We start from the raw sequence: 281084 nt of genomic DNA on the forward strand, positions 1-281084 counted from the left end.
AAGAGATATTAGACTGATTACCAAACTGAAGGTCTACAGAGCCATTGTGCTGAACTCATTGTTAAGTGCCTATGAAACCTGGAAAGTCTACCAGCACTATGCCAGAAAACTGAATCACTTCCATTGGAATTGTCTTAGGAAGATTCTGAAGATCACCTAGCAGGATAAGGTACCAGACACTGAGGTCCTTTTTTGAACTAAACTGTCAAGCATTCAAACAGAGATCACAAGTTCAATGGGCTGGCCACACTGTTTAAATGTCAAATGTATGTTTACCAAAAAGACTATTTTATGTAGAATACACATTGCATTGACATCGTGGTCAGAAAAAGTGATACAAGTACACTTTCAAGGTCTCTCTTAAGAACTCTGAAATTGATTGTGTGACACGGGAGACACTAGCAAAAGACTACCCAGCATGGTGTGCCCTCATCAGAAAAGGTTCTGTGCTCTATGAGCAGAACAGAATTCAAGTAGTTCAAAAGAAATGTGAAATGTGCAAGTTTAGAGAATCGACCCCAAATGTTCACATGGACTATTTCTGCCCAAACTGCGGTAGAGCATTCTGATCTCATATTGGTCTGATCAGCCACAGTCAGACATACTGTAACTTGACTCTAGTGATGTCATTTTGGTACTCTTTGATAATGAAGGACAACCCACCAATCCTTCCATGAACCCTATGATCCATCACCACTGGCCTTCTTGCTGTTTCTCCCACAGGACACTGCATCTCCTAATTCTGTGACTTTTCACTGGTTGGCCCTAGTACCTGAAATGTTCTTCCTCATGTCCACCTCCTGACTTCTCAGGCTTCCTTCAAGTCTCAGCTCAAATTCTACCTTCTGCAGGAGGCCCTTCCAGATCTTTACTTCACTTAGCCCCACCCCATTAGTGCCTTCCTTCTGAAATAATTTCCATTTACATCATATATATTGTATGTACAATTGTTTTAATGTTGTTTTCCCCATTAATTCTAATGAATTAAGTGAACTCCTTGAGGGCAGCCATGTTTTTTCCTTTGTCCCCCGGTGCTTGGCACAGCACCTGACATATTAGTAAGTCCTTAATACTTGTTGACTGATAGAATGAATACTTTAATTCAGTAGACTGTGAAAAAGGCCCCATTGCAATACAACAAAGGGCTGATGCTCATGAAATTGACATGAATGTTCTTGAGGTAATCAACTAGCATTTAAACACCTGCTACGCGTCAATTACCAGGCTAACGATACAAAGAAAGGGGAGACAGTTCCTGGTCTCAAGAATCTTCTAGTCTGACCGGGAAACAACTTGCAGAAACAGGATGTGCAAACAAGCCACAGACCCAAGAGATGGCAGAGGGGCAGCTAAGTGTCCAAGTGGACGGAGGGACAGCCCTGGAGTCCGAAGACCCGAGCTCAAATCCAGACGCAGCCACTTACTTAGCTATGTGACCCTGGACAAGTCACTAACCTGCAGCTGCCAATTTCCCCCTCTACAACGGGGATGGTAGCAGAACCTACCTCCCATGGTGGTTGTATCAAATAAGATACTTCTAAAGCGCTTCCCGCAGCCTGAAGCGCTACACAGATGCGTTACTGTGGTCAGTGTTAAAAGTGCCTTTCACATGCATGATCTCATGCGGGCCTCACAATAATAAGCCGGGGAGGGGCGCACTCCCGATTGCCCGTCCCACGCTGCCTCGGGCCGTGGGTGCCCCGGCAGGGCCTGGGGTTTCCCTGCCCTTTTGTGTGTCTGACTGCAAGCGATCCTCGTCCAGCTGCCTCGTGGGTCGCCCGGCCACACCGGACCCCCGGGAGGAGAGATGCGGCTGGACTGCTAATGTTCGAGGTTCGATGACGCCATGAGGCGCCCTGACGTACGTCCGCCAGTCCGTCCGTCCGTCCGTCCATTCGGAGCTGCAGGGCGGGCCGCCTGTCAGGTGCCGGGGGAGCTGGCGCACTTAATTGGGGGAGTAGTAGGAGGGGAGGAGGGGAGGGCGGTATAAAACAACCAAACAAGCCATCCCAACTGGCTCCGGGTCACGTGACGCGCCAGGCTGGGCTCCCCGATCACGTGCCACTCGGTAGGTGCTGCTCCGCGCGCCTACGAGAGCCCCCTTGCGAAGGTGTGTGAGTGTGTGCCGTGTGCGTGTGTCTGCCCGCCCGCGCGGCTCTGTATGTGTGGAGCGGGGCCCGAGGCGGGGGGGCGGGGGTAGTTGTTGCGGGGGGCAGGGGGGTTGGGCGCGGAGCGTTCCCTCGTCACGTGGCGCAAGGCGGGCAGCCATCTTGCTACAAACACAAACACTGAGGAGCGGCTGCAGCGGGAGCGCCAGCGCGCGCCGCCCCCCCTTCGCCTCCCTCCCCTCCCCCCTCGCCGGCCAGTCTGCCGCGCGCCCTAGCCTCGCGCCACCAACGCCCCGGAACTGGAGCCCGAGCCTGGCGCAGCCTGCCCGGGATCGCCCGCCCGCCCACCAGCGGTAAGGAGCGCGTCCGCCCCATCCAGCCCGGCCCGGCTCGGCCGGGGGGCGCCTGGGGCCTACGGGCCGGCGTCCCCACCCCCGGCCCTCCCCCGACCCCGGCAGCCTCTCTCGGGACCCCGGAGGCCGGAGGGGCGGCAGGCCAGAGCGAGGCTCGCTCCCCCTCCCCGCTAGGGCCAACCCCTCTTCCCCTGAGGGCGGGACTGGGCGGGCCAGGCCCCTCCTGCATCTCCGGCTGAACGCCCAACCGCGCGGGGCACCCGCAGCATCCCGGCCTCCCCTGGAGACCCTGCCCCATCGGGGCTGCCCTCCGCTCACCCCACCCCAGCCCCGGCTTTGCGTGGCCACTGGAGCGGGGAGCCCCCGCACCACAGTCTGGGCCCATTGGGGAAGGGTCCCCGAATCTCCTGGGAGGGCGTGCAGTGCGCTACACCGATCTCTCCCCCTCTCCCCACCGCTCTTGTTTAAGAATAACCCCCCCTTTCCATTGTACCCCTGTTTCTTCTCCAGTCAAATAAGGGGGTTGGACTGTAGTCATCCCAATCCCAGCTTTGACATTGTGAGACTTCCCCATGATTGAAGCTCTTCTGAACTCCCCACCACAATATCCTGATATTTCCACAGTGGTTCTGTTTTGGCAATGAAATACATCTCCACACACAGTCAAGATCCCTCACTTTTCTCCTCCTGGGTCATAAGATCCTAGATTTAGAGCTGGAGGGACCTTAATGTTCGTGGGGTCTGACCTGCGTGGCACTGATTCCAAGCCCCCTGCTCGGTCCACTAGACCATGCTGCTGCCTTTATAGTGTCTGGTTTTTCCTCTAAATTTTCTTGTCTGGCAGTGACAAACAGAACAGACACCCTTATGAACTCCATTCTTTCCAGAACTTCAACCTTTCTGCAGAGCTCTCAAAAATCCCAGGATTCTGCTTTCATAGGACACATTTAGATAGCACATAAAGATTTACCGAGCAAGACCATCTTTATAGAGACTATCTCAGTAAATTGTTTGAATTTCTGTCAAAAGAATCCCCTCCTAAATCGCTTTTAATTTACCCCTCATAAAGAGAGCCTAACTTAAAGATCATCTCAACCTCATCATCCCTTGCAACTTTATGTCTATACTCCTGTGCATTCATCTGCTAGAGGCATTAGATCTTTTTAGATAAACAGTAAAAACTTGGTATAGTATAAGTGAATCTTAGCTGTGCTACTTTCTATTTGTGTTACCTTAGGTAAGTCACTTACTATCTCTGGACCTCTGTTTTGTCATCTGTATCATGAAAGTACAAAAAGATTATTTCTAAGGTTCATATGATTTTGTGAACATAGTTACTCTCCCAGTGTTACCCTTTAACTGATTTACCACTAGATGTAATACCCCAGCTCTTGTTTCTCTTTCAGAATAAGCCACCTGTCTTGATTTATGCAAGTATGAATAGGTTGAGGAATGTTTGAAGGGTTTGCTCTGGTAGTGTTTGATTAGGTTTAATCATGTCACACAGGAGCCTTGTTTAGCTGAGAAATCAAGGTCTTCAGGGTACTTGGTGATGATTGGAGACTCTAGAGAATCAAGAGTTTGGGCTACCTGAGACATATCTGAGAGTGTGTGGGAATTGATGGACTTGAAATCCTTAGGGAAACTGAATTCTTGGATTATATCCCTGTGACTGTTCCTCAGACTGTATACTAGAATTTTTTGTACCAATGAGTTCCTAGAAATAATAATATAAAAATGTAAGTAACTGAGAAGGAAGGGATTGGGGAGGGCTTCTAAGTGGTGCATTGAACCTTTGCCTGACTTTGGAAGTAAAGTGAGGAAAAACAATCCAACAGTTAAAATTTTGGAAACTAAAGTATTCCTAGGAATTAGGGATGATGAGAAGAGTTGCAGTTGATATAAAGTCTTCCTCAGCCTCTATCTAGGGACAGGAATCCTTGTTTTATGGAGCAACAACTGTCCCTTAGCACAGTGTTTTGTGTGTGGTGAGCAACTAATAAATACTTTTAATTCATTCAGATCCCATCAACTTGGAGGAATCAGTAAAAGAGCTCAAATAAAATGAAAGGATGTGAAAGCGCTTCAGCATTGGCAAATGTGAATGACATATTAGTGGTTTTAGGAAGTAGAAATAGGGACCAGAGATGCTTACTCTCTAAATAGACTGCCTCCTTTTCTAAACGAGAAACTTTTCAGCCAGATAGGAGAAAGGTCTTTTTGAAATAGGGGGAATTTTGAAGACCCAAGCAGAGATAGCTACTTTGGATATTGGAGATCTGAGTGAGATTTTTCTGTCCATCACTTATGACTGGAGCTAAATTTGGAGTATTGGGAAGAAAGTACTTCAAGGATCTAGAATCTTATTAGTTTGCAGTCCTTCCTCCACCAATGCAGATTTTAACCTACTTTGTGACTTAATTATTTGCAAAAGAAGATATTACCTTGTGGGTGACTTGGTGATGAACCTCTGCCACTGGGCCAGGCTTGCCCTCACACAATACATACAGTCTGACAGAGCTTGTGCTTTGCTAGTATTGCTTTCAAGAACCTGGGAACACCAAGGTGTTCATACTATGTATGATGAGGCACTGACACAGAACTTTGCTAGACACCTAATTCCCACCTCCATCTTTCTTTTCAGTCCTGTTTCTTGGTGAGAGCAGTCCTGACAGATCTGACACTAGCTAAGACTGAAAAACTGATTGGTTCTTTTGCCATTGTCCTGTTTTCTTGGTCGTGTTCCTCTGGTGTTCACAGGGAAGAAAGTTCAAAGTGAGATGCACGTGTGTGTGTGTGTGTGTGTGTGTGTGTGTGTGTGTGTGTGTGTGTAGAGACAGAAGAAGGAGGCTCAAAAACAGACAGAAATTGGGAGAAATGAAGAATATGGTCATTAAGTTGTAGGACAAGAAAAGAAAACTAGACTATGTGTGATTTTCTTCCTTTTACCTTGAATCTGATAGAATTTTAGGACATTCAATCCTTAGTTCCCTAACATTCTCCCTTTTTTCCTCCCCCCTTGCTCTGCTTCATTCAATTCATCTGAACACACATTTTAAACAACAACTATGTGCTGTGACAGGACATCTAAATTTAAAAAAACTATTCCTTTTCCAAGGACCCTCCTATCACAATATCTTCATCCAGAGTACAATGCTTCACCAATAGCGCAAATGGGAAAACTGAACCATTGTGAATTTAGTATGGTGAAGTAACCCTTACCTTTCTCCATGACTCTGTCTTTCTCTATACAGCCTCTTCCTTTGTGATTTCATCAGCTTCCATGGGTTTGATTTTGCTTCAGTTAAACAAACAGATCCTAGATTTCATATCAAGTCATAATCTTGCTCTTAAACTCCTGTCATATATTACCAGCTGCTTGCTGAACATCTCTACTTGGTTGTCTTGAAGGCACCCCAAATTCTACATGTTCAAAAAAGAACTTATATTTCCCATCTGAAAATCCATACCTCCTCTAAATTTACACATTCTTGTTAGGGGTACCACCTTCCTTTTAGTCACCCAGATTCACAGCCTTGGAGTTCCTCTTCTCTTTCTCAGTCTTCATATCCAATCATTTGCCCCATCTTATTTATTCCACATCACTTCTCTCATCTATTATTCCCTTGTCTCTACTCATACAACTTTAACCCTAGCTTATACTTTCATCAGCTTTCTCCTGAACTATTGCAAGGGTTCCCAATCTCTCCTTTTTCTAGGCCAGCTTCCAACTTGACATTCCTAAAACACAGATCTAAATATGTGATACTGCCCCCAGCATATACACAAATCTTCAGGAGCTCCCTATCATAGAATAAAATAGAAAATTTTCATCCTGCCATGTAAAACACTTTATGATCTTGGCTACCACTGACTTTTCCAGTCTTTAGTTCCATGTTATTCATCTTTGCATGCTTTCCATTCTAGCAAAATTGATTGCTAACTGTTCCTCAAATGCAACATTCTGCCTACATCAATGTCTTTTTAGAAATGGTGCCCCATGTGTGGAATTAAGCTCCTTTTAGGGATTCCACTTTACCTTATAGAATCCTTGGCCTCCTTCAAAGCACAGCTTATATTCATCTTTTGCCTGATATTCTTCCCCTCCTTTTCAAGTTTCCTTCACCTTCTTGAAATTACTTTTTATCTTTGTATTGGTGTACATGTTATCTCTACTACAATATGTAATCTTCTTTAGGGCAAGGAATGTTTTATTTTTTTTCTTTGTATCCATAGCTCCTAGCACAACCTCAGGTGTATCTATATTATGTGCATGTGTATGTGTGTATATATGTAATATGTATGTTTGCCGAATTAAAAGAACTCAGTGAATTCAGAGTTGGCTACGTATATAAAAGAGACACATAATAACAATGTGGTTTTTAAGTAGGACGGGGAATGTTGGAGCAAGTCTAACGCCTCACAGTGAAATTAAGATGGGCTGCAGTGGAACTAGAAAAAAGCAAAAATGGGATTAGATAACTCCTTAGCTTCTGGGGCCCAGACAGAGACCATCTCCTGTGTTCTCTTTCCAAATGGGGGAGCAGTGTACATGTCTAACAAAGTACATAACTTCAATTTCAGGTATAGCTTCCAGTGCAGTTTCCTTTTTGCCCAGGTCATCTACACTTTCTTGTTTCTAACAACCTGGGCAGAGCAATTAAGAAAGCAAGCAGAGGGCTTCAGCTTTCTTACCACTAACCTCTGACCCCAGAGGTAGTCTTTTTTTAAGTTTATTTTAAATGTAAATGCACAATAAGAAAAGAAGCAGAAACAGCATAAACTTAAATACTGAAATTTAAATACAAAATAAGAAAAGGGAGAAAAAAGCATTGCCATGTGCACAGCAGAGAATATGTGCACATAAGAGAAGATTCAAAATATGTAGCAATGAATTTTCATTTCAGGAAAGCCTATATAATAAATACTACACATTGTTTTCAAAACTACTATTCATCTTTTCTCTGCTTCCTTGTAAGTTTTCTTCTGTTCTCCGTTGTGCACTTTTTACTTTGTTCTTCCGCCCCCCAGGCTATGATTAAGTGTGGATATCTCTAGATAAGCACGTACGTGTGCACACATGAATATACATGTATACGTACATATATACATGTACTTGCATAGACATATACGTTCATATGAATGTATGTAAGAGCACACTATGCTAGTTTGTCTTCAGTTTCTCTTTGGGTGGATAATGTCTTCCTTTATAGGTCCAAGTCTAAGTCCACCAACTTGTTGTCTCCTGTACTATAGCAATATTACAGCCTTAAATACTGTCTAGTTATTTTAAATAGTCTAAAACAATATTGATTAATATGACTATCATATAGTGTAGTTTCCCTCTTTCTCTCTTTTGAGTAAATCTATTTTAGCTTTAAATTTGTCTGAGATCGTTACAACTCCTGCTTTTTCTTTCCCCTGATAAATTCTGCTCCTGATCTTTGTTTTATGTGTGTGTGCATCTCATATTTCATATCCCTCCTGACTCCTCTGCTTCCACCTGCTTTCTTGCCCCCTCCTGTTATTTAACCTACCTCCCCACCAAAGATCCCTCCTTCATCCTCTTCCCACCAAAATCCCTCCCTTCATATTCTCTTAGCCTTTTATTTCTTTCTCAGAAGACTTTTATAGCCTTCTAAATATATACATACACATATGTGTGTTTGTGAATGTATGTGTATGTGTAGTTCGCTCTTTTAGCCCTTTGTCAGTGAGAGTCTAGCCCCCTTTCCCCATCTGATTCCTCTGTGTCGGTTCTTCTTTCCGCATCTCATAAGTATAAGATAATTACCCTTTTTACCTTTTCTTAGGTGGTTTGCTTTTTAGTATCTCATCATATTCAGCTCCAATCTTAGACATATGATTTACATTTCCTCTTAGAAAAAGAAGTCTGTCCTTATTCTTTTGTAATTAGTCTTTGATGTTTACCTTATATTTCTCTTAGATCTTGTATGTCAAATTTTCTAAAATATTGATTTCAGGTCTTTTTTGCAACAAAATCCTGAAAGTCTGGCAGTTCATTGAGTTCCTGTTTTTTTCATCTAAGATTATGCTTAACTTTGCTGGGTATGATACTTTCAGCTGCAACCCCAGTTCTTTTGCTCTTTGATGTGTAGTCTTCCAAGACCACAGTCTTTTAGTGTAGCCACCACTAGGTCTTGTGTGATTCCAGTTGTGGCTCTGTCAATTTGAATTTTTTTTCTTGTTACTTGAAATATTTTCTCCTTGAGCTGGGAGTTTCATAATCTAGCTATGATATTTCTGTAGGTTTTCCTTGTGGGATCTCTTTCAGGTGCTGATTGGTGGGGTTTTTTTTAGTCTTTATTTCTTAAAAAGGCAATAGTACATTTGCATTGGAATAGTCCAATAACAGAGGAAATGAAGAAAGTTTTACCTCTTTTCTCTGATTCCCTGTTAGAGTTGAAAGAACTTTTTCATATATTCTCTTCTTCCTCCTTCTACCATCTTCTCATTTTTATATCTTTTACTTTTTAGATGCGCAGATCTTATACCTTATGTTTTCTCTTCAGTGGCATAAAAGCCTTCAGTTTCTCTCCTTTAATTCCTATTTCTACAAGCAAAAGAAGTGTCTACCCAGTAACTACTTTTTAACTTTTTCTTCCTCTCCTTGGGGGAGGAAGGAAAGTCTTGGAGAGTGGCTTAGTGGTCCATTCCTGTCACATAACTACATCTTACCTTTGAGTACAGTTCTGAACTTTTCCATCCCAGTTAACTCAGAACTTGATTCTTTCCAGAACTTGCAACAAGCATTTATTAAGCGCTATGGTACCAGACACTGCACTAATTGCTCAGGATTCAAATAAAAACAAAACAAAAAAAGACACTTGTCCTGTGCTTAGCAGGATTCCCGTCAGTATTGTTTAAGGAGCCTCCCTTCCCTATCCCTCTAACATTCTTCATAGTCTTGGTCCCTTTCTTTCAAGCATCCTATTTATCATGAAAACAGGTTTCTCTTACTTTCTACCATACTCTATATGCAGCCAACTCTTCTCTGATTATTTCTGCATTTAGTTTATCCAGAATGGGGATCCTTAACCATGGACCCTTTTGGCTGGTGAAGCCTATGGACGGACCCCTTTTCAGAGTAATGTTTGTAAATGTATATGATAAATGCATAGAGTTACAAAAGAAACTCATTGTATTGAAAAAAGTTCCAAGTTTGCAGGCTCCCTGAAATCTATTCATGTACTCCAAGTTAAGAATTCCTTCTCTGGACTCTCCCCTTTCCCCAACTGAGTCTTTTCACAGAGTGGCTTATGAAGTAATTTTTCATCCTGTCCTTACCCTACCTTTCTCTGGTAAGGATGCTGATCATTTGGCAATATGTAATGGGGGCTGGAAGGAGGGAAAACCAGGAGCTTGAGTAATTCAGATGGATAAACAACTCCTAAGTTTTTAATGTCGGCAATAATCTGTACTCTGTACAAAAGTAGGTTTTGAAATGGTCTGTGAAATCTGTGGTGACTGAAAAGTCAAGGGCAGGGACAAGCAAATTTATCTTTTCTTCTTCACCCCTCTTAAGGAACTTTCCCAGATGTGAAGGACCCCTGGTCACCATTATACTAAGGACCATATCTGATAACTGGTGACCCCTGGCTCAACCCCTTACACCAGCCTCTGCCTGAAGAGAGCCATCTCCTCTATTCCCTGTCCCCAGCTACCTGGGGGACAGATTGCCAGGTAAGCTCTGGGATGGAGTGAAGGACCAGAGACCTAGCCTAGCATCATCTGAGAGGTCCACTTCAGGGACCAGAGAGAAAAAGTAATGAGATTTAACGTTCATTTTTTTCCACCTCCAGGTCATCCTCCTAGATTGGTTTATCTCTTGCCATTTTATGTTGTGAATGGCCCTGCACAACTGTCTATAATCCAGGTATTCTAAAGCAGCCTCTAATTTTATTCCCAAACCCTGGTGCCCTTGCTTGATCTTTTTCTCTGATTTCTCATTCCCCAGAGCACCTTCTTCCTTCCTTGTTTCCATTTAAGTGTTTGGATATCAAGTATCTGGTCTCTATCTTCCTGTCACACTCTCCCCATCTCCTCCCAACTTCCAGCCTTCAGGAAACTCAGAACAGCTTCACAATGGCGGCAGAAACTCTCAACTTTGGGCCAGAGTGGTAAGTTGGGGCCTGTTCTATGAGGGTAGAAGAACTATGGGCAGAAGGGAGGGATTTCCCTGACCTTATGTTTGCTTCCCTAACTTACCCTAGGCTTCGGGCACTATCAAGTGGGAGTAGTGTGATCTCCCCACCTCCTTCCCCTGCCATGCCTAAATATAAGCTGGCTGAGTATCGTTATGGGCGTGAGGAGATGCTGGCACTCTATGTCAAGGAGAATAAGGTGGGTAGTCATCCCCAAAAGAGAGTCTACCCAGAGAAACTATTTTGTTCTTTTAGTGTGTATACCTCATTAAGGAAGTATGTGTGGATATATAGTCTCAACTTTTCTACTTCTGGGACTAACAGATCCCAGATGAATTGCAGGACAAAGAATTTGCTGCGGTGTTACAGGAGGAACCACTACAGCCATTGGCATTGGAGCCTCTGACAGAAGAGGAGCAGGTGGGGCTTAAGAACTAGATAACTATGTTTTAGAAAGTAAATGGACAGGAAAGTCAGATACCTGGTTTTGGGGATGGGGAATGACTTCTGAGGGTAGGGTATTAGAGTGGACTTGTAGAGAGAGCCAGGTGCTGGGGAAGCAAATTACCCTGGGTTCTCATTCCCAACTCTGGCTCCTTCCTCAGAGAAACTTCTCCCTGTCAGTGAACAGTGTGGCTGTGCTGAGGCTGATGGGGAAGGGGGCTGGCCCCCCCCCAGGTGGTATCTCTCGTGGCAGAGGCAGCACGAGGAGCCGAGGTAGTAGGGGATTACTGGGATTTCTGGTAGGGTGAGGGAAGTGGGTCAATTGCTTCTAAGGATTCCTAATAATGGGGTCTAGTAGGTTCCTCGGCCAGCCAGTTTATGGTATCTAGCCCCTCTTTTTCCAGGCCGGGGTAGAGGTGATAGTGGCTTTTACCAAAGAAGCATTGAAGAAGGAGATGGAGCTTTTGGACGAAGTCCTCGGGAGATCCAGCGCAGCCAGAGCTGGGACGATAGGTATGGGCTGAGAGGAAAGAGTAAATAGACAGTCAATAAGTTGAACAGAGAGGTGAGGTCACTGGAAGGCCCGTTATTTTCTCATATATCTTTTTAGACTCTTTATTAAATTGATTCCTGGCCCTGTGGAGGGCAGTGGTCTTCTCTACTGCCCCCTACCCCCATCCCCCTCCTGCCCAATTCAGATTCTGTTTAAGTTTCAAATATTCCTTTCACCCAGGCCTCTTTCTCTAGCTTCCCTTTGTCCTTTCCGTCTGCTTTCTTAGTACAAAGTGACTAAGGGTTTGTAGAACTTTCTACAGTTCAGGATAATGAGGATTTTTTCTTATTTGATCTAACATCTTCTCTACCACTTTACCTGTTACAGAGGCGAGAGGCGGTTTGAGAAGTCAACACGGAGAGATGGAGGTACAGAAGATATGGAAGGAACACAGTTGGGTTAAGCCTGGGAGGGAAAGGGATTGGGGACCCCCTTGAAAGAAGCTTTGGGAATCATCATGCAAGGGATGAATGCCTCATTTTGTACTAAGGTTCATATGAATGGTTCTTCCATATACCCCTGCCCCCCTAGGCTAATCTTATTCTTTCCCCTACTCCCAGTACGTTCTGGGTTTGAGGAGGGAGGATCAGGACCCCGGAAGGAACATGCCCGCTCAGACAGTGAGAATTGGCGTTCTCTACGGGAGGACCAAGAAGAGGAAGATGAGGGCAGTTGGCGACTTGGGGCAGGTCCCCGTCGAGATGGAGATCGATGGCGTTCCACCAGTCCTGGTGAGGGGTTGCGGGGAAAGGCATGGAGCTTAAGTGGAAATCCCTTCTCCTTTAGAATTCCAAGTCAAGGAAAGGGGAGTAGAAAATCCTGAGAAGATAAAGAAGTAGCTTCTTGGACTTAGCACTTTTTCCAAGATTATTAACGTCATTCGGAACTGTGGAGTTCAGATACTGATCCTTTCTCTACCTCCCTTTGTTCTTCAGATGGTGGACCCCGATCTGCTGGCTGGCGGGAGCATGGGGAGAGGAGAAGAAAATTTGAGTTTGAGCTGCGAGGGGAGCGGGGTGGGGGTGTCGAGGAAGAGGGACGGGGTGGGGGAGGCTCCCATCCCCGGAGGTCTCGGGGTCCTGATGGCTTTGATGATGACAAGGATGGACTCCCTGAGTGGTGTCTGGAGGATGAAGATGAGGAAATGGGCACCTTTGACTCATCTGGGGCCTTCTTGCCCCTTAAGGTATCTTAAGAGAAAGATTGGGAAGTATTGGGCCGGGAGAACTGGTAGTAACTTCCACCATGACTAGATCTTCTCATTCTTCACTCTTTCTACCCCAAAATAAATAAATGGTATGGCACAGAAGGGTCCCAAGGAGCCAATCCCTGAGGAACAAGAGCTAGACTTCCAAGGTCTGGAAGAAGAGGAGGAGGAGAAGCTGGATGGGCAGAATGGAGAGGGAGCTGAGTCAGGTGAGACTGAAGAACGGAAGGGCCAAGGGGGAAACCTGAAAGGCCGAGGAAAGAGATGAAGTCCTGTGATAAGTTTATTGGAAGGGATAGGATCAGACTTTCATCACTAGCAGGGTGGACCCACGCTTCCAACGAAGGAAATAACACTGGATGCCAATCTAAAGTCCATGTTCTTCCACTGAATAATTGTGTAGCCTCAGGCAAAAGATGATGACTTCCTAGGCTTCATTTTCATCACCTTTAAGCTATTTTGTATCTTAGCAAGTTCTGTGATTTTTATGTTCCTTTCCTCTTAGGCATGGAACCAGGCCCACTACCCATCCAAGAGGAAAAAATGCATCCTCCATCCCCCCTGCCTACTCTGGATCCTCTCTGGAGACCTGATGGAGAAGGGGATGAGGCTGCTGAGAAAGATCTTCCAGTGTTTGAAGGTAGTAGGAGGGAGTGAATTCAGGGATTGGTGGGAACACCCTTGGGAGGGAGTAATGGGTGGAGCAGGCTTTTTGTTTCAGTTGCTCTAGAGCTGGAGGTAAGTTGTGTGGGCATATGCTGCTCCTTCTTTATTTTTCCCATCTTTCTTCCTTAGGAGATGAAACAAGGGTGAACCCTGAGGCTGGCTCACCACCTGGTTCTCCTGGAGACACAGAAGATGATGAGGGCATGAAACATCTGCAGCAGGTGACAAAGGGGCTACTTGAGCACTCCCTAGCCCATGGGTCTTACCTTTGCCCAGTTTCAATCTGCCATGTCCCTAACCCCAACTGACCTTTTCTACCTTTTTACCGCTCATCCTGCTTTGGCCTCAGCTATTAACCCCATGTTTTTTCCTCCTTGGTATGCTAGGAGGCAGAAAAGCTGGTAGCATCACTACAGGATAGCTCCCTAGAGGAGGAGCAGTTCACAGCTGCCATGCAGGGCCAAGGACTTCGACACTCAGTGGCGGCTGCTGCTCTGCCACTCAGCCATGGGGCTGCCCGGAAGTGGTTCTACAAAGACCCACAAGGGGAGATTCAAGGTATTTCAGAGGGTGAGGGAGTTGATAACTTGGTCTAAGAAAGGAATGAATCAGAGGTTGGAAAAAGGACATCCATGTGCTTAGTTCCTCTTGACCTCAACATATTCTCTCTTAACTAGGTCCCTTCACAACACAGGAGATGGCAGAATGGTTCCAAGCTGGCTATTTCTCCATGGCATTGCTGGTGAAACGGGGCTGTGATGAAGGTTTCCAACCACTGGGTGAGGTTATCAAGATGTGGGGGCGTGTGCCCTTTGCCCCAGGACCCTCACCTCCCCCACTGCTGGTGAGCACATTTAATATACTGCTCCGGGCACTAGGGTTTGTATGAGAAAGATACCTCAAGAGTGATGACGGAAGACCCAGGAAAAAGGGGAAGTGCTGAAGAAGTGAAGAAGGTTAGGGGTTCCTTGGAAAGAGAGGAAGAATGTTTCCTTCTGGGGTGCTTTTCCATGGTCTCTAGTGCTCTCCTTTTGCTCCCACGTTGAACTTTGTTGCCTCTGTGTTTCTGTCTCTGTCCATCTCTCAGGGAAACATGGATCAGGAGCGGCTGAAGAAGCAACAGGAGTTAGCAACAGCTGCGCTGTACCAGCAACTGCAGCACCAGCAGTTCCTTCAGCTCATCAACAGGTAGTCCTGAGGTGGGTGGGCAGAGGTAGGGAGTCCCTTCCCTCAGCTCTTTGGCACATAGGTTTGAAGTCCTGCCGCAGGGAGTAGAAATTGACTGTTGTGCATACTACCCAGCCGCCAGTTCCCACAGTGTGCACTCCAGCAAAAGGCAGCTATGGGAGACCTGACGCCTCAGCAGCAGCAACAGCTCACTGTGTTTCTGCAGCAGCTACAGGCTCTCAAACCCAGGTATAACCAGCACATGAGATCTTTCTCCCCTCTCCTCTGTCCCCAGAATGTGAAAGGAAGGCTCATATTTAGGAATAAGATTAGAGTCCTAAGTCAGATTTCTTCCTTCTCAGAGGCGGGGACCAGAACCTCCTTCCAACCATAAACCGTTCCTTGTCGGTGCCAGACTCAGGCACCCTCTGGGATTTGCATACCTCAGCTTCATCACAGTCAGGTATGTATATGACCAGGCAAGGTCATCTGAGTCCTTTCCCACCTCTCCTCTGCCATTCTGCAATTCTACCTCCATCTAAAAAGACAAAAGTATCCACTTTCCTATCACTCAGAATTTACCTTCTGTCTCATTCCTTGCTGGTAACCTGGAAAGCAGTTGATTCCCCTTCATTTAAAGTAACATCCAACAGAGCCCCAGCAACTGCAGAGACCTGACCTATTCCCTTTATCTGATTCCTCTGATGCCATCCCTTTTCTGAACAGGCTCCTGCAGGATAAAAAGTTCTCTCTTTGAAAATCACTCTTTTCCTCTCCCTTGCCTTTTTTCAGGTGGTGAGGCCAGTTTGTGGGACATACCAATTAACTCTTCGACTCAGGGTCCAATTCTAGAACAACTCCAGCTGCAACATAAAGTAAGTGAGTCACTTTAAGGCTGAACATAAGGGTGGGATTGACTGAAGGGACAAAGGGCAGGGCTCTGTATGCTGTTTTCCTTCTCAGCTCCAGGAGCGGAGAGATGTGGAACTCAGGGCAAAACGAGAGGAGGAGGAACGGAAACGCCGGGAAGAAAAGCGGAGGCAGCAGCAGGAGGAACAGAAACGGAGGCAGGAGGAGGAGGAGCTGTATCGGCGCAAGCAGGTAGGGAATGTAAGGGGACAGCTTCTTCCAAAGACCAAAGAATTATCAGTCAAGAACCTTAGCTTTATGCATTCCTTTTTTTTTCTCCCCAAAATTTATTAATTTATTTGTTTTCCGTTTTCAGCAAGCTTCATCCTTTTTTCAGAGTTAGAAAGGACCTTAGATACTGTCCAGTCAAATCCCCCACTTTTGACTTGGTGAAACCTTAACTCCAACATGTGTTTCTTCCCAGGTTCGGCAGCAGGAGCTGCTCCTAAAGCTGTTGCAGCAGCAACAGGCAGTGCCTCCATCACCAGGCTCCCCTCCTCCACTCTGGGCTGGCCTGGCAAAGCAAGGCCTCTCAATGAAAACCCTGGTGGAGCTGCAGCTGGAGAGTGATCGGCAGTTGCACAAGCAACAGCATCGGGAGCCTCCTCGAGCCCAAGCCCCAGCCCAGCGGACAGTAAGCCAAAGCCACATCTGACCAGTGCTTCCATAAGCCCTCCTTTGAGGTCCCCTTATTTTCTTACCCTGTCTTTTCCACCCCATTTCATATACCATATATGAGAGTGATACCGTAGAACCTGAAGGGGACCATCCTGCCTATTGCCTTCAGCTTCCTCAGGTGACCTAGAGCTTGATGGGAAGCAGAGCACATCTGGAAGTAGAGGGACACCCAATTGTTCATTCTCCCTGCCCTCCTTTCTTACTCTGTTTTGTTTTGGAGGCAGTGGGGGTTAAGTGACTTGACTGGGGTCATACAGCTAGTAAGTTTCTGAGACTTTATTTGAATTCAGATCCTCCTGACTCCAGGGTCAGTGTCCTATGCACTGTGCCACCTATCTGCCCTCTTCCTTTTATTCTAAAGCCCAATTTAATTTTGAGGATCTTCCTTTTTTTTGTAAATGTGTGCCCTGCACCCCTCCTGTCTGACCCCCTTCCCCATCCTCATACAAATACCAAGAATAGGTTTCTCTCACTCAACTCTCTTGGCAGTTGTTGTAGAAAGCCCTTCTATTTTATTGTCTCCACTAATCTGACTCCCCCTACTCTCTGTGTCTCTGCAGCATGGGGGCCTGGGCAGCGCCCCTCTATCCCAGTGGGTGGCAGAGGCAGGACCCCTATGGGGTGGGCTAGAGAAGAGTGGGGGCAGTGGAAGTCTGGGGCTCTGGGAGGAAACACTCAAGGGCAGCAGCAACCTGGCCAGAAGCCTGGGCCTCAAGAACAGCCGAAGCAGTCCTTTGCTCAGGTGGGTGTGGTTCCTGATCTAGTCTGGGTGGATGGGTAGGGCAGGGACACAGCAGGGTGAAGGATGGGGCAGGGTCAGCTCTGAGCCCTGACTTCACTCCATTCTTCTGACACAGTGATTCCTATGGCCACCCTTCTGGCCGACCTGGGAGAAAGAAGACGGATGAGGAGGAGAAGTTGCTGAAGCTGTTGCAGGGCATTCCTAAGCCCCAGGACGGCTTCACCCAGTGGTGTGAACAGATGCTTCACACGCTGAGCACCACCGGGAGCCTAGATGGTATGGACAGGGCACAGTGGGGGAGCCAGGGGCCTGTGTAACCATACTCAGGTGGTCCCTGATATTTCCCACAAACCCCTACAGTGCCCATGGCTGTGGCGATCCTGAAAGAGGTGGAATCCCCCTATGATGTTCACGATTACATCCGGTCCTGTCTAGGGGACACGTTGGAAGCCAAAGAGTTTGCCAAACAATTCTTAGAGCGGAGGGCCAAGAACAAGGCTAGTCAGCAACGGCAGCAGCAGCAGCAGGTAGGGACCCAGAGGGACTAATCCATGGTCAGTGGGAGACCAAAGCTCTTTGCTCTTTCATAAGACAATGAAAGTGATGTCTCTCAGCTTTTCTTCTGATCTTCCCCTGTCCTTACAAAGGAGGCATGGCTCAATACAAGCTCTCTACAAGCTGCTTTCCAAACCAATCACAACACAAAGCTGGGCCCTGGGGAGGGCAGCAAGGCTAAGCGGAGAGCACTGATGCTGCATGCAGACCCCAGCATCCTGGGTAGGTATGAAGGTTGGGGATTCCCTCCTGTGGAGCCAGAACTGGGTGGGGAGGGGATTCGGGGAGCAGTGGAACTAGTTGGCGACAGTCTGACAGAATATTGAGTTTATTTTCAAATCCCTTACTCCCTGATCCCAGGCTACTCCCTGCATGGATCCCCAAGTGAGATCGAGAGTGTGGAGGACTACTGAACAGCCAGCCCCCCAGCCCCACCCGAGGTGGGGGAAGGAGGTGGCTTGGATACCTGGGACCCTGAGCCTGGCCAGGTTCCCCCTGGACAGGGGGAAGGCAGAAGCTGGAGGAAAAAGAGGCAGAGTCCTCAGCACTTGTTACAAACCACATGATGCACCTTAACTCACCCACCACGAGGCACTTTACAGATTGGGGGGGAGGGGCAGGGGGGTTAGGGGAGGGGGACTTTTTTTTTATTAAAACATGAAGAAAATGTTAAAAAAAAAAAAACAAAACTAGACTTCCCCCTCCCCTCCCAGTACCCTTTCTCCCCTTTGGGGGTTGATGGGTTTGGGATCTTATTGGGGTGGCAATGGAGTCCCAAGGGTCCTTTTTTTTTAAAAAATGATGAGAGGGGAGGGTGGGTTCTGATTTAAAAAAAAAAAAACAACAAAACACTGTTATTTGGGGGTGATAAGGGAACTAAGGCCCAGGGACCTGCCTAGTCCATGTTCCTCTTCCCCTAGGCTGCACTTAGCCTTTGCCACCCCATACACCAGCCCTCTGTGTAACTGGAAGCTTGGGCAAGAACAGTTTGCACAGTAGGGTCTCGTTTGACTCTATTGGACCCACTGCGAACTGCTTGGGGTGGTTCCTGTGATTGTTGCTGATGTTTCTGGGGGGCAGGGGCTGAGGAAGCCATCCCTGCTCTGCTGCTTTAGGGGTAAGTTGCACAAATCTGATGGGCCCACCAGCCTGTTCCCCTTGGCTGGGTAAGTAGGAATGGGGCCTTGTGTCAGTGTTAGCCCTGTTAAGGGAGCAAGAAGCAGTGGCCCAAGTTGAGGGGCTTTCTTCCATCTCTGCCATTTAGGGGGTGGGGGGAGGGACTAGTGCTGGGTAACCCAGTTCCCCAGTCCCCCATATGAATGTATTTTTTTGGGACATGGCACCTATGCCCTATGCCCTACTCCTCAGTTTTTGGCAGAAGGAATAGGAAATGGACTACCCTCTCCAGCATCTGCCCTCCCTTTGAGGTCTTAGAAGAATAGGAAACCAGGGAAAGGCAGCTTGGAGATGGGGTTTGAGGGGGCAGGAGGGTTAGAGGTGTGCTTCACACAACTTAAATTTGACCAAATTGGAGAGCAACAAATGGTCTCTCTCTACTCCCCTCTCCTTTTTACAAATACTGTGATGGGGGAGGGGGAGAGGATATCAAGAAGACATGTGTCTGTCTTGTGTAAGGGTAGGTTGGGATTTCTGTTTATCATCTAATTGATATCCATTTGGGTTTCTTACATTGTCTCCCCAACGTTATCCACACTGCTCTCAACCCCCCAGAGTGCACAGTATTAGGCTAGGGTTCTGCCTCTACCTCCCCCTCATGAATGTACTTGTTCCCCTACCCTGGGGGAGGAGGGGAGGGGGAAGAGCAACATTACCCCCTTGGATCCCATATTTTTTTATTTTTGCACCAAAGTGGCAACTGGTTCAGAGTTGGTCATGGCCTTGGGTGGGGGAGGCTCCCCTACTTGCTTCCCCTTGGCTTCTTCAACAGTGTTAGTGTCTGTGTAATACTCTCTAAAGCAATAATGGGGATGGGGGGGGGAAATGTTTGTTTTGTTTTGTTTTTGTTGCTGCTGGCCTCCCTGACTCCCCCTTCCCTTCACTCTCTGCCCCCCTTCTGCCAGTATTCAGTGGCATTAGAGGTGGGGGAGGGCTACTATCGTGACTGAATGTAACCACCCCCCTGCCACAGCCAGTGTGTGTAGGGAGGCTGATTATCCCCCTTCCTTGTGTCTTCCCCTCCCCTCCCCCAGCTGAAGAGACTTTGAACTTAGGGGACCCTTGAGCCTGGAGTGGCCTTAACCCTGTGAGGAAGCTGGAGGGAGGGAACCCCCACCCCCATCCCCTTTCTGAGAGTGGTCAATGTTTACAAATCTCTGAGCCCCTCAGCCCAGGGACTCTGTACCCTGTTTCCATTCTATTTCCCCCACCACCTCCCACAAATGGGTCTTCCTGGGCCCTGGCTGCTCCCTCTTTCCTGGGGCGGGGCAAGGGAGGGGCCAGTCTGTTCGGTCTGCCTTTTTGCCCATAGCCCAAATTCTATGTGACAATACCCCTCACCTTCCCCATGTAAATACCCATCCCACCCCTAAATAAAACTTAGTGTGTGTTCTCCCCTTATGCCTCAGCTGTCTCTTTATTGGGGGTGGAGGGAAGACAGAAGAGGGTCATGTCAACTCCAGAGAATGGAGCCAGTTTGCCCCTGGGATACCCCAACAATTTACCAAGAAAAGGATTGAAACCCCTTTGGGAGATAAAGCTAGTCTACCCTCCAAGGATACTTTCTTTATACTTCACTTAGGTAAGGAAATTCCACATCCTCATCTTTTGCAATCAGCTGGGCCAACTCTTGGTCAGATGGAACTCTGGGGACTGTGAGAAGGGAGCAAAAATTGCAGCCTCTAACCTTCCCTCAGACCTCAAGATTCTCAGCTGCTTCTCTCATCAGTTTTCTCTAGATAGCATGATATATACTTGTGGCTCAGCTGCTTATACCACCTATTCTTTTGTCTTCTCCACACCCCACATTCTGGAATGTGGGTGCATCTTATTTTCCAATAGTGCTGAGTTTCTCTGGGCAGTCAAATGCCCAGAAAGGGACTTCTGGGAGGTGGAGAGGCAAAGCAGGGGCAGAGGCTAGGTACAGAGTTGGAATTGGTTCCTTTATGGAAAAACAGAAAATATAATAAAAATTAAAATAAAACCAGTTTTAAAAAGCCACTTCCTGGAGCTTTCCCACTCTTGGCCCTGACCCTGGCCCTCCAGCAGGGAGAGGCTCCTGACCAGGGAAGGCAAAGAAGAGGGTAGGGAGATTCCTCCCAATCCCATCCCCTTCTCTAGGGGAGGAAATGAGCCCCAGGGAGGAGAGAGCCCAGGCCCAGGTGTGGTTCCACCAGTCCCCTCCCTCCCCTCCCCAACTCCTGGCCTGTAGTGTGGGGCATGGCCCTCCCTCCCCCTTCTTGGCCTGATACATTGGGGGTATGGCAGCTAGTTCCAGATCTTGAGGAAGGAGTCCCAGGAACCCGTGGCCACAGCCATGCCATCATCAGTCACCCCAAGACAGCTAACACGGTTGTCATGGCCAGCAAGAACACCTGGGAAGAGAAGTTGATTGGAATCAGCCCTGTACTTGTCTCAGCTCCCCACACACTTGGTCATGCTCCTAGATTCCTCCCCAAAGTTACTCTCACCTGCCCGATCTCCTTTCATGGCATCCCAGATGTTGCAGTTAAAGTCATCATAGCCAGCCAGTAGCAGCCGGCCACTGCGGGAGAAGGCAACGGAGGTGATGCCACAAATGATGTTGTCATGTGAGTACATGAGTAGTTCCTGGTCTGCCCGAAGGTCAAAGAGGCGGCATGTGGCATCATCGGAGCCCGTGGTGAAGGCATAGCCATTTGGAAAGAACTGGCAGGGTAAGAACAGGAAGAGAAGCAGTCAGGAGAAAGGTGAAAGAAGAAAAAAGACTACCAAAACCATCTTCTCATGCCCCACCCAGTCCCCTCACTCACGGCCACAGCATTGATGTCGGACTCATGGCCTGTAAAAGTTTGCCGGCACATGGAGTCCCGAACATCCCACAGCTTGATGGAAGCATCACAGGCACCAGAGACGAAACTTCGGCCATCCGGAGCCAGAGACAGGGACATTACATCCCCACTGTGTCCTGCAAAGCCCACTGTCTGCTGTCCTGTTTCTATATCCCACAGGGCACTGATGGGAGATCACATGACATCAGAGGTAAGCAGGCAGAACACGTGATGTGCTTCCTCTTCATTACCCATCCCTCCCCCAACATCCAGCTCAAAAATACTCAATGAAGGGGATGCCACAACTTCTTTGGCAGAAGTTGGGGGAAAGGCTTCCAACCATAGAGAGGTTAACAGAAGCTTAACAGGGAAGGGATAGTACAGGGATCTCAGGTGCTCCACTAAACAGTCCTAGTACTATACGCAATGTACAAAAGAGCTACAGTCAAACAGAAGGTACAGAGTGAGTAATCTAGGGAGGGCCTAAGAGTGATCTTCCCCAGGGACTCACCAGGTGGTATCTCCAGAGCTAGTGATGATCTGGTTGTCATCTAAGAAGCGGCAGCAGGACAGGTATCCTGGGTGGAAGAAGAGGAGGAGGATGTAGGGGGATCAGGATGGCTGCCATGGAAAGGAAGAAAATGCATCCCAACTGACTTCCCCAAGCCAGTATCCTCTTACCAGTGTGGCCTGGCAGCTCTCTGCTGACCCTGACATTGCCCTCTCGGGTTTTGAGACTGTAGATGGAGCAGATGTTGTCTAGCCCCCCACAAGCCACAAAATTCCCTGAGGGCGCATAGGCACAGGTCATGACCCAAGAGGATCGAAGAGGGATAGCATGGACCTGAAGGGGAAAAGGGGGAAGGTACATAGGACATGGGGTCACAACTCAGCCTTCAACCCAGGCTTCTTACCTCCCACACACATATGCTGATCCTCCTTACCTTATTGGTGGTATAACTGTCCCAGATGATGAGTTTTCCATCTTGTGAAGCACTGACCAGCAGCCTAAGGGGGAGAAAGCCAGGGCAGAGGAAAGGTTTGGAAGTCTGGATGGAAGGGATGAGGGCAGTCATAGTCTAGTTTGCCATCCAGAACAATTTCCCTCCATTCCTCCTTCCTGAATTCTCCTAGCTTTGAACTTGAAAAATTCATTCCCTACTCTAAGCTTACTTTTTAGACTAACATGAGGGTAATTCTAGATGTTCTCCAGTTTAGTATATTCTCTGGTTCTAGGGCAGTGGCTTCTAGATGGTAATACTTATTTTCTCCTTGGTACTAAGGTTATGGTGAATGTGGAAATGGAAAGTAGAAAGGCAGGAATGAGGAGACAACCACAGTTTGTTCAAGATAGCACCATGAACCCTAATGGAAATGCCCTTCCCCAAAACTTCTCAAATCATTCCTAACAGGTCTAGCTCTCTTGACTAAGGCTTTCATGGTCCCCTGAAGGAAAGACTTCCCTATCATTAAAGCCCAGCCACCCTAGGTATGATGGGGAAACATGATGCAAAAGTTCTTGGACACTATCCACCCTTCTTGAGTGGTGTACCTTGAGTCTGTCCCCCAGTGCATGGCATAGATTTTTGCCAAGTGACCACGGAGGGTCCGTCGTGTTCTCATCTGGATTCTTCCAACAGGGTCCAGCCCAGCTGTTATCTGGGCAGAGGAGTTGGAGGTACAATGTAACATGAAGGCCAGAAGAACCCAAAACATTCTATCTTGTTGCCCACCCCCCCCCCCAAACCTCCCAAACCCTTCTCACCTGGGTCAATGTTGAATCCCCACATGCCTTTCGAGCATCCTGTGATGGAGACAGAAAGGATTTAAGGGGAGGGAGGAGAGACCAAACAAAGCCATAGTGTGAAATTGAGGTGGGGGAGGGGTAAAGGAACAAAAAGAGAGGACAGGAAGTAGAGAGGAGAAAACAAGAAAGATGAGACAGATGAAAGTAAATACCAAGAGACAGGTTGGGGGGGGAATGAAGACAGGAAGGAAAATTAGAAGAAAAAAGTCACAGGAAAATAGAGGAAGATAGGAGTAAAAGGAGAAAAATAAATCAAGAAATGAGAGAGGGAAGCCCCCTCCCTCATCCTAACCACTTTATGGCAACAACTGTGAACCCCCACATCAGCCCCTACGACCTGTCCCCTCCCTCTCCAGCCTGCCCCTTACCCGTATCTGGTTCCGGAGCTGCTCCGCCTCCTGTCTCAGCTGCTCCAATTCACTCATGGTGGCAGCAGGGCAGCAGGGCCCCGGGGGCTACACGGCTAGCTCTTCAGTGTCCAACAAGATCTGGGAGGGGGGGCTGAGTCAGAGGTGGGTACCCCCAAAACATTCAGGGGGTGTAAGGAACTGTGTCCAAAGGGCAAGGAGAACAATAGGCCCGTTCCTCCCACCCGATTCCCACTCCAATCAGAGAAAATAAACTGCACCCTCAGAGCCCTCCTCCTGCCCAGGGAAATCAAATTGAAATCTAAGGATCAAATATATAGAAGTAGCAGTAAACTCTCACTCTGCACCTTCACCAACTCAGATAAGGTAAGACTGCCAGTCTTTCCCTTCCTGAGCCAGAGGTGGGAGCCAGGACTGAGCTTGAAACAGCCAGAGACATCCCACTTCCTTTCACTTGTGCCCCCTCCTACTCCCCATGCCCCACTGTTACCCAGGAAATAGTAAAAGAAAAATGCAAGGAGGATCCCCTTTCCTCTTCCCACCCCCCCCTCAAAAACATTCTAATGAAGAAAAGGGCCAATTTTAATCCAACCCCACCCCCACTCCACATATATACACACCACTTGGAAAGGGAAGGCTGGGTTGGTTCGTGGGGTTGCCTAGGCAACTGTCATCCAAAGAACACCTCATTGGCGTTCTTCATTGGCCGAATGCCCCACCACTGGCTGTAGCCCCGGCAACGACATCCCCAGCTAAGTCCCAAGGGGAACAGTGACCCATCCCCTTCCAGCTTCCACCTAAGGGTTCTGGGCCTAGAAGTCCTTTCTTCAGGTTCTGGGGTGGTTGTTTACATGCACTGTGGAAAGCCCACAGAAGGATAGTGGGCTTGAGAGCATCTCATCAGGAATCATCCCCCAAACTAGTTACACCCTACTAGCCTCCTGTATGTGATCCTGCTACCCAACTGGGGCTTGGGAACCCCCAGGCTGCTTCTTGCAGTCTCCTGGCCTTGAATCCTTCCTTCTTTTCCTCTCCAGGGCACTCAGTGATAGCAAGCAGAAGCCCCAGGGAGCCACTCAGGAGTAATTAGATTCCTCCAAAGGAGACAGACAGACACTCCTGGCAGAGAAGCAGCACTGCTCTCTCCCAGTCACGCCTGCCCTCGTCCTAGCACACTGCTAAGGAGCCAAGTGTTCTGGCCCTAAGATGTTCTGGGGACCCAGGCATCCTGATCCATTCTACTCAGAATCCAGTATTCTCTTCCCTACTCCAGGGAGCAGGCATCCTGATACCATTTACCTTGAGATTCAAGCATTCTGGCCCCAATTTTCTAAGCACACCCAGGTCATAGAATCATAAATTTATTGAAATGCCATCCATCTAGTCCAAAGGTTCTTTATTTTTTGGATCACAGATCTCTCTGGCAATCTGGTGAAGCTCCTGGACCCCTTCTCAGAATATTATTAAATGCATAAAATACATAGGAAGACAAGGAAAATAAATTATATTGAAAGTTACTAAAAAAAAAAACTTTTTAAAAAAAGCAAGTTTATGAACCTTAGGTTAAGAACCCCCTGACTACTCTGAGACCCAGAGAAGTGACCTGCCCAAGACACAGACCAGAGGTGAACCCCGACAATCACTCTTTCCACTGTACCACAAGTTCTGCTCTATTCTGCTCTTGGGACCCAGATCACCTAGTGTCCCTCACCTTTTGGGAACCAGAGCTCTCATGGAGCTTGGTAGACCCTCCTCTTTAAGGGAACCAGTCATGTTTTCCTACAGCTTCCACTTTCCTGCTAGGATTCCTTCTCCCCACCAGTCTTTTCCCTTGTTCCTCCAATACCTGGGCCATTAGGGATGCCCTCCACATTGGATATCCTGGGACAGGTAGGTGGGTGTGGGGAGGGAAGGAGACAGAAAGGCAGGCAAAACACCTCATTTGAGCTCTTCAGAAGACCCCTTCCACTATTAAGGGCTCAGCCCTGGCCTCCCCCAAAAACGAGGGAAAGGAGAAGGGTGAATGCTCCCCATTACCCTTCCAAGCCTCTTTTACATCCTGAAAGAATGCTGGGGTGCAGGAAATCCCAAGGGAGTTTGAAAAGGGGGAGGCAAATGTGGGACAGAAAGACTCGGGTTTTAGGGGTACCAAAGGCTGACCCCTTAGCCTCAAAAGCTACAGTTTGGCAACTGAGGAAAAGACCCAGTTCCCAAGAACTGAAAGGAGGAAAGTATCCTGCGACCCCCCCCCCCCACTCCCACCTCCACCCCACGACCCCTTAAAGCGTTTCGGGAGATCCAAGAAAGTAGCTGGACTGGGGGTCGGGGACTAGCCGGGCTCGCTCGGGAGCTGGAATCTCCAGGTACCAAGAGAGGGAACTGAAACCACGGGATGGAGGGTAGAGGGGGTGGGGGGGGCAGAGGGAAGAGGAGTGGCTCCCCCCAGCCCCCAGCCCTCCCCCAAATATAACCAGGGTCACCGACAGAAGCCGAGGACAGAGGGGTGGGAGGACCGAGGGAACCCACCCCAAATCAACGACCCCACCCCCAACGCGGGAGGCGGCCGGGGGCGTGGCCCACGGGGTCCCGGGCAGGGGTGAGGGGGCGCGTGGTGCGTTCTTGGGGGGCGAGGGTCCCCCACTTCCACTTCCGGGTTTGGGAGCGGACTAGGCACCACGGGGGGAAGAGGGTAGGAGGGAGGGCCGGAGAGTTACGTCCGCTCCCAGGAGGCCAGGCCCCGGAGGCGGAAGGAAGATAAGCTTCCCCCAGCGCAGGGGGTGGGGGTGGGAGGGATTGGGGTCTCCGAGGGGAACGGGGGACTCCTTTTGCCCGCGGAGGTACCTGTGGTGGTGGATCTCTGCGATGGGGAGGGGGGGTCGCAGGGACGCGCTCAAGGTCCCCGTCTCCCTCCGCGGCGGAGGCGGCGGCGGCGGCGGATGGATCTGCCAAAGTCTCCCTCAAGTGAGTGCAGCCTACACTGCTCTCCCCGCAGCGGAGGGATCCCGCCCGCTCGTGACGTGATCGCTGTGGCCCGCCGCGCCCTGGGTCCGGCCGAGGATGAGACCAACTGACGTGGGAGGGTACGGCGTGGAAAAACCCGCTGCACGACGCGGGGTTAGCTCCGTGCCCGGCGAGGAGAGACCAGCGCCCCCTCCCCTGTCGGAAAGAAGGCCTCAGCAGGGCTCGTGCCCTCGGAGCGGAGCCGTTGCTCCCTCCAGGGACGGGTCCCGTTGGTACCAGCCCAGGAGGGGTGGGGGCGTGAAGCCGCTCGGCAGTCACATGACCGCCCCCTCCTCCCCTCCCGGAATAGGTGGTTCCGGAATGGGAGGAGGGAGCGCGGTGCCCTTATTACCGATCCTGACCGCGCCCCCGCCCGTCCAGGGGACCGCCGGTCCGGCCCCCGACCCGACCCGACCCGGTGCGGTGAGGCCCAGGAACAAAGGAGCCTCCTAGCAGGGCGGCTCCGAGCCCTTAGGGTGGGCCCGGAGGAGTGGGTAGAGGAAGACTTGGAGGCGGGCAGATCCTGCCAAGGGCCGTTAAAAGCTGGGCGATTCCCTTACAGGTCCGTGTGCCTCAGTTTCCTCAGCTGTAAAACAAGGCGATTGGACTTCATCCGAAAGGTCCCTCCCAATTCTCAATCCACGATCTTACAAAGATGCTGAGTTTTTGAGAGGTGGTAGTGAATGGTGGAGCGCTGGACTTGAAGTTAGGAACCCGTGTTTGCGTAGCTGTGCCACCCTGGTGAACTCACTGCATCAGATTCCTGACCTGTGCCATGAGGGAGTTAGAATGGGTGCCCTCCGAGGGCCCCTCCAGCGCCAAGCCTGGCCCTTGCCTTGTTCTATCCAGCTCCAGAAGGGGTAGTCTGTCGGAATGGAAACCGGGGTTCTAGATCTAGGTTCTAGCCTCTAAGTCCTTTGTGGTATCCTTTCCTCTTTCTGGCATGTCTCTTCACCCCCAGTGCTTGTTTCTGTCTCAAAATGAAGATAATTAGTAACCCTTCCTCGTCTACCGAATCGATAGAGATCATGAATATGAAAGGACTTTGGAAGGGCGATGATAATGATCTCATATTAAGGTAGCCAGTTCCTTAAGGGCTCTAGACCCTTTTCTTCACCATCACCGTTTGTGGCAGGTTGTAAATGGATTGGTGACACAGCTAGTGTAAGAGCTGGGAGTCCAGTTCGACTGGTTAACAAATACCATCCATAAAGTCTGTGTCTCTCACTTTAGTAACGCAGGTTGTGGGCGCCTGAGAAACAATAGAATTTTAAAAAGTAAGTTTATTAAACTACAGGTGTGATCTTGGCCAAGTCACTGCTCGGGACCCCCAGTTTAATAAGCCTATTGGATATCAGGAGAGGGTACAAATCAACGATCCGTTTGACACCTTTCCCTCAGGATCCTCTAAGCTTCAATGTCTTTTGTAAAATGAGGATATAATAGTACTGAAGAGGGATGCCCTGTGAATTCTGTGGTTGAGCTTGTCATTGTGTTAATTTGCATCAAGCTCCAGAACATTTCATAGCTCCCTGGAAGAGTTCCATGACTACTCAAAACTGCTTACCATAGAGAAAAATAAAGTGGATGAAGGTCTGTTGTCCAGAACAGAACATGCATTTCGATGGACGACCAGCTAACTCATCTAAGAGCCAGGTGGCAAGGGGGAATAGAGTGCTGGACAATCAGAAAGGAATGAGTTTGAATCCTGCCTCAGATACTACGTAAAACTTCTCTGTACCTCTTTCATTATTTGTATAATAGGAATGTGTATATCTTAAAGTTTTAAGCTTTCAAGCTTAAAAGTGCATTAAGACGTAGGACACTATATATGATGTTAGTTGAACAAAATCATATTGTACTTATTCCTCACAGTGTGTGTGTGTGTGTGTGTGTGTGTATCTTAGACAAACAATACAAATGGATAATAATTGGAGTCCATAGTTAGCAGGAAGAGAGCAAATTAGATTGCGTTTGGGGAATTGCCCATTTTTTAAAATTACTCCAAATTTCTCCAATAAACAAAGGTCCATCTTTTTAATACCAATATTTTACTAATGTTATACAGCTGCAAGCTATGGAACTCCACAGTCTCCTAAGAACTAAAAATGAACATCCCCCAAAACGGTGCACAGCAAGCTGATGCAACGTAAAATAAACCAGAAATTTCAAAGAAAAATCAGAGTAAAGGCTTTCGGGGCAATAAATGATGGAAAAAGAAGATGTGTTGGTCATGTTGGGAGAGGAATAACTGTGGGACAGCCCATGAGCTCCATTCATGTGCTCCACTTGTATCTTCACAACATCCTAAGCAAATAAAGCTCTCAGCAATGGATGGGTCTCTGTGACAAACTTAAGGTCATGCGTGGGTGGGCTCCCATCTGCATAACTGGAAGGAATGTCTATATAGAGGAAGAGTATTTGAGTAATACTAGTACTTTTTGCCTCCAAGTCGTTATGAGGAAAGTGCTTGGTAAACTTTTAAGTGTGCTGTGCATGAAGAGTTTTGTTACTTTATCTCTACAGATTTAAACTCTTAATGATTTATATATGCAGCTTCCTAAAAGGATATTGTTTGTTTAGCATCTTAAAGCTTACAAAAGACTGTTGTCTTATTTGAACTTCATAACTCTTCAAACTAGATTGTGAAAGTATGAACCTTTGTGAAAGGACCCAGGAGTTGTGAGTTACCTTGCCCACACATGTGCCTCACTACTATTATTACTTTTTCCATGGATGCTGTGTATATTTGTAGGGCAGTGCACTCAAGCCTTATGGAAAAAAATGTTCTATAATTACTGTTCTTACAATATCATATATTTGGTTCAGATTTATTACATTTAGAGAATTTTGGAAATGGAAGCTTCTGCCACCATTACAGATTAACATCTTTCCTGTAACTTGTAGTCCTAAACATCTATCTGCATCACTGGAAAGGTTAAGCAATTTGTGTAGTCTAGCTGAGTAGCTAGTATATGCTAGACTCAGGACTTGAACTTGGGTCTTTCAGGACTTTTAACCTTTGCACTGGTCATTGTGGAAACCACATATGACTGAAGAAAACAGGTATTGGCACCAAGAATAGGTGGGAATTGTGGGTAAAGGTCTACTAACCACTTATCCACCTCTTGTCTTCTGGCTCCTTCCTTTCTTCTTTTCTCATTGAAGAGTCTATCCCTTTCTGTCCACTTTCCCCAATCCTCTACCAGGAGAAGGTAGCTCTATCTTTGATGGAGAGTAGAGTCCTCCAAATCAGGACATGTCCCCAGTAATCAAGATGTCTGAAATTAAGGGGAGGAGTACTTTTTATGAATGTGAGTTTGGTGACATTTTGTTGTGAGGGAAAAGTCTCTCCTCTCTCCAATACATCTTCCACACAGCTGTCACGTTCACATTGCTAAAGCACAAATCTGACTATGGAACTCCCCTGTCCAAGAAACTCCAATGATTCCCTCTTACCTATAGAGTCAAATACACACTCTGATTTTTGAAGCCTTTCACAATCTGGTTCCAGCCTACATTTCCAGGCTAGTTGAATATCACTCGCTTTCATGCACTCTACATTCCAGGCAAACTGCTTGTCTGCTTTTCCCAGTATGTGATGTTCTTTCTCCCCATCTCCTATATGCCTATAATCCCCCTTACCTGGAATGTTCTCCCTCTGCACCTCTGTCTTTGAGAATTCTAGCTTCCTTTAAAGCTCACCTCAAGGACTTTTCCTTATAGTCTTCCTGATCCCCTACCATACTCCCTTACCCCTTTACTAGCACTACTAGGAAAGAACTTGGTATATGTAACCTCCCCTCCCCCAAAAAAGGTGCCCAGTGCCTTCTTGTCCTAACTAGCCAGGTCCTCAGCAAATGGTTCCTAAATCCTTACCTGGTTCTAGAGGTACCACTGAGGGGTTGGAGAACACCTTTCCTTAATGCTGTTGGTACCAAGCCTCATTCTGGTGTGTTCTTATCATGATTATGTGGTAGTTTTCAGAGAGGGTATTCAGTAAGGTAGTACCATAAGGAGAGTTGGTACAAAGCATCCTCTTCCCCCACCCCCACCTCAGTCTGACAAACTGGTGGGAGACACCAGGGGTGAATTGGCCCAAGTTTAGCACATGTGGCAAAGTGGTAAGTTATGGCTCTTGATTGTTGGAAGATCTTTTTCCCTTTCATGTGGTGCTCAACAAGTTCTTCCATAGCAAAGTGAATATTTGTCCAGTTTTTGCTTGACTTGAATGATGACAGGGAGATGGGAAGGTCCAAATCCTCTTGATTCTCCATATTTTTTAAGGAGGAAGGAGAGACTTAGGCCAAAGTAAGATTGGAAACCTTTTGTAACTTTCCCCGCCCCAAGCAGTTTCTTCTTAGGAAGTGTTACTGAAAGTCACACTTGCTCCAATCTCTGGAATAGTGCCAGTTCTCAACGCAATTGATAATTTGTCTGAGGATAGTGTAAGGACTATCTGAACACTTAGTATTCAAGGACAGATGGGTTCCTCCTTTGAAACTTATTCTTACCTCATTAAGGCATCAGGGCATACCTTATTATAAGGTGAGGAGGCTTGATTGAGTAAATCCATGAACCTCAAATTTACATATATTTTTTGTATTTTTTTTTTTTTTTGGTACATGCTATTTTCTCCCAATAGAATGTAAACTCCTTGAGGTCCAGGAGATAGTTTCATTCTTTTGTTTTGGTATCACCAGCAATTCGTGGCACAAAATAGGCTAGGTATTTGAGAAATATTTATGTAATGAATATTGAATGAACAAATTCTGCCTAATTCCTCCTCATGGACAAGTCCTGCCAGTTTAAGTGAATACACAGCTACACATATAAAAATGCATGTACCAGGGCCTAGGAAACAAACTCAGGAAGCATTTATTAAGTGCCTTTTATGAGCAGTGTGGCATAGTGGAGAAAGAGCCAGCCTCAAAATCAGGAAGACCTGGGTTCAGTCCTGACTTCTCTTAACTGACTCTGGACCAGAAATATCAAACTTGGAGTTTGCCAGTCACATATGACCCTGCAATGCAGGACTGACCCCATGCCAAATTAAACTGTACTTGGGAAATATCAAAATAAATAAAAATACAATAGAACATAAATTATATTAATATGTAGTTTTCTAAGTCAGTATGCACCCTGCAAAGATCCTTATATATGATTTCTATTTTGAGTTTCACACCACTCTAGGCAACTCTCCAAGACTATAAATTGCAAAGAAGGTACCAACCTGCATTGACTGAAGAATCCCCTCACCCTGGAACTCTCTACAAATAAAATCATTGGTCCAGGCTCTATCCTTAGAATGTACCAGGCTCTGAGCTAGACACTATAAATAAATTTTAAAAAATTATTTAACATAAATTTGGCTAGCTAAAGAAATGTATACTAATAAAAAGAACAAAATAATCTCACTTCACACACAGCGTATATTTTAAAAGAGAAAACTGCCTAAAGTCAATAAGACATCACCTGGAAGGGACCTTAGAACATCCAATCTAATCCCATTCTCTCTTTCCTCCTTTTACCTTCTATCTCTTTAAAAAAAAATCCCCAAGAACCTATAATAAATTCGATATACCCATATAATTCTTTGCTGACAGCAGACTCATTCTAGAATCCCAGTCTCTTAGACGTAAATTAGTCAACCCTTATCCTGAACAGAAATTCCCTCTACAGTGTATTCAACAAATGGTCATTCAGTCTTTGTCTGATGAACTCTAGTGATTAGTAGCTCTAATTGTTAAAAAAAATTATTTTTTTCCTTTTTGAATAAACTTAAGAAACCCATTTTCCATGATTGTTGCTTATTTTTTATTTATTTTATCTCTCCTCCCTACCTAGGCTTAACATTGAGGTTGCTGGTTATTTTAACAGGGTACAAAACAGTAAAACAAAGATACAAATATTTAAACTGTCAGCTGTCAAAAAGTTCATATTCCAATTCGTCTTTGAGGATCTCTACAGCTGCATACTTCTCAGTTTTAGGATGATAATCCCAATTTGCAACTATCTCTAGATCCAGATTAGTTAGAAAGGTAGAAAACAAATACTAAATGCCAAGTATGTGCCAGGCGACTAGCACTAAGCTCTTTATAAATAGTATCTCATTTGATCCTCATGACAACCTTTCAAAAAAGAGTTATTTTCATTTGATAGGTGTGGAAACTGAGGCCAATAGAGGTTAAGTGATTTGCCCAGGGTCAGACAGCTAATAAATGCCTGAGGTTGCATTTGAACTCAGGTCTTGACTCCAAGCCCAGCGCCACTGCGCTACCTAGTGGCCAATTAAAATATTTTTTATTTTTTAGAAGGATTAAATTTAGCTCTCTCAAGAAATGTTTTCTTTTGTCATTTCTTCATTCAACACAGTTAACAGCTTCTCCAGAACAGTTAAACTCTTAAGTCTCCTACAGAACAGTTAAACTCTAAATCTCCTAAGACACTGCTTATTCAACTGTCACTCACAAGATTCCATTGCCTTTTAATCCAGTAACATTATTGGGGTTTCTACTGAAGGAGTTATTGAAGCTAGTGTCTCATTTATACTTAGATAAAATATACCTGTGCTTCTCTCTCTGTATTTCTGTGTCTGTCTTTTTCTTTTCTCCCTGCCTCCCCCTTCCTATTGCTCCCATAGAGTAGAAAAGAGAGGAGTGGACTTGCAGTTAGGAAAACCCAGGATGGAACTGCACACCTCACTCACCAACTTTATCACACTGTGCAAGTCACTGAACTTTCAGCATCTTCAAAATGAGATGGTTGGACTCAATGACTTTTAAGGTCACTTTTAGCTCTAGATCTTTAAAGTCCTTTGAGTCCAAGAATATGTCTAATCCCTATTCTACATGACAAATCTTCAAATATTTAAAGACATATTTCCCCTAAATCCCCTAAAATTTTCTTTCTATAGGTTTCTTATTGAAACACCACCTCCAGTGCTCCAGCATCCGCACCAAATTCAGTGTGCTTTGAGGAGTGGAGAGTGAGGAGCCAAATCAAGATTCTAAGATGAATCACTTGAGCTATCCACTTGATTTTCACTTTATAAATCATCTCCTGAGCCAAACAAGGAGAGATCTTCATAGTTTCGAAAAGGCTCAAAAAAGCCCAAACCAAAAAGAGGAACAGACCTGAATTCAGTTGCAGGAATTCTTGGCCTTGGAGTCTCTGAATTTTGTATGTATGCTCACACACATATACATATACATATAATACACACACACACATATATAGTATGTGTTTATGCTCACATCCATATACATATATATACACACACATATATATGCACACTATTTTAATAAAACTGGTTTCCTTTGTAATTCTATGTGTTTTATGCATTTAAAAACATCATTCTGAGACACACACAAAAGGTTGAGTCACCAAGTTAAAGGTTAAATACAGAGAAAGAGAAGATTCTTCCATCCTTCCACGCTGATTCCTCCCTTCTCTCCCTCTCTCTTTTCCTTCTCAGTTTCCGGGCGTTCTCTCTCACCCTGTGGCCTTCGTTTTCTCCTGAGCCTGTCTTAGGACCACGTTGGCTCGTTAGACTCCAGGCTCAGTCCTCCAGGAGACCTAGCCTAGGACAAAGACCACACACGCCACTCTCACCTCGGGGCCTAGATCTCAGGATAGAGGGGCTTTCCCACCTTCCTCTCCCTTTTTCATAGCCCACCCCCGCCTCGACCCTCTTATCCCCTCCCCCTCCCCTTCAGAAATTCCTGGAGGCACTTGGCCCTTTAAGACCGAGGCGCCGGCCTAGGTTATTGTCTGCGCTCCCCACCAATTGAAAGCGTGAGTGGGGGTGGGGGATCCGGTATTCTGATTGGCCGGTCCTTAAGCACCCTCTCCCCACCTCCTGGGTCCCTGGAGCTGTCCGGCTATCTCGGTGCTGATCCCGCTGCTGCAGCTTTGGGTCCTCGGCCTGGAACCACCGCAGGAACTGGAGCCGGAGTGGAAGCAGCCACCATGAGCGGAGGTGTCTACGGAGGAGGTGAGATAGCCCCGAGACCCCGGCCTTCAAGCCAGGTCATTTCACACCGCACCCCTAGCCTGGGGGGTCCAGTTCCTGCAGCCCCAGTCCTCCATTCCTGGTAGCTCCTAGCTGGTTTATACCTGCAGGGCAAATGTCCCATGGCCAGCATTCGTCAAGCGTTCCTCACCTTCCTTAAGGCCCTCAGCGCTCCTGCTGCTCCCTTATTAGCAGCTCACTGACAGGCTGTTATACTCTTCTCTCAGGCAGTCCCTCACCCCAACCCAGAACCTCAGATCTTGTGGATGCTAGGAGCTCCCACCTCCCCACCTCTGCATATATAATTGCCCCCTCCATGTCCAGCATTCCACAAATCTCCCTAACGTGTCTATGTTCCTACTGTTCCCTCAGATCCCATAAATGATCCCATGGCCAAAATGCCCATCTGAGTTTTGGCTTGTGGAGAAGACTCCTCCCTCCCCTCTGACCTCATGTCCACCTGGTCTCCCTTAGGTGGAGTTTATGGGAGGGGGGAGAGTCTCCACACCCCGACTTCATCTCTCTCTGGGTCTTCTGAGGTGGGGTTTGAGGGAGGGAAAGCCCCTCTGCTCTGACTTGCAATCTCCTCCCCCTCCTCCTCTCTCCCCTTGGACACACACACAGATGAAGTTGGAGCCCTGGTTTTTGACATAGGTTCCTTCTCAGTTCGAGCAGGGTATGCTGGGGAGGACTGCCCCAAGGTGAGCCTTCCAGCTCCCCTTCCCAACTTTCCTAAAGTCTACATCGGTCCTACTTCTCTCCCTCTTGGTTCCCAGAACCCACCCCCTTCCTTCATACATAAACACCCTGAAGGAGTTAAAAGAAGGCTCCTGATAGTTTGGGAAAGTGTTAATATGGGTTCAGTAGAATAGTGATGTGAGCCCTGGGAAGGGGATGGGTTTGGCAAGAACAAAGGCATGTGGTAATTGGGATGGGGTTGTTTGGGGATATAAAGTAATGTGGAGAAAAGAAAAGGTGACTGTAATCTGCTCTCCCTTCCTCCCCCTAGGCTGACTTCCCCACTACTGTAGGGTTGCTGACGCTGGAGGAGGGGGGTGGGCTAGAGCTGGATGGAGAGAAGGAGAAGAAGGGGAAAACATTCCACATCGACACCAATGCCCTGCATGTGCCACGGGATGGGGCTGAGGTCATGTCACCCCTCAAGAATGGCATGAGTAAGGGAAACCCCAATATCCATTCCTGGGAACACTACTGCTGCAGCCCTTGCCCCTGTCCCATTCATTATGACCACAGTATGCCCCTCACCAACCCCCACCCCAGACACAGCCAGTTGTTCCAAAACTGATCAGGACCTCCCCTCACCAGGTCCCAGGGCTACCCAGTTTCTCTTATGTCCTCTCTGCCTCCCCTCCCTCAGCTTCAACCATACTCACTTCCTAGGTCCCTAGAGTAGGGAAAGGGGTCTGACTTTTCTACTCAGGTCTACCCCCACCCCATTTTTCTCTTCCCTCCTGTCCTCACCTCTCCTGCCTACACGTGTTTGTCTCTTTCTTTTTCTCACACACCCTGACATATACTCCTGTCTTTATTTCTTTCTTCATTTCATTTACTGTCTTCCCCTGAAACATCTGTCTGCCTGTCTCTCACTCTTTCTCTCTGTATTTCTTTCTATATCTTTCTTTTTCTCTATCCTTTTCTCCCTTCTCTCTGAAACTTCTTCTGTGTTCCTCTTCCTGATTTTCCTCTCTTCACTATCATCCTGTCTCCCTCTTCTCTCTGTTTCCCTTCCCCACATATCTGTCTCTTCCTCTCTCACCACCCTTCCTCTCCCATCCCTCTGTCTCCTCCTCCCCTCCTGGTGCCCAGTTGAGGACTGGGAGTGTTTCCGGGCCATTCTGGATCACACTTACAGCAAACATGTCAAATCGGAGCCAAATCTGCACCCTGTACTCATGTCTGAGGCCCCGGTACGTACTCCCAGCTCTGGGTCCCCTTGCCTCTGGAGTTTGTCCTCTATCTTAACCAGCCTACCCTAGAATCCTTCATCAATCACCTTATTTCTACATTTGACCCCAGCCTTGGGATCTCAATTAGCCACCCCATCTCTCTCCCCCTCAAAATCTTCATCAAAACTGAACCCTATCTCCCCTTTCCTCCAATTATCATTTCTCTCCCTACCCTCTCCACAAGTGTTCCTCATTTTCACATTTATACACCCCTCTCCCATATCTCTCTGAATGGGGATAGTATTCATTCACTGGGGGTAGGGAGGAGGTTTGATAGTAAAGATCATTTTGCATTGTGTTAGTTGGCCTGGTCCCTAGCCTCTCTGCACTCTAAGTGTGAGTGTTTATGAACATGTTCATTTGGGTACATGCGTATGTGTGCATATTAGTACATAAGCCTGTGTGTGTGTGCTTGTTAGCTTATTTATATCCAACCTAAACCCCTCCTTATCCTCTCTCCCCTCCCTCCCATAGTGGAACACTCGAGCCAAAAGAGAAAAACTCACAGAGCTAATGTTCGAACAATACAACATACCTGCCTTCTTCCTGTGCAAGACAGCAGTGCTCACCGCGTATCCCCTGGGCTGGCCACAAAAAGGGGAGTCATGGGGGCACACTGGGAGCACCAAGTGAGGAAGGTAGTTGGTTGCTGAAGCAAGCTGAGTCTGGGCCTGATTCGGTAGAGTGAGTGCCCTCCAAGATTAGGGAACTAAACCCCTTCCCACAATAGAGGACTAAGTATTGGCATTTTCTCCTAACCCCTCCTGACTCCACTTGGAGGAACAGCTAGCTGAAAGGGCCTGAACAGCTAAGATGCCCAAGAACAGCAGACTAGCAGGACTAAGAGAAGTAGAAGTTCCCTTCTCACACTAATTCATCCCTACCCCCACCCCCAACCCAAAATAGGATGAGGCAGGAAGGCAGGAAAAAACAATACTCAAAGAAAGGGGGTGGGGAGAGGTGGAAATGGAAGGGGATAGCAAGGCAAAGAAGTGACCTGACCAAAGGAATGGTAGACAAATGTGGGAAGAGGAATGTGTCTTTTTAAAAATTTGTGAATGTATTAGCAAATAATACCCAGAGAAGTCCGTGACTGGACCCTGACTCACTTAGCAATTAACTGCATGTAGGCTAGGGATTTACAGGAAGGTAGGTGGATCAGTAGATAGTGCTTAGACCTAGAGTCAGGAAGACCTAAGTTCAAATCCAGCCTTAGATGCTTACTAACTCTGTGACCCTAAGCAAGTCACTAACCTCTGGAGAAGGAAATGATAAACCACTCCAGTATCCTTGCCAAGAAAACTCCCATGAACAGTATTGGCAAACTACAATTCACCGGATCGTGAAGAGTTAGATACGAGTCAACAACAACAAAAACAAATCTAGAAAGCAGTCTAAGTCCTCAGAGACCATCATCCAGTTGATCGTAGAATAATGAATAATTTGGCCACAACATCTCTCAAAAGTCACCTACCAAGGAAGAAAGCAGTTGTTACCTGTAGGGATGAAAATTACAGACCTTAAAAATACTGAAATAAGTATACAAAAAGTAGAAGACAGCATCCCTACCTTCAGGAAGCTTAAAATCTAGTTGAGGAGACAATACGCATGAAAAGCAAATTAGTGATGTCATGTGTGCGTATGTGTGGGTTATGATCAGAATTCAATGTGTGGCACTGACAACAAATAGTCTAAGGCCCTAGTGGAGGGAGACTGGGGGGATTCATGGAAGACTTTCTGGAGGAGGTGAAATTTGAACCTGAAAGGAAAGTCTGGGACCTGGAAAGGAGGGGTCAGGGGAGAGGCCTAGGGCTGATGAGTGTTGTAAATTGACCAGTGGTGGGGGTCAGAGGGACGCTTCTTCCAGCACCATCTTCACTTTGTTATTGTCTCTTTGACTTATTCCAACTGGGCCAGCTTTGCAAATGGGCGCTCAACAGGCCTGGTGTTGGACAGTGGGGCCACCCACACCACAGCCATCCCTGTGCATGATGGCTATGTCCTGCAGCAAGGTAGGACCCTGGTGGGAAGGGATCAGGGGCTGAGTTGTTTGATGATGGGGTTGTAGGGAATCCCTTGGCCAGATCCCTGAAGTTTGATATCCCAATCCCCACCTTGCTTATTAGGCATCGTGAAGTCACCCCTGGCCGGGGACTTCATCTCTATGCAGTGCCGAGAGCTGTTTCAGGAAATGGCCATCGACATCATTCCACCTTATATGATTGCAGCAAAGGTAAGAACTCATGCAGGAGCAAAGGAATCAAACCCTCAGAGAATCAGAGAACCATCATGTCATCAAAGTCATGGAATGGTAGAATCTATCCTTTAATCAAAACACATTTGTTAAGTTCCTACTACTTGACTACTGACAAATGTAGGGCAATACAAAGACAGAAAACAGCTCATGACCTTAAGGAATTTATACTCTATAGAGGAAATTATAAAATAATGGATCATCAGGACCATAGAGACTGTCTTAGTCCAACCCTTTCATTTTAAAGATGGAGGAAACTGAGGACCTGAGAGAAGTACCTTTGCCCATCTTCCCCTCAGCAATGGCATATATAAGACTAGAATTTAGTTCTACTGACTTTCAAGATTCTGCCTCCCTGACTCTTCAGTTCCTTTCCTGTGCCCCATTCCTTTCCTTCAGAGACTTGGTTTCCAGCTGACTTTCAATTGACTAATCCCTATTAAAGAGTCAGGTGCAGCTAGGTGGTGAAGTAGATAGAGTGCCAGGACTGGAGTCAGGAAAATTCATCTTCCAGAGTTCAAATCTGTTTCAGACACTAGCTGTAGGACTCTGGGCAAGTCACTTAACCCTGTTTGCCTCAATTGCCTCATCTGTAAAATGAACTAGAGAAGGAAATGACAAAACACCCCAGTATCTTTGCCAAGAACACCCCAAAAGGGGGCATGAAGAGTCAGACAAAACTGAGCAACAACATTAAGGAGTTAGCAGCTAATCCCAAAGATATCTTTATTCTGCTAGGAGACTCAAAGACTTTATTCTAGTAGGAGATTCAAAGACCCAAAAGACTGAAGCTCTGATGATGGAATTTTAGACACAAGGACAGAATCAAACTTTAGAAATCACATAATCCAATTGCTTCCCCCTTTACATATGAGGAAATGAGACCCAGAAAAAGGAAGTGACTTTTACAAAACCATTCAGAGAGTTGTTGACAAGCTGAGACCTAGCTCTGATTTCTAGTTCATTGTTAAGGACACTCAGTCCCATTCTTTTTTCCTCCCAGTAAATTTCTCCAGTTTTTGTTTCCTGTTTGGGAATATCAGGTTGCATGCTACCCCCTTGCATAATGGACAAAAATAGGGGTGTTCTCACATCTTTCTTGACTCTATACTGAGGCAGGATGGGATGAACTACATCTTTTTGTTCACTCACAGAAAAGTTAGAGTTGGGTTTTTTTAAGGTTTTCATGGAGGAATAGTAGTGACAAGTGGGAGGCAGGGGCTGACTTTTGGAGTTCTTTTCAGTATTTCTCCCTTAGAGCTCCCAAGGCAGTTGTGGACTCTTCAGTTTGACGTTGGCAGTGGAAAGAGTACAAGACTTGGGTCCAGACAACCCTCCCCCCCCACTACCTACTGGTTATTTGACGATGGGTACTTACTCTGAGCTCCAGTTTCCTCTTCTGTAGAATGGTGATAATAAAACCTCCAGTGCCCACCTCACTGCACTTGGCATAATTTATAGACTGGATGATGACGTAGATCCAGAACCAGCTCATCCTAGTGCGGGGGAGGTAAAAAAAGCCAAGATGCAGAAAAAGTAGGGCCTACAGAGAGTAGAGTGAAGTGAGATGATTAGTCTGTACCTTTCCACCCCACCCCAGGAGCCAGTTCGGGAAGGAGCTCCCCCAAACTGGAAGAAGAAGGAGAAGCTACCCCAGGTGTCCAAGTCCTGGCACAATTACATGTGCAATGTGAGGCACCTGAGACTCTTGATTTCCCTGCCCCACCCCCCACAACTCCCAAAGTCATCTCACTCCTGCTAACTTGGCAGTTTCTTCTTCTCTGCCCTGGCCCACCTTGGCCCAGACTTCTACTTGTAGCCCTGTCACCTCTATTGCCACCAGAACTCCCTTCCACACTCTCTTCCAGGTTTCCCTTTCCTCCCTGGTTCCTCCTTTCCCTGCTCCCCAGACCCCTATAGTACTTCCTAGTCCTGGGGAAGGGAAAGGGAAAGTTAGGGGTGAGGCCTCAGGGATTCCTATCTTCCTCAACCCCTCCCTGGAGGATAGGAGGTGATCCAGGATTTCCAAGCTTCTGTGCTGCAGGTTTCTGATTCTCCCTACGATGAACAGTAAGTGAGATTCTCTAAGGGCAAGGGCTGGGACTGTTGGCTGGATTTCATGGCTGGGGTCCCTAGAGGGTAATTGGTGGGGGAGAACACCTATTTCTCAGGAGGAAAACAACAGGGTCTGGTATGGGAAAGCCAGCGGTGTGTACATTTACATGTGCTCTTCAGGCTCTGTGCACCCCTACCTCCCCCCTCACTCACATCCAAGATTGAGACAAGGCCAGAACTAGGGCTAAAGGGAGGATGGTGAAGAAAGGGTTGAAGCTAGGATCAAGAGGAAGGCAGGAACTCAGTTTTAGGGCCACCCCCATATAACTATCTTTCACTAACAGCCCAAGATTGTCTTTCACCTCCACCAGTTTTCCCCCAAAACCTCTTTCTGGCCAGCTACTGTACTAACCTTACTTTTCCCTATGCCCCGGGCAGGGTGGCTGCACAGATGCCCACAGTGCACTATGAGATGCCTAATGGGTACAACACAGATTATGGGGCTGAGAGGCTCCGCATCCCTGAGGGGCTGTTTGATCCTTCCAATGTCAAGGTGGGGCCAGAGTCCTGGGGTGGCTATGGGGGGGCACTGGGAGACTACTTGTCTGGATCCCTGAGATGAACAGGTCCTGGGATGTCCTGAGGGGAGTGGGCCTTGGACCATACACTGGGACCAGAGGGGAGCTTTACTTGGCGGGACTGAACCCTTGGATCTTGAAGGGAATAGGAGCTGGGCAATGTGACAGGAATGCTTCCTGAGGTAGACAAAGAGCATTAGCTCTAGTTGTCTTATCTTCCTCCAGGGTCTGTCAGGTAATACCATGCTGGGAGTTGGCCATGTTGTAACTACCAGCATTGGGATGTGTGACATAGACATTCGACCGGTGAGTAAAGCTGCCCCGGGCCTCTGTAAGTGGGACTGGGAGATGGGAGGAAGAGAAAGAGAGGGGAGAGTTGGACTGAGGCAGTAGTCACCTGTTCAACACCAGCTCATCCTCATCTCATACCCCACAGGGTCTCTATGGCAGTGTCATTGTCACTGGAGGGAACACACTGTTGCAAGGTTTTACTGACCGACTCAACCGAGAACTCTCCCAGAAAACACCCCCGGTAGGAACCCCTTTAGGTCCCAGGGATCCTGGTTGTACACCTTCAGGACCCAAGCCTCCTTACATGCATCCCATTTCTCTCCCTCTAGGCCAGACTTCCTTCTTAGGTCTGAGGCATTCACCTTCCTTGGAGGGGGGATGATCCATCTGGAGATCCCTACTTTCTCCTTTCTTCCCATGTAGCTGCTCCAGGCTCACCCCTACACCAAGCCTTCCCAAGACCTGCATGTCCTAACTTCCCCAACCCAGACCTCTCTCCTTACAGAGCATGCGGCTGAAACTCATTGCCAGCAACAGCACCATGGAAAGGAAGTTCAGCCCCTGGATTGGGGGTTCCATTTTGGCCTCCCTGGTAAGGGGAGAATAGAAGATGGATGAGATAGAGTGGAGGAGTGGAATGGGGTAGGGTTCAAAATGGAGAAAATGGTTAGGAGAATAGGGTCACAAGGAAGGATCTTGGGAAAGGGACAAGGTATGGGGGCACACACAACACTATAGTACTTCAAACATTGCCTTGCACAGAATGCACATCTGAATCCAATCCAACAAACACAAATGTCTATTTTGTGAAGACTACTGTAAGGTGGAGTTTAGATAGAAACAAAAATGTTCTCAGATTTGGCCTTTTGGAAATTATCAGTAACCCTAGAAAAGGCTGTTGCAGCAGAAGGGTGGGGCTAGAAGCTGTCATGCCAAGGGCGGAGAAGATCAGGGAGGTGGTGCTATGAAGCTGGTCATGAAGACAGCTATTTCCTAGAAGTTTGAAAGTGAAGGGAGAATTGAGGTGAGATGGTAGTCATAGAGACTAATATAATTAAGGAAAGATAGATAGATAGATGATAGATAGATGTTGGATAGATGGATGGATGGATGGATAGATGATGGATGAACGGATGGATAGATAGACAGATAGATGATGGATACATGAACAAATAGGTAGACAGATAAATAGATAGATTTGGGCTTTTTGTGTTTGTTTGTTTTTTAAGATGGAGAGACCTAAACATTTTTGAGGGCCAAGAAGAAAGAGGCAGCGAAGACGGATAGACTAAAGATTCAGAAAAAGGAAAGGGGCATTAAGGGAGCAAGGATTGAGTGAGAATCCAGAGCACAGATGAATAAATTAGACTGGGGAAGGAGGAGGCATAGTTCTTTCCTTGAATATGGTGGGGGAAGGAGGACAGGGGCCATATCTTGGAGTGAGGGAAAAGACCAAGATAAGAGAAGGGAAAAATTGGACTAACGGGAATGGAGCAGGAGGTGTCCTGGAATGGCTTTCTAAGCCAGCATAAGAGAAAATAGGATTTGAAGTGGGAAAAAAATCTCCCTTTCCCTCCAAGTTCTGAGACATTCCCCTTTCCCAGGGCACCTTCCAGCAGATGTGGATCTCCAAACAGGAGTATGAGGAGGGAGGGAAGCAGTGTGTGGAGCGCAAGTGTCCCTGAGATGCAGAGCCCAGAGCAGAGAGAGGGAAAAGGGTGTCTGAGGAGAAAGAACCCCAGCCTGCTTTTCCCAACTCCCCTTCCCCCAAATACTGCCGGGAGAGGACACCCCCCCACTCTCACTCTCTTTTTCTCTTTCTTTCTCACACACACCTACCACCCCCACCCCCACCTCCTACACACAGAGAATCCCCACTAGACTGACTCTACTGTTTCTGTTGTGATGTCTCAGTTTGGCAAATAATAAAAAAAAAAAAAGTTTTTAAAAAAATAAAAAAGAAAGAAAAGTAATCTAGCTCCAGAGTAGGGGACTCCTGGGGAGGGAAGGGAGGGAGAGCCAGAGAGTGGAACTGCTGGGGAGGACAGGGCTGGAGGGATTGGTGTGGGGAGGTGCAGGGTCACAGGGTCCTTTCCATCGCTAGCTAAAATCTCATGATCCCGGCGTTACATCAAATCTCACACAGGAGACAATGGATTTCATGGAGGTGGCTGGCAAGAGGAAGGCAAGGGCTACCTAAACCAGGGCTTAAAAAAAGAAAAAAAGACTTCTCCATGATGAGCTCCTGCCCTCCACATAAAAGCTTAGAAAATAGCCTCCCTCATACACTCCTCAAGCTGCCCTGGTGAGACTTCGAATCTATCCCTCAGTCTACCCTACCTACTCCTTTTAACTTGATTTCTGGGCAGTTAAGTGGTACAATAGAAGAAGCGCTGGGCCAGGGGTCAAAAAGATCTAAGTTCATATCTAGTCTCAGATACTTAGCAGCTGTTTGACTCTGTCTCAGTTTCCTCATCTATAAAATGGGGATAATAGTACTTACCTCCCAGGGAAAGTACTTGGCACACAACAGGCATTATATAAATGTGTTGTCAATGGTTGTTGTTCAGTCATGTCTGATTCTTTGACCCCATCTGGGGTTTTCTTGACAAAGATACCCGGAGTGGTTTGTCATTTCCTTCTCTAGCTCATTTTTACAGAGGAAAAAACTGAGGCAAATGGGTCTTGCCCAGGATCCTACAACTAGTGAGTGTCTGAGGCCAGATTTTACTTAGGAAGATGAGTCTTCCATACTTCCATACCTCATAGACGCAGAATTCTGTCCACTTCCTATTATTTTACATTTTGCTTTATTTTTGCCTTGATTTCCTTATGCCAGTGTAGATGAGCAACTTGCTCTACACTTGCAGGAGGCACAGAAAAGGGTAGATGATTTCTCCAGGCTCACATAACCAGTATGTCAGTCATTTTTTTTTAAAGGGTAGGGCAAGGGCTACTGGCTTCTTCCAAAAGACATAGAACCTGGATGTTTGGACTCAGGCTTGTGGTAAGGGAAAAACCATCAAACGGAAATGGGAGATGGATGGGGGGAGATGATACTAAAGATAGGATGGAGAAGAGAAAGGAGAGCTTGAACAGAACAAGTGGGTAGAAATAAGAAGGAGCAGCCCTGGATGGCAGCAGAAACAATAATAGCTCTGGCCCAGGTACACACTATCACAGAGGTGAGTGAATAATTTGGGTAAATGAGTTTCCATTTCCACCCCCAAGAGAAGTGGAAGTGAGTAAAATATGTTCCAGGGGCCTATCTTAAAAGGGGCGAAAAGGGGGCAAGATGAAACAATCAGAACATTCTCCCCAAACATGCCACCCTTATCTCCCCATCCAAGAATCTGGATGTCAGGGCACACTCCTCCATCTATCCATCATGTCACTGTGATATGAAACACAGACACTTATATACCACATAGCTTGGCATGAGATAGACCCATAGTCACTCACCAGACAACCCTTCTGAGAAGAGAGAGAGCTGGGACCAGAATGGGGGACAGGAATGGGACAAGTTAATGTATAACAGGATATGGAGTCTCACCCAGGAGAAACTGGAGGCCAGAGTACAGACATCGCTTGGACTTGGGTTTCTGGGAGGGGAGGGGGTGCTTCCTGTGTGGGCCCCAGGGCAGATTCTCTTGGATTCTAAAAAAGGTATCAAGGACTTTGAGAAAGGAGCAGGTAGGGAAATGAGAGCATGAGTGTGCCAGGGGTACAAGAAAAGGTGTTGGGATTATCTGACTGGATAGGAGGAGAAAGGCCAATATGGTCAAAGGGAAAATACTGGGGCAATCTCCTTCCTAAATTCACCTCCTCCCCACCCCCCTCACTCCTACCTACACCTTCAGCCACATTCCCAGCAGGGACCCAGAGGCCAAAGTCTGTTCAATCTCAGAAAATTGATTTTACTGAAGAGAAGGGGTGGAGTGGGGGTGGGAGGAGAGAAGGGTGGAGTTCCCTGATATTTAGGACTTATTCCACCCCACACCCCCAACTCAGTTCCCCAGGGACCCAGGGGAAGGTGGGTCCTAAAGAGTCTAGGCATTTTGAAAACAACCAGAAAGCTGGGGAGGAAGCCCAACAAACTGTTTTCCTGCAGAGACAACCTAGCTGCTAGGGCTAAGAGGACCTGAGGGCCAGTCCTCAGGCACAGCACAGAGAAGACACCAGACGAATGGAAAGGGTTCGAGGGTTCTTCCTGAAAGCGGTAAGACTTTTAGAAGCTGGAGGGAAACACTATTCCCCAACCCAAACCTGAAACAATCTGAATTCTCATGCCAAGTTGCAGAACACCTCACCCCTAAGTGTCCTCTTCTGGTGCTTCCTGTCCTCTTCCTGATATCTATCTTCTAGTTCCAAAGAACTCCTGACAGGTGTGAATTAGACTATCTTAAGAAAGCTAGATTTCAGTGAGCTCCAGAAAATGCGAGGAATAGAAGAGGGGAAGATGTAGAGCGGAATGTGTTCATAATAAGAGAATTCTAGAGGCCAGATTGTGAAATATAAGGACTAGGAAGGACTAGGGCTAGGCTAGTAAGGAGACAGTGGGGAGCTGGGGAGAGGGAAGAAGGAGTTTTGAAGGTGGCAAGGCAGGTGTCTCTAGGAGAGACAGATCTTAAGCTCAGGTCTAATGGTGGAGAAAGAGGAGGAATCTGTTTCCTCCTCTATCCTCAAACCTCCACAGGGATGCAAGCTAGTACAATGGCACCAAGAGAGGAGATAGTCCACCCTTTGCACCTCTGTCCTGATTTTTACCGCCAGTGATCATATCCCTTGCCCCAACCCAGGACTCTCTTCCCCACAATCAATATCAGGGCATGAGTCAGTCCATGAAAAGACAGCATTCCAATTACAGCAAGGAGTAAATCGTATCCCCAGATGCCAGTGACTGAGATAGCCTGAACTTCCTTACCCTAAGTATGGCTCTGTGCCTTCCTCCAATCTTTTTTGCTCCCTCATTTCTCTGTCCCATCCTTTTTTCCTATCCTCCCTATCCCTTTGTCCTTCCTCAATTCCCTGTCTTACCCCAATCCCACCATCACACTTCTCCTTGCCATCCACTGGGCTGTCTGCATTTGTCTTGATCTATACCTGGCCACTGGACCCAGATGACTCTGGAAGAGAGAGTGAGGCTGGTGACTTTGCACAGCCCTCCCTCACTCAAATGCAATTCAATTGCAAGTCATAGCATCATCTTCCTGATGTCACGGTACTCTTCAAGAATGAAGGACAAACCACAGAAACCACACACAACCCTGTCTTTCCCTATCCCTCTCCTTCCCCAGCCTATTCTCCACATTTCTTCTCCATTGTCTTCCCCCATTTCCCTCTTCTATACCATCCACCTGTCTTTCAATTTTCTATTCTCTCCCATTCTCTCCCATCTCTCTCCCCTCTACCATCTACTTGTCTCTCCCTCCTCTATTCTCTCCCATTCCAGTGTCCTGCCCCCCATCTCCCTCTCTTCTTATCAACTATCCTCCCCTGCCTCAATTCCCCAAGGGCTCTTCCATGGGTTTTGTCCATCTAGTCCTCTACTGACTTCAGAGTCCCTCTGCTCCCAGAATCAAGAGCTGTCCTCCCACCATTCCTATACCATCTACAAACAAGTAGAAGACCAGAGAAAACAGTTGGAGGAAGATGAGAAGCAAGAGGAAGAAGAAGAAAGTCCAGCTGCTCTCATCATGGACATGGAACTACGGACCACCAACCAGGGGCAAAAGCAGGGGGAATCTGGGAGGCAGAATCTAACCCCTAAGATAATCACTCACCTTATACTCATCAATCTCTTGGTCTTTACTGTGGGTAAGAACAAATTCCTTGCCTCCCAGTCATGGGACTGGGATGACCTTGGGAGGTAAGGGAAGGGCCTGGAGATTAATTGGAGGACCCAGTGAGGAAGATGCTAAGTCTGGGATTTGGGAAAGGTTGGTGGTCTGTATTCGTAGGTTCTAAAATGGAAGAGGCAGAATGATGGACAGGTAAACAAAGAAAGGGTGAGTGGTCTTGGGGAAGAGCTAGTTTCTTGAATGCCTCAGTGTCAGAGGGAGTAGAATGAATGAGGGAAGAACACAGTCCTAGAGGGAGCCCAGGTGGATGGGAGGAAGAGGAAGCCTTGGAGGGAAATCAGTGCCTTGGCTTTCCTTATCCTAGCTTTCCTCCTGGGCTACATTGCTTTTCGGGGTTCATGCCAGTCTTGTAAGGACTCGGTGTCAGAAGTGAGTGATGAAGAGCTGAATCCAGACACTAGTGGCTCTACCCTGTACTGGGCTGACCTTCGGGATATGTTCCACAAATACTTGGCTGAGGAGCAACTGAGAAGTTCTATCAGGTAAGACCCAAGATTGGATCTTCAAGACTTAAAATAGAATCCTGCACTCCTCCTCCTAACTGGACACTCAGATATCTTTTTCTCCAATCTCATGGTTCCTGACTCTTTCAAACTTCAGTTCTTGGTATCTGGGTAGCCCATTTTCCCTCCCCTCAGTTAATGTTCCCGGAGAAACATTTCTGTACAATGCATTGTGCTATTGCTACAAAAATGCAAACAGTATATAATTTGCCTCAGGGCTCTAATAGTCACAAAATACATTGCTTCTTCCCCTAGATAAATGCTATCTCCATGAAATAAAATGGCTCCCCATTGCCCACTGGCAACGCCCTTGGCAACGAAGGCTGGACTGCTCCCCTTCCTTCTTGACTACATCTGTCTTCAAAGTCCCTTTCCTTTTTCCTCTCCCACCCTGGGTAATGTACACACATTCATTTTGGCCCCAAATGAAGAAAATCCAAATTGCAGCTCTGGTGTGGATGATGACAGTGATACTAATAATTAGTATTTATACAGCACTTTAAGGTTTGGGAAGCACTTTACAAATATTTCATTTTAATTTCACAACAACCCTGGGAGGCTCTTCACCTGCCTTCCTAAAACTTAGTCAGATAATGAAAGATAAGGCACATACAAATAGGAAATGGGTAATGAAAATAGAAGACAGTGAATGATAGGAGCGAAAGGAAGTATTCTAGGGGATGAGAGGCAGGAATGGTCTGAGAGGGGAGTAGTTGATGAGGGCTTCATGATGTCTGGACTCAGGGCAGAGATTTGGATAGAGAGAGAGGAGGCTGCATAACAGAAGTGCTAAGAGAATGATCATAAGAACATAACAAGACTCAGTAAGATGTGTTCAAACAACTGTGTGGGCCAGTTTTGGTTGGAGTATAAGATTTACATAGGTAGACAGTTGAAGACAAGACTGGAAAGGAAGGTTAGGGCCCTGTCACAGAAGGCCTTGAATACAGGTGTGGGCTGAACCCCACTCAGATGACAGGTAGGTAGGTAGGTAGATACATAGGTAGTTTAGGTCAGATGAAATGAAATGAAACATTCACAGATCATTCAACAATTACAGAAGTAGGTTGACTTATCCATAGCATAGAAAAGCTGTTTAACATGAACAGAGCAGTAAGCTTGGGTAGATGTGGCCCTCTTGCCTTCATAGTGAAATGGACCTGATCAGTAGAGGAGGATGTGGTGATTTACAAGGCTTTAGGAAACTTCCAAAAGGATCAGCCCTTTTTATATCCTTAGGTTTCTAGGAAACCATGTCAATACAGCCTGGGGAGATCAGTAAGCTGTGTCAACATCAAGGGCTTGGGCTTTAGTCCCCAAGTCACTCTAGTCTTGGGAACAGCTTCCTTGACTTTTAAGAAAATAAATGGCAGGAATAGGGGAATTCTGGTAGATATTGATCCTTTCACTCAAAGTTAAGGAGTTTGAACATTAGATCTTAGGCAAGAAAATATAAGATTCTTCAGCTACCATCTGGCCTCTGATTGAAGACGTTAATGACTGGAAGTTCAACACTTCCTGAGGCAGCCTATTCCACATTTGCACAGTTTTAATCATAAGAAAGATTTTCCTGATAGGAAGCCTTAATTAACTTATTTGCAACTGACACTCGTACATTCCTGGTCTGGCGTCGTGGGGTCATACAGAACACGTCTCATCTCTTATCTGCATGGCAACCTTTCCAATACCTGAAGCTAGCTACCTTGTCTGCCCAAAATCTTCAGTTTAAATATTCCCAGTTCCTTCAGATGACGCCAGACAATATGGACTCATTAATCTATCTGCCAATTTCTGAATTCTCTCCATCTAATGAGTGTCCTCCTCCAACAGTGAGAGCTCTTTTTGTATAGTGGATAGGGTCTTGGTTCTGGGGTCAGGTTTTCATTCGAAAATCTTCCCTCTGGCATCTATTAGTTTTGAGGGAGTACAGATGGCCTCTGAGGGCTTCTCCAGCCAATGATCCAAGATCACACTAGCATTTTGATTTCCATATCACACTACTGACTCCATATAATGTTGGTAGGCAGGAAATGCTGGTAGATGCTTAACATCTAGCTTTCCGGGGGGCAAGATTTGTGTGTGTGTGTGTGTGTGTGTGTGTGTGTGTGTGTGCATGCGTGTGTGAGTGAATGAGTGTGAAATGTATTTTTTAGGACATACTTTTAAGTTTGAATTGCATCATTAACATTTTCTCCATCATTTTCTTAAGTCTAAACAATCAACAAAACAATACATCAAACTGATTTGTAGTGTGTGCTGATTTCTGAAGTGCAAATGCTCACACTGAAAATTTAACAATCTAGCAAGCAAATAAGCTCCAACACACCACTGTTTGTAGACTACTAAAACCCCACAGATCTCTCTTTTTTGTTTTTCAAACAACTTACTGTCTAACTATGCCTCTTCCATCTTGTTCTTGCAAAGCTGATATCTGAACTGAAGAGTAAGGCTTTATACTGATCCCATTTGAATTTCATCTTCTTAGATTCAGCCTAGTGCTCTAATCTGTAGATCTTTGTGATTCTTGTTTTTAAACAACCAGCACATCAGCTATCCCTCCCAATTTGGTGTCATCTACAGATGGAACAAGTGTGCCATCTGTGACTTTGTCCAAGTCACAGCAAAATTGTTCAACAGCATAGGGCCAAGAACATGGCAGGGAAGGAAGAGAAGGAAGGGCATGGGGACAGAACTACAACTTCATTAGTATAAGGAACTCCTAGTGGGGAAAATCCCTCTACTAATGTAGATCTGTACCTGCTCTTCAACTTACAGAATCATTTAAGACACTAAGTGGTTAAGTGACTTATCCAGGATTTCACTACCATTATGTGCCCAAAGTAGGCCTTGAATGCATGTCTTCCTGACTCCAAAGTCAGCTGTCTTCCCATAGTGCTATACTGCCTCACCTGTGATATCTGTCATCAAATATTTGAAACTTCTCTTAACAGAAGGCTTGGGTTTGTCTTGCTTGACGCCAGTAGGAAGAATTAGAAGCTGTGGGGTAGCAGATTTTGGTCCAATGTAAGGAAATCCTAACAATTAGAGCAGTTCGAAAGTAGGATGGATTACTCTGGGAAGTAGTGAGTTCCTCATCCCTAAAAGTAATTAAACAGATACTGAATGACTACTTGTTGGGAAAGCTGTAGGTTTATACATCAGATGGAGATGATACTTTATGACTTTTAAGGTCTCTTTCAATTCTAATCATAGAATAATCTAATCACATAAGTAACGTGATATAGTACGATAGGATATATGATGAAGGCTCCTCTTACTAGGTTGCCAATCTGAGTCTTATAACATAACTGCTTTGGGATGTGACAAGTGGCATGCTCTCAGCCTGCAGTTACCTAGAGATGTCCTTCCTGTTTATCTATTTTCTTTTTTTTAATAGTATTTTATTTTTCCCCACAATTCTAGATTAAGGAAATTGATTCAATCTGCTATCTGCTTCTGTTTTATATGAGTTCATTCCATTCACATTCACCATTATGATGACTACCTGTGTATTTCCCTGTCTTACTCTTCCTCCAGTTTGTCCTCTCTCTTCTTTCACCCTTTCCCACATCACCAATGTTTTGTCTCTGTCTACCACCTCCCCTGATCTGCCCTCCCTTCTGTCAGGTCCCACCTCCCCTTCCCCTTTATTTAATTTATTTATTTAATCTTCTGCCCTCCTATTTCCCTGTCGGGTAAGATAGATTTCTATATTCATCTGATTGTATATATTATTACTTCTTTGAGCCAATATTGATGAGAGTAAGTTTCAAGCAATGCCCATCACCCACCCTCCCATCTTCCCCTCCATTGTTATAGGTCTTTCTTACTTCTTCATGTGAGATCATTTACCCCATTCTACCTCTTCCTTCCTTCTGCACCCATTTTACTCCTTCTCATTCCTTATTTTTTTTAATGTCATTCCCTCAAATACACCTTATACCCATACACTCTATGTTTATTCCTTCTATCTGCACTGTTAGTGATACAATTTTGAAGAGTTACAAGTATCATCTTCCATTGTAGGGATGTAAGCAGTTTAACTCTATTGAATCCCTTCTGGGTCCTCCGCCACTTTGTACCTGTTTATGCTTCTCTTGAGTCTTGGTATTGGACGTCAAATTTTGCAGCTGTGAAGTCCTGTGTGATTCTGATTATGACTCCCCCATATTTGAACTGCTTCTTTATAAGCACTTGTGGTATTTTTTCCTTGACCTGATAGTTCTGAAATTTGACTATAATGTTCTTTTGGATTCTTATTTTGGGATCTCTTTCTTTAGGTGATCAGTGGATTCTTTCAATGCCTCTGGTTCTAGGACATCAAGGCAGTTTTCCTTGAAATTTTCTTGAAAGATACTGTCCAGGTCCTCTTTTTGATTATAGCTTTCAGGCAGTCCAATGATTCTGATACTATCTTTCTTGGATCTATTTTCCAGGTCAGTTGATTTTCCCATGAGATATTTTACATTTTCTTAGATTTTTTTTTCATCCTTTTGAATATATTTGATTGATTCTTGATGTCTCATAGAGTCATTAGCTTCCACTTGCCCAATTTTAATTTTTAAGGTGTTGTTTTCCTCAATTAGCTTATGTACTTTCTTTTCCATTTGGCCTCTTTAAGGAGGCGTTTTCTTCAATGGATTTTTGTATCTCCTTTTCCATTTGGCCAATTCTAAAGTTTAAGAAGTTTTCCAAGCCGTTGAGTCTTTTTTCATAATTCTCTTGCATCACTCTCATTTCTTTTCCCCATTTTTCTTCTATATTTCTTATATGATTTTTAAGCTCCTCTTTGAGCTCTTCCATGAGTTCTTTCTGGGCTTGAGAGGAGTTCCTGTTTTCTTTGGGGTTTTGCCCATAGGTATTTTGATATTGTTGTCCTCTTCTAAGTTTGTGTCTTGGTCTTCCCTGTCATCATCATAATTTTCTATGGTCAGATTATTTTTTTTGTGGTTGTTTTCTGTTCATGCCACTCCCCTCTCTCCTTTTTGGAATTTTCCCTTTCTTTTGCATTTGAGCTCTGCTCCCAGTGTAGAAGGGTCACTGTTTCAGGTTTCTAATGCTAGTGTTGCATGCCTTGGATGTTTACCTGGTACTGTACTGATGTTGCGCTGAGGCCCATGGAGGACCCTGATCTCTGGTGCTGTGCTGGGTAGGATGGGGATTGGGGTTGGTTGGTGTTGTTAGAGGCTGTAAGAATCTGGCATCTTGCCTGGTACTGAGTTGGGTTCTGTAGTGTGCTGAAGCCAGGTGGGGTTTTTCTGCATTTCCTCGGGGCTACACTGTGGAGATCTAGTAGGACACCCACCAGGGGCAATGCTGAAACACTTGGAAGTCTGGCAGCTGCAGAACCACCTGCCTGTGGAGGGCTGCACTGAAGCATGGTGGTTCTCAGAACTTGAGTCTGCTGGTTCCCTTGGCTATATGAAGGCATTTGGGGGTCCTGGTGTTGGCAGTATTTGACTACTCCACCACACAGGGGCTCAGGATCTCCCACTGCTTTGCTGAGGTGGAGCTTGCTGCTAACTCATTGAGACTCTTCCTCTCCTAGAATGGGCTCCCCTTTTATCTGAGTGAAATGGACCTTTCTTGCAGATCCTCCAAGTCTCCCAGGCTAAAAGACAGAGCCTTGGCTAAAGTATCTAAAATGTCATATTTCTATACGGATTTTTAAGATTTACAAGGTATTTTCCTACTAACAACCCTATGAAAGAGATTGGATAAGCCATTCTCATTTTTAAGTGAGAAAACTGAGAAACCAGGTTAAATGACATACCTAACAAAGGTCACACTCATTGTTAGTAAGTGGTAGAGCCAGACTTGAATTCAGTTCTATGCTCTTCCAACTACATCTCAATGCCCAGGAACATTGGGCAGTGCCAGGAAATGAAGGAATCGTTCAGAAAATCATGGGAATCCAAAAGCAGATTCCTATAACTTAATACAATAATTATATTGATATGTAATTGATATTATATTGTTCAGTTGTTTCATACTGTTCATGACCCCATTTGGGGTTTTCTTGATAAAGATACTGGAATGGTTTACCATTTCCTTCTCCAGCTCATTTTACAGATGAGAAAACTGAGGCAAACAGGGTTAAGTGACTTGCCTAGGCTTATACAGTTAGTAAGTGTCTGAGGCCTCAGGAAGATGAGTCTTACCAACTCCAGTCTATCCACTGTGCCACCTAGCTGCCTGTATATAGTGCTTCATGGCTTTCTAATCCCTTTTGAAATAACTTTTTTGAGTCTCACAACAACCCTGTGTACTAATGGATTATCCCCATTTTAGAGATGAGGAAACTGAGGCAGACAGGGTTAAGTGGCCTACCCAAGGTATCTGTGTGTGTGACTGAATTTGAACTTAGGTCTTCCTGACTCCAGATCTGCCTAGCCTGCCTATCATATTGGTTGGGGGGGAGTGCCAGGAGATCCAAGAGAAGGAAGGCAAAGCAACAGGAAGTCTCCCTCATGAAAGCAGAAATCTGGCCCTCAAGGTTCACATTAGGATGTGCTGAATAAATTCAAGCAACAGAAAGACAGAAAAAAGCTAGAATTTGGTTCCTTTAAGGAAAGCTTGTCTGCCAGTCATCACACTGACCAGCACTGCACGTACACAATCTGGATTCATTCTCTGGGTCGGGGATAAGATGAATATATGAATTTGATTGCATTTTAAATACCATCATAGTTCTTATGTAGGATTATAGGGTTTGGAAACAAACAGAACCTGTCATCTACTACAACTCCCTCTATCTTATTTGTTTTTTATGCTTATGTTTATTTATTATATATTACTATGTTTTATGTTTATTCTGAACCAAAAACAAATAAATAAAAGACAAAGAAAAAAGAGCATTTCCATATACACAGGGTACAAAAAGTATGTGAAACTATGAATCTCCATTTCATACTGCTTGTTTTTTTTTTCAAATAAAGCAAATAATGCATCTAATCTAATACCTATCTTGCTTGTCTGTGTTACCTTCTGAATCTCCTTCTGTTCTTTCTGGACATTTAAAAAAAGTTGTCCCTCCCATCACTGTTTCTGACCCCACTGCCCACCCAATTGAAAGTACAGAAATTTTGCAAAACAACCCAAACCTTGTAACAAATATGAATAGTTAAGCAAAATGAATTAACACAAAAACCATGTCCAAAGAGACTGTGTCTCTTTCACCACCTCTGGTCCTTTACCAGGAAGACTAGATCTTGCTTCATCACAGGTCCTCTGGAGACTATATTTCTTACAATATAATAATATTCCATTAAACCATATATTATAATTTGTTCTGAAACTCCTCATTGATGCAAGAAGTTTGTATGGCTTGAAATTATTCCCTCTTAACTTCCCCCTCCCAGTACCCACCTGTTTCTAAAGAGTTTGATGTAGTTTATGCTAACTTCTTTGTGTATGATGTGTTCAACCCTCCTTTGTCAGGTTCAGATAAGAGTGAGGTTGATCTGCTGCCCAATCCTCCCCCAATCCTTCTTCCATGTTCATACATTCTTCTTCTCATATATCTCAGTTATGAGAAAATTCAGGTTCTATCCGCTTCTTCCTCCTTTCTATATGAACATATTTCTTTTTACTCTCCTCTTTCTTCTGATCTTAAGGGAGATCAGGAAAAGCTTCCTGTTCAACATGAAATTTTTGCTAGGCTTGAAAGAGACCAAGAGGTAGAGATCAGGTGGGAGTGCATTCCAAGCATAGGAGATGTCTAATGAAAATGCTAGAGTTAGGAGATAGAATTTCTTGCTTAATGAACAGTTAGAAGACCAGCATCACTGGTGGTGCAGTGGATAGAGTGCCAGGCCTGGAGTCAGGAAGACTCGTCTTCCTGCGTTCAAATCTGGCCCCAGATACTTACTAGCTGGGTGACCCTAGGCAAGTCACTTAATCCTGTTTGCCTCAGTTTCCTCATCTGTAAAATGGAATAGAGAAGGAAAAGGCAAACTACTCCAGTATCTTTGCCAAGGTAACTCCAAATGGGGTCATGAAGAGCTGAACTGAAATGACTGAACAACAAATCCCCGGGAAGGGGAGAAGGTGGAGGAGCACAAAGGGGATTTTATATTTCTCTATCCTAAGTTTATTGAGTAGGGGGAAGTGCCATGGTCAGATTTGTGATTTAAGATCACTTTGACAGCTGAGGGGAAGATGAGCTAGAGTGGAGTAAGATGTTTGACTGGCAGGCAGATCAACCAGCTGGCTATTGCTGTGGTTCAGATGGGAGGTGATAAAGACTTCTATTAGGGCATCTCAGGAGAAGAGAAAAAGGCATATGTGAGAAATGTTACAGAGGTAAAATCAACAGATTGGATATGGGGATGATAAAGAGTGATGAGCTGAGGATGAACCCTATCCTTGGTTCCATTTTCATCCCAAGCTGACATCCCTTCTGGCTTTTCCCCATGAGCAAGGCTGGGCCAGCATGACAGCAGGAGCACTGCCTCAGCTGCTCAGGGGTGCAGAACTGGGAGATACATCAGTCCAGGTCTGTGCCCCATGAGGGGAGAAGAGTTCAGTCAAGTTAGTGGCACACCCAGGGCTGGAACTCTTGACTCATAATCCCATTTTATTAGGAGAGGCAGCTATGTGGTACAATGGAGAGAGTACTAGGCCTGCAGTCAGGAAGTCTTAAATTCAAATCCACCTTACTAGCTGTGTGACTTTAGGCAAGGCACTCTGTTTGCCTCAGCTCCTTTTGTGTAAAATAGGTATAATACCAGCACTTACCAAATAAGATAATATTTGTATTGTGCCTGACCCACAGTAAATAGTTAATAATGTTTATTTCCTTTCTTCAAGGGGCTGAAACAGTGGAAGTTATAGTAAGGCAGCTTTTGGCCCAATAGAATAGAATTCTTAAGAATTAGAGCTGTTTAGGGCAGGTAGGTGGTGCAGTGAGTAGACTTGAGTTCAAATCCAGCCTCAGACACTTGACACACTAGCTGCATTACCTTGGGCAAGTCACTTAAGCCCTATTGCCTTGCCTTCTCCCCTTTAAAAAAAAGAATTAGAGCTGTGCAACCCCAAGATAGGGTGACTTCACTGTGGAATAGTGATGTTTCTATTACAGAAAATATTCAAGCAAAGATGGGTCAACCATTCACCAGGGAAGTTGTAGAATGATTCTCTGCAGTGGGTTGCAAGTTGATCTGGGTGAGCTCTGAGACCCTTCTGTTATCCTCACCCATCTATGAAGTGAAAATAGTACTTGCAATATATCTCATGGTTTGCTATGGGAAAGGTGCTTTATGGGCCTTAAAGCAATATACAAATGTGAATGACTCTTATGATGACATGTCTAAAACTGAGGGTTTAAGCATGAGTAACAGAAATTGGTGACAACTCTCTGAGACTATAAATTACATAGAAGTCGCTGATCTGTATCAGTGGATGAATTTCCCCACACCAAAGAAATCCAAGATCTGGAACCCTCCCCCCTACTCCACCCATAAAAAAAACCAAGACTTGGGGTTTCACACACAAGAAAGAATGGTGACTATTAACAACAGGGAAGTGAAGAGTAGGTTGGTTTCAAGGCGTGTTCAATTTGAGGAACTTGTGGTATATCCAGCAACTAGTTGGAGATATAGGACTGGAAGAACTCAGGAAATGTAGATTTGGGAGACATGAGCATTGGAGGAGCAGTTTTTGTTGTGTGATGGAGAGAGAATTAAATGGCTTGCTGGTATTATGGGAGAGCCGATGGATGAAGTGAAATTTTATTTTGAGGAGTGAGGACACCTGAGAATGTTTGATGGTGAAAGAAAAAGGAGTCAGTAGAAATTGTCAATCATTTAGAAAGGAGGTGATTTAGAACAAAAGCACCAACATTTCTTTGTAAGGGGCAGATATCTAACCCCTCATGATCAGTCCTCTCCCAGAATCCAAGTGTCCTGCCCTGTAGCTCCCTGTTCTTCCCAAACAGGACCATCAGCCTTCTGGAGCGATCCTCAGGTTCCCCTGGAATGACTACTCTGTCTCACCAGATCCGAGACATGTTCTCTCAGCAGAAGCTAGACCATGTGTGGATGGATACCCATTATGTGGGGCTGCAGTTTCCTGACCCGTGAGTTGGGGTGGTAGAAGGCCTGCTCTGAGAGTATAGTCTGGTGGGACAACGGTAACTAGACTGAGGGTGAAGGGTGGGAAGATTCCTGACTTTTCTCCTACCACAGGATCTGGCCAAATACACTGCATTGGGTCGATGAGTCTGGCAATGCTTTGAGAGAGTTACAGTTGGAGGATCCTGATGTGTATTGCCCCTACAGTGCCAACGGCAGTGCTGTTGTAAGGGTATTTCCTGGGACCCAGATGTGCCTTCCCAGCCCCACCTATATCACATTCCTTTAGTTCTCAGAGATCCAGACAACCTTGTTCCCCAGACTCCCTAGCCCTCTCCTGGTTCCCTTTGGCTCCTTTTGGCCTCAGAGGTACTGCCCTCTAGTTCTACACCCTTACATTCCTTACATGGGGCCAGGCTCAGAAGTGGTGGGAAGGCAGTCCATTGACTTGCTCACTGTCTGCCTTGCTGGACTTCGCAGGGAGGACTCATCTATGCTAACTATGGGCGCTTGGAGGATATGGAAGCTCTCCAAGAGAAGAATTTGGACATTAAGGGGCACCTATTATTGGTGCGAATAGGACAAGTGAGCTTTGCTGAGAAGGTGAGAGACCTCTCTAGGAGAACAGAGACTGAAGAGGGAGGACAGACCCTGGTAGCAGAAACTGAGAAAAGTAACCCTATACTACCAGCAACCCAATCCAACAAGTCTGCTAGAATGAGCGCTGTTATGATAGAAAGCCAATGGAAAGAAATAGGAAAGAGCCTTGGACTTGGAGTCAGCAGACCTGGGTTCAAGTTTTGACTGTCACTCAGCAGCTGTGTGAACTTAGAGAAATCTAAGTTCTAACCTCTCCAAGCTTCAATGTCCTCCTCTGTTCATGAGGAATAACGGTCCCTCCCCTGCTTCCTTTAGAGAGTTCTTGTGAAGATCCAATCAGAGAATAGATGGGAAAGCACTCTAGCCCTGAAGTGCTGTATAGTGAGCTATTCCCGTATGATTATTGTTATTTTTAGGAAATAGGCAATTCAAGGGGATAGAAGGGATCAAAAAACTTCTTTAGAAAGAGGAAATAACATAAAGAAACAAGGAAGGTAGTGGCTGTTAGGGAAGTAGGAACCATTCTGGCAAAGTTGGAGATGGATTTTGGAGAAACAGTAAGTGTGTGGAGTACAGGAAACAGGATGTGGATTCTTGGGGTTCAGAAATGGAAAACATAGGAGTGTAGCAAAGATTCATGAGGGTCTAAGAACTAGGAAGTGGGCTGCAGGTGTGTTCAGGAGAATGATGAGATCTGATTCCTACATTAGGTGTCGAATGCTGAGGCCTTTGGGGCTCTGGGTGTCCTGATCTACCCAGACCCTGCTGACATCCACCCAGATCCCCACAAGAAGCTGAGGCTCTCTAACCACACAGCTGTGTATGGACATGTGAGTCTTGTACCTGGGAATCAAAAGGGCCCTTCTTATTTTCAGGACCCTGACATCCTCAGAAAGGAAGACTAAGCATGAGGCCAAGTCCAATGCTACCTAGACTCTATGGCTCATGTAGGAGGACTGGGTGGGGAATGGGAACAGGGAGATAAGGATAGGGATGATTCCCTGATCTTTTTCTATCCTTGCCAGTTATGCCCCAACTCCCCCAACAGGTTCACTTGGGAACAGGGGACCCCTATACTCCTGGCTTCCCCTCCTTTAATCAAACCCAGTTCCCACCTGTGGAATCCTCTGGCCTCCCTAGTATCCCAGTACAGCCCATCAGTGCCGACATCACTGCCCAGTTGCTGGGGTGAGTAGGGGAAGGGAGGGAGGAAAAAAAGCCTTGAGTTCTGCTTGGTCATAAAGATACCAAAACCCAAAGACAAAAAAAGACCTGTCTTTTCCATTCTTTTCATCTTCTCAGTCCCACCCCACCCCCTTTTCCTTTTCTCTCTATCCCTTTATCTCTGACTGTCATCTCCATTTCCCTCTTTTCATCATCTTTCCTCTCTATCTCTTCACCTTTTTTTATGCTTCTGCTCCCTCTTGACCTCCAGATCTTAGCAGTAAAGTCTCTGTGATAGATCTGTGTCCTTTTCCCTCAATGCTGTTGTTTCCCTGAGCTTATTTTAGAGCTGTCTTGCCTCTCTGACTTGGTTCCTGCTCCTAGGAAGCTGTCAGGCCCTGAGGCCCCCCAAGAGTGGAAAGGGAATCTCTCTGATGCTCCATACCGATTGGGCCCTGGGCCAACTTTGCGCCTTGTTGTCAACAACCATCGAACCTCAACTGCCATTATCAGCATCTTCGGCTGCATTGAGGGTCACTCAGAACCTGGTAGGAAATGTGGGCTCTGGTTTAGGCTCAGCTTCTATTTTGTGTATAAGATATATGTGCTGTCTGTGTAGGATATAATGTCCAAATGGATTGTCCAAACAGATGTTTTTAGGAAGGCATTGGTGTGATCTGAAGTCTGCACTATGAGGAGAGAAGGAAAGCCAACAGGAGAGTGGGAGGGAGAGAGTCAAATTCCAGACAAGGCTGGGCACTCAGCACTCTTTTCCTCAGTCTTCAAAAGGGTACCAGAATAGAATTATATTTATCTGTCCCACTATATATTGCTGGTCTAGGTCAGAACAAGTTGCTCTGCTGGTGACTACCTCTTAGATTGGGGAGAGTTACTCCAAGCTTCTACTTCACCCCTTCTCACCAAACTCTGGTTACATAAAAGACCATCACAAATGGGTAAACCCATTTTTCCCAAGCAGAAGGCAAATAGAAATTAGAAAATTTGTACAGTTTTTAATAGAAGAGAAACACACAAGAATGGCTCTTTAGATGGTAGTGAGATGAGATCACAGCTCAACAGAGAGGACCTGATCCCACTCAAGGGGAAATTCCGCCTCCCTCCCCTAAAACTGGAGTCAATCATGTTGAGGAGTTAACTTTTCCTACATATTAGCTTCCAAAGTCTCCCTCTCTTTCTGTTTGAAGTTGGTCCCAGAAAGAATTTAGAATTACCACTGCTCTTCCCCTCTCTGTGTATATATGTTTATTTCTTTCTCTCAGTGTGTGTGTGTGTGTGTGTGTGTGTGTGTGTGTGTGTATCTCTAATGTGCCACATAGAGAACTAAGAAAAATCAGTTCTTTCCTAGGCATCATTACAGATTTAAATCTAGCCCCCAACTTCACACTTTTACCCTTTCTTCTTGCCCTAGATCATTACATTGTCATTGGGGCCCAGAGAGATGCCTGGGGTCCAGGGGCAGCCAAGTCTGCTGTGGGAACAGCCATCCTGCTGGAGCTGGTACGCACCTTCTCTGCCATGATGAGGAATGGTAAGGCCACGGACAAGATACTAGGGTCAGGGAGGTAGAGAGAGAAGAGGATCAGGAATGAGAGGTAAGAGGGGACCAAAATTTGAAAAGGTACAAGGACAGGACTGGGGGGAGAAAGAGGGCTTGGGATCTGGCCCAGGGAAGAATTAAGGAGAAAGGAGTTAAAGAAGATTCCAAATCGGGGGTTGGATTGGGAAACTGAAGGTACATAAGAGCATGTGAAGGACTAAAAGCAGGACAAAGTGATAACTCTAGGGGTGGCCAGTGAAATAAGGATGAGTAAGGTAATCACTTTTCCTCACCCCCTTCCTTCCCATTCATCAGGTTTTCAACCTCGACGAAGTCTACTTTTTGTCAGTTGGGATGCTGGTGACTTTGGCAATGTGGGAGTCACTGAATGGCTGGAGGTAATAAGCCAGAAATGGAGAGAGTCTGGGGTGGGGTGGTCCTGGGTGCTGGAGGTGAGTTTGTCCTTAGTTTTCTCTCTCCTTCAGGGCTACCTCACCATGTTGCACCTCAAAGTTGCTGTCTACGTGAGCTTGGACAATGCTGTGCTTGGTGAGCCGAGATCTAAGCTTTTCTGTGGAAGAGAAGTTAAGAATTGGGCCTTAAACCTAATTATCTTCCCATCTCCACCTCACTCCTCAGGGGATGACCAGTTCCATGCAAAAACCAGCCCTCTTCTCACCAGCCTCATTGAGAGCATCCTAAAGCAGGTGAGGGTCCTAAGAAGGCACAGATCCACAGACTGTCAGAACTGAAAGTATATCATTCAACTCTTTCCTTTCTTAGAGAAAAGTGGGACCCAGAATTGAGAAGTGACTTGCCTAATGCCATAGAGGTTAGAGAGAACAAAAGTAGGGTCTAGGAAAAAGCCAGGGGGATCAGAATTCTAGCTGAAGTCTGATCATTGAGGTCTTTTCCTCTATCCTCTCCTGATGTAGGTGGATTCTCCCAACCATAGTGGTCAAACCCTCTATGATCAGATGGTTGTTCCAGGCCAGAGCTGGGAGGCTGAGGTGTAAGTGACAGGCTTCCAGGAGATGGGATGTCTAAGTCTGCCAAGGAACAGGAAGGGAGGGAAAGGGACAGATCTTGGTGCTAATGGTGGTGCTGGTATCCTACTGGGATCTGGGAAATCTGAACAGGGAATTGTTCTCCACTCTTGGCTACTCTTGGCTATGCCTCCCATTGTCAGGATCCGGCCCCTGCCCATGGACAGCAGTGCTTACTCCTTCACTGCCTTTGGAGGGGTCCCCGCTGTTGAGTTCTCATTCACTGACGTAAGCCCCATCCCACCCCCATCTCCAAATATGCCCCCTCTGTCACAGCCCCATAATTCCAACCTTACCTACCATTCCATATTCTAGACCCATTGTCCCATCCCCAAACTCTACCTTTACTTCCATATCCCTAGCTGTTATGGACCTTGCTCTTCCTGTCTTTCATCATCAGAAGGGCCCACCCTACCCCTTCCTGAACACCAAAGAAGATACATATAAGAATCTGCATGGAGCATTACAAGGGAGGTTGCCAGCTGTGGCCCGGGCTGTGGCCATGGTGGTGGGCCAACTACTCATCCGGCTCAGCCATGATCACCTGCTACCCTTAGACTTTGGTTGCTATGGTGATGTCATCCTGAAGCACATTGGTAGACTCAATGAGTTCTCTGGGGATCTCAAGGTTAGAACCTGGGTATCATTTCCTAGCCAGGGTTGAGCTTTCTTCCCTGAATCCTATATTCCAAATCTCAGTTCCTTTGGAACTTAGTCCCAACTTCCTATCCCCCTTCATTTCTCAGATCCTGTGTCCTGATCTCCAGCCTTTCACTATTCTATTCCCTAAAGCCCCCAAATTATGCTTCCTACTTCCTTCCTTGGCACCCTGGCACTATTCTCTAGGCCCGGGGCCTGACCCTGCAGTGGATATACTCAGCACGAGGAGACTACATCCGATCAGCTGAGAAGCTGCAGAAGGAGATCTACAGGTCAGAAGAAAGTAATGAGAGATTGATGCGAATGTACAACGTCCGAATCATGAGAGTGAGTCAGACTCATATGTCAGCCTTATCCTTTTAACTGCTGTCATAGGGCCACCCCAAGCCCAGCCACCCCAGTTAGCAATATGAAGAAACCTTATTCCTCAACAGCTTTGGCTATTATGGCTTCTTTTCTGGTTTTTGGGTCTTAACATTCGAAGGTTCTTCCTCTGACCTTTCCTCATTCCCTTTCCTGTGTCTAGTTCCTATCCCACCCACCTCCACTTCCCTGCCTTGTTCCCTGCTTTTATCTTCCCTCTCCTTTCCCATCTCTTTTCTCCATTTCCTTTCATCTCTCCTCCTTTCCTATTCCCTCATCTTTCTCCTTTCCCACCTGGAATCACCAGGGAAGAATGAGCAAAGAGAAGAGGGTCAAGGATTGAAGTACTGAGCTACCCAAAGTTGGATTGGGGTTAAATTACAAAAGGAGAGAGAATACTGAGGAAAAGGACCAAGGAAAGACATCTACACTTGGGCAGGAGGATAATTAGAGGAGAGAATCAGGAGAGAATAATGCCAAAGAAGCCAATGCTATAGAGTTCAGAGGAAAAGGAATGAGAAAAGACCACTGGATTTAGCAGCTGAGATCATCTGTCACTCAATGGTAGAAGACTGATGGAGGTTGAGCTGTGAGGGGATAACGAGGAAGTAAAGATACACTACTCTTACTATTTCTAGATGTTTCATCACAAGATGAATGAAATAAGGCTTGAAAGATTCAGCAAATATAGAGGATTTGTTATTGTTGTGTGTTTAGGATAAAGGATGACCTGATCATATTTGTAAGAGAGGAGAAAGAATCAACAGAGCAGGAAGGAATTGATGATGCAAGAGAGAGGGATCCAGTCTCTTCCCTGGCTATTTGCTATCAATGACTTCTCACTAGAATGCTACCAATAATGCTACTGACAGGATAAACCTCAGATTACCTGTCCAGGGATAAGGAGAGAATTAGGAAGAGTGAATTGAGATGGCATGGAGGGGGGGCGGGGAAGACTTGTGTGGTTGGAAAGAGAACTGAGGCAGTTGTTGAGGGACAAGGTTGTCATGGAAAGCTCAGATCATTAAAAGATACAGAGAGGAAGATTAGATGGAATTGGGAAGTGTTCGTGAGGAAGCGGGGGAGAGGGTCAGAGTAGATATAGAATCAAGAGGAGAGGTAAGACTACCTATGTGACATTGGACAAATTGCTTAATCTCTCCAGGAGGCTAAAGAATTTGGGAAAGAATAAAGGGCTGTGAGAAATCAGGAAGGAGTGCTAGAGGGAGTGGGGAAATTAGGCAAAGGGAAAATAATTGGGGGTGCCTGAAGGGGGCTGAAACTGTAGTATTAATGGGTGGCCAAAACAGTGTTCAGGAAGAAAATGATCTTCTGCTTCCTCTCTGACCATTCCCTATGCCCCTTGTGGCAGGTAGAATTCTACTTCCTATCCCAGTATGTGTCACCAGCAATCTACCCATTCCGTCACATCTTCCTGGGTCAAGGGGACCACACTCTGAAGGCCTTACTCGAGCACCTGCAGCTGCTGAGGAGCAAGGAGGCTGAGAATGGCTCCCTAAGATATTCACGACCTCATTTTGAAGAGGGCCACTTCCGCCACCAGCTAGCTCTACTCACCTGGACCCTGCAGGGAGCAGCTAATGCCCTCAGTGGAGATGTCTGGAACATTGACAACAACTTCTGAAGGTGAAGGAATCGTAGCACACAGTCTTGTATATCTCCCCTTTTTGCAGGAGCACCCATTCTCTCAGTTTCTTCATCTCTAGATCCTTCACAGAGTCTCCTCCTTTTATACATCCTTTTCTGTTACATTTCAGGGTGCTAGCCTGCTAGCTAACTGCTAATCCCAATTCTTATTTTGCCCCCTTCCTTTCCTCTTAAATGGACATCTCTGTATATAATGTAAGAGAAAGTAGTTACATTCCTCTTAATGTGATCATACTGTTAGAGAGCAGTATCTGCTCAACCATTCTTATACATACTTTCCCTTCCCCAAGTCCTTGGCTCCCTAACCCCCCTCCCACCCCCACCAAAAAAAACTAGGGCAAGGCGATTCAATGTCCATAACCTGAAATCCTGTTGTGCTCTGGAACCTCTCTTGAGCTTGGAGGTGCAGGTCTGCCAACATTTTCTGAAGGGGGGAACCTGGGAAGAGTCCTGCTTTTCCTGAGAAATCACTTTACTGGTTTACTTAGAGCTCTCCTAAGCAGCTCTTGCTCCCCTACCTACCCTTCACTCTTTGTCCTAGAAGGCTTTTACATTTAATTTCATGGACTCACTCAGTGACTGAGGATTCAAAGAAAAATATTACTCAAAATCACACCACTCCTTGTCTTAACAAGAAGCTGGAATAGGGAAGGGAGCAGGGCAATCAAGAAAGTGTCTTTCTTCTCCCAGTGACCCCTGGGATTAAATGTATGTATATTTAATACATGTGTATACCTAGGTAACAAAATAGGTCATGAATAGCCCTCAAACAAAAGGTTATTCTTGCCAACTCAATTTCAATAAAGGTTTATTAAGCCTTGTGCCTGAGGATAACGAAGAGTCGCTGTTCTATACTGAAGGCATATGATTTGGACTGGGCTCAGTCCTGAGGAGCCTGGGCTCTAACAAGAAAGGGGCTAGGTTCCACTTTCTCATACTCTTTGGCTCATTAACCCACTGCCAGGTATCTCTGATCTGTTTTTACATATAGCTTAGGTTTGACTGACATGAAGGGTAAAAAGGAGAAGTTAAAAAAAGAATAGTTACAATGTGAACTGGGTGATTTAATCCTACAATCCAGATCTAAATCCTACAGCAAAAAGCAGGGGGAGGATGGAAGCTTAGGAACTTGGGAAAGTTTAAAGGGCTGTGGGGAATCAGCAAGGAGTGCTGGAGGGAGTGGGGAAACTAGGCAAAGGGAAAATTATTAGGGGGAACCTGAGGGGGGCTGAAGCTGTAGTACTGATGGGTGGCCAAAGTAGGGCAGGGTTCAGGAAAAAAGTGATCCTCTGCTTCCTCTCTGACCAAAAGAAATGCTAAACATAAAAGGTTCATATTTTACATTAACAAAAAGACTTAAAACAGGATTCAGTAAGAACTTATAACTACTATTACAATATGCTGAGAGGTTGAGACTTAACCTTAGAAGGAGAAAGCAATTTTGAGGAGTTAACGATGTATTTTTTTAGGGCTTGCTAGTTGGCACAGTGGATAAAGTATCTACCACTACTCTCCCCACCCCATCCCAGTTAGGAAGACCTGAGTTCAAATTCAGCCTCAGACACTTATAGCTGTATGACCCTGGGCAAGGCACTTAACCCTATTTGCCTCAGTTTCCACATCTATAAAGTGAGCTGAAGAAGAAAATGGGAAAACCACTTTAGCATCTTTGCCAAAAAAAACACAAATGGGGTCATAGATATAACTGAACAACAACAATTATACTTTTTACTTTTTCCCTTTAGCTTTGTACCATCTCCCAGAAAGTGCTCATACAATAGCCAGCATTGGGCCAATTCTCTCTAAGAGAGCCAGAGAAGTTACCATGGACTTCTTCCTTGCCACCATTCAGCTCCACCCCATGGGCCCAGGACCTCTATAACTCAGAAGGTTACCTCTGAGCCTAGACACATCCATAGTGGGATGAATAACTGCTTGCCTAAAATCAGAAAAGAACCTAGGCCTAGGTAAGACATGATGCCATGTGCTCCCAACCACATGGAGGTCAAAGTTGGAGTTAGGGCAGTCTGCCTCTTCTCCTAAACCACAGAACTGACACGATTAGCCCACTGAAAGAAAAAGAGAGGAGGGAGCAGTCTATCAATTTTATGCATTCACTGAATCATAACCTCTTCCAGTTCCACATCTAATATAAAGGAATTCTTCTTTATTTCCAAGTGCAAGCCTGAGCCACAGATAACTGGAAGCAGGGCCCCAAAGTTTCCATGTGGTCAACCAGAATTGGTAATGGCAACTCTGATCATTTTCATGGATTAACCCCATAGACCAATTCAACCTCATTACACACACACTAATGACTGGGGGATTTGGGAAGGCTTCCTGGAGAGCAAGCTTTAAAGAGAAATAAGGTTTCTCAAAGTCAGAGGGGAGGAAGGACAAGGAGACGGTAGATTGTATGAGTGCATAAAAGAGGGCGTGATGAGTTTGTGGGAAAGTACATAGTCTAGTTTGATTGGACAGTATAATTTGTTTACAGACAAAGTTGGGTCAAAGCCAGACTGTATTAAATGCAAGGATAAGAAGTTTCTATTTTACCCTCAAGGCATCAGGGACTGATTATAGGTTTTTGACCAGAGAAGTGGCCTCATCAAACAATATTTTTGATAGCTATATAAGACAATAAAGTCTTGAACTAGGATGGTGGCTGCGAGAATTCTGAAAAAGAAGAGATTATGAAAATATAATTAATAGAACTTGATAAGGAAAGTGAAGGAGAGTGAAAAGCCTTGTTGACTGGGAAAATGGTGGTGCAAGACAAGCAAGAAAGCCTGGGTTCTTCCCCTGCCCTTGTATTTCTTTGTCTGTTTATGTGTTTATTTATTTATTTTAAATGTTCATTTAAAAAAATTTTGGCTTCCACATTCTCTCTCCCTGCTGCCCCTCTTCCACCCATTGAGAAGGCAAGCAATATAATATCAGTCATACATGTGAAGTCGCACAAAACATATTTCCATATTAGCGATGGAAGCAAGGAAGTTTGGAGGAGGTTCCCTGAGTTTGGGGCAGGGTGGGGGTGGGGAGAAGAGTTCCATTTTGACATGATGAGTTTGAGATATCAATGGAACCTACAGACAGTTGGTATTCCAAGACTTCTTTAGTTCAGGAAAGAGACTGGGGCCAGATTTAGAGATATACGAGGTACAGAGATATGTAAGTTCTCTGCACATAAACAAGAATCAAACCAAGGGGAGCGGAGGAGATTATCAAGAGACAAATGACAAGAAGTAGTTAGGTAGGAGAGTCATGTCAAAGAAGCCAAAGCAAAGAAGTCCGTTACACCTGTGTGATAGGGTCAACAAAACTGTAACTGCTACGATGCTTTCCATGATGTCTGGTCTTCGTAATTCCTTCTGTGTCCTTCTTACTATGGTTTTATATTTCATAACTTCATAACAATTCCTTCTCACTCTAAATGAACTGCTTGCTAGTAACAATAGTAATAGGTAGCCTTAAGGTTTGTACAACACTTTAAACATCTCATTGTTCCTCACAACAACCCTGTGAAGTACCTGCTATTATTATTTCTGTTTGACAGCTAAGAAAACTGAGGCTGAGAGAGGCTAAGTGATTTGTCCAGGGTAAATGACTGCAAAGATTACACACACACACACACACACACACACACACACACACACACACGCACACACTCACACAGACACACATGCACACATACATACTATATACATATATATAGAGAGAGAGATGATAGATGATAGATATGAAATATATGATATATGATACATATAGATACATGTAATATGTCTATAAAGAGCTACATACTATATGTAGCTATATTAATAAGGATTTGTTAGTATCTTTCTTTGTGCATGGGAAGTTCATTCCCTCACCTCACCCCAACCCATGTGAGCAAACATTTCACTTGTAGAATCCCCAAAGGTGGCAAAAATTTACAGGCATTTGTATGAGTCCTCAGTCAGAGAAGAACCCAAGGCCATTTCCTGATACTTAATTGGCACATATCCTGTGTTAATTGCCCCTGGCTTTTTGTTTCCAACCCTGAAACCAGCAGAGAAGAGATCTCCCTCTTTGCCTGGAAATAAATGTCCTTCTGAGCCCAGGTAGTCCCATAGCCCCTGGCATGATAAATAAGAACCTCTAGATTGCCCTTATTAAAAGAATACCCCATTCCTATACTCTTATCCTCCTCAACCAACAACTGCCCTCCATGATCCCAAACTGTTGTTCTGGAAACAGGATGGGAGAATAATACCTTGGTCCCTACCAATCACTATCCTGACACCCAAGAAAAGGAGGAATGGAGCACGTCTAATACACCACAAAAATGTGACTTTTCCTGTACAAAAAAGGAAAGAGAGGAAGCTATCTCTGGAGTAGCTACATTGCCTAAATCTGAGGGACTGCCAAACCAGCTACCCAATCTGGATGCAGATTTTGGGATCTGCAGTAGCCCACTCCCATTTCCAACTGTCTAGAAAGAAGACTAACCTTTTTTTTTTTAAAAAAATCTCCTTTGGACGCATAAATTTTGTATGTGGATTTCCTTTACTACTCTTTAGTTTGGACACAAAGTTACCACATAATCACTCATTTGGAAAGGCATTTGGTGCCAAATGAAGGAATTGAAATGGGTAGTAAAAACTCATAGGAATCTGCATCATAATTGCTGCAATGAGAAACCACAATTTAACCTGCTAGAGTGACACAGAGCCCACCTTCCTCAGATCCACACCTTCCTGATTCACTGAATTTTCATTGTATTTAGTATGTGTAAAACCCAATGACAAAAAACAAAATGATACAAAACAATAGGAAAGATCTATATATGAAGCAATACAAGCAAAGATCAGCGAAACCAAACTTATGCATCTCACATCTATTCCCTATTCTCCACTCATTCATCACTCTATTTAGACTCCCTCTTACCTGAACTATAGTAATAGACTAATTGAAATTCCTAGTTCTAACTAGGACTATAACCCACCCCTCCATCCATTCTCCCCAAAACAACCCAAATAATCTTTTTAAGGCAACAATGACCATGAATATGCCCAGCTAAAAAACCTTCAATGCAAAATACCTCAAAGATTAATCAATTAAGTGGTTACAGGCAGAGTGTTAGATGCTGGAGATACAAGTACAAAAGTGAGACAGTCTCTGCCATCAAGGAGCTTACTAGGGGGTTACAATGTGTTCACAGGTATATGTAAATTTTTAAAAACTACAAACGCATACATATACATATGTATTTTAAATACATCAAATGAAAAATCCCTAACAGCTAGGGGTATCAGGAAAGGCCTCTTGAAGTTGACACATGAGTTGAGTCTCAAAAGGGAGTTAAGGATTCTAAGCAACAGCCAGGATGAAGGAAGAGTGTTTCAGACATGGGACTGTACAAATGGAGAAAGGAGAGGAGATTGTGAGCAGCAAGTAGGCCAGTCTGGCTGGAAAGGAGGATGTTCAAGTAGTAATGGCCTGGCACCAGATGTGAAGAGCTTTAAATGCCAAATAAAGAAGTTTGTATTTGATCCTACAGTCAGATGACAGCCACAGGCCAGGGGAGGTGACATGGTAAGATTTATGCTTTAGAAATAACATTCTCCCAGTTCTATGGAAGATGGAATAGAATGTGGAGAGAATGGATGCAGGAAGACCAATTAAGTAATCAGCTGGAGATATAATAACAATGGAGCTCAGAAGAAGGGTGAGGGTTGGATATGTAGATTTGGGACCCTTCATGGTTGATAGCTGAATCCTCAGGAGTAGATGAGATCACCAACAGAGAGGCTGTTATAAGAGGCTAGGGCCCAGAACAGACCCCTAGGTATACTTATACACAGGAGGCAGGAAACAGATGATGAACCCTGAAAGTTCAACAGGTAAAAAGAGGACTACGACAGAATGGTAAAACAAAAACTGAGGGAAAAGATAAATGACTAATTCCTTAGGCAAATGGTTAAGGCCCTTCCACCTTTGATTAATAATATATTTTTAAAAGTTGTACCTGCTTCTATGCGTTCCCTTCCCCCATATCTCCCACCTGTGTCTATCTTTCGGTCAATGAATATATATATAATACATATTATAGTATTACAATTATAATATTATAGTATAATATATAGTAAATATGTATATATAATATATATTATACATATAAATTTGTTATATACAATTATCGTATTATAATTATAATAACTATTACATAATAGTTATATTATATACAGTATAAATGGGAAGTAATCTCAGAGGGAAGATAAGTCATGGGGAATCGATGGAGGAGGGGAGAAGGCAGCAGAGAGACAAGGAAATTGTCTTGCAGAAGGTGGCATTTGAGTCGTGATTTGCCATAGCTTTTCTTTCAAGGAGTAAGCAACTCTTAATTTCATGGCTACAGTAGACATCTGCAGTGATCTTTGAGCCAAAGGATATAAAATCTGATATTGCTTCCATTTCTTTCACCTCAGTTTGCCAGGAAGTGATGGAACTAGTTGCCAAGATCTTAGGTTTTCTGACATTAAGCATCAAGTCGGCTTTTACACTCTCCTCTTTCGCCCTCATTAAAAGGCTTCTCCATTCCTCTTCATATTCTGCCATTAGAGTGGCATCCTCTGCATATCTGAGATAGTTGATATTTTTCCCAGCAACCTTAATTCCAAGCTTTTGATTCATCCAGGCTGGCATTTCACATGATATACTCTGCATGTAAGTTAAATAAATAAGGTAACAATATACAGCCTTGTCATATACCTTTTCCAATCCTAAAACAATCAGCTGTTCTTCGTTCAGTTCTGTCTGTTACTTCTTGGCCTGCATGCAAGCTCCTCAGGACACAGCTAAGATGATCTGTTACTTCTGTCTCTTTGAAGAATGGCCACATTCTGTTGTGGTCCACATAATAAAAGACTTTAGTATAATCGATGAAGTAGAATGTTTTTCTGGAACTTCCTTGCTTTCTCCATAATCCAGCAAATGTTGTCAATTTGGTCTCTAGTTCCTTTGCCTCTTTGAAAACCAGCCTGCTCTTCTGCTAATTCTCATTTCATATTTTGCTGAAGTCTGGCTTGCAGAATCTTAAGCATAACCTTGTTAGTGTGCGAAATGAGCGCAATTGTTTGGTAATTTGAACATTCTTTGGCACTGTCCTTCTTTAGGCTTGGAACATTTTTAAACTGATTTCTTCCACTCCAGTGGCAACTGTGTGTTTTCCAAATTTGCTGGTATATTGAGTGCAGCACTTTAACAGAATCGTCTTTTAGGGCTTTAAATAGCTCAGCTGAAATTCTATCAGCTCCACTAGCCTTATTGTTAGCTGAGTTCAAATCCAACCTCAGACACTTATAGCTGTGTGACCCTGGATAAGTTACTGAACCCTTTTTGCCTCAGTTCCTCCTCTGTAAAATGAGCTAGAAAAGATAATGGCAAACCACTCCAATATCTTTGCCAAGAAACTCCCAAATGGGTCGTGAAGAGTTGGACACAACTGAACAATAATAAAAAAAAAAATAAGTCTGATAATCATCTGCATAGATATTTTCTCTGATCATCCCACTTGACAGTGCCCTTTGCCCAGTCAAATTACTTTTTGTTTACTCATCTGTGTAATGGTTGTAACCATACCCCACCCCCACCCAACCTAGAGGTACTTCTTTGTACCTGGTAACCCTGGCACCTAAAACAATACCTTCTTCTACAAAAGCCAATAGGTGAAAACTTAATTTCAATTTTTATTTGCAACCTGCTTTAACTTATAAATTTACCATAACTTAATAGATAAGTCTTAGGGAGTTGCCTGAGGCTCAAAGAGATTAAATGATTTTCTCATGGTCATATATTTACAAAGTGTCAGAAAAATGGAATTTTTCACCTTTCTAAGTTCAGCAGTCTCTATCCACTAAGTCAGGCCACTTTTCACTTTTTAAATTCACTACCTATATGTACATATGCACATACATAAATATATACACATGTATACAAGTATGCAACACTGGGTTTAAAAGAATCCTCATAGGAAAGGGGTTCTTAATTTTTTTTTCCATATCACAGACCCCTTTGGCAGTCTGATGAAGCCAATTGATCCCTTCTCAAAATGTTTTAAAATGCACAAAATAAAATACACAGTATTACTAAGGAAGTCTATTATATTGAAATATAGTTATAAAAATATTTTTAAAAACAAGTTCAAAGATCCCAATTAAGAACCTATAGAATCTTGAAGTGACAGCTTAACTACCATTCTATGAAGAGTTTTATGTGAAGAGACTGTCATAGCTAGATTGAAGGAGGTACAGAAAAAGAGAAAGTCGTTAGAGACCTGAATTCCTGAGAAAAGACTTTCCTTGTTCTCTTGAGGTAACAATCGTGGGATCATGTTACATAACTCAAAGAAAGTCAAGAATTGTAGTGACAGAAAAAGATAACTTTGGCTGTGATCTTTCTCACAGTTTAAGCATTATAAATACATCTAAGAGATTAGGGGTTTTGACACAGATGAGCAGCTGCTTATGGAAAGAGGTTTTTCCAGTTTATTTTAGACAGATAGATATGTAGATAGATATACACACATATTAATATAAAATTAACTGGACCTCTAAAGCACTTAAACAGGACACAGAGCAAACGAATTTTTCTGTGTATTTGTTGTATGAGTCTGCTTTGTTAAATGTTAAGGGTTTTCTGTAAAATTTTCATTTGATTATTTTTGGTGGTGGCAATTACATTTTTTATCATAAAACACAATTACTCAATCCTGACTAGACTGAGTGGGGATTTCCTCAATCCATCTATAATTTGGAGAAGAGTCTTACTATACCACAGCCAGAACCCTTCTCTCCCTGGCAATCCTGCTGTGACCTGTACATCCCATTTTTTCCCCTTTCACTTCAACATCTGCATATGTTAGCCAGGGTCCCTTGAAGGTCATTTGTTTGAATTCCACATTAGTCCCAGCTGGTATCATCCAACTCCTATCAGCTAGTGCTTGCCATGCACACACTAGGCAATGTATATGAATTGAATCATACTGGTGGGTGGAATTTCAGCAAGTTGCAAGAGGTTCCAACATAACTAGGGCAATGTGATAAAGGGAAAAAGGCACAACCATTTCTTTTAACAGCTTCATAGGCTAAGAGTATTGTTACCAAAATTATCCTGGATGCTTCCCGGCTACCTCCTCCCCAGCCCTAATGATAATAACCTGCCCCTCAATGTAAAGTGAGTTTACCAGTTCCTAAACAGTCCTCTGACTTCACTCTACACAGATAACTTTGGGTAGCTGAGAACTTACCCTGTAGGATTTCTCATGTGTTGCTGGTGCCTTCTGTCCAGGTCCAGGCAGTAGATATGGGTGGGAGTAGGGAGAGGTAATGGTAATGATACCAAAAAAAGAAGAAGAAAAATCATGGATGAAACATTTTTTTAAATACTCATTAGAAACTTCAAGGAAGTTTTAGAAGGGAACACAAACAAACAGGGTTGTAAGGGCTTCCATGTTAAATTTAATAGAAATTTAAGAGATTCACAGTTTCATATACAAGCCTCTTTTCCTGTTCTTTGTATCAGGAAATACTTTTCTTGATGTTTGTCAAGCTTGTCAATAAAATATATTAACTTAAATTTACATAGTAGACACTTTCCTAGCAACCTTTTAAGGTAGGTGTTATCTTATTATCTTTATTTCATAGACGAGGAAACTGAGGCTCAGAAACATTACTTAGTCCAAGTCAGACAAGCATTAGCTGGCATTTAAAGCCCCGTCTCTCTGAACTTCAAGTCCAGTGATCTTTTCAGTGTATTATGCTGTCCCTCTGAAAATGTCTACTGAATCTATCATTTATGTCATTTGCCTTATTATCTCAATTAACAGATATGAATAAAATTACCTTGATGTATGGGGATTCACAACATTTTTAGATGTTAAAACAGATTGCTCATATTAGAGTCAATATTCTAGATGAAAGAATTGGAGCTTCATGTGATCTGAATAGTAGAGAGCTGAAGACAGAATGTTAAGGGCAGCTATGCAACATGGCAAAGCAGCTACAGTACTGGAGTTGGGCTCAGTCAAGTTGCTTGAAATCATGCTTCTGTCACTTATTGATCAGGTGATTAGGAACAAACCACTTAAAAGTACTTTGCTAATCTTAAAGTACTATATGTCAGCTTTTTGTTTGTTTATCCAACCTTCTCATTTTACAGAGAAGAAAACTGAGGCCCAGAAAGTAGAGGGACTTGCTAAAAGTCATACAAGTAACACAGCTAATTGGTGGTAGAGTCAGGACTCAGCTTGGGTCAACTGACACCCCCAACCCAGAGCTCATTCCACTACAGTTCAGCGAACATCTAAATCCAAGGAACATTGAGAGGCAGAATATATTTCACTAGAAATAAAAAAAAAAGGGAAGGACAGGAAAGCAAATCAGATTCTCTTCACATGGAGTTTTTTCTATTTTTATTATTCGTTTTGTAAAATGATTCAAAATTATTGGGTTCACAAAAATGATTAAAAATTATTGGGCTCAGGAGGTTGGGGAGGAAACAGAGCTTGCTGATATCTGAATGAATAGATCAAAGTGTCAATGTCCCAATGATTATTCTCAATCCTTGCCCAGAATTGAAGATCTAGATTTGAAAGAAAGCCACAGTGAAAAGAAAGGGAAAGGAAGGAAAGGATATCAGAAGCAAATTCCTTCCAGGGATTTAGTATGCTACCTACTTTTTCCTAATTCCAACACAATGGTATTGTGGTCATGTGTCTAATCCTCAAGACCTGCTGCCACTAACGTCTGTCCCAGGGAGACTTGTAGGATATGGGTGTAATGGTAATTTAAGGTTAATGGTGGATGGGGGAGGGGAAGAGTTAAAGATCTTCCCTGCCCTTTAATAGACCTCAATACCTTTTGTTAATTTCTACTGAGGCACTGGGTCAGAGGGTCCTGCCCTCTGGCTCTGAAAAGTGTATAAATACTCTGAGGTGAGGTTTTACTTTGGGGTTTAGTTTTTGGAAGAAGGTTTGCATGCCAGATAAGACTCTGGGAAGCCACTAAGGAGGTCCCTGGCTCTGAATACCCAGGTGTTGGTGCCTCTCTCTCTCTGGTAACTATGTATGTATGTAATGGTCCGACAGTTGTATCTCTCTGTTGATCTGTAACGTATTATTGTCAGACAGTTGGAAGCCCTCTCTGTTGATTTTTATTTATATTTTCTCTGAAGTTCAGAGTGCTGACTTTCTTCCTGAACTAAGCGAATGATATATGTGCTTGATTAAAGTAGATTGTCGACCCCTCAAAAGATGCTTTCCTTTTAGAAAAGCAGATCTAAGAACCTGTACCTCCTATGTATGTCAGTTGCTGATACAGTGGGGTAGTAGGGAACTGAACTGTCCATGCAGAGGGAACCTGAGGAAGGCTCTGTCAGAAGATTGAAAAGGAAGATACTGGGGTTGATGACAAGACATCTGGGAGACTGACTGTTTGAAGCTCTCCTTTCTCTTCTCTTCCAAACTAGGCACTGGATCACAGAGACCCTACCCAAGGGTCCCTGCCTTTGACGGGAACCTGAAGACAAGCAGGGGAGACTCATGGGATAGAGAAGTCAGGGAAGAGAGGGGAAGAGGCTATAATCATAACCTCACCATTTCTCATCAGTACTTAGTCACTTACCCTCCTGGAGGGAAGAGACTATTGCATTTAGTGCCCTGCAAATGGCAGGTTCTTAATAAATGATGATGAATCCATCAGCCTGTGGAATAGGTCAGATGGCTCGTGAAGAATCTTTCCCCAATTCTCTGCTGCATGAACTTTCATATTGTCCCTTTGTTTCGTCTCCAACCTTACCGACATGTCTGTGTACTATCTCTATACCCTGCGGTAAAGAACTGCTGGGGGTGTGACGGGGTTGGTAGGAGCTGATCAAGTACATGGGCTTGAGCAGATGTGGAACAGCAGGCTCTTAAATACTGGGGCATCATGGGCAGGGGGCTTCCCGATGGAAGGAATATCTGAGAATCCTGTCACTGGGTCCCTTTCTTCTTCCATTGTGGTGCGGAGGGATAGGCGTCAAATGACATCTCATACCTTTGGAGAGGGCTTGGGGGAGGAGAGAAAGGGGGACTGCCTAGGCTGACAAAGGATGGCTGTGAGGGAGCCCTAGAGCCCAGAGACAGCAGCTTGACACAGAAATGCTTCCCTGTCAGACAAGAGCGACAGAACGGGGGCACCTAGGGACAGGATGGGGGTACCTAAACAGAATTGGGTAAGGGCCAAATGTGGTGACAAATGAAGCAGGTGTTAGAGGATAACCTATACTGCAAATGTCGATTGAGGAACTAGACCTCCTACACACCTCTGCCCCTGGGGTTGTGGTCAGCGGAGGCCAAAGCCCAGACTAACTAACAAAGTGGGTGTGCTAACAAAGATCCCACCCCAACCAGATCCCCGGGCCAGCTCTCCAACGATCAAGGGAGATCTTCGGAAGCACGAGTGTCGGCTCCCCGGGCACAAAGCACCGCAGGGGGTGCAAGTGCCTGCAGTGACCCTGTAGAACCCCCTGACCTCGGCGCAGGGTCACGGCCGCACCACGGGTCCGTTTGGAAGTCCAGTTTCAGCGGGAAGGCACAGACTGGGACCAAAAGCCTGGAGAGAGAGAAGCCTTCCCCAGCCTCGGCCTCTATTCTCAAACCCAGGGGATCCACAGCCTCCGTTAACCCGGCGGCCCCGAAATACAGCAACCCGGCAGTCTGTACAAGGTAAAGAGAGGTTCCCAGAGACCACGTCAGGATTGGACAGCCGACGGGGAGTGCGCAGGCTCAGGAACCAACGCCCTGATTGGGGAACCTCCAGAGGAGGGGGCGGGCTCAGGGAACCAACTCCCTGATTGGGGAACCTCCAGAGGAGGGGGCGGGCTCGGGGACCAACGCCCTGATTGGGGAACCTCCAGAGGAGGGGGCGGGCTCGGGGGCCAACGCCCTGATTGGGGAACCTCCAGAGGAGGGGGCGGGCTCGGGGACCAACGCCCTGATTGGGGAACCTCCAGAGGAGGGGGCGGGCTCGGGGACCAACGCCCTGATTGGGAGGCTTTGCAGAGGGGCGAGCTCTAGGACCAACGCCTGGAATGGGTGGAAACCCCCGAAGAAGGGTGCGCGTCCTGATTGGGAGGTGGGCGGCTGCGCGAGATGCACTCTGGCAAGACCTACCCATTTCTTCTGCTCTTCAGTCAGGCTTCCCTAGGTCATGCCCTCTCCCTTCTCAGACGCTGCCCCGAGAACCTCCCAATCCTCGTCCCTTTCCCCCATCATTCCTCAGGTCTCTCCCTTTGGAGCGTCCAGCTGGTGGCTTGACGACTCAGACCCGTCCGTAGCTCCTGTTTCTGGGACCTTCAGTCCTGAGTCTCTAATTCTGTCTGCACTGTCAAACTCTGACTGCAGAGATTCCGCCAGCGCCAGGTTTCAGGTTGTCCAGCTTTGGTTCCAGGCTCAACCCTGCCGGATCCCATTGGGCGAGGAGGCTGCCTATCAGCCTGGGGGTGGGCATTGGACTCGGTTCGCCCAATCCCCTTGCCTTACCTCCCTTACTTCCCCACCCCCAGCAGTAGAACTGTGCCTAGTGGCTAATAGACAATTCCGCATCTGTACGCCCCGCCTACGAGCACTGTTCATTGGCTCAAATACACGTACGTGGCAAATTGCTCAATTGGGGTCTCGTGGGCGGGGAACGCCGGACTTGGAGAGTCCTTCAGGGATTGAGGGTGGGGCTCTCTCTGGACGTGGACTTTTTCTCTGCCCCCCCGCCCTCTGCATGACAAGAGACTTTCCCATCCCCGCGGAGAGGGGTGGCCTGGCCGCCCGCGGTCTCCTCCCCCAACGACTTTTTGCTGAGCTTCGCTCGCTGGCTTCCCTCTGTCCACCTACGGCCGGGATCCAGCCGCCTGGATCTGGCAGCTTGCTCTGATGAAGAAGGGATAGAAATCGGTCAGTTAGGAGGAGCTTGGGTGGGGGTGGGGTGGAGGGAGGCTTTGTTTTAAAGTATCTGCAAACTAGGAAGTCCTTGAGATCGTCCCCCCTGTCGCCCCAGTTTTCACCCCGACCAGTTCTGATTCTTTTCTGTCTGGTTTGAACTTTATTTGTATTTAACAGAGAAAGTATGGAAGTAAGGAGGAAATTAGATAGTTTGGTGCAGGTCATCTCAGGCCGTGGCTGGAAGCTGCGAAGGACACTTCTTTTTGCTCAGGTTGGTGAGGATCTGGTCCTGGTTTGGCCGATACAGGACCACAAAACTGCTGGGGGAGAGGACTGCGCTTCCCTTTTCATCCACGCTACCCATCAGCAAGTAACTAGCCCCTAAAGGAAGAGGGATAGATAGGTTGGAGCAATGAGTCAGGCTAGAGGGTCTATGTCCCTCACCTTCCCCCTCTTTCTGTTCTTAGAGTCCACAATATGCATTACCCCCCACCCAAACTTTATGTCTGTCCCCTAGGCTCTTACCTTTCTTTATTGGGGGACACTGCCGACAGGGTACATACAACTTAAGTGGGCTTCCAGCGGGAGGGGAAGACAGGGCAAGAGCCCCTGTCTTGTAAACATTCATGAGGGTGACGGTAACAGTGATCCCTTCTCCAGGACCCCGAACCATTGACTTCACTGCCCCTGTCACCACTGTGGAGAAAACAGACGGGAAAAGATCAGAAAATAAAGTTTAGGGAGGACTGACTAGGCGTCCCATATGGTGGGCAGGATGACTGAATTAGAGGAATGTCACAGGTTAGACCAAAGGCCAGAATGAAATGGTACTAAGAGATAAAGCTTGAGTAGGGTAGGTACAAGGGCTGGCAATGGAAAGCCAGGGGGTTGATATGAGAGAGAAGGGGTTGGAGGGGAGGAGTGGAGAAAGAAGAGAAGGGGGTTAGATACTGAGGATTGCAGGAAGATATAGTAGGTACTTAATAGACTGATAGACTGATGCAAGGTGAAGGAGAAGACTCCCTCTAGTCTATTGATAGGAGATAGGAGGAAGCAGGATTCTTGGCTTCCTTACCAAAGTCACTGGCACAGAAGTTACTTTGTAGAGTGCCTGTTCTTCGGCATTGTTTTGGGCAGGGAATACTAGAGGTACCTATGAGAGAGGAAACCTATTAACCTTATGAAGGATCTATACCTCTTCCCACCCCCAACCCAGCTTCATCTTCTCCAACCCTCCAAGTTCTAAGTTGTACTCATGTGTCCTAGTGTCCAGACCCCAGATCCCTGTTCTACTCATTTCCCCTCCCCCCAGCCCCTGCCTCCCTCCCTGGACTCTGCTATCTAACCAACCATGCTTACCAGAGTCTGTTGCAGGGGTAGGTTTCACGTTCTCCTGGACTGGGGTCTGGGGTTTGGTAGAAGGTTTGACCTTAGGCCCTGGCTGTGGTTGTGGAGGAGCTGGAACAGTCCCCTCCTTCCCACTGCCTCGAGGCTGGGCTTTATAGGAGGCAGAGAATCCATCAGCAGTGACACTGAGATCTGAGACAAACTGGACCAGGAGTTCATTTCCTTCTGAGGTGATGGAACTAAGGGAAGGGAGGACAGTAGGGTGTCAAGAGAAAGAAGGGCCCAAGCTGGAATACCCTCAGATTTTCTTCCAAAGCCTCTGTTCCTACCTAGTCTTTTTCCTTCTTAGTGTGAGGACCTCTGTTTTTAAGTCATGGTTCCTTCTATTTGATTCAGTGCTTTCCCTTATAACTTCATCCCAGCCTCTAAAACTTGCCCTTTTAACAGACCCTACTCACTCACCTAGGGGCAGTGTCCCCACAATACTTCCCCAATCTTTTTGAATCATCACTTTGAGCTCCATTGAAAATGCTGACTGAGTCATATCGGCAGTAAGTGTCTGGCTCCAGGTCAAATTTCCCAAAGGTCAGAGAAATCACCTAGTGGAGAAGAGAAGGATTAGCTAGATACTTGGTTTCTAAGGGAAAGGACAGCAGAGAAACCAGATGCTTTAAGTTTCCATGAAGAGCCGAGGGAATGGTACCTGGTCTGGGGGAGCAATGATGAGCCAGGAACAGCTGACCCCAGGAGGATAATCAGATTCAGGCCAGTTGGGTGTGGTCAGGGTACCTTGGGGCTTCTCCAGCCGACCCCCACAGAACTGATGCTCTGAATAGAGAGAGAGAGATGGGGTGGGGGCAGGGAGAGGGAAAACTAGTGTTCAAGGGCAGGGGAAAAGGAAGTTCAAATATATGGATCCCTGAGTGGAGGAGGGTTGGGGGGGAGATAAGGAGAGGGGGAAAGTTAGCAAAAAGAGAATACAGAAGAGTGGGAATCTGGCTTTGGGCATAAAGGCACCCTCAAATTTCCCCCACTGCCCCACCCTTGGAAAATTATAGGAATTAGCTGAAGGGTCCCAGCCCACTCCCCAGACTCTTACTCTCCCTCCCTATTGTTACTTATCCACACTTTTCCCTTTCCCAAGGGAGATCTTATCCCCCCAATTTAACAGAATTCTCCCTATTTTTTATTTTTCTTAGTTGGAAGTTTCCCAAATTTGAGGGCTTCCCAACCCAAGGCTACTCTTTGGGGGTACTCTCTCCGCTCAAATGGGGTAATGCCTCTTCTAATGCTTCACTCTGATCCAAGTGATCCTTACTTTTTAAGGGGTGTCTTCTGCTATGGGGAATGATGGGACCATAATCAGAATTCCAGGGCTGGGTTTGGGGGGGTAATCTAGGATAGGGGGAATATATGCATCCTCCCCCTTTATCTCAGTTCTCCCCCCCACCCCCAGCCAGGTGAGTTCTAACTGCAGGGGACATGAAGGCAAATTACTCACCATCCCAGTAACCCCACGCCGCCCAGTCCACCCGCGGGTCTGCGCCCCATTTCCGCCTTGCACCTGGGGGGGTGCCTAGAAGAGGGGATTTGGTGGGAGGGAGGGAAAGGAAGGGAGGGTAGAAAAGATGGAGAGGTGGGACTAAAGGGACAGTTAGTGAGGACAAAAGGAGAGGGGAGGATGCAAGGTGGAGGATGGGGATTAAGGAGAGCAACCTGGAGGCAAGGCCCTCTATAAGGCATGGTGGGGCCACTAGCAGGGACAGGCCTGAGCCATTTGGGAGAGGGGTTTGTCTCATGGAGAGGGACCTGTCGTTGTCTTCCGAATTTGGTGGGACACAAGTTACAGGGTGGTAGTATGTGTGCTGGAGAGAGGTGGGGGGAGGGGCAATCTCACCATTGCCACTGGTAGCCCGCCCACTGTACCACAGCAGGAAGCCCCGTCCTCCTGTTCCCTCGTCAGCCTTCATCCTCAGTGTCACCTGGTTGCCAGGGGCAACCACAGGCCCTGGCCTGAAGGTCCCACAGAAATGTCCAAGACGTTGGCCTGATGTCCCTGCCCCAGCAAAAATCTCCAGGGAATCATAGCGGCAGGAGGAATCCAATTCCAAGTCAAAGACTCGGAAGGAGAGTGAAACAGTCTGACTCTCAGGGACCTAGGGGAGAGAAAGGAAGGGCAAAGGGGCCAAGGGTTACACTTCAGGACCCAGTTTCTTCTTTCCATACCTATATTCCCAACTTTACCATTACTGGGGAGCTTTGTCCTTAGCTATTTGGAAGATGGCGTAGCTTTGGTGTAGTTCAGGGAAACATCAGAAGGTTCCCTCTCTAGCAGCTAAGCCAAGGGAGTTTGGGGGCTCCAGGGTCCAAGTTATGGAGAAGGGTCCCTTAGAATTCTTTCTTTGACCAGTGAGACTTCTTTTTGATGAAGCTTGGTCTCACTCCCTTGGTTTTGTTACCTAGGAGTATCCTTTAGCAACAAGGCACTGAGGAGCCAAGACTTGTGCTTCCACTATAGGTACAGAAGTGTCAGAAAAGTCAAGGACTCCACAATCCTAAATGGGTTATTAACTGAGAAGTGCTGAGGTTTTGGGGTTTAATAGGATATATATTGGAAAGCATCTCTCTTGGAGTGTGTAGGGAGATGCAGTAGCCAGATCTAGTTTGATGGGTATAAGGGATCTGGAGATTAACAAGAAAATGACCCTGTTGCTGGATCTTGATTGGGGGAAGGATCTTGGAGTCTTAGGGGAGCACTTGATCCCACAATAAGCTGCCCTGGTCCTAGGAGTTGGGAAATGGTTGAAGTTGGCAGAGGACACTCACCGTGATTGTCCAGATGCACTCTTTGTTGGGGGGATAGTGATTGGGAAAACCCTCACTTGCCACGTAGCCTGATTCCCCGGTCACATCCCCTCCGCACAGGAACACAGGTCTAGGGGATTGGCCAGACATACAAATGAAGGGGGTGGTAATCAGTATGGGTGGGGGGAGGCAGAGAAGAGATACATATAAGGTATAAGAATGGTGGGGGGTCAGACTTGGGTAGGGCAGTATCCAGAGAAATGGAGATGAAACTCAAATGCAGGAGGGATAGAAAGGCTGCTGCAGTGGAGGATGGGACTAGAGAGGGGTTACTAGAAATGGGCAAAGCATTTGGCAAATGGGCAAGGCAAATGACATTCCAGCCAACTGGGATAGGGAGGAAGATGCGGGGATAGGGAGCAAAGGAGGAGATACAGTTTTGACTAGCTGTTCCCAACATCCTCTCTACTCCCATTCCCCAAGGTCCTTCACCCCTACCCTGGCTAGAAGGCCGGAATTCTTGGAATCCTTTCCCTTTACACTGTCTGGCAGCTGGGACAGGAGCTGACTTAACTAGCACCAGATGTGGCTATAGCCACAAGCCTGCTAAAAGGAGAGGGCAGGATATGAGGGGAGAGGAAGCAATGATATATCTCAATGAATCCAGGCATCAGCTCCCCTTAACCCCCACACTTGCCTCAGTTTCTGCTGAAGCCTGGGACTTGGGCATCAGACTTCCTGACCTAATTCACCACCCCTACTCCCAGCCCTCTTGAACACAGATGTTCAGACCCTCTAAAGTGAGGTTGCTCATTTCAGGTCACAGCAATCTGGGATAAGAGGATGAAGGAGAGAGAAAAGAGGTACAACACAGTAGAAAAAAGGGTCCGGGTGGGTTCAAGTGGGAGTCAGCTGAGAAACAAAAGATCTGGAGAGCCAAAATAAGACTAGGGAGCACTTAGGATGAGTAATAGCAAAAGACGATGGGGTGGGGTTCTCAAGGGGCAAAAGAGGGGGAAAAAACCCAATGGCTTCCAGCAATATAAAATCCATAAAGCTGAGGTTCCTTTATTGGATTCTGTGGACATTGGGAAGGGTACATTAGAGGTGGAAATAGACCTACCTGGTGTAGTTGGGGGTCTGGGCAGGAGCTCCCTGGGCCTGGGTGAGGGATAGCAGGGCGAAGGTAGTAAAGAGGGGCCCCAGGACGCAGAGTGGGATAGGAGGCAGCATGGCTAGGGGAAGAAGAGCCGGGGTCCCTGAGACAGAGGCAGCGGCTGAGTCCGGCAGCAACAGGCTAATCAAAGCCAGATGGGTTGGCTTTGAGTGTGTGGGCGTGGGGACTGGACGAATTAGGGAGAGGAATGGGGGAAGGGGAGGAAGACAGGGATGTGAAAAAACAGAGCCAAGTCTGGGGGCCTCTCAGGCCCAGTACACACAAATATTGACTTAACCTAAGTGCTTAGGGTGGAGGGAAGCAGTGGAGGCCCCCCTAGCTGTTGGCCAAGATCCAAATGTCTTGTAATTTTCCCACAAGCTTATGCTCTTCTTTGGGGACTCATGCATCCAGTTCCTATTTAGGACTTCCTCCAGCCTGATACCTGGATCTGACCTCGTCTCCCACTTTCCACCCAGCTCTTAATTTGCCCACACTTCTGTTCCTTGGTTCCAGGCCTCTGGCCCTCCAGTCCAAGTCAGGGGAGAATTTGGAGGGGTAGGCAAACAGTTCCACTACTGCCAGACAAATTGGAGAAATAATAGGACATAGAGTGTGCTATGTGAAGGACCTGTTAAAAGTGTGAGATTGAGAAAACAGTTAAGGACAGCCTGAGTATATAGAGGTAGAACCAGAGGAAGAATGATGTGGGAGGGTGGATGTCAAAAGAAATGTGAGTAAACAAGAGACTTTGGGGCAAAAAGAGGGATCTAATGGGGGAAAAGATGGGATGAGGAGCTAGAATATCAAGAGAATGGCATTTCTCTGCCATTTAGATCTTAGGAAGGTTTGCTGTGGCAAAGGAAGTGTTAAGGGAGAAGAAAAAGCAGCTCCTTTCTTTGACCATCTCCAGTGACCAGGTCCTCTACCTTCCCCTTAGCTCTGCTTCCTAAGATGCAAGCATTCTCCTCTCAGGTTCCCTGCCTTCTCCATTTTGAGTCCTTATTTCCCATGGGTATCCAAGAAAACCATGGTTTCTACTCCCCTCCTAGGACCCAAGTATCCAGGGCTCTGCTGCAGTTTCTTTTATTGTATCCATCCGTCAAATTTCTTTTGTCCATGATGCCCAGGTTGGGGGCCCCTCTTGGGAAGTCCCCCAAACATTTTACAAAACAACCCCTGTCCCGTCCCAGTGCGTGTCTTCTGTTCCCTCCCCATCCCCAAATCTCTCACATATATATAGTACACGCTTCAGCTCTCCTCTGTCCTGGCCCCTGGCCAGTCTCTCCCCTTCCTTTCGGGGGAATAAGAGGGGTCAGCTTTCAGGGGGTGTAGGTCCTGGGCCACCTCCCCCAGCGGCCCTCTGCAGCATGTCCAGTGCTTCCCAGAAGAAATCCTTCTGTGCAGCTAGCAGAGGCATCCAGCCCACAATCTCCTTCATCTTCTCCATCCGGTCCTGCAGCGTGGGGCAGCTGTGAATCTGGCTCAGATACTCCTCACAGGCTCGGGCTGCCCCTCCAGGATCCTGGGATGTCCCAGTCCCCACACTGGACTCTGAAGTCCCCGTGGCCCTGCTGGCTGGCAGATCACGATATGTGGGGCGACGTTCAATGTCATGGCTGGAGAGCATGTAGAGGCACTCTCTCGTGGAGCAGAGAGAGCAGGCACAAAGAGGGACCTGAGTGGAGAGAACATGGCAGGCATCTGAGGCTAGAGAAGGTGTTAGAGGAGATAACTCTGTGTGTGTATGTGTGTGTGCATGCGCGCATGTGCAAGAGAAGGATGGAGCATTTAGAGCTGGAGTTTTGGAAGGGAAGGTAGAAGGCTTGGGCTTTGGGAAGTCTACTTCATTTTCCTACAAGGCCAACTAGAGAGGAGAAATCTGTGCGTGAGGGAGGGGCCAGGGAAGAGCTTGAGGATTACTTGGTAGGGTACACACCCCATAACAAGCGGTACCCAACAGGAAAGGGACCAAGGAGTAAGTAAATATGTGTGCATGTATTTGTGTGTGCATGCTTACCACTTGGTGGGGCAGGGAGGGTAGAAGGACAGAGATCAAAAGAGCCTACTTTCTTGTTCTTATCTATCTTGACCCCTGAGCTTTATAACCCCCTTTGCTTCCCCCACCATGATCCCGACCTTGACATGGAGCTTGACGAAGGAGGCACTCCCCTTGGGCCAGCCAGGGAGCCGACCCCCAGCTCCACAGCCACAGCCCAACAGCTCCTTGCTGAAATCCGAGCTCTGGCTCAACACGAGGGAGTGATTCAGGCCACACCAGAGGGCAATGGGGCGCTGCAGGTAATGTACCTGGGGACAAGATGTCAGGATCCCTGAGGTGAGGAAAGATACCAAGGATTCTTGGGTTGGGGGGCAGGGAGGATTGGGGGGTGGGAAAGAGACTTTCAGCTCGAATCTCACCTCCTCTGTGAAGCTTTCCCTGACTTAACTTGTTTCCTTATCCTGAATTCTCAAAGAAATTAGTTTGTACTACAGACTGGTCTAGAACCTTCTGTCATTCTCTAGTTTTATCTTGTGTATTTTTTCTCCCCAGCTAGATTTGAAGCGAAGGAACCTTGTCTTCTACTTCCACAACTTCTCCCCTTCCCTATCTCCTCATCCTAATCCTTAGTCTTCTAGGAACAGGTATTCTTTCTGTTCTCAAGGTATACCATACCACATATATCAGTACATGACCCCATTCTTTTCAGTACCAGAGACATACGATTATTGTCTTACCCCTCCCCTCTTTCATCTCTTCCTTTGCCATTGGCCCCTTTCCTGCTGCTTTCTAATATGTCTTTCCCTGCCTTAACACAAACTTTTCACTATCTCCTGCTGCCTCTTAGAGGCAGTCAAGTAAAGTGAAAAAAAACCCTTGATTTGGAATCGGAAGACATTTTGGAATCCTGTATAATGTGTGACTTTACCTCCCTGGGCGTTAACTCCCTGGGAGTTTCCTCATCTTGGAAGATGAGGGGTTTGAGAACAGAGGGAGAATCCTCCTCATCTAAGGTGCTCTTCCCATCCAAGTGCTAATACATTTTTACAAAATATACCCGCCGCCTTCATTTCTTCAACCACCCAACCTCTCCCAATCTGGGCTCGTCCTCACTGCTGTACGAAAGTGGGTTCATTGAAGATTCAATATTGTCCTGATCATTTTGATGACTTTTTTTCCATCCTCATTTTTCTGGAACTTAAGTTGCACATGACAATGCTGACTACCATATTCTGGAAACTACTTCTTCCCTTAGCTTCTGTGATACTATACACCATCCTGGTTCTCTCTTTCTACCACTTCAACTGCTTTTTCTTAATTTCATTTTTCCTTCATTCAGCTTCTTGTGGGGTGTGTTCCAAAGTTCAGACTTTGGCTTTTAGCTGCTCTTTCTCTTCTCTCCTCCTCCTCCTTCCTCCCCCACCCCTCTCCCTCATATATTCTTATCACTTCATTAACCACTTCTCGAAAAGCAAGGGGTAGAAGAAAAAAAAAAGTGGACTGGAAGTCTCAGCTTCACCCTCTGCTCACTAGCAGAGAGACCTCTGACCAGTCACTTATAACCTCCTCAAACTTAAGTTCTCTCATTTGGGAGAAATGGATTAATAATACTTTCACAGTCTAATGAATTAAATGAGATAATGTACGTGAATTGTGAATGTGTCTTATAGCTATCAAGTATTCTCTAAATAAATGTAGAGGATTTTAAGTCTATATGGATGAATCTCTAATGTAGTTTTCTAACCCTTCCCTTTCACCAAGATTGCAGGCAGTACTCCAACTACCTGCTAAAACATTTTCAGTTAGCCATTATTGTCAACTTTCACGTGTCCAAAATGCAGCTCATTATCTTTCTCCAAAAACCAGTTCTTCTTCCTAATACAAGGAGGCAAAATTTGATTCATAGGTATTGTTGAGACTTTGTGGGATCTGACTTTTCCTGGAATATGACTCTGGAGGGGCTGGCCTCTAAAGTCCCTTCTAACTCTGAATCTATGATCCTAAGCCTTTAGTATAAGTGAAAAGGCAGAGTTTGGGGCCAATAACATTGTACGTATACTAAGAAGTTAAACTTGTATGAGGAGATGCAGGAACCAGAGAGAAGCAGCATGGTAGAAAGCATTCAGGTAAAGATCACCAGAAGCAGAAAAAGAAACCAAGTTGCCACTGAAGGATACTAGAAACCACCAGTAAATATTAAGGGGAAAGAGATGAAGGACTTGACAAAGACGTGAAGGCATGATACAATGATGCCAAGAACCTTCAGTTATCCAGATGTCTCAAGGTGAATGATCTTTAAGATTTGAAAAGACTGAAATAAAATGGTAAATAGGGAACTGATAGCCCTCTAAAATGGAGAGTTAGTAAGAGAACACTTAGTTGATCTTGTCAAGACCAAATGTCAAGACTAAAGCTCAGATAAATTACATCATTGGGTACTGAAAGAAATGGTAGATAAGACTGCTGGTTCACTCAGTGATCTTTGAAAATAGTGGAGAATGGGAAGTATCAGGGACTGAAGATAGGCTAATGTCCTAATTTTTTAAAAAGAGAAAAATGGAAATCTGCAGACCATAGGTCTATGAGCTTGACTTTGACTTCTGGCAAAATTCTAGAATTTTTTCATTTAAAAGATACAGGTAATGGACATCTAGAAAAGGAAGCAACACTCCAAAACACTAGCATAGTTTGATCAAGAACAGGTCATATTAAACTAACCTAATTCCCATTTGTGATAGGGTTACTAACCTAATAGATCAGAGGAATGCTACAGAGATAGTTTACCTAGATTTTAGTAACACATTTTATAAAGTTTCCGTAGCTCACACAGTGAAGTACTGCCTGAATGACCACACTCAAATATCAGTTTAGAATACCAGTTCCATCCATATCAGCTAAGAAGAAGGACTCTACAGGATTCTTGGCTTTGTGCTAGGACCCACTGATTCAACAAGCATTTATCAAACAATTACGTGCTAGGCAGTTAGCTAGGCACCAGAGATGCAAAGATCTAATCAGTTTAACTATCATTCCTATTTAGATGACTCCCAGATCTATATTTCCAGCCCAAATATTTTTCCTGAGCTCTAATCTTGCATTACCAACTATTAGACATTTCTAACTAAATGTCCCATAGATATCTTAAACTGAACATTTCTAAAATAATTTATCAGTTTTCCCAAAACCCTAACTTCCCTATGTCTGCTGAAATTCTTAGTCACCCAGGTTTTTAATCTCAGAGTCCTTCTCAATTCTTTCCTTTCTCTTCTCCTTTATAGGCATTGTTATATGCCTGTGAGACCTGGACAGTATACCAGTACTATGCTAGGAAACTGTATCACTTCCATTTGAATTGTCTTAAGAAGATTCTGAAGATCTCCTGGCAGGACCAGATAATAGACACTGAGGTCCTTTCTCAAACTAAACTGCCAAGCATTCAAACTCTACTTCAGAGAGTACTACTCCGGTAGGCTGGCCATGTTGTTCAAATGCAAAATGTCTACTTGCCAAAAAGATCATTTTATGGAGAACTTACGCAGGGCAAGTGCTCACATGATGGTCAGAAGAAGTGACAAAAGGGCACTCTCAAGGTCTCTCTTAAGAACTTTGGAATTGATTGTGTGACATGGGAGACACTGGCACAGAACGGCCCAGCATGGCATGCCCTCATCAGAGAAACTGCTGTGCTGTATGAGCAGAGCAGAATTGAAATAGCTCAAAAGAAATGTGAGATGTGCAAATTTAGAAAATCCACCCCAAATGTTCATATAGATTATTTGTGCCTGACCTGTGGCAGAGCATTCTGATCTTGTATTGGTCTGAGCAGCCATAGTCAGACACACTGAAACTCGACTCTAGAATAATGTCATTTTGATCCTCTTCATGACAAAGGACAACAACCACTATAGGCAATCACAGTTGGCAAGTCTTGGCAGTTCTACCTAAGTAACATCTCCAAACCACCCCCTTTCTCTTCATTCATAAGACTATCATTCTAATTCTAGTTCAGGCCCATATCACTTCTCACTTCTGTTATTACAATAGCCTTCTAATTGGTCTCCCTGTCTCAGATCTTTTCCCTCTAATCCATCCTTCACACAACTCCCAGATCGATATTCCTGAAGCACAGATCTGACTATGCCACTCCTCTGCTCCAGTGGTTTCCAGATGACTTTAGAACCAAATACAGGCTCCTTTGTCATTTAAATTACATTAGAGCCTGGCTCTAGCCTCCCTGGGCAGGCCTGCTGCACATTATTCCCCCTTCATAAACTCTACCTTCCAGCCAAAGTGTACCTTCTCCATGCAGATTGTTGCCTTCAGCTGCCTCTCGTGCCAGTAAGGCCCTCCCTTCTGACTACCCTCCTTAGAACCCCTAGTTTCCTTTAAAGCCCAGTTCAGGTGCCTCATCTTAGGAGTCTTATTCTGATAGCCCCACTCCCTCCTTCTAACTTTCTTTCCAGTAAGTTGCTTTGATTTACTTTTCTATGTACATGTTATTTCCCTCTAATAATATGGAAACTCCAAAGGGTATATACTGCTTCATTTTTTGTTTTTGTAACCATGTTTGGTGCTTAATAAATACTTGATATACATACCCATTGATTAAAGAATGCCTAATCCAGTGTTTAGCATGGTGCCCTGTATAGGTTAAGCTTAAATTTAATAAATACTTGTTGACCTGACTTAATCAAATGAATGCAATGGAATATTACTGCACCATAAGAAATGATGAATATGAAGAATTCAAATAAGTATAGGAAGACTTATATGAACTGATATAGTGAAGTCAATAGAACCAGGAAAATAATATATAGCACTACAACAATGTCAATGGAAAGAAGAAAACGGAACTGAACAATATAACCAAGTTTGCTCCCAGAGATTAGAAAATGCACCTCCCTGCCTTCTTTGCAGAGGTGAGGGATTGTGGCTGTGGAACACTGCATATGCTGTCAGATATGCTGGCTAGTTTTGTGGAAATGCTTTTTTCCCTCTTTATTCTTTGTTACAAGGAATAGCTTGATGGATAGGGATGGGAGGAAAGATATATTCATAAATGAAGGTGATATAAAAACGAGATATCAATACAGATTTTTTAAAAAATTAATGCTTGTTGGGCGAAAGACAAAAACCAAAGAATCCCTAACCTCGAGGACCCTTACATTCTACTATGGTGAAAACACACACACATAAAGAGATATAAACCAAAAATACACATCATAATTGTATGTGATGGGAAAGAGGTAGCTAGCAACTCTGCAATTTAACATTTTCGTCAGTGGCTTGAATAGAGGCCTAACTGTCATGCTTCTCAAACTTATCAGAATACCCAGAGCTGGGAGGGAGAGAGAACAAATGACAATCAGAATTGTGAAAGACTTTGGCACAGACCAGACCACAGAAGCAGCAGGGGCAGCATGTGGGACTTGGGAGACAGGAAGGCTTGTTAACTTCATTTTAGGGATAGGTGGCACAGTGGGTAGAGCACAGGACTTTAAGTCAGAAAGACCTGAGTGACCTAACTTCACATCCAACATCATGACCCTGGACAAGTCACCTAACCTATCTATGCCTCAGTTTCCTCATCTTATAGATAGCACCTACCTCTCAGGGTTGTTGTGAGGGTTAAACAATAATCATAAACTACTTAAGCACAGTACCTGGCACACACACACTGTATAAATGTTACCCATTATTGGTCAATCTTGCCTCTGAGTGCCTGACACATATCAGGTGCTTAACAAATATTTCTTGACTGATTAGTTGTGTGACCCTAGGGCAAATCACTTAACCTCCCTGCTCCTCAGTTTCTGAGAGGATGGATTCAGTGGTTTCCTAAGTGCTCTTTTAGCATAAAATCTAAGTTCCTGTGATCTAATAAGATGACATTTAATCACAATACATCAAACTTATTAATGCTTAAGTTTAAAAAATCCACATCCTAAGTGAAAACCGGGGGAAGCACGGCAATAGAATGGAGCTTACCTGAAAAAGATCTCAAAGTTTACTGTATTACAAGCTCAACATGTGTGAACAGTATGATGCAGGAGCCCCAAAAGTTAACTGTCACAGCTTGCATGGAGAGACATTGTCCGAGATTATTCCGGCTGAGCTCTGCCATGGTTAAGTCCATATTTAGGATATCATGTCTAGTCCTGGACACAAACTACTAGGAAAGGCATTGATAATCTGGATAGCACTCAAAGAAAGGCCATCAGCATGGAGAAAAAAGTCTCAAAATTATGCCATATGAGCAACATTTGAAAAGAAGAAAAGGTTATAACGTAGGAGGAAAATTAGATTTCTTTGCATGGTACGAGGTCAGAATTAGGAACAGGAAAATTTAAGATTTGATGTAAGAAATAACTTCCTATCACTTAGAGCTGTCTAAAAATGGAATGACTGTCTTAGGAGGTAGTAATTTCTTTTTCTCACTGGAGGCCTTCCAGCAAAGGCTGGAAGATTTTTGTTCACAGTGGTTGGATTTGATAGCTTCTAAAGTACCTTGTAATTCTTAGATTCCCTGTCTCTGTGGAGGTACCACCACTCTGAAAACCTTATTCATCCATACATCCATCTCTTTTGTCATATAATCAATTACCAAGACATTTTTTAAAATTGCCTCTCAATACTTCACTTACATTCCTAATGCTTCCAACTCTAGTCCAGGTTCTTATCACCTCATGGCTGGATTATTCTCATGGTCTCCTAAACTCATCTTGGAATGTTACCTGAGTTCAAATTTAGCCTAAACACACTGCAGTATGACCCTGAAAATTAAGCAAATCACTGAATCACCTGCCTCAGTTTCTCCACATGTAAAATGGGGAAAATAATAGCACCTACATTCCAGGATTGTAGAAAGGACAAAATATCTATAAAATGCTTTGAAAACTATAAAATGCTCTATAAGTGCTGTTATTAGCATTATCATTAGTTAGGAAGAAGTCACTTTTTCAGGGTGGGGGAGCTTTCTTTATATCCCTATCACTTACTTAGCACAGTGCCTGGGCACATAGTAGGTGCTTGTTATGTGCTGTTGACCTCTGTCCTCCTGCAGTGACAGAAATAACCTTTCTGTCCTTTGAATTCCTTTAGCACTTAATAGGTACCTACATTATGACTTTGTAGGATCATAGGTTCAGAATTAGAAGGGATCTTGGAGGTCATCTAGTCCAACCCACTCATTATTCTACAGAGAAAAATGAAGTCCAAAGAGGCTAATCAACTTACCCACGGTCACACAGGAGGAAGCAACAGTTAGGATTTAAGACTTTTTATTACAAGCTATGTTGTAATTGTTTGTCCACGTTTTATCTCACCTGCTAGAATATTAGCTTCTTAAGGGCAGGGACTGTGTCTTAGACACGCTGTATCCCCCACCAAGCCCAGAAGAGTAGATATGAAATACTTAACATTAAGACTGTAAAGCTGTAAAGACCCTAAAAATCATACATTGGAATGTACTGAATGAATGGCTTCCCTGACTCTTCTTCCCCCTTGAAGTAATCCGTCTTTCACACATTTGCCGGATATTCTTTCTCTTTCGGTATCATTTACAGTTTTTTATTGAGAGTTTGTTTTTACATCACCTTGATTTCCAGATATATCCCTTCCCCAGTGAGTCATCCCCTTTGTAAATTAAAGAGGGGAAAAAAAGCAGTCCAGCAAAACCAACCAACACATCAGTCACAGACCATTCCTTCCTAAGAGACAGTGTAGCGGAATGGAAAGAGTGCTTATCAATCAGGAGACATGGGGACTCAAGTCCCAATTTTATGATCCTGGAACAAGTCATAATTTCTTTGAGCCTGAGTTTCCTTATTTGTGAAAAGGGGATAATACTTGCTTCTGCATAACACGAAGGGCAATGAGAAGAGCATTTGAAAACCAGAGAGTGCTGTGGAAACTATTAATATGAACCACTACTTTCATCGTGTCATGGCCCTACTTAAAAAATTCTGATGGCCACTTTGTGCCACATCAACCTTGTTCTTGGCCCGTCATAATGTGGCCCATTCCTTGACAATCCAGTCTTATTTCTAATGGGCAGTGAAATGAGTTTGTGAGTCATAGAACTCTGACCTTAACTTAAGTCACTTACTCCTCTGGCATTCAGTTTCCTCAACTGTAAAATGAGGGGGTAGTAGTTAAATAGCCTTAAAGCTCTAGGTCTGAGAACAGATGACCTTACAAATCACTTTGTAAAGGTGTCCTGTCTTACTGTGTATGTTGTCTTCTTTCTTGACTGTAAACCCAATTTAGGCAGGGAGCCTGATTGATGTAAGATTTGTCTCCCTCAGAGCTCAGCACAAAGCTGACTGACACACTTTAAGGACGGAATGTTTGTTGAATTATCTTTTAGAGTTTTCCAGTTGTTTCAAGTATTTGTCATAATCTCCCCCAGTTAAGATTGTAAACTCTTTAAAGACAAAAACTTTTGCTATCCTTTTCCTGCTCTTTCCACAGCACATTGTCAAACACAATGTTTTTTCAGTAAATATCTGTTTATAGATTGACTGATGCCGCTATGCACATGGAGTAACAAGCTATCACTCCTTTACAAAACACACTGAATCAATATTTCTTGAGTTGATTGGAGACTAGGGACTCAATTCTGGGGGCACCTGAATAAGAGATGCAGGAAGCCTAGGTCCCACGAGAAGTGTCAATATGAGAGCAAGATATGTATCTGGACACCTGGGTCAGGTCCCTCAAATTTTGGCCATGGGTCTCACCTGAGTGGGTTCCCCACGGTCCATCTTGTCCCCTGTCCCTAGCTGCCCATATCGGTTGTTTCCCTGCATGAAGATTCGTCCAAATTCATCTACCAGACCAAGATGATTATAGCCAAGAGCACAGAATAGTATCTGGGGGAGGAAGGTAAAGTAGAAGGGACAGTAGTAAGGGAAGGACATTCAGCTCCTTTGAATGTAACTCCCAAGACCAGATCCCTAAAACCTTCTTTCTCCATTTCTTTTCAAGCCAATATCCCCCTGATGACTCCCCCTCCCATCTTTGTTCAAATCTCTTCTCAGCCCCACAGTTTCTGCTTCTTAGTTTCCACCCCCATTAGAGGTTCTCCTACCTTAGCAGGTAGTGAGAGGGCAAGTGGCATCTGCTGGTCCAGAGGATCAAAGGCATGAAGGGTCCCAAAGAGATCACGATATACTCCAGGAGTGTGTACCTCAAAATACACTCCCCCCTGGTCTGGGGGGGCGGGGGTTCTCAGCACTAAGCTCCTAAAATACCTATATGTCCCAAGGACACTCCCACCCCTGGATGAAGGCCATCTTTAGATAAGACTGTTGGAGAAATGCAATAGGGGAGGAGGGGATAGAGGACAGGATGGAAAATTAGGGAGAACTAAGGTCCTTGGGTGAATGGGGACCGGAACTCTAAAGCCTGTAGTGATCCCAGGTGCTGAAATGCTAAGTGCACACATTAATTATACTCATAATAATAATGAACTTATTCAGGGTTGTACATAGGTCATGGGAGAGGTGAATGAAGAAGGTTTGAACTGGGAGAGATTTACAATGAAGTTGTAGGATATGATCAGACTGGGGCCCTGGGAGATGTACCCGTAATGTAGAGTGTGCTGCTTTGATTGGAGGCCATTCGGGCCACTCGGAGATGGGGCAGACAGCGAGAAACTTTCCTCAGTGCCAGTTGCACCGTATATGACCGAGGCTGATCTAGTTGTGTTTCATTCACCACCAGGGAATAAATCTTTCCTTCTTCTAAAGAATGTAGGGGATGGGCCAGGAAGAAGTTGTTAGGGATTTTAAGAAAATAGGAGACCCCTATTCCCTCACCATTCAAACTGAATAATCTTTCTTTCCTTTGAGATAGAAGATTTGGCACAATAGGGAAAAGAGACTTAAGTTCACCAAAGATTGCCCCCCAAGCCCCAATATAAAAGTCTTCTCAAACTCAGTTGAGTTGGAAGGTTGAAAGCAGGGAGAATAAAGGCGAAGCTAAATTGTCAAGATCCATATGTTCAAGGAATTTGAAGCAGAACTGGGGGGATCCAGCAAGAGTTAAGTCTTTTAAATTGAACCTTTAGCAAATATTTAGCACTTATGATGTGCCAGGCACTCTGCTAGGCCCAGGAGATAAATATATGAGATAATCTTTTTTACCTAAGGAGCTTATGCATTTAAGCTCTTTATTACATGCATATAAGCACTTTGGGATTTTACTTTTTGGGGGGGGGGGGTGTTTACATTTCAAGTTCTGAGTTATCTCCCTCTCTCCCTCCCTACCCTGCATTACAGAAGGCCAATATTTTATATATATATATATATATATATATATATATATATATATATATATATATATATATGTAGAGGTTTTTCACATTTCTACTTTAGTTATCTGTGCTTTTCTTCCCCAACACCTAGTACTGACTTGTAACAAGTAGGGGCTTAATAGATCTTTATTTAATGGAATTAGGGGAAGGCAAGACCAGCATAGCCTTTAAAAGCGGCCCTGGACCAAATATCTGGGCTTCTAATTCAGGCTGTGTGACCTTGACAACTGACTTCCCCTCAGTTTTCTCATCTTTTTGTAAAATGGAGGGGAAGATAGACTAAGGCATCTTCTGACTCTGACATTCTGTGACTTTAGATTTGGGAGACAATGGCAGGACCATACCAGTAAGCAGTAACAGAGCTCGCTGAGTCTCCTGACCAACCAGCACAATCTGCTTGAAGCGCATGGAGTGGTGAAATGTCATCTTGAAGACACGCTGCCCGCTGGACTGCAGATAAACCTCCACACAATCGCAGGCTCTTCCACTAGGTCCTCCCCCCACCCCTCCTGGCTGCTCCCGTGTGGCCAACACATATAGGTATTTACGATAGACAGTGTCACTCCGTGGGTCTGAGGCAAACTGCAAGGAAAATAGGAATACTTGGGTTCCAAGGGCCACTTGGCAACAAGGTAGAGGCAATTAAGATACTTAAGTCCCAGAACTGGTGGAAATGATAAGTCCCAAGATTCTAGGGCTGGAAGGCAGTGGGTTGGAGCTAAATTCCCAGACGCCCGGGTCTAAGGAGATACCCATAGTGGTGGTAAGGGGGCTGTGGTCCTGGACACTTGGGTCCCAAGAATGAGGAGGAGGTTGGCAGAGGGTGTCTGTATGTAGGGTCTCAGTCTCTCACATCCTTGGCTCCTCGGCACAGCACAACATAGCGGCATGCTCTCTTCCACTGGATCTGGCCAAGAGTGGAAGACACCAGTGCATTCTTGAGGAAGAAGAGAGTCCCAGCATAGTCAAGAATGAAGACGTGGTCCTTGGTTGGCAGGAAGCGGCGGTATCCATGGGCAAGAAGGGGGGCCACGCTCTTACTGAGGCAGCGGCGGCGGCCCCCAAACGCCTGGAAGTATAGGCCTTTGGTGTCTGGGGGAGGGGGAAATTATATATGGCAGGGGGCAGCGGTTAAGAATTTGGGACAAACTGGATTCTGCAACTCCATGGTTCCTAGCTCTACCCCTCCCATTTATAGGACTGGGAATCATTAAAAAATTCATGCCCACATTTTATAACTCTTAGGTCACAGGCCTGGGCACTCCCTTCTTTCCCTTTGCCCCATGCCAAACCTCCCCATCCCCAAAGGAAAAATACTGGGAGAGACACAAGCAGACAAATAAAACAAAGAGACAGAGGTGATGGGGAGAGAAAGGCCTGTCTAGTAACCCTCTCTCATATTGAGCCTAGAGTTAGAAATCCAGAACCCAGGCCCCTCCCCATCTTCCCTCAGAGATAAGAGGGTTAGGGAAACAAAGCTAGGGGTTGCCAAGGAATCTTTAGAGAGCTTTGGGGAAAATCTTGGAGAAATGTTAGGAAATTCTATTTGTCAGGAGTTTAGGACTAGGGATATCTTTAGGTTTCTCTGGGAGAATGCTAGGTCTCTGGTCTAAAGGCTGGGGTTTTTTTTAGGGGGTGAGGGAGAAAAACCAGGAGAGATATTATTGGACTGGGTATATAGAAGTAGGGGTTAGTAGAGTATCCAAGAATCTTTAGACTCAGGGGGCTTTCTTGGGAAGCTATTAAAGGGCTATCTCTAGGATTCTAGGAATCTAATGGCATTTCTAGGGTAAGGAGTGGGATAGAGTGGGGATGGCATACAGCTGAAGTTTAGTAAATATCTTCCAAGGAATGTCCCAAAATCTTGGGAGTCATAAGATGAATGAAGTAAGAGAAAGAGCTCCCCCCCTCCCTCCCAGTGGTGGTATAGGGGTTGGTTGGGGCTCGGGAATCTTATTGTTGAGGCATACAGTTTAGGATAGCAGCTCTTTTCCAGGGTCGAGCACCAGCACCCTGCTCTCGGAGTCGGGGGCTGAGCCGGCGACAAATTCTCCTCCACACACCCTCAGCATCACATACTTCCTGGAAGTAGCGGCAGGTCTGACCCAGAGCAACAATGTCCCGAACTGGGAGGAATGAGATAATGTGTTCCACCTGGAGGATTCAGGGGAAGAAAGATATTGCTCAACTGATACATATGTGTTTGGCCCCAACCCTCAGCACTGACCCCCAAAGTCTCAGGCTTCCAGTAAGTCCCTCAACTTACCAGCTCAGGAGGGAACAGCTGAACAGACACAGGGTTCCCTCTGCCTTTCTTCCCACCACTTCCAGGCTCTGGTCCACATGGGGGGCAGCTCCGCTTTACCTACCCAGGGAGAAGAAAATGGCGAGATCATTGAGAGTCATGTGGCCACTGTTTTTCTCCCCTCTTCTCTTTCCATAACTCTTGCTTGTCTCCTTCCTTTTATCTTTCTTCTCTCTCTAGTTTCACAGCTGCATCCCCTCCCATTATATCTATCTATCTTTCAGGCTTGTTTCTGTGCAATTCCCCCACTACCCTAACACTACTCTCTTGTAGCTGTTATCCCATGCCCTGCCCCTGGCCCCCTCACCCTGAGCCCCTCCTCCCGACCGCACAGCCTGGTGAATCTCTGCAGCCTCCTTCTTCGGCTCCTCCTCACCATCCTGACCCCCCTCCCCCCCCCCTGCTCCTTCCCTTCCTTGGCCACCTGGGCCCCCCCCCTGCCCCCTTCACTCAGCTCCTGGGCCCCACCCGTGCTGCCCTTCCCACACCATGCCCCCTGCCTGGGCTTGGGGGCCCTTTGAGGCCCCTCCCCCCTGCAGCCCCTCCCCCACATGGAGCCCCAAGCAAACAAACTTCTCTGTGACCTCACATACAGCCACTGTGACCTGTATACCCAACCTTGCCCAGGACTTCATCTCTTAGCAAGCCCCTGGGTCTCTGGCCAATCTCTTACCCTATGGCCCCAGAGGACTCACAGCATGATTCTTCAATAAAGAGACACTTCTCCTTTCTCCCAGGATTTATTCAGGAGCAGTAGCTGAGATCCTTCTACTCCACAACTTCCAATACTCCAACTTCATATTCCAGTAATGATTAGGACTATATATCATATATAATCCTGGGGTAGATAATCTCCCTTTTGTGCCAACTTTTACTGGGTTCTGGAAAATGGACTCTTGGGTGGGGGGAATATAAGGGAGGGTTTTCTTCCTAGTATAGCAACAGCTTAATGCTCAGTATTTGCTCCCTGTGTTGGATAGTAGGCTTCAGTATTCCATGGCTACTGACTACAGACCTAACCCACGCCCAGCTACCTTGCAGCCCTTGATCTCAGGGGAAATATCAGTCAAGTTACTAAGTTTCACCAGTACTACCACCAGGAAAAAAAACAATTCAGGGTTATGCCCAGCAAAAACATCTTCATACCTGAAATTGGAATTGATTTTCTTTTGGGGGAAGGGGAGAAAGTATAGGAGAGAATTTTTTTTTTTAATTCCTAACCCTTTCTCTCCAACCCTAAATCTGTTTCCCCCTCTAACTGTTCCCAGGACTCCTGGAAACCTCTGGAGGCACAGAGCCTCAGGGTCTCTTTGGGAGCTCTCATTCTTAACAGAAGGAAAACCGTTTCAGCGGGGATAGGGATTTCTAATTGTATTCCGGAGCTGGGAAGGGGAAAAGTTTGGGTGTGGAGAGTTCCCTGGCCGGGTCGTCTCCCATCCAAAGACTGACAGCGGCAGCTCTCCTCGGCAAGCACCTGTGCACCCTCCCCGTGCCTCTCTCAACAACTGCACCCTCATTCTCCCGGTCCTGGGGGGTGCTTCGGGGCTCTGGTACTTTCCTGGTACACATGCGTACACCACTTCTATGACCCTCACACTGGCACGCACATGTACACCAACTCTACGACCCTCACACTGGCACGCTCACCTCCCTGGCACGCACATGTACACCACCTCTACGATCCTCACACTGGCACGCTCATCTCCCTGGCACGCACATGTACACCACCTCTACGACTCTCACACTGGCACGTTCACCTCCCTGGCATGCACACGTATGCCACCTACGATGCTCAAACTGGCACGCTCACCTCCGTGGCACACACATGTACACCACCTCTACGACCCTCACACTTGGCATGCACATGTACACCACCTCTATGACCCTCACACTGGCACGTTCACCTCCCTTGCACCCTTAGGTCACTGCCTGAGGAGTCCATCCAACCTTTGCACGCTCGTTCTGCCACACTGGTGCCTCCTTATCTGCCAGTCTCCAGCTCTACTCACCAACTCCTGACCTTTCGTCTCCGTTCTTCCTCGCTTTCTGTCCGAACTCAGCCAGCCACCCTCCCTGCGCGCTCCCAACTTTCTCTCGCTCTCTCATCTTGCCCCCTAGCGATACAACCCATAGCTTCCCACACACCGGTCCTCTCCCAGGTTAGCGGAACCTTAACCTCCACCCAGCTTAACCTTAGCACCGCCCCCTTCTATTACTATTGGCTGGCAAAAACGTTCCTCAGGGTAGAGGCCACGCCCTCAACTCACGCCTCTAGTTTTCTTCCTGAGGGTCTTCTGATTGGTCCGTTTGGCAGTCACTCGCCCGTTGCTAGCCTGTGATTGGTCGCTGAGAGGAGAGGGCACGGCCTACTGTGTTCGCGTCGTTTGACGTTCCCTTTTACCCAAGCGCCGGAGTCCTCGCCTTCTCACTGGACGTGATTAGCTCCCTGTCCAGCTTCGGGCGTTATGATTGGATACAGCATCAAGGGGTGTGACAGTCTCGAGGCGCTGCCGTTGGCGAGCACTCCTATCCCTCCTCCCCTTCTCTCTCCGCTCACTCGAAGGGCAGAGTCATCTTCCCGTAGCCAGTGCTGATTGGCTGACCGCTCCCGTCCCGCGACGGCGATTGCTCCGCGAGGTTTCTGACCCCTCTCTCTCCTCCCGGAGAGACTACGGCGGCTCCGAGAACGGAGAGGGGGAGGGTAAGACCGCTCCCGTCCGTCGGACAGCTGTGGGAATTGCCGGGGGCGGATGGCGGCTGCAATAGTAGCCCCACCCGCCGTCGGGGGCGAGGAGACCTCGGCAGCAGCCCGGGTTCCGGGATCTACGGGGTTGCCGGGTAGCCGTAGCGCCGAGCGGGCTCTAGAGGAGGCCGTGGCCACTGGGACACTGAACCTGTCGAACCGGCGTCTGAAGCAGTTCCCCAGGGGCACGGCCAGTGGCTACGACCTGTCGGATATCACCCAAGCTGGTAAGTGCGCCCTCGCGCCGGGCCTGGGACTCGAGGGTCTCTCTATTTGCATAACCACGCCTCCTGCATGTTTTTCCCGGGGGAGCTTCCGACCTCGCCTTCTCTTTTGCATGGCCACGCCCCGCGACCTGGCCCGAGCAGTACCTGAGCTCCCTCCGCACCTACCACCTTCCTTCCGTACCTGGCCGGTTGGCCTTTGCATTCGCTGATCGTTTGCAAACCTGTGCCCCAACTGGCTAAATTCTAGTTGGAACTTTTCTGACCGCGCCTCTTCATTTGCATAACCTGGCGTCCACTGCGTTGCACCGAAGCTGGCCCCCTCACCTAGAGCCGGAAGAAATCGTAACTACCTTCTATCCCAACCTCCTCGTTGTACCGAGGAGGAACCTGAGCAGCCCCACACATCCTAAGTGACTTCAGCTTTTCTTGGCATGCCTCCTCATTTCGAAGGTCTGACCCTAATGATTTTTGTCTGCTTTTCTCCTCCCTTCCTCCTTCAGCTCAAGTCTCACCTGAACCCACTCTCTTCTCCAAGGGCTACCCACTCTGGAACCTGATGGTTCTCGTCTTCTTTCCCCACCCTCCCCACCAAACCAACCAATCAGTGAGCTTAGGGGAAGAACCTTGTGAATTGAAGCCGCCTTACCTAACTTTAACTGCCCTATAGTTTCCCTGGTTTCTTATTTCAGACTTCTCCTGCCCCCCATCCATGAGGTCACTGAGAGGAGCCTGTGACCTCATAGGGACCATAGAGTTCATATCTCAATTTCTGCTTCCTTCCCTACCAGCTAGGAAGCTTGTTAACACTGCAGTTAGATGGAGACATCAGATCCTACAGAAGTGAAAGGAGAAAAGACTGATACCCCTTGTTTCTTTCCTGACACCCATTCTTCTTAGTCCAGATTCCAGTATTTCAGAACTGGGAAGAACTCTAGAAAGAGATCCTGTTATCTATCCATCCTTGTTATTTTACAAATGAAGAAACAGAGTCAGCGAAGGAAAGTAACTTGCCCATGGTCGTAGTAACTACCAGTTACTGAGATTAGAACCCAGGTTTCTTAACTCCTAATTCAGCATGCTTTCCACTGCGATAACTTGTACGAATTACCTTCTCCCTCACACTTAACGCTTAAGGAATAGACAACAGTGCCTTTTAATCATGGTATCTAATGACCTGATGTTAGTTGAGGAAATTGTCTGGGGAGCTCAGACTCAGCTGCTTCTTAAGGCATGCTAGGGCCTAGAGCTAGCAGCTGTTAGAAAATTGCATTCCTGGAGTCCAACCCTAGCCCAGCCTATGATGTTTAGAGCCATGCCATCTCTCTCCTAGTTTGGTTTTAATCTGGGGGATCACTGAGTTAGAAGGCTCCCTACCACTAAACTCAAGGAGCCTTTTCCTCCCTGAAGTAAGCACTTGTGCCTGCCCCTTCCCGATTCTGAATTAGAAAGAACCAGTACGTCTCCCTTTTCTTCAATTCTCTTAAGTATTAAGTGGCTAGTAGGCCCTTCTGCTTAAGTTATCTTAGGGTTGTCTATGTCTTCCCATCTCCTTCCCCTGCTTCACCCCCACCAACTCCTACTTCTAAGACATATCTCATTCTCTGTATCTCCTCAGCCTATATAATAAACTTTGTTGTTACTGGCTAGTGTCTAGACCCCATGGATCACAGCTGTTCATGGACTTTCAGCAAAGATACTGGAGTATCATTTCCTTCTCCAGTGGATGCTTTTGTCAGATGATTAGAGGTTAAGTGATTTACCCATAGTCACACAGCTTGAAGTGTCTGAGACTGGATTTGAACTCAGGTTTTCCTAGCTCTGAGGTCCAGTGCTCTATCCAAATGAGCCACCAGCTGCCTCTGTATTTTTTGCCTTGCAAAAGACCAAATATCTCCCATAGGTCTTGAAGGTTTTTTTTTTTTTTTTGGACAGGAAGCACTGAGGTGGGGGAGACAGAAGGAAGGGCCACTTAGAACCCACCCCCCACTCCTTTTCTTTTTCTCTTTTCCAGTCATCACCCTCTTTCTATATGCAAACAGCTCTCACTTTCCTCCTAGTCTTTTATGTGGAACTTTGGAGTGTCTATCCACAGTTATGTGGCAGATAGAGAGGGTGGGAAAATCTCAGTTCTTGTACCAATCCTTTTTAATCCTCAAACACACACCACCTCCTTTCCTTCTAGTAGATCTGTATGGACTAGATGGCTTCTGTTCTGTTCAGGGCTTCTTCACACTCTTGGTAGGCCAGTGTGGGAAAGGGAAGTGACTAGAGCACAGGGCTTCTTAGCATCATATAGCATCATAGATTTATAATGGGAAGGGACCTTTTAAGTCATCTGATCTAACTCCCTCATTTTTAAGAAGTCCAGAGGAGTTAAGGAATTTTGTGACTCCAAACTCAGTACTCTTCCTGTTATACTATCCTACCTCATTTACTACCCTTAGCTCCCGCAATTTCTGCTTCACAGCCAGGTTCTGTGATTTTTCTCAAGGGTTAAAGAGGAAATTGAGGCTACCCTGCCCCTCACTGGGAAGCCCATGTACCTTTGCCCCTTCTCCCTTCAACTTTATTCTTTCTGCCTGTTACATTCTCCATCTTCACAGAGAAGAAAAATAAACTTCACTCCAGAAATTCCTCTTTAGTGTCTCGCCCTCCCCACACCCTGATAAAACATCAGAATTCCCTCTACTTTTCTTTAGTCTAGCCTTCTGACTTGAAAGCTAGAATCTTATTTTTCTTTCTCCTCTCAGCTCTTTCTGAACTCGAAGAAATGATCTCTTCTTTCCCTAGCCCATCTGTCTCAATACTTCCCTCTCCATGTAGGAGAAATACCCTGTATAACCTCATTCCAGTGGATTCTATGCCGGGGACCTAACCTGAGGCAGGGTTCAGGGAGTAGTTGTAGCAAAAGAGAAGTGCTGGCAGCCCTGCTGTTGACCACATCCTGTCTCTGCTTTGCCCTCCTCTTCCCCCTCCCGCCCCAGCCTTCCCCCTCCCCAAGCCTGGGTTCCTTTCCCCTTCCTACTTTGAGAAGTTTTTCCAAACCCCATGCCAGCCTGTTCTCACTCCCTACTCCCCACCCCCATGTAGTGGGGAGTGAGGGTGGTAGTCCTAAATATTTCCAGAAATGTTTTCTCAGATGGCATATAGCTTATCTATAGGACGGGGGAATGTAAAGCAGAACCTCCTGAGTTTTTTCCCTTCTGCTTGCCCTGTGAAAAATTCAGGCGGCTGGTGGATAGGTTGTTTTCCATTTCACTTTGTCATGAGACCAGTTTCTTTGGAAAAAGTTTTCCTTGATGACCAGATGCTCCCGACCTCAGGAAAGTTCTTTTCTCCAGCACTGAAAAATGGGGGTGGGATTTAATTCAGAGAGTTGTTCAAGCCTTTCTACTCCACATCTTGGAGTACCTACCCCTACAGGTTGACTAGTAGAAACAAAAGGAGTTCTGAGTTTCTAGGATTTCCTGGGGAGGGAATCTGTCCTAGGTGGATTAGCTAACTATACTTAAATTAGTTAGACGTAAGTACTTCTGGGTCTTCCCTCACCCCCTAGTTGGGAGTTGGGGGAAAAGAGAAATTGTTTTCATCGAAGGCTGAGCTTCACACAGCAGTCAGGTGGAGAGGAAGTGAAACTGGTTATGCAATCTGGCTGGGGGGGGGGGGGGGGGAGGGCCCTGATTGGGGAATGGGGATTGTTGAGGAGCCGCCATGATAGCTTCTCTGGGCAAGCAGCCATCTGGGGCCAGTCTGGAGGGAATTGGTTGAGATAAAGTTTTTTTTTAACTATTGGAATCCTCTAGCTTATCACTGCTTGGAGAAGGGCATGTCTTTGTACCTGATCAGTTGGAGCTAGGACACAGGAAATCTTGGGTTCCCCTGAGATAGGCTAAGGATGAGGTGAGGATGGGAGTTGGGGAACCCTTGTTTCCCTGTCTCAGGCTTTTTCCTTGCTCCCCTGCCCATAATCTCAACATTTTCTGTGTTTCCTCTTCCTCTCTCTCACCCTCTTAAGACAAGAGTGGCCTTCATGTGGCCTGTCATGTAAGCCTTAAGAAGTCACCCATTTTTATAGTAGGTGATGGGGATGCCTATGTCTCCTCTCTTGGTAAGTCAGGAACCCTGATATATAGAGGACTGAGTTTTCCCATAGCTATACCCTACTCTACCTGATCCCCTCTAGACCTGTCCAGGAACCGGTTCCCTGAGGTGCCAGAGGCAGCATGCCAGCTGGTGTCCCTAGAGGGGCTGAGCCTCTATCACAACTGTCTTCGGTGTCTGAACCCAGCGCTGGGGAACCTCACGGCCCTTACTTACCTCAACTTAAGGTACAGTGGTTATTTGGGGAGGTCTCAGCTTTAGAATCGAAGGGGAGTGGGAATATCTTGCCCCACTCTGACCCTCATGTATGTGTGTCAGACCCTGGGATTGAATCCTGAACTGTTAAACCTTACAGAATCTTCTAAACAGGGAAGCCTTCCCTCAGCCATCTAGGTGTGAACTGTGAGCCTACCTTTTTTCCCTACTACAGCCGGAACCAACTGTTGTCGCTGCCTCCTTACATATGCCAGCTGCCCCTTCGTGTGCTCATTGTGAGCAACAACAAGCTGGGAGCCCTGCCTCCTGACATTGGGGCCTTGGGAAGCCTAAGACAGCTTGTGAGAATGGGACAGCCAGGGAAAGGGGGGGGTCTTTGGGCTCTGAGGAGAAACAATTGCTGGGAGCTGGGCTGAAGGTGGGGAAAAAGGTGATGATGCCAGAAAATGAAATGGATGGGATTAGGGAAGCTGAACCAGGGATTCATGGCCTGGCCCTGGTCTCAAGCCCCAACTTCCTCCCTCATTTCAGGATGTAAGCAGCAATGAGCTCCAGTCCCTTCCTCTCCAGTTGGGAAACCTCCACTCTTTGAGGGACCTTAATGTTCGGAGGAACCAACTCAGCACTCTGCCTGATGGTGAGGGAGGTCAGGGCCTGGGTGGGTTAGTAGAATCCTCAGTGATCTTCAGGAAGCCTCTACCCACCAACCATCTCCCTCTCAGATTAACCAGTCAGTCATTTAACAAACAAGCTGGTGTGGTCCCTACTCTCACAGACCTAGCTGAAGAAGCCAGACTAACAGACATGAAAGAAAAGAGTACAAGACTGTGCAAATTAAGTGCTAAATTGTGTGGCTCTGATTATAAGTATACTAGGAATTCAGAGAAAGGAGAGACCAATGTGGGCTGGATGAGCCAGGGAAAGCTTCATGGAAGAGGTGAAACTTGGTTGGATTTGGATAGAAGAGAGCCTTCCAAGTGAGGGTAACATGATGGTAGGAATGAGCCTGGTGTGGACTAGTAGACAGGAAACCAGCTTAGCAGGAATGGAAGGTGTGTGGGGTGGGGGAGCAGTGGGAAATAAGGTTGGATAGTTAGAGTGGAGCTGACCTTCCATTCCATCGTCCAATCTTAAATCATTATTTGCTCTATAGAGCTGGGAGATCTTCCTCTTGTCCGTTTGGACTTCTCCTGTAACCATGTTTCTCGAATCCCAAGCTCTTTCCGTCGCCTCAGGCACCTCCAGGTCATTCTGCTGGATAGCAACCCCCTTCAGAGCCCTCCTGCACAGGTGAGGTACCCTGGGTCTAGAAGGGCAGGTGGACAGGATACAACATGTCTGTGGATCCATTTTCCAAAGTTGGGAGGAGCTGCCCCTCATAGCACTTTTTGCATTCTCCCTCTCTTTCTCCTGATCCCCAGATATGCCTGAAGGGAAAGCTTCACATCTTCAAGTATCTTTCCTCAGAGGCTGGAGAGCGTGGAGTCTCTGGATTTGGGGACCTGCCACCCTCTCACTCATCAAGCTTCAGCCCCTGGTGGGTCATAGCTTATTGAAGGAACTTATGTGGTTAATGAAAGCCCATGTTCTAGCTTTATGTTCAGTGTAGTTTTGGATTGGGCTCTTTCTCAAATAAATGGCGAATTTGAGGATGTGGTTGTGGGGGGCAAGGGGAAGCCTTAAAACTATCCAGTTGACATTCCATCATGGCTTCCCCCAACTCTAGCCCCGTGGAAGATTTGTTCCCTGGACGTCGGTATGATGGTGGACTGGACTCTGGTTTCCACAGTGTTGACAGTGGAAGTAAGAGGTGGTCTGGAAATGAGGTAAAGGTCTCCCCAAATGGGACATTCCTTTCCCAACCCCTAGGAAAGAAGTATTTTCTTCCTAGATAAAGAGATCCACTGCCTTTATTATCTTCTTATTCCAGAAAAAGAGATAGTTAGGACCCAGGGACTGGGAGTCAAGGGGCTTTGTTTTTTGTTGGATGTCTGGGGCTATCCACTTCCCACAGAAAGGGCTGGGAGTATCAGCAAGAAGGCCAGACTGATGGTTTGACACTTGTACTATTCTGTCCCACCCCTAATCACACACATGCACACGCACACGCGCATGCACACACACACACACCTTATCCAATCCCTCCTCTCATCACACACTGTCCAATTGTGATGTTGGGGGTTGGTCTCAAAGGCCCTCATTCTCCCTCTTTATAGCTGACAGATGAATTTTCGGAACTATCTTTCCGTATCTCAGAATTGACCCAAGAGCCTCGGGGGCCTAGGGAGCAGAGGGATGATCGAATAGGTGAGTGGGGCAGGAATAGCTGAGAATGGAGAGATGAGCCATTAGTGATTTTGGGGTGGGGAACGAGGGGCTGGGGATCTAGATGTTCCCTTGACCCTCTCCCTTCGCCTTCTCAGGTGATGGGGACCCTGAACAAATTGACTTCATAGACAGCAGTGTACCTGGGGAGGAGGAGGAGAGAGGTCCTATTGAGGTGAGGGGGCCCCAGCTTTAGTAATGCCAAGGGAGATGGGAGGGCTGGGTGGGTCCTTGAGGAAAATGTAACATGATAGAGTGGGGAATGGGCATGGCAGATCTCTCAACACAACTGTTGTGAACCCTATTTTCCTAGGAGCAACAGCTGGCAAGGCAAAAGACTCCAGAGATGGAAGTAGAAAGGTCTCCTAGTGCCAGGTATCACTGCCCGCTCTCATTATCAGCCCAGTGCCCCTGTTATCACCCCTGTCCAATCACTCCACATTCTACCCCTGCGGGTAACCTTTCTCTTCTCCTTTGACTTTTCTCCCCAGTCGTCTCTCCCTTTGGATCCCATGGATGGTACCCCTTTTTTGACTTCTTTGTGACCTTTCAGGCCGGAGGAACCAGCTTTGGAAGAACGTCGTCGGCCAGACACTCTGCAGCTATGGCAGGATCGAGAGAGGAGGCAACAGCAGCAGGGAGCCATGTGGGGGCCCCCCAGAAAGGAGAGGTATGAGAAATGGACAAGGGCTGAGACTAGTGCAGAGTGGGAGACATTGGGATGAAACAGGGCTAGGTGATTGGCCACATTTGGGTGGATAATTAGGGCAGAGCTGACCTTTCATTCCTTGCTCCAACCTTAAATCATTGTTTGCTCTCCAGAGCTGGGAGACCTTCCAGGGGCCTAGGAGCCCTGCATAGGTAACATAGAGCAGGAACATGAGGACCTCGTAGAATAAGATGAAGCCACCCAGGCTGGGAGAGAGCCCAAGGGGTGTGGGTGGTGGTGGTAGGTGGGGCTAGAAGAAGCTCCCCCTCTGTATGTATCTCCCTCATGTGCCATAGGCCTGGGGCTTTGATTTGTTCTTGATCTTTCCCACCTCATCCCATTCCTCACTCTATGTGAATATTCTTCTAATATGAATCTTCCGTTTTCTGTCTTTCTAGTTTCCTGAAACTGGCAAACAAAGGTAGTGGGGGAAGTGCTACCAGCATAGCCTCCTACAAGTAAGTATTTTCCTCATCTCTATTTTCAGCTTTTCCTTCATCCCTTCCCAAAATATCCTCTCCCAATTAATTCTCTCCCCTTAGCAATCCCTCCAAACGAAGTGGCCCTCAACCTGGTGCCCCTGAACCCAACTCTGACCCTCATCATACAGCCTGTCCAGGTGAGACAGGGCCCCTAAGAGTAAGGGGATGAGGCCTCTCTTAGATGGTGATGGGATCTTCAGGAAAACTATGGAAAATGCTGGGATGGAGTACTCCTTTAAGGTTTCATCTTTTCCCTCCTTTTATCCCTCCATGCCCCTAGCCACAGGCCCTTCTCTCCAGCCACTTGGCTCCATTCAAAGACCAAACAGTTTCCTGTTCCGTTCATCTTCTCAGAGCAGCTCTGGTGAGTTGTAGGCCTGTTGAACATCCTCTATGTCCCTGTGCCAGTCACTTCCCCTCTATCGCCATCCTAGAATATGTGTATATTTTCCTAGACTCCAGTTTCATTTTTCACAAAAGCTGATAAAAAAGATTTCACTTGGAGTGTTGAGGGAAAATGTGAGGGAGAATGGTGTGGAGAAGAAAAAACACCACCACTGTTTTGTCACCTTTGTCTAGCTTCCTCCCCAGGCCCTTTCTCATCAGATCCTATTCTAAGGCCCCGACGGTCCCCCCAGGCAATGGACAGGGAGGAGCTGATGGCTCACCTCCGAGAGGTAGGTCTTTCTCTGCCTCTTCACACTCAAACCCTTGAGCAAAGAAAAATCCAAGGTTTGGATTCTTTTCAGGGAGCCGCTCCAACCCTGTTTGCAAGTATTAAGTCTCCTCTAATTTCCGCTTCATGAAACTCAAGAACTCTGTTCTTTCTCTCATAAGGATTATGGAAAGGTAGAGAGCCGGCAATCTAACCCTTATGTCTGCTCAGGTCCTTGAATCTCGCCTACAACAACCCCTTCCTGAGGATTTAGGTGATGCTTTGGCTAATGGTGTTGTCCTGTGTCAGTTAGCCAATCACCTCCGTCCACGCTCTGTGCCCTTCATCCATGTTCCCTCACCTGCTGTGGTTAGTATATAGGGGAGGATAGGGTGGAAGAAAAAGGGACGGTCTCTAGTCACGTTTTATGTTTCACCTCCAACTTCTTCAATTCCCATCTCAGCCAAAACTTAGTGCTCTCAAGGCTCGAAAGAATGTGGAGAGTTTCTTAGAAGCCTGTCGAAAGATGGGAGTCCCTCAGGTATGGAGCAGTATGCTATGGGAGCTTACGAGGTGGGGTGCATGCTGTGGGGGTGGGAAAGAGGTACATAAGGGAGTAGGACTGGGTGTGTTGCATGAAGGAAATGGAAGGGGTCCTAGTCTGCACCAGAAGAAAGCATGTCTGTATGGGAGAAAACTTGGCCTATGGGATGCTGCCAATATAAGATCATCAGCATGTGAGGGAGATTTGGGAGGGGAAAGTTTTGCTGCTTCTGACGTCTGTCTGTCTGTTCTGCTTCCTGCCCTCCTGACCTACCCCAGGCTGACCTGTGCCTGCCCTCCGACCTCCTCCAGGGTACCACACAGGGGCTACGTACCACGATGGAGGCTGTGAAGTGTGGTGGGGGGGAGGGCCCCCTGCCCCTTGGGCTCTCTCCCAGCCTGGGTGGCTTCGCCTTATTCTACGTAGTCCTCATGTTCCTGCTATATGTCACCTATGCTGGGCTCCTAGGCTCCTAGGACCCTGGAGTCTGAATATCCCCAAACCTCATGTGCCTATTTATGACAATTCCTTCCCCTACTACCCGCCCCACCCCATCCCCCCAAAACATTTTTCACTGTGGGAATTTAGTTCAGCTGCCCTGTTCCTATTCTGTCTGACCAATGATGCCTTCTGCCTTCACAAAGCTGTACTGCTTCCCCTTTCCATATATATGCAATGACTTCAGAAACCCCACACTATCCCATCCCCCTCCACTGTGGGCCCCAGGCCTCATTCCCATAGATCCTCACTGTGGGTCCTCCACCTCTGGCCCTTGATTCTTCAGAGAGGCTTTGGCCCCTTGAACTCATATACTGGTCCCTTTTCTACCTCTCCCTCCCCCTCCTCCTGTTAAATTATCTTTATTTTGTAGAGAGATTGCTATATTTTTAGGGGATGATAGGGGCCTTGCCCATCTCCCTCTTTGTTTATAAATTGTATAGACCTTGACCACTGTCTCTGTGTATGTTGTATGTATTTTGTATCTGCTCTGTGTCACTTTGGTGCCCATCTTCCACTTGCTTCCCTTTTCTAGCCAATAAATAGGAAGTTTTCTGAGCCAAAGCATTGCCCCACTTCATGGCCATCTAGCAGTACACTTTGAAGTGCCTTCCCCAAATCTGCTTCAGAACTTCCCTCCTTCAGAACCCATCAGCCTAGGGTTCTATCCCAATACAGTAATTAACAGTTGATGAGTACTTTGTGTTAAGCATTGGCCTGTCTCATCCCTTCAAGGCTTTTCTCCCGTCTTTCCAGTCTATGTGCAGTGTCTGTATGCAGGGCTGGATACAGGTGACATGTTGGCTAAGAACAGAAAGGAAGAGTGGAAATAGCCAGGGTCTGAGGCCTAGTTTTCACTTTGAGGATCCCTGTCTCCCCTCCATTGAACTCATTTTTTATTTAGTGACTTGGGAGGAAGTGGGCTGTCAGGGCTGAGTGAAGAGTGGGCCCCCAGACCATGCTGGGGTCTCGTGCCTCTCCAGGAATGGGTGGGCTAGAGAAGTTAGTTCATGAAGACTAACCTAGAATCCTTCCTCATTTCCCCCTACCCCCCAGGAGTCCCTGTGCCAGCCCCACCACATCTTAGAAGAGGAGGGGACCCCTGAAAAGGGCCTCCCCAACATCGTCACTGCTGTCCATGCCTTGCTGGAGCAGGCAGGGTCCCAAGGGCACCATTAGGAGAGGGGAATGGGAATCAAAGACATCCAGGAACCCAGTCACCCTTCTCCCTGCACCAGCAAATATGGAAGTCTTTAGATTATGCTGCCCACAAATCAGTTGGACATGGGATGGGGCAGAGGGACACTCCCTTGGTCCTGTTTCCGGCGGCCCCTGGACTCTTAGGTGGTTGGGGAGGCCACTGAAGTACTGTTTCCAGACTATTCTTGGTGTAGGAAGCAGTAATTCCTACCGAAATTCTGTGACTCCCATCATAGAATTCCCCATGGCCTGCTGAACATGGCTAAACTGGATTCTGAGGGGAGAGGTCTGGGAGGGAGCTTGACAGCTCAGGCTGTGTCAGGTCCCCCAATAAAGAATAGCCAGGCATCTCCTGGGTTGATTTAAAGTTAGGCTGTCTGTGAATGAATGCCTATGAGACTTTTCTTTTAATGATTGGGGGGCTCGGAAATTCGGAGGCTTGTACCTTTTACTTCCACCATCTCTAAACTCATCTCTTCTCCGTCAGTTTCCCCGGACCTTATCTCTGCCCCGCCTCTTTCTCTCCCCCCCACCCCCCACCTTGCCCCACCTCCTATCTGTGACACGTGACTTCCCCTGGGTGGTAAAAGGGCTAACCTCTAGGTCCTGGCCTCCGGCCATTCGCTCTTCTCTCGCTCTTCGTGCTCTTATTTATTCGGAGTCCCCGGGGGCGCCCTGTCCCCTGGGGGGTGAGCCCTTCGTCTGCACTTCTCGGTTTGTGGGGAAGGAGGGACCTCGGAACCTGCCCGGCACCCTCACCCCCTTCCTTTCCCAGGTAAGACTTGTCGGGTCTTTGATCTAGGCCTGGCCGGGTCCGGGAGACCTACCCGGTGGGACTCGAGACCACCCAGGGAAGGAAAGGGATTGTTCCCCCAAGACTCCAGTTAAGTTTTGCAGAGGAAGCAGAACCAGGGTCTCTGGTCTGAGGGAAACGGTGGGAACTGAGTGCCCAGAAAGCGGGATGAAATAGGAAGGTTGGGGGAAACACCATACCCAGGTGGAGACTCCTGAGTGTCTAAAGGGTGAAGAGGATGGCGTCCTGTATGCTCCTCCCGACCTAGCATGATCCCCAGCCTTTTCCCTGGGGGAGGAGAGGAAGACCCGGATAAACACGCTTCTGACCAGGAAGAGGACTGCAGCTCTGGAGAAGAGAGTCTAGATGACCCAGGGATCCCTGGACCATGCAGGTCAGTGTATATTGGGGGTCAGGCTTAGGGGAATAAACGGGAAATGAGAAGTGAGATCTAGAAGAGCAGCTTAGCATTAAACTTATTGACTTTCAGCCCCCATCCTGGGTCTTCTCCAACCTCTCAGCTCCATAGGGACAAAATTCAACCACCAAATGCTACGCTTCCCTTTGGTCAACAGCTTCTTGGGGTTCAGAGTAAGTGAGCCAACATTTTCCATCCCATTTGAATTTTGACCTCCAGTGGAAACCCCCCTTCTTCCTTCCTTTGCCCTCCTCCATTCTGGGTTTTGGCCCATTCTGATTTCAGTTTCCATTATTCCTAGCCCCACTTCTCACGCAGAACCTCAAAGAGAGGATCCAGCCTGCGCCGTGGGAGCCCGGCTATGAAAGGGTGATGGGGTGGAAGGGAATGTGGAGTGCTTTTGGAAGGGAGAGGGTCAATGTTGAATTTTGTGGTGGAAGTAAAAATCCTTTCTCAACCTCAGGCAGGGAATTCTGGATCTGGTTCTGGATCATTCTCCTTCAGAACCATCTGGCATCCTTCCTTCTGTGTCTTGTTTGATGCCCAGGGCCATGACTCCCAATCCCTACCTCCACCTCAAGTAGAATGGAATAGAGAGAGCTCCCAGAATGATAAAGGTACTGAACTTCCCTAGGTAGGTTACAAACCAATGGAGATCCAAGACACATGTTGATGCATTGAGGAACCTGGGCTTCTCAGTGTCTTAAAAGTCTCTTCTTCGGAACTCCCCCTTATGTAATTTCCACCTTCAATTCAAGCATTTAGCACCTACTATTATGAACCGTGTGCTGTGCAAGAAAGTACCCACTATCACTGGGGATCAGGGATGGCTTTTTTCTGTAGGAGGTGGCCACTTGAGCTGACCCCAAAGGAAACTAGGGATTCCAAAAGGCAGAGGTAAGGAGTAAGAGTACCCTCTTACTGTCCCCAGTCATGTGGGACAGTGGACAAAGGAAGAGACAGCAAGTAGGCCAGTTTAGTTGGACTACAGAGACTAAACAAGAGTGGGGAATAGTCAACCCAGAAAGGCTGGAGCTGGATCGTTTGGTGAAGGGCTTTAAATTCCAAGCAGGAGTCTGTATTTTATCCTAGGGGAACAACTGAAGTTTCTTCAGCAGGTTTCTTTAGACCTATGCTTTAGGAATATCAATTTCATAGCAATTGGTTGTGTCCTTTGCATATCTGTAAAACGGTTTGCTTAAAACACTATATAAGTAGCTACTAAGAAAAATGAAATAGTCACCACAGAGCTGAGCATTGACGAGAAAGGAGCATTTTGATGACAAAGGGCCTTCCAGGCACAGCTTGTGCAAATACATTGTCAGAGACAGAAAATCCACTTCTGCTAACTGCTGTTCAGCTTGCCCAGAAAGAGCATGCAAAGGGGCATAATGGGAGTTAAAGCTGGAAATGTAGGATCGAGGCTGGACTCTGGAAGGCCTTAAATGTGAGGCAGAGGAATTCATCTCTTATCCTATTTGCAATTAGGAAAGGCTTTTGTGCATCTCTAAGTCCCAACTAGGCTTTAGGATTCTTTGGTAGTTGTTTGTAGAGGGGTAAGGTCACTTGACACTATTAAATCCTCTGAATGTTGTGTAGGACCCGAATTAATTTGGTGGCTGTGTGATTGGATAGAAAGGGTCCAATTGAGAGAGGTTTAGTTAGAAGCTGTGGAATTTACCTACTGATTGGATTTGGGTGGGTGAAAGGGGAATCCAGGGGAATTCAAGGTTAGGAAAGGATAATCACACCCTACTGCCCTACCCCTTGGGTGTAGCTGGAAGGGAAGTACTTTGCGGAAACTTAAGCACTACATGAATGTTTATCATTGTCCTAAGGTTTCCCAGCTGTCTGCTCAGAAGATTTCTTTTTCTCCGATCCTCTCTTGCCTCCCACTACTCGAATTCCCCTTGGCCTGTCCCAACCTCCGCAACAGGTGAGAAGTCCTCCCCTTCCATCCAAGTCCCTGGGGTGGACTTGAATGAGGCCCTTACTGAGGGTCTCCTCCATCCTAACCCAATTACTGTTGTCTTTTCAGATTCTGAGGAGGTCTAGGCAGCTTCAGACCCCACCCCCCATAATGTCAGTCTGGACACAGCCACCAGCCCCCATTTTGACTTGGCAGTATGGCCCAGAGATAACAGCTGTTACCTGCCTACTTGAGATGAGCCGCGGAGAGACCGAGTCTACCCCTACTCCAGAGTCCTCCCTAGCCCCAACCACTCAGGAACCCACCTAGCCAAGGTGGATTCTATCCTATCCCTCCCTGCAATGCTCCTTGAGAGCTGAGGAAGGTTATCTCTTCCCTCATCTCTTGCTGCTATACTACAGTATCACGAGTGAATTACTGGACTCCCTCTTCTTCCCCTCCCCCCTCTTGCTGTATTTGCTATGTCGCTGTGGGGCTGAATAAAGAGATTCATGTGTACTCAGCTGTCTCAGTCAAAATTATTATCATTCCAGGCATTATGCTAGTGTTGAGGATACAAATGTAAAATACAAAGAATAAAAATCCCTACTTAAGCAGTGTACAGTCTAAACCAGGGGTGGGGAGCTATCTGTGACATAGGCGGACAGCCAGGAAGACCAGTGGCTCCAATATGATTGTTTGGGGATGATAAATTATCCAGTTTTTTTCCCCTTTACCCCATCATTGCTCTGTTGGTGGCAATCAACTACCTCAGCCCTGTCTAGGGAAAGATAGCCTATGGGGAAACCACAGGAGTACAGGTGGCAGAATGGACTGGAACCAGTTGCATTAGTGCAGTCTAAGGTAAAAGGTAGGTTACGTCATATCCCTGGGATCACTGCCCTGGGCAGACTCTAAAGATGAGGGAGGGTATTGTGTATTTACTCGAGGCACCTCCCCCCCTCCATCAGAACAGAGATAAGGGAGAGAGGAAATTTGGCTTCTCAAATTAGAGGTTAAATGGGGCTGCTCCCAGAGTTACAGGGTACCTTTCTCTGCGGGCCTCTCTAGCTGTCTAGGAAGAAAGGTTCTTTAAGATTTCTCGCTGGCTCATGGAAATTTGGCTAGGAATGGAATGGAGGGACTGATCTATCTATCGATAAGAGATATGAGATAGCACTAGGACATTTGACTTTACAAAAGTAATTGTAGATTTGAATGTGGGAAGAGCACTTTGAAATTTGAATTTGAGATAGCAATTTGGAGTAGGCTGGGAATGAGGAAGCACCTCTGGAGTTGCCACTGGAGAGTTCCCTGTATTGTCCGGACTCTATAGAGAGAAAAAGGAGACTCTTAAGAAGCTTATCTACATATCTGAGCAGTTGTTTTTTTTTTAATGCCCTCTTTCAAAGATGAAATGACTGGATTTTGAAAATGCATTTTCTGAGTCTTCCTATCTTTACAGTAGCTGAAAATGAGGCAAGCAGAGCAGGGCAGGTAGTGAGGGAATAACTCAATGACTTTACTGGGGTAAGGTATTAGCCTGAAGGGATGACTACCTGGGGTAGAAGGAGTTAAAGCTAGACCTCTTTAGCTCCTGGGTCAGTTGTACTGGGGACCACAAGGACTGGGGCCAGTGCTTTACACAAACCCTCCTTCCCCCCCAATCGCAATTAAATCCTATTGCAGCCCAACCTATGGGAAGAGGACAGTTGACTCATGCCACATTCATCACCCTGGCCGTAAAGAGTTGACAAGGGCACCCTGGCCTGCACATTCACCCTTTTCCCTGGGCCTGGTTGCTTGGCCCTTCTTCCTGCCCCAGATCCAGGATGACCTAGTGGAAGCCGCCTCCCCGGTGGGAGTCTCTCTGTTCAGCCAGCCCCCATGGCGACATAGTTCTGGACTTTCAATACCTAAGGATTTCCGTACTGGTTCCAGAGCCCAGGGGTTTGTCACTTTACTGGCATCCCCGTGACCACAGCGCTCCTTGCATTCCACCGGAGTGCCAGGGGGAGGCAGCTCGATTACACTGTGCTGGCGGGTACTCGAAGGATCTGGGCAAGGGAGCTGCAGACAATTCTGGGAGGGTCAGAGCCCCAGTCCCAGGATTTCTGACTATGGATGCCGAATTAGCAAACGTGCCCCTCGAGGACAACTCCATCACCACGGACCCCTAGGCCAGCGTAGCCAGTGAGCCCCGCCCACCACCACCACTTGGTTATCTCCGTCCTGAGGGTGACTCTCTACTGGAGCCCGCACCGGGGGTTAACTCCCCTTTGAGCCACACCCTAGGGCCCAGGGGCTCATCCGGGTGTAATCCAGGCACTCGGGGGTTATTGGGGACTTCAGAGAAAACAAGTGTCCCCATTACATGGCCCCGAAGGAGCCACTCCATGTTCTACCCCAGACCCACCGAGCCCTGGCTTTAACCACGTCCAGCAGTCTTACGGCTGCTACGGGCTTTGCTGTCGGGTGCCTGCAGCCGCCGCTCCCCGGGCTCAGTGGGAGCAGGAAAAAGGCGTCAGTGTGGCCGCAATGCCGCATGCTGAGCCAGGGCAGCGAGAGGGCAGGGGGGCGGCAGGGGAGGTGCTCGGCTGGGGCTTCCCGATTCCCAGACCGCTCTCAGGCTTCCCTCTGCGTGGGCACCCCGGACCTCTGGTAGGGCGGCACTAATCTCAGCCCAGGTTATGAGACTGCAGCCCTAGTTCCTTGGGCCGAAGGGTCACTGGTCACACCTGGCATGCCACGGGGTCTCGGACCCTGGGTCATCCAGCCTTGAGGGAAGGAAGGCGATGGGGAATCAGAGCAGACAAACACGGAAGACTCGCGGGATTATTTCTGCACTGAATGCAAAGAGGGATCCAGATAAAAGGAACGCATTGTAAAGAGAAAACCATTTCACAGGTCTGGACTTCTCGCCCTGGTGAACATCCCAGACCTGAGGCCCTCACCTGTGTTTGCGGGCGCTGCACCAAGTCAGGCGCTTGGCTTCGCTGGCAGCCACCGCGCCCGGACTGGTGTAGTGTGTAGAATAAGATAAGGTGGGCCAGGCGCGCCTGGGCGCTCGGGTAAGTCATGAGGAGCACCCAGCACCAAGAAGTCAAGTTGCTGCGACTTTTGCTTCGGCAGGTGGCCGCGGAGCTGGGGCCGCCGCTAGGGCTGCGAGTCCTCCGGCCGCTCTCACCCACCCTAGTACCACATGCCCCCAGCTCCACCTTCTGGGCCTAGTGATCAGAAGACTGACCTGGGCTAGGAGGCAGCTGGGGGGAGGGAGGGCAGGCGGCGAGTACTGAGGACTGGATGAACCTTGCATTCACTCTGCCAGGTGGGGCAGAGTTCCCGCGGGTCTCCCCAGGACGCTCTCGCCTGGGTCCGCGGCAGGCTCCCAGCCCCTACTCTACGCTGGGAGAGTGACACAGCGGGGCCTGGTTCCGTATACGTCGGCCGGCTCTGCCTTTCCTGTGATTCTTAGAGACCCTGAGCCGCCTGCGGGTCTCGTAACTGGAGTGGGCGCTAAGGCTCTAGAGCCCCGGGGCACTGCCACCTGGGCGGCCCCCAGAGTCCTACCCTCCCAGGGTTTAACCCCCAAAAGATCAGAGTTGAAAACAAGGCTAGGGGGCTGAGACCCGAAGCTAGGGTTTTGCCTAGTGGGGGAGAAGTGACTGGAAACAGAACATTCAGCACTGGGGCGGCGCTCCGGGGAATGTACCCCCTGGGGAGGGCAGAATCTCGGGAGGCCGCGGGAGGGACTGTGTCCCCTGGGCTCCAGCTTGAGGGGCGGTGTTTTGGGTCGCTTGGCCAATCAGAACTTCTTTGGACAAGTCGGCTAAACTCTGACCAATAGGTGTTCGCCGCCAGCATCTTGGCCCCGTCCACGTTTACGTGCCTCGCCCCTTATAGATGTGGTGGCTTAGTGGTGCCTCGACCTCCCCTCCGGGCTGCCCCGCCCCGCCTCACCCCTACTCCAGCCTCGGCAGAGTTCCCTCTCCCGGGACTCTGCTGTCCTACCCGCCCCCACCCCGCACTTTCCGAGGGAACTGGAGGCTGAGGTTGAGGCATGTTCAAGTTGTATTGGTTGCTTGTAGTTGGGCGGGGGAAGAGTTCCGCGTAGCTTTTATTTGCGATGGGCGAGGTCCTGCAGCGGCCCCCACCTGTAGGCCAGGCCCACCAGGACCCCTGCCAGATGTCCGCTGGAGGAGATCCTGTGGAGCAAAAACAGGCCCTTGGTAGCGGCTGCTCTGCTTCTGCCTCGCGTCTAGTCTTGGGCGGTAGCTGAACGGGCTCCCGGAATGTTTTCGCTAGTTAGAGCAGTGGATGTTAATCGAATATGGACCTTTTCCTAAGAGCAGTTTGGAGAAGGGAGTTTAATGAGGTCTCTGGGCTCCTGAAGAGCAGGGAATCCTTGTGAAGGGGCAGGTCAGCAGATGGTGCTGAAACTAAGGCCACGGAACCGGGATCAGGAAAATGCGCCTTGTGGCACCAGCTGTACCATATATTAGCTGTGAACGTCAGGTCACCTCTCGAATACGTAGTCTATGGATCCCCAGCCCAACCCAAGGGTCACACTCACTTCGGGGTGAAGTAGCTGGCCACCAACGATTCTGCCAGGCACAACAATAGGTCGCCCGCAAGGGAGCTCTGGGAGCTGGACATCACCTGCATGGCAAACAGGACACCTTGGGGGTGGAAGGGAAGACTCTGTGGGTTTACTACTCTCCAAGAGCCCCAGATTCTCTTCCCACCCCCTCTCCTTTTCAGAAGAAAACGGATGAAAACTCCCAGCAGGAGGGGGTGACGTTTGACATAAGTACCCCCTTTCGAGAAACATAGTATATAGCTAAGGTGCAGCAATTTCTCTGGATATTCTAGCCTGGGTCAGTGTGGAGGTCTGGAAGACTGCTTTTTCCAGAACTTGGCTGACCTGAGCAGTGGAAGACAATCACCCCCCCATGATACCATCCTTCCCCACCACCCCGGGGATTTTCTCTCTCCTCGCTTGAAGTGAGGTTTTCCTGTCCCTTCTGTACCGGAGAAGCCAAGCGCACAGGCAGCTCGGTAATGACTTTCGTGAAATGTCCACTCCATGGCCAAGTTGAGCGCAAGGTGAAGGAAACCAGTGAACAAGGCAGCAGAGGCCATCAGGACTAAGAACATGCTTGTGCCCACACACTGCTCCAAACGACGCCCACTGAGCCACACTCCCACCACATTGCAGGCCAGGTGCCAAGGGTTCTCATGATGCACGGGAGCTAGCAGCAGCAGCCACCAGCCTTTGGCTGTATCTACTGTGAGGCAGGCATGGCTGGGGTCCACAAGTGGCCACAGGAAGAGGCTTATAAGAAAGGATATGGTCCCTATTGTGGCTTGGGGCCAAGGTGCTGACCCCTTTTGTTGTTTTGCGAGCAGCACCATAGATGGAGGGAGGGAACATAGAAATTAAGAGAACTCAAAGCATTTCCCCCGTGGGTCGAACTCTTCCCCTCTGGCTTTCACTTTGCCAGGTGGTCTTCTTCTCCCTAGCCCCGGATCTTCCTTCAGGGAACCAGGTGCCCATTCCAATTCCCCCTATTTCCAATCGCGGGAAGAGGGTCCCTCCCCCTCTATCCAGTTTGCTCCTTTGTGACGGCATCTGTGATTTCACAGATACCTACCCTTGGGTCTGCACCCCTCTGAGCAAGGTGACTAAAGGCACACTGGGTAACAAGGGTAAAGGGACAAAATCGGGTGAAGGACCAGAATTAATGGAGGGCGGAATATTTGCTAAGTAATCCTAATTAACTCTGAGCATTGAGGGGGGGAAAAAGGAGAAAAATAGGGCCCTCTAAATCACTTGCCCAGCTTACTGTCCAGGTACCTTTAAGAAGTTTGCTTTAATTTTTTTTAAAAAAAGCTTGCTTGAAGGAACTGACCAGATTTGGTAGGTGGGGAGTAGTTAGTCCTCCTAGCCAAGAGCTAAGCAGGTATAGGAAAATATTCTTTACAGTTTATAACGCATCTTCACGTATATTAGTTCCGTAGACAGGAGCCCTATTGCATTGATACACTCCCTAGCACGCACAGAACGTCAAATGATGCAGTTAACTATAACTAGGTGGTGGTGGCGTCATGATTCATCTTAGATCTCCCCGACCACTTTGGTGATTCAGAGGGAAAAAAGTCTACCTCTTTTGGTGGACTTCCTGAAAGGTGGAAGATGGACACCTAGGTGCTAAATATCCATGGTCTCCCCCAGTTTAGCTTCTTGAATTGTAATCAAACCCAGGTGGTGTCAAAACACAGTTCCTAACTGCTGACCCACTAAACCATTTTCTAACCTCAGGAGCACAGTGGAAGCCGACAGAGAAGTAAGAAGTTCTAATGGATAATTTCTGAAATATTTTTCATCAGTGCTTCCTGGGTCCAGGAGAGAGGAAGACACACACACACACACACACACACACACACACACACACACACACACACACACACACACACACACACACACACACACACACACACTCTCTCTCTCTCTCTCTCTCTCTCTCTCTCTCTCTCTCTCTCTCTCTCTCTCTCTCACACACACACTCTGCCCCTCCCCCGCGGTGATATTCTTGTTAAAGCAGGTAAGTGTGACTGGGAGTAAGATCTCTGGTTCTGAAACAGAATACAGGAAAACCAAGCAGATGACTAGTAGGGAATACCTCAGAATTGTACATCACTTGATTATTTTCGAAATATTTTTATGTCATCTGCTTGAAAGAATTCACAACTCAAACTTCTAGCTAAGATACTCCTAGGGTGACTTAATCTCAGAATTGCACCAAGTCAGCCAGAAGCTCACAGGCTATTTGGGAAAGGAAATCTGCCCCCAAAAGCTAGTGCTAGTGTTAAACATGATAGAGGCCTCACAGCTCAGCCAGAGCCTACCTGCAGCTGGCAAGTCTTTGTATCCAGCAAGAGCTGAGGGCTCCCATGAGAAAGCTCAGGGTGATTGGAAACATATAACATGGTCCTTTGGAAAGGACTTGGAGCAAAGGCAGTTAAACAGCATTGTGCAGCACAGGCTCCACAAGCCCACAGGCTCCGAGTCTCTCAGCCTCTCGAGTTTAGAACAGAAAGTGGTAAACCTTAGCCAACTGATGGAATCCTTGAAAGTTAGAACAGACCAAAAAGAAGTGAGAAGGAACAAGAAGAAAATCAAAAGAAAACTTTTTAACAATATGAGAAAAGTTATCTATTTTTCTTTTTTTAAAGCTGATCAGGAAACAGGTTAAGGAGAGGTACTTTGAACTCTTTGAAAACCATTTTTTTTAAAAGCCTGAATACTATCTTTCCAGCAATGATGTGCTTGAAAGGTGCTCAAATCTTTAGAACCAGAAGGCATAGTAAAAACTGAAAGATTCCAACTGCTTTCTCAAAGAAATCCCCAAAGGAAAAATCTCATGAACGTCACAGCCAAAATCCAGAGCTTCAAGGTCAAATTAAATTGCAAACAGCTAAAAATCAAGAATTCTAGCATCAACGAGACAAAGTTAAGGTCATATAAGGCTTGGTAGCTTCTCTTTAAGAGAGCTCTTAGAATAGTTTTCCAAGAGGCAAAAAAGTAATTTGCTTAACTTACCCTGAAAAACTAAGTGTAAACCTACAGGGGGAAAAATGGATCTTTAATGGCATTCCTGATGAAAAGCCAGAAAAGTTGAGTAGTAGTAATTCTGAAGATCAAAGTAAACATATGAGCATTTTAAAAGGGCTACACAATGATGAAGTGCTAACATTCTGATGGGAAAACAAACAAGCGTTCCTTCAGAACATTAATGCCTTCATGTGGGAGTTAAACAAGACAAAATGGAAACTTGAGGGTGGGCTGGTTATGTTCTATGAGCTGTAAGAGAGAAAAGAAAAGGAGAGTAAAAGGGATACAATAAGTATAAAAAGAAGGCAGAGAGAGTAAAACTAACCTTCAGTTGGGTTACCTCAGAATATACATAAATGAAGAAGGGGTGGGTAGGTGCAGGCATCAGATCAATCTTTTAATGAAACTGGATAAAGTAAAACTAAACATACTTATCATCTAGTATAGAAATATATAAGACTCAATGAACAAAGAGACAGAGAAAAAGGGGGTTAAGGTTAAAAGGGAAAGATCCTATCAGGGAGGTGGTGAGAAACAAAAAACAAATTTCAGTTTTAGAGAATGGATACTGAAGGAGGTTATGGAAAGCGGAAAAACTGGAAACTAAGGAGGTATCTATCATCTGGAGAATAGCTAAACAGGCTGTGGCATATGAATGTAATGGTTTATTACTGTGCCATAAGAAATGAAGATTCCAGAGAATCCTGGCAATATGTATGAACTACTTGCTACAAGGTGAAGTGAGCAGAACAGAGGAGTAATTTCGATAAGGACAACACTGTAAAGAGAAACAAACTTTGAGAGACCTGAAAATCCTAATTTCCAAAGGCAAAACTGACAGAGCTAATGTGGAGAAAGACATAACATTTCTGGACATGGCCATTGTGTGGATTTGTTTTGCTTGACTATGACTATTTCTATTTATTTCTGTTGAGGGGGAGGGAAGGAGATGCAATTATGATCTCAAAAAAAAAAAACTGGCCACTGAGATACTTTTAAAATGCATAGAAGGCAAAATTTTATAGAAATGAATGTTGAAAACTTATCAAAATGATTTTTAATCAGGCAATTTTATAAATACTTTGGTTTACCATGAGCTCAGAATAAGATATGGGACTACTCTTTAAGTAACAAATGCTGAAATGTTTTATCTTAAAGAAAACTTAAGATCACATTGATTATCCTTCATGTTCTTTTGATGTATTTATATTCAAAGAATAAATTAAGTTATTTTAACTTAAAAAAAATAAAATGCATCAGGAGGATATTCAGGAGGAAGCATAGACAAAGGAGAACAGCTTTGAAAGTAATGCAAATTTATTATATACATTTTTAAAAAGCAAGCAGTATGGAATAGAGTTCATAGTTTCATATGCAAAAATCCTTACAGATACTTTTTTTGGTGTTAAATTCAAAATTTAAAAATGAAAAAAAAAAAAACCACCAAACAACTCATGACTCCAGGTTCTACACCCAGAGCTACCCCCTCTCATCCTAGGTCAGTGACAGAATTAAGATCAGAACTCCACTGAACTCAGAGATAAGGAGTGAGGCTAGGAATGGTGAAGGTTGTTGGAAGCATTCGAGGTCCTTGGTCTCATTTTTCCTAAAGTGCCCTTATTTTCTCTCCTTTGGAATCTGAGGCTGACTCAGCCCTATCACCTATGACTATCTGCCCTGAAACAGTTAAAGAGTCCTAGGACCAGAATAGAGAAAAGATGACAACAGAGTTGACTGGCTCAGTAAATGCTGGGGGAAAGTTGGAGGGAGCGACTGAATCTAGGGCACCAAGCACCAGGGAAAGAATATGTCACACAAAGGAATCTCAGATCCCTAGCCCTTTAAATAAGTTCCAACCAGTAGTGATTTCTGGAGGCCTTTCCTTGTTAAGTGAATAGGGGGAAAAAAGGTGGCAGCAAGCTATGAGAAAAAAAGAAAAGGCTTAGACTACAGCTCTCACCACAGCATGCCAACCAGGCTCCTGGCTCCCTCCCTTCCTCAAAGCACCCACACAGGCCAGTGAAAGGGAACAGTGAGTGAAGACAAAAAACAAACGGAGAAGGTACAGAAACATGATGACAAAACTTAGAGAGAAATGGGAGAAATGGAGACACAGCACATCGAGATCAGAGTTTTGGAAACAACACTGAGTACTGTGAGAGATGTCCTTCTCCTCTGAGTTGCCTTCTCCCTAAAGGAGAAATTAATTGGGCTTCTGCTGTGGAAACCCTCGATTCACTCGCACCGTTTGCCTGAGTGTGTAGCCAACTGGAGGAAGGGCTCTGGGGCGAGAAGTACAGCATGAGTTTCTCCCTTTCCTGGGCATAATTGCCCATACTGGGAAGCAGACCTTTGCAAAAGGAGCAGGGAAGGAGTGGGGGAGGAGTGGTGGAGAGAGAGAGATAAGGGGAGCTGGACTTCTGTGTCCCAGAAGAAAGTGACGACAGTCTTCAGTAGCTAGACTTCCCATCTTCCCCATTACCAAAACCAGTGTGAATAGGTGTGCTCAAGAGCTGGGCACAGAGAAGAGTTAGGAATTTAAGGGGACAACAAGATATGGATTCTGCTCCACAATGAGGATGAGGTGAGATGGATCCTGGCTAGATAAATTACACAGTTGGAGGCATTTTTCCAGAAAACTTCCCCAAATCCACTAAGATAACCAATCTCCTACACCCTTAAGGCTACTAAAGGTTAAATACCTAGATACACACAAATTAGGGAAGGGAAACTGAGTGGCAAGTCCTTTCACCCCATCACATTGCCCTAAATACCAAGGTCATAACTCTTGGTGTCCTTCTGAACAGAAAGTTTACTCATAGCAGATATCCATGTCCCCATACAAACAGCTCAGCCCCCAGAGCTGTTGACATAACACAATGACTAGAAAATATAAGCAGCTGTGTTTGCCTGAGGTGGTTGTCAGGGATGTTATGGAAATGCTTTGGTAGTCTGGTTAGGTACGGGTAAATTTAACACTAAGGCAATGAGAGCCATCCTCATTTCTAGACATCTTGCCCTTGGCATAAGAGAAACACTCTTACCTAGTCCTACCCCCACCTCAACCCAACTCTTTGGAGTCACACTGCCAGAAAGGCCTGTGTTAATTTATAGACGAAGCTGTTGTCTGGACAAAGAAAAAAAAGCTAAATTAAGCTAATCAGACAAGTTTGCTGGTATATGAAACCAAGGGACCCAAAAGCCAGACAACAACAAGCATTTTTTCTTTTCTTTGAAACCAAAGTTCTTTTCCAACATTGCCTTTAGTGCAAGAAACGAAGTCAGGGCAGAACAGGAAGTGTGAAAAAACAAAGCAGCAACTGCACAAAAATCTCTCCCCTGTGGTAGTGCAGGAGGTAAGGCTGGGAGTGATCTTGGAACATAGCTGAAAGGAACAATGGTCAGAGTATCACCATTGCATCATGAATATGTTATCTGGGGATTCTTGGGGGCAGAGGGCACAGGAGGTTGGTTGTATAGATTATATATGTACACATATATGTATATACACATATATATGTAGAATAGGCTATATTAGAAAACTTTGTGTTTATAAAACACTGATATCCAAACATCAAATCAACAGTTAACTAAAGTGCCTGACATGAGTTTGGGGGAAGAAGCTAAGGGATTAAACTTGTAAAATACTTTTGCAAACAAATATGAAAAAGAAGCAGCTTTGATATGAGGGATAGGAACCTCTCATCGTTGCATGTGTAGGCAGGATTCTTGGGCTGGGAGTCTGTGCAAGAGAGAGGAAGGCTTTTTTTTTGTCGGGGGCGGGGGGAAGCGGTGGAAAGTGATTGGAAGGTTGCTAAAGTGCCCAGCTATGCACAAAGCCAGGGAATGAAGGTGCTCCAACTCCAGTGCCATTCAAATGTCCTTTCCGTGTGCTTGCCATGCCATGGTCCCAGGAGCCATACTTCTCACTGTTTTAGCCAGGAATGGGGTTCTTTAGCATGTAGGGAAAGGTCCTGCTGTGGGTTCAGCTTCCCTTAGCCTCCCAGCAGTTAGATTAGAGCACTAAGAGGATATTCATATTGGCCTGCACCTATAATAACTTTCTCCACAGGAGAAGGCTTTAGGAACTGGGAGAATCACATGTTTGGGGGTGGGGGAGGGGAGATGAGAAGGAAAAATTTTAGAATAATAAAACACACTGGGGCCAGCCACCTCTAATAACCACTCCCATTGCTCTCTCTGCTCTGGGAGATGGCTACTGGCCTTAGGGCTGGTGTTTTATCTGCAAGTCCAGAGCAAAGCATCAGCACTTTCATTATCCCCAGGATTCCCACCACCCAAAGCAAGGCAAGTCATTCCCCATCTTGGGCTGAGACCACTGTGATGCCAAAAAACAAAGGTGGCCACCAGGAATCTAGGGAACAGGGGGATACTTGGGGGCAGATGGAGCAGTCAGGATGTTGTCCTCCTGGGCACAGTGCTACAAGAAGGGATTAGTAGGAGGAGGTTTGGAGGCAAATGGGCTTGATGAGGATCCAGTCTAAAGAGAAAAGAACAAAATAAATAATAATCAGATTTGGGAAGAGCAAATAGGTTGATTCTTCTCATTCCCCACCCCCAAAGAGTCTCAGGAAGAAGATAAAGAAATAGAAGGATATAAAAAGAGACGACAGGTTTAAAGAGACAAACATGAAAGAGGGCTGGAACAGAGGGCCTTGAATCTGACCTGCACTAGACAGTAGCAAAAACTACACAGAAAGGGGGATTCATGTCTGCTGGCATAGGCCTTCTCAAGTAAAGGGTCTCTCCATACCCTCTAGACTTCTTCAAGGCTTCTTTTCTTACCATGAAAGGGTTGGTAGAGATCCCTGCAGGATGGTTCACAGGCCTTTGTCCCAGTTTGGCCGCTCCTAATCCCACAAAGCCAGAGCCTGAAAGATAAAAAAACAAAAACATAATTTAGCTGCAGTGAGCAGTAGTGTTCATCAGAACTTAACCAGACTTATGAAGGGAGAGTGATATGAACTTGGACAATCTTTCTCACTTTCCCTGATAGTATGCATAATTCCACATTCCCAGCAAGGGTTGGGGGAGGAGCGGAGAGGGCACTCCCAGGCTTGAGGAATGTGTATTCCTGGAATCTCTCACTTGAAGATAGACAGCTTTTATCTCTTCTTTACTCCTCCATGCCCAACCAAGAAAATGAACAGTCCTCTCAAATTCAGCGGCCAAACAAAAGAAGAATCCTTTACCATTCTGTTGCTGAACCAGCAAGGTTTGTGGAGGGAAGAGATTAGGAGAGAAAGTTCCTGGGAAGCCACCAGGGGTCGGTGCAGAAGAGAAGCTAGGAACCACAGTGTTCATCCCCAAACCAAGCCCTGTGGAAAGAAAGCAGATGAACTGGAATTGAGAAAGACAGGATTTAAGGCAATTTTATCAGACTATACCTGATGAGAGAAATAGGCTTCGCCAGAACAAAAAAAAAAAAAATCAACTCACTGAGTTGTCCTGAATATAACTGAAATTTTCAGCTTCCAGATCCACCCAGGATCCATTGCAACTCACGTTCAAAGGCAGAGGGATTGGGATTCAAGGTTCCCAAAGGTACTGCTGTATTCATGTTGTCCCTGAATTTGGGGGTGGGAGAGCTAAGACCACTGGGACTGGGAAAGTCAGAAGAGGAGAGGATAATGGCTATGGCACTGGCTGAGAAAATTTAAGGAATTGTTAGGGAAGCCCCAGGATGGAAACAAGGACAAAAAAGATAAAGTAGTTCATGATAACTAAAACCTGGAGGTGAGATATAGGGAGAGGAAAGGCCCCCATTAGGAAGCACCATTCAAAATTATTTCTGAAGTAGCAAAGGGATATAGTATAAGAGGTCCACTTCTTATGGAGAAAGGGGACTCACCCCCAGGGATAGGGCAAAACTTAGCTCATGGTGAGTGAGCATGAATTAAGGTTAGGAAGAGTGATAGAAAAAAATCTGATATGCCTATGGCTTCCAATGACTGTCTGAAAAGGGGGTAGATATTTGGTAGTCTGGAGAAGACAGAATACAATTAGAGGAAAGCTTACCAGAGGCCAGGCCATTGGATTGGAATGGGTTGGTAGAAGGCAACTGTGGGTGAGGAGCCGGTGCGATGAAAGGGTTGGTAAAAGCTAAATGTTGGGGGGGTGGAGGAAGGCAGAGTTAGTCATTTCTGATTGGACTGATAGATGACAAACATTTCTAAATCTTCCTTGGTCTGTTTCCTACACTCTTTCTCCCTTTCCAGTCTTGTATCCCTTTTGCCTTTACGGGTCCTCTCCTATACTTAGGTTTCCACATTTACCCCTACAATCAAACTTACCCCCAAATCCAAGCCCAGTGCTGCTGCTACTACTGCCTGAAGCAGCAGTGTGGAGTCCAGAGACATGGCCAACAGTCCCAAAGGCTCTGGAAGAGGAAGAGGAAACATCCTCCACTATGATGAGCTAAGCATTAGTGGATGCCTATAAAGGCAAACCCTGATCGGTATCAAGCAATAGGCAGTGAAAAGGAAACAAAAAAGGAAAAAGCTAGGGACCACATGGGACAGGAAATATCAAAGTAAAAGAACCAAGTGTGGGCTTTTTGCTTTCCTTTCATGCCTGGGGAACCCACAGATCTCAACCTACCTGCCAGGAACACTACCAGCTGACATCCCAGTTCCCAAGACACTGCTCATATCTGAAAGGGCACTTGGCGGCTGGCTGGCAGGAGCGAGAGGAGAGGCACCAAATGGGGTCACCTGGCTGCTGCCTGCAGGGGAAGATGAGACAGGTACGAAGACTTGAGAGTCACGAGAGAAAGGCAGAGGAAAAAGGGACACTGTCCCTTAGCTAAAGAGGAGATAGCTAGCTTACTATTTGTAAACCTGTTACTATTCAATCCATCCTAATAAAAAAAAAATCTGAGGATGGGGTTATATTGTGCCAACATTTCCAAACCTCCTTTACTTCTCCAATGTCCAAGGGATCTTACCCCTAGAGAAGTGATTTTTCCTATGTTATCTCCTTTGCTCTAGTTTCAGTCACATTTCTCCCAGTTCTGCTTCAAAAGATGGGAAAACCTGTCCTTGCCCAACATCCTAATTGTCCTACCTCACTAAAATGAAATCATATTAAGGGGCAGATATAAAGGATGTGAGAAGCAGGAGTGAGTCAATAGTACTGAAGTTTCTAGATCTGTACGAAATCAAACATTTTGGAAAAGAGTTTCTTACTCGCTCTCTTTTACTGCATTCTATGGAATCAGCCCCATCTGATGATGCCAACCAGGTACAACTGATGGGTTTGGTTGTTCTTCATCAGTAATAACAACTTACATATATATATATATATATATATATATATATATATACATATATCACTTTAAAATCAGTGAAACCTTTTACATACATTATTTCGTTTGGGCCTACCAACTACCCTTTTAGGAAGAGATGACAGGTATTATTTGTTGGTAAAAATCTATAAACAGATTACAGTAAACCAAATAGCATCTCTGGTTTCACCATCACCTAAAGCAAAGGCTCTTAAGCTTTTTGCATCTCACACCCCTTGGGAAGTCTGATGAAACCAATGAATTCCCTCTCAAAATGTTTTGTACAAAAGCATAACATGAAATATGTAGGTTTATGAAGGAAGTCGATTATATAGAAATCGTTATTAAAATATTAAAAACAAAGTTCATGGATCCCAGCTTCAAGAAACCTCTATCACATTAAATGTGTCACATTTAATGGGAACTAGATTTTGGGAGAGGAAAGATACAGGGTATAACACCAGCATTTGGAAATCCTATGCCCACCAACTAGTATTTCTTAGAATCCAAGTGATCTGGCTGCAAAGGGGCTATATCCTATGGAATGAACTAGTACAAATCATCAGATAAGTAAGCTTATTCCAGTTATTTCCTCTAGAGGAAGTCTATCCTATGTATATGTGTTCTGCACATCCCTCTAGGTAAAGAAAGCACAGTCCTTCTCTTTAAGCTATCAGGATGAAAACCCAGAGAATGAGCCATGTTTGAGGGGCCTCGTTTGGCTCCCTGACATCCTCTGCTTCTTTGAGTTCCAAGCACTGTAGTCTCATGAAAAGCCTTACATCACTGCATTTGGCATTGAGCAAATTGACTATCCTCTTGGGCCATCTTACACAGAAGTCATGACAGCAAGTTCACAAACAAGGAAAGGCTTTGATCAATTAAAAGCATCATGTATTATTTTAAAACTAGAATTAATGCCATGCTAATTATTGATATAAGGTAGTTAATACGGATATTCCCAGTTTATAAATGGTCAAACTTCTCACAGCCTCAGTTTCCTTATCTATAAGTTGAAAGGGTTGAACTAGATCATAGATTTAGGGCCAGAAGGGATTTAAAGGTAGTTCAACCCTCTATTTTATGGATAAGGAAACTGAGTCCTCAAGTGGTGAAGTGACTTGGGCAAGCAATCAAACACAGGTCCTTTGACTTAAATCCAGTTCTCTTTCCACTGTGTCACGCAGCATTTTAAGGTCCATTCCTAAATTTACAAACAGAATCACAAAGCCTGTAAGCAACTGAAGCAGGATTTAAACCCTGCTCAAATGACTGTGCCAGGGTGCCTTTCTTATCACCCTGTCTAAGCAATAAGCTCCTTAATTAAGGGCAAGAAATCTATCATTCCATTTTGCATGCCTCATCAATAAATGCTTACTAAAACATAAGAGAAATCATGGGGCAGGGAACAGAGAACCGGGTAGATAACTCTCTTGACACTCTAGCTGTGTAGCATTGGACAAGTTATTTAACCTCTAGGTGCTTTAGGCAACTCTATAATATTGTAAATTGCAGATAAGGTACTGACCAGTAAGGGCAAAGATAGTTTTCTCACTTTGGAGTACCCTAATGCAGTGAAATTAGAGAAGAAAGAAAATAACTATTTACTAAGTGCCTACTATGTGCCAGGTATTATAAGGGCTTCAAAATATTATCTGAATTCTCACTCCCACTTTACAGTTGGTGAAACTGGGGCAAACGGAAATTAAATGAGACATAGCTATTAAAATAATTCACATAGCTAGTAAGCATTTCAGGTCTTTCTGGCATCAAGTCCAGTGCTCTGAGATACCTATCTGCCTTAAGTAGACCCAGGCTACGTCTTATAATCTTGCCCTGATGATTCATGTTTCAGGTAAAGGTTGAATTAGATCAGGGGTCAGCAAACGTTTGCTGTAAAAAAGCTTTGCATATCAAGAGGAAAAAATTGAGGATATTGTATATTTTTATAATAAAAGAGAAAACAAATTTCCACAAATTTTTTGATGAAATTCAAAATAAAATAATAATGAAGTACAAGCTTTTTTTTTAAATACAGGTTTACAAATGAGAACAAAATTCTTTTCTGAGATAACATTTCATTTAATTGAGGTTCAAACTTATTATTCCCTATCATCAAAATTGATTGCAAATGTTCATCTGTTAATGCTAATCTTTAATGAGATTTTAGGTATTTCATCATCTTTGAATGATGGGACACTAATGAATTTTTGGTGGGGTTGTGAACTAGTCCAACAATTCTGGAGAGCAATTTGGAACTATGCCCAAAGGGCAGCAATACCACTGCGAGATCTATATTACAAAGACTTTAAAAAACGGGAAAGGACCCCCATACAAAAATATATAGCAGCTCTTTGTGTGATGGCTAAGACCTAGAAATCAAAGGGATGCCCACCGACTGCGGAATGACTAAACAAGCTGTGGCATATGATTGTGATGGATTACTGTGCTATAAGAAATAAGATTTCAGAAAACCTGGAAAGACTTACATGAATTAATAAAAAATGAAGTAAGCAGAACCAGGAGACCACTGTACACAGTAACAAACAATACTGTATGATGAAGAGCTGTGAATGACTTGGCTATTTTCAGCAAAGCAATGACCTAAGACAATCCAAAAGGATTAATGATGAAGCATACTGTCCACCTCTAGAGAAAGAACCAATATTGTCTGAATACAGACTGAAGAATGCTATTTTTCACTTTCTTTTTAAAAATTCTGTTTGTCTTCTTGCACAAAATTATTAATATGGAAATGTTTCATATGATTGCACATGTATAATAACCTCTATCTGACTGTTCACTGTCTCAGGGACGGGGGAAGAAGAGGGAAGGTTAGACTTTGGAACTCAAAACTTTAAAAAAGTGTTAAAAAATTGTTTTAACATGTAATTGGGGGGAAAGTAAAATACATTTATAAAAAGAAATCTTTTTCACACAGATAGGTACTGCTAAATATCATTATCAAATCACGATTTTAACTGAGCATATTCATCTCTTGGAAGGCATGTACAGAAAGAATTCTATTAGATTCTTCTCTTGATATTTGCCTTTTTGGTATGTCATTATATTGCAGATAAATCACTTCCACTTGAAGGTTAGGTGGAATCTCTTTAATTGCATGGATTAAATGGATTTTGAAACATGGAAATTTCTTTTGCGCTTACATCAAGGTCTGAAAAACACTGCTGGAAATGCAGTTTGTGTTCAAAATATATCCACTGCAAATCTGTGTGAGAATGGAGATCTCACTTTTTGTTTTAACTTTAGACAGCATGGTAAGTATACAAAATAGCCTGACATTGCTTTGTGATTCAAACAATGTTTAGTTATTGACTTGACTTTACCCATAGTAAAAGTTTTGCCTTGGAATGTTCAATTCATTAAGAAACACATCAAATCTGAAGCAAAAGCTAATTTCCAAAGCCCATTCAGTGTTTGATAATATTGACTAAGGAAAATTCTTTTCATTCTGAAAAATTTCAATCTTGACCCTAAGCTCAAAAAATTATGTCATTTTTTTCTCTTGTTTTGTCAATGATATGTATGCACTGATAAGTTTTTAAAAAATTAAATGTCAAAATACAGTGATATGCATAACACTCAAAAACACTGTCAAGTTTTGTAGTGCCCTGGGAAGCAGTGCAAAGTGATGAGAGAGTGTCTCTGTTGCAACTCTTGAACTGTATCATGGTAGCATAAAAACAGTCGTGGACAAAAGGTAAAAAAAGGAGCATAGCTGTGTTCCAATAAAACTTTATTATAGATACTGAAATTTGAATTTTAAATAATTTTAATGTCACAAATTATTCTTTTGATTTTTTTCTTCAACCATTAAAAAATAAAAAAACTCATGGGCCACACAAAAATGGAGCAGGCTGGATTTGGCCAGTGGATCACAGTTTGCCCTTTTCTGAAATAGATGATTCTTGAGGCCCCTTTCAGTCTGAGACCAAACAATAGTAAAAGTAAAAATGAATTGACAATAGGTAGAATTCTTCCCAGTTGTCTGCGGGCACAAAATGGTATGTGTCTACATTGAACTTGAGCGCAGAATGACAGAAACAGGAATCCAGATATAAAAGGGAGGTAGGTTTAATGTTAAAAGTCTTTTTCTAATTTCCCAGTCTCCTACAAGAAAAGCAGGCTACTTAGGGGCATCACGAGCCCCACCTAGTGGTAAGACTTGCAATGGCCAATTTAATTCCATTCACCAAAGTGAAGAGGATCCAACATGACTGGTGTCCCAATCAGAGGAGAAAAAGGAACTCATGGTGGCATAATTGGAGATAAAAGGGACCTCAAAGGTCAAGTTCAAGATCCTCATTTTAAAAATAAGGAAATTGAGGCCCAGAGGGTTAGCTAATAAGTTTCCAAGGCAGGATTGAAACCTAGGTCATCTTGACTCCAAATCTATTGTTAATCTACGTCATGATGCCATCTCTCAAAATGGGGTTGAAAAGGTTCTAGTGCTGAACTCCTGGGCCTGAGGAGATCAGGGGCTCTGGATAAAGTAGACAGCTAAGGCTTATTTTCTCCAAGATAGTTTCCCTACCTTCTGAACACCATGCAGAGAAAAGGGAAAAACCAAGGTCACAGAGAAGAGAAAGGAAGTGGGTGTGATGAACACGTATTTGTTAGCTGTCTACTATATACATGACACAGTGCTATGTATCCATCAAAGTTAAACACTGTTTTTGTTTTGTTTTCTTTGTTTTCAGGTGCCAGAAGTCATTTGCGGCTCAGAGTGGGGCCCCTCAGGCCCAAAGATCTAGGACTGAACTTTTAGAAATCCTGTCACCAACTTTTAACTGACACCTAAACCTCTAAAGCTCAAAGTTGTAGGCTTTCGCCAATACATAGTTAAAAAGTCAAAGGACAGATTTAAGGAAGAGTGGAAAATTATCCTTGACAAACTCCAATCACACACACAAAAGCTGAGGGACTTAATCAAATCTCCATTCCCTCCACCTAATTGCCCCCAAACTGTCCCCTCCTTGATTCTTGCATATTTCTTACTAGATGTGGCACAAGCTCCTAACCTTTCTCGAAAGCCCCAGGGCTGCCTCCTTCCCCGAGAGCCATGCGCCCTACAGATCAGGGCATAGGTAGTGGCCAAAGAAGCCCCTCACAACAAACTCATTTCAAGACTTAACTTCCGGTGTGAGGAAATTTAGGGTGTCTTCCCTACTTAAGGTCACAGTAGCACTGTGTCTTTTTCCCTCCTAACCCCTTAATATATTTTTTAAAAAGTGTCTCATCTGTGCTGATTGTAAATTCCCAAGATACAGGGACTAGTTCTGAGTCACCTTCCAGAACTAATTCTGCCTTTCCTTCTTTTTTTTTTTGAAGAGGGGGAAGGCAAGGCGATTGGAGTTAATTGACTTGCCCAAGGTCACACAGCTAGTAAGCCTGCCTTTTCTTCTTACAGAGGGAGCTGCATATGGCCCTGGTTCTCTGGCCTCTTATGACTGCTCGTCTTCCCATGGATTAGCAGTTCATATAGCCATGAAAAAGTAAAGAGCTGTACTATAAACAGGGAGATCTTCTGAACTCTCTTATCTACTGTCTTTAAAGTCTCCTTAAGAAAACATTTCCTCCCCACTTCCCCCTACCTCATGTAGGCCAAGGATTCTCATAGAGAATAATGAGTCGTCAGTCATGGTCCTCTTTGGTCTCCAGTGATTTCTGATGGGTTTTAGACATATGCTCTCAGAAAAGTTGAAGGGTAAAAGTAACCTTTTAAATAGAAGAACCTGTCAAAGCTTCTGCATCCAAAACCTCCAAATTAAATATGCAATGGTCCCAGGCCATGGAAGAGCTCAAAAAGGATTTTGAAAATCAAGTAGGAGAGGTGGAGGAAAAACTGGGAAGAGAAATGAGAGAGATGCAAGAAAATCATGAAAAGCTAGTCAATAGCTTGCTAAAGGAGACCCAAAAAAATGCTGAAGAAAATAACACCTTTAAAAATAGACTAACTCAATTGGCAAAAGAGGTTCAAAAAGCCAATGAGGAGAAGAATGCTTTAAAAAAGCAGAATTAGCCAAATAGAAAAGGAAGTTCAAAAGCTCATTGAAGAAAATAGCTCTTTAAGATTAGAATGGAACAGATGGAAGCTAATGACTTTATGAGAAACCAAGAAATCACAAACCCAAACCACAAGAATGAAAAAATGGAAGATAATGTGAAATATCTCATTGGAAAAACAACTGACCTGGAAAATTGATCCAGGAGAGACAATTGAAAAATTATGGGACTACCTGAAAGCCATGATCAAAAAAAAGAGCCTAGACATCATCTTTCATGAAAGTATCAAGGAAAACTGCCCTGATATTCTAGAACCAGAGGGCAAAGTAAACACTGAAAGAATCCACAGATCACCTCCTGAAAGAGATCCAAAAAGAGAAACTCCTAGGAACATTGTAGTCAAATTCCAGAGTTAAAAGTTCAAGGAGAAAATATTGCAAGCAGCTAGAAAGAAACAATTTGAGTATTGTGGAAATACAATCAGGATAACACAAGATCAAGCAGCTTCTACATTAAGGGATTGAAGGGCTTGGAATATGATATTCCAGAAGTCAAAGGAACTAGGACTAAACCAAGAATCACCTACCCAGCAAAACTGAGTATATACTTCAGGGGAAAAAATGGTGTTTCAATGAAATAGAGGACTTTCAAGCATTCTTGATGAAAAGACCAGAGCTGAATAGAAAATTTGACTTTCAAATACAAGAATCAAGAGAAATATGAAAAGGTAAACAGGAAAGAGAAATCATAAGGGACTTACTAAAGTTGAACTGTTTACATTCCTACATGGAAAGACAATATTTGTAACTCTTGAAACTTTTTTCAGTATCTGGGTGGTTGGTGGGATTATACACACACAAACACAAACACACACACACACACACACACACACACACACACACATAGAGAGAGAGAGAGAGAACAGAGTGATTTGACTAGGAAGGGATCATATCTAAAAAAATAAAATTAAGGGGTGAGAGAGGAATATTGGGAGGAGAAAGGGAGAAATGGAATGGGGCAAATCATCTCATAAAAAAGGCAAGGAAAAGCCTTTACAATGGAAGGAAAAAGGGGGGAGGTGAGAGGGAAAAAGTGAAGCTTACTCTCATCACATTTGGCTGAAGGAAAGAATAACATGCACACTCATTTTGGTAGAAAACCTATCTTACAATACAGGAAAGTAGAGGAGAAGGGGATAAGCAGTGGGGGGGAATGATGGAAGGAAGGGCAAATGGGAGGGGAGAGCAATTAGAAGTAAACACTCTTGGGGAGGGACAAGGTCAAAAGAGAGAATAGAAGAAATGGGGGGCAGGATAGGATGGAGGGAAATATAGTCTTATACAACATGACTATTATGGAAGTCATTTGCAAAAACTACACATATATAGCCTATATTGAATCGCTTGCCTTCTCAGTGGGTATGGGTGGGGAGAGAGGAAGGAAGAGAAGTTGGAACCTAAAGTTTTAGGAATAAAGGTTGAATATTGTTCCTGTATACAACTGAGAAATAAGAAATACAGGTAATGAGGTATAGAAATTTAATCTTGCCCTACAGGACAAAAGAGAAGATGGGGATAAGGGAAGGGAGGGCAGATTGGTAGAAGGAAGGGGTAGTCAGAATGTTCGGCATTTTGGGGTTGGGGAGAGAGAAGGGGAGAAAATTTGGAACTCAAAATTTTGTGGAAATGAATGTTGAAAACTTAAAATAAATTAATTAATAATTTAAATAAATAAATAGAAGAACCTCTAATTGGACAAAATGGAGATGGCCAGACTAAATAGAGAGGGGAAACACAGTTCAAGGAGTTGGAAAAGCCAGAGGTAATAGCTGAAATTTATATAACACTTTTAAGATATATCAAGTGCTTTGTATACATTAACTCATTTAATCCTCAAAATAATCTTGTGAGGCAAGCATTACAGTGTTTAATATTTTCATTTCACAGATGAGAAAACTGAAGTTATACAATTTCTTAAAATAAAAAAGCTAGTAAGGGCAAGACATAAGATTTAAACTCAGGTCTCTCTCCTGACTCCAAGTTCAATATTCTTTTACCAGCCTTCTGGCTCTTCTCAGGGTGACTGTGATTGAGTAGTAATTCCTCTTAAATAACTATAATATAACACTTTCAAACATATTCATCTCTCCTCCTGCCACTGAAAATTCAGGGAAAAAATGAATTTAAGGTCATAGAATCTGAGTTAAAATGCCAGTTCTGCTGCTCACTCTCTGTGTAACCTGGAGCAGGTGACTTCATATCTCTGAGCCTCAGTTTCCTCATCTGTAAAATGATGAGGTCGAACTAGATGACCTCTCAGGTCCCTTCTAGCTCTAGAGACATAATCCTTTACTGTTAGATGATCCATAGTCCTGTCTATGGGAAATAGAACAATTCCTTATCAGACTCATCAGTGGTCCAAACTATGCCTCTTTCTGGACACTAAAAAACAGAAACTTGACATATTGTAATGAAGAAATAAATGTATTTGCTACTCAATGCTTATCACATGCATTCTGCTATTTGTGTGCTTTTAACAGTCAAATATTCCATTCAGGCATTTTACCCCATGATAGGCCAGAGCACCAGCTCATTTAGCTGCCTGACCCAGGTTGTCCTAATAAAGATTTTCCAGAAGCATGAAATCAATTGTACAACATCTGACAGAACTAATTAAGTGCTGCCAGTGCCTCTAGGTATATTTTAACAACTTCAGGAAGTCCTGGTGAAGCTACTCAGTCAAAGACCACCTGTCTGTTTAACTTGAGACCCAGCCTTGAGATCTTGATTGATCAGAAATTGACCATATGTTTCCAGAAATAGGCAGACTGTAGTCTGGGACCCCTGTGCAGAAGCTGCACATTAAGACAGATGCCAAAGCACTCACCTAATGCCAGTATGTGAATGGCATCCTTTGTACTTCTATAGCTTTTCAAATCCCTAACAAATATTTATTCTAAGGCTAGTTTGCTCATCCAGTGTCAGAAATGTAAACAAAAATTAAACAAGGTAGGAAGGGGATGACCTGAAATACACTGTATGATGCTGCCTCTAAAGACAGGAAAGGAAGGAAGAGTACCCAACTCTCTCTCTCCCCTGCCCCAAGTCAAAGTGGGAGTCACTCTCCCCTCCCCCATTTGATTTCTGAGTTTCCAACTCTGACCATTGGGACTAATACCTCTATCTCAGAGTGACAGAAAGAGTTGGCGTGAGAAGATTTAGTTTTTAGATTAACTTTCTGTGTGATCCTGAGCCTCAGTTAAGCCCCTGGGAAGGAGGGGAGGGGTAGAACCAAGATGGGGGAGAAAAAGCAGGAACTAGCCTCCCCCCAAAAGCCTTCCAAACAACTTTAAATAATTCCTCAAAACAAATTCTGAAGTGGCAGAGCCCACAAAAGGGCAGAATGAAACAATTTTTCAACCTAAAACAATTTAGAAGGTTGGCAGGAAAAGTCTATAGCACGAGGGTAATAGTGGAGCAGCAGTTCAGGCCATGCCTCAGTAAATCAGCAGTAGGCAACAGGGGCTATCATGGTGTCAGTGGCAGTTGCCAGACCTCTCAGACCACAGACAATAAGAGGTGTAGACTGCTGGTCAAAAGGACATCATAGATGTTCCTTTACTGGCACCAGAGGCAGGACTCTGCTGCATTGCCCATACTTGGATCTGGGTTGCAATTTTGGGTCTCAGTTCCAGGGCAAAGAGAAGCACTATCAAACCAGAGCTTGTGGCTAAAGGAGACATGGGACCCTGCTCACAGACCAGAGAACAGGCAAGGAGAGAAGTAAACACACCTCTCTACATCATAATACTTTGGAAGAACTGAAAATTTATAAGTCCCCAGAATAATCTCTGAAAACAGCCACACACAAAATACAGAAGCTTGGAACAGTGCCCCTTCCACTATGGAAGCAGACCCCTAATTTAGCATAGTTAAGAACCTTGATTTTTAATTTTAAATAGGCTGGAAATATGAGCAAATAGCAGAAAAAGATCCTGACTATACAAAGTTACTATAGAGACAGGGAAGATCAAACACAACAACATCAAACTGTTACATCAAAAGGCTGAAAGGAAAACTATGAACTGGTTTCAGACCATGAAAGAGTTCAAAAGGATTATAAAAATCAAGAGAAGCAGAGGAAAAATTGGGAAAAGAAATGAGTGATGCAAAAAAAAAAATTATGAAAAAAGTCAATGGGTTGGTAAAGAAGGCACAAAAAAAAAAAATGAAATAACACCTTAAAAAACAGTATAGGCCATATGGTAAAAGTGGCACAAAAGTCCAATGAAAAGAAAAATGCCTTTAAAAGCAGAACTGGCCAAATGGAAAAAGAGAAACAAAAATTCACCGACAAGAACATGTAGAATTGGTCAAATGAAAAAGGAAGCACAAAAGCTCACTAAAGAAAATTAATTCCTTAAAAATTAGAATTGGGCAAGTGGAAGCTAATGACTGAGATGTCAAGAAACAATAAAAACAATACAAAGAATGAAAAAAATTGAAGAATAAAAAGAATGAAAAAAATATCTCATAGGAAAAACAACTGACCTGGAAAATAGATTGAGGTCAGAAAATTTAAGAGTTATGGGACTGCCTAAAAGCCACGTTCAAAAAAAGAGCTTAGAGATTATCTTTCAAGAAATTATCAAGGAAAACTGTTCTGATATTCTAAAAGAGGATAAAACAGAAATTAAAAGAATCCATCAATCACCTCCTGAAAGAGTTCACAAAATAAAAACTTCCAGAAGTATTACAGCCAAGTTTCAGAGCTCTCAGGTCAAGGAGAAAATATTGCAAGCAACCAAAAAGAAACAATGCAAATATTGTGGAATCACATCAGAATAACACAACGTTTAGCAGTTTCTACACTAAAGGACTGGAGAGCTTGGAATGATATTCTGGAAAGCAAAAGAGCTAGGATTACAACCAAGAATCACACATACTTAGCAAAACTGAGTATACTCCTTCAGGGGAAAAAATGGACATTCAATGAAATAGAGAACTTTCAAGCATTCCTAATGAAAAGACCAGAGCTGAACAAAATATTTAACTTTCAAAGATACAAGACTCAAAAGAAGCATAAAAAAAATAAACAGGAAAGAGAAATCATAAGGGAGTCAATAAGGTTAAACTGTTTACATTCCTCCATGGGAAAATGATACTTGTAATTCCTAAAAACTTTCTCATTATTAGGGCAAGTAGAAGGAATTTATACATTGACAGAGGGCATGGGCGTGAATTGAATATCAGAGGATACTTATCTTAAAAATGTAAAATTAAGGGGTGAGAAAGAGGAATGCACTGGGAGAATGGGAAAGGAAGAGGTAGAATGGGGTAAATTATCTGACATAAAAGAGGCAGGAAAGCTTTTACCGGGGAGGAGAACGAGGAGGGACGTGAGGGGAGCACTTAAACCTTACTCTCAGTGGACTGCACATGTATAACCTATATCAAAGAAGAAATAACATATACACTCAGTTGGGTACTGAAATCTATCTTACCATACAGCAAAATAGGAGAGGAAGGGGATAAGAGAAGGAGGGGAAGGCTGATATAAGGGAGGGAGGATTAGGTGAGGTAAAAGACAGAAGCAAAACACTTCAGAATAGACAGGGCAAAAGGAGGGAAGAAAGTAGGATAAATGGGGAAAACAGAATGGAGCAAAATACATAATAATCATAACTGAAAAAAATTTTTATAGCAAGTTTTTCTGATAAAAACTCTACTTCTCCCATCCATATCTATCTATCTATCTATCTATCTATCTATCTATCTATCTATCTATCTATCTATCTATCTATGGAGAGAGAGAGAAAGAGAGAGATCGAACTGAATAAAATTTATAAAAATAAGAGTCATTCCTCAATTGAAAAACGGTCAAAGGATCTGAACAGGCAGTTTTCAGACAAAGTAATCAAAGCTATCTATAGTAATATGAAAAAATGCTCTAAATCACTACTGATTAGAGAAATAAAAATTAAAACAATTCTATCAAGATTGGCTAACATGAAAAAAAAGATTAGCCAATCTTTATTAATATGACAGAATAGGAAAACGACAAATGTTCTAGGAGATGTGGGAAAACTCAGACACTAATACACCGTTGGTGAAGTGGTATACTGATTCAACCATTCTGCAGAGCAAATTAGGAACTATGCCCAAAGGGCATATACATTATGCATATCCTTTAACCAAATAATAGCACTATGATATCAAAGAGGTGAAAAAACAAAAAGGAAAAAGACATATTTAAAAAATATTTATAGTAGTTCTTTTAAGTGGTGGCAAAGAACTGGAAATTGAGGGGACACCTATCAATTAGGGAATGGCTGAAGAAGTTGTTGTATATGATTGTGCTGTAATAAATGATGAACAGGATGCTCTCAGAAAAACCTGGAAAGATTTACATGAAAAGTGAAATGAACAGAACCAGGCAAACAGTGTATACAGTAACAACAATACTGCAGTGTGAGCAGCTGTGAATGATTGAGCTCTTCTCAATAATACAATGACCTAAGACAATTCTGAAGGATCTAGGGTGAAAAATGCTATCTACCTCTAGAGAAAGAACTGATGGAATATGAATGCAGAGCAAAGCATATTTTTTCTTTAATTTTCTTGGGGTTTTTGTCTCTATTTTCTTTCACAATATGACAAATGTGGACATAACATTTTGCATGACTGAACATGTATAACCTATATTGAAATATTTGTCTTCTCAATGGGAGTGAGGAGAGGTAAAAGGAGGAATAGAAGGAGGAAGGATGAAAGGGAGAGAAAGAATTTGGAACTTTAAAATTTAAAAAAACAAATACTAAAAATTGTTTTTACATGTAATTGGGGGAAAAAAGTATCAAATTTTAAAAAGCCCTCTCTAGACTTTAACTTCCTCTCCTATGATATGAGTGCTAGAAGTTCTAACAAGGGGATCTGTAAATATGAGAAATTCTGTTTCAGCCCTGTTTGGCTCATAGAAAGGAAACTTACCAAAGCTGTAACTTCCAGTAAGCATCTGACTGGCTAGCAATAGGGAGGGAAGAGGAAAGAGTGAAAGACAATCAACAGAGAGAAGCAGTCAATCTATCACTTGCTCACCTTCAAACAAGAGGCTTATCAATTCTGGGGCTCAATCCTTAAGAGCCTCAAGGTGGTTACTGCACAAGGAGAGAGCAAGGCAGGGCAGAGACCATCTGAGGTCAAATGCCAGGCCTGCCTTTTAATACCTATAGAAGATCCTGCGAGAGACACTTAGCCACATTGGATGTTTGTTTCTTCAGTCACCAAATGAAGAGAATGGTCTGGATGACACTGAGGGTGCTTTTATTCTGAATCTGACACCCACTCTCTACAGGGATGGGGCCTCTTCTGGGCTGAGCCCCTCCCCACCCTACCTCTAGCCATCCCAGAAACAATATAGAGATATCCAAAGAGAAATAAACTATGCCCAGGCTTGCTCTCATGTTCTCATGAGAGTTCCTGTCAGAAATGGAATTCTGGATGAATTCAGCTTTTATCCCTCCTACAGCAGTGTTGGTCTTTCCCTTTGGTCTGTGGTGGAAGAAGAAAACAGTGGAATCTTCGTCCTCTGAGAATGCCAGCCATAATAGACTCACTGGTCTTTCAAATTAAACTCAGTTTTAACTCTCCTCTATCCAAGTCTTGGGCACAGTGACGAAATGAGAATGTGGGGAAAATGAGGAAAGAAGGGCAAGGACGAGAGAGAAAAAAACAAACCCCAATTACCTATGGGCGTTGGCTGGGTCTGGAACAAAGCCTGGCCAGCTGGAGGGACACATCCAATTGTAGAGGAGAAAGGGCTGCTCCCAAAGGCATCAAAGTTGGCAAAGCCTCCATGGGAAGTCCCCTGGCCTGTAAGTGGAGTGAACAGAGAGGTTACATACCAGCAGGACTACAGCTAGACAGCAATGCTTAAAGTAAAGGATTTCTGCTTTACCACACATCTCTTTTCTAGGCTTGCAATATAAGGCAGCTGAAACAAAAGATCTCAAAGATCCACAATCCTGAGAGTGGACATACACAGACAGGCATATACAGACAGAAAGGGACACTTTAAAGGGGCCCAAGTTTTCAGAGCTCCACCGCTTCACAGAATCATAACCAATAAATTTCAGGGGCAAAAGGAGCTTTGAAGCCAATGTAGTCTAACCTCTGCCTAACACAGAACCCATTTTGCAACAACTTCCAAACGCAGTCATCCTGTCTTTATTCAAAGACCTCCACAGGGGTTTGGATGCATATCAAAAAGCTGTTTTTTTTCCAGTTTCTCTAGAAATACGTATTTTTTCTAATTTAAAATCTTTTTCCAGATCTGTTCTCTTAGAGTGCATTAGATCTTAAGGAACTGGATTAAAATTATCTAAAGTCCTCGCCCTCCCCAACCCTGGAAGTGACTGGCCTATGAATCTCTCAGGAAAGTACCCTGAATAATGGATTATCTGGTTCAGAGAAGATGCTGATACTAATATCAAGAGAACCCCTACCAGTCTTAAGGGGAAGGGTTAAGGCAAGAATTGAGCAGTTCTAGTTGAAAATTAAGTGACTACTGCTATAAATGTTAACCCTAAATTGTATTTTAATAAGCTGAGATTTTTCTCTTCAGGATTCTCATAAATATTATCTCATCATCTTGGGGTATGTGTCCAAGTGCATGTACAGAGGGAAACAATGTGCCTAAAAGGCATGGGGGGGAGAGGTATGCCAAACTGGACATTTCTCTAAAGTAGAAATGTTTGGAAACTGGATTACTATGAAATGGAATAATATTGTTTCTGATAGACTAAGATTCAGAATACAGAATTACCAATTTTTTTCTTCATCAAAGGGAAACTACTTCCTCCCATTAAATTTCTGTACCAGTCTAACTGTTTAATTTTCCTTGTCATGGCACATACACTTACCTTCCTTAAATTTCCACTCACTGCTTCAAGTTCTGCATTTTGGGTGATGCCAACCAGAACAAATCTAACCATAATAATTAGATACTTTTATTTTTTAATATGATTATGTTGATTTTTTAATGTCAAACCATTTTTACATCCCTGGCATAATGATGAATGATTTCTTTGATGAATTTATATCATCTTCACAGGATTTTATTTTAAAATTTTGAATCCTTAAAATCATTAGTCTATAGTTCTATTGTGGTATATCTTTTCCTGGTTTGGGTATCAGTTGAAGTATTAGGATGATATCTGTCTCCTCTGGTAGGGTGTTTTCTTTCCTAATTTTTGGGAATAATTTGTGCAATAGTGACACTAAATGCAAGTTTAATAGACTCTTCCTATGAATTCAACAGGATCAAGAGCTTTTTTCCTTTAGTAGTTCCTTTACAGCTACTTCTATTTCCTTTTCTGAGACTAATTAAGATTTCTATTTGGTGTTCTATTAGGGTATAAAATATTTTTGAAGCTATTCCTCTATTTCTTTCGTATTTAATTTTCTCAAAATATAACTAATTGTACAAGTAGGTCCCGATCATATTTTTTTTTACTTCTTCTGGTTTTGTTGTGATTTCACTTTGTTTGCTGTGTTGATTTGATTTTCTCTTCTTTTTAGTCAAATTGGCTAAAGATTTGTCAATTTCATTAGGTTTTTCAAAGAATAGACTTAGTTTTATTAGTCATTTCTAGGGTTTCCAAGTTTGATCTATTTCTCCTCTAATTTTTAACATCTCTTTGGTGTTTATTTTTTGTTTGCTGATCTGCTGGCATCCTAATTTTTTAAAATGCATATTCACTTCATTAGTCCTATCTTTTTTCTATTTTGCAAATATCTATCTGTAGGGATATGCTTTTCCTCCGAGACTGTTTTTAGGTACATCTAGGAATTTTGGTTCATTGTTTCATCAATACCACTTTCTTTCACATATTTGCTGTTCCTATGATTTTTTCTTTGACCCACTCATTATCTAGGATTTTACTGTTAACTTTCCATTTGTGTTCGTGTCTTGTTTGTGCTCTCTGAACTGATTACTATTTTTATTGTTATATTCTGCAAAGGATGTGTTTACTATTTCTTTTTGACATTCATTTGTAATTTCTCTGTGTACATTCTCTAAAACACAAGCAATTTCTCTACAGATTCCATGTGGTGTTAAGAAATACTTATATTCTAAATTGAGGGGATGCCCATCAACTGGGGAATGGCTGACAAGATGCTGTATGTAATTGTGATGGAATACTATTGTACTACAAGAAATGATGAGCAGGATGCTCTCAGAAAAACCTGGAAAGACTTGCACGGGCTGATGCAAAGTGAAATGTACTGTGTACAAAGTACACAGAAGCAGTACTCCCAGAAATACTGGGAGATGACCAGCTGTGGTCATCTCAGTAATATAGCAATCAAAGACAACTCTGAAGGACTTATGATGAAAAATGCTCTCCATTCCCAGAGAAAGAGCTGATGGTCTCTGAATACACACTGAAGCATATTTTTTTTACTTTACTTTCAAGATTGTTTTTGTCTGTGTTTTCTTTCACAACATGACTATTAGAGATAATGTTCTGCATGACTACACATGTATAACCTATATTGAACTGCTTGCTTTCTCAATGTGGGGATTGGGGGGAGGATAGAGAGGGAAGAAGGGAGACAATTTGGAACTCAGTTTTAAAAACAAATGTTAAAAATTGCTTTTACATGTAACTGGAGAAAAATAAAATACTAAATAAATATTAAAAAAAAGAAATACTTGTATTCTTAAGCCGTCTCATTTGGAGATGTCATAAGCCTTTGAGCTCTAGATGCTCCAACAATCTATTCAATTCTGTATTTTCCCTTTTGTTTATCTTTCTGCTAGATTTGCCCCAAACTGAGAAAGGAACAATTGAACTCTCTTACCATTACTGTATTACTCTATCTTCTTGTAGTTCAGTTAACTTTTTTCTATTTTGAATTTTTATGCTAAGGCATTTGGAGCATAAAAGCTTAAAATTGATACCTAATTTATTCTTTCTGGTTACTTTCATCATACTGTAGTTTCTTTCCTCACCCCCTTTTTACATTAACAATAATAACTGATATTTATATGGCACTTTAAGGTTTGCAAAGCACTTTACATAAATTATTTCACTTGAACCTCAAACAATTCTGTGAGATAGGAACAATTTACAGACACAGAAACCAAAGCTCAGAGAGGTTAAATAATTTGCTCAGTTTCCCAAGGAGTTAAATGTCAACAAGATGGGATTTGAACAGTTTTCTGTGTTTATATAGTCTTTCTGCTATTTCACTTCTTCTTTTTTTATAAGGGCCTTTCAAATCCTTAACTACTGCTATTATTTCCCCTGAGTCATGTCTTCTCTCCACTAACCACCCCCTATGTGGTATTATAATCTCACATTCCTCTCTACCTTAGTATCCTTCCTAAAGTATAGTGCCACAAAATGAACACAATGCTCCAGATTATGGACTGACCATTAGAACACAATACAACTTTAAGTTAATCAACAAACTTTTGTTAAACGGGTTCTTAAACCTGGGGTCTGAGAATTAAAAAAAAAATTATTAATTGCATTTGAGTATAATTGATTTCCTTTTAATTCTATTTTATTTTACATATTTAAAAATATTATTCCTAGAAGGAATTTACAGACTTTAGACTGCCCAAGGGGTCTAGGACACAATAAAGGTCAAGATCACTATGCCCTATACTTCTTTCAAGGGGCCTGTACTGCTAGTGGGGAACACAATGTTTCCATAAATACAGGCTATACAAACAGTGAGGGAGGAGGAGATTCTTAAACAACTATGAAAGTCAGGAAAAACCTCTTATAGGAGGTGGCACCTGAACTAAATCTTGAAGGGAACTAAGGATTCAAAGAGATAGAAGTGAGAAGGGAGAGCATTCTAAATAGGAGGGACAGAAAGCCTTTATGGAGGTAGGAAATGGAATCTCCTGTACAGAGAATAATACCAAGTAAGCTAGTTTGACTGGTGCATAAAGAACATGTCAAGGAATAAAGTGTAATAAGCCTAGAAAGACAGGCAGGTTGGAATTTAAATGTCAAATAGTTTGTAATTTATCCGAAGGCACTGGAGAAACACTGAACTTTCTGGGCAGAGAAGTATCCCTATACTTTAGATATACAATTTTGGCAACTGCATGGAAGACACGTTAGAGATGAAAGAGTCTTGAAGCAGAAAGATCTATTAGGAGGAGTCTACTGTCCAAGCAAGATGTGATGAAGGCCTGGAGTAGGATGGCTATGATATGAGCTCAGAAAAAGGGACTGATGAAAGAAACGCTGAGCATATACAAATGATAGCATGTAACTGTCAAGGCTGCAAACTTGAGGGACCAGAAGAATGGTGTTTGTCTTGACAGATAGGGAAGTTAAGAGGAAATGGGTTTAAAGAGAAAGATAATGAGTTCTGTTTAAGACATTGTTGAGCTTGAGATACTTATCCAGGTGGATATGTCAAGAAAGCCACAAAAAGGCAAGAGAGGTGCTGTGCAGAGAGAATGGATATGTAGATTTGGAAATCATCTGCACATAAACGATAGTTGAAAAGTCATGGGAGCTGAAAAGATCATCAAGAGAAAGGATATGAGGAAAGAAGAGAAGATCCAGAACAAAACCATGAGGTACACTCACACAGAGCTGGCAGAACATGATTAAACTGCAAAATAAAGAGAATGAATGGTCTGTCGAGTAGAAAGGGAACTATGACTAAGTAGCATCATGAAAGCCCAGGGATAAGAGAAAGAGAAGGGGAAGTGGTCAACAGCACTGAATACTGTAGGGAGATCAAGAACGATGAGGACCAAGAAGATGCCTTTGGATTTAAGAGTAAAGTGATCACTGGAAACCTTGGAGACTATAGTTTTAATTGTAGAGAGGAAAGTGATACTGCAAGGAGATAAGAAATGAGTGGGAGGTAAGAAAGAAGACATAAGGAGTAGAGAAAGCTTTCTCAGTCTGGCTGTGGAAGGGAAGAGAGAGGTAAGAAGACAGCATAGGTACCAAGGACAGGTGGGACAGACTGAAGTTGTTGCTGAATGTCACTAAAAAGGAGAAAAAAATGACCTGACAATCCATCAGTAAACAAGATCTAGGTGGTTATTTTGGATGAAATGAGTCCCAGAAGAGGAACAGCAGGTGAAGAAAGGTGGTTAAAGAAAAGGACATGTAAATGAGAAACCAAAAGCATTCCTGCTCCCCCTCCTAGCCCACTATGTCAATGGAGATGAGAGATAGTACTACTGGAAAAGGGTGGTCAGGGGTGCTGGGCCATTAGGAAAGAGAGATTTCTTTGATGGCTGAGATGGAAGGATTGTGAGAAGAAAAATCTAATCTCAAATGTAATTTGTTAGAAAGAGAAGCAAAGTTCTATCTACAAGGCACAATGGAGGGTCAAGTTGGAGAGGAACCTAGGAAAAACGTAAGAGTGAGGAGTGTTGGCCAGGGATGGGAGCTTAGGTCTAAGCGAGACTGGGGAACCTGCAGCCCTAAGGCCACATGTGTCCCTCTCAGTCCTCAAGTGTGGCCCTTTGACTGAATTCAAACTTCACAGAACAAATTCCCTTAATAAAAGGATTTGTTCTGTAAAACTTGAACTCAGCCAAAAGGCCACACCCGAGGACCTAGAAGGCCACATATGGCCTTCGTGCTGCAGGTCCCCCACCCCTGGTCGAGGCATTCTTCAATTCAGAATTACAGGGATTATGAAGAGAACAACAGAGCCCCTTCCAGTAATAATGGTATGCTAAACTGAATATTATTCCCAAAGCAAGAGGTAGAAATTGGGAATAGGAGAGAGATTGAGAGGATGGAGGGAAAGGTAGCCTGGGTGCTGGAGTGCTGGTGAAATGAAGCTACGTCTTGGGCTGGCTAGATATGGAAGACTAACACCCTCTAACCCAGGAGAACTCTAATTTAGGTCAAGTTCCAAGGCTTCATGGATTAATTCACCTTGGGTGGGAAGGCAGAGTCCAAAGAGCTCATGTTCCTGGTATCCTATCCTCTACCCATGAAGCATTATGTAGCCTACAACAGCATTAGCTTTTGGGCTGCATGTCACAGTGTTGACTCACTTTGAGCTTATGATTCACTAAGATTCCCAAAGGTCATGATTTCTAACAGGACAACATAATGAGGTTGATTTTTTTGAGCCTAAGTGCAGAATTTCACATTGATCCCTCTAAGATTTCATCTGATCCAATTCATCTTTACCAGTTTAGACCCTCTACGTCATTTGGAACCCTACTGCCTATCATTCTGTGGGTCAAATTAGCTGTAACTCCATTTCATATCACATTGCCTCCCAAAACCTTGGTATGATTCAGCATGTTTTTACAAGGCATAGAACTACAATTCAACAGAATCAGATGGGTTTGGCTGGGGGTGGGGGTGGAGCAAGACAGAGAGGCAGATAATACTCTTCAGCCTCTACTGGCCAATACAATGGGACAGCAGTCTCATCATCCCTCCTCCAAACCACATGCAGAGCAAGAGAGGACAAAAGGGGAATAAAAAGACAAAGATTATTTTCAGAAGTTTAAGAGGAAGCTCTGGGATTCCTCCCACTTTCATTGAGAGCCTCCCTCCAATTTATTTAGTACCTCAACCCAAGCTCCCAGTGTTATGACCACTGTTTCTTCTTCTCAAACTCTCCCCACTAACCAATATAAAATTACTATAATGCCCCTTCTACACTCCCCCCACCTCAACTAATTCCAAGATCAAATAAAATACAAGTTACCCCAAAGGAATGGACTTTACTAGATCTGATGCGTTTTGAATACATGAAACTGTTTGTTTTTTAAAGTCTAGACCCAACTTACCCCCAAAGACAGCAAAGTTCGATGCCGGCTGAGGAGAAGCAAAAGGGTCACCACCAATATCAGCCAGAAGGTCAGTGCTAGCTTTCTTGACTGGAGGGAGGGAGGATGCTTGAGAGCACGGGTGCTGGGAGTGCCGAGCTTGGGGGACAGACTAGGGAGGAATAAATTATAATAATTATGGAGCCAAGAATCCTAAAAAACTCGCAAGACTTCCTCTAACTTTATATTGTTCTAGCCCAGAGAAAAAGATGCACTGGAAATCATGTGGTCTCTGTACTGAGAAAATTCCAGCGAGCAAGACAGGATAGTTTCTTTCACATTCTAGTTTCTAAACTCACAGGATCTTAGGCTAGGGCTTACATAGGAAAGTCAACAGCCTTAGTGAAACATTGTCAGCAAATAACACAGCATTTAATTCCAACTGTAGCAATTATCAACCAGAGTTCTACTTTTCCAGAGTTGCTAAAGAAGTTTCCCCAACCCTTCTATGGCTCCCTCCATGTAAAATCAGTAAGTCTGCTCTGACTTTCCTCTACCCTACTTCCTGCTAGTTTATTCCGGATAAGATTCAGGGATATTTTTTAGTAGACAGCAACATACAAGCAGAGTTCATAGTAAAGGTTCTGCTCTGTTATCTTGACAATATGTAGGATTCAAAGACTGAAACACAGATCTCTATCTTCCTTCTCTCTATAAATTAAGCTTTTGTATCTGACACCTACCTGGCTAGTGCTGGAGATGGCAACAGAGGGCACAGGGTCCCCAAGAAGTGTCCTCAGGGGCTTTACATCTGGAGTGGAATCTTGGGTAGGGGTAGAGGTGCTGCTTTTGGTGTAGGATGGCCCCTTGACTTGGTCTGGGGGGACATACCTTCAAGGAACAAACAGTCTAAGTGGAACAAGAAGGAGTAACACCTTACAGTATCCCCAGTTTATGTGCTCCTTCAACTCCTAGGAAAGCAGACATTACAATATCTGAATCAAATCATGGTGTTTTCAGAGTTGGAAGAGAATTTAGATATTGTCTAGTCCAACCTCTCAAACAATGCAAAGATGTCCTTTACAACAGAGGTGTCAAACATGCAGCCTGCAAGTAAAGCCCCAAGTGAGGCCTGAACCAGGTTTAAATGTAATGAGGAAATATTTAACAAGATCAACAAAAATACAATAGAAAACGGATAATATTACATCTTAAAACCAAGTCAATATGCAGTCTGGAGGGATCCTTAGGTAGAGATTAGTGGCCTCCCTTTTTATTTGAGTTTGACACCACTGATCTAGAACATTTGTGACAGGTGGTCATGCAGCTGCTACAGAAAGACTTTTAGTGACAAGGAATCTGTATTACGACAACAATGCTAACGAGCATCCTCTTCATTCTAACATCTTGAGCCACCTGGGTTCTAAGCAAGTCCCTACCTAAAATGAAACACCTCAATTCTGATAGAAATATGACCATATTCGCCAACATGGAAACTCCCCAACTTTTTCCTATATATTTTCCTTTTCTATTTTCTCCTCTAATTCTTAATGCCTCTTTCTCACAGATAAAGTTTCTATCATATTGCCAGGCTCTGTGCATTTCTGTATTTGTCACTTCTTTCTACCTCTAATTATCCTATTTTGCCTCTGTGCATATACTTTGCTCTCAGTAACATCTCCTAATCCAGAGCATTTCCCCAAGACCAGGGGTTCTTGACCTTTTTTTGTATCATGGCTCTTTTTGGTAGTCTGGCAAAGCCTATAATCCCCTTCTCAAAATAATGTTTATTGCCTACATTCATAATTAAAGGAAAGGTTAACTTCAATCACAGGTTAGCAAAAATAAAGATTTTCTCTCCCCATTCAAGTTCACAGACCCCTTGAAATCAATGTTTGGATCCCAGGTTAAGAAGCACTGTCCAGAAGGTCAAATCCCTTAGAATGGAGAGCACATCTAAAACACTGTCCTATTAAAATTAACCTGCTTTCTTCCATTACCCTGTAACTAGAAATCAAAACTTAAAAAGAAAAAAAACCACCTTGGAGAGAAAACTAAGAACTGCTTGTAACAACATGGTTTCTTCTTTGAGAAAACAAAACAATAATTTGTCAGTATATCTCCTAATAATTTCGGGGGGGAAGGAGAGAATATCATTAAACTTAATACCATTAAGAAGGTATTAAGATAATGAAGGTTCAGACTTCACCTGCTAAAAATACCTGCTCCCAATTTCTCTCTCCCCACAAAAGATATCAACTTTGTATGAATAAATACACATTGCTGTCTATATGCTCCCATCAGTTTAACTAATCCGTTTGCTCTGTTAACTTGAGGAACACCAATTGTATGTGACAAGTGACTAAGGACAAGAAATACTGTCCTTCAACAAAGACTAGTTCTGTAGAATTAAGACAGGACTTAGCTATGATTAAATCTATAAAGATTTAACCAAAGCTTCCACAGAAGCCCCAAATTTATATCTGGAAAGAGAAGAATATATATCTCACATAATCTATGTAGCTATTTCCTCCCTCCTCCATGATTACCATCGCTTCTTCTCATATTTCTCCTGAAGAAACTCCTTCACCTTTTGAGGGTCCCTGGAGTCTGGGACTAAGGAGGTTTGTGCATCAAAGAGACCCAGCCAGATCTTCCTGCAAAACTGTGGCACAAGAGGAGACACAAGTAACACAGGTGCTGTAGAAGACTGCTTAAAGTAAAAAACACACATACCCCCAACCAGAAGTGAGCTAAAAAATTTTCAGTTGTGAGCATTTGCACCTTGGAAATACGTTAGCAGATGCAGAGCCTGATTTATTAGTTTGCTGACTGTCTAGACTTAAGAAAGCATGAAGAAAATATTAGTGATACAGATTAAACTTAAGTGTGTCCCACAGACATTTCCCACCCACCCCCACCTCCTCCCCTGAGAACTGTTGAAAATTTATAGGCATGATGCCTCTAATGGTCTTGAGTGTGTGGTTTTGGGGCTGATCAGAGGCCCTTGTCTTAAGATCCAAGTTCTTCATACTGGTCAGTATGAGGAATACAAACACCATTTAACAGGCATTTTATAAACCTTTGTGCTTAGTTGAGGAAGGAGGAATTTAATTTGCAAAAGAAGTTGAATTAAACAAATATTTATCAAGAGTCTATGTCCTAGGCACAAGGAGACACAAAGTCTAGAAAGAAATATTTCATCTTTTTCTAACAATGCATCTCCATCACCTTGATTTTTTTAATGTTTCAATCTCTTTGGAACTATGCAGCAGATTGAATTCAGCAATCTTAAACCTAGAAGAAGATATAGAAAAAATATCCAGGAAAGTTTATGAGTTAGTACTCATTTACATATGGTTATCTGTCAATGTATTCAATCTATTTTTTAAAAGAGGAATAGAATATCAAAAGGGTGACATTTCTGTTTATAAGAAGACCAGTCATTCCCCAATTGATAAATGGTCAAAGGATATGAACAGGCAGCTTTCAGAAGAAATTCAAGTTATCTAGTCATATGAAAAAATGCTCTAAGTCACTATGGATTAGAGAAATGCAAATCAAAAGAACTCTTGGGTACCCACACCTATCAAAATGGCTAACATGACAAAATGGAAAATTATAACTGCTGGGGAAGATGTGGGAAAATTGGAACACTAATTCATTGTTGGTAGAGTTGTGAACTGTCCAACCATTCTGAAGAGCAATTTGGAACTATGCCCAAAGGGCTATAAGAATGTGCACACCCTTTGATCCAACAATGCTATTTCTAGGGCTGTATCCCAAACAGATCATAAAAATGGGAAAAGGGCCCACATGTACAAAAATATTTATAGTAGCTCTTTATGTGGTGGCCAAGAACTGGAAACTGAGGGGATGCCCATCAGTTGGGGAATGGCTGAACAAGTTATGATATATGAATGTAATGGAATACTATTGTGCTATAAGAAATGATGAGCAAACAGACTTCAGAAAATCCTGGAAAGATTTATACGAACTGATGCTGAGTGAAGTGAGCAGAACCAGGAGAACACTGCACACAGTAACAGTCACATTGTTCGATGACTGACTTTGATAGACTTAGCCCTTCTCAGCAATGCAAGGACCTAAAACAATTTCAAAAGACTCATGATGGAAATTGCCATCCACATCCAGAGAAAGAAATATGGAGTCTGAATGAAGACTGAAGCATACTATTTGCTTTCTTTTTTTTTTTCTTTCTCATGGTTCCTCTCATTCATTCTAATTCTTCTATTACAACATGACTAATGTGAAAATATGTTTAATAAGAATGTCTATGTAGAGCCTATATCGGAATGCAAACAGTCTTGGGGAGAGGAGATGAGAGGGAGGGAGAGAAAATTTAAAACTTAGGGAAGTGAAGGTTGAAAACTAAAAATAAATAATTTGTAAAAAAAAAAAAAAAGTGATATTTCCCAGCTGTGTCTTGAATAAAGATCTTTGGTTCAAGTTCCACAAATAAAAATCCTTGGTTCAAGTTCCACAAAAATGATCTCTACAAGAAATCTACAAAATTCCTGTAGGGATGGCTAGGTTTCAGTGTTTTTATCCACAGTTTAGCCAGATCTTTACCCCATTTCCTAGTTTAATAGATCTAATCATGCTGTCGGGTACTTGTGAGTAATGGTCAAGTTTTAAGAACCCAGTCTATCAGGACCCGATGGTCAAAAATGAAAAGCCCAGAAATTTTATGTCACACAAACATAAATTGCCAATACCTACTACCTTCAGTCTGGGGCATCTAGATTAAGTATATTTCCCTGTATAAAGACAAATCAACAATCATCTCTAAAGGGGTCACCTAATCCAATCCTTTCATTTAATAGATGAGGAAACTGAGGCCAAAAGAAGTTATGTCATTTAGGTGCTAAGTGACGTTATGGGGAAAAAAATTTTAATAACCAAGCCAATTATGCTCAGGAACAAATGAATCTTTTTAATTCTGCGATTACAAAAGAATGAGAATGAGGCTAAAATTTAGACACAGACATTTCTTCCCAAAGAGTAAGTTTCATAAAGAAGGTTTTATACCTTACACCAAAAGGGAACAAAATGTTATCAGTTAAGATAATTTATGGATTGTAGAAGGGTCAAGAAAAGGGTTTCTTCAAAGGAAAGGAACACCAAACAAAGGACAGCTGTCTTTACTTCCTGGAACTATTTCACATTCTTGTTATCAGCAAGGTCTTGCAGAGTCAGGACAAAGAACTTCTTAGGCTTAAAAATAACATTTGGAATTCCTACCGTTCAATTGAGAATTGGAGCTTTTTATGTCTTCATCAGTGACAGAGTCAATAGTGCTGGTGCTTGGACTCTAAACCTGGTGTGTACTTTCCACCGTACCCTATGCTGCCTCCTTGGAATAACACTGATCCTCAGAATTCAGTTTTATGTATAAGGAATTCACTTTCTTTTTTTATTATGAACTTGACAAACATTAGACATGAACATTTCCGTAAATGAAAAACAAAAATGATTGCATATGACACTGAGTCTATTACTTACAGCTTGTTTTGTTTTTTTCTTTGAAAGTACATATTAAATTTAACCCAGCAGTCTCAGCATTATCCTGCTTGTCCGAGTCCCCTTCTGAACTTTCTTCTGCTCTCTTCTGAGTATGTTTTAAAATGTTTCACTGTCACTATTTTTCTTATTTGTTTTGGCAATGAATTAACTTAAATGACTTGGATTTGCACTGAGCCCAAAAAAGTAGAACCCACACCTCACGAAGACTTTTCCCCAAAACAGCCTTTCTTCTCTGCTCAGTCTACGTGAACACAGTAAGTGTTTGACAGTTTCTCTACAAAGGTACTCAGATGAATCTCCTTTCCCCTATTTGTACCTCTGATGAAGGTCACAGACAAACCATAAACTATATCATCAATAATTTGCTGGACACACATGAACAAATAATAGAATTATACCCTTTAGGGTACAGTGAAAAAACAATATGGGATGAAGTATGGCCTTGCCTCCAAGCCTGAAGAAAAACACCCATCAGTATGAAAACTTATTCAAATCTGGGCAGACATCAAGATATCAGAGTGGTAGGAAGCAGTGTGGTGAATTCTCATCTACAAAGTCCTCCAAACAGATTTAGAAAATGCAGACTGAATCTTGATGAAGAAATCCAGAAAAAGTCATAGTAAGACCTTTGTCCAGCACAGCTCAGCACAGGGAGGCAAACAAAAAGGTCTCTGGACACGGGACAGATTTTGTCTAGAAGCATGCAGCATGCGGAACACTCCAGCAACCAAAGAGATATTGTGCATCAGCACAAGAGGAGGTGGCTGACCCATACTGGATCACCTGAAGACCCATAACAGGTGAAAATGGAGACATAGGTGAACTGGCAGCTTTGTTGCTGATCATCCATTTCTGGATCATAGATATAGGGCAGACCAAGAAAGGGACAAAGGTTGTGTTCCTAGGAAGGGAGGCCCTGAGTACAGGATATGGAGAAAGGAAGTTCAGAAGACAGCAGCATCAGGATAGCTCAGAACACAGCCTCGGATCAGGGACTCACTTAAAGCATCTAGACCAGCCTACCCAGGAATAACCAATAACCACTTCTATCACTCTGAACCAAGAGGGCTTTCCAGCTGGCGGATAGGGGCTGAGAATAGCTATCTATTCAAAGAAATCAGACCAAGGGAGGTAACAATCAGCTGTTACTCTGATCAGACCACTTTGGGAGCACAGAAAGCCTGCAGGTTCCCCACCTGTCCCCTGAGATCCTAGAATAACACAACATTCAATACTTCAAGAGAGCAGTAACATGATAGGCCCAGAAGTGTTGCAGGGCTGAACCCTAACATTAAGTTCAAAGTCAAAAAGTAGGGTGGCAGAATTAGCAAACAAAAAAAGGGTACACAAGTAAACATCAATATATATATGAGGGGATGGGTGGAGAGGAAGGGGCTGACACTAGAACCAAACTCTTAACTGAAGTCTTCAAAAGAAGGAATACACCCACATCCACACACAGAGTTGAGTCAAGAATTACAGTTCACTCAACAGGGAAGTAGAAAGGAAAGAGAGAATGGAAGGAGGGGATTAGAGGGAAGGAAGATGAAGATGAAGAAAGGGATTAGTCCTTTGCCTCTTTTCTGTATCCCCAACACTTAGCACAGTGTCCATTTAGCACAAAGTAGGCATTTAATAAATAGCTGATTGAGTAGATGTACAAAAATATTAAAGCTCTTTTTGAGGAATCAAAGAATAGGAATAGAAAGGGAGGCCCCAAAATTGAGGGCAATAAGAACAAGATATGGTATATAAATGTGATGAAATAGTATTGTGTTGAAATCTTATCAGTGTAAAAGGAGATTTTGGAATAGAATATTCCAAATGACAGAAGTCTTATAATCAAAAGTAATTTATCATGTCAAAGATGAGAATAATCCTACAGGGAAAAAAAATGGACCCTGAATGGAATAGAGGATTTAAAAGTATTTCTGATGAAAAGACCAGAGCTGAGTAGAACTTTTAAAATACAAACACAAGAGTCCAAATAAACCTCAAAAAGTAAATTTATTCCAGCAATAGGGCAGACAAACATACACAAGAGTTTGGTGTAGGAATACATCAAGCTCAACACAAGAAGAGATGGGGGGGTGGAGATGAAGAAGGAGGATAACACTAGGGAGGAAATAATCAGAGAACCAGGAGAACAATTTATACAATGACAACATTTTAAAGAAAAATAACTTTGAAAGATGTAAGAACTCTGATCAAATGAATGACTCTCTCCAGAACACCTGTCTGGAAGCATGTTACCCACCTTCCCATAGAGAAGTGATGGACACAAGATTCAGAGGCATGTACTTTTGGACATGGCCACTATGTGGACTTGTTTTGCTTGACTATGCTTATTCATTACAAGAAGTGGTTTCTTTTCCCCTTCTTTCTTTCAATTAATTGAGGAGTGACAGGGGAAAAGGTAAGAGGGAATAAAGGACAAGCAATAGTGATACCAAAAAAATAAGGTCTATTTAACTGTTTTAAAAAATACACAGAAGAGAAGAGACTCTAAAGGAAGCACAGACAAGCAGGGAAGTCTTGAAAGCACTGTGAAAATTTCAATTTTTTAAAAGCAAGTAGTTTGAAACGGCAATTCAGTTTCATATAAAATCATCCTTTTGTATTGAGCTATGTGTATGAAATGCTCTTTAGGGGGATTTAAAATTCAGAATAAAAAAATTTTTGTCCTTCCCCCAAAAATAGACAAGAAAATTCTAACCAAAAGAAAAAAAGTCTCAACTTCAGAAACACAGAAACCCTTTATAAAATGCTTCAGGCAAAGCCAAGGCCTTCTAATAAAATTTATCTGTGGCAACTCACCTCATTTCCACGAGATTGGAGGAACATCACTTCAGGCTCAGTAAAGGTTGTCATGGAGATAGATTTGACTCGGTGAGGGGGATTCAGGCCTCTCCTGTGTGAGGAAAAGCAAGAGAGGTATAATGAGATTAGCACTGCCAGGCTGCTTAATACGAGGGGAGAGAGAAAAGGGTGAAAAAATTAATTATGGAAAGAAGAGAGAAAGACTTGTAAGAATGCTAGTGAGAGTCAGGGAGAGGTTTAGAAAAGAACAGTCAAAAACATTTGAGGGTCTGTCAACTCTGAAGAGCAAACAGAGAATCCGCTTATTCTTTTTTCCTGCAGGCTGGCAGATCAACCTCTCTAGTACCCTACCTGTGAGCTAAGAACACTTCTGGAAGCACAGACAACCAACTTCCATTTTTCTCAGTTTGTCTGTATAGCACTTAAGCATCTGAAGACTAAAACCTGGAGGGTAAAAGAATATTCCAATGGCATTATGGTTGTGCTAAAAAGGCCCCAAATAGCTGATTGGGCAACAAACATGAAATCTTAGAGAGCTTTTCTCTACCCTTCCCCAATCTCTACTTTCCCAGTCTTCACAGAAGGCAGGTGGTCTTTTGCCAGCCTCCTTCATTACTAGATCTTACTATGAAGCACTAGGGAACTTATTTTAATCCAGCAAGATTTAAAAGCCTATACAGATCTGTAGGAAGCTTGAACCATGCTTTTAGCTGAGATGCTTATATAACTGCTGTGTGCTGTTTACTCCCTGCAAATCCAACTATGGTCAAAAGAGTCCTGTGGAGACCACATGGCCAATGGGATGATATTTTCTTGAGGCCACAAAACCAGTTCTTCCAGGGGGAGGTGCTCCAACAGGAAAGATACAGTTCCCCTCTCACAGCCTCCTACCAGTCCTACCTTAGCACAAAATTACCCCATGGGGCAGAGTAGAGAATGGGCCACTATTTTATTTGCTTCTTTCTAGCAAAAGAAAACTTTCTTTTTTATATTCTACCCCTAAAATATTTTAAAGCAGAGAAGTGACTGAGAGACACAAAGAATAAATTAGAGGAACAATCTCAGATGACAGAATATAGAAAAAGCAAAAAGGCTTTAAATCCCCCAAAATTTGATACTAAAGAACAGACATAAGAATGCATGTGTTTCCCTTTCCTTACATAAAGCAAATTCCACATACTGTCAAGTCTGTGTTGATGTGGAACTGAGAAAGATGTAGCTACTATGATCTGTACAATGATCCATGACAGCTGCAAAGGACTTGGGATGAAAAATGCTATCCATCTTCAGAGAAATGATAAACTTTGAGTGCAGAGAGAAGCATATTGTTTTTTTCACTTTATTTTCTTGCCTCCTTCCCCCCTTGCAACATGACTAATATGGAAATGTTTTGCATGACTTCACATGTAGAATGGGCATCATACTGCTTACCCTCCCAATGGTGGGGAAGGGGCCTAAGGCAAAGAATTTAGAACTAAATTTTTTTTTTAAAGCTATATAATAAATGCCAAAAAGATGTTGATGTGATGGTGTTGATGTGATGATTAGTTGGCTGAACTGCACTTTCCTTCTCTATGTTTTACTCTTTGTTATAATGGATGACTCTCTAGATGGGGAAAGGAGAACATACTGGGAAATAAAAATGACCTAATAGCAAAATACTTAATAGGAAAGATAAGAAATAGGAAAAACTTGGCCAAATCAAGCAAAGAAATTAACTATAATAGGTCCCAGTTAATGTTTCTAGCAAGACAAAGGAAGGAGAAAAAAATGGACATTTATGTACTTTTCTAAAGCAAGTATTATGAAATGTAGAGTCACAGTTTCATATAAAATCCTTTTGGATTTTCCTGAATTCAAGGGAATGATGGGAAACTTTACTGTTTCCTAAGTAGAAATCGTAAAATTTCACAAAGATAGGGAGGAGACAGGGATATATACACAGAGGAAAAAAGGTGACATTGCCAAGTTTAGAAAAACAGCAGTATTTATGAATGTAAGTGAAGGCTATGGGGGTGGAAGAACAGATGACACAGAACAGAGTGAACACTGAAGGACCAGACAAATAACTGCTTTCTTTCCTGGAATTCTGTCCCAGTGGACAGGTGCTGATTAAGAACAGATTCATGGATGCTTGTTAGGGTTACAGCAGTTCAGCTGTGGTATAGAAATATCCAGAAACTTGTAGCTCAGACTTCCAAGAGAAAGGTGTCAAATATACCCAGGAAAGGTAGGAGTCAGCAGAGAAAACTGCTTTCCCAAGAGCATAATAAAGGATACAGAGAAGCCAGGATTCTTTACTTTCACAATATTTGACCTGCTCCAGATGCTGAGGCATCCACAGATCACATTTCAGGATTGCTCTAGTTTCCTCTTCTCAGGCCATCTAGTTGGTACAATTAATTGTTCCTAAGTAGCAGAGCTCCCAGGCTTTTTTTTCCTTCCTCCTTTCACCAGGTCTTGTCTCCTCAAGAATGGAAAGAATGCCAGACTTGGGGGATCTGAAGGAATCTGGGTTCAAATCCTGCCTCTGACTGACACTTGCTGACAAGAAAGATACAGAATGGAATAACACCTGTACAATCGACCTTAACAGGTTACTGGTGAACTTTAAACAGTAAAGTTGATATATCATCTACTATTATCATTATTCTTGTCATGATTTTTTCTTGTGACCAGACTGAAACTCTACAGAAACATTCCAAAATTCAGCAGAGATGGTATCTTGACCTTATGATCTAATCTGCTTTTATAACTTCATCCTTTTCCCCAGGGTCCCTTCCTTGTACCTTCCTTTTTACCATTCCTTTAGCAGCTGATTGCCTACTGCATATGAGGCTTTGTGCTAGGTTGAAGGAGAGATACACAAATGTATTAAGACTGAGGCTCTCTAGGAGTTTACAAGAAGGAAGCCCTCGGATGCCAATTTGAACTAGTATGGCACCATCCAGTACGCAGTGATAGCTTGTATAGAATATGACTCTAATTTACCATGTGGGGGTGGGGGAGGAGGAGGAGGACAGGAAGGGGAGGAAGGAAGAGAAATAGAAAGCAGAAAGGCATTTTGGGTTTTCTGGTTTCTTATCATTAACAAACACATCACAAAAGGGTTACTGGTATTGACAAAATGGGGCTGTCAAGTGTGCAGGGAAATGCACGCTCTTGCTTAGGGGAAAATCCAGCAAAAAATACCGAAAGAACCACAAACCCATGGCTGAGCATACACTGGGGTTTTGGAGTGACAATGAAGGAAAAAACAACAAAGTGAATAAAGAGAGTCACAAGCATGTTAGCTTAAGTGACTGATCAAACAAGATACTCCTATTATTTTACATTTTGTGTACATAAAACAGGAACACACTGTTAAAGAATACAGCGAACACAATACAAATACATCACTCAGCTCCCAAAACAAGGTCTAGTTAGAAAATCTGAGTCCCAAGAGGTTTAGACAACCTGAATTAGAGCAGCTGTTTCTGAACCTGTTTTTTCCCACCTCCAGGATTTGACACAGATCATCATCCAAATGCACTTTCTCATCCTTTTTAAATCTTTCTTTTCCAACTTAAGCTCAAGAGCCACTTTTCTTCCCTAAAGTCTTCTCTGACCCTCCCCAACAAACCTTTTCCTCCAGGACTGAACCTTTTCACCATCCTTTCCAAGTATTTACTACTCCCTCACATTTTCCTGGAACATTTTGCATAGATCTCTCCTTTGTCCCTCCCACACTCTATCTTGTATGATGTTTAATTGTATACGGTCTTATCCACTCAAGTAAACGAATCTCCAGGACAGGGATTTTGTTTTTCATCTCTGCAACCCCAGGACCTAATCATTGCCTTGTCCATCAAAGGCACTAGATAAATGTTTATTGAATTAAATTGGATGGATAGATAACAGACTCAAGGAAAGGAGCTCCCCAGGACTAGAGAAGAGCAAATGGCCTCGTTTTCAGAAAAAGGGAAAAGAAAAGAATCTGTGAACCAGAGGCCATTTAACTTGACTTCAATTTCTGCTAAAATTCTAAAAGAGACAGTGAATACCTAGCAAAGGAAGTGGCGATTACAAGTGGCTTCATCAAATATAAGTCATGCAAAACTAATGTAATTTCCTTTGTTGACAGAGTTAACTTTCAACTGACTGGTAGATGGGGGGAGTGCTATAGACAGTTTAACCAGATTTTAGCAAAACAATAAAATATGTCATACTATTCTCATGGAAAAGGTGCTTACTAGATGGCAAAAAAATTAGGCCTTGGAAGCAACACAGGGATCGTCTCAAAGAACAGTTGTTAACAAGAGCTAGCGTTTATTTAGCATTTTACACATTTGCAAAACATTTTATAAATACTGTCATTTTATCTTCACAACAACCTTGAGACGTAGTTCGTTGCTATTATTATCTCCATTTTACAGATGAGGAAATTGCAGCAAACAGTGGTTAAGTAATAACTTGCCCAGGGTCACACTGCTAGTATGAAGCTGGATTTGAACTCTGGTCTTCCAGACTCCAGGCCTACTGCTCTATCCACCTAGCTGTTAATGATTCAAAAGTAACTTGGCAGGAGGGCATTCCTTGGCATTCTGCCCCACCAGATCTGTGTTTGGCCCTATGATATTTAACACTTATTAATGACTTAAAAGTATAGATGACATACTCATTAAGTCTACAGATGACACAAAACTGGGAGGAGGGAGTGGGGGTAAACAGAGCTAAAAACAATGATTAACTGAATAAGGGTACAAAAAGATCTTGACTGGTTAGAGCACTAAGCTGAATTTAGTGAAAAGGACTGGACTTCATTGATAAAGGTATAGGAAACTGCCAGATAAGGAAACTTCCTTTACCTATTCAGGTCACCCACTTCTTTACAATTTTATAGTTTTAGAGGGTGGTCTAGAATAATGAGATGCTAAGTGACTTGCCCAGGGTCATGGTAGCAGGGTTGTCAGAGGCAGGACTTGAACCTAGGTCTCCTGGCTCCAAGGTCAATAGGTATGCTATCTCCCTATGCTAAATTGACTAAGATTAAGTTGAATAGGAATCTGTGAAATTATAAGAACAAGCTAGGCCTCAAAGAGAGATATGAGAAATGACCTTCCCCCACTCCTTTGCAGAGATGGGAGAAAAAGTCCATGGGTAGGAAGCATTGCATCTAAGAACAGATTTTTGCACTGTATTCCTCTTCCTCTTTTAACAAAATTCTTTGTTATAATATATCACTTCAGGAAGGATAAGGGATACAAGGGGGAAGTCTAGGATATGTAAAAGCAAAACATCAACAAAAATCTATTTTGAAAGGCAAATTTAATAGGAATAATTGTAAGGTCTTCTATTTGGGTTAAAACAATGAGCCTCACAAGTGGAGAAAGGGAGAAGGCATTTTGTCTGAAAAAGATCTGAGAGTTTTAATGGACTACAAGCTTAGTGTGAGTTAGCAGTATATGGCAGCCAAAAAGCTAAATTGGTGTTGTGTTCCATTAAGGAAGCCACAGCTTCCAGGAATAATGGGGTATAGTCCCAAAGCACTTTGCTCTGATCAGACCACTTCTGAAGGATTGTATGCCAGTTCTTAATGGCAGTTTAAGGACAATAAGTGGCATTGTGCTCAGAGGACAGCAACCAAGATGGTATAAGGCCTTGAATCTATGTTATGAGGGCAGTGCCAAGAAACTAGGAATATTTAACCTGGAGAAGAGCTTGGTGGGAGGGGAAATGATACCACATTCAGGTATTTGAATGGAAGTAAGCTTGGACTTGTTCTGTTTAGTCCCAGAAAGCAGAACCAGGTGGAAGTTGCAAAGAGGAAAGAAAATTTAGGTTTGATTTCAGGGACAACTTTCTAACAAGTAAAGCTATCCCAAAGTAGCTGCTTTTGGAAGCAAATGGTTATTCCTCCTTAGAGGTCTTCATGCAGAGACTAGATGAGCAACTAGTCAGGTACAATACTATAAGGACTGCTATTAAAATATGGGTTCCGTACATGACAATTACTCTGTTTCTGTACCTTTACACAGGATGTCTCTGATGTCTGGAATGCTTTCCCTGCCATCACTGCCTCTTAGAATCCCTATAGTTTCCTACAAAGCTCGGCTCTCAAGTGCCACCAACCCAAGGCTCTTCCTGATTCCCTCAGTGGCTATTACTTCCCCACTGAAAATATATACTTATGTGTCTACAAGGTTTTTTTCTGATAGATTCTGTAAGTTCCTGGAGGGCAAGAATAGTTTCATTTTTGTCATGGTCCCTAACACATAATAAATATTTTAAGGGTTACAGTAGATGGCCCATGAGGTCCTTTTCAAATCTAAATTCTATTATTCTGTCATCCAAAAAGATGGATATGTCAGTCCCTGGCTTCATACTAAGCAAGGCCAGTTTCACCAGTTCCCCATCCTCCTTAATGAAGTAGAGATTAGCTGAGGGAAGTTGTTAAATATTGGAGTCAGATAAGCTACGGCCAAATCCTGCTTCTGACATTCACTACCTGTTATGACCAGGGCTAAGTCAATGACTTCATATATTGGGGCTGAACTCATTTCTGAGTTTCCTTCCAGCTCTAGGATCTTAAGTCCCCGGTGTCTCAGTGCATAACTCACTTATTCTTTCTGACAAGAAGAGGCTATAAAAAAACAGACACCCCTAGGATCACTTAAGGCCTTAAACAACTGTATAAACCAAGAACTTCAGTTCATTTAATCTACCACCCAAAGAAATGATGAATTCCCCATTACCAAGGCAGTTAGTTCGTCCTAATGTTGGACAGCCCTAATCATTAGGTGATTCTTATATAGACTGAAACTTGCCTTTCTTTAACTTCTACTCAATAGTTCTGGTTTGGCCCTCAAAGGTCAAGCAAAGTGGAAACCCTTCTCACATCTAACAACCTAGTCTTCTCTTCATCAGGCTAAACAACTCTAGCTTCATGATCTTTACATGGCATGCTCTGAATTACATCATCCTTATTATGCTTCAGCTTACCCATATCCTTTCTAAATATGATGCTCCAGAACTGTATGAACTTATCAAAGATCATGGAAAATCAGCCTAGGTAGCAACAAAGTAGATACAGCATTAGGCTGTAATCAAGAAGATCTGAATTCAAATCCCACCTCTAATATATTTATTAGTTGTGTGATTCTGGGTGAGTCACTTAGCCTCTCTGTCTCAGTTTCCTCAACTGTAAAATAGGGATAAAAATACCATCTACCTTCCAGGGATGTTTTGATGATTAAAATTGAGATATTTATAATACTTGGAACAGTGCCTGGCACTTAGTAGGTGCTTAATACTTGCTCCCTTCCTCTTATTTTAGCTCAGTCACATTCCCTCTACCTCAGATGCAATGCTAAATTGCATCTGAATTACCTAGCAGATAACATGATATTACATTTGAGAACCTCTTATTTAGTCTCTTATATAAAATACATATCTGTACCAGATCTAGAAGTCTATGAAAGGTGCCCTTCAGTCAAGGAAATTATTTTCATGGACTTTCAGGGGAAATATCACATACTTCCTGTCTCTGCCACTCCTCTCCCCCAATACCAGCCTGTCCATATTTTGCTTCCACCTTGACTAATGAAATGCACTCAACCTGCTCAGTCAGTGAGATAAAGAGGTCACATCTGGTCAACAATGGAAAAAGCCAATCCAATTCTTTCATTTGTGCCAGATTTGTAGCACCGATACTCTTTGTCTCTGGACACCTGTATCCAAAGAAATAAACTCTTGATTGCTTCTGGGAAAAGGGAGGATCACTTTAGAATCAGTCTCAGAGTTGGAAAGGAATACACTGACAGGACTACAGCTAAACTAGGCCAGCACCTATCTTTTTGGCTTGTTTTGTACTTTAAACTATGAATCTCTGCCATGTACATGATGCTTTTGTTTTTAAGTGTATAATATATGTAACTTTTACAGCTGTCAGACTTTTATGTGATTCTTTCTGGCCTTCTGTGCATAAAAAAAAATAAATGTTAAATGGCCTTTTTTTCTTTCTTTTTTTAGTCACCTTTTCCCTAATCCTCCTCCCAGCCCAACATTCCCAACTTGAAAAAGAAACCAAACAAACCCTTGTAATCAACATGCAGAGTCCAGCAAAATCAATTCCCACATTGGCCATGTATGAAAACGTATGAGCCTCGGATTTATCTACCATGTCTCCATTAAATGATGTGTAGCACCATCCAGTTTCCAACCTGGTTCTGATTCAATGTTATTTAATCCTTTAGAAAATATAAGTTTCTTAATCTATAAACTCAATTCCAATACCTTCTTATCGTTCCTCTTTGCTCTTCCCCACTTTTAGTCATGTCTTTCAAACAAATTTTAAAATGTTTTTATTGATCTTTTTGACTTTTTTAATCACATAATTTCCCCCAGTAACCCTCCTTTCTGACTCCCAGAGATTCATCCCATATAATAAACAGTATTCTTAAAGACCAAAACAAAGAGGTTTTGAAAAATACCATATAGCTGATCAATACATCGAAAAAGTATGAAAACATATGTAATATAATTTGTGGATCTCCCACCTCTGCAAATGCCTTTAGTCACTTCTATTGCTTTCTTACACAAATTCATCCTGAATAAACTAATCTATTTATCACCCAGAAAAGATGTGAGGGAGGAATGGGACCAAATAGAAGCACAAAGTTCCCTTCAATCAGATGCATGGAAAATGCTGAATTATTAATAATTGCTTTAGTGCTTACCTATTAAGTGCTTCAGCCAAGATTTTCCTTATATTGGGTAGATTCCAATTTGATGTAAGGAAAAAATTCCCAACAAATGGCACCACCCATATATGAACTGAATGAGCTGCCTCTGGAAATGCTGGGTTTCCCAGAATTGAAAGTCTTCAAGAAAAGGTTGAAAAGTGGGGGTGTTTGGAGAAAGGATTGGAAATATCATCGAGAATATTTGAAGAGAAATGATTGGTAAGGTAGAGGTTGTAGTAAGATGGCCTCTAAGGTTTCTTCCAGGTATTAAATTCTATGAACCAAATATTACTACTAGTGTTGAAGGAAATAGCAAGAGGAAAACAGATGGACAGAGGTTCAAAAAACATAGGCCTTGCCTAAGATTTAAAAAGTAATCTGGTGGTACTTAACTTAAGAAATCAAGTCCAGACCTCCTCTGATCACAAACCACTGTCTGACATCGGAAGGGCAAATTTATGAGTAAGTTGAAAAGAGACTGCTACCCCAGACTTCTCCCACCGTCTATAAGTATTTATTGTCTTGAAGAAATGCTTTGAGCTCAGAAAGGTTATATAATTTGCCAGTAGTCACACAGCTAGAACATGTCAGGTGAGATTTGAACTCAAGTCTTCTTAATTCCAAATCCAACAATCTATCCAATATACAAGGCTGCATTTCTAGAAACTAGTGAATTAGTAAATAAGGGCAGGGCACCACTGCCCTCAGACCTACCTGGTTGAATAAGGCAGACAAAAATATTTTTCCTTTGCTCTAATCACAAGCCATTAGATAAGCAGAGTTAAGGAAACTGAGGAGTCAAAAAGAAAAACCTATACCTATCCTCCCCAGGGAAGGTGATGATATGTCCATCCTTCTTCCCCCGCTCATAGAGGGAGATGCAACCAGAACAAGCGAAAAAAAATGGGAGTGAGTCTCTTGGATTATGTTTAACTCTAGTATTCTATGATTCTGTTAAGACAACTCAGGTCCCACTACCACCCAAATACCTTACTTTTAGATGGAGCACTTATTGACTCATCACAGCTGAGTGGCAGAATCATTCTATAACGGGACTGCTAAAAAAATAACCTCTGCCAAAATATTTACTAGGTGGACAAAAATGGAATCTACATCTAGAACACTGAAATTAGATTTGCAGAGTAGGGCTGGAAAGAAAAAGAATTAAAAAGGAGGTCAGATTCAAGACTGACAACTGTGTCAACATTCTTATAAATTTAGAAACAGCTAATACCAGTAGCTTCTCTCTCTGGTAACTCTTCTAAAAACAGCACAGTGGATAGAATGCTGGGTCTGAAACCAGTCAGACCTGAATTCAAATTTGACCTCAGACACTTAAATAGGTATGTGATCCTAGGCAAGTCACTTAACATCTGTTTACCTCACTTTCCTCAACTGGAAAATGGGAGTGATAACAGCAACTAGTTCCCAGGATTGTTATGAGGATAAGAGAGATAACATTTGTAAAAAGTGTTAAGTACAGTGCACTATATAAAAATGTTTATTCTCTCCCCTCCTTCCCTACATTATACTGCCACCTCAACCTTATGAAAACCACTCCTGAAAAAACATTTCCAATCAGGAAAAAAACAAAACCAGTATTCAAAAGAAATTTCTCAAAAATCCAGATATACTTTATCATTATCTCTCCCCTCAAAGCTCTAGGAAAATTGTTTGGGGACCCACCCGTTGGAAAGATAAACTCTACCAGAGATGCCAATTCAACTACCCTTTTCTGCTGCGAGTCTCGGTGATGCTTTTTGTCTGACATTCTACATCCCTGAAAAGTAGGGGCAGATTTTTCCATTCAGGCACAATGAAACACAATGGCCTTTAAAAGCAAAATCCAATTCATTTATTTCCCTTCCCTGAACAGTGCTGTGCTTACAGGCAGTGACTCAGTCAGGCACTTTAAAATGTTTTTATTATTCTCACTTAGACATCCTCCCATTTTTTTCCATTCATATTCCACTTTTCTCCAATGGCTGCCTTCCCAACTCAGAGTCTGACAAGGGTCAAAAATGTATGAGCTGATTTTAATCAACATGTGGGTGCTGCCTCTGTCTGTAAAAATGAATCAGCAAAACTTTCTTTTCCTTTTGTTTCATATTTTATTTTTCCCCAGTTACATGCAAAAACAGATTTTAACATCTTCTTTTAAAACTCCAAATTCTCTCCCTCCCCACCCCACCCCTCCTTATTGAGAAGGCAAACTATTCAATATAATTTATACATGTATAGTCACTGGCATAACTTTCAACCTCCTATTCAGCAAGTCACCTTTCTTTCAACCATATAGAACTAGAACTTGGTACACCCCCCTTGAAAAAGCTGTCAACTCATTCTATTCCAGGCTAAAAGGGTAAGATGTAGCCCTGCCCCAGAGTGCTCACAGACTCTTCCTCAGGTTCCCCCCATGTTTCTCTCCCTTCCAAGCCTAAAAGCCACCCCAGTTCAACTCCATCTTGATCCAGGTTTCCCCTGTGTAGTAAAGGGATAACTCTACACTCAGCACCAGGAGTCAAGTGATTCTTCCTGAAGCACTAATGAGCCCTTTTTCCAACACTCAAACCATCCCTCCCCCCAAAATCTATCACCTCTGGAAAACTCTTTATACATAAAATAAAACTTTTTCTCTATCTTCTTTAAAACTAAAACTAGAAGCTGCAGTCCCACTTAATTCCCTTGAAACTAAGTTCCTAGGAAGCAAGGCCCAATGTTGTACATTCCAGGTAGTGCCTAGTCAGTTATAGTCGTTCTCAATATTAAACAAATCAGGCCTTAGTACATTCTGCACAAAACCATTCCTACTTCTACAGCTGGGATCATGATGAAGGTAAGTCCAAATGGAGGCTAACAGTGAGAGGAGACACAATTTCACTGTCATGTGAAAAATGAACTTCCTACAAAGTGAATGTCTTTTGTTTCTATAAAACTGTGTCCCAAATTATTTCCTCCTTCCTCTAACTCATTGAAGGACTATTCATCCAAGGACAGTTACCCAAGCTAGGCACCCGAGGCAATTCTTACCCACATATTATGAACTGTTTGCTTTTATGGCATTTGATGTGGCCACAGGCCAGAATCTGGAAACATTCTTTATAGGCTAGAGCAGAACAAAAATCATAAAAGTAATGACAAAGCCAGGACTTCCTATTTACCATAACTTTTTTTTAAGGAAATTACAGTCAACTATGTTAACAAGTCAACTCACTGCTTTCCTACATTTTCTTTCCAGGACCCCTTGGGTTTAACCAATCAATTATGTCACTCCTTCCAATTTTTTTTTCCTATCCTATATCCTACAGCCAGGATTTCTTTCCCTTCCTACCTCCTTTGTCCTAAAAACAATTCCCAAACTTTTCTTCTAGTCCAGGGATGGGGAACCTGTGACCTCAAGTTTGACCCTTTGACCGAATCCAAACTTGTCAGAAAAGTTTGGATTCGGTCAAAGGGCCAAACTTGAGGACCTAGAGAGAGCCACATGTGGCCTTGAAGCCAAAAGTTTCCCCCACTCCTGTTCTAGTCAGTCAATCATTATCATTTCTTAGGCACCTACTCTGTGTCAGGCTAAATGATGGAGATACAAAGAAAGGCAAAAAGCAGTTCCTGTTCTCAAAAAGTTCACATTGTAATGGGGGAGACAACAGGCAAACAACTACGTACAAACAAGCTACGTACAGAATAAAGTGGGAGCAGTTTCAGAGGGAAGGCACTAGGATTTAGGTGGATTGAAAAAGACTTCTTGCAGAAGATGGATTGTTAGCTGAGATTTGAAGGGAGTCAGAGAAGCTTGGAGGATGAGATGAAGGAGAAAATTGCAGACATGGGGGACAGCCAGTACAAAAGCATGAACTCAGGAGAAAGGAGTGTTGTGTACTGGACCGTCCAATCATAATTCTCATCACATCAGTACTCTGTCCTATCACCATCCACCCACAGGCTTTGCAATATTGTATGGACCACAAGAGACTTTAGTTTAGGGGGAATGATCCGGTTCATTCTCAAAATATACCTATTCAATATGGAAGGGGGTAGGTTTGATAAAGAAGGAAATAATTTTCCAGGAAAAAAAATCTGCTCTTGGAAGACCCGTATCCTAAGTTTTTTACTTCCCATAAATTCAAAAAAAATTCAAACAACAAATATAGTAAACAGTGACTCAACAATAAAAAAAGTTGATAAACTTCTGTTATCTCATTTCTCCCCCATTTTAAAACGTGAGGAGAAAAAGAATGTCTTCTTTAGTATCTTGGGGACAAGGAAAAGAGAAATAAGACCTTATATTTAAAAAACAAAACATTAGATAACAGTCATAGTAAATCATTGTCAAACTCAAACCAAGGGCCTTGCAATTAAAATCCAGCAGTCTAACTTTAGACATGCTTTTTGCCTTATCCCTCAAGAAGAAAAGCACTTCAATATAACTCGGCCTACTGGACCACCACTGTGAATCCAAATTAGACAGGGCATGACCCAAAAAAGGAAGTCTTATCACCTAAGCAGTTTAACATGAACCCACTAAAATGTGGGATGGAACCTGCTTGTTGGTTCAAGGTCTCTTGGTCCTTGACTCTGGTCAGCTCAAGTGTATAAATTATTGCACTTTGGGTGAGCACTTAAATTCCCTTCAAAGAATCAATTTAAATTACTTCAATTTTTATTTATTTCAATTTAAATTTAAGTTACTTCAGAGCTGATACCTGACTGAATTGACAGAATAGGAGAACTCCTTTCATAGCACTTTCCTCTCTTATGCATTCCTGAGAGATAAGGGCTGACACCTGAGTAAAATATGGTTCCTCAACTGTCAAGATGCCAACCTGAATAAAGAAGCATATCTTAGATTTCTAAACCTCCGCATCCAGGGAAGGAGATGAACCAGGAAGAGGAAAAGTACCTTTCTTGGAACTGGGGCTCTTTTGCTTCTTGCTGAATATTCTATTTATTAGTCAGTGACCATTTTATTCTACTTCCTGTCTTTTCCACTTCTGGGTTCCAAATCTCAGCCCTATCTAGTGTCCCTGTGCTACATTTTACTACAGAGCTTCTTCCCTTTTTGTCCCATTTCTCCTATGTCTCTTTAACAGGATAGGATGGCTTCCTCTCCAAATTTCTATCCCACTCAGACTTCCACTACTACTCCATCAAGGACCAAGATCACTATCCCATTTTTTAAAAAGATAAACTTGTACTGGTATATTTTGTTCACATATAAACATATGTGTGCTTGTGCATATACATACATACACATAAATACACACATACATACACATATTCTCTCCTAGAGAGCCATCCCTGTATAACAAAAGCAGGGAGAAAAGTTCAATAAAAACTAGCCAACAAATTTTTTAAAGTCTGATAGTTTATGCAATGTTTCACACCCCCACTTCCTTCACTTCAGCAAAGGCAGAGAGGTGCTTTCTTATCTCTTCTTTTGAAGCCAAGCTTGTTCATTATTATTTCACAGGATTCAATTCCTACCATTTTGTTTTTGTGGCTCTTTCCATTTACATAGTCGTAGACACAGTGAATGTTTTCCTGGTGGCTTTCTTCACTCTGCATCAGTTCATTAAGTCTTCCCATGTTTTTCTCATTTCATGTACGTCTTCCCATGCTTCTCTTTATTTGTCATATTCATTTTTTACAGGTGTAATCTTTCATTACATTCACTTATGACAACTATTTTAGCTATTTCCCAATAGATGGGCAGTTACTCCGTTTCAGGGTCTCCCAGGTCTCTATTATATATAATAAAAAGCATTGCTATAAGCATAGAGGGGTCTTTCTTTTTAATCATGGAACTCCTTAGGATCAAGATAATTACTGGGATTTAGAGAGTAGAATATTTCAAAGGTTTACGTTGTCAGTTAATGATGCTTAAGGGCGGAATTTCTGGGTCAATGGGTATGGGCATTTTAGTCACTTTTTGAGCATAATTCCCAATTGCCTTCCAGAAGGGCTGGACCAATTCACACGTCCAGCAACAGCTCATTAATGGTCCACCACAGCTCCAAGACTGAGTATTCGATAACCCAATCCTGATAGGCTCCCACCCCTCGAAATGAGGCTCCTCGCCCTCAGGTCACCTCTCCAGACTAACCAAAAACTGTTCTTCACACAGGGCAATTCCCCCTAATAGTTACCGGCCGGCAAACATCACTCCGTTCATTCATTCACTCAGCTCCCCCTTCTTTCCTCTCCCTGGGCCGCACTGTCTTCTCTGGATCTCTTATTCACCCCAAAGCTCCTCATCTCTGCCCCCAGGGGCCCCCACGACGGTCTCTTCTTCCTCCAAAAGCCCCCTCCCTCCCGGATCTCCCAGCAAACAGGCCAGCAGCCCCTCGGCAACTGAAAGACTCACAGGAGACCAGAGCAGGAGGTGCAGACAAAGCTGCCCACGGTGATGTCCACGTAAGTGACCCCGCGCTGGGCACACTCGAAACAGTGGCGGTTTCCGGCCTGGCTGCTGCCACCCAGCTCCCGCACTCGGCGACACCACACCTCCGAAGCCGCCTCCGCCTCCGCTTTGCCGGCGCCCTCTCCGCCGCCGGGGCCCGGACCCTTCTTCGCAGCCATCATCATCGCTTTCCCCCCCACCCCCTGCCCCTCTTCAGCCGGGTCTCCTCAGACGCCAGCACTGACACCTTCTCTCCTCCTGGACACTCTCCTCACCCACGGATCCGGCAACCTAAACCCACCCGCGCAGGCGCCGCAGCTACTCAACGTCTTCCTCTACTCCCCCCTCAGGCTCTGATTGGACAGCTTGTCTAGCTCGCCTCTCTCATTGGTCCGACTATAAGGAAGCCGCAGGGGATAGAAACTCATCTAGCTACACCCAGCCCCCGCCCCCTTGTGACCTCCAGGCTTTCCGATTGGTCTGAGGGAGAAAACGGACCGTGCCATTTTTCCTTGGCCCCGCCTTTTCTCCCGGAAATCCAGCCCTCGAGCTCTGATTGGTGGCCTGTGCCTTCTCTCTCCTTATTTCTCTCTCTACTGCCCCGAGGGCGGGGAGCTCGGGCTAGGTTCTTTTTATGTCACGTTAAGGAAAAGGTAAAAATGCGGGCGGCGTATCAGGCTTTCATGCTGGTGCGTGCCATTTGCACGCTTTCTGCCGTTTATTTCCGCGTTCCCCAGTAACTTTAGCACCTTTAGCACCTGCCACCACTCATCTGATAACTCCAGGAAACTAGCAGTCTTCTTTTAGATAAGCAGCGACGCTGACCTCAGTGACACGTTAGGAAAACTGCACCTTGTAGCTGGAAGAGCCCCGGACCCTGAGGCTGGATGCCCGGCTTCTAGCTGGCTCTGCCACTAATATGCCGTGTCAGCCAGCGTGGTAAGCGCTGAGGGTACAAGGAAAGGCAGAAGAGACAGTTTGTGCCCTCCAGGAGCTTCCAGGGGAAGGGACGCAACATGCAAACAAATGTATTCCAACCAACCTAAATACAGAATTAATAGGAAGTCATTAACAGAGAGAGTTGGGGAAGGTTTCTCCTAGGAGGTAGGATTTTAGTTGGGATTTAAAGGAAGCCAGGGAGGTCAGCAGTGGGAGAGGAGGAGGGAGAGATTCCAGGGGTGAGAGAGAGTCAGGCAGAATGCCTAAAGCCACGAAATGAAGGATCTTGTCTGGTTTGTGGAACAGCTAGGAGGCCAGTGTCACTGGATGGAGGAGTTAGGGAGTAAGGTATAAGAAGACTGGAAATGTGGGAGGGGACTAGGTGATAAGGGCTTGGAATGCCAAAAAGCATTTTGTATTTGCTTCTGGAGTTTTTTGTTTTTCAAGTAGTTCACAGTCTAATGAGGAAGACAGCATGCAAAGAAATATGTACAAACAAGCTATCTAGGAGATAAATTGAAGATAATATGCTGAAGTAAGGCCGTTAGAATTAGGATAAGGAGAGCTTTCCTGGAGAGATGAGGTTTGGTCTGGAACTTAAAGGAAAGGAGAGAAGCCAGAGGGCAGAGATGAGGAAGGAGATTCCAGGCATGGGGGACAGCTAGTGAAAATGTTTGGAGAGTAGGGAGATGGGGTGTCTTGTTGAAGGAACTGCTAGAAAGCCAATGTCACTAAATTGCAAAGTACATGACAAAGTAAGAAGACTGCAAAGGTGGGAGGGGGCAGGTTATGAAAGGTTTTAAATGCCAAACAGAAGATGTTATACTTGAAAGTGGTGGGGTACACGCCCAAGCCGAGGTTCCTTGGACCGGGAGGGTTTTGGTCCCATTTGTGTGAAGGGCCAGGGAAAGCCTGGAGCTGGGGGGCTCCTTGGATTCCCCTAATTTGATTTAGCATTCTTTTGATATTCCTATCTTTGATCCTAATACGGACCACAATTTAGCGTTTTCTTGAGGTCCAAATTGCCAGCCTGGATTATTGATTGTCTGGGCTACCAGCCACTCCCATCAGGATCCTCCCTGGGTTTGATCTATATTCCAAGCTGACCTTTCCTATCAAGACCATCCCTGGGACCTGAGATTGCTTGGCAACACCTGGATTCTTCCCTCATTTTTTTTCTGTATTTAAATTCCATTTCGCCTCCATAAAGACGCTCAGGTTTAATCCAGCACAGATTCTATCTAGCTGAGATTCTATGTGGCCTGTTTGTCAATACAAGCATTACAAATAATTAGGCTCCTTAAGAGTCAACCCAATATGACAAATCTTTAGTAAACTTTGTTTTTTTTCCCTTTGGCTTTAAGAAGGCTTGTATAGAATTCATTCAAGCAGGACACGGGGTTTTGGTATTTTGGGGTCCCCAGGACCCCTAACCTCGACAAAAGGATAACAGAGACTTTGGAATTTGTTGAGTAGAAGAGGGTGACATGGTCAGACCTCTGCTTAGGAAGCTCCCGTTGAAAGCTGAATGAAGGCTAGACTAGAGTGGGGAGAGACTTGTGTCAGGGAGACCTACCAGAAGGCTACTATAATAGTCTAGATATGGGGTGACCAGGACCTGAAAAAGAGTCAGAAATTCTGACTTTCTAGTTCAAGGTGGTGGTAGAGTTGAAAGAAGGGGGCATATTGGAGAGATATTTCAGAGGTGAAATTCAGGAACTTTAGCAACAGATTAGACCATGGAGTGGAATAGAATGAGGGGTCTAGATCAACTGAATTTCCTTTAGGTCTTTGATGGTACTGTAATTCCTAATTATCATTCTTAGTCATAGAACCTGTCACTCTCAGAGGTGGCATCCAAGTTGAACCTCTTGGTCCTGGAGGTCAAAGTAACTATAGCCAATGAAGTAGCAAGATTTCCTGGACTAAGCCTTCCAGAGAGAGAAGTGAAGATGTCTTATATAATGCCAAGTTCCTGGAGTCAGAATACAGAAGAGAAGAAAAATTCTTCCCTTAAGTTCCTGAATACTTGGAAGATAGAAAGTTCAATGACTATCTGGGGATTGGAGAATGAGAATCTTAGAATCAGTCAGTGATGAGATCAGAGATCTTGAATTGCAAAAGACTTTAGAGGTCAAGTCAAACCTTCCTGATTCTGATGAGGTTGAGGGGTGCTGGGGACCCCAAAATACCAACATGCCAGATCTTGCTTGAATGAATTCAGCTCAAGCCTTTGTTAACCTGAAAACTTGGTTAAAGAAAAGGCAACAGGCTAAATGCATATATTTTATGATTTAACTAATTAATCGATCAATTCCCTATTAAAGAAAACGGTAACATAATGCATTATGAAGCCAGAAAAATGTTCTGGCTATTGATACAAAGAATTGGGCAGCCTTAAATCTGTTTTAGGACAAAGAAGTGTTCTGTGTCCTTCAGATTTATGATCTCCATAAGTGATTAACTAGACCATTAGAAAGGAATTTCTTAATTGCATAGGTTGTAAATACAATAAAATTTGACAAAGTTTCAAATAGAAATTACGGCCTAAGATATTTGTATTTACTTTACCATTAACATGCCATGACATAGTATATGTCTACAAATATTAAGATATGGAAAACGTCCCATTGTTCAAGATAGTGACTTAAGTTAAAGGTCTCTAAAGGAATGTTAAGTCATCCTTGGCTGGCTTTTGTTGACATAGGAAGAGGCATTCTCTGAGTTTGCTTCAGAGAGAATAAAGAGATTATTCCAAAAATTCATATTAAACATTATCACCTTCTTAAAGCCAAAGTAAAACAAAGTTTATTAAAGATTCGCCACCTTGGATTGGCTCTTATGGTGCCTAAGCATTTGTAACGCTTGTATTCACAGGCGGGCCAGATAGAATCTCAGCTAGACAGAATCTGAGCTGGATTGAATCTGAGCACCTTCATGGAGGCAAGATGGAACTTAAATACAGAAATGACTGTAGGAGGGATCTGGGGGTGGTCTGGTAGTATAGGGTGATGGGTGGAGGGGTTTAGGGAAGATCTTGAGAAGTCTAAGGAGGGGGTGACTGGTCAAGTGTTGGAAATAGCTGGAGGCAATCAGGAGATATCAGACAATGGAGGGCCTGGGCCAGAAGCAGGTGTCCCCAGGTAGTCTGGGGTCCCAGGGATGGTCTCCTTAGATCAAACCCTGGGAGGATCCTGATGGGAGTGGCTGATAATGGGATCAAAGAAAGGAATATCAAATCTGGCCTGGGAGAAATGGAAGGGGAATCCAAGGAGCCTCCCCCCAAAGACCAGACTTTCCCGGGGTCCCTCAGACTAATGGGACAAAAACCCTCCCGATCCAAGGGGAAAAGATCTTGGCTTGGGCTTGTACCCCATCAATTCCAAGTCCTCACTTATTCTTTATCCCTATGTTAACTTTCATGTTATTATTATTAGTTATAATATAACAGCTAATTACAGTATTATTAATAATTATAATAATAGGTACTATTATCTTGTAAGATGTTATTATCATAGGAGGCAATGTATTATTACAAAGTAGAGAGAAATGTCTGGAGAACCTGAGTTCAAATCCTGCCTCTAATGTTTACTACTTGTATGACTTTAGGCAAATCAACCTCTCTAGGTCTCAACTTTTCTCCTCTTTAAAGTCAAGGGGTTTGACCAGATGGTGTCTAAGGTATCTTCTAGATCTATGATCCTAAGATCTTCATTTTATAGATGAGAAAACTGATTAGGAAGTTGAGTCATCTGTCCAGCAGCACAGAGCTAGTAAGTATGAGTTAGGAGTTGAAAATCTAAGTCTTCTTAACTCAGACTAGGGCTCTACCCATGTTGGCTCTGTTAAGATGATTACATTTTCTGAAGGACTGAGTTGGAGAGAGGTGGGACAAGGGAAAGAAAGGAGAATAAAGACCTCCATTTGTTACTGGGTAGGTGTTCTTTCTTTCTGTGTCATTTCAGGGGATGTCCTCTTGGGTTTCCATTTGGGGGATCTCACTTAGGGAATTAGTAATCTTTTGGAGAAGTTCCTTGTTAGCGCAACTATTGGTAGGTCTCTGAGGGGTGTTGGCCTGAAAACTTAATTTAAGAAAAGGCAACTGGCTAAAAATGTATACATTTTATGATTTAATTAATTAATTGATCAATTCCCTATTAAAGACAACGGTAACATAATGCATTATGGAGCCAGAAATGTTCTGGCTACCCAGTGCAGAAATCTTCTGGCTTACATACATTTTGCTGTGAGAAAGGAACTCTCCTAGTTGAACAAATCATAAATTTAGTAAGACAAGACAATTAACAAAGTAATGTTGGTCAGGCCTTGCAATTCCAGCTGGGTAAACATATGTCTCGGTGACGAGAAAGGAAATCCCACCACTAGTGAGTGGCAGGCTTCCTGCCCTAAACAGATAACTGACATAGGAAAAGGCTAAACAAAGTTCAATAGAAATTACGACCTAAGATGTCTATTTTTCTTTACCATTAATATGCCATAACATAGTATATGGTCTATAGATAATAAGATACAAAGGAAAGCCTCATTATTCAAGATATAGTGTCTTAGGTTAAAGGTCTCCTTAAGGAGTGTAGAGTCGGCCTTGGCTGGCTTTTGCTGACATAGGAAGAGGCACTCTCTGAGTTTGCTTCAGAAAGAACAAAGAGATTATTCTAAAATTTTATATTAAACATTATCAGGGGTTATAATCCTTAAACACTGACTATATCAACTTAAGAACTTTTCCTTTATTTCTGTAATTCTGGATTGAAAAACCTAGGTAGATATTGCCATCATGCCTCTCTCCCTGGAACATCCCTCGGTCACGCTTCTCTTCATTTTGGAGAGAAGCTCAGGCTGGCCAACCTTCATTCTCCTCCTGGTGCTGCTTCGTATTTTCTTGGTGAGTTCCCCTCTTCCTACCTCCCTTTTCATCTCTGTTTTGTGGGTTGTGACTTCCTCCATAGGAATGTAAACTCCTTAGCTTAAGGGCAGGGATTATCTTTCTTTTAGCTTGTTTTTGTCTCCCCAGTGCCTGACAGTGCTTGGCATTTAATAAATGCTAAATAAGTGCTTAATAAATGCTTGTTACCTCTTGCCAGCCAATCTAGGTAATTAGGAAATCTATAAGCCTTTTCTCAATATTCACCCTTTTTGATCTCTCTGCAGCCTTTTATGTCAGTCATCCTCATCTGGATAATCTCTCTTCTCCAGGATTTTGTGATACTGCTCTCTTCTGGTCCCCCTACTTATCTGACTGCTCTTTCTCAGTCTCCTTTTGATGGGGTAGGACTCTTGGAACCTCCTTGAATTTTCCTTGAATCTCCCCACTTAACCTGGCCTTTCATACTGAAATTAGTAGCCAGGTCCTCCTGAATCCTTGTACTTAACCTGACCTTTCATACTCAAATCTGTTGCCCTTGGCCTAGCCTGGCTTTCCATTTTCTGTTACCTCTTGATTGCCCTACCTACATCCCACCAAAGTCCTTCATTGTCTGATACCTCCCAATTGCTTCCAGCTGTTTCCCACCCTGGATTACATCACTAGTCACCCCAATTCCATCAAGATCCTCCTTAGACCCTCCTCCCAGACCACTAGACCACCTCTAGATCTTTCCCACGGACTTTCTGTATATAAATTCCATCTAGCTTCCATGGAGGCGCTCAGGTTTAATCCAGCTCAGATTCTTTCTAGCGGAGATTCTATTTGGCCAGCTTGTCAATACCAGCATTACAAACAGTTAGGCTCCTTAAGTGGCAAAGTAGCGAACCTTTAATAAACTTTGTTTTGCTTTGGTTTAAAGAAGTCTTGAGTCTAATTCAATCTAGCAAGACCCGGCATGTCGGTATTTCGGGATCCCCAGCACCCCTGAACCTCGACACTTTGATGGTTCTTCCTTCAGATCATACTAGCTAACTGTAGGTGTTTACCAAGGGTCTATCCTTAGCTCTCTCCTCTTCCTCTACATTATCTTCCATTGTGATTTCATCTTGGGTTGAATTATAATTTCTGTGTAGGTGATTTCTGAATCATATCCAGCCCTAATGTCTCTCCTGAGCACCATCTTCTGTCTTTTAGACATCTGGACATTCCGTAGATAACTTAAATTCCACATGTCCAAAACTCAACTCATTCTTTTTCCCTATCCCCAGCACTCTCTTCCCAGCTTCTATTATTTTTGAAGTTACCACCATCATCCCAGTCACCCAAGCTTGCAACCTTGGAGTCATTGGTGATTCCTTTCTTGCACTCACTCCACATATCCAATATATTGCCAAGTCTTGTCATTTATACCTTCGCAGTGAATGATTTAATAGAACTTAATTGCCTAGGTAAATTTGAATCAAAAGCATGTAAAAGGAATTGGAAATCAACTTTGTATTTGTAAGCTTTTAAAAATGCAAATTGGAAAAATTGGGAGGCCTCAAGAGTAGTAAAGATCTGGTATCTGGGGCAGAAATTCTCTAGTTAATCCCATCAATATAGCCTGGTGGGATAGGAAATAGGGGAGATCTTCAAGATAGAATCAGTGGGTTTATCCCATTGTTCAATAAAGATAAAAGGAGAAGAGGCAGATTTACATGCCTGCGAAGTTATGAACTCTGTTTAAGAGAAATGTTAGAATTGTTGAGGTCTGGAAACCGTATTGAGGTTTGGGGTGCTCGGGACCCCAAAATACCGACATGACAAGTCCTGCCGAATGAATTCAACTTAAGATTTCTTCCAGTCAAAGTAAAACAAAGTTTATTAAAGATTCCCCTTATTGGGTGACTCTTAAGGAGCCTCAGCATTTGTAAGGTTTGTATTAACAAGTGGACCAGAACCAATCTCAGCTACACAGAGTCTGAGCTGGATTGAATTTGAGCACCTTCATGGAGGTGAGATGAAATCTATATACAGAAAGATTGTGGGAAAGCTTTAGAGGTGGTCTAGTAGTCTAGGAGGAGGGTCTAAGGAGGATCTTGATGAGACTGGGGTAATTAGTGATATAATCAATGGTGGGAAACAACTGGAGGCAATTGGGAGGTATCAGACCATGTAGGGCTTGGGTGGGAGGTGTGTTCGTCCTTCATGTCCTTCATTGCCAAAGAAGATCATGCCATCAGAGAAATGACGACATGACTTGCATTTTGTTTTGAGTGAGGGAGGTCTATGCAGGTCACCAGCCTCACTTCTCCTCCAGAGCCATCTGAATCCAGTGACCAGATATTCATCAGGATGACTGGAGATGACCCAGGATGAGGCAATTAGGGTTAAGTGACTTGCCCAAGGTCACACCGCTAGTGCCTGTTGAGTGTCTGAGATGATAATGTTTAATATAAAATTTTAGAATAATCTCTTTGTTCTCTCTGAAGTAAACTCAGAGAGTGCCTCTTCCTATGTCAGCAAAAGCCAGCCAAGGCCGACTCTACACTCCTTAAGGAGACCTTTAACCTAAGACACTATATCTTGAATAATAAGACTTTCCTTTGATGAATAATAAGACTTTCCTTTGATGAATCTTATTATCTATAGACACATACTATGTTATGAATAATGGGACTTTCCTTTGATCTATAGACATATACTATGTTATGGCATATTAATGATAAAGAAAATATAGACATCTTAGATCATAATTTCTATTGAACATTGTTTACGCTTTCCTATGTCAATTATCTGTTTAAGGGAGGAAGCCTACCACGTACTAGTGGTGGGGTTTCTTTCCTTATCACCGAGACATATGTTTACCCAGCTGGAATCCCAAGGCCTGACCAACATTACTTTGTTAATTGTCTTGTCTTACTAAATTTATGATTTGTTCAACTAGGAGAGTTCCTTTCTCACGGCAAAATGTATATAAGCCAGAAGATTTCTGCACTGGGTAGCCAGAACATTTCTGGCTCCATAATGCATTATGTTACCGTTGTCTTTAATAGGGAATTGATTAATTAATTAAATCATAAAATGTATGCATTAGCCTGTTGCCTTTCTTTAACCAAGTTTTCAGGTCAACAGAGATGAGATTTGAACTCCTGACTCCTGCACTGATGCTCTATCCACTGCAGCACCTAGCTGCCCCGGGTCTATAATTTAAGATGCTGACAATGAATCGCCTGTGGCAAACTTGAAATTCTGTATGGTGCCATTAATAACTGCAAATTCATACTCAATTTGATTGAATTTGTCCTAAACAAAATTGTAATGCAATCTCATTTATTTTTTTCTTTATTTTTATGTTCGGTTCCAAATCCTTTCTCTCCCTCTGCCCCCCCCCCCCCCCCCCCCAATGAGAAGGCAAGAAATGTGATACCCATTATACATATGAAATCCTAGGAAGCATTTTCCCACATTAACTATGCTGTGGGGAAAAAAATCAAGAAAAATAAAGAGGAAAAAATATGTTTCAATTTGTACTCAGAGTCTATCAGTTTTCTATCTGGAGATGGAGAGCATTTGTTGTTATTAGTGCTCTAGGACTGTTGTGGATCACTGTATTCTTCTGAGTAGTCAGGTCTTTCATAGTTGGTTATTATTGCTATATTGCCATCACCGCATACAATGTTCTTCTGGTTCTGCTCCTTTCATTTTGCATCAGTTTATATGTCTTCCCAGGTTTTCTGAAACCATTCCCTCCATAATTTCTTCTAGCAGAATAGAATTCCATCATAATATACCATAACTTGTTCAGTCATTCTCCAACTGATGGACATCCCCTTAGTTTTCATTTTTTTGCCACCACAAAAAGAGCTACTATAAATATTTTTGTATGTATGAGTCCTTTTCCTTTGATCTCTTTGGGGTACAGGCCGAATAATGGTATTGCTGGGTCAAAGAGTATACAATTTTATAGCCCTTTGGGAATAATTCCAACTTGTTCTCCAGAATGGTTGGACCAGTGCACAACTCCACCAACAATGCATTGGTGTAACAATTTTTCCACCTCCTTCCACCATTTATAATGTTCCTTTTCTGTCATCTTAGCCAATCTGATAGGTGTTAGGTAGTATAACTAATATTAGTGATTTAGAGAATTTTTCCATGTGACTATTGATAGCTTTGATTTCTTCTCCTGAAAACTCCTTCTTTATATCCTTTGACCATTTATCAGTTGAAGAATGACTTATTTTTATAAATTTGGCTCAGTTTTCTATATATTTGAGAAATGAGACCTTTATCAGAGAAATTTGTGGAAACTTTACCCCAGTTTCCTGCATTTTTTGCCTGCATTGATTTTGTCTGTGCAAAAACCCTTTTAATTTAATGTAATCAAAATTAGCCATTTTACCTTCCATGATCCTCTCTGTCTTATTTGGTCATGATCTTTTCCTCTATCGATAGATCTGACAACTAATTTCTTCTATGTTCCTCTAATCTGCTTATGATATAACCTTTTATGTCTAAGTTATGTATCCATTTTGAGCTTATCTTGGTATACTATGTGAGATGTTGGTCTATGCCTAGTTTCTGCCAGACTGCTTTCCAGTTTTTCCAGCAGTTTTTGTCAAAAAGTAAGTTCTTGCCCCTATACCTGTGATGTTTGGGTTTATCAAACACTAGGTTATTGTGATCACTTATTTCTGTATATTGTGTACCTAATGTATTCCATTGATCAGCCTCTCTATAATTTGAGATCTGGCACTGCTAGGTGTTTTCCTTCGTTTTTTTTTCACTTATTCCTTTGATATTCTTGACTGCAGTATCATTTAAAGTAAAATGTGGTATTCCTCTTAGGACAATTGTGATTATCTTACTTTCTGTATAAGTAAAATAAATTTTGATAAAAAATACACTTAAAATTTGGCATTAATATAAAAATTCTTCAAGAATAAGAATTATAAGTATAATATTTCTATTAAAATTAAGTCATTTTGAGATTACTGAGGTTGGCTGAGACACTAAATACTTTAAAGTTATTTTTTTCAATTTACATTACATTTTGATAAATTAATTGAAAAAAATATTCTTTTCAGCATGGTTGATCTGTTCCCTGAGTGATAATGCTTTTGACCACTTTTGTAATTATAATTGTGTCACAATTACTCTATATTTGTCTCTCAATGCAGCATTTTATAAAATGGGAGATGAATGAAATGATTTTTGTTTTGGAGCTACATTCTAATATATGGTATTGTTTTATTTTAGTATTATGCTTAACTTCTTGCATGATTTTAGAAAACCATCATATAAGAATTGCTGTTCATTTGAGTTATAATTCTTCGAGTATAATATATTTGCTTGTAGTTAGCTCCTCTTTTGATCTGAATACTGTGGTTTTATAACTTTGAAACCATAAGGCAGAATGCCCCTCTGGTTAAAGATTGTCATTAATATTTAAATTGGTATGCTCTGATTTGTCTAAGTTAACTTAATTACTTATGAATTGGAATTGTTCATGGGAGGCTTTGCTAGACTAACTAAATTTTCAAATATCAGGAACCTTTAACAGCTTAATGAAACAAGTGAAAGGCTTTCTTTTAAATAATGGCTTAAGGGGACAGAGCCAAGATGGCAGAGCAGAAGGACACATATACTCTAGCGCTTCCCTGACAGCCCACAAAATACCTGTGAAAAAATGACTGTCAACAAATTCTAGAGCAGCAGAAGCCAGAGAACAACAGAATAAAAGAGATTTCCAGCCAAAGGTAACCTAGAAGGCCGACAGGAAAGTTCTATACCACAGGACACTGAGCAGAGCAGAGCCCAGCCCTGGCCAGGCAGCACAGGGAGGAACAGGACCAGAACAGGCCTCTAGGGCGGAATCCCCAGCAGGGAGGGTCCCAGATCCCTCAACCCACAAGCGACAAAGAAAGCTTCAAAGGTCAGCTCGGAGGGCTTTCCCAGCTGGGTAAGAGGGCAGTAGGGTCCCCCCAGGACTGGCCCCAGGCAGCCCCAGAGGTGGAGGGCATCTATACCGTGGAAGCAGCCTGGGTCTATTGTCAAGGCAGCTCAGCTTAAAGCCTCTGGGGGAATTGAGTGGCTGATCTGAACCTTAGCCCTCAGTGGTGGCTCTGCCCCCACCCAAAGCCCCTGGGGGAATTGAGCAGTTGGTCTGATCTCAGCCCTGAACACAGTCCTGGAGGGAGGAGGAGTACTAGGACCTTCCTCTTCACAAAGAATTCAGAAGTCAAGTAACTGGCTGGGAAAATGCCCAAAAAAGGAAAAAAAATAAGACCATAGAAGGTTATCTTCTTAGCGAATAGGTATCTCCTTCCATCCTTTCAGATGAGGAAGAACAATGCATCAGAGAAAGTCAAGGCTTTTGCCTGCAGTACCTCCAAAATGAATATGAAATGGGCTCGTCATAGAAGAGCTTGAGAATCGAGTCAGCAGCTTGGTAAAGGAGACCCAAAAAAATGCTGAGGAAAATAACACCTTTAAAAATAGGCTAACTCAATTGGAAAAAGAGGTCCAAAAAGCCAATGAGGAGAAGAAGGCTTTAAAAAGCAGAATTAGCCAAATGGAAAAGGAGGTTCAAAAGCTCACTGAACAAAATCTTTAAAAATGAGGGTGGGATTCAGGGAAGCTAATGATTATACAATAAACCAAGAAGTTACAAAACAAAACCAAAAGACTGAAAAAGTAGAAGATAATGTGAAATATCTCCTTGGAAAAACAACTGACCTGGAAAATAGATCCAGGAGAGACAATTGAAAAATTATGGGGCTACTGAAAGCCATGATCAAAAAAAGAACCTAGACATTATCTTTCATGAAATTATCAAGGATAACTGCCCAGATATTCTAGAACCAGAGGGTAAAATAAATATTGAAGAATCCACAAATTACCTCCTGGAAGAGACTCAAAAAGAGAAACTCCTAGGAATATTGTGGCCAAATTTCAGAGTTCCCAGGTCAAGGAGAAAGTACTGCAAGCAGCTAGAAAGAAACAGTTTGAGTATTGTGGAAATACAATCAGGATAACACAGGATCTGGCAGCTCCTACATTAAGGGATTGAAGGGCTTGAAATAGGACATTCCAGAAGTCAAAGGAACAATGAGTAAAACCAAGAATCACCTACCCAGCAAAACTGAGTATAATACTTCAAGGGAAAAAATGGTCATTCAATGATATATAGGATGTTCAAGCATTCATGATGGAAACACCAGAATTGAATAGAAAATTTGACTTTCAAACATAAGCGTCAAGAGAAGCATGAAAAGTTAAACAGGAAAGAGAAAACATAAAGGACTTTCTAAAGTTGAACTGTTTACATTCCTACATGGAAAGATAATATTTGTTACTCTTGAGACCTTTTTCAGTATTTGGGCAGGTAGAGGGATTATACACACACACACACACACACACACACACACACACACACAGAGTACAGGTTGAGTTGAATCAGAAGAGATGACATCTATAAAAAAATAAAATAAAATTAAGGGTGAGAGGGGAAAATATTGGGAGGAGAAAAGGAGAAATGGAATGGGGCAGACTATCACTCATAAAAGAGATAAGAAAAATCTTTTTCAATGGAGGATAAAAGGGAGGAGGTGAGAGGGGAAAAGTGAAGCTTATTCTCTTCACATATGGCTTAAGGAAGGAATAACATGCTCACTAAATTTGGTATGAAAATCTATCTTACACTACAGGAAAGTAGGGGAGAAGGGGACAAGTGGGGTGAGGGGAATGATAGAAGAAAGGGCAAATGGGAGAAGGGAGTAACTAGAAGTAAACACTTTTGGGAAGGGACAAGGTCAAATGTGAGAATAGGAAAAAGGGAAGACGGCAATATTGGAAGGCAATATAGTTAGTCTTACACACCATGACTATTATGGAAGTCTTTTGCAAAATGACACATACATAGCCTGTATTGAATTGCTTGCTTTCTCAGTGGCAATGGATGGGGAGGGAAAAAGGGAGAAAAGTTGGAATTCAAAATATTAGAAATGTTGAGAATTGTTATTGCATATAACTGGGAAATAAGAAATACAGGTGATGGGGCATAGAAATTTATCTTGCGCTACAAGAAAAGAGAGAAGATGGGGATAAGGGAAGTGTGGGGTGTGATAGAAGGGAGGGAACATTGAGGGAAGGGGTAATCTAAATGCAAAGTGTTATGGGGTAGGGGGAGGGGAGAGATGGGGAGAAAAATTGGAACTCAAAATTTTGTGGAAATGAATGTCAAAATCTAAAAATAAATAAAACTATTAAATAAAAAAAAAGAAAAAATAAATAAGGCCTTAAATCCTATCAATTTCTAGAAGTGATTTAGGGCAAAGGTACTAAGCCCTTTTTCCAACACAAAAGGTCACAGCTAAAGTTCAATGTGGAATGACAAGTTTGCTTATAGTATAAAAGTGATGTATATATGAAATTGCATCAGGAATATTATATATTAAAGTTATATCTATGAACCAACTTAGTATCATCAGGCTCCTGTTTAAAAGGTTTTGGGGTTTTTTTACCCTTAGGATTAATATCCAGTACTCTGAGATCTCTCAGTAATATCTAAACAAGGTTGTTCTGGAGTTTAAGTGGATCATCATGTATTCCATTTATACATAAAACTCCAGAATATGATTATTTTCTTAATTTCTTCTTAATTGGTTTTTCTATCAGGATGTGTTTAAACTAGAAAAGGAAAAGTGATTACTGAAAGGCCTTTTTGTACTTAATTAGTACAGAAAATAATTGTTTTTGCTAATTCCTATTTATTGCTATATTTTTTTCTAGCTCTATAAAATAATTTTTTAGTAGTTTGATCAGTACCATACTGAATAAGTAAATTAATTTAGATATAATTGTCATTTTTATTATATTAGCTTGGCCTATCCATGAGCAATTGATTTTTTTTCAGATATTATTTAGATCTGACTTTATTTATGTGAAAAGTGTTTTGTAATTGTGTTCATATAGTTTCTAGGTTTGTGTTGGCAGGTAGACTCCCAAGTATTTTATGTTGTCTACAGTTATTTTAAATGCAATTTCTCTATCTCTTGCTGCTGAACTTTGTTAGTAATATCTAGAAATGCTGATAATTTATACATGTGTGTGTGTGTATATATGTATGTATGTATATCCTGCAACTTTGCTAAAGTTGTTAATTATTTCAGGTAGTTTTTTAGTGGATTCTCTAGGATTCTCTAAGTATACCATCATATCATCTGCAAAGAGTGATAGCTTTGTTTCCTCATTGCCTGTTCCAATTCCTTCAATTTATTTTTCTTCTCTTATTGCTAAAGCTAACATATCTAGGATAATATTGAATAAGAGAGATAATAATGGACATCCTTACTTCATCCCTGATGGCGCTGTGACTATTTCTAGCGTATCCCCATTACATATAATGTACTATTTATTATTTATCAACCATTATTGCAACATGAAAAACAACTGTACCCTACTCTGTACTGTAAGTAGTGAAATTTTCTGTGTAAGTTGGAATTGTAATTTGATTTGTTCTGAATCTTAAATTCAGGGATCACTGTTTGACTCCTGGTTAAACTAGTACTGTACCATTCAAGGGAAATGCTAAGAGGTTCTCAGAGAGAATGCCTTCTGGAAAATACTGTTGGTGGATGTCAATGACTGGGAGGGTTGAAAACTTGTCTTGTAAAGGTAAGGCAGTATCCTCTTGACTCATTTTCCCCACTGTTCTATTTTCTTTCTGAATAGGAATATTTCCCATCTGCTTTGTCTGAGCCTGGCAGTGATACTCTGTGAATAATGTGGAATTCAGTTGCATGATTAGCTTTTCCAAAAGGTATCTATGACTTTTCTTTGAAATTATTTAATTTCAAGAGTTAAGGGAATTTTCCCTTGAGGCAACTAGGTGAAGCAGAAGATTGAGTGCTAGGCCTAGTGTCAGGAAGACCTGAGTTCAAATCCAGCCTCAGATACTTATTAGCTGTCTGACCCTGGGTAAATAATTTAATCTCTGTTTGCCTCAGTTTCCTCAGCTGTAAAATGGGTACCTTGCTTCCCAGAAATGTTGTGATGATCAAATGAGTTAATAATTGTAAAGTACTTAGCGCAGTGCCTGGCACATAGTAAGCACTAGAAAATTATTAGTTGTTTTTAATTATATACCTAAGTAGTAAGAAAGGACCCAGTGAGTGAGGAAAGACCCCCAAGTATAAAGAGATTCATGTAAAGAGGTTCACCTATGGTGAGGGCTGTCATTGTGTGGCTCAAAGGGAGGCAAAATAGACATCCCTAGTCTCTTCTTCTCACTCCCTCCCACCATACTAGCCCTTCTCCAAAGGAGACATTAATTCTTGCCAGGAGGGCAAGTAGGAAATTAGGGCGAGATACCACAATATTTTCCCCAGAGAGAGGGGTATTGGACTGGAATTATAACTATCTGCTCCTTAATTATTTGTCTAGGTGATATGATTGAGTTCAAGCTAAATTCTGATCACTTTATTATTTCTAGGAGGAAGGGGGACTCCAAGCTCTTTATATCCAAGACTAAATACCCCACCAAATACTTAATGAACACACACAGAGAATAACAAAACACATTTATCCAAATCATAGCAAAATATATCAGAGAAGATCTACATAAGAGAAAATATACCAGACAATATAGAATGAAGGAATTCTCCCATTGGAAGTGAGGTAACTCAGTTCAGTCAAAAGATAAGAGTCCTGGATCTCACTAAGGGGACAATTCCCCAAAGTCTCTACTGTAGCTGACTGGGTTAGGCACATGATAAGAGACTGCTAACTCCTCTCATGTCTTCCCAGAGTCTTTTCAGCAACCTGCAGTGGGGTTGGTCTCCTCCATTTTTCCTGTCATAACTGGAAGCTGGAAGCACCCAAAGCAACTCCATGCCTAAAGAGTTCTGAAGATCACTTGCCTTGAAAAAGCAAAAGGGGACTGGTGAAGACTGGAGCTTTTGTTGTCTCTCACCAGCTCTGTACCACCCCTTTATCCCCAACAATGAGAAGAAAATCCCATATCAATGGACTTTGGGACAGGGATTATATTCCTCTCCTGGGCCAAAACTCTTTGCAGTCCCTTGGAAAGATAATCTGGAACAGGCCCAAAATCTGTATGAGGTATGTGATATGAGCATAAGCATCAGCACTTTAAAACAGCAAGTATGATTAACCTACTTTTGGTACTGTTGAGACAGCAGTGAAGCAAATGCACATTCACAGTACATATAGGAGACATGAAAGCATCACATTCCAAGATGCTACAATGAAAACATACCTAACTGCATACAGGATATATAACATAAGCAATAAGCATGGCTAACAAAGCAAAGCTAGATAGCGACAACAAAGCCATAGATCTACATATAAAATGTAACTGAATAATAAGCAATAGTGTATACTCAATCAACAGACATTGCATTGTATGAACATAACACAAAACAGTCAGATGATCATAACAGTAAAATTAAAAAACAAGCTTATTTAATGTTTGGTAATTCACATGTAGAACAGTAAACGTGGGCAGTTAGATGAAAGGCCCTTTTCACATGAGCATCCTCTAGTATTGTTGCCTAGAAACAAGTATAACTATATCTTCAGGTTTACCTGTAACATCACAACTCAGACTAGTTAGCTCTCATAGGCCTAGATCTCTTGTCACTGACTGATCTCTCAACTGCTATAGACTTGTGTGTCTACACCTGGGCTGATGACCAATCCAGGTTGGCTGTCAATATTGTCAAGTTTTGTGGGTTGAATATATGTCCTTTAGTTTGGGGCAGAAAAGAATTTTCTTGGGGGAAATTTCAAGCTCACCTAGATGTATCCCAGGTACAGATAGTCTTTATCACTTCAACTATCAAACCCAAGCCCTGTCATAGGCTTTAAAGTTATTTTACTCACATATCTATCATGAAAATATTGGAAAATGACAGCAACTTGAGATCTGCTGTCCAGGACAGTATTGCAGTCCACATTCTCAATTTTTTACCATCACTTCTGTACAAGATCCTATGAGTCCAGGTATAATAGACCTATAGGGAATTGATGATAAAGTCAATGTGACTTTTTTTGGGTCCTGGGTTGACTTCCTCCCCTAGCCGCCACATCAGTTTCCCAAAGCTGGATCAGGAAACTTTAACTTCTTCATGCATTCTCTTTGCCAATGGATCAAACATCTAATTCACATTTTTAACAAAAAAAGGGTTTCTTACTCTGATGATTATCTGATAGGTATTCTTATGTCAACCATTTGTACCCTCCATTCCCTTGGAAGAAGAAGGGAAGAAGACATTCCCTTGGTCTTCTACTTCTCCAAGGAGAAAAATTGTGCACTGTTCCAGGTTTTGTGACTGTAGCTCAGGACTGGTGATACTGTTGTCATGCTTTGCTCCTATGCCCCACATTTGAAAAGGCTTGGATCCTGCTGGGACTGGATTATATTGATTCTTTTTTTTGTTTTTGGCAAGGCATTTGGAATTAAGTGACTTCCCCAGGGTCACATAGCTAGTTAAGTGTCAAGTATCTGAGGCTGGATTTGAAGTCGAGTCCTCCTGATTCCAGGGCTAGTGCTCTATCTACTGTACCACCTAACCGCTCCTGGATTATACTGATTCTTGAAGTTTAGAAGTACTTATCTCATGATCTCTTCCATTTTCCCTCTCAAATCTGGAAGCCAGAAGTACCTGAAATGACTTGATGCCTGAAGAGTCCCAAAGAGAACTTGCCTTTGAGAATCCCAAAGAAGAATTGCTTTGAAGAATACCCAAGGAGGCTGGTAAGGCTTGGAACTCTCTTGGCTCTCACCAACTCCACCCTGTTCTTCTGTGAGGAGAAATTCCCATACCAATGGTCTTTGAAGCAGGGTTAGTGTGTAACTTTAGGCTTAAGTCTGAGGGAACATCCTGATTTCGTTAGAGTCTTGTTCTACTTCCTTTCATGGCAGATTTATTTCTCTGCCATGGTAGAGGAACTACAAATATTTTATAATGGATCTTTTTGTTGTAATCATCAAGCATCTCTGAACGTTTATACTAGAATACAAATATAAAGGACCTGATGGCATTAATTTTTCTGATCTGGATTTGTGACCATTGCTTGTCTAAACTTCCTAGTCTAGGCAACTAGGAATAGTCAGTTCTTAGACTTGCCATCTCCTTGCACATTGATTTAATGGTTATATATTCATGCATAAGATTAAAAGATGAGATGTGATAAAGATGTAAATTTTCATTTTTAATGGATTAGTTAAATTCACTTTGGGAAAAACAGCAAGACTAGACTATTTCCATTTGAGAGGTAGGATATATGATTGACATTCACATGTTTTTACTGAAGTAAAAGAATATCCTTAAAGGACTTGTGATAATGGCAATTCTATTAATACCTTTAGAACTTCAACTGTTGGGCCAGTGGGGAAAAAGTGGAAAAGGCCAACTAAAGGTAATGGTTCTAAACAACATATTTTGAATTTTACCCTGAAAGTAGTAGGGAACTACTGAACTTCCTTCAGATCCATTTGAATATTCACAGATGCCTATTTATACAAATTCCTAAATATGTAGGCAATGGATAGATTTTGCTAATTGTTTGTAAAGTCTCAAGTTAGATGGAAGCGTTCACATATAGAATTGTTTTAATTAGTTGTCAAGAAACTTTTAAATCATGGTGGGGGTTTTTTCCCTTCTGCTTGAAGTCTCTGTCTGATAATATCAAGAGACAGAGAAGGACAAAGTCTGGTCCTTAAGTATTTTTTTTTTAGAAGAATCTTCCTTTAGCTCATAAAGAGCATAATTCATACAATGTACAGGATTCAAGTAAAGATAGAAAGAACAAGTGATATGTAAAGACTGCAACTGTCTAAATTTTCAGATGAGTTCTAAGTAGCTTGATTTGATGTTTTTCCCAAAGCACTGATGTTCCTAAGAATAACTTTACAAGATTTCCACTTCCACTGCATGAATTAATTACCAGAGGGTCAATATGATTAAGTTTTATAAAGCTCTACTAAATTATGCTAAGTTTTATTGCTAGCAGATTTAAACAGAATTATCTAGGAAACATCCACAAGTGGCTTGGAACCTGGAAAGTTGATTTGCTAGAAGAAATATCTCTCCAGAACTACTCTAGAAAAAAGGCCTTTTCCAGGAACTTCTGATTAACAACTGACACCCCAGGAAAGAGACTAGGATATTGATTCAGGGATACATGTCTCTGGGTTTGGGTTGACAGAACTGGCAATCTGTGAACAGTGGCCACAAACAGACCACTTTGATACAGAATTTCCAGGAGAAAATGTTTCCCAGAAGCAGACAACTTCTTGAAGAAGATAGCCAGACTCAGAATGACACAATAAGAAATCTTTTTTAAGTCGACATTAATTGAATGTTGCTCATGTATGTTTGACCAACCCCAACACTTGAATGGTCTAGGTTCAGTGATTGTTTTTTTCAGTGATGCCTACACTCTGAGTATAGTAAACTGTGTTTGGTTTTTTTTTTTTTCCATCTCTGCCTCATTGATTGTATGATTGGCAGCACCTAATTAATAGATCCCTCAATTTTTGGTACAATTGTTTGAAGGCAAGAAGAACCATGATTAACAAAGCTTAACAAAATTTGTTGATTGATTATTGTATTTTTGTTAATACAATAAAATGAGTCACCAAAGAATGCTATTTGCCTTAGTTTTATGAATGTGATCAAACTAGATTTAAGTAGAGTATTTTCAAAATGGTGGGTGAGGGTGAGTCATAGAAATGTGTCATTTTAGTTCTTTTAATATCATGTTTTGTTTATTTGGATGCAGCTAGGAAGTACAGTGAATGGAATTCTGGGTCTGGAGTCCAAAAGACCTGAATTCAAATTTGGTTCTAGTACTTACTAGATATGTGACCCCAGGCAAATCTACCTCAGTTTCCTCACCTCCAAAAGGAGGTAATAATAATATCTCCCTGACAGAATTGCTGTGAAAATGAGATAATATTTGTGAAGTTCTTGGCATATAATAAATGTTTAATAATAACTTATTCCCTTCCTTTTGTATTTGTAAAAGATTTTATATACATGTGAGTATATATTCACTTATGTATATATGTATATGTGTGTATATAAACACATACATGTAAATAAATAAAATTTTATATGATCCTTACGGCCTTGTGAGGAAGACACTAATATTGTCCCCTTTTTACAGATGAGGAAACTGAGGTGGAAAGAAATAAAGATCTATTTTATTTATTAGTTTTCAAGATTTACTTCCATAAGATTTTGAGTTTTAAATTTTCTCCCTCTCCTTCTCCTCCCTCCTCCCCCAAAGGGCATGCGATCTGAAATAGGCTGTACTTATCGTTCACGTTAAACATTTTCACACTAGTCATGGTATAAAGAAGAATTAGAATTAATGGGAGGAACCACGACAAAGAAGAAACAATACCACAAAAGAAGAGGAGAGCAAGTAGTAGCCTTCCATCTGTATTCAGACTCCAGAGTTTTTTCTCAGGATGTGGATAGCATTTTCCATCACGAATCTTTTGGAGTTGTCTTAAGGCCTTGCATTGCCTAGAAGAGCTAAGTCTATCAAAGTCAGTCGCTGCACAATCATTTAGATATGTAATAACCTCTAAGCTAGAATTCAGAACCTTGGTGAATGAGGCTTCTCCTCCCTAGTCTATTCTCATTAGAAACCGCATGGATTTATTGGATGGTCCGTTGGCATGAAAGAATATTTTGAACATGTATTTGAGATATTGATTAAACCTCTGGTCTAGTGTCTTGAGTACAGAGCCACCTGGTGGTCAAAATTATAACCACTCACTGTATTATATTCCTGTTAAACAGAAGGAAAGCAGAACAGGAAGGGAAGGGGGAAAGATATAAGTATTTAAATAGCACCTCCTGTGTGCCAGGTACTGTGCTAAGTGCTTTTACAAATATAACCTCATTTGATCCCCCCAAAATATCCTGTGAGATAAGTGTTCTTATTCTCCCATTTTATAGTGGAGGAAACTGAAGCAGGGGTTAAGTGTCTTGGCTAGGCGCACATAGATAATAAGTGCCTGAGACTGGATTTGAACTCAGGTCTTCTTGACTTGAGGCCCAGCACTGCATCCACTGTCCCACTAGCATGGCATAGCTTACCATCAGTATGGGCTTCACCTGAGATAGCCACCAAACAAATACACAGCCCACACCACATACAAATGCACGTTTTGTATTTATTTATTTGTGTACTTCTTGTGCCCCCCGCTAGAATGAGGGCAAGGGACTACTTTATTTTTCATCTATGTATCCTAAATACATAATAAGAGCTTAATATCACACATATTACATTAGTACCCACCTTTTTTGGTGTTTCCTTTTTCAGTTAAATCTTAGTTCTACTGTGAACGGATAAACCAAGAGTGACACTCTTTCAATTTGGTTAACAAAATTTTCTTTAAGTGACTCCCCCCATTTTAATTGTCTTTTATTCAGTGGAGTTCAAGGAGGTTAAGAATATCAACCAAGGATAGTGTTATAATACTAATTTTTTTAACACATAAAAAGTCTTGGTTATGTATACTTCCACAATATATAGATATATTAGCAGAGGGTATGCTCAGGAAGAACCTGGTAAAATCCTCCTGAATCCCTATGTGATTCAAAGCCTGGTAATGCCATCTTAATGAGTTGTTAAACCCTAGATAACTTTAGTTCTTTGATAAAGTGTCAACTCTTTCAGGCCAAGGTACTCCCTTTGCCCTTTTAACACTACTTAAAAGATGACATTGATTTGTAGCTAATTCATACCTCTGGACTTGGCCTTTAAAAGAGAAAACACAGGCTGGGAGAAGGTGGAGAATGAGTGCTGGGATAGACTCAGACTCACTTCACTGGAGCAAAAGTCAACACATTTACAAGGAACCTTCAGAGATGAAAGTAAGCAGAACTGGAATTGGCAACGTGGAGGAATTACTGAACCAAGTGTCTCCAACACTGAGGAGGAGTGCAAATAGGAAGGAAAGCTGAGGAACAGAAAGAGGAATAACAAATTCAGACCTTACCTTTTGCCAGTCCTCTGAATTATATGCACTGTGTGTGCTCCCAGAGGGGAAGAGAGGTCAACTCACCATTGCTCAAGTGCCTTCTTGTTGGAGGCGAGCTACCTTATGCTGGGTAGTATGTGACCCTGGGAAAGATGAGCTCACTGGAGAGAGAATCTTCTTGACTGTTTGTGGGTTCTGGTGCTAGTGCTTTGCATTTTGCATTCTCTAGTTTAAATGGAACCTGTCCCATATTAACTATTTGTTAACTTGGGCACCCACTTGAGAGGTGACTACCCTTTTTCCTTTTCATGGAAACATAGACATGAGTCAATTTCTGGTGTTCCCAGTAGAAATTCTGTATTATGAACATGATTTAAGCCCTTTCTAATAATCCTTTGTGATGTTCTCTGAGTGAACCCCAAATCTTCCTTGCTGTGTTAGCAACCACAAGGCCTGATGGAGTTGACTGAGAGTATTCTCCTGTTTGATATGATAAGCACCAGGCGCTTTGAACCGGACACTATCTTTATTAGTGGCATTCTTCTTGTCATCCTGTTATGACACTGTCTTCTTGTTATGACATCCCCCTTGTTTATAGTTGACAGAAACCAGATATCCTGGGGGGACTCTTGTTCTATGGGAACTGTAATTTTGGCTGACAAAGGACACAGGCATCCTGAGTCAGGGGGGTGGAGGAATACTTCCTTGCTCTATGGTCATATAATCTCTGCAACCTGACCCCAAAGTGAGCTTATTCCTAAATGAACTCCCCTTCATTTAACACATGCACATCTGCCTGCTTGGAAAGAAATAAACATATACATACAGCCTAACTGTTTGTCTTTCTTAGAGCAACTCTTGAAGATTGACAGTAATTATGCACAAGCCAAAATGAAAGACTAAGTGGAAAACGTAAGTCCTCTGAATAACCAGTGGACAGTATGATCCCAATCTCCTAAGACTCTCTTATACAATTCTGTTTAAGGTTTAAACTGTACTCAGTTCTTAGAACTAGATCGTGAAACTCTTGAGCAAATCTGGTAATGATTTCATCTTCTTCATCCTGAGTAATCTTTCCTGGTTAATTTTTTAAAGTCCCCTGCTTTTGTTCACATTGCCTTCTTTCATCAAGGCAGACCCTTTGTCAGAAAACCATATGTAAACTGGGTCTTTGGGCATTCCACCAAATAATACATTCATTACCAACCCTTCCACTACCTCAAATGTTGCTAGGTGCTATGGTGGGGACAAAGGAGGCTACATAAGATTCTTTCCCTGACTGTGTGTCTGTTCATATGAACAGACTTAAGAGCAGACTATGCTGCACTTAGCAGTGAGTATGAAAAAACCTTGTAACCCCTCCCAATGGATAGCATACAACTGACTTCTGTGCCTTAAATTAGGAAGATACCGTTGAAGATTTTTAAATTCTCTTTTTTATCATTATAAACTTGACACATATCAAGAATGAGCATTTTCATATACAAAAAATAGGGGGAAAAAAGGCTTATATATGAAACACATATTATCATATATGGCTTTTTTAAAGTACATTTTTTTAAACTTCCTTTTTTTATTTTTATGAACTTGACAAGTATTAACAGTATAAATATTTCCATATATAAAGAACAGAGAAAGAGGACTGTGAATGAAACCATGAATCTCTACTATGTACAACTTGAGGGTCTTTGTGAATTTCAAATTTAGTACATTACTACCAACACTGTCCTGTTCTCAGTCTCTCCTGAACTTCCTTCTGCTCTTTTTTATTTTTAATGATTCATTAACATTCACTTCCTTTTTTTTTCTTCACTCATTCCTTTCCTCCCTTGTAACAACTGGGTATAGTCAAGTGTAGTTCAAATGGACTCTGGAAGTCCTTACCTCAACTTTCACACTTCTACTGAAAAATTGTGTCCTTGGAGGATGGTTACTTACTCTATCTCCTCTCAGAGACTTAGGGATGCCTTTGAGGGTTTAGAGGTATCTTCTTTTTTACTTTCTTTTTTAAAAAATTAATTTGTATTGATGTCTTTTTTTATATCATCAAAATTTCTCCAGAATCTTTCCCTCTCTCCCCCTCCAAAAAAGTCACCCTGTATAACAAATAATATTTTTAATGGAAAAATAGAAAGAACAAGAAGAGGAAAAAATTAGCAAAATTGATCAATGCAACAAAAAAATATGAAAGTGGTACAATGTACCACACCCATGGACTTTTCACCTGTGGAAAAGAGTGGGGTTAGTGACATCTTATCATGGCTCTTCATTGAAACTATTCCTGTTTATAATTTTTGAATATTCACTTTTGATTGTTTTGTGCTTTGTTCTTTCCATTTCCAATGTTGTGATCATTTTATTTTCTTCATTTCCAATGTCATTATTTTATTTTCTTGGCTCTGTTTACTTCATTCTACATCAATCATGTAAATTTTTCTATGTTTCTCTGCATTCATCATATTCATTGTTTCTTACAACAGAATCTAATTTCATGTATTCATGTGTCACAACTTGCAATGCCATTCAGTACATATATATTAAGCATTGATATTAATTCGTTGCCTATGGTACCTTTCAGCATAATGTTTCCCAGTCTTTCTCTTTTCATCAAATCTGTTTTTGCTCTTGCCTTGTCTGATACGATGATTGCTATCCTTGTCTTTTTTTTCTTACTTCAGCTGAAGCATCATAAATTTTACTCTGGCCCCTTATTTTAACTTTATCTGAATTTTTTTTATGTTCCAGTTGTATTTCTTATAAATAACATATGGTTGGATTTTGCTTTTTAATCTGTTCTACTGTCCTCTTTCATTTTACAGGTGAGTTGATCCCATCCACATTCATAGTTACAAATGTAGTTATGAGTTATGATTGTTAATTGTGTATCTCCCTCCATCCTATTCTATAGTACTTCTCCCCATCCTTTATTTCCTGCTTTCTCTTTATAATCAAAAGAGTGAGTGATAATGTGCTTGCACCAGTGCTCTGTGCCTGGTGTCTCTGTGTCTTCTCTCCTTCCTCATTTCCTTTTCCTCACTTAGACCCCAGTCACAAGTTCTTATCTTTTCTTTCTTTCCTTTTAAACCCTCTTTGCAATCCATTCTCCAGTTACAGTTTATTTATACTTAATACCTCCCTCATAATCTTTCCTTTTCCCCTTTCTCCATTCCCCCATTTCCCTGTTGAATAAAATTTATTTCTGCACCCAACTTTATATTTTTGCACTTTTGTTCTAAGACCCTTCTTGAGTCAGTTCAAATAAAGGTAAAGTTCAAGTGTTACAGGGAGTAGAGAGTGCCTGTTTCCTCCACTGCTTCCTCCTTGTTTGCACAATATTCTACTTGAACATGCAGATTTTGTGAGATAATTTTTCTACTCTTCTTTTCCCTCTACCTACTTTTCTCTTAGTGTATTGCTTTTCCTTTCCTTGTCTTTTCTTCTTTTAAAACCATCAAAATGTAACAGTGACCCCTTTCTCTTATTTAATTCCCTCTACGACCCCAGATGTTACTAGAATCCTGAGGGGACACATATCATTTCCCCCAATTCAGATGTAAACACTTCATCTTTCATTAGTTTTTTCTAATTGATTGTTCATATAGCATTGTTTAGTTCCTTCAAATTTCTCGCTTACTATCTTTTTATGTTTCTCTTAACTCCTTTGTTTGGAGTTCAAAGTTTCCATTTCATTCTGGTCTATTTTCCCCTAGTAGGATTATACTTAATTTTTTTGTTAAATTATTCTAGGTTGTAAACCAAAGCCTTTTGTTTTAACATTTCTTGTTGTCTTGTGGAGTCATTATCTTCTATGTGGCCTGTTTTAGTTTTCTTCCTTTGGGTTAAGTGACTTTCCCAGGGTCTCACAGCTAGTGAGTGTCAAATGTCTGAGGTCATGTTTGAATTTTCAAGTAATTTTTTCTGCTTGGATAATGTTTTGTATCTCTTGTTCCAAGCTTAATTTTTTTGTCCAAATCTCTCTTTCTGTTCTTTTCTTTCCTTCTTTCACACTTAAAAGTATTTTATTTTTTCCAATTACACATAAAAATGGTTTTCAACATTTATTTCTGTAAAATTTTGAGTTCCAAATTTTTCTCCCTCTCTCCTTTCCTTCCCCCACCCCAAGATAGCAAGAATATAGGGTATACATGTGCAAAAGAAGAATCAGAACAAGAGAAAAATTATGAGAAAGAAAAAAACAAACTAAAAAAAAGTGAAAAGAGTATGTGTAAATCTGCATTCAGACTCCATAGTTCTTCCTCTGGATGTAGGTAGCATTTTCCATCATGAGTCTTTTGGAATTGTCTTGGATCATTGTATGGCTGAGAAGAGATAAGTTTTTCATAGTTGATCATTACACAATGTCAGTGTTACTGAGGGGTACTTGGATGTTTGTGCTTGGACCCCAATTCCAAGATCACATTTCTCCCTAGATTCAAAACACCATCCCTGACAGTTTCCTCCCTAGCCCAAGGACACTATGCCTAGCAATAACTCAGGAGCAGGGCCCAAATTTTCTTTTGAAATATTCTAAAATCTGTGTTCCTTTATAATGGTGACTGCTAAGTCTTATGTGATACTGACTATGACTTCTTACTACTTTCTTTCTGGCTGATTGTGATATTTTTTTCCTTGACCTAGGAACTTTAGATTTTGGCTACAATATTCCTAAGAATTTTAATTTTGAGGTTTCTGATTTCAGGAGGTGACTGGTGGATTCCATTTCTACCTATCAGGACAGTTTTTTTATTTCCTGAAATATTATGTCTAGGCTCTTTCTTTTGTCAATGGCTTTCAGGTAGTCCTATAATTCTTAAATTATCTCTCCTTAACCTATTTTTCATGTCAGTTGTTTTTCCTATGGCATACTTCATATTTTCTCCTATTTTTTGTTTTTTTTTAGTCTTTTGACTTTGTTTTATGATTTCTCAATGCCTCATGGAGTCATTAGCTTCCATTTTGGCCAATTCTAATTTTCTATAAGATTTTGTATCTCTTTCTCCAAGTTATTAATTCTTTTTAATATCTTTCTTCCTTTTTTTTATTTTTCCAATTTTTTTCCCAATTTCTTCTACTGCTCTCATTTGCTGTTTTTTTTTTTTAATTTTTAACTCTTTGTTTAAGTCTTCAGGGAATTTGTGTTGGAATTGTGCCCAGACTAAAATCTTTCTGTAAGGCTTTGCTTATAGACTTCTTTGAATTATTCTCTCCTTCTGCATTTGTATCTTCTATGTTTGTCTGTCACCTTAATAGATTTTTATGGTCAGGTTCTTTTTTTATTTGCTCATTCTTTCAGTCTACTACTTGACTTTGGACTTTATATTAGTTTTGGGCTCTGCACACTTTGCGGGAAGGGGAAATGTCTGGCCTGAGCTTCCATCCTTTTACATCCTTCTGCTGCTTTCATAAGCTCCAGCTGGGTGCCTGCAAGTTTTCAGTACTCCCACAGTGATATGATGAGGGGAGATCTGTTCACTGACTTCCTTGTCTGAACTCTGTAAGTTCCTGATCCAGGTTTTGTTCCTGATTTGAAGCTTCAATCAATTACTGCTGGACTTAGCCACTGTTAACTGCTTACAAGTTCTGCAGGTTTAGAATAACTGAACTCCCAGCTCCCCTTTGGTCTGTGCTCTGCTCCTGGGATCAGAGCCTCATGGATACCCTTTGCTTCCCAGAAGTTATTCTTCCATCAGTACGTAGCTTGGGCCAATGCTTAAGGCTATTCGCTGCACTGGATCTGTGATGTGGAACTGGCAATCGGGCCAGTTCTGATGATCAAGATGGCACCCATTTCTGCACCCAAAACGAGTTAAGGGATCCTTTGGGATCTCTTTCTGCCCTGGTGCTTCCTACCCTGGTGCCTTGTCTTGGGCTTCTTTCCCTACCATGCATGCTCCTAACTAGACCCAGTCCCTGGTGTTTGGAGACCTAATCTGTCCTGGGCTAGAAAAAAAAAAGACTCACTGTGACATTTTCTTGACTTTTCCTATCAATGTTATCTAGTGCATTTTCTAGATTTTTATCAAGTTGGTACAGTGGGCAAGCTAGCTTCTATTGCTTTCTCTTACTCTGCCACCTTGACTCCTCCTCTCATGAAATTCCATGAAATTCCACATGCCTGGAATGTTCTCTCTTCTTGTCTCTGCTTCCCAGCTTCCCTGGCTTCTTTCAAGTCTCAGTCAAAGTCCCCCCTTCAGCAACAAGCATTTCTGAGTTCTTAATGTTGGTGCCTTCCCTCTGAGATCACCTCCAACTGATCCTGTACATGCCTTTGTACATGGTTGTTTGTGTGTTGTCTCCCCCTTTAGGTTTTTAAGCTACTGGATGGAAGCCACTGTTCTTGCCTTTCTTTATATTCTGGTCAACAAGCATTTATTTAGCCCCTACTATATGCTAAGTGCTGGGGATACAAGGAGGCAAAACATAGTCTCTGCCTTCAAAGAACTCACACACATAAACAAACCAGCTATATACAGGATAAACAGGAAATTACAGAAGGAAAGTACTAGAATTAAAATGAGTTGGGAAAGGCTTCCTATAGAAGATGGGATTTTAGTTGGGACTTGAAGGAAGCCAGTAAGCAAAGATAAGGAGGGAGAGCATTCCAGATATAGGGGATTACTAGAGAAAATAACTGGGACTGAGAGACAGAGGGCCTTGTTTGAGGAATAGAAAGGAAGCCAGTGAATTGCATTGAAGAGAACATAGAGAGAAGTAAGGTGTAAGAACACTGGAAAGGTAGGGGAGTGGATTTTTTATCAATGCCTTTGAATGCCAGAGGATTTTATATTTGATCCTGGAGGCAATAGGAAGCAAATGGAGTTTACTGAGTAAGGTAATACAGTCCAACCTGCATTTTTGGAAAATCACTTTGTTGGCTGAATAGGGGATGGTGATGGGGAAGTTAGGGGCATGGGATGTTTTAGGGGGAAAGATAATGAGTTCAGTTTTACATATGGATTTTAAGATTTTTACTGGATATTCGGTTTGAGATGTCTGAAAGGCAGTTGGAGACGTGAAACTGGAGGGGAAACTAGAGGTTAGAGCAGGATAGGTAGATTTGAGAATCATCAGTATAGAGATGGTAATTAAGTCCATGGGAGCTGATGAGGTCACCAAGTGTAGTAGGAGAGGGGAAAGAGAAGAGGGCATAGCGACAGAACCATGTGGGATACCTATAGTCAGGGTATCACTTAGATGAGGATTCAGTGCTATTCTAAAAACTTGGAGAGAACACAGTATCAGAGAGAAGAGGGTGATCAATAGTGCCAAAGACTGTGGAGAGGTCAAGAAGAATGAGGACTGAGAAAAGACCACTGGATATGGCGATTAAGATTTCATTGGTAACTTCAGAGAAAGTAATTTCAGTGGAATGATGAGGTCAGAAGCCAGAATGTAAGGGGTTAAGGAGTGAAAGGAGAAAGAGAAGGCATTGTGCCAGACTGGCTCATTCCAGAAGTTTGGCCAAAAAGAGCAGAAGAGATATAGGGCAATAGTTAATGGGGATAGAAAGATCATGTGAGTATTTTTGAGGATAAAGGAGAAATGAGCAGTTTGTAGATAATAAGAAAGGAGCCAATAGATAAAACAGGATTGAAGATACATGATACAATGGGGAATACTGAGGAGGCAATCTGTTGGAGAAGATAGAATGAAATAGGATTGATATAAGGTGGAGGGGTGGCCTTGGTAAGGAATAAGCCCACCTCTTTGTGTGAGATAGGGATTAAGAAAAAGAAAGCGGCAGAAGGCATCGGAAAGATAGGAGATGAAGAAGAAGGGAAAAGAGGGAGCTCACAGAAAATGGCCTCATTTTTTCTGTAAAATGAGGTAAGGTTCTCAACTGAGAGTGTGGGGAAAGAGGGAATGAAAGGTCTGAGCAGGAAAGAAAAATTTGGAAGAGCTGCTGTGGAAAGTGGGATAGTCAGTTGACAAGGAAAGTGTAGAAGGACTGCCTAGAAAAATGAGCATCCAGGCTAAGAAACAGAGGGGTAGATCAGTAGAATAAGTTAGGTTCACAAGACACAGTAGTCAATGATTATAGCAATCTACTGTTTGATGAACCCAAAGACCCCAGATTCTAGGATAAGAACTCACTATTTGACAAAAACTACTGGGAAAACTGGAAAATAGTATGGCAGAAACTGGGCATAGACCAATGTCTGACACTGTATACCAAAATAAAGTCCAAATGGATACACAATTTAGGTATAAAGGCTGATACTGTAAACAAATTAGGGGAGCAAGGAATAGTATATCTGTCAGATTTATGGAGAATGGATGAATTTATGACCAAACTAGAGATGGAGAGTATTATGAAATGCAAAATGGATAATTTTGATTACATTAAATTGAAAAGATTTTGCACAAACAAAGCCAATGCAACCAAGATTAGGAGGGAAGCAGAAAACTGGGAAAGAATTTTTACAACTAGTATCTCTGATAAAGGCTTCATTTCTAAAATATATAGAGAACTGAATCAAACATACAAGAATACAAGCCATTCCCCAGTTGATAAATGGTCAAAAGATATGAAAAGGCAGCTTTCAGAGGAAGAAATTAAAGCCATCTATGGTCATATGAAAAAAATTTTCTAAATTATTACTGATTAGAGAGATGCAAATCAAAACAACTCTGAGGTACCACATCACACCTATCAGATTGGCTAACATGACAAAACAGGAAGATGATAAATATTGGAGAAGATGTGGGAGAGCTGGAACACTAATTCATTGTTGATGGAGCTGTGAGCTGATCCAACCATTCTGGAGAGCAATTTGGAACTTTGCCCAAAGGGCTACAAAAATGTGCATACCCTTTGACCCAGCAACATCCCTTCTAGGACTGTATCCCAAAGGGATCATAAAAATGGGAAAGGATCCCACATGTACAAAAATATTTCTAGCAGCTCTCTTTGTGGTGGCCCAAAACTGGAAATCAAGGGGATGCCCATCAATTGGGGAATGGCTGAAAAAGTTGTGGTATATGAATGTAATGGAATACTATTGTGCTGTAAGAAATGATGAAGAGAAAGACTTCAGAAAGGCCTGGAAAGACTTATATGAACTGATGCTGAGTGAAAGGAGCAGAACCAGGAGAACTTTGTACACAGCAACAACCACAGTGTGTGAAGAATTTTTCTGGTAGACTTAGACCTTCACAGCAATGCAAGGACCTAAAACATTTCAAAAGGATTTTTGAGGCAAAATGCCATCCACATCCAGAGAAAGAACTATGAAATTGAATTGCCGAATGAAACAGACTATTTTCTCTTGTGTTTTGTTTTGGTTTTTTTTATGGTTTCTCCCATTCATTTTAATTCTTCCATGCAACATGTCTAAGGTGAAAATGTACTTAGTAAGAATGTATACGTAGAACTCATATGAGATTGCATGCTGTCTTGGGGAAGGAGCAGGGAAGGAAAAGAAAGGGAGGGGGAGAAAATCTAAGATTTATGGAAGCGATTATGGAAAACTGAAAACAAATAAATTAATAAAATGTTCTAAATCACTATTGATTAGAGAGATGCAAATCAAAACAACTCTGAAGTACCACATTACACCTATCAGATTGGCTAACATGACAAAACAAGACAATGATAAATGTAGGAGAATATGTGGGAAACTTGGAACACTACTTCATTGTTGGTAGAGCTGTGAGCTGATCCAACCATTCTGGAGAGCAATTTGGAACTATACCCAAAGGGCTATTAAAAATGCACATACCCTTTGACCCAACAATTCTGCTTCCAGGGTTGTATTCTAAAGAGATCATAAAAATGGGAAAAGGACCCACATGTACAAAAATATTTATAGCAGCTCTTTTTGTGTTGGCTAAGAACTGGAAATGGGGGGCATTCCCATCAATTGGGGAATGGCTGAACAAGTTGTAGTATATGAATGTAATGAAATACTATTGTGCCATAAGAAATGATGAACAGGCAGACTTCAGAAAAACCTGGAAAACTTATATGAACTGACGTTAAGTGAAGTGAGTGGAAATAGAAAAACGCTGCACACAAAAACAGCCACAGTTCACGATGACTGACTTCAATATATTTATACCTTCTCAGCAATGCAAGGACCTAAAACAATTCCAAAGGACTCATGATGGAAAATGCCATCCACATCCAGAGAAAGAACTATGGAGCCAGAATGCAGAGCGAAGCAGATTATTTTATTTTTGTTTTGGTATTTTTTTCTTTCTCATAGTTTCTCCCATTAGTTATAATTTTTCTGTGCAACATGACTAATGTGTTTAATAGGAATATATGTGTAGAGCCCTATCAGATTGCATACTGTCTTGGGGAGTGAGAGGGAGAAAATTGAAAGCTTATGGAAATGAATGTTGAAAACGAAAAATAAATAAATAAATTGTGGGGAAAAAATGAGCATCCAATTGAGATTGTGTAACATAAATCTGTAGTGGACCTGTCAGAACAGTTGTACAATTTTCTCTACCTTCATTTAGTAGCACATGTATAGGAGCAAAGGTGGCAGTTAGTGGGAATCATCCAAGGCTGAGGCTTGCCAGAGTACAAATGGCATTATTAGAAGGGGGCTAAAGGACTCAAGAAACAAGGACAGTGTAGAATTAAACTGGTTCACCAAGGGGCTATGAAGGGAAAAGAGAATGAATGGCTAGAAAGAGGAGATGACATAGGAGAGAAGTGAAGGGTCCCTAGTGCTTGTTAACTTAGGATGAAAGATTTCTTGATCATTACTTTGTCTCATGTGATTTATTTTTGTGTTGTTGTTGGCTGGTTTGTTTGCATTTGGTTATAGGTTTTTTGGTAGCTGGGCTGTTTCCTTGGCCAGAAGTCAAGGATATTATTTCCACCCGTCATGATTTGCAAAATTGGAGGGGATAACTGATTGAGATACGAAATCCGTTGAAGTAGCTAAGTCCCTTCCCAAAAGAAAAAAATACCCTTCCTTATTCTCTTTGGATCTCTTCCTGTTTCTTTTTGTGGTTTGCCTTCTTCCTCTTGTTTCTTAACTGAGGTCCTTTCTAAGACTCAGCTTTGGACCCTCTTCAGGGTTCAGAGAGCCCATGAATTCTCGGCTTTAACTCTCTCCTAAATTGATAACTCCTACACCACCCTCCTAGTCCTTCTCTCTTTCAAGTTCTATCCCTTCATATCTACCTTCCAGATGGAATTTCCATATAAAGGTCTTGCTGGTATTTGAAGCTAAAACTATCTGAAACTGAAGTCAACCCATGAAAACTTTTTTTTTTTTTACTAAGATATAAAGGTTGGAATTGGCCACAAAGGAAGTGTCCACACCAATAAAACCACAGCTCTTTTGAAGTTGTTTTAATATTGACAAAGAATTTTCTTCAAAAATCTTGGGAGGTAAGTAGTACGTTATCCTTATTTTACAGATTGGCAAACTGAGACTCAGAGAGGTTAAGTAATTTGCCCTGGATCATACAAGTGCCAGGGTCGGAATTCTTATCCAATTATTTTCCTGACTCCAAGTACAATGTTATTTCCACTATAATGTCATTGATTGTGCCTTATTTTATCTTTGTATTCTTAATACCTAGCACAGAGCCACAAAGAATCATAGAGTCTGAGAGTTAAAAGGCACCTCAGAGGCCATCAAGTCTGATCCATCTCTGAAAGGACCCCCCCAGTAATAACATACTCAAATGGTTATCCAGTCCCTACTTGAAGACTTCCAAAGACATGGAACTCCACCTCTCAAAGAAGCCCATTACCCTTTAGGACAGTTCTAATTGTCCTTTTCATTGTCTTTTTCCTGATATGAAGCCTAAATTGTAAGCTTAAGTCTCTTTGTAACTGCTACTTGTTCTGGTTCTTCCTTGGATCTGGGGCCAAAAAGAACACATCTAATCCTTCTACAGAATGACAAATAATTAAACTCATAGGTATGTCTCCCTCTCCTCACCCCACCCCCAGTCTTCTCTACTCCAAGCTTAACATCTTCAGTTTCTTCAATTGATCCACCCATTAACATGGTCTCAAGGCACTTAATAAATTGTTAAATTGAATATTCCTCCTCAAAAGTGCCTCCTTTTCAATTTCCCTATGTGTCAGTGACATTACAATTGTCCCAGCCTCTCAGCACCAACACCTTGGAGTAATTCTTTATTCATTCCTTTCCTGCATGCCTCATCATTTAGCAATTTTTTTTCCTTCAGAGCAATCCAACTTTATTTTATTGCTGCCCAATACCTTCACTCAGGTCAGGCATCTCCCTGCTGCCTTCCAAAGATGACAAGCTCACTCCTGCCCCAGTGCCCTCACTCCTGCAACTCTCATCAGAAATGCTTCTACACTGTGTCTGGCTCCCTGGTAGTCTCTGCAATTTCTCTTCTCCTATAAGATGGCATAAAACTGGAGATTTGATTAAAGGAAACATCTTACACATCCAGATGACCTTCCCTAAGCTGCTGGTCTACATTTCCTCTTCCCCCTTCCTGCTCCACCAAGTTCCCTACCCTTGAAACTCCTACACCATTTTTACATATTTTTGTTCTTCCTCCCCATTGAGGTGGAGTTCATGTCTTATATAAACTTCTTTAGAGCAGGGACTCTACCTTATATGTTTTTCTGTGTCCCTCTATGCTGGACATTATCATGTACCATTCACTGGGGATACTGTAAGAGAGGATCATGTTCAGTTAAGTGCTGGACTAGATGAGCTTGGAATTCCCTTCCAAGTCAGTCTGTGATCTTTGATTCTTACAATTGTATATTTTCAAGTCAGCTAGAGAGATGTCTTACAAGTAGCATAATGTAATAGAGAGCAGGCCTCCAATCTAGGAAGACCTGAGTTCAAGTCTGACCTCTGCCACATACTGTCTACGATGGCCTCTCCACTACTCCAGTCCTTGGGGGGTCCTTGAATGCCTTAAACGACATCAGCTATATGACCTAGGACAAGCTATTTAACTTGTTAGTACCTCTTAGGCAACTAATTCTCTAAGACTATAAGTCACAGTGACATTTGCTTTGAAAAAGGAAGTTCCTTAATAGAGCTCTTTACCTTAAATGATGCAATCACAGTTCTGATTAAAAAAAAAAAAAAGCATGTGCCTTATTCTATTAAGTTGTAAAGAGCCATGAGATCAGCAACAATGTTTAACACACAGTAGAAATTTAATAAATAAATGTTCAGTGAATTAAATTACTTTTGAGTAGGAGGCATTCAATATATATTTAACTGATTGTCTTGGCTCAGATGTCAGTGGGGTTCCAAGTCTCCTCTATCCCAAGCTCCATCTTTCCTTTTGGCTTCCCATAGGTACTTATAGCCCTCTCTTTCTGAGGTTCATCCCTCTACCTGCTTGTCAAAGGCAAAAATGGAAAGCAACAGATGTAGAATAAGGGCGCCATTAAATATATGAGGCCAGTTCTAGGATCATTATTCTTTTAATATATTATTCTGGAACAAAATGAATAATAATTTTAAAAAAGCTCCTGGTAGTTCTTGTTTTCTCTTTATAATTTAAATAAATACCACCACCCCCACCACCCCCCTTACAATTTCCCTCCACTCCCACCATTCTTCCCTCCCTGGCCCCAGCCCCTAACCTTGGAGATTTCAGAGCAGGCCACTTTCAATACCAAATTTCACATTTTCCTAGCCTGGTCTCCCACCCCCTACTCCTGGTTCTACCTTCAAGCCAGAAATACTCATAGCTATGGGAGAGATTTGAGTGGTGAGATATTTAGGGATTTGGGAGAAAGAACGCATCTTTGATCCCCTTCGTACCTCAGTTCCCCAGCCCCTTCTCAGCAGAGGGACAGGAAGGGTGTAGATATCCCCCTCTAGATTAAAAAATAAATTAAATAAATACCCCCCTCCCTTTCCCTACTTTTCTATAAAGCAGTTCCTTTCTCTTCCCCTCTGGAACTTATATGCCCCACCTCCCTCTTTCCTTACCAGCCCTTTCCCACCCTCCCAGTTTTACCATCTAACCTCTTTGGGTGAGGAATCCATAGTTCTGACAAGAGGGGAACAGCCAAAGGCCCCCACTTCCGGCCCCAGTATTGCCTTCCTTCCCCAAAGTCCAGCAAAGGGGCAGAAGGTGGGCATTGTTGGAGGGAGCTGCCCATTCCCCAGCCCTCTACCATTCCACCTAGCCTCCAGGGTCTTGGTGGTTGAGGGGGAGGTTGAATTGTTCTTACTGACTTGTCTTTCAGTTCTTACTGACTCTCTCTTTCAGGAGAGACCAAGCTTCCCCCTCTCAAGGCAGGATCCTAGAGAGAGATGGCCATTTGGCCTCCTTTAAATGGTGGTATCCTACGGGGAGGCTGGGCATTGGTCTACCCCTTGGTCCTCCTCTGGATCTGCCCCCCAATCCTGCCCATTTCAGATAGCTGTATCCCACAAGACCGTTTGCTGCCGGCGGCATGGAGGGGTGCCGGTTTTTCGGGGTTCTGGTCCCCGTCTCCAACTGGGAAGGATGGGCATGCTCTCCTGCTTGCAGAGCCCCCGGTCCGGCCGGTGCCTTGCCTTAATCTCCTTGCAGACGCAGCGTTTTCTCTCGATCACTTCCAGCAACTTGCCATCCCTCTCTGGGGCTGGCTGTGGGGGAAGAGGCAGCAGCAGTGCAGGATGGGTCTGTGTCATTCCAGACCCCCATCACCAAGTATGGTTGGGGGGAAGGGAGAAACAAAAAGGACATGTCAAGGATCACAGAATTACTGGTACTGAAAAAAGAGACCTGTTTTTTCAACTCTTCTTTAATCTTGACCCAAACACATGTCCACATACACACACCCTGGGCCTCAGAGATCTTACAGACCAACATCCTTATTTTACAAATGAGATCATATTTTACAAATGAGGAAGCTGAGGGGAGAGAGGAGGTCTTGTCCAAAGTCATATAGCAATGTTACAATTCCTTTCCAGTCCTTTAGAAAAGCTATTACTGCAATTTGGAATTCTGTTAAGAGAGTGACTAAACGTCCGTACCCTTTGACCCAGAGATCCCATTGTTAGGTTATATACTCCAAAGAGGCCAATGATAAAGAAAGGTCCCATATACATGAAAGAATTTATAGCAACACTTTTTTATAGTGACAAAGAACTAGAAACAAAATGGAAGCACATTTTTTTTTAGGGCTTTGTCTGATTCCTTCTGAAACTGTAGAATCCAGAAGTGGCTGCTGGGATTCTAGTTAAGATGTTAAGGTTCATCTCCTACCTCTATTTACTGGCTGACTTTAGGCCAGTAACTTCCACTCTTTGGGTCTCAATTTCCTCATTTATAAAACGATCGTGAAGGTCCCTGACAGCTCTAAGGTCTGGTTTGTGCTCCCTTTCTTCTCCAAAGCCTTGTATTCTTACTTTTCCCAGGTTCCAAATCCTCTCTCCAACTATATCCTCCTATTTGCCTTAAACACCTGCCACCCTGGCTCGTATTTTCTATTCCAACAAGACTGCTCAACTCTGCCAGTCATGTCCTGCACTCGACCATCATTGTTCAGTTATTTCAGTTGTGTTGACTCTTCCTGACCCCATTTGGGGTTTTCTTGGCAAAAATACTAAAGTGGTTTGTGCCATTTCCTTCTCCAGCTCATTTTACAGATGAGGAAACTGAGGCAAACAGGGTTATGTGACTTGCCCAAGATCACAAGGCTAGTAGGCACCTGAGGTTAAATCTGAACTTGGATTTTCCTGACTCCAGGTCTACTGTGCCACTTGGCTGCCCTTTCTATAGCTCTAGCCTTCACATCCAGTTACCTCTATCCCATCCTTTTATTTTCCTCTCTAAATAAAAGAGCCCCAAACTCTCTCCTCACCTGGCTGAGGATTTCCCTGGGCTGGCTGCAGGGTCGTGGGGTATGGACAGCAGCATGGCGAACTCCAGAGGTAGAGGCTGAGCGCCCTAGGCGGTAACCTCCAGTGAAGTCTGGGGGAGGAGAAAGAAAGAAGGGAGGAAGTAGGCTGCTCTAGGGCTTTCTTTTCTTCTTTAGCCCTTTCTCTCTATGTTCCCATTCTTATCCCCCATACTGCTCTCTGGATCATCAAGGGTGTGTGTGGGGTGGAAATTGGGAGACATAGAATAAAAATGAAAGGCTTTCGATATGGGCAAATGTGGGCAGCTGTTTCCAGAAATAGTAGCTAGTCCCATTCCATTGAGTTGGATGGTCCTGTCTTGGCTCTCCTGCCCCTCCTTCCCCTGCCCCACTCTAGTCAGTAAGTAGCTGTTTTAGAAAGTGGAGGGTCTATGTGTGTGACTGGGAACAAAGTAAGGAAATCTCACCTCCATTGCGGTGGCAGGCTGGGAAGGTTTGGCAGGGCATTGTTAATCCTGTTCGGCTTCCTCCTCCTCCAGCCTGGTCCCCACTGTGATAGGCCCTGGCCAGCAGGCCCTCTGCCCCCTGACTTCGCACAGGGATGCCTGATGGGAGGAGTCCCTTCTCCTCCTTCTCTGCTTTGCCTGGGACTTCTCTACTCTCATTCCAGGCCCGGACACCTTCCACAGCCTCTGCTGGGGGAAATTAGGAGATATCAGATCCTCTGGACACATATCGAGGCCCATGGAGATAAAACCCAGGATAGACTGGGAGTGTGGAGGGAAGGGTTATGTCTGGGAAAGGAGAAGCAGGAATTCTCTTTTCCCCTTCCTTCCCTTCCCACATCTCCTTTGATTCAAAATCACACAATAACATTGTTTCTTCTATTTGCAGTGTTTAAGCCCACCTCTTCATATGTCAGAAACGTCTCCCAAGACCCTCTGGGAAGGAAGACATCCTGTTTCCCCCCCAGCCCCACCCACCTTGGGCTAAGTATCCTATTTCTCATCTCTCAGTATCATCTTTTGCCTCTCTGAGATAAGCTCTCTGGGTCAAAGGGCTAAGGGGACTGGGACCACAGGAAGGGATGGGTAAATCCTGGGTCAAGGGGTACAGGGGCAAGCTTGAACCCAAGTTCCCAGAAGTAGGCCTGGTGGAGGATTGGGTTGCTAGGTAACGGCAGGGGCCTACCTCTCCTCTCCCTCCTGTCTGGGTAGGTTGTCATGGTAACAGCTGGGAGGCAGCTGTGTTTGGCTCAGAATCCACGTACACACACAGGGTCCCTTCCCCCTTACATCTCCCAGAAGGCAAGTGGAGTGTCTGCGGTTGGGGGCGGGTGGAGAGTTGCCCCCAAATGACAACATTTAGCTCACTCTAGCTCTAAATTAATTCTTCCTTTGATTCTCCTGGCTCCCTCAACCCCCATCCCCTCCGCCCTGATCCAGTGACCTTCTCTATCCTTAGTCCAATGCTCTGATGCTTAGGCTAGCTGTTCCATCCTGGGCATTTCTCTCTGAATTCAGAGGGAGTGGAGAGTAGTTTCCAACTGACCCTCCTCAAATTCAACCCCTCTATATCCTCCTCCCAACCTGAGAACCTCCCTTCCCTCCCTTCTCCCACCTTTTCCATATCTTCCCTCCCTCCTCCCCACCTCCCAACTCACTCTCCAAGTCTTTTGCTTTCCTCCCTCTGTACAGGACTTTTCTTTGCAGGGCCCAGCCCGCCCCAAATGTCGTTGTTCCCACCTCCTCCTCCTCCTCCTCCTCCTGCTCTTCCTCCTCTGGTGTCCCTGAACTGGCAATGACATGGGCACAGGAGATGCTAGCAAATGCACCCCCACTGGTACCCTGGTCCTGTAGCTGGATCTTGACCATGGGGGCAGGAGCCCCAACCCCACAGCCCTTTGATAGCAAACCCCCTGCCTTCAGGCTCTCATAGGCTGGGGGTCTCTTGAACCCAGCTGTGGCTGGATAAGTCCAGAGGGGGCAAAGGGGGCTAGTTGTAGGGTCAGGAAGGTTGTGGGGAGAAGCCAGGCAGCTCCGGTGGTGAAGTACTCCAGGCCCACTGGAGGGGGCAGCTTTCCCAGGAGGTACAGGCCTGGAACTAGCACAGAGCATCCCATGAAGGACTGAGATTTCCTTCTCTGTCTTCGGCTCCCCACCCCCCAGAGATGGGCCAGTTGGTAGGACAGAGTGTGTCGTCACCTTGACCGCTGAGTATACCATGGTATAAGACACAGCTTTGTCCTTAGGGGGTCCTGGGAGCAACATGGCTGGGGCAAGGGAAGGTGCTGGTGCTCCTGCTGCCTTTGTACAAATCATACTATGGGAATTGGGAATCTCCCTCTCCTTCTCCCCTCGAGGCTGACCAGAGCCCTGAGGGGGCAGTGGTGTTGAATGGCTCCGTGCCCGACCAGAGGGCCCCAGTAGCAGCAAATTGGCAGCAGGAGGCGGAGGTGGGGGTGTCTCTTGATCCCGTCCAGGCACTTGGAGAGCTGGGACAGGGGCAGCCGGCTCCTTGGTGTGACAGAGGACTGGCAACCTAGAGACCCCGTCCCCAGGGGTCCGGGTAGCAGGCTTGGCTTGGGGAAAGGCAAGAAGTGGGGGACGGTGCTGGAGAAGGTTGGGAAAAGGTGGCGGGATTTCACAAGGGGAAGTCTTAGTGGGAGCCCCGTTCTGTCTGCTCTGGAGGGCAGAGGCTGGACGGCGGTGGGAGTGATGAGAATGAGGGTGATGCAATGGAGAGACAGCAGCTGGTGGGGGGACTCCATTGGCCCGGCCTTCTGCTACCTCTTCAGGGAGTGGGTATTTCATTTCTTCATATATGGCCTCACTCTCCTCAGAGTCCGAGTCTGGGCCAGTAGGGGGGCCTGTGCCCCCTCCTCCAACAGAGGCAACTGCTGGGCCTCCGCTACTTCTTCCACCACTCCCTCCGCCTCCCTGGAAGACATCTCCCACCATTTCGATGTAGACAGGTTCTTCATCCTGTGAGCTCAAATCATGTTCACCTCCCGCCCGCCCCCCTCGGCTGTATCGCTGCAGGGCTAGGGCCCCAACCCGAGAAGTGGGAGCCACCGAGCAGGACTCATCAAAGGAGACAGAGAGCTGGGTGTTGGGACTGCGCTTTGGCTTCTGAGGAGGGATTTTCCGGCTAGACTCACGGCCTTCAGGAGCTGGTTTCTGAGAACCTGACAAAGTCCCAGAAAGAAAAGGCAGAGACTGAAATAAGACTGACATAGAAGAGTCATTAAGACATTCTAAAGGCCATCTCCTTTCAAGAGGCACTCTGCTCCTTTCTCCCCCTCCCGTCTCCCCTAACCCAGAGCTCTAGTCAGTCAGTTTTCTGTCAGTCTTGTTTATGAACACCAGGAAGCCTACAGTTTTTGAATTCACTCCCACAATTCATCTCCTGACCCTTAAAATGGACTTCTAGGATAGATTCTTCTTTCCATAGAAATAGCTCAAATCCATTCAGTGAAAAGAGTTATGTCCTTGGAGTCAGAGGACCTGCCTTCAAATCCTTCCTCTAATACTGACTGCTTGTGTGACATTGGGCAAATAATTTAACCTTTCAGAACCTCAGTTTCCTCATCTGTTAAGTCAGGACAGTGGACCAGATGGCCTCTGAGGTTTCTTCCAGCTCTATAACCTAAGATCCTACAACCACCCAGAATGGAATCTCTTGTTCATTCTAAAAATGAAACCTTCCACTTCCCCCTGGTGCCAAAATGGATACTCTCAAACTCAAAATGGACCTTTGTTCCTGTGGAAAATCCTTGCTGAATTAAGGGAATATCATGGGGGAAAAGAGGATTGTACCTGCTTTCTTGCTGGGAGGTGCCTCAGCCCCACTTGCAGCCATGCTGAGTTTGGTGCTGGGGTGTCTCCGGGGCTTCACAGGTGGCCTCCGGGCTCCAACATCTCCCCCAACTCCACCGCTCCCCCCACCACCAGTAGTGCCCCCACTACTCTCCATGCTCCCCACTGAATGGCAGGAGAGGGAGCGGGGAGCCATGGCACTACGGCAGGGGTGAGGAGCATGCTCCTGGGAAGCAGGCATGGTCATGAAGCCCATCCTGAGGGAGCGTCGAAGCGAAGAGACGTCTCGTGCTCGAACCCCGGGCCCTGGCCCTGAAGGACCTGCAGGTCCCACTTCCTTACTTGCACTGAGGGAAGGGATAGGTAAAAGAAAAAGAAGCAGAGAAAAATGAGAGAGGCAAAGGCAGTCATCAGGTCAGGCAGGGCTTCCCCTAAAGCTACCTCGTCACCTCCTGGTGTGTTATGGTATGGTGTGTGGGTGTGGGTATGCTGCAGGCAGCAGGTGAGGAATGAGGATTAATACAGAGATCCATGGGAAAGGACACTAAAAATAAAACAGAAAGCAGTGGTCAGAGGGGGAAGCTTCAAGGCCTCGGTCTTGGGGATTAAAAAGACAGAAGAAAAGGATAAATGGATAAAAGTTTTGAGGGTACAAGCTAGGAGGACAATAAGCCCCTCAGTCTATTTGGGCCCCCATATTTCAAACAGTATCTGCACGAAATGCTTTGTGTATAATTTGGAGAGCTGCACGGATTTGATGTCAAGCACATTCCTCATAGAGGAAAGCCTGAGTGGCACCCGCAGATGCAGAATCAGCCCCTAAGGTTTCACATCTGGCCCCTGGCCTCACTCCATGCTGGAGATATGCACACATTTCTGATGGCTTACTTTTCCACTATGTTTCCAACTACTTCAGTCATCCTTAGCCTGCCTTCCTCGCCCCCCTCCTTTATGATTCTCCTTCCTCTAGCTCTCCTTTCTTTCCTTCTGTCATTCTTTTGCCTTACTCTCTTTCCTGATTCCACAATTTATCCCTCACCCTCCCCTCTCATTCACAGCCTCTGTGCTTCTGTGCGAAAGAACAGAGGGGGGGAGAACTGTAGGGGATGTGTGTGGAAACTGGAGGGTTGCTGTGGGGTGGGATCTCTGATTAGGGCCCTGTCTACTAACCCTTCATTAAGGGGAGATCTCTGCAGTGATAGCTCTGATTAATCTAATTAACAACATTAATTAAATCCCACAGTAAGGAGGGGGAGGAGGGGTAATGGGGAGGTGGATCTGACTCAGGCTTCTCCAGACAGTATAGCCACGAGGGGGAAAGTGAAGGAAGTCAAGGGGTGGGGAAATGAGGAAGGAAAGCTCTGAGAGGGAGATTGGGGTAAGGAGAGAGGGAGAGAGACAGGGAGAGATAGACAGACAGAGAGAGAAACCTATAGTAGGAGGCAAAGGATAGGATGAGTACAGATCTTAGTGTAGTCTGAAGGGATCTAATATAGTCCTTCAAGAAATTTTGCCTTTACATGACTAATGTGAAAATTGTTTAATAGGAATGCATGTGTAGAACCTATATAAGATCACATGCCATCGGGGAGGGAGAGTGGAGGAAGGGGGAGAAAATCTGGAACTCATGGAAGTGCTTGCTGAAAAGTGAAAACAAATAAATTAATAAATTTTGGGGGAAAAATTGCCCCCCAAAAAATCTTGTCTCCGTTATTTAGTACCTGTGTGAACCTGGACAAATATCTTAACCTCTCTGGTCTTCAGTTACCTCATCTATCAAATAAAGGAGTTGGACTGAATGGGTTTTAGGGTCCTTCCAACTCTAGATCTATGAACCAACTCATAACGACACATTCTGCTCACCTCCAGATAAGCAAGGTGATGCACTCAGAGTGAAGACTGAAGCATATTTTTTTCTTTTTTTGGACATGGCTAATGTGAGAATTTCTTTTGCTGACTATACGTGTTTGCAATGGGTTTTATTTTTCTGGCTTTCTCGATCAGGCAGGGGAGGAGGAGGTAGGAAGGACAGAATTCAGAACAGAAAATAAAATAAAATTGAATTGTAAAAACATTTAAATAAATCCATGATCCTAAGTTAGTTTTCACTAGTCTAGAGGCAACGATGGTCTCTCATCTTCCATTTCTTCTACCTTGCACCTCTTTCCTCAACTTTTCCCAGATTAAGAAGATGGGAAAGGAATAAAAAAGCTCCCTCATTCATCCAACTCCCTCCTTGGACCCTGGGAGGTAAGAGAGCTGTTTGCCTCTGCACCTTTATTGTTGGACTTGTACTATCTGAGGTCAGGTGACAAAGAACAGAAAAGGCAGCCCCAAGTAGGATGGGGGTAGGGAAGAAGAAGCTAGGGAAATGAGAATGGAATTTATGCTAAAGGTATTTGGGGACGGTAGAAGAGGGTTAGTAGGGATATGGCATTTGGGGATGGTAGAAGCTGGGGTGAACAAAAGAAACCATCTTACATGAGGGGTAAGGGAAAATTAAATCAGGAAGGAATACTTTGGACAGAAAAGTAGGATCCTGAGGACCAAAGAAAAAGCTTAGAACTTAAATACACAGAGAGCTGGGATCATGCTTATTATGTGATTCTCTTTAGGGCCTGTAGAACAATTGCTGTTCATGATTAAATGAGAGAGAAAAGTGAGGTAGAGGAGAGTTGACAACATCCAAGTTGACACTAAGTAAGAAAAGCAAATGAAGACAGAGTATTAGGATCATTTTATGGTCTTACCTCCTTTTCGCCTCCTCCTCCTTGTGCTGTCTCCACTCCAGCTTGGTTTTTCGGTAGAGCAGGTTCATGTCGTAGGGCAAGAAGGAGGAGATGTGGGGCTCTGCTCAGCACCACCAGGCCTGGGGGGGCCCCCTCCCTGGGTCCTGGATCAACTTGGTTGGGGAAAAAAATAATAGTAGTAGTGGTGGTGGTATGGGGTGGTTGTAGGAGTACAAGTAGTAATAGAGACCTAGCAGAAGAAATTCAAACCATGTAGGCATAGGATGAACATGTCATCCTCTGTCATCCTCCTGCATGCTCTTGGAAGGTGCTTTCAGTGAGTCTAGGAAGATGAATTTATATCCCAATATTCTTATTCAATTTCAAAAAGTAGTCATTTTATCAATCTGGACAACAATCCGCAGAACATGAGATATATAAGAATAATAACAGGATAGCAACTTGCTCTTGGTCCAGTTCTATCTGAACCCATCAAAAAAGATGAGAGTAAGTTAATGCAATCGTAACTGACATATAATAGTGCCTTAAGATATGCAAATCACTTTACATATGTAATAATACTAGCTTACATTATATAGCACTTACAGGATGGCAAAGTGCATTACATTAATCTCATTTTATCCTCACGACCTCCCTATGAGGAAGCTGGGACAAACAGAGGTTAAGTGACTTAAGGGTCACAGTTAAGATGAAAAAGAAATTTTTTTAAAAAATATGAGAAGATACCAGGAATAAAAAGGATAGAGGACATGACTTGGGCCCACAAAAAAAAGAAACAAAACAAAAACAGATTACAGATAGGTATCGAAAAATACCTCAGATCCCCAAGTGTGCAGAAACACATACTGACAAAATACAAGCATATTCTATACAGACTACATATACAATATATACACTGTGTATAAGACAGGCCTAGATAATACAGAATACACTACAGGGCCAGACACATTGATGAACATGGATACATGGACGTATACACAGGTAAACAGATCTAGAGACAGATGCACCCACAGACATAAACACCCACAGACACACCCACAGACTAGAGACACACACAAACACACAGACATCCACATTAATCAGATACCCAGAATTAGACAGGCTGAAACAGAAGAGTTAATGCTTGGTGCCTTATTGGTGTAGGTTTACAACCATTTTTTTTATGGGGGGTGGGGGAGGCTCAGTCAAGTTCCCAGCATCTGGGAGGAGGGAAGGGGGACTGAGTCAGGCAACAATCACTCTTCTTAACCCAAGACTGTAGTCCAGCACCTGACTGCCTAATGAATCACCCCTGCCCCCACCCGTACCCCAAACACACACAAACACACACATACACATACACACTCCCCTTCCTCCCAGCATTTAGGCTAGGGCCTGGCCCTGCTCCGTCTCCTTGTCATATCCCTCTATCACCTCCTTGGCATCAAGTCCCCTGCCTCCCCAAGCCCTGGCTCCAGTCTCCTTCCACCCTCTTGGATCTGGGGATGCGGACAAGCCCTTCTCCATCAGTCCCAAGTGTTGGCTCACCCCCGAAGCATCAGTGGGAGAGGGTGGGGGTCGCGGGGGGGTGGTTGCAGGTTGAGTCCCTGGCTCCAGAGATCTCCCACTCAGTGCCCACCCTCTTACCTAGCCTGGCACTTGCCCCATCCCTCCCCATCCCCGTTCTCCTTGCTCATCCTGGGGCCTCTTCCTCCTGCATCCCTACATCTCCCCGGATTCTCTGGACCTGGCCTGCCCCATCTCCCGGCCCCGTGGTTCCCGTGCCCTCCTCCACCTCTCCCCTCGTCCGGATCCCCTGCGCCTCTCAGCTCCCCTTCCTCCACCCAACACCCCTCCCTGCCCAGCCAAGTCCCCCCAGTTTCCCCATTGCCCCCGTACCTGGCCTGCCAGGCGCCGGCCCCCCCATGCCGGGCGGAGCCCGGAGCAGGAGGAGGAGGAGGGAGGAAGGGAGAGAGAGACAGAGAGATCAGGGGGAGCGGAGCTCGGGCCTGCCGCAGAGACAGCCCCGCCTCCAGGCCCGCCCCCAGACCCGCCCCTCCACGCGGGCCGGGGCAGCGGCGGGAGCTGGGGCGCTGAAGGGAGACTGAGGCGTGGAGGCGCGGGCCGCGAGTGGATGGGCAAGGGTGAGCGGGGCGGAGAAGCCCGGAGACGGCGAGGGGCCGGCCCCGGCGCCGGGGCCTTCGAGCGGCCGCTTGTCTTCAGGGCTTCGCTTGACCCGCTCCTCCGCCGACCCGGGAACCTAAGTTTGTGGCCCCAGCCGCGACCACCTCGGGCTGCGTGCGGCTCGGGCGCCCCGGTGCGCCTTGGCGCGGGGGGCCCCCTGGTGGCCGCGTGCGGACCTGCAGCCGCCGGCCCAGCCCTCTTCACTCCTTGTCTATTTCACAGCCCCCTCCAGCCCGGGAGCCGCCAGGAATGTGTGCTGGCCCTGCCAGGGAGGGGAAGCTTACTGAGGGGATCCCCGGCCCCCCTTGGCTCCTCTGTGAAGCAAGGGGCTTGGACAAGGTGTTCTCAAGGCCCTTTCCGGCCCTAACATCTTGCGGTTTGGAGTTGGGGATCTTGCAAGTTTCAGGGCTCCCCCCAAGGCAGGCCAGCCGGGGGTGGGGCGCTGTAGTTAGATGGAGAGACCAGTAGGGGTAAGCAGGCTTCTTTTCTGAGAGACAAAAGAGACCGGCCCAAGACAGACAGATGGCTGTACGAATAGACAAACACACCTCTCCAGCAGGAGGGGCTGTTCGCCTTCTAGGTCTCCTGAAGAGGAGAAGGCTGGGGGGAGCTGGCTTCATCCTTAACCCATCGACTTTCCTTTCCTGCTGTACCTGGCGTCCTAAAAACCTGGACCTTGCTTCTCCGTAACCCTCGGCACCCCGGAATAGCACGAGCTCTCATCCTAGGACTCGTGCAAGGATTACTTTGGGGGGCAAGTCAGTGGTCCCTGATCATGTTAATTACCGCCACTGATCGCAGCACTTAGCGTCTGTCTCTATGAAGTAAATTCCAAAACCGTGAAGACCTATCCACCTCCCCAATCCCTACCCTCACCCACCTCCTAGAAATCTGAGATCCCACAATTGGTGATTTATTCTTTTGCCTTTAGGTCTTAACTTCTGTTAAAATACCCTTAGGCACAGTGAAGTTCCTAGAGAGGAGAGAAAGCATATCTATCTCTTCCCTCTCAGCAGAGAGGTGAGATTTCTAGGACAGAGTATTGTATATATTCTCAGGTAAAGTTTCCGTATCAGTTTTCCCTTCATTGTTTTTCTTTGTCACAAGGGAGGGTGTAGTGGGGGTGGGGAGGGAGGGAATAATGATGATGCAAAGACCAAGTGATCAATAAAATGAGTTCTCAAAATAATCATGAAATAAAACATGCCTGGAAGATATAACACTATTGTAATAGAATATAAGCCCTTTGAGGACAGGAACTGTTGTGTTTTTCATCTTTGTTTCCTCAACGCCTAGAACTGGGCACTTTAGTAAATAAATATTTGTTGAATTGGATGAGTTTGTAAACTGAAAACAGTTTTTTGGGGGAAAATAAAGGGAAGATAGTGATGGGGGGGGCAGAGAACCCCAGGGTTTAAAGCGATAGTTTTCTTACTTGGCTATTGTTTCTAGGACTAGTTACAATCATAATTATCCAAAAGCATTTCCTGAAAAAATTTGGATTTATTTGAATTTATGCCTTTATATTGAGATGGGTGCTTAAATACTGTGACTGCATGCAGGGAATACTGTGGGTGTGGTACTGGAAGAGCACTGTGCCAAAGAGAGGGGTAATTGACACTATGAGAGGCATATAACAGTTATTCTAGGAAGTATAGAGTAGGATCTGTGGGGGCCTTGCTTCCAGGGCCTTACAGGAGAAGGGAAGGAAACAAGCCACAGTCCAGATTTCTTTTAGCAAACAGAAACACACATACATATATGGACACATACATGTATGTGTGTATGTATGCATATAAATATAATACATGTCAGTTGCATCTTACACTTTGTGACTGACCCTATTGGGGATTTTCCTGGCAAAGATACTGGAGTGTTTGTCATTTCCTTCACCTGCTCCTTTTGCAGATGAGGAACTGAGGGAAATAGGGTTAAGTGACTTGCCCAGGGTCATGTAGCTAATAAGTTTCTGAGGCCAAATTTGAACTCAGGAAGAAGTCTTCCTGACTTCAGGCCCAGAGTTCTATCTACTGTGCTACCTAGCTGCCCACATCTATATGATGCAGTATTTTGTGTGTGTATACACATGTGCATATGTACATATACACATATGCATCTATGTATATATATACAATATTAGAAATGCTGTCAAGAATTTGAAGGGGAGAGTTCACTGGATCATGTCTATTAAACCGAAAGGAATCTTAGAGCTTATTGAGACCAACCCCCTCATTTTACAGTTGAAGAAACTGAGGTCCAGAGAGGTGAAGTGATTTGCCCAAGGTTGTATGGCTAATAAGTATATGAGGTAGGTATCAAGGATCTTTCTTGATAAGATTTGTCTAGGGAGGACTGGAAGTCACTCCAAAGATCAGTCAATCAAGATTTATTAAGTGCCTTGTTAAGCCTTAGGAATACAAAAAGAGGCAAAAAATATTCTCTTGAAAATATTCAAGGAGTTCACAATTTAATGGGGGAGAACAACCTCCCCCCGGAAAGAGGGGATAGTAACTTCCCTTGAACTCAGGAAAGTGAAAGGATACTTAAAACTACTATCCTCTGAATGTTTTGAGGGGGAGGAAGGGGAGAGGAGAGCGGGGAGTATAGTATAGAAATTACAAAGTATGCTTTGGGACATTTTTGCTGTCCAAAAGTGGAACAGGCTGTTTTACTTGTTGTGTGACCATGGCCAAGTGACTTAAACTTCTTGAGCCCTAGTTTCCTTATCTGTAAAATGGAAATAATAACCTGTAAAGCCTATCTCACAGATGTCATGAGAATGCTTTTGCAAACCTTGAAGTCATATATAAAAGCTAACAATGATTATAGAGTAGCTTTAAATGGCAATGAATTTGTTAGAATGGAAGTTCTCCATGAGGCATGATGGGACCTTGACCTCTGAGGTCCTTTCAGATTCTGAGAACCTAGAAATCTATGAAATCTCTTTATGCTAAATGGCCTGTCCTTGAATTTCTTTGGGAGAAGCAAGGTGGTAGGGTCGTAAAATGAGAAAATAGGAATTTGGATTCTTTCTAAGAGGAGTTGTGTGTGTATCTCTGTGCACAGATATTTATGTGTATGTATACATATGTATATATATGTATGTATGTATGAGTATCTGTGAGGGCATCTGTGAATCTTTGTTTACCTGTTCATATTTCTACAAATGTGCTGAGTCCAAAGATATATATATACACATACATACATACATATATATAATACATACGTGTGTGTATGAATAAATATCCTCTGTGTCAGTTCACGTATATGGACATTTATCCGTGTCCCCGTGTAACTGCAAGGGAATTGATCTTTCTTCCAACCCAATCTTGACTCCCTAAAGTACTGGGAAGAGCCTACCTCACCAGGCAGGTGTGGGGTTAAGAGGACCCCAGTGTTTGGGGCCCCCTCTATGAGCCACAGTAGTTCTGGAGTAGGGCCAGCTGGCAGAGAGCCCCTAGAGGAGGGCGGGCAGGCGGGAGAGAGTGAGAGAGAGGAAGAAGGGAAGGAGGAGGAGTAGAACAGCAGTCAGCAGGGCTGAGGAGGCAGGACTTCCTGGTGTGGGGGTTGTCAACAGCTCAGAGAGAGAGAGACAGACAGACAGAGACAGAGAGGAGCTAGGGAAATTGAGAAAAAGAGACAAGAGTCCAAGAGAGAAGAGCTGGAGACAAGAGAGAGACACATGCTCGATGAGAGAGACAGAGAGACAGAAAGAGAGAGAGAGAGAGCGCGCGAGCGCGCTCCACTGTCAGAAGGGAAAAGATTCCAGAGAGAGTAGCCCTCGGCTTCTCTCCGACCAGCTGTGCTTTCAGACCTAAAGGCCCTTCACCACCATAAAGGCCATATTCCTCTGGGACTGAAAGCAGTGCTTATTATTTTTTGGAAAACAAAGTTGCTGTGGAGATGACTTGTGGGTCAAGGAAAGGCCTCTACGGACTGTACTGCCTGTGACCACCACCCACCTCCTCCCTTTTCTTGGAGCTTAGGCTGGGAGGCCCCACTCTCCTGCTCTCCTGTGGACAGTCTGTTGGGGCATCTTATGCTGCCAGGATCCCCAGGTCAGGTTTCTCGAGTTGCTCTGGGGAAATTTAGAGGTGGGATTGTAGGGGGGTGTGTGTGGTGTGTGTGTGTGTGTGTGTGTGTGTGTGTGTTTGTAGGGGTGTGTGTGTGTGTGTGTGTGTGTGTGTGTGTGTGTGAATTTAGAGGTGGGATTGTAGGGTGTGTGTGTGTGTGTGTGTGTGTGTGTGTGTGAATTTAGGGGTGGGATTGTAGGGGTGTGTGTGTGTGTGTAGGGGGGTGTGTGTGTGTGTGCGTGTGAATTTAGAGGTGGGATTGTAGGTGTGTGTGTGTGTGTGTGTGTGTGTGTGTGTGTGTGAATTTAGGGGTGGGATTGTAGGGGTGTGTGTGTGTGTGTTTGTAGGGGTGTGTGTGTGTGTGTGTGTGTGTGTGTGTGTGTGTGTGTGTGTGTGTGTGAATTTAGGGGTGGGATTGTAGGGGGGTGTGTGTGCGCACGCATGTGCCCAGTTGGGGTAGCCGAGGATTAAGGAGAAGTTTTAGCACCCCATAGATTCTGAAATGGGTGCTAGTAGCACTGAAGGGAAGCTCTCCTCTCCCCTCCACCCCAAGGTAGACTAGGGTGTGAAAGCCCATGCCAGACCAGAGCTGTGAAGTGGTGAGCTCACCTCCCTTTCCTGTAGACCCAGATTCCTTGCTACATCTCGAACTTGGGACTTGGCTTGTCTCTTTCTGCACAGTACCAATAATAACCCATGTAATCTGTTTGTTTTGTCTTTACTTCCTCCAGCTCCTTGTCTCTACCTCATTCTGTTTCCCATTCTTTTTTTTTCTTCTACCTCTTGTGGTTCCTCTATCTCTCTCTGGTGGTTTCCCTCGTTTCTCCCCCACCCTGATCTCCACTGCTCTCCCCACAGAGGAAGCACCCAGAGTGTCTTACTCCCATAACACCTACTCCCTCCCCCAGTGACTCTCTAATTTTTTTCCTCCTAGTTTGCAAGTTCAGCTCTGGAGTCCAACAGCGGCAGCAGCAGCAGCAGCAGCAGCAGCAGCACTGGCAGCAGCAGCCAAAGGAAAGCCTGCCCATCCTCCAACTCCCACAACTTCTCTCCCTGCTATTCCTCAATTTCAGAGGCGGCCCCAGTTCCTTGAACTCTCCCAGCTATGTTGGACCCCGATGTTGCCAGGGGCCCTGATCCCACAGCTATATGGCCTCCTAGTGCCAGGGGCGCCTGAGCGCTGCCTGGAGAGAGGCCTCTCCTCTTCGTGCAGCTCCTGTCCCATTTCCGAGGGACCATGAGCGGGGGTAAGAAGAAGAGTAGTTTCCAGATCACCAGTGTCACCACAGACTATGAAGGTCCTGGGGGATCTGGGGGAAGTGACTCCCCTACAGCTATGGTTCCCACCTTACCCACACCTCGTCTTCCCAATGGCGAGCCTAGCTCAGAGCCGGGAGGCAAAGGGACCCCTCGAAATGGCTCTCCACCTCCCGGGGCCCCAGCGTCACGTTTCCGGGTAGTGAAACTTCCCCAAGGACTGGGGGAACCATATCGCCGAGGGCGCTGGACATGTGTGGACATTTATGAGAGGGACTTGGAAGCCCCAGGACTCAGCCGGCTCCTGGAGGGAGTTCGGGGAGCCACTGGAGGGACTGGTGGTCGCTCTTTGGATTCTAGGCTAGAGTTGTCCAGTTTGGGCCTGGTTCCCCCAAGCCCCCAACCTCAAGGCCCAACCAACTGGCTGCGTCCACCCCCAACTTCCCCTGGCCTTCAAGCCCGATCTTTCACTGGGGGACTAGCTCAGCTGGCAGGGGGCAAGGGGAGGGCTGAAACACCACCTCTTCCAGCTTCCCCACCCCAGCAGCACCCCCCGGAGCCCAGCGATGGGGACAGTACAGGGGTACTGGTACCACATGCCTCAACCCAGGTGCCCACCCTTAGGGTAGAGGCCGAGGTGGGGGCCCCAGCAGTGACTCCTCCAACCACCCGAAAGAAGGATGGAGCCTTTTGGCTGAGGAAAGAGGGGGAGGAACGAGGCCAGGTAAGAGGCAAGGGTGGGAGGGGTGCACGAAAAGGGGGTCTCTCTGCAACTTAATTTTCTTCCTTGGACTTGTGTTAGTCTCATGCCTTGTCCCAGTTCCTTCCTGGACTTCAGGTTCCCCTTTATATCTATTCTGTCCTCCTCAGTTTTTCTTTTTTTGTACCTCAACTCTCCCATCCTTATATTTGACTCTTCCAGTCCCTAATACTTCTCTATGAACCTGAATTTCCATCCCTTCTCTCAATTCCATTTCTCCCTCTTTTGCTCTCTTCCCCTTCTCTTAAGTTTCTTTCTCACTTTTATTTCAGTGTTGTGTATCTCTTTTGTCCCTCCGTATCTTTCTGTTTCTCCATCTGTTCTTCTGAATTATATAGTTTTCTCTGGACAAAAGTTTCAGAAATGGAGGAGACTGATTGATAACACTAGGCTCTGTAGGGGAGGGTGTGAAGGATCTGACCATGGAGTTGACTGAAAAGAACGCTTTTGAGGGGTACTTGTGGGGGAGACACAGCTTCCTTCACTCAGCTATCCTGTGGTTTCCATGCCCTTCTGGCTTCTTCTATCTGTGGTAAAGTTAGGCCATTTCTGTTCTCCCGGTTCCAGGACCCTTCCCCTCAAGCCTCAGACCAAGGCTTGGAATCTCTAGAACTGGAAAGGAGGGTATTTTCAGGGGCTTGCAGTACCCCAGGCATAGCTTCCAGATCTCTTTCCACCCCTGCCCTAGCCTCCAAAGATTATGATAGTTTTGGAGGGGGTGGAACAAAGGGGAAGAGGGCTAGAGGAGCAAGGTGAGAAAAGTAAAATTGTGTATGTTTTTTTCCATTTCCAAAAGAGGAACAGGTCAGTTTGGAGGATAGGATGCCTGGGTCCCTAGAGGACCCTGTTGGAGGTCAGGGGCTAGGACACTTGAATCTCTGGTTAGGGAGCAGGGCTGAGGAGGCAGGACAACTCAAGACCTTGGAGAAAGGGAGGTTTGTGGGAAAATGAAGATGAGGCCTTTTTCCCCCTTCCAGGCCCCTGAGTACAAACCACTGTATAAAAATAACCTGAGACTGAATGTCTGGGCCCTGCCAGGACTGGCCAGGACTGGCTTACCTTCTTCCCTCCCCCCCCCCCCCCCCCCCCCCCGCAACCCCCCACAGCCACACGTACACAGGTCTTTCACCACCACTACCACCCCTTACTTTCTTTCAGTTGGTTCACTCATCTACCCAGTTCTGGGGGTTGAGGCTCTATTTCTACTCTTTAATCCCTTTCCCCCAGACTCTGTCTCTTTCCAATGCCCCTAGCCTCTGTCTCTGCCACTTAAAGCCTTCCTGGCTCAGAGTTTTCCACTATGTTGAGTCTTTGCCTCTCTTCTCCCCTTCCCTCTCCTTCCATAATTCCCCAATCCTTGTTTATTTAAAACAACCTTCTGGTCTCTTTCTTTCAGTAGATATATCTTTGCGTCTTTCTCTTTTACCAACCTCTTTCCCCATACCTTTGAGGTGGGGGGGTGGAGAGAGGGAAGATGGAGAGCAGACAGAAAGGACCTAGAGGCCCCCACGTCTCTGCCCTGTCCTTCTGGCAGTCCCTGGATTCTCTGTTCTTAAGTTTTCCTAGAAGCAAGGGCCTCCTGGGGCCTCACAGAAGGAGGTTTGTTTCTTGACCCCCCCCACCCTCCTCCCCTCCCCTCCCCTGTTGCATCCACCCTCTACAGCTCCACACCCATTCTCCACCTCCTCCCAACCTCCCAGTAACAGCGGTAAAAAAAGGAAGCAGAACACCTGGGTGTTGAGGCTGGAGCAGTGGTTTAGTGGGGATGGGAACTGGGAGGACACTATCCTGTGGACCAGCTATGGAAACTTGGGGGAGCTGTACGTAGGAAATGATATAGGCAACCTTCCCCCTTCCCCTCCCCATAACTGTATTTCTGCCTAGATTTCTCTGACAACTAGTTGTTGCTGAGTTCATGCTGGGTATTCTGTCTTTGATGAGGTGAAGGTGATGAAGCTGGTACAGATACAAAAGCCTCTTTTAGCCACTGCCCTCCCACCCCCATCCAAACTGGGGCTATGTGAACTGAGCACTTCAGGGCCTTGTGACCACAGAACACATCCCATGGGTCACTTAGGCATTACTTGTGACCACAGGTCACTTGGGTCATAGGGAGAAAGGTGGGCTAGAGCAGAAGAGAGGTAAGGTGGGAGAACCAAAAGACTAGGTATGATTTAGAAACGTGTGTGTGTGTGTGTGTGTGTGTGTGTTGTGTGTTTTTCTCTTTCTAGCTCCCTCTCCGAGGCTCCCGCCCTGGCTCTCCAGCCCTCTCCCTCCTTCAGGATACCAATCCCAACCGGAAATCCTCAGACCCCTTTGGAGCCTCTGCTCAGCGCCTGAATCTGGCTCGATCTATGCTTGCCATTGGTGGCTCCCTTGACGGTGATGATGACAGGTAGGAGGGACTTCCTTTTGAATTGGCTTGATAGAGGGCCTTTTTTTTTTTTTTAAAGAACTGGGACATATGAATTAAACTTTATATACATATATATATATTTTTTTTTTGCTGGGGGGGGCTGTTGGGGTAGGGGGAAGGAAGAGGGAACACAGTTTCCTGTTTTGAAGGGACTGGGGGTGGGAGGGTGGTTTGTATCTGAAAAACATGACCTGAACAAGCCCATCCTCAGCCTCAGTGAAAGAAGTCGGTGGGAAGATGACTTGGGTCTGAAAAGCGTGAAATAAGGGAACAAACCCCTCCTTACCCTCAGAAAAAGAGGTGACTTGTGACTGAAAGCATGAACTAACTGAATAAGTCCGCCCTCACCTTCAGTGAAGTGGGTGGGTGGGTCATTCTGGTTTGGTGGAAGCAACTCTTTATTCTGACCTGGAAACCTCTTGTCAAGTCGGGGAAGAGGCCAGGGAGTCACATTAGATTCTCTCTGCCACCAGGAAGAGAAGTGGGGCATCCTGCCTTAGCTTCCTGGACCCAGGGAGTACCCAGTCAGTCCTGGTGCTTAGGGAAAACTTTGATTGTGGTCTCATCCCCTGGCCATAGTGGACAGATCCCTTCTTCATGGTCATGCTGTGGGGGAGGATTGTTGACATGTAGATAGATGGGCCGGACTTCCTTTAGGGGAGAATGGCCTGTGTAGAGGCAGGAAGGAGGGCAAAACTTCCTGTTTCAGGGGCCAGATTTCAACATTTGAGTGTCAGCAACCCCTAACGGGAGGGAGCTACTGGGCAGCTTGAGTTCTGTCTGTGGATGGATTGGGGCAAGGTAGAAAAAATAGGGAGTTGACACTTTTTATTTCATTAGGTAGATGGAGTGGGAATTCCTATTTTAGTGCTATTTTAGGGAGTAGGATTTACTCATTTGGAAGGTGATAAGGAATTGGATTTCCAGAGCCAATTAAGTTAGTAGGTACTAGGAAGAGTGAAGTGTTTCCAGTAGGATTCCTATGGACCACACCCTTCTCTTTAGGTTTCATCTTCTTTCCAGCCTTAGGGAAAAGCCCTAGGGAAGGAAGATTGTGGAGGGGATAATTGAGTAGAGGAATGGTAGATAAATAAAATAAGCTTGGTCTGTGGAAAGGATCATAAGATGTGGGACAGAGAGATGTGAGGAGAGAGGAAGGGAGGGGAGAAAGGGCCTGCCAGGCAAGGCTGAACAGAGCAGCTGTGGGTTCAGGAATGTATGAGGTGTGAGGCCTGACACCACATGGCAAGTCACTTGCACCTATCAGGGTGACTCCTGTTGCTTCCCACCCCCTCCTTTTTGGCAGGCTCCCTGGCAAGAATAAGCCTCTCTCACAAGCTCTCTGCTGTGCTCTGCGCTCCTCTCTGACCTTCAGTTCCTTAGACTCAGATCGTCTTTACATTTCTGTCTCTGTCTTTCCATCTGTCTGTCTCCTTTTCAGCTTCTGCAGTCCATAATCTTTCATGGAGTTCCATTCTCTCAGCTCTTTCCTTCCCACTCCCTCCACCCTAGTCTGACTGGTTGGTTTTCCCAGTCTCAGCTTCATCCAGTTCTGCTCTGGGGCCCTGGCCCTGCCTGGCTTCTTTTGCCCCGCCTTCCTGGGCCAGCTGGTTTTGGTTGAGTCCCCCTGGCTCAGGAATGGGGTGTGTGGGCCTCACCCCACCTCTTTATGCTTGGGAAGAGCTGGGGGACACACTGCCCGAGTCCTTCCTAAAAGGAAAACTTGGACCAGAGAGCCAGGGTGATTGGGTAAGGTAATGGTAAGGTGGGAGGGAGAGCTGGGTTAGAGAGAGCCTGGGTCCTTTGTGGGGGAGCTGGGCTTGACATGGTTAAGGTGGAGACTGAAGGGGCTGGACCTGTGATTGGGAAAAGGGATCGGAGCCCAGGAGGCAGGATGCCTAGGCCTAAGAGGGGATGAGGACATAGGAGTTCCTAGTTTTCCTTTGCTCTCCAGTGTAGAGGCAAGAACACCCTTTTTTTCCTAGTCAGGGCAAGGAACCAGATCTTTGCCCTCCCTTTGCCTTGCACCACCCTGAAGGCAGCATAGATGCGGGAGAGGAGAGAGGGTTGGATCCCAGTTGGCTGGCAAAAGGCCCAGACCCTGGGGGCTGCTCAGAACACTGAGTGGGGAGGAGGCCTGCTATCTCTCCCCTCTTTCTGCTTCCGATTGTCCCTAGTATCAGCTCTCCTTGGCCCGCCTTCCCCCTCCTTGCCTCTCCAATCCCTAGATCTCTTAGACTTGTCTTTCTAAACCTCTGTGTGGTAAGGCCTTCCTCCCTAGAGAAGAACAACTTTTTTTTTTAATTTAAAACTATAATAATTTTTATTTAATTAATTTAATGTAATTAATACAATCTATTTTCTCTCCCTCTCAACCTTTCACCAATAGATAAAAAAGAAGAGAAAAACTCTTAGAACAAATATAGTCAAAGCAAAACAAATTCCTAAATTGACCATGTCCAAAATAAATGTCTTCCTCTATGCCATGATCTCTCTTTCAGGAAGTGGGTGGCATACCTGGGCCCACTCAAATCACAATTGGTCAATGAGCTGCCCAGAGTTCTTAAGTCTTTCACAGTGAGCAGAAGAACTTCTTTAGCTCCCCTACAAAGAAGGAAAGCATGGTGTAGTAGAAACAGGACTAACTCTCAAGTCCAAGGACCTGCATTCAAATCTTGACTCTTATTAGCTGTGGGACTATCTGCCTTTCAGGATTGTTGTAAAGATTTGCAAACGTTAAAATGATATGTAAATATTAACTGTCATTATTTCTACCATTATGACCTTAGCCCAAGTCACTTAATCTCTGTGGACCTTAAGTCTCTCTCCTCTGTAAAATGAGAGAATTGAACTAGATGCTCTCCAAGGTCCTTTCTAGATCTGAATCTATGATCCCATGACTCTGGTATCCTGCCCAACAGGCATGGGCTGTTTTTACTAGAGCCCCCTTATCATGGTGCCCCCTCCCAGGAATCCTAACTGTTCTTGACACTCTTTCCCCCCCAGCCCCCTCCCTCCATACTCTCAAGCCTGCCTCTTGGGATATAGACTTTTAAATCTGGTTCTCAGAGTGTGTTCCATGGATTATTAGTGGGTCTGCAGGGGTGTTGGGCTGGATCTCCTCTTCAGTGGTTCCTATCACTCTCCTTGTATTTGCATCTCCTTATCTGCTCCAGTCCTCCTGTCCTTTTCCCCACCCCCCACCCTGACCCTTAGACTCGAGGTCCTGACCTTTTCAATACAAGGAAGGCGAAACTCCAGAGTGTCCTTTAGGTGATTTACCAGCCTATCCCTTGCTGTATTCATATTTTACAATTTGACAAAGCGCTTTGAAAAGTATAAAGTAATGCACAGATATTTTTATAGCACGAATTAATTAATAATTTGGAAGCCTCATAGATGTGTCATCAAAAACATTGGCTAGCCTGCTTGTTAATTTTCTACATTTGGGGGGAGGGGGTTGCCAGTAGGGTTAAGTATTTAGTAAAGGTTTTTTTTCTCCATCTTTGTGTTCTTGGATTAGAAAGATTTGAAAATTACTCATGTGGTTTACCCACCTCCAGTCCTTTTCCTCCTCTTTAGTCCTGTTCTTTGAGGCCTCCCTGTTCCCTTGGTTACACCCCACCCCCAACTGGGCAGCACCTTCTGCACTCAGAGCCCCAGATAGGAAATGGAAAATACCCAGATCTCTCCAGCTCTCTTCCCAGCCCCAGGGCTTGTCAGAGGTCACCTTGAAACTAGTCCTGGCCCCCATGGAGACAAACCTAGTAGCTGCTTGGCAGCGGAGGGACTGAGGGAACAAAAAGCTATTGCTCCAAACTCCTGGGAGGGCTAGGGGGGAAAGTAGAGTTGGTCTGGGGAGAGAAGGGGAAATCAGGACCCTGTGTCCTGGGAGAGCTAGAGAGCATAAGATGGGGGAGGAGGAAAGAAGATGAAAGGGAGGTGGAGCTCTCAGAAGCTGAGGAGCAGAGCTGTGTCCTGGAATTGAGTCTTAGGGAATGGTGTTTTGGAAAGGGTTTGTAGACGCGGTAGAGGACAGATCTGGGTTGGGGAGATGACTGAGTTTAGGGTACAATGCCTCAGTCCTAAAAGCAGGGAACTGTGGATGGGTGAGAGGAGAGTGTTAGGGTTGCCATGGCAAGATAAATGAGTCCTAGAAGAGGAACTGGGGTCTGAAGAAGAGACAGAGTCTGGGCGACATGATGATTGGCTTCCAAAAGTGTTAGGGTTAAGAAGTCAGAAAGACTTCCCTCAGTTAACTGGAGGCCGTAGAGATCCCCAGGTTTCCTCACTGTTTGTTGGATCTGCTGGAGGCTGTCCTGACCCCTGGTGGCCACTTGTCAAATAACAGCCTAGGACCAGCTCCCTAGGGCATCCTGACCTGCCCAACCATTTACTTCATCTAAAAAGTCCGCTGTTTCTCTCTCAGGACCAGGCATTCATGTACCTCATTTTTAGCTTCTCTCTTGAGACTCAAATCCCTTGATCTCCAGACTGTCTCCCCTTATGTAAAGGCTTTGGGTTCCATTTTTGTTGCCATGGAAATCCCCTATGCCCTCTCTCCCATAGTTAGGCAGCCCTTACTGGGCCAGCCTGAATTGCTGCCTTTACATCCATTGAAGACCTAGAGGAAGGTCAGAGGAAACCCTGTGGGAGCCAGAAGCAATGAGGCATCTGAACCTGAGAAACGACTCCTATCCCTGAGGCTTTTTCCTATTCTCTCCCCCTTCCAACCTTGGGGAATTTATCCTCTGAGTTCTTCAGAGATGAGGGGGATTAAAGCACTGAGACAGGACAGGGACATTTTCTTGGTTAGGGCCATAGGATGTCATTGGTGAGGAAAGAATCTAGGCATCTCATCCCCTCTTCCAGGGATCCAGGCAATAGCCCCTCCCAGAACCTAGGCAAGGGGTCTGGCTTTCCCCAGCTCCACCCACCTATCTCCCAGCTTCTGGGATCACTGCCAGGGTGAGCAGGGGACACTGGTATTGTCCAGCATCTGGGAATTCCCACCCCCAGCTGGGTCTGGCCCTGGGAGATGAGCCCCCGCCTACTGTGGAGCTTTGGGGAAGGGAGGGGAGATCCTCGTGTCTCTAAGGAGCCAATAGCAGCTGTGCCTACCCCTGGGGGGAGGTGTATATCTTTCAGTTCATCCCCAAAGGCACCCGTCTCCTCTCTGCTTGCCTGGCACCAGACAGACCTGGATTTGCCTGGGGGGCTCTTAGGCCCCCCAGGCACTCTGCTGATACAGCCCTCTCCCTTTCAGTGGGGCCTAGAGCTCTCCCTTTCCCTCCAGAAGATGGCCCATCCAGGAGTCTCTGTTAAGTCTCTGGTATCATCCTATGAGACTCGAGTAGGGAGGTTGGCCCCACGCCTCCCCCAGAGAAGGGGCTGTGTTTCATCCCCTTGCTCCCCTCGGGGGGCATCCCCCATCCGAGACGCCCCTGGACCTCCACCCCATCGGGGCCTAGGGGGACCTGGCCATCGGCCCTCACCTCGAAGGGGGGTGGATAAAACACTTCTCTCCCTGATTCTCTACTGCCACAGGTACCTGGGGACTGGGCAGGGAGGGAGGAGGTTGGGATATGGAAACAAATTCCTGGGGAAGTTGGAAGTTAGTATCCTGAACTCTTGGGTCCTGGGAGGTCCAAAAGGTAAAAACTTAGTCACTGGGGAACTGGAACCAGAGAGCTGGTGTGCTTGAATGTTGGGAGAGCAATGGAACCTGGATGAAAAAGCCCAGTCTAATTTTTTTGGTCCTAAGAGAAGGCTTCAGGAAAGTATGGGGAGAGGAGGATGAAGCATGGAACTAAGGAGGTTGGTTGATTCATTACTAAGTGGGAAAGGGACAAATAGGAAGGAGAACAGATAATCAGGGAACAGTTCTTAAGTAATCTTGGAAGTTGAACCAAGGTTGGTGGAGAAAGCTAATTGCTAAGGGGCCTGAACACCTGGATTCAGGGTGTTTCATGTCCTGTCTCATCTCCCCACCTTACATTCTCTGTGGTCTCTCTTTAGTGGCTCTGGAAGCATGGTTGCCATTGACAACAAGATTGAACAAGCCATGGTAAGGGCATTGATTTTATTCTGAGGAATATCATAGTTGATCTGTTCTTAGTTCCTTGTCTCCTGCTCCATTTCTTTCCCCCAGCTCTGCCCCTGTTCTTACTTCAGACCCTAGCCCCTGCACCACTGTCCCTGTTCCCAATCCCAGACTGTCTTCTCCTCTATCCTTTTCTTCATCTTCTGCTCCCAGCTCCCTGTTACTGTCCTGTCCTTGATCTTAGATCTTTATCATCACCCCCATTTCCTGGACCCAAGATACCTGAGTCCTTGCCCTCATCCTTTTCCTGTGTAGTTCCTTAACCTGGACCAGGGAAAGAGAAAACCAATCCTCCTTGCCCCTTACTGCCATCTCTATCCAGTTTAGGGCCCAATACCACATAGGTCCAGGCCAATGAGAATCTTGATAGAGTGATAGATGAGAAATTGTACTCTTATACCATGGGATAGGCCAGAGGGGATGGGAGGTAGGGAAGGGGCAATTAAGGAACCACGGTAGGTACTTCCTCTCCTCAACTCATACCAATCCCAACAACACGCACAACACAAATATTCCCATAACTCAGTCTGATTGTCCTTTGGTGTGTTCCTGTCATCTTTGTTTCATTCCTCCCCCCTCCCCCCCCATCCTCCTCCAATCCTTGTAGGACTTGGTGAAGTCTCACCTCATGTTTGCAGTTCGGGAGGAGGTCGAGGTCCTGAAAGAGCAGATCCGAGAACTAGCTGAACGAAATGCAGCCCTGGAGCAAGAGAATGGATTGCTCCGGGCTCTGGCCAGCCCTGAACAGCTGGCCCAACTGCCGGTCTCTGGGACCCCTCACCCTGGACCCCTTGCCCCAAATGGGCCCTCCTCATGAGCCTCCCTTCCCTCACAATGTGCCTTTAAGGGCTGTCACTGGGACTGAGACCTCAGTGTCCTAGATTCCCAGGCCTGTTTTACCTTCTCTTCCTATGCAGCTTTAATATCTTGAGAAGTGGTGATAGAGGGTTCAAGGTTGAGTCCAGATATGTCTTCCCCCCTCCCCACCTTTCACCAGACCCAAGGGGCTGGACCAATTTTCCCCAAAGATGAGGGGCTGGGCCAGAATTTACCTAGGCCTGGATGGGGTAGGGTTTCAGGGTTGAGGTGCAAGATGGAGCTCACCTCTGAGAGTGGGCTCCCAGCCAGCCTTTCTCTTTGCCATTCCTCTGGGTGGTAAGTGGCCCCCCTCCCTCCCTAGTTCTCTAAGTATCTGGGAGCCCCCATGATTAGGAGGACCCAGAGGGAACTGGGTACTTCTAGGCAGAGACCACTTCCCTATCTCCCAAAGGCCCTCCATTGGGTTCAGCCAAGAGAGGGGATATAGGCAATGTCCCAAGGTTTCTGGGATTCAGGTTGTTATTAAAATATTATAATAAAAAATGAGAAGAAACTTGGGTGTGGGAGCTGAATTCTCTTTGCCTGGGCCAGGGCTGTGGGTTTCAAGTATCCAGATATTCCAGGGACTTGTCTGTCCTGTCTCCCTGGAAGCCCCTTCAGTACTTGTCAGGGTCAAAATAGAGACATATGAAGAAAAATGAGGCATAAGACAGTAAGTCAGATATGAAGAGAAATTAATACACAGACAAACAGAAGATTCGGTCAGAGACAAAATCAGAAATGGGTCCTGGGAAGGGACAGAGGCTGTGGAGGCTTTCCCTGAGTGGAGGAGTGGCCCTTGGGGGTGGGCGGGGTGGGGGGGAGGGAAGGAGACTGGAGAGGAGAAAGCCCACGTGCTTTGGGGGTGGTGGAAAACAATGAAGCCTTTGGCGATTATGCCATATCCACCCCCCAGCTTCCCAGCGTGTTCCCTGCCGGGTTCGGGCAGCAATGGGGGTGGGGGGTGAATGGGCCCCTTGTCTTTGTGCTGGGCTCAGGCCAGGCTCCTAGGGCACACAGAGCCTGTGCCAGGCTTGGCAGAGAGCCTCAGCTTCTCCCCCTCCCCTCCCCCAATCCCAACCGTGCTTAGACCCCTCGCTCCTTGTTCCTACTAGTTGCCAGCCTTAGCCACTGTCCTGGGACCCACCCCCTTAAGGAATTGCCCCTGGCCTCTGAGACTGTTTAAGGGGAAAGTGGGGTGCTTAGCTTTCCAAGGGTTTTTGGAGAGAGCCGAGAGAGAAAGTCAAACAACAGGATCCTGAGGTGGGAACAGGGATGAGTCAGGGGCAAAGAGAGCAGGTGATTCATCTGAGTTCTGGGAGAGAAGTTGGGGGAAGGGGGGCAAGTGCTTGAGTCCTAGAAGGCTGAGAACCATCGGAACTCATTGATTTGAGCCTAGATTTGAGTCCTGCAGTCAGTTTCTCCACCTAGCTCCATAACTGGGTTTGACGAATAGGGTAGAGATTGAAAGGGGCACATGGGAAAGTAGAGTAAGATGGGGGGGACCAGGAACTAGAGACAAGTGTAATGATTGCCAGTAGTGACCAGGGAGAGACCTAAGTAAGGGATGGGATGTCTGGGTCCCAGAGGAAATCCAGAACTAAAAGTGAGGAGTTGAGACTGGAGGTCGGATAGCTAGGTTCCAGGCAGGTTCTCACAATGGGATTAGAACTCCCCCATCTTGTGGGTTCTAAGGCAGGCCTCCCCCCACCCACCTATCCTCTCCCTGTGGGGGGGGGGGAGGAAGGGAAGAAGAGGTGGGGGCGAGGATTATGCTCTGAATTTCCCTATTCCATTTCCTATTTCACCTTTCTAACTCTTCTGGTTCCGTCTAGGGTGGAGGCCACTGGCAAAGTGCCAGTGTCCTTGCCCCATACCAGCTGCTGACTCTGTCCACTCCCCCTTCTCCTGGGTCCTGGGCTCAAGAGGGTTGGACATGTGTTTTTCCTGGCTATGTCGTCTTTGGGAGAAGTTCGGGTTCCTGGTGAGTTTTGAGCGTCCTTCTTTACTGGCTTTAGAGTCTGGATGCTCTCCCTGTTCCATGATTTCAGAGTTTCTCAGTGTCCCTTGGCTCCTTAACCACAAGACCTCTCACCACCTTCCAGACTATGAGAAGAGGGGAGAGAGTTTGGGGGCAAGAACAAGTGTGGTAGAGTTGGATGGGCCTGAAACTCCCTCTCCAGGTCTGCCTCACTTTCCCTTGTTCTCACCTGACCTAACCCTGTTCTTAGTGCTTCCCCTCGACAAGATCTGGTATCCAGTTTTCTACCCTGATGATCTCTGGCTCCAAAGAAAAAGTGTTAAAAGAGATGGGAGAGCCAAAGAGGGTGGTAAAGGAGGATGGGATGTGAGGGACCATTCAAGAACGCTGCTTCAGATGCCCCAGACAACTATGTATAATATCACCAGTTTCATGGAATTCTTCCTGCATTTTGGTAGGAAGTTTGGGATGGGAAAGGTTAGTATCCTTGTCTCCATCCCTTTGGGAAATGGGGTGTATATGTGGGTACTGGTGTTGATGGGGAAATCCTGTCATGTATGATCCTGGGCAAGCCAATCTGCCTCAGTTTCCACAGTCCGGGAAGGTTATGGTAATCCACTTTTTCCACAACCCAAATAACATTTTTTCTCATTTTAGTTAGTTTCTTCTCCCCTTCCCAGATCCAAACAGCTGGGTAGTACAGAGAATAGAGTCGTGAGCTATGAGTCAGGAAGAAATAAGTTCAAATCCAGCCTCAAATAGCTTACTAGCTATGTGGTCCTAGGCAAGTCACTCTGTTTGTTTCAGTTTCCTCATCTACAAAATAGGGATAATAATAGCACCTACCTCTCAGGATTGTTTCAAGGATCAAATGAGATAATCGTTGTATAGTGCTTGGCATATAGTACGTACTATATAAATGTTAGCTCTCGTCATTAGCTATTTCTTCCCGGGCAGTGCCCCATCCTCTCTCCCCTTCTCTTTCTCCTGTACAGACTGCTACTTCACAGCCTTCTTCACTGGGGCTTCCACAGTATGTGGATTCAAAAGAGGCAGAGATGCTGAGGGATCTGTATGTGGTACTTTGGACCATGAGGGAGCGGATCCGGGAGCTAGTCCGACGGCAGGAGAGACGGAAGCGGCGGCATTCCCGACCCCCTATTTGTACCTCATCACCTCGAGGCTCAAAACAGGATGCCCGTAGTCCCCTCTAGGAGACCCCAGACCCTCAGGCAACCCCTGTCTTTCTGTCTTGTGGACCCCCAACTCTGGCCAAGGGAAGGCTTGAAAGGCCCCTGGAGCATCAGAGTAGCAGGCCAGGGTTGGGGCATGAGCAGAGTTCTTTGATGGTGAGGAAGTCCAGGACAGGGTCTGGAATCCTGCAGACCCCCTGATAGGAGGGGTGGATAGCATTTCACAATGTTTATTCAAATTAAGTAGAGTCCTGAATTAAAGGAGAGATTTGTTTGTGAAGTCCTGACCAATGCTGTGTGAAAGGGGATGGGGCAGGAGCAGGGAGGAGCCCTGGAGTTGCAACATCCAAGGGGGTCAAGGTGAGGGTCCAGGTATAGAAGGGTGAGGACGGGGCCTGTCAGGACACTATAGGTTGGTTGCACACTGCCCTGGAGCCTCTGTTCTTCTCCCTACAGTACGTTGAGGTGGAAGTGGTGATGCACATGGTGGGACAGAAGAGATGTGTGAGTCACTGAAGAAGAGAGTCTTGCTCTAAGATGGAGAGCTTTCCCTACCCCAGCCTCACCCCTTTGTGCTAACAGTGGGTGTCTCAAATCCAACTCTAGCTCCTACTGCTGAGATTTCAGAAACCTACAACCCCCAGGAGCCCTAACATTAACTGGATGTTTGAGGTTGGAGGAGCAAGCATGGTACCTCTTTCTTCTTCTCTGACCTCTTCTCCCTCACTCCTTTTAGACATTTTCTGCTGGGGTAGGGAGGGAACTCTTCAGCAGCTGATATTTTGAATCTTCCTAGGAGCTCTAGGCACTCCCATTCTCTCTCTCTCTCTCTCTCTCTCTCTCTCTCTCTCTCTCTCTCTCTCTCTCTCTCTCTCTCTCTCTCTCTCTCTCTCTGGCTCTGGCTCTCTCTGTCTCTCTCTGTCCCTCTCTTTCTGTTTCTCTCCCTCTCTCTTTGCTTTTCTCTATGTCTCTGTCTCCATATCTCTCTCCCTTTCCCTCCCCTGCTACTGCAAGTATGTGGAGAAGGGGATGCAATGAGCCCCAGTGGAGTGAGTGACTGAGATACTGAGTAGGTTTAGTGGGGACCCCAGGAAGCCTGTGCTTGAGGGAGAGAAGTTAGCAGGTGGCATCCTGGGACCTACAACAGGAATGGGTGCCAGAACAAAGGGAATTAGATTATTTTTGGAGGGAAGGTGACTCTGGGGTCCATTACAGTCAGTGGTGTGCATGTGTGTGGAGGCTGAAGATCTAGAGAACTTGGAGTTCAGTAACTCCACTGAGAATGAAACCTTGAATTAAAATCAGGGGACTTGGATAAATTCACAAACTGGATAATGACATACTCCCTGCCCCCCCCCCCCCAAAGTAACCCATGACATCACCAGTCATGGGGATAGTGTAGCTGGGCAGAGCACAGAGGTTATGAATTGGTATTTACCCATATTCTGGAGTTGGAAGAGGTGGAGAAATAGAAGCAGGTTAAGGACTAAAAAAAGGAGTGGGTCTCTTTTGAGAACTACTCTAAGATTAATTGAGAAGGGACCTTGAGAGTGCCTACATATAAACCCTAAGAGAATGAAGATCTGTCTGGGCTCCACAAATAGGTCAGTTGCTGCTTTCATCTTGACCAGAGGACAAGAGCTAAGACTTACCTAGAACTGTGGAATTTGGAAGTAAGAAGGAGCCTTAGAAGTCATCTAGTCCAACTCATACACAAAAGGGAGCTCTCTTCCCTGCCCCCCATGCACACACAATAACACACTCAAGAAAGGATCATCCAACCTTCTCTTGAAGACTCCAAGGAGGGGCAACTCACCACCTCTAGAGGCAGTACATCCCACCTTTGGACGTCTCTGATGATTAGAAAATTTTCCCCGATATCTAACCAAAATTTGTCTCTTTTGCAACTTCTACTCATTACCCCTGGTAATGAGTTTTGTCCCCCTGGGACAAACAGAACAAGTCTAATCTCTCCTCCACCTGAAGGACCACCCGACAGACCTTCAGATACTTCAATACTATCATGCTCCTGTTCCCTTCCTTGCACTCCAGTCTTCTCCAGGGTAAATACTCCAGTTCCTCCAACCAATCTTCATATCACTGGGTCATAAGACACCCTCACCATCCTGGTTCTCCTCCTCTGAACACTCTCCAGTTTATCAATGTCCTTAAACTAGGGCACCCAGAAAGGAACATAGGACTCCAGATGAGGTCCAACAAGGGCAGATTGTAGTGAAACTCTTACCTGTCTATTCTTGGAATCTGTGTGTTTCAATTCAGCCCAAGATTACATTAGCTGTTATTTTTTTTTTTTGCATCACATGGCTGATTCATATTGATCTTGTAGTCCCCTAAATCCTCAATATCTTTTGAAGAGAAAACTGCTGTCTCCTTCATCTTGTAATTGTGAAGTTTTGGTATACTGAAGTGCAAGTCTTTCAACTGATACTTAATTGAAATTCATTTTACTACATCCAGCCTGATGCTCTAGCCTGTCGAGAGCTTTTTGGAGCCTAACTCTGGCATCCAATGTGTTAGCACTATACCACCACCACCACCACTACTACTACTACTACCACCACCACCACTGCTACCACTTCTACTGATAATAACAATAATAGCATTTATTTAATAACATTTATATAGTATCTATTTAGCTATACCTCTCAACTTTGTGTCATTTGCAAATCTGTGCTTATATCCAGGTCACTGAAAACTACTAACCAGCCCAGGGCCAAACGCAGATTCCCAGGGTGCTCCAGTGGAGATATCCTGCCATGTTGGCATGGAATTATTAACCACAGCTCTTTGAATATGCTGTTCTGAATGCATTATCATCTGAATGTATTACCCTCTATAATCTAGACCAAGCCTTAAACTCAGTTCACTTAGGAGCTCATAGATTGAACAGTAAGGTCCCTCCCTTCCTAGCACAGAGTGAATGTAACTACTAAAAAGTAACTGTTTCTCTTTTGGCCAGGAACCCTGAAAGTCTTCCCATTCTAGGATTAAAGGAACCATGCCTTGAATAACTTTTTAAAGAGGCCTATTTACTGAATGGGCTTTATCTCATTCAAAGTGAGAATCTGAAAAGACCTTAGTCTAAAAAGGCCTGGATCTCCCGTTGCACCCTGAGCCATTTCCAGTCATCCTGATGAATATCAGGTCACTGGACCCAGATGGCTCAGGAGAAGAAAGTGAGGCTGGTGACCTTGCACAGCCCTTCCTCATTCATATCAAAGTCAACTTCAAGTCATGTCATCATCTTCTTGATGTCATGGTCCCTTTTGAGAAGGAAGGACAAACACATTGATAATCTATATCTTCTCCATAAGAATACTAAAAGAAATTTTATCAACAGCTTTGTTCTGCTCTAGGTAAAGTATACCCACAGCATTCTTCTCCTTACTGTTTTAATAATTCTGTCCAAAAAGAAAATCTGATTTTTTAGCCATGACCTGTGCTTGATGAAACCATGACTCTCTGTAATCACCACTTCTCCAGATCAATTTTTGCCAACCAACTAATGATCTGTTCTAGAATTTTCCCAGGAATAAGAAGTTCATTGGCTTGTAGTTTGCAGACCCTGTTTTCCTCTCCCTGCCTCTCCCCCTGCCCCACAAGCAGAACAGTTGCCCTTCTCCAATTTTAGGGTATTTCTCTTATTCTCTGTGATCTTTCAGATACTCCTGACAGTACATCAGCAATAACATCTTCCTGTTCTTTATTGTAACAAGGATGTAGTTCACCTGGGCTAAGTGAACTTGAGTTCATGAAGGGCAATTTAGATGTTCTCTTAATATCTCCTTATGTACCTTGGGCATCAACTCCCTGTGAGTCATTCTTGTTCTGCTATTTCCAGTGCAAAGGTCATTCCATTTTGCAGGGAAAGCAAACAGAAAAAGAACTAAGCAGGTTTCCCTTCTCTCTGTTGTCAGTTATCCTATCCACCCCAAGCAAATCTCCCATCCTTTCTTTGATTCCCCCTTTTCTCTGATCATAGCTATAAACAAGTAAAACCCTCATACTACTCCTTTGATTTGTTCTCCACTGCCCTTCCGCAGAAAACTCATTATTGGAACAATTTCATTATCTTTTAAGGTCTCAAAGGCCTTGCTAGGAACTCCAACAGCTCAGATGTCTCATTTCTTACCTGGTTTCACTACTTTGAGGATTCTCTGACTGATTTCTCCACCATGTCCCTGTGGTTGGGTACCTTCTTCCTCTCACCCCCTACTTTTCAGCTTCCTTTCGTGTTTTGTCTTCCCCTGTTAAATTTTAAGTTCCTTGAGGATAGGGATGGTCTTTCTTATTTCACATTTGTATCTATAGTGCCTGGCACATAGTAGACACAATAAATATTAATTAATTATTGACTGATTCTTAGCTTCCCTTGGCAGTCTCAATTTATTCTTAGCTTTAGCATTTCTGATCATTCATTCGCTGTTCACTAATTTAACTTCTATCTTCTGTACATTTCAAAAAATCTAAGTTAGTTGGTGAAATCCCTGTGCATCTACACCAGTCTTTTCAGGAGAGATCTAGACTATGCTCAGGCTTCCTCTCCTTCTCTGGTACAAACTCTAAGAGGGAGTGGTCACTTTCCTCCCAAGCTTCTCACTATTTCCAGCCCAACAACTGGTTCTTCCTGGTTAGGGAGAATTAAATTCAAAACAGAATTCCTCCTAGTTGATTCCTCCCCCTTTTGAAGGATGAAATTATTACTAAGGCAAGTTAAGAAAGTATTAGTTGCTCTGTTTTTGCCAGAGAGAGAACTCCAGTTGATGTGTGAATTGTGGAAATTTCTCATCACTCCTGTACCATGCCTCTGTACTAGCCTTCTTGACTGCCTACCAAATTCTTGTCCATTTCCTTTTTCTGTCCAGGTGGCCTGTCGTACACCCCAATGAAAAAATCATTTCTTATTCTTTCTATATTGACCTTCCCCCTAATATTCTCTGTCATGCTTCCCCTCCTCCCCAGTTCTTAGATTTCTCTACATGAATGTACTGTCTTTAGATACGTTACTCTATCCCTACTCCACTTTTGCCTAACTGAATACTGTATATCTATCCCAAGCTATAAGTTTGGATGTGCCTCCTTGAATTAAGATCTCCATTTCTTCTTTGCGCATTAGTATACAGACATTTGGAGTCACGAGTTTTCCTATGGACTCTTTTCTTGGATTTTATCTCCTATGAATCCCAGTTGATGTTTTTCTCTTTTGTGGCTATAGTCAAATTTTCCTCAATTTCTACTGAGTTTTGCCAAATTTCTTCTCCCTTAATTCAACCTCTGACTTCACTAATCCGTGTGCTTAAGATGATGCTGACGATGTTCAAATTTGCCCTTCTCCGGCTCCTTCTCCTACAACCTATACAACTTACATAAACCAAAAAAGAACCCTGAGAGCTATAGATCATTCCCCATCTACAACCCTAAGCAGAAGGAAGGTATAGGCCCTGGTGAGACCCTGTAGGTATCAAATCTTTGTAGTGGATAGAATATAAAATCTAAGTTGTGATAGAAATGATCACTTTGTTTCCCTTAGCTTTGGACCCATGAATTGCTATGATCCATCCCCACAACTGTTGGGATTGGAAGCTCAATTCCGTGTGGACAGTCTCGGGCGGGTAAAGGTGGGAGCTTCTAAATCTTAGAACTCTCACGAGACCCTCCCAGGAAACGGCAGGGAATAGAGGTGAACCGAGCTATCTCGAGTAATTCCGCCTCTTCCCGTGAGAAACGTGATGGGAGAGAGATCTCCCCGCCCTCGAGATGGTCCCGGATCTGGGCGCACTATTGTTATCTAACAGCACAGTATTGAGATGCAAACTGTGTGGCTGAAGGTTAAGTAGGATTGAGGAAGCCTGAAAGCTCTCTTAGCACGTGAGGAGCCAAGAGGACAGTAGGCTCTGCTTCTTTTCTTTCCTCTCTCCCCTCCCCCTCTCTCCCCGCTTGTACTTCTACTTCCAATCCCTTAAGATCTTAGCCTCCTTAGGAAATCTCCCCCTCTTCCTCCTAAGGAAGACTCCCCTGCACTTGTAACTAGACCCTGAAATAAAGCTCAACCCTTGTTCGACTCTGGAACATCCTTTCTCTCATATGTGCATCCGGCGTGGCCAGCCGAAGACCTCGGAGGTGAGGTAAGAAAGACTCGGGTAGCCCACACAGGCCTCTAGGCCTGGCACACAACCATCTATTCCTCTAACGCTCCGGATGACTATCTCCTTCCTCTACCTCAGTCTCTATTCTTCTGCCTCAATACTAGTTCACTTAGTGATCCCATCGACTCTATGCAGATGATTATCAAATCTATGTATCTAGTCCTAACCTCTCTCCTTATCTCCAGTCTTGCAACTTCAACTGTGCATTGGATATCTCAGTCTAGATTTCTTGTAGACATCTTACACTCAACATAAGCCAAACTTAACTCACCATCTCCCTGCCCCCAACTCACCTCACTTAGTAATGTATCTCCATTCCATTTCCATTTAACTCCATTAGTAATTTAAACACCAGGCTGCTCTCATCCTCAACTATTCACTCTCTCTCACCCCACCCTCCATATTCAATCAATTACCAACTCCTGTTGTTGTTGCCTTCATAATATCTTTCATATACACCCCTTTCTCTCATCTGACACTGCTACCACCCAGGTACAAACCCTCATCATCTTACATCTGCACTATTGCAATAACCTACCTCAAATCTTTTCCATCTACATGGTCCATCTACCATTCAGTTGTCAAAGTGATCTTCCTAAACTTCAGATGACCTCCTTGTCCCATTTATTAAATTTCAGTGGCTCTGTGTTACTGCAAGGACCAAGTTTAGAATCCTTTGCTTGCCTTTTATAGTTCTTCATAACCTGACCTCTCTCTACTGTTGAGATATTGGGAGATACTCTGTTTTCCAGAGCTGAGGCCCAGCAAGCAAATTGTGGCCTGAGCTTGACATAACAACAATCCTTTGCATTCAGCCTCTGGATGATTTCATCCTTTGGCAAAATCACATAATTATTGTATTGCTTTGACCAGCACCAGGTGTTCTCTGAGCTTGTACAAGCATCAGACAAGCTCTGACAAGTGCACATGTTCTGGTGGTGAAGTCCTGCTATGAATCAAACTTGTCTCATTGTGGCTGTTACCCCTCAGGGCTACACCTCATTGTATAGCCATAGGTATAAGTATTAAGACCTGCCTACACTAAAGTGGGCCCCCCACCCCCTCCCCACTCCAGCACATGTGTCCTCACAAGTCATTTCCTTCACTTTGAAATTAAACTTCTGTTTGATTCCTGACTCTTTTGTCTCTAACCTGCTCTGTTCATCTCTGGCCATCCACAGGTTAGAGGCTGATTCCAACCAGTTGACACTACCTTTCCAATATTTTTACACCTTACTCCATGTACTTGTGATCCAGTGAAACTGGCTTTTCTCTTCTTCCTCATACAAGATATTGCATTTCTTCTTCACACAAGATACTCCTGTTTTGTTGCAGTACCTTTTCAGTTTGTCCTGATTAATCAATGAATCTCTGTTGTCGATATAAGGTGAAACCAATTGTTATGAGATAAGCCATTTAATGGAGAAGATTGTATTTCATCAAAACTTATTTTGTTTTGGTGAATTCAATATAATACAATAGGCTGAAACTCTTCAAGTTTTGAGATTTGGTGTCCAATTAAGACTTTTCTCTTTCCCTTAATTGGCAGGAAGTATTTTCTTTTGTAGAACATTTACTGAAAGAGAAGAATCTTTAATTGGCCAAAGGAACCATAGTGGAACCACAAAGTACTTGATGCAGTGATGATAATCGTGAGCATCTAGGAAGTCAAATAAATGTCCTGGATGACAGCATATTTTCTGTCTTTCTCTGGGATCATTTCTATTTATAAGGAAACATTTTCTTCATGGAAATCCCTGGCCTAGCTTTAGAGGAAAGCAAGATACTGAACTTCTAATCATGCATATTGAGACAAATCCAACATTGAAGAACATGGGTCTTATCCTAGATGCATGTTGAAAGAACACTGTTGAAAATCTTTCAAGATCTCTTTGTGTTATACAGAGTGTCAATACTTTGCGATATTTATCCACAAAGGGACTTTTGCTGTAGTCCTCATGGTTCAGTACGTATTGTTTGTGATTTACTTCTATTCAATGGACTGTGGTCATTATACAGAAAACAAGGAGATCTTAACATGGGCCTTTAAGATCCTTTACTCCATAGAACCATAACAAATCTATCAGTTTTTTTTCTTTTAACTGAAGAACACATTTTGAAAAGGATAAGCACATTCAGGCTGAAATAAAATAATTGACATGGAACTTAACTTTTCATTTCAATTGGAGTAAGGACGTCGCCTCTATTGATAAATGTAGTGCAGTGTGGAAGGATGTTGTGTATTACTTTCTGTTTTGTTGGAGTACCTTTTCAAACTGTCCTGATTAAACAAAGAATACTCATTGTGGACATAAAGGAAAACCATTTGTTATGAAATTTAATTAGCAAGATTCTATTTAATCAAGACTTCTTTAATTTCATTGAATTCAATATATTAAAATAGGCCTACACTGTTTTAGTTTTGAGAATTTGGGGACTAATTCCTTTATAAGGTATAAATTCCTTTATGCTTCAGCTGATGTAAAAAACGTAATCATGATCTCAATCAAAGTTAAGGCTAAAACAAATATAATTAAAAGAGATAAGCAGGGAAACTACACTATGTGTCACCAATATTATTCTATGTTATCTTAGAAATGCTAGCAATGGCAATAAGAAGAAGAAATGGAAGGAATCAATGTGAAATGAGGTAATACACTACCTCTTTTTGCAGATGATATGATGATATATTTGGAAAATCCTAAAGACTCAATTAAAAATAGTTAATTTATGATTTATACCTGTATAAAAAAAGTATACCTGTCAAAAGAGACCCAAGAACTATGTGAACATAATTGTAAAACAACCTTCATATAAATGAAGTCCGATTTAAATAATTAGAGAAATATTAATGATTCATGGGTAGTAGGCAAAGCCAATATAATAAAAATAACAATTTTACCCAACTAATCTATTTATTCAATGTCATCCCAATTAAATTACTAAAAAATTATTTTACTGAGTTAGGAAAAATAACAAAATACATTTGGAAGAACAAAGGGTCAAGAATCTCAAAGAAACAAATGAAAAAATTGTAAACAAAGGAGATTTGGCAATACCAGACTTCAAGCTATATAGAAGGCTGTAAATATCAAAACTTTCTGGTACTGACTAAGAAATAGAAGGATAGGTCCGTGGAACAGGGTAGGCATAAATACACAGTAGTAAAGGATTATGGTAAACTTGTGTCTAATAAATGTAAAGATTTAAGTTTTGGGGATAAGAATTCATTATTTGGTAAAAAAAAAAAAATTGTTGGGAAAGCAGTTTGGCAGAAATTGAGCATAGACCAATATCTTTGGGGGGAGGGGTGGGAAGTCTTTAAATAATAAATGAATTTTATTTTTTAATTTAAAATTTAATTTTCCCCAATAACATGTAAAAGCAAATGTTAATATTTGTTTTTAAAATTTTTTGAGTTCTGAATTTTCTCCTTCTCCTTCCCCTCATTTAGAAGACAAGCAATTCTATACAGTTTATATATGTGCTGTCATGCAAAATATATCTCTGTGTTAGTTATATTATAAAAGAAAACACAGACAAAAACAAAGAACAATAAAGAAAGTTAAGAAAAGGTATGCTTCAATCAATATTCAGTCTCCATCAGTTCTTTCTTGGGAGATGGATAGTATTTTTCATCATAAGTCTTTCAGAACTGTCTTGGGCCACTGTATTGCTGAGAACAGCTAAGTCATTCACAGTTGATCTTAAGACATTGCTTGCATTGTAAATAATGTTCCAGGGGTTCTGCTTATTTCATTTTACATCAGTTCATGTCAATCTTTCCAGGTTTTTCTGAGACCATTCTGCTCATCCTTTCTTAGAGCACAACATATTCCATCACAGTTATATGCAACTTGTTGAGCCATTCCCCAACTAATGGACATCCTCTCAATTTCTAATTCTTTGCCACTACTAAAAAAAAAATTATAAAAAGTCCTTTCCCTTTTTTTAAAAATCTCTTTGGGATAGAAGTGGTATTGCTTGGTCAAAAGGTATGCATGTTTTTATAGCACTTTAGGTCTACAGAATGATTGTACTACTTCACCATTAGTGCCTCAATTTTCCTACATCCACTCCAACATTTGTTATTTTTCTTTTCTGTCCAATTAGCCAATTTGATAGGTGTGGGGTGGTCACTAGGATCTATTTTAATTTGCATTTCTTTAATCAATAGTGATTTAGAGCATTTTTTTCTATTTGACTATAGATAGCTTTAATTATTTTGTCTAAAAACTGCTAGTTCACATCCTTTGGTCATTTATCAATTGAGAATGGCTCTTATTTCTATAAATTTGACTTAGTTCTCTATATATTTGAGAAATGAGGTCTTTATCAGAAAAACTTGCTGTAAATTTTTTTCACAGTTATGATTACCAATGACATATTTCCCTTTATTCTATTTTACTTCTTCTTCTTCTTCTTCTTCTTCTTCTTCTTCTTCTTCTTCTTCTTCTTCTTCTTCTTCTTCTCTCTCTCTCTCTCTCTCTCTCTCTCTCTCTCTCTCTCTCTCTCCTCCTCCTCCTTCTTCTTTTCCTCTTCCTCTCTCTCCCTTCCTGGCTGCTTGCAGTATTTTCACCTTGACTCAAGACCTCTGGAATTGACTATAATATTCCTGGGAGTTTTCATTTTGGGATCTTTTTCAGGAGGTGATTGGTGGATTTTTCAGTTTTTATTTTATCATCTAGGATGGTTCTAGGATATTAGGACAATTTTCCTTTCAATCTGTCTATTCTCAAAAGTGTTTTGCTTCTGACTTTTACCTCCTCCAATCTGCCCTTCCTTCTATCAGCCACACCCCACCCTTAAATTATTCCTTTCCCTCCTACTTTCCTGTATGGTAAGAATGATTTCTGTACTCAACTGAGCATATATGTTATTTCCTCTTTGAGCCAATTCCAGTGAGATTAACATTCAAGTGCTTCCCACATCTCCCCCACCTTCCTCTCCACTGTAAAAGCTTTCATGCCTCTTTTGTCAGATAATTTATCCCATTCTACCTCTCCTTTTCCCCCTTTCCCAGCCCATTCTTCTTTCTCACCTCTCAATTTTATTTTTTTAGATAATCATCCCATTCAACTCATGAAAGAGTTTTTAGGAGATACAAATACCATTTTCCAATTTAGGAATATAAACAGTTTAACTTATTGAATCCATTATAATTTTTCTTTCCTGTTTATCTTTTTATGCTTCTCTTGACTCTTGTATGTGAAAGTCAAATTTTCTATTCAGTTCTGGTGTTTTCTTCAGGAATGCTTAAAAGTTCTCTATTTCATTGAATGCCTATTTTTTTCCCCTCTGATGGATTATACTCAGTTTTGCTAAGTAGGTGATTCTCAGTTGTAATCCTAGCTCTTTTGCCTTCTAAAATATCATATTCCAAGCCCTCACATCCTTTAATGTAGAAACTGCTCATTCTTATGTTATCCTGACTGTGATTCCACAGTGTTTCTTTTTTGCTGCTTTCAATATTTTCTCCTTGACCTCTGTAATTTGCCTATAGTATTCCTGGGAGTTTTCATTTTATGACCTCTTTCAGGAAGTGATTGGTGAACTCCTTCAGTTTGTATTTTACCCTCTGGTTCTAGGATATCAGGGAAATTTTCCTTGATAATTTCTTGAAAGATGATATCTCTGCTCTTTTTTGATCATGGCTTTCTGGTAGTCCAATAATTCTTAAATCGTCTCTCCCGGATCTATTTTCCAAGTCAGTTGTTTTTCCAATGAAATATTTCATATTTTTCTATATTTTCATTCTTTCCATTTTGTTTTTTTGTTTCTTACTGCCTCATAAAGTCATTAGCTTCCATTTGCTCAATTCTAATTTTTAAGGATTATTTTCTTCAGTGAACTTTTGTACCCATTTGACCAGTTCTACTTTTTAAGTTTTTTTTTATCAGCGAATTTTTGTGACTCTTTTTCCATTTGGTCACTTCTGCTTTTCAAAGTATTCTTCTCTTCATTGGATTTTTCTGTCTCTTTTACCATATGACCTGTACTTTTCAGTATTTTTTTATGCCTCCTTTACCAAGCTGTTGACTTTTTTCATAATTTTCTTGCATCACTCTCATTTCTTCTTCTGATTTTTCCTCTATCTCTCTTACTTGAATTTTAAAATCATTTTGGAACTCTTCCATGACCTGAGATCACTTTCAGGTTTTGAATGTAGCAATTTTGACTTGTTTTTGTCTTCTTCTGAGTTTGTGTTTTGATTTTCTCTGTTACCATAATATCTATAGTCAGAATCTTCTTCTTTCCTGATATTTGCTTATTTTTTCCCCACCTTATTTCTTGACTTTTAACTCTTTGCTTAAGTGAACTTTGCTTCTGGAGCGGAGGGGGCACTGTCCTAAGTTTCATGGTTTTTTTGTGTAACTGTTTTCAGAGATAATTCTGGGGACCCGTAAATTTTCAGTTCTTCCAAAGTGGTATGATCTAAGGAGAGGTGTGTTTACTACTCTTCTGGCCTGTGCTCTGGTCTGTGAGTGACCACAAGCACTCTTTTTGGCCCTGGAACTGTGACCAGAGTCCCAGCTCCTTTGAAGTCACAAGCTCCATTGTGCTAGTGCTCCTCTTTGCCCTAAGAGTGGGACCCATAACTGTAACCCAAATCCAAGTATGGGCAGTGCAACAGAATCTTTCCTCCAGTTTCAGCAAAGGGACTCCTGAAATCTCCTGACCAGTTGTATTATCCCCTACTACCTGTGGACTGAGAGGTCCAGAAACCATCATTGCTGCAACTGATTCAGTTCCTATCAAGGCCTACTGTTGGTTTGGGGCATGGCCTGGGCTGGACTGCTCTGCTCCATTCTCACTCTGATGCAATAGACCTTTCCTGCCAACCTTCTAAGTAGTTTTGGGTTGGAAAATTGTTTCATTCCATTTTTTGTGGAATCTGTCACTCCATAACTTGTTTGGGGACATTATTTAAAGTTGTTTGAAGGGGTTTGTGGGAGACTGCAGGCTAGTCCCTGCCTTTTCTTTACCATCTTGGCTCCATGCCTCCATGGACCAATATCTTAAATCTTATACTAAGATAAGGTACAAATGAATATATGACCTAAATATAAATGGAGATTTTACAAGAAAATGTGAAGAACATACTTAATCTTTCACAGCAATGCAAGGACCTAAAACATTCCCAAAGGACTTGAGGCAAAATGCCATCCACATCCAGAGAAAGAACTATGGAACTGGAATGCAGAATGAAGCATATTATTTTCTCTTGTGTTATGCGCTGTTTTGTTTGGGTTTTTCTCATGGTGTCTCCCATTCATTTTAATTCTTCCATGCAACATGATTAATGGGAACATGTGTTTAATAAGAACGTATGTGTAGAACCCATGTTAGATTGAATACTGTCTCAGGAGAGGGGAGGGAGGGGGAGAAAATCTAAGACTTATGGAAGTGATTGTAGAAAACTGAAAACAAACAAATTAATAAAAAAACAAGCAAACAAACAAAAGAAAATGAGAAGAACATGGAATATATTACCTATTAGACTCATAAATAGAAGAATAATTTGTGAATAAACAAGAGGGAGAGCACTGTGAGATGTAAAATGAATTTCAATTATATTAAATTGAAAAGCTTTTGTACAAATAAAACCAATGTAGCCAGGATTAGAAGGAAAGTAGAAAATTGGGAAAATGTTTTCATAGATAGTCTCTTAGATAAAGGTTTCTTAAATATATAAAGAACTTTGTCAAATTTATAAGAATGAGACATTCCCCAATCGATAAATGGTCAAAGGATATGAGCAAGCAGTTTTTTGATGAAGAAATCAAATAGTTACATGAAAAAATGCTCAAAATCATTATTGATTAGAGAAATGCAACTTCAAGTATCTTCCTACAACTATCAGGTTGATTAAAATGAAGATGCCCTTCAACTGGAGAGTGGATAAATAAGTTGTGGTATATGATTGTGATGGAATATTGGTTGATTTTAGAAAAACATGGAAAGATTTGGATCTATGAAGGAAGATGTGATCCACCTCCAGAGAAAGAGCTCATAATTAGAAATATGTACAGCATGGTTTTACATATATATACACATATACATGTGTATGTGTATTTATATATGTATATATTCTCTGAGGCAGAGAGAAAGAGGGAGAAAAAAAGTACAAAGCAGAGGACAAAAAAAACTTAGAAAGAAGCACAGAAAAGTTGAGTAACTTTGAAAATTATATAGTTTTTTTTTAAAGAAGGAAACAGTCTGAAATAGAAATGTATAGTTTTATATTAAATCATCTCTTTATGTTCTGCTCTTTATTTTGCTTGTGTTTCACCTCTATTCAATGGACTCTGATCATTTCATAGAAAGCAAGGATATCTGAAAATGGGCCTTCAAGATTCTTTTTCCTAAATAACCATAACAAATCTATCTGTTTGTACTGAAGAACACATTCTGGAAGAGATAAGTACATTTAAGACTGGAATAAAGCTATTGACATAGAACTTAATGGTTTTATTCAAGTTGAAATCAGGAACTTCAGCCACAAGGACAAGACTAATGCTATGAAGTAAAATGGCATGGGGCAATTCCTCATTTATTGGAGTACGTTTCAATTTATCCTAATTAAGTAATGAATATCCATTTTTAATGCAAGGGGAAACCATTTATTATGAGATGAATCATTTAATGGCTAAGATTGGATTTAATCAAGAATCATTTTCTTTCATTGAATTCCATACATCTAGACTGCTGCAGTCTTAGTATTTGGGTCTCATTAAGACTTTTCCCTTTCCCTTAATTGGCAGGAAGGCTTTCCTTTTGCAAAACTTTTACTTAAAGAGAAGAACCTTTTCTTAGGCAAAGAAACCCTAATGGAACCGTACTGGACTTGATGCATTTTTGATAATAGTGAGAATCTAGGAAGTCAAATAAATGCCCTAAATGACAGTAGCAATTGTTGTTTATAAATTTATATTTTTGTTGTGAAACTTCTTTTATGCATTTCACTAAGCCAAGACTATTCCAGTTTTGAGTATTTTGGGTCCACTTAAGACTTTTATTTTTTCTTTAACTGGCTGGAAAGAATTTTCTTTTGCATAACATTTACTAAAAAAGAAGAACCCTTTCTTGTGCAAAAAAATAGTAAAGGAACTTGAATAGACTTGATGCATTGATGATAATAGCAAGGATCTAGTAAGTCAAATAAATGCCCTGAATGATAGCAAATTTTCTGTCTTTCTGTGGAATCATTTCTAATTATACAGAAATATAATCATCCTAAAAATGCCTGGTCTAACTTTAGAGGACAGCAAAATATTGAGAGCTCACATTAATGTACCTTGAGGCCAATGTAACGTTGGCACATTTGAGTCTTAGCCTAAATGTCAAATAGCAGCTTGTAAGAACAATGCTGGAAATCTTTTAGATTTTAATCTACTGTGTATGTAGTATGTAATCTACTGGAATCAGCCAATGGCTTTAGTGTCTTGGATTATTTCTTGAGAAAAGGACTTATGCACTAATCTTCATAGTTTGGTACATATTGCTTGTGATTCACCTCTATTCAATGGACCAATGGACTATGGCCATTACATAGAAGGTAAGGAGGTCTTAACTTCGGCATTCAAGATCCTTTATCCATTAGAACCATAACAAATTTATTTTTTTTACTGAAGAATACATTATTAGAAAATTATAAACCTATTTGGGCTAGAATAAAGTAATTGACATAGAAACCAATGACTTCATTCCAATTGAAATCAAGAACTTCAACCACAAGGTTAAGATTAATGCTATGTTGAAGGATGACATGAGGCAATTCCTAATTTGTTGGAGTAACTTTTCAATTTGTCCTGATTAAACAATGAATATCCATTTTGTATATATGAGATAAGTTGTTGAATGGGCAAGACTGAATTTCATCAAGACTTTTAAAAAAAAATTAAATACGTAACAATAGGCTGAGACTATTCCAGTTTTGTGTCTCTTGGGCCCAGTTAAGACTTTTCTCTTTCCCTTAATTGACCAGAATGTAAAAAATTTAATGAAGGAGAAGAACCCTTTCTTGAGAAAAGAAATGGTAATGGAACCTTAGTGGACCTGAGGCATTGATGATAAAAGTAAGAATCTTGGAAGTAAAATATATGCCCTGAATGACAGCAGATGTTCATTCTTACTGTTGAATTATTTCCATTTATACAGAATCATTTTGTTCCTGAAAATCCCTGATGTAGCTTACCAGGTGTTTTAGATATTGAACTCCCATTCATTTACATTGAGGCTGATGCAATACCAGGGCATTTAAGTCTTACTCGAAACTTCAAATAGCAGCCAATAGAATAATGTTGGGAAATTTTCAACAAGGTTTTTATGTAATCTACTGGAATCAAGCCTTGTCAGTGCCTTGGAATTTTCTTTGACAAAGGGACTTTTGCTATAATCCTCAAGGTTGAGCATATATTGCTCGTGATTCACCTCTGTTCAATGGATTTTCATCATTACATAGGAAGCAAGGAGATCTTAACATGGGCATCCAAGATCATTTACAAATTATATGCTTTTAAGGAAGTCTAATTTAGTCTAAAGACTAAAGGATAAGCTCATTCAGGCTAGCATAAGGTAGTTGACATGAAACTCAGTGATTTCATTTTCATTCAAACAATGGACTGCCATCACATGGAAAAGACTAATCCTCCAAGAAAGGATGGCATGGGGCACTTTCTGATTTGTTGGAATACCTATTCAATTTTTCCTGATTAAGCAATAAATATCCCTTGTGGATATAAAGGGAAACCATTTCTTATGAGATAAGTCATTTAATGGGCAAGATTGTATTTCATCAAGACTTGATTTCTTTTGTCAAATTCAGTAAGTTACAGTAGGTCAAGACTGTTCCAGTTTTGTGTCTTTGGGGTCTGATTAAGACTTTTTCTCTTTTCCTCAATAGGCAAGACAGATTTTCTTTTGTAGAATATTTACTAACGGGGAAGAATCCTTTCTCAGGCAAAGAAACAGTAATAGAACTTTAATGAACTTGATGTATTGATGATAATAGTGAGGATCTCAAAAATCAAATAAATGTCTTGAAGGAAAGCAGAATTTCTGTATTTTGAGGAATCATTTTCATTCACAGAGAAACATTCTCTCCCTGTAAATCCCTGGTCTGGCTTAAGAGTAAAGCATTCACTGAAGCCATTCAACATTGGGGCATTTGAACCTTATCCTAGATGTCAAAGAGAAGCCTATAAGAACAATGTTAGAAAATTTTCCAGAAGATCTGTATGTAATCTCCAGGGATTAAGCAATAATCTCAGTGCCTTAGAATATTTCTTGACAAAGGGACATTTGCTATAATCCTCAAATTTGAGTACATATTGCTTGTCATACACTTCTATTCAAGACTGTTATCATTACATAGAAAGTAAGAATATCTTAAAATGGGTATTCAAAATTCTTTACTCAACAGGATCATAACATTTTTGTTTTTATTGAATCCCACATTCCTGAAAAGGATATGTCCATTCAGGCTAGAATAAAGTACTGACATGGGACTCAACTGATTTATTTTCATTGAAATAAGAAACAGGGAATTTATTTGATTTCCTAGATCCTCACTATTATCATCAATGCATCAAGTCCTTTGTGGTTCAATTAGGGTTTCTTTGCCCAAGAAAAGATTTTTCCTTTTTAGTAAATCTTGTACAAAAGGAAATCCTTCCTGCCAATTAAGGAAAAAAGAAAGGTCTTAATTGGACCAAAAATACTCAAAACTGGAATAGCCTAGACTTATTGTAATGTATTGAATTTAACAAAAGAAAACAAATCGCTGAAATACAACCTACCCTTTAAATGCCTTATCTCCAAAGAAATGGTTTCCTCTTATATCCACAACGAATAACCATTGCTTAATCAGGAGAAATTGAAAAGATACTCCACCAAATCAGGAGGGAAGCCTTACTATCCTTCCTCATAGCATTAGTCTTGTCCTTGTGGTCGAAGTTCCTCATTTCAATGGGAATGAAACCAATGATATTCATCTACTTTCCTTGAGTCTTTATGCACTGATCCTTTTCAAGAATGTGTTCTTAAGTAAAAATAACTCATTTGTTATGGTTCTATTAGGTAAAGAATCTTGAACACCCATGTTAAGATTTCTTGCTTTCTAAATAGCACTAACAGTCTGTTGAATATAGGGATCACAAGCAATATGCACTGAACCATGAGGATTAGAGAAAAAGGTCCCTTCATCAAGGAATATTCCAAGGCACTAGAGTCATTGCTTGATTCCAGTAGATTACATTGAAATTTTCTTGAAAGATTTCCGACATTGTTCTTTTGTTGTTGTCGTTTTTGGATGGGGGAAAAGCAAGGCAATTGGGGTTAAGTGAGTTGCCCAAGGTCATACAGCTAGTGAGTGTCAAGTGTCTGAGGTGAGATTTGAACTCATGTCCTCCTGACCCCAGGGCCAGGGCTTTATTCACTGCACCACCTAGCTACCCTTCAACATTGTTCTTAAGGGCTACATTTTGACATCTAGGGTAACCACTCAAATGTTGCCTTGGCTTCAATGTAAATGAATGGAAGGTCAGTATCTGGAATTCCTCTAAAGCTAGGCCAGGGTTTTACAGGGAGAGAGTTTCTTTCTAAAAAGAAAACATTTCACAGAAAGACAGAAACTCTTATGTCATTCAGGGCATTTATTCAACTTCCTACGTGCTCATTATTATCTTTGATGAATTAAGTCTATTAAAGTTTCATTAGATTTTCTTTGCCCCTTGAGAAAAATGATTATTTCTCTCATATTAATAATTAGTTATTGAATTAGGACTAAGGTTTTTCCCCTTCAGATTTCCTTATTCAGAAGTCAGCCCCTGTGGGTAATATAGCCTTCGAAATGTAGAACTGATAATGAGATGAAATCTTGGGTGATACTGACCCAATCAGGAGAAGTTAGATCTGATCAAAAGGTAAAGAAATTCTAGTTTAGATGAACTGGTGAATTCATGGCCTGGAGGCCATTGTGTTTTAGTCATTTAGATCTGGATGAAAGTAGATCTCGGCTTTTGTCTAGATTTCCCTAGACTGGGGGGGGGAGGGGGGGTCTGAGCAGAAATAAGTAAGTTTTTTTGTTCAAGACTGAGTGATTAGGGTCATGTCCTCTAGCCCTTCATTAGAATAATCCCACCTCTAACTATAATATTCATTCTCTCATTACTTGTTAACCCATCAGAGATGATTTTCACCCTTGTGAACTCTCACTTTTCCAAGGGCATATATTCATTGAATGGGTTCTATGAGTGGTCTTTGATTTAGGAGAGATGGCCAAATGAGTCTTTTGTTAATCATCCACTAGCTATAACTAATAAAACTATTGTTAATCACTCAGAAACTAAGTCTCTTGAACTTTTCATATGTCACAATTTGGCAACCCCATGAAGGGACCAGAGCTCTGTACCCTAGATTCTTAACAAAAAACTCCTTAATATCTTTTTGTGCAAAAGTAGAAAATTTCTCCCTGGGGGAGCTTTTTGTTAGGACTCTGGTTGTGATCTGACTCTTTCTTTTACCAGCAAACAGAATTATTCTGGGATAAGTTTATATGTTCTGTGTCTGTTTATCTGTTTTTGCACTGCAGCATTTTGATTTTCACTCTCAACAGCTAAGGGTCTTCATGAACAGACTATGGAGACAGATTGAATACACAAAATAAACTCTGCCAACAAAGGCCTTGAAAAGAAATCCTGTTCTTTTCTTGTGGTGTGATCTGGCAAAAATATGGGAGTGCTTGAGAAATTAGAAATCCATTTTGAAATCATGGCCTGGGCATTTCAGTCCTGCTATAAGAGGCAGGCATGGTTCAATATTTCTTGCAGGTAAGGTTTCAGAAAAGAAACTGAGGCAAGCTGAAAGAGTACCAACTCTTCTAAAATCTATAATCCTGGGAAGTGGGTTTTCAGGTAGTTAGATCAAATACAGGATCTATGTAATGTTAAGGTAATTTGAATATCTTTCCTGCCCCATAATAGGCTCATATGACTTGCTTTGAGCTCTGGCCCAGCCCATAGCTTAAGTCACATGAAGGCTATCATGGGAGGAGTTTGCTGAACAGGTGAAACAGGAAAGATACAGCAGGAAGAGAGAGTAAGGGGAGCTGAGAGAGGGCCAGTAGGCAGAGCAGAGAGGAGCAGAATAGCTAGCCTGGGTGAGAAAGGGTCATTTTGTCTAAGGGAACTTGTTTGTGGAGAGGCTTGAAGGAGGGAAGGCTTGGGGATACTGTGGCTCCTTGCATTGGTAATGTGTACAAACTTCCTTGTAACTATGGTGGAATTGGCTTTCTGGCACCTGAATAAATATTTTGGTTTCATCTTTGAAGAAGAGAGTTCATATTTTGTGAATTTACCCTGGAAATATGCCTGCATATCCGTAGCAGCTGCTATGGGTATTGCATTGGTACTACAAATAGTGACAAGAATGGAATCACGAAATATTAAAGCTCTAGTTGGAGACAGGAAGGCTCTAGGGAAGGAAATGGGTATCACAGGATGGTAGGATTTGCCTTATTCCTTCATGGTGAGAGAATGGGCTAAAAGCACAGGTCTTTGTAAAAACTAGGAACCAAGGCTACAGAAGCGAGAACTCAGAGGTTTAGAAAGATGTTTGCAAGGAATACCAATAGAACCAGGGAAAGAAATGGCAGGAGTATGTAGAAGAAGATGGGCATTGTTAACAAGCTATGTTATTATACATAAGAGTAGAGACAAATTGCTGGAGGAAAAGGTTCAGTTGAAAAGAGTTAGCTGATTTGCAAGGGAAGCTTTCTATGCATCCAAATTCTCTTTTAGAAGAGCACACTAAAAAGTATTAGTTGGTAACAGAAAAGAGAGTGAGAGTGGCTCAGAAAAAAAAAAGAAGGGGAAAGTTAACAAAAGGAAAATGAATGCAACCCTTGCGTCTGTGGGGCCTTATTGGGGCCCAGACACCTGGAAGGAAAACTTATAGGAGGAAAATGAAACAAATGTAGATTAAGAAGCTCCTAGGAATGTGGGCACATGTCTCATTATACAAAAGAAGCAGGAGAACCAAGAGGCCACACAGTATTTAAGAAAGCAAGTGAGGATTTTACTCAGCAGGAGGTCACTGATATTTTAAGCCCATTCACCCAAAAAGTGGGAAAATCGCTAATATATTGGATGGTGACAATCAGTGAGGAAGGGGCCTGAGGAGTATGGATAGATAAAATAGATTGTTTGAAATTCATAAGTATTAGAATCTCTTTGTACTACAAGATTTTAGGGATTACCATATTTGAGGAGGTAACAACAGAACTAATCTGTTAGCTTTAGCTGCCAAGGGATGAAATATGCAGTATCACTGATTCTATGTGGGCTAGTGGAGATAGACCCTGGTATTGACTTAGAGACTGTATGAGAAAGTTAAGGGAAGAAGTAATGATAACTGCCACAATGGCCAGAAACTCTGAGGCTTATCATAGCACTCCCTTAACAGTTTCTCATAGGAATATAATAGTGAAATCTGTTCCTCCTGTTTATAAGCACCTGATTCTGACTCTACTAATTGGGGAAATAGGGCACCCTCTTTCAGAGGTGCTGGATAAGATTTCACAGCTAAGTAAGTGACTTAGGGCAATGGGGAAAAGATAAATTTTCTCAAGAGACAAGAGCAAATCCAGAGGATTCAAAGTCAGAGTAGACAACCAAGGAGAGAAATATTTACTACTTTATGAAGAGCAGGGATAAATCTTGGAAAGATTATTTGTTTACTGCTTTACATAATTTGAAATAATAGACCATTGGGAGAAAGTATGCCTCTAGCCAGAATGATGACCCCAAATCTGTAAATTAGAAAACAGCAAACACATAAGATCCCAAATATTGAGTATTGGACTGTGAGACAAGATGTCTCAGAACCATATCCATGAACACCTGTATCATCAGGATATGATTTACATTGTTTAGAGGATTTTTGGTTGGATAGAAAAGAAATAAGAAAACTATCTACTGGAATATGTATGAGAATCCCTAAAAATAATTTAGGACTGATATTATCTAAATCAGGATTAGCAGTTTGAGGAATACATGTATTGATTGGAGTAACAGATTTTAATTATCAAGGAGAAATTATTGTGACATTCCAAAATTTAGGTGAAGAATCTATACAGTTTTGTAAAAATGACAGAATAGTTCAGGTGATTATCATTCCTTGTGAAACAATACCCCTTGTGGAAACTGACCTTCCTTCTGAAATAACTAGCAGAGGAACTGAAAGGTTTGGTTCTACTGATAGAATAAAATTAGGAGCTAAAATATGGGTAAAATAGAAGCCAGATGATGTTCCAGTCTCTGCGAAGATTATAACATGTGAGAAAGACAATACTATAACTGCTGTTTATTTGGGAGAAGATATTTACCAAATTGTGCCCTTAACTCATATATTTTACTGTGAATAAGACTATAACAGTGGGTTCATGGACTCCAGAAGTATGGATGATACTATATCTAACCTGCTTCTAGTAATTTTCTCTTTTTTTTTGTCTGTTCAGCTTGTTTGTTAGATTTGTTTCCTGCAGGCTTAGTGCCCTCCATTTGTAGATGACTGACTGCTTAAATTGGAAGTCACCCTCTGTCCAAGACTACAATACAGTACCCCTGGACCTGGCATTGACCAAGCTCCAGATACAGGCTATGATACATCATCCCTGGACCTGGCATTGACCACCCTCTGGATACTAGCTAAAGAACTGACCCCTTGAATGGAACCTCTTGAGGAAGGGACAGCTCTATATCCAATTTGAGCAGAAAATAGTTATAAAAGAAGAGAGCTTAGCCCAAGGGATTTTGGGTCCCATTCATTTGAGGAGGAAATGATGGGGTGCTTGCATTCAAGCCCCCACCATAAGATATTGTTTTATGTGTTTATTTTGTATTATCCCTGTTATATTGTTATGAAATTATGTTGATACCAGTTACCCCTAAATTCTCATTGACCTATTAATGGACACGAATGGTCTTGGGGCCAAATGTAATATTAAGGTAATTTGAAGATCTTCCCTGCCCCTTAATAGGCCCATGTGACTTGCTTTGAGCTTTGGCCTAGCCTACAACTTGAGTCACATGACTCAAGTCACATGGTGGGAGAAACTTGCTGAACAAGTGGAGCAGGAAGGGTGCAGGAAGAAGAGAGAGTGAGGGGAGTTGAGAGAGGGGCAACAGGCAGAACAGAGAGGAGCAGAGTTGCTAGCCTGGGTGAGAATAGGGCATTTTGCCTAAGAGAACTTGTTTATGGGGAGGCCTGAAGGAGGGAAGGCTTGGGGTTGGTGGTACTCCCTATATTCGTAATGTGTACAAACTTCCTTGTAACTATGGTGGAATTGGCTTTCTGGTACCTGAATAAATATTTTGGTTTCATCTTTGAAGAAGGGAGTTCAAATTTTGTGAATTTACCCTGGAAATATGCCTCTATATCCATAGCAGCTGCTGTGGGTATCACATTGGAGCTTCTACTGGGTATGGTGCTGAGTGAAAAAAGAAATCGGTTGTGAGCACAGTAGGAAGCAGAGAAGGAAGTTGGGTATAGGCAAGTAAAAGAAATTGCCTTAAGTAGAGTAGAAGGTACTCCCAAGTTAGGAAAATAGCTTTTATAAGCTCAATTTTGATTTCTGGTCACTAAGGCTCTGTATTTTTTTTGTCTGTGTTTGTCCCTTTGTCTTTAAGATTTGCAAAGATGAGTCTATATTTACTAGGTAGGAAAGTTACAGGAAGACTCAGGCTATAAAGTTTAAAAGGAGTAATTAAAGGCAAGAAGAAACCAGGTGAGGGGAAAGGGGGAGAGGAGTTCTCTTTCTGTCTTTTGATTGTGGCCAAAATTGAAAGAAAGACACGGAAGGGGAAAATTTCCCCCAATTTATAAAAGGTTGTAGATTCAACAGTAAAATCAGAGAAGGAAATTTTCTTTTGGGTATGTCTGTGACATATGTATGTGTGAGTATATATGTATATATATATATACACGCACACACACATACATACACATACACATACGGGAAGTCAACCATAGCAAAAAGAATGTGCCTAAAGGAGCTCCCTTGGAAGGACTCCTCATAGCATGGAATAAGAATGAACTCCCGTTGGGCCAAGGATGACAAAAAAGGCAAGTTATTAAGTTCTGTGACATCTGATCTTGGATAGCAAAAAATTCATCAGGGGAATTATTATGGCCCAGGAATGGCTCATTTAATTATCAGACATTAAAAAGATTTAAAGTTAATTACAGGGGATGAAAATCCTAACTATTAGATTATTGGTATCTTTGGAGTATGTTGACAGATCTAGCCCCTAAAATTCAGTCATCCGATGGCACATGCTCAATTTCTCCATCAACCCTCTATTCAACTTTATCTGTTTCCTCCAATACGCTTCCAACTCCTCTGACTTCTTGGATCTCACCTCTAGCCTTCCAACCCTCCTTAACCCCTTCTTCTCCAGCTCCCTTGTTTTCTCTGCCTTCTTTTCTTCCACTTAACTACCTCAGCTTGTCAGCTTCTATGAAATCTCCTCCCAAAGAATCTTTAGTGGATAATCTGAGACCTCAGAGTTGCTGTTGCCAGCAACTGCTCCTCTTTTTTCTTTTTTCTCCTCTTTCTTTTCCTTCTCCTCCTGCTCCTCGTCCTCCCCCCCCCCAGCTTCTGCTCCTCTTTCCTACTCATCTGCCTCAGCTGAGAGTTTGATTTCTTATCAGATACAAGTAAAACCTAAAGACATTTTCCTTCTACAAGAAGTTGCCGTCCATGATTGCAGAGAGAATGTACCCAGAGAGCATGTTTCATTCAACCCCAACGATCAGTGTACATGGAGAAGGAACACCTCTAAATCTGATGAGGATCCAGTAGCAATAGTTACCCAATTTCAGGCAATCTTTTGAGGTTTTAATCCTGTTTGAGGTGATGTAATGGATTTAAGGCAAGCTTTCCTTATAGAAGCAGCAAACAGACTAGATTTTACATAAGTCAATTCAGTTTTGACCCTTTATAAGATCCACATTGGAATCCAAATATTCCCAACAATTACAATAAACTTCAAGAAGCTAGGGGAACCTTACTCAAAGGAATGGAAGGATGCTCATTTAGGCCAGAAAACTGGCATAAGCTCCAGAATAGTTTTCAGGGAGAGAAAGAAAGTCCTAGCCAATTTTATGATAGAGTGTGTAAAAATGCTAAGTGGTATGCTGGACTAGATGCATTTAACCCTAAAGATGATTGTTATCATCTATACTCATTATGTTAATCAATTATCACTAGAGATAAAGAAGAATTTGCACAAAAGGGGCTGGTTTGGCACACCTTGAGTACTGAGCAGTTAAAAGATATCGTTTTATGCATTTATGAAGGGATCAAAAGCGGGGGGGAGGGAGAAAGAGAGAGAAAGAGAATAGAGAAAAAAGAAAGAGAAGGAATAGAAAGAGATGATGGAAAGTGAGAGGTTAGAGAGAGAAATGCAAGAAAAACTTTAGCAAGAAAAGAGAAGCAGGAGAATAGGGATTGACCATCACAACTTCTCTACAAATAGCCTCAATCTAAAACATTTTGACCCCCTTACACAAGGTGTCCAAAACTCTGGCACAGATGATAGAGACCATGCTACAGTTTCAGGGACCAGACATTTGTTTCTATTGCAATAAAAGAGGTCATATTTCTAGAGAACATAAGTAGAAAAAAAACTCGACTTTATGAACAGGGGATTTGATGGCTTTAGGGATTTCCAGAGAAACTGAAATAACTTTAGGAACTCCCCAAGGAATAATAATTCCTGAAGGTGTGGGGTAGGGGGAAGGGCTGCACAACCTGAAGATGATGATTTTGCTTCCTCAAACCCTGATGTCCTAACCTCAGTTATTCTCGTCCCTTCTCCTCCTCAAAGTAATAAGCTACATGTAACCCTTAAAGTCAGGGATACTTATTTTGACTGTTTTTAGATATGGGAGCTTCAAAATCAGTTCTGCTGAGCTAGTCTGATTCTAAATGTACTTCTATTGAGTCTTTAAATGTAGTTGGAGTTGTCAGAGAAGCTTCAACTTATTCCTAAATTATCTCCTCATATGGTCTTAAGGCACCCTCTTCCTCATACCTAACTCTGCAAATTTATTGGAGTGTGATCTCCTGTGTAAGTTAAGGGGACCATTTCCTGTTCTCCTCATGCTACTATGTCCCTACAGCTGCCAGAGGACTCCCTCCATTTATCCCTAATCCTAATTCAGGCACTCGGAAAACAGTAGGGAATACATTGGAAATCCTCTCTGATATTCCAGACAATCTTTGGGTCTTTTTATCTTCTTATGTGGGACTCCTTAAATCTGTTGTCCCTGCTACTTTTAAGATGAAAAAAGTGCCCCCCCCCCCCATCTATTCCACAGTATTTCAAGGAAGCTATTAAAGCAATTTCACGTAAATCGATAACTTTAATAGATGAAGGCATTATCATTCCCAGCAGCTCACCTTGCAATACATCTATTCTTCCTGTTAAAAAACCTAAACTAGGATCAAATGACATTATTTTGTTCAAGATCTGCATGCAATTAATTCTTATGTTATACCTAGGCATCCAGTGGTACCAGATCCTGTCACTGTCACCTCCTCAATCCCTTGTGAAGCAATGTGCTTCATGGTGATAGACCTCTTTTCTGCACTTTTTTCAATGTCCATAATCCAGATTCCCTACATCTGTTTGCCTTTATCTGGAAGCGTACATAGTGGACATGGATTTGTTTACCTCAAGGATATGTAGATGGTTTAGACCTGTTTCTAGCAGCTTGAGATGTAGAGATTTGCCAGGAAGACAGCCACCATCTATTGCTGGAGCTTCACCAAACAGGTCACAAGTCTCTAAGTCAAAGGTACAATGGTGTCTCCCACAGATGGAATAGTTGGGTTTTGTTCTTGCTACTGGGACTCTATTTTTCCTCAATGCATTCTAGCTATTCAACAACTTTCTGCTTCCTCCACTAAGTGGCAGCTGAGGACCATGCTAGGAGCAGCAGGATATTACAGCTAGTGAATACTCTCTTTTAGTCAAATTACCAAGCATCTTGTATCTCTGACTAAAAATTCTGTTCCTGAACATTTACGTTTGGATTCCTAACATCTCTCAGCTATAACAGAGCTGAAACAGACCCTGTTATCAGCACTTGCACTGGGACTCTCAGATTACAGTAAATCCTCTTCTCTTTTTGTATATGAACAGAGTGGGGTGGGTTCTGGGGTCCTAACTCAACCAGTAGGGCCCACCCAGTGCCTAGGAGCTTATGATTCTTCTCAGCTTGATGCTGTAGCTACTGGAGCACCACTGCCTCTGGGCTGTGGCTCCACTGTCCTCTTGGTAGAGAAAGTTTATGTTCTGGTCCTGAGTTCTCCTTTAATAGTACAGTACCCCCATGAAGTTGAGATCCTCTTACTCTGTCACCAGACACAGGCCTTTCAGATCAAAGAGGGTAGAACAAGGGGAGAACTATGTATATATATATCACATTTTGAAATGCTTTTTGGATACCTCCCTATGAAGCAAAATGCTTTCCCAAAGTACATACATCATTACTTTATAGGGATACTTCTGCTGCTTCCTATATCCAATAGTTATAAGCTAGGCTATGTGAGTTTCATAAGGTGGGAGCAAGAGTGGACTTTGGACTTCTCATGATATGATTTAAACCCAGGAGATGTACATCAAAACTTTCAGTGGAGTAATGGGATTCAGCCTGCTTGGAATGTTCCGATGCTCCAGGTGTGGCTGATAACTCCAAGCTATGAAGACTGGAGAAAAGGACTCCTTGGATTCATTGTTCTAAGACCTTTAAAAAGATTTGAGAGATATAATTTCAGGATAATTTAATAATTTTATCAACAACGTCAGCATTTTAATAAAAGGATGATCATTTGGCCACCCGTCTTAGACCAAAGACCATCATGGTGGCAGGCTCATAGCTTATATACTATTTTGGAAGAGGAGTGGCAATTAACTCTGATTGGCTAACAGTTAAAGAGAGGATAAATACTACAAGGAGGGGATGGATATGAATTTTGATTATGTCATCCATTCCTAAGTTCCCCCTAGTCTTGGGCAATCTATTGTCAACCCTGAAAACAAATGACCAAAGAGTCATAGAGGTCATGCAACCAAATGTGAGCCCTTACAAACAAAACAAAACAAAAAACTTCAGAGAGTTTACAGAAGTAGTGCACCAACTGCAAGCCCTGAAAGACTAAATAAATCACCAAAGAACCACAGCTGCCAAGCAACTACTGTTAACTCTAAAAAATCCATAGAGCTCACACAGGTTATCACAACCACAGTTAACTCTAAAAATAAAACAAAACGAAATAAATCCAAAGAGCTAACAGTGGTTATAAGCAAAAAGCTTTCTTTATTTCATTGGAAGAGGGAAACTAGATATATGTGCCAGCCTCTTCCCAGGAGACCCCCTTTAATGTGGACAAATCTCAATACTTATACTAATGGCTGAGCAGTGAACTCTAGCCCTGATGATTGAGGAGTAGCAGTTAGATAATTAGATAAGTTTGATTCATAGCAGGACTTCATGACCAGAACGCAGGTACTACAAGTGCTTGTCCAAGTTCAGAGACCACCCAGTGCTGATGTGAAAGAATTCTAGGATTTAGCTGTGGGTGAGTTCATCTAGAAGGTGAGCACAAAGGATTGTTGTTATGCCAAGCTCAGAGCACAGCTTGTTTGCTGGGCCTTAGCTCTGGAAAACAGGGTGTCTCCTAATAGTAAAAAGAGAAGGATGATCTTGACATGGGGACTCTGACACATTTCAAAAAATTTATGCCCCCCTCATTGCCTGAGGAGAACACAAAGGCTCTTCTACCTGAGTGGGGTCTGAAGAAGACAGTTGGTTCAGTTGGTATCAACAATGTCCTTCAAGAGACTGAACTTTTAAAAACCAAGACTTAAGAAAAAGGGGGAAATTCTTGATCTCCCCCAATCTTTGGTTATTAATATTCATTTCTCTCATTTCTCCCTCCTCTCATTTGATTCTACTGAGAGTGTGAGCTCTTCAGTGAATCACTAACTGACATGACAAACGCTTCCTCAAGGGTTTCCAGCTATGGGACTTATAAGGGGAGACACGGTGAAAGGAAAAGGGAAAGATGGATAAACACTGACAAAATCAGAGGGAGCAATCCCCTTTGGTAGTATTTTGACAAAATCAAAGTGGGCAATTCCCTTTGATAAGTAGATCTTACAGAAAAAAAGGTGCAAGGGTTTCTCCCCTTGCAAAATGAATGGCAAAGTTAAAATGTCCATTTAAAGTTCAGAAGTCTCATACAGCTGTCTCATTCTCAGGACATCATCTGGTGCAACTCTCTGGTCTGGGTGGGGTCTCAAAGCAATTTTCAGCTGACTGTCTTCTTAGACTCAGGTAACTTGTAGAAATCCTCTCTTATGTTACAAAAAATTTCCTACAAAATTGGTCTTAACACAAATTTGAATTTACATTGCCAATAACCAGGTCAAATAATGAAAGTTAGCTTAAATCTTACATCTATTCCTAGAAAATCAAATTTGAAAACTTTCAGACCAGGGAATTTACAACTTTAGGTTGGTCAATTGTCATGTTATTACATATAGGAAACTCAGATACAAACAGAAAATTAGAACCTAATTTTTATACTTGACATTATTCCTCTCCCCATTAGGAGGATGAGATTCTCCTAGGGAATTAATATCAGAACACTTTTTATAAGAAGCTGCCAGATTAACTTCAGTTGTAACAAAATGTTCTTGGATGGGATATATAGATACATTGCATAATCAATTTTAAAGCAGTGTATATCAAATAAGTTATTTATAATAAAACATTTTCAATGTCTAACCATGTTCAAAAGAATAACCCCTAACAAAAGTGGAAGAGAAGGGAAGGGAAGGGAAGGGAGAAACTAGCCAGTAAAACCCAAGTCAACTGGGCATCTTTTGGCCATCCAAATTTACCTTCCTTTGGACAGGAGAAGGAAAGGGGAGACAAGGTAGGAGAGGAGGAGCTGAGTCTACTCTCAGCCTTGTGTTCATCCTTCATTGGCAAAGAAGACCATGCCATCACAGAAATAATGACATGACTTGCACTTGACTTTGTTTTGAGTGAGGGAGGGCTGTGCAGGTCACCAGCCTCACTTCTCCTCCAGAGTCATCTGAATCCAGTGACCAGATATTCATCAGGAAGATAAAAACAAAAGAGGTTCCTGACTTTAACCTCACAATTTAATAGATTCACATGCTTATTTGACAAGCTTCTCTACCTTTGTCTAATTATAATCGTATTTTTCTGAAAGAACAAGACACTTCAGGAACTGAATCGTATACATGTGACAATTTCAAGCACTAATTTAACCTTGATTAGGCCATGGAGTGACTACAAATTCAGGTCAAAACAGCAAGAGATTTCCCACTTTCAGCTTATTACAATAATTTAGGTGCCTTAGTATTAATCTAATAATTAATAGAATCAGTATAGCAATGGCAAAATTCCACTATCTACCCTGATAATAGAAATTTGCCATGAGATTTAGAAGCAGGGATGTGATTATAACAGCATCAAAATTGGTCTTCAAGGTTTATACCACTATACGTAGCCTAGCATATGGAACCAAGTGGACAGACTTCTTGTATGGGAAAATAGATGAAGAAGAGTCCAACCTTACTCTTCCCAAGGTAATCTCCCTGCCTGATTCCAAGGGACAGATATGGACAGATATCTACTAGCTTTAGACCTCAAATGTTGCTTCCATCAAGTTGCTGACTGCCTATTTTTTCTTTCTGAAAGCACCCATTTAAGGAAAGTCTACGAACACAACAAACCTGAGAATGAAATTTAAACAATAAAGTCTCACTAATCACAGTAGGTTTGGACACAATTGTTATCAATATCATCAAATTATTGCAATAAATTAGTTCACAAATAAAAATTTAATTGGCCTTCTCAAAATCACACAAAAGGTTTTGTTACAAAAGTTTTTTTACTAAAATATTCCTTCCTAAAAGTATTTCCCTCTCTTAAAAACAACTTAAAATTTATCCTGATATTAAAAAGATAATCGCTAAACCTTCATGAAGTAAATTAGTTGGAAACCTCTAAACCAGGGGTGGGTAACCTGTGACCTCCAGGCCCTCTCAGTCCTCAAGTACAGCCCTTTGAGTGCAGAACAAATCCCCTTAATAAAAGGATTTGTTTTGTGAAACTTGATCTCAGTCAAAAGTCAGCACCCAAGGACATAGAAGGACACGTGTCCTCAAGGCCATAGGTTCCCCACTCCTGCTCTAAACTGATAGATGTCTCTTATTCATCATTTAAAGCCAAAAAAAATCTTTAAAACTGGAATTTATCAAAACTGAGTTGGTATAAATTGCCTTTAAGTATCATAAACCCCCAAAGGTATATAAAAACAAAATAAATTCCTAATCATCACAAAATTCCTAGTTACCACGCCTCTCATCAAAAAGTGTTTACGTTGAAAAATAGATTCAGTTTTTCCAGGCCAAAATACCCCCAACAACAACTGAACTAATCTTATCACTATAACAAAGTTTACCAGGCCTTTAAAAATTCACTCAATATTTTTTTTTCTTCCTTTTGTCTTCTGCTAGAGTATAAATTCAGCATGGTATAAAATATTTCACCAGAAATTAAGAAAATAATTAAATTCTGGAATCCCACATAGATGGTGAATATATACAATTGTTCACTTAAACTCCTAGAAAAACATCACTGGCCAATTGCTGTACACCTCCAGATTAACACATATACATACATATATTTTAGATGACACTCACTCTGCATCACATGCGGGCTTGAAAATTATAATCCCACTTTGTACAAGGATTCCCATTTACTCAATAAGAATTCCACAATACAGAAAACTCTTGTACAGAATTGATAAGAATTTATGACTAGATACTTTTCAAGAATTCTTGCAAGTTTACAAAAGAGATTTTACCAAGTCTTTTCCTTGGAAAATTGACAGTTTTCCTTTTTCAAATACTTGATAGGTTTTAACATTATAACAATAACTCCAAATAACTTTGTTAACAATCTCAGAAATGATAACCAAATAATTTTAGGTGAAACTTCCTCTTAAATATGGGCAAAATTTGGAAGTTTATAAGTTCTTAAATTACAGGACTTCAGAATATTTTAGCACATTGACCTAACCAGCTTTTTAACTCATCCTTTTCTTCTTTTAATATTACAATTCTTACTCTAACAACATCTAGATTATAAGAGTAATTGCTGACAGATGACCAGATTACATAATATAAGAAAATTTAGAAACGTTAACAATGCCATAAACAGCATACGATGTATCTGAAACCCGAAACAAAATCCATTGCCAATCAGGTGGCCTCAATTCAGGTGAATGCGCTTCCCAATTGCCTTATACAGAAAATCTTTCAGCTATTACCATTGCCATTTTATACTCATCATGCTTAAAAATCCATATGAAGTAATCAGGTATGAAGCAATTACATCTAATTAAAGAAATAAAAAACAGTTAACATTCATATAGCGTTTGCCCACTGTGCCAAGCACTTTACAAGCGTGTGATCCTCACAATGACCCTGGGACGTGAGTTATCCCCTTACAGAACAGTAAATTGAAACAAACAGACATAAGGTAACTTGCTTGGAGCCATATAATACATTCCTTAATGCCAAATAACAAATGTCTTTTGTGTGAGGTTGTAATTTATCATAATTATCCTGATAGGAGAGCACACTCAGACCCCATTCTTCAGGGCAGACTTTGTAATAATTCAAATCAAAGCTGGATTTATAATCACTAATGGTAACATTTTAATTTCCAGGGCCAAGGATTAATATCCACAAATTCATATATTTCCTTTTTCTTTTTTTTTTTAGACATGTGGTGACGACTTCCAGCTCTGTATAATCAATCTTTTCCTCTACTTCAGTTATGATCTAGCCCTTTAAGGAAGCTATCTCCTTTCTCCAGGAAGAGATTGGCTCTTTAGCAAAAACATTCCTACAGAATCTCTTGGCTTTGGAGCTTGTCACTGCTGCTTCATGGGAAGCCTGAGCTCTCATTAATCATTCCTGCTGCTCCTACATGAGTAGGTCACGGGAAATTATTACAAATGTCCATTATCTCCAAAAAATGATGAATGATACTTAACAGATTGTGAAAGATATACATTGGATACGCAATAATGGTTCATGATGGGTCCCTTCTTCAAGGTTTACCTGGTTGCAGGGTTCTGGTCTGATGGGAATTCTAATTAAATGGGCCTTTATTATCCTGGGGCTTGTTATTTTTTTAAGCGTTGCTCTAGTTGCTGCACTAGAATGTATTCTAAGTTTTTACCAAAAGAGAACCTTCTGCTGCTTTGAACTACTGATAATGATTACTTATAGACCTAGCTTATAGGCAGGGGTCCATGGGAAAATCACATTGGTTTTTAAGATTATATAAATTTAATTATTAAAATGATGATGAAAATTATGTACTAATATATAATGTTGATAGTAATTCACAATTAGCATTTAGTTTATATGTGATTTGTGATTACACACTTATGAAATTATATGTGGAAAAGCTATATATAGCAGTTCTACCCTGGGTTAAGGGGTTACTTCACATTCTTTGTTCTCATCAATATATGGTCCTTGAAAACTGAATCCACCCAAAACTACGATTTGAAACTTGCTATTTCAGAACTTATGGGACTGTAACTGATATTATTCAGAGTCTGACTCCAGGTATGATCATCAAGAATACTGTTAAGCCAATGATCCACGATGCAAGCTATGGAATTGACATCCATGAACTGCAGGTGGAATTCTCAAGGGAAAGGTTGGGAGATAGACTCTTGGCATGGACTGACTTTTCTGACTCAATTTCCCTAGTATGATATTTCCTCTTGAATGAAAAAATATTCCACCTGGGTGACTTTAAGCCTGGCTCAATGCAGTTGGCTATCTATATGACCCTGGCCTGGAACTGACATCAAGAAAGGGGAACGTTTTCTCTTATTGTATAGCTATGTCCCTATTCTTATATTATGGCAAATTTCTATAGTCATATGAAGTGACCAGTATAAACATAACTAAGTAGATATTTTAGGTTAATGCTCGACTACATCTGAAATACAGGTATAAGATTTGAGATGTAAGAATTTTATTTCTTTCTATATTCTGAACTAACTCTCTCTCTTTATATATATGTGTGTGTGTACCCATACATACATACATATATGTGTGTGTATACATGTGTGTACATATACATATGTGTGTATACACATATATCTCTTTTTCCTAGATTTCTCTAGATTGGTCTGAGTAGAATGAGTGATTACAGTCATTTCCCCTAGCCCCTCATTAGAATAATCCCACCTCTACTTATAATATCCATTTTCTCATTATTTGTTATTCAATCAGAGTTTATTTCTACCCTCAGGAACACCCACTTTTCTGAAGGAATATAAACATTGAGTGGGTTCCATGAGTGGTCTTTGGTTTAGGGGAGATGACCAAATGACCCTTTTATTAATTGTCCACTAGCCGTAATTAATAAATGAAATGATTATTAATTACTCAGAAACTATGTTACAACTATGTCTTTTCTTTCAGTAATTGTTGTACCAAGGAAAATCCTGCCTGCCAGTTAGGGGAGAGAGAAAAGTCTTAACTGGACCCAAAATACTCCCAACTGGAGCAGTCTAGGGCTGTTATAATGTATGGAATCCAAAGAAAGAAAACAAGTCTTGACTAAATATATTATTTCCCATTAAATTATTTATCTTCTAAGGAATGGTTTCCACTCATATCAGCAAGAGATATTAATTGATTAATCAGGAGAGATTGAAAAATTACTCCAACAAAATAGGAAGTATCTCATACCATCCTTTTTCATACTACCAATCCTTTCATGAAGTTTGGATTCCTCATTCCAATTCAAATTAAATTTGAATTCAGTGTCAATTACTTTATTCCATCCTGAATAAGCTTATCCTTTGAAAAATTTTGTTCTTCTTTGAAACTGATAGATTTGCTGTGGTTCTATTGGGTAACCTTAAACCTCAAACAGCCACATTAAGATCTTCTTGCTTTCTATGTAATGACCACAGTCTATGCATTAGAGTCGAATCCAAAGTAATTGTTACTGTCAAAACTTGATGTGCAGTGCAGGTGTAATGAGTAACTCAGGCCCAGTCAATAGTGATTTATAATACACGATATTTATTGTAAAGGCAGTTGTAAATTCCTAGGGCCAGGATGGTGTTGGGCAAGGCTTAGGGGAACTATCTACCAGGAGTTACCCATGCTTACAAGGGTACAAGATCACCCCATTAAGGCTACTGAAACTTTTTTTGGGAAGAATCAGGTGGGTTCCCCTATTTTGCTAGTGAGTTAGACTTAGTGATCACACTGACTGATCTGCTCTGGCTAAGGTTGAGTGACCGGTGGACAAAACAATCCATCTTTATACAATTTTTATAATGGTGTAGTTATGTGTAAAAGAGGGATTTTTTAATAAGGGTGTAGTTACGTGCAAAAGAGGGATTTGAGGTTTATCTGGGGTACACAGACAGTGTGAGTTCAGACAGTGCCTTGGGGCCACCTAAGCTTATCTTTAAGACACATGCCTTGGGGGTATAACCACTGGGTGTGACTATGACTATGAAACTTATATCATTCTTTATATGAAGAAAGGAGTTAATTTGCTAAGAGGGTGGAAACATGCTTTGCAGTCACATTTACACATGATATGGGGATTTAGGAATTTAATTAGCAACACTTTTGTGAGAAGGAGTTATAGGTTTCACAGTACTGAACCATGAGGATTATCACAAAAATTTCTTTCTGGATGAATATTTCAAGACACTGAAGATACTGCTTGATTCCAGTTGATCATGCAGGGATCTTCTTGAAAGCTTTTCACATTGTTATGAAAGGTTGTATTTTGACATCTAGTTAAGATTCAAATGCCCCAGTGTTGCCTTTGCCTCAGTGTAAATGAATGGATCCTCAGTATCTTGCATTCTTCAAAAGTTAGTCCAAGGCTGTACAGGGAGAGAATTTTTCCTTATAAATTGAAATGATTTGAGAAGAATGAAAAGCCTGAGAGACAGAGTTTCTCAGTAATTAGTAATCTATTAATTAGACTAGCTGGTAATCAATAAATTGATGGTCAGAAGTTTCTCTCAGCAACCAAAGACATCTAATGGAGAACTGAATGACTTAAAATGCCATTTAGAAAAGGGTATGACCCTGAAAGGTGAAAATCAACCTTGATTGGTGAACAATTAATGAGGGGATGGATTTCAAATAAGAAGGTGGGCTGAAACCTTCAGTTCTCCCTGCTGAGAAGGTTGCTTGAGCATGATCCTCAGCTCTCTCCAGTAATCTGGACAGAGGATTCCATTTCCACCCAGGTAACTATGGTTGGTATTCTCCTTCATGAGCTGGGTTACCCTGTATTCTAATGGAGTCTTAATGCTTTAGGGCTGGAATTCATCTACATTAGATTCTGTTTACACTCTAAACAGAAAGAGGGTCTTCTATTGGGGAGGGGTCCTGCCCAAGATCAAAAAAGCATGTTCGCAGAGGATTTGGGAATATCCTCTGTTAGCAATGTCCTACAGAGACTGACTTGCAGGGACTGGTCCCTGAATGAGGAAATAGAGAGAAAAGGCCTTAATGCTAATTTAATAAATGGTTATTAATATAATAAAAATGATAATTTCTCTCATCTTCCATTGAAAGACAGAAAATCTGCTGTCATTCAGGGCATTTATCTTATTTCTTAGACCCTCACTATTATCTCCAATATATCAAATCAGTTAAGATTTTATTAGAATTTCTTTGCCCTAAAAAGGATTCTTCACTTTCAGTAAATATTATACAAAAGAAAATCCTTTCTGCCAATTAAAGGAAAGAGAAAAGTCTTAACTGGATCCAAAATACTTCCAACTTAAACAGTTTAGGCTTATTGCAATGTATTGAATCCAGTTAAAGAAAATGAGTCTTGATGAAATACAATCATTCCCATTAAATGGTTTATTTGACAATAAATTATTTCCCCTTACATCACAAAGGATATTAACTGATGAATCAGGACAAACTGAAAAGGTACTTCAACAAAATAGAAAGTGCTCCATACCATTATTCCTGGAATCATCCATCTTATCCATGGAGTTGTTTCTCTGTCCAGTTCTAATGAGCCATTGAATTAGATATCAATTATTTCATTCCCTTCGGGATATGCCTATCCTTTTAAAGAATCTGTTCTTCATTTAAAACATAGGTTTGTTATGCCCCTACTGGGCAAAGAATCTTGAAAGTCCATGTTAAGATCTTGTTCTTCCAGTCCTTGAAATTGGGCTGAATCCCAAGCAATAGTATTGAAGCATGAGGATTACAGCAAATGTTCCTTTGTGAAGGAATATACCAAGGCACTGAAGACATTGCTTGATTCCAATTGCTTATATAGGGATTTTCTTGAAAGCTTTCCAATACTTTTCTTAAAGATTGTATTTTGACATCTTGGGTAAGACTCAAATGTCCCAATGTTGCCTTGGCCTCAGTGTTAATGAATGGGAGGTTGGTTTCTTGCAAGTTATGTCAAAGATTTACAGGCAGAGAATGTTTCCTTATAAATGGAAACTATTTCAAAGAAAAACAGAAAATCTACTGTCATTCAGGGCATTAATTGAATTCCTAGATCCTCACTATTATTGCCAATGTATCAAGTCTATTAAGTTTGCCCAAGAAAGCATTCTTCTCTTTTAGAAAATGTCCTACCAAAGAAAATCCTTCCTGCCAATTAAGGAAAAGGCAAAAGTCTTAATTGGACCCCAAATACTCCCAACTGGAACGGTCTAGGCCTATCATCATATATTGAATCCAACAAAAGAAAATAGGTTTTGATGAAGTACAATCATTCCCATCAAACGGTTTATTTGATGAGAAATTATTTCCCCTCATATTGACAAAATATATTCATTGATTAATCAAGACAAATTGAAAAGGTACTCCAACAAAATAGGAAGTGACCCATATCGTCTTTCTTTATTGTTGGGGGTGTAAGCTCAGTTCCATGTGGACAGTCTCGGGCGGGTAAAGGTGAGAGCTTCTAAACCTTAGAGTTCTCATGAGTCCCCCCAGGAAACAGCAGGGAATTGAGGAGTGAGATCTCGTGTATTTCCGCCTCTTCCCGTGAGAACGTGATGGGAGAGAGCATCCCGGCCCTCGAGACTGGCCCGGATCTGGGCACACCTATTGTTATCTAACAGGCACGGTATTCAGGTGCAAACTATGCGGCAGGAGAGCTTAAGTAGGGTCAGGAAAGCCCGAAGGCGCTCTTAGCGCTGAGGGGCCCTTACAGGACAGAAGGCCCCTTTTCCTCTCTTCGCTCTTCCCTCCCCCCTCTCTCCCCACTTCCACTTCTGCTTTCATTCTCTTACTGTAAGATCTTTGCCTCCTTGGGAGATTTCTCTCTCTCTCCTAAGGAAGAGTTCCCCCTGCACATGTAACCAGGACTCTGAATAAAGCCTAACCCTTGTTCGACTCCGGAAAGTCTCTTCTCTCATACATTTATCCGGTTTGGCCAGCCGAAGACCTGCGATAGGTAAGGTAAGACTCGGGTAGCCCTCAGGCCTCTAGGCCTGGCACTTTATAGCACTACTTTTATCCATAGAGCTTTTCCAATTCAAATGAAACATTGAATTCAGCGTCACTTATTTTATTCCATCCTAAATATGCTTCTCCTTTTAAAGAATGTGCTCTTCATCAAAAATGAGAGTTTTGTGATGGTTCTATTAGGAAAAGAACTTTGAACACCTATGTTAAGATTTCCTTGCTTTCTGTGTAATGACCACAGTCCATGGAATAAAGCATAATCTCAAGTAATGGTGTTGAACTATTCTGTGTAGCAAAGCCCCTTTGTGAAAGAATATTCCAAGACACTGAAGACATTGTTTGATTTCAGTAGAATAGAAGGGATCTTCTTGAAAGCTTTCCAACATTGTTCTTAAAGGCTGCTTTTTTAAATCTAGGGAAAGACTCAAATGCCCTAATGTTGCCTTGACCTTAGTGTTAATAAATGAATGGGAGGTAAGTATCTTGAATTCCTCTAAAGCTAGGCCAAAGATTTAAAGGATAGAATGTTTCCTAATAAATGGAAACTATTTTACAGAAAGATAGTCATTCAGGGCATTTATTTGACTTCTTGGATCTTCCCTATTAACTTCAATGTATTAAGTTAATCAAGCTTCCATTAGAATCTCTTTGCCCAAGAAAGGGTTCTTTTCCTTTAATATATGTTCTAAAAAGGAAAATCCTTTCTGCTAGTTAAGAGAGAGAAAAGTCTTAACTGGACCCAAAGTATTCAAAACTGGAACAGTCTAAACTTATAATAATATGCTGAACCCAAAGCAAGAAAACAATCTTTCCTATTAAATGGATTGTTATAAGAAATGGTTTCCCCTTACATTGGCAAGAAATAATCATTGATAATAAGGGCAAATTGAAAGGTACTCCAACAATACAGAAAATGCCCTATATTGTTCTTCCTCTTGCCACTAATCTTAGCCATGAAATGGTTATGCCTCATTCCAATTCAAACGAAACATTGAATT

General features: G+C 43.3%; 13 protein-coding genes and 2 long non-coding RNA genes across 38 annotated transcripts; 9 read left to right on the forward strand and 6 right to left on the reverse strand.

Annotated features, from left to right (window-relative positions):
• The first annotated feature begins 2000 nt into the window (after positions 1–2000).
• GIGYF1 (GRB10 interacting GYF protein 1) lies at positions 2001–18396 on the forward strand. Of its 3 annotated transcripts, none has more exons than XM_072641375.1 (27): positions 2001–2068; positions 10008–10165; positions 10285–10358; positions 10540–10602; positions 10696–10825; positions 10951–11046; positions 11232–11343; positions 11475–11583; positions 11951–11991; positions 12184–12354; positions 12559–12809; positions 12931–13039; positions 13336–13470; positions 13626–13717; positions 13883–14054; positions 14174–14340; positions 14584–14684; positions 14799–14912; positions 15026–15126; positions 15456–15538; positions 15627–15764; positions 15997–16206; positions 16811–16992; positions 17108–17268; positions 17353–17519; positions 17640–17769; positions 17908–18396. In XM_072641375.1, the coding sequence occupies exons 4-27, from the start codon at positions 10568–10570 to the stop codon at positions 17958–17960; spliced, it is 3060 nt and encodes a 1019-aa protein (XP_072497476.1). In that variant the 5' UTR covers positions 2001–2068; positions 10008–10165; positions 10285–10358; positions 10540–10567; the 3' UTR covers positions 17961–18396. The 3 variants fall into 3 exon arrangements, with proteins under 3 accessions (XP_072497476.1, XP_072497474.1, XP_072497475.1); XM_072641373.1 differs by lacking the exon at positions 2001–2068 and adding an exon at positions 2204–2461 and having other exon boundaries at positions 10440–10602; XM_072641374.1 differs by lacking the exon at positions 2001–2068 and adding an exon at positions 2204–2461.
• Positions 18397–20645: 2249 nt separating this feature from the next.
• GNB2 (G protein subunit beta 2) lies at positions 20646–26976 on the reverse strand. Of its 2 annotated transcripts, XM_072641377.1 has the most exons (11): positions 26550–26976; positions 24329–24564; positions 23709–23828; positions 23299–23337; positions 23086–23192; positions 22478–22541; positions 22215–22377; positions 22045–22111; positions 21516–21717; positions 21195–21411; positions 20646–21098 (listed from the first exon to the last, which is right to left on the reverse strand). In XM_072641377.1, exons 3-11 carry the CDS (start codon positions 23763–23765, stop codon positions 20992–20994), a joined length of 1023 nt encoding a protein of 340 aa, XP_072497478.1. In that variant the 5' UTR covers positions 23766–23828; positions 24329–24564; positions 26550–26976; the 3' UTR covers positions 20646–20991. The 2 variants fall into 2 exon arrangements, with proteins under 2 accessions (XP_072497478.1, XP_072497477.1); XM_072641376.1 differs by lacking the exon at positions 24329–24564 and having other exon boundaries at positions 26550–26974.
• Positions 26977–34570: 7594 nt separating this feature from the next.
• On the forward strand, positions 34571–43840 carry ACTL6B (actin like 6B). Its single transcript, XM_072641378.1, has 14 exons — positions 34571–34704; positions 35347–35423; positions 35732–35897; positions 36550–36650; positions 37164–37261; positions 38607–38701; positions 38816–38922; positions 40544–40633; positions 40952–41013; positions 41437–41551; positions 41802–41882; positions 42013–42108; positions 42373–42459; positions 43472–43840. Exons 1-14 carry the CDS (start codon positions 34680–34682, stop codon positions 43550–43552), a joined length of 1281 nt encoding a protein of 426 aa, XP_072497479.1. The 5' UTR covers positions 34571–34679; the 3' UTR covers positions 43553–43840.
• Positions 43841–45852: 2012 nt separating this feature from the next.
• Positions 45853–77225, forward strand: TFR2 (transferrin receptor 2). Of its 6 annotated transcripts, XM_072641380.1 has the most exons (19): positions 45854–46086; positions 47444–47684; positions 48033–48210; positions 58169–58309; positions 58419–58536; positions 58785–58907; positions 59615–59734; positions 59953–60092; positions 60453–60616; positions 61498–61617; positions 61942–62024; positions 62112–62175; positions 62266–62333; positions 62562–62638; positions 62816–62900; positions 63073–63300; positions 63519–63659; positions 65068–65342; positions 76869–77225. In XM_072641380.1, exons 1-18 carry the CDS (start codon positions 46054–46056, stop codon positions 65338–65340), a joined length of 2397 nt encoding a protein of 798 aa, XP_072497481.1. In that variant the 5' UTR covers positions 45854–46053; the 3' UTR covers positions 65341–65342; positions 76869–77225. The 6 variants fall into 6 exon arrangements, with proteins under 6 accessions (XP_072497484.1, XP_072497481.1, XP_072497480.1 ...); XM_072641383.1 differs by lacking the exon at positions 76869–77225 and having other exon boundaries at positions 45853–46086; positions 65072–65241; XM_072641379.1 differs by lacking the exon at positions 76869–77225 and having other exon boundaries at positions 65068–66191.
• A 2229-nt stretch (positions 77226–79454) lies between these two features.
• Positions 79455–84956, reverse strand: PCOLCE (procollagen C-endopeptidase enhancer). 2 transcript variants are annotated; one of them, XM_072641391.1, is made up of 10 exons: positions 84593–84773; positions 83491–83599; positions 82562–82820; positions 82166–82240; positions 81368–81492; positions 81127–81263; positions 80677–80903; positions 80393–80470; positions 79843–80013; positions 79455–79698 (listed from the first exon to the last, which is right to left on the reverse strand). In XM_072641391.1, exons 1-10 carry the CDS (start codon positions 84700–84702, stop codon positions 79544–79546), a joined length of 1446 nt encoding a protein of 481 aa, XP_072497492.1. In that variant the 5' UTR covers positions 84703–84773; the 3' UTR covers positions 79455–79543. The 2 variants fall into 2 exon arrangements, with proteins under 2 accessions (XP_072497492.1, XP_072497493.1); XM_072641392.1 differs by lacking the exon at positions 82166–82240 and having other exon boundaries at positions 84593–84956.
• A 739-nt stretch (positions 84957–85695) lies between these two features.
• FBXO24 (F-box protein 24) lies at positions 85696–102931 on the reverse strand. 3 transcript variants are annotated; one of them, XM_072641390.1, is made up of 11 exons: positions 102872–102931; positions 102402–102566; positions 99212–99310; positions 98916–99099; positions 97799–98037; positions 97290–97527; positions 96215–96373; positions 95719–95840; positions 95369–95500; positions 86765–86935; positions 85696–86303 (listed from the first exon to the last, which is right to left on the reverse strand). In XM_072641390.1, exons 1-11 carry the CDS (start codon positions 102929–102931, stop codon positions 85941–85943), a joined length of 1932 nt encoding a protein of 643 aa, XP_072497491.1. In that variant the 3' UTR covers positions 85696–85940. The 3 variants fall into 3 exon arrangements, with proteins under 3 accessions (XP_072497491.1, XP_072497489.1, XP_072497490.1); XM_072641388.1 differs by lacking the exons at positions 102402–102566; positions 102872–102931 and adding an exon at positions 99558–99640; XM_072641389.1 differs by lacking the exons at positions 96215–96373; positions 102402–102566; positions 102872–102931 and adding an exon at positions 99558–99640.
• Positions 101563–113321, forward strand: LRCH4 (leucine rich repeats and calponin homology domain containing 4). 3 transcript variants are annotated; one of them, XM_072641386.1, is made up of 18 exons: positions 101563–102220; positions 106404–106548; positions 106752–106878; positions 107069–107174; positions 107691–107827; positions 107959–108074; positions 108264–108363; positions 108754–108844; positions 108961–109037; positions 109176–109237; positions 109416–109532; positions 109970–110029; positions 110114–110190; positions 110334–110417; positions 110633–110730; positions 110940–111077; positions 111172–111249; positions 112807–113321. In XM_072641386.1, the coding sequence occupies exons 1-18, from the start codon at positions 102001–102003 to the stop codon at positions 112927–112929; spliced, it is 1956 nt and encodes a 651-aa protein (XP_072497487.1). In that variant the 5' UTR covers positions 101563–102000; the 3' UTR covers positions 112930–113321. The 3 variants fall into 3 exon arrangements, with proteins under 3 accessions (XP_072497487.1, XP_072497486.1, XP_072497488.1); XM_072641385.1 differs by lacking the exon at positions 112807–113321 and adding an exon at positions 111531–112200; XM_072641387.1 differs by lacking the exons at positions 101563–102220; positions 112807–113321 and adding exons at positions 102537–102670; positions 111531–112200.
• A 151-nt stretch (positions 113322–113472) lies between these two features.
• Positions 113473–116589, forward strand: SAP25 (Sin3A associated protein 25). Its single transcript, XM_072641395.1, has 6 exons — positions 113473–114137; positions 114234–114334; positions 114463–114530; positions 114625–114778; positions 116000–116097; positions 116200–116589. The coding sequence occupies exons 1-6, from the start codon at positions 114013–114015 to the stop codon at positions 116398–116400; spliced, it is 747 nt and encodes a 248-aa protein (XP_072497496.1). The 5' UTR covers positions 113473–114012; the 3' UTR covers positions 116401–116589.
• A 3534-nt stretch (positions 116590–120123) lies between these two features.
• Positions 120124–121641, reverse strand: LOC140525746 (rhomboid-related protein 4-like). Of its 4 annotated transcripts, none has more exons than XM_072641396.1 (3): positions 121101–121638; positions 120644–120729; positions 120124–120275 (listed from the first exon to the last, which is right to left on the reverse strand). In XM_072641396.1, exons 1-3 carry the CDS (start codon positions 121483–121485, stop codon positions 120135–120137), a joined length of 612 nt encoding a protein of 203 aa, XP_072497497.1. In that variant the 5' UTR covers positions 121486–121638; the 3' UTR covers positions 120124–120134. The 4 variants fall into 4 exon arrangements, with proteins under 4 accessions (XP_072497497.1, XP_072497498.1, XP_072497499.1 ...); XM_072641397.1 differs by having other exon boundaries at positions 120644–120749; positions 121101–121636; XM_072641398.1 differs by lacking the exon at positions 120124–120275 and adding an exon at positions 120303–120412 and having other exon boundaries at positions 121101–121641.
• A 125-nt stretch (positions 121642–121766) lies between these two features.
• On the forward strand, positions 121767–125523 carry LOC140525747 (uncharacterized). The gene is made up of 2 exons (XR_011974102.1): positions 121767–121837; positions 122393–125523. It is a non-coding gene; the product is annotated as an uncharacterized lncRNA (long non-coding RNA).
• On the reverse strand, positions 124985–175592 carry AGFG2 (ArfGAP with FG repeats 2). Of its 2 annotated transcripts, none has more exons than XM_072641393.1 (12): positions 175263–175592; positions 160173–160266; positions 154358–154473; positions 152552–152699; positions 151830–151980; positions 144764–144889; positions 130307–130430; positions 130000–130085; positions 129725–129808; positions 128899–129024; positions 128492–128577; positions 124985–128186 (listed from the first exon to the last, which is right to left on the reverse strand). In XM_072641393.1, exons 1-12 carry the CDS (start codon positions 175481–175483, stop codon positions 128127–128129), a joined length of 1422 nt encoding a protein of 473 aa, XP_072497494.1. In that variant the 5' UTR covers positions 175484–175592; the 3' UTR covers positions 124985–128126. The 2 variants fall into 2 exon arrangements, with proteins under 2 accessions (XP_072497494.1, XP_072497495.1); XM_072641394.1 differs by lacking the exon at positions 175263–175592 and adding an exon at positions 160527–175221.
• A 280-nt stretch (positions 175593–175872) lies between these two features.
• Positions 175873–217135, forward strand: LOC140525750 (uncharacterized). 4 transcript variants are annotated; one of them, XR_011974105.1, is made up of 6 exons: positions 175888–176237; positions 190840–190927; positions 191914–192228; positions 193784–193885; positions 209378–209486; positions 214803–217135. It is a non-coding gene; the product is annotated as an uncharacterized lncRNA (long non-coding RNA). The 4 variants fall into 4 exon arrangements; XR_011974107.1 differs by lacking the exons at positions 209378–209486; positions 214803–217135 and adding an exon at positions 208203–208517; XR_011974106.1 differs by lacking the exons at positions 209378–209486; positions 214803–217135 and having other exon boundaries at positions 175873–175951; positions 193784–195779.
• NYAP1 (neuronal tyrosine phosphorylated phosphoinositide-3-kinase adaptor 1) lies at positions 211230–222773 on the reverse strand. 4 transcript variants are annotated; one of them, XR_011974103.1, is made up of 8 exons: positions 222355–222773; positions 220477–220628; positions 217727–218073; positions 215572–217095; positions 214376–214603; positions 213912–214021; positions 211876–212727; positions 211230–211443 (listed from the first exon to the last, which is right to left on the reverse strand). XR_011974103.1 is itself a non-coding variant. In XM_072641402.1 (7 exons), the coding sequence occupies exons 2-7, from the start codon at positions 220542–220544 to the stop codon at positions 212476–212478; spliced, it is 2526 nt and encodes an 841-aa protein (XP_072497503.1). In that variant the 5' UTR covers positions 220545–220628; positions 222355–222773; the 3' UTR covers positions 211517–212475. The 4 variants fall into 4 exon arrangements, 3 of the variants coding, with proteins under 3 accessions (XP_072497503.1, XP_072497501.1, XP_072497502.1); XM_072641402.1 differs by lacking the exon at positions 211230–211443 and having other exon boundaries at positions 211517–212727; positions 214376–214600; XM_072641400.1 differs by lacking the exon at positions 211230–211443 and having other exon boundaries at positions 211517–212727.
• A 3360-nt stretch (positions 222774–226133) lies between these two features.
• Positions 226134–238620, forward strand: TSC22D4 (TSC22 domain family member 4). The gene is made up of 5 exons (XM_072641405.1): positions 226134–226697; positions 227647–228693; positions 230961–231124; positions 237164–237212; positions 237856–238620. The coding sequence occupies exons 2-5, from the start codon at positions 227950–227952 to the stop codon at positions 238063–238065; spliced, it is 1167 nt and encodes a 388-aa protein (XP_072497506.1). The 5' UTR covers positions 226134–226697; positions 227647–227949; the 3' UTR covers positions 238066–238620.
• Positions 238621–238957: 337 nt separating this feature from the next.
• Positions 238958–241560, forward strand: SPACDR (sperm acrosome developmental regulator). The gene is given in 4 exon segments (XM_072641406.1): positions 238958–240090; positions 240338–240445; positions 240448–240564; positions 241083–241560. Coding segments are annotated over 4 exon segments (492 nt in total). The 5' UTR covers positions 238958–240042; the 3' UTR covers positions 241302–241560.
• The last annotated feature ends 39524 nt before the right edge of the window (positions 241561–281084 follow it).

This window comes from Notamacropus eugenii, chromosome 2, assembly GCF_028372415.1.
Source record: "Notamacropus eugenii isolate mMacEug1 chromosome 2, mMacEug1.pri_v2, whole genome shotgun sequence".
Classification (NCBI taxonomy): Eukaryota; Metazoa; Chordata; class Mammalia; order Diprotodontia; family Macropodidae; genus Notamacropus; species Notamacropus eugenii.

What these genes read in the sequence shown, in the direction of transcription:
- GIGYF1 (XM_072641375.1), top strand. Translation starts at nt 10,568, where the DNA reads ATGGCGGCAGAAACTCTCAACTTTGGGCCAGAGTG. An exon ending in TCTATGTCAAGGAGAATAAG is followed by an intron (nt 10,826 to 10,950) that starts GTGGGTAGTCAT and finishes TGGGACTAACAG; the next exon opens with ATCCCAGATGAATTGCAGGA. An exon ending in CGAAGCAGTCCTTTGCTCAG is followed by an intron (nt 16,993 to 17,107) that starts GTGGGTGTGGTT and finishes CTTCTGACACAG; the next exon opens with TGATTCCTATGGCCACCCTT.
- GNB2 (XM_072641377.1), bottom strand. Translation starts at nt 23,765, where the DNA reads ATGAGTGAATTGGAGCAGCTGAGACAGGAGGCGGAGCAGCTCCGGAAC. An exon ending in ACAGTTATACCACCAATAAG is followed by an intron (nt 22,378 to 22,477) that starts GTAAGGAGGATC and finishes TTTCCCCTTCAG; the next exon opens with GTCCATGCTATCCCTCTTCG. An exon ending in CATGAAAGGAGATCGGGCAG is followed by an intron (nt 21,099 to 21,194) that starts GTGAGAGTAACT and finishes TTCTCTTCCCAG; the next exon opens with GTGTTCTTGCTGGCCATGAC.
- ACTL6B (XM_072641378.1), top strand. Translation starts at nt 34,680, where the DNA reads ATGAGCGGAGGTGTCTACGGAGGAG. An exon ending in TTGATCCTTCCAATGTCAAG is followed by an intron (nt 41,552 to 41,801) that starts GTGGGGCCAGAG and finishes ATCTTCCTCCAG; the next exon opens with GGTCTGTCAGGTAATACCAT. An exon ending in GTTCCATTTTGGCCTCCCTG is followed by an intron (nt 42,460 to 43,471) that starts GTAAGGGGAGAA and finishes CCCCTTTCCCAG; the next exon opens with GGCACCTTCCAGCAGATGTG.
- TFR2 (XM_072641380.1), top strand. Translation starts at nt 46,054, where the DNA reads ATGGAAAGGGTTCGAGGGTTCTTCCTGAAAGCG. An exon ending in GGGCTGCAGTTTCCTGACCC is followed by an intron (nt 58,310 to 58,418) that starts GTGAGTTGGGGT and finishes CTCCTACCACAG; the next exon opens with GATCTGGCCAAATACACTGC. An exon ending in GAGTCACTGAATGGCTGGAG is followed by an intron (nt 62,025 to 62,111) that starts GTAATAAGCCAG and finishes TCTCTCCTTCAG; the next exon opens with GGCTACCTCACCATGTTGCA.
- PCOLCE (XM_072641391.1), bottom strand. Translation starts at nt 84,702, where the DNA reads ATGCTGCCTCCTATCCCACTCTGCGTCCTGGGGCCCCTCTTTACTACC. An exon ending in GGCGTGGGGTTACTGGGATG is followed by an intron (nt 81,493 to 82,165) that starts GTGAGTAATTTG and finishes CTCTCTATTCAG; the next exon opens with AGCATCAGTTCTGTGGGGGT. An exon ending in TGTGGGGACACTGCCCCTAG is followed by an intron (nt 80,904 to 81,126) that starts GTGAGTGAGTAG and finishes CCCTTCCCTTAG; the next exon opens with TTCCATCACCTCAGAAGGAA.
- LRCH4 (XM_072641385.1), top strand. Translation starts at nt 102,001, where the DNA reads ATGGCGGCTGCAATAGTAGCCCCACCCGCCGTCGGGGGCGAGGAGACC. An exon ending in TTCAGAGCCCTCCTGCACAG is followed by an intron (nt 107,828 to 107,958) that starts GTGAGGTACCCT and finishes CCTGATCCCCAG; the next exon opens with ATATGCCTGAAGGGAAAGCT. An exon ending in GAAAGGTCTCCTAGTGCCAG is followed by an intron (nt 109,238 to 109,415) that starts GTATCACTGCCC and finishes GTGACCTTTCAG; the next exon opens with GCCGGAGGAACCAGCTTTGG.
- FBXO24 (XM_072641390.1), bottom strand. Translation starts at nt 102,931, where the DNA reads ATGGATGGGGGGCAGGAGAAGTCTGAAATAAGAAACCAGGGAAACTAT. An exon ending in CAGCACACTCTACATTACGG is followed by an intron (nt 95,841 to 96,214) that starts GTACATCTCCCA and finishes CCGCCCCCCCAG; the next exon opens with ACCAGGGGGGAGTGTATTTT. An exon ending in ACCGTGGGGAACCCACTCAG is followed by an intron (nt 86,936 to 95,368) that starts GTGAGACCCATG and finishes TCTTGTCCCCAG; the next exon opens with GTACATTACCTGCAGCGCCC.
- SAP25 (XM_072641395.1), top strand. Translation starts at nt 114,013, where the DNA reads ATGATCCCCAGCCTTTTCCCTGGGGGAGGAGAGGAAGACCCGGATAAA. An exon ending in GGGATCCCTGGACCATGCAG is followed by an intron (nt 114,138 to 114,233) that starts GTCAGTGTATAT and finishes ATTGACTTTCAG; the next exon opens with CCCCCATCCTGGGTCTTCTC. An exon ending in TGTCCCAACCTCCGCAACAG is followed by an intron (nt 116,098 to 116,199) that starts GTGAGAAGTCCT and finishes TTGTCTTTTCAG; the next exon opens with ATTCTGAGGAGGTCTAGGCA.
- LOC140525746 (XM_072641396.1), bottom strand. Translation starts at nt 121,485, where the DNA reads ATGGTGCTGCTCGCAAAACAACAAAAGGGGTCAGCACCTTGGCCCCAA. An exon ending in CTGTGCGCTTGGCTTCTCCG is followed by an intron (nt 120,730 to 121,100) that starts GTACAGAAGGGA and finishes TTTGCCATGCAG; the next exon opens with GTGATGTCCAGCTCCCAGAG. An exon ending in GCCAGCTACTTCACCCCGAA is followed by an intron (nt 120,276 to 120,643) that starts GTGAGTGTGACC and finishes TTTGCTCCACAG; the next exon opens with GATCTCCTCCAGCGGACATC.
- AGFG2 (XM_072641393.1), bottom strand. Translation starts at nt 175,483, where the DNA reads ATGATGATGGCTGCGAAGAAGGGTCCGGGCCCCGGCGGCGGAGAGGGC. An exon ending in GCTGGTAGTGTTCCTGGCAG is followed by an intron (nt 130,086 to 130,306) that starts GTAGGTTGAGAT and finishes TTCCTCTTCCAG; the next exon opens with AGCCTTTGGGACTGTTGGCC. An exon ending in CACTGGGCTTGGATTTGGGG is followed by an intron (nt 129,809 to 129,999) that starts GTAAGTTTGATT and finishes CCCAACATTTAG; the next exon opens with CTTTTACCAACCCTTTCATC.
- NYAP1 (XM_072641400.1), bottom strand. Translation starts at nt 220,544, where the DNA reads ATGAACCTGCTCTACCGAAAAACCAAGCTGGAGTGGAGACAGCACAAG. An exon ending in GAGGAGGAGGCGAAAAGGAG is followed by an intron (nt 218,074 to 220,476) that starts GTAAGACCATAA and finishes CCCTTCCCTCAG; the next exon opens with TGCAAGTAAGGAAGTGGGAC. An exon ending in AGCCTGCCACCGCAATGGAG is followed by an intron (nt 214,022 to 214,375) that starts GTGAGATTTCCT and finishes CTCCTCCCCCAG; the next exon opens with ACTTCACTGGAGGTTACCGC.
- TSC22D4 (XM_072641405.1), top strand. Translation starts at nt 227,950, where the DNA reads ATGAGCGGGGGTAAGAAGAAGAGTAGTTTCCAGATCACCAGTGTCACC. An exon ending in CTTGACGGTGATGATGACAG is followed by an intron (nt 231,125 to 237,163) that starts GTAGGAGGGACT and finishes GTCTCTCTTTAG; the next exon opens with TGGCTCTGGAAGCATGGTTG. An exon ending in ACAAGATTGAACAAGCCATG is followed by an intron (nt 237,213 to 237,855) that starts GTAAGGGCATTG and finishes CAATCCTTGTAG; the next exon opens with GACTTGGTGAAGTCTCACCT.